The sequence below is a fragment of the Argiope bruennichi genome, chromosome X2, assembly GCF_947563725.1.
Source record: "Argiope bruennichi chromosome X2, qqArgBrue1.1, whole genome shotgun sequence".
In the NCBI taxonomy this organism is placed as follows: domain Eukaryota; kingdom Metazoa; phylum Arthropoda; class Arachnida; order Araneae; family Araneidae; genus Argiope; species Argiope bruennichi.
This window is the reverse complement of record NC_079163.1, coordinates 83647452-83935809: the sequence shown is the minus strand read 5'-3', so window position 1 is coordinate 83935809 and position 288358 is coordinate 83647452. Positions and strand designations below refer to the sequence as shown.

The following is a 288358-nucleotide window of genomic DNA, read 5'->3' as shown; positions in this document are numbered from 1 at the left end:
AACTACTAAAAATTGTCCTTATGATGCACACTTCATATAGAAAAAGGATAACATTCACGGCAAAATTTTTGTCGGATGCTTAATATTTTGTCCACCTTTCAACCTACTGAATTAACGTATTAATACCATCTAGATCAGTATTTGTCCCTCGTTCCATTGCTGTTTTAGAGAAGACCCTTTCGGGCAAAGAAAACTTTTTGACTAAAGCTTGTAAATAAAAAAAATGTTAAAAATATTTCTAATAATTACTCCAAATTTCAATGGAACTTCAAACCAAAATTTTTTTTCGTCAATTTTAACTACAAAAAACTAAATATTTGAATTACGTTGTACAAATTTCCGACCATACAATTTTCTATATGAATAATTACACCCATAGATAAGAATTATATTATAATTAGGTTTATAGTTTAAATTCTAAGATACAGCAAAAAATAAATCTTTTCAAATTACTAATTGTATAGATATCGCAGAACAATTTTCTTTCCTGCATTCCGCAGAGTCTTTCCCTACATTTCTTCGTTTAAGCATAGCCGAATATCTAATCATGAATACTAAAAAATTTGAAAAGCATGGTGTAATTTAAACATACAATGATTTCGTTACAGGACATTCAATAGTCAAGCCCAAACAAGCATTATCTCCCAACGGAAACAAAACACTGGATTTTAAAATTTAGTAAAATAATCTGTAAATTAAACTAATTTTAGCCTAATCCGAGACATGATGACATTTATGTTTTGATCTTACACTTAAGTTATAATTATAAATTACGTTACCCTTAAATTATGAAATAAACTTAAAAATCATTATCGATTTGAATTCAAAATATAAAAATAAATCAATAAATAAGTGCGAATTTATAACACTTCGTATTATAGAAATCAGTTACATAACCAATAATTCCCCTTTTCTGCATCTCCAACTCACCTGCTTCCCGCTTGCATAGTACGAGATGACAATTTTCATAATCAAATAAGTTGACATCATGTTTCTTTATTTTGCAAGATGGAATGAAAATAGAGAATATACAATATGGCATGTAGAGGAAAAAATGCAAATACTCGGGAGACTTTAAGCACTTATTTGTATCTACATTTAAACTTTAATTTGACTCCATCCTATTGCATGAATTCTCTAAATCGATGCAATCGATCGATCTTTCATACTGCATAGAATGACTAAAAAGGAAAGAAAATGTCGAGGACTAAGAGTTTTAGGGCATAGCATATACGTTTCGTGATGAACTTGGATAAATTATTTCTTTCTAACCGTTAAAGTTGTTCTAAGTATGATTTCTTGATTTGAAGATTGCTGTGTTCCATTTCATAATTGAGAGACTGTTGAACGAAAAAATAAAATTGCCTCAGTAGCGGTTGGTTGAAAGACACGAGAACTTCAAGAAAATTCTTAGTTTAAAAATATATTTCGCTTATAATCCAGGTTTGCTTCAGGGATATGAACGAACAAGCCTAACAAAATTTTAAATTATGTTATGTTCGAATTTCGATTTCTCACTCATTGAATCACCGTTTGAACTACTCATTGAATACTTACTGTTTCAGCATAAATGATTTCTGTTAACTTATTCTACGACATTTTGCAATTTTGATTTTAACTGGAACTACCAATAGCTCGAATTCTGTTAAAATGAGGATAGGAAAGAAAATTTTTAATTTTTAAAGGCCTCTGAACTATAACGAGAATAGTAGAATGAATGGTTGAACATAAATGTATTAAATTCTCATTATCCATTTAAATAAAGAAATTTATTCAAGGAAGGCTAATATGTAAGAACAGTATAATAAGTAAACATAAGAATATAATAGAATACGGAAGATTTAAAATATTACGAGAAAGAAGAATTTTGATTAATCAGAAATGATTTAAATAAAATGACTTAATGTCATAAGCTATGGAAGTATGGTCGCAATTTAAAAATTGCATGGAAAGATTGTTAAAAGCCTAAAAGTTTTAAAATGCATTTGTTTTTAAGCGATTCGGATTTCAGCTGGATTTCAATTCACGCCCATGCTCGAGAATTTGTCTTATTTGGTATCGCAATGAAATTTACATTTTAAGATTTGGTTAAGGAAATTTTAGATGTCGTCATAGAATATTTCATGAAATGTTCTTGGAATCATACAGTGACTTCAAAAATGAGGTTTTATATTTAATATGTTTGCAAAAGAGCGAGAAGAATTTTGAAAATGTCACCACTGATAAATGAGCAGAGATCTGTATCACGGAGACATCAGCAGTCCCTTTGACAAACTACTCATGCGATATCGCTTTCCGAGGCAACTTGAAGACGTTCGGTTTTTTCAATGGATGGCTGCAGCATACTTGAAATCTGCATGTACAAAATAGTCAGATAAATCGTCCTGAAAAATCCATTTGCTTAGATCATGGACCTGAAAAGAGAAAATCGGAATATTATCAATCGGAAAATCAATTTGAAGCTTATACAGAGAAAACGATTTTACATTTTGATATTAACAATGTCCCTCAAATGATAGCCTAGACAGATATGTTTTTTAGAATCGTAATCCAATATTTGATTTGAATAGTTTATGTTACGAATTTATAAGTAACTAGGAAGCGTTGATATATTACAATATTTACAATCATACGGGGGAAACATTTCACAATCACTATCATTCTGAGTACCCTGTATTGAATATTTCCTGGATTAGCAGTCGAACAACTTCGCTTCTTGGAACCATTAGTTTAGTCACCAACACATTAGATTTTCTTTAATTCACAATACTCCGTTTGTCTATTTTGGGAAATGTCTTGTCAAATGTTTTTCGTTATAATAAAAATTGCTATGGGAAACCATCGACAGGAAGACAATCACCGGGTGTATCGTGACCTCCTGATTCTACATTTACAAATTTTGTGCTGCGCAGCCAGTTTGCAAGAACTTCATATTCCGTAACAGGGAAAATTTAGTCGAGGTTCAATAAAGAAGACACCGAATTGTATGATCACTAACCCCAACAGGAGAAATAGTACCTACGACATTAAAAACGAAAATCGGGGTCGTTTTCTTAAAACATATGGCTTAGACAACAGAACAGGGAAGAAAGACTACAAATATAGATTCTAAATGCATACCCAATAACTTAAAGAACTTTTAGAACTCACCATCACATTTCTTGGAGGTTTCCTAAAGTAAAAGATATGCTTTAGATCTCTAGAGAATTGTATAGTGAATTGGAAAGGCAATTCATTCATGCAAAATTATTCAGAAATCAATTTAAATTATCCAAATATGAAGAATATAGTATACGTGATATTTAATAGTTATGAATACTATATCAACAGTTAGTTTCAAAGCATTTGCTTATTTTGCATCTCATGGGAAAAACCTAAAAAACATGAATGTATAAATAAAATTTCCATGTAGGCAATAAATAAGTTTCTTGGACATTTGGGGTACCTATAATAGAAAGTTCTTGCCCTTACATTTTTTAGGATTATATTTCTCAATAAAGAAACAGAAGAAAGTATCACTTTAAAAGCAGAAAAAATAAACGGCCTCGATTGGATTTAGACGAAATCTTTAAGAAGTGATTTTATATCAACTAATATGATAGGAAGATTTTAAAATCTTGGATATATCAATTTTTCTGCAAAAAGTCGCAACACAAAGGCTGGAAAAATTGTACAAGAAATACAAAGCAATAGTCTGTTCCTTAAGGCTGATAAATGATGTAGCAGAACCTGATTTAGTTACCTTAACATCCCATTTTATAGCAATATTAGGGTTATTTTGAGACGAACCTCGTAATTTTGAATCACGGTCAGATGAAGATGGCGCCAGAGCTGGCACTCCTTGTCCAAACTTCCGCCCCTCACCAGCAGTAAATTTAGTCCCGATGGATTAAACTGGCATCAGACCGGTTACATGGCTTTTCTTCTGTGAAATCAGATTTCGAACCCGGAACCCTCCGGTTCCAAAGTCGGGACATTAAAACCAAACCGTTGCCTTACAGCAAAGTCTAGAGTGCCACTGATGGGAGAACTACAACAGTCTTCACACAAAAGATGAATAAAGGCATACTAGTAAAGCAATTAGAAGCAAATATTAAAGTAGATTCTTTTAGAATTTAGATATCTTAAAAATATATAATTATTTTTATTTTCATAGGTTTGTTTAATGTGCAACAGATTGAAAGTGTTTAGATTGTAACGGAGTGTTTAACAAAATTAGTTTAAGTGAAGTTAGCTCGATTGTATTTTCCAGGAAATTTAAAATCTTTGAGCTTTAGTAATCTAAAGCTTGTCTTAAAATTCTGAAGTAGATGAAAACGAGGCTCTTCAGTGAAAATCTGCAAAACTTTTTTTTTTACTTTCCTATTAGGATTACCATAGGGAGTATATTTTTAGAATCTTAATTCAAGTGTGTCAAATTACTGAATAATGACAATGCTAAAATATCAAAAACTAAACAATAACTTAAGTATATAATTTTACTTTCACCTAATTGTTGCTTCAATGCGGTTTCACTATGGAATAATTCGTTATTGAATATCCGTCCTTATTTCAACCTGAACCTGTTCCTGTCAAAAACGCTCAAGCTACGCTGCTTTGTATTCAGACAGAAATGCATTGTCCTGTTCTCAATCCCATAGAATACAAAGGAGGGATTAATACATTGAATTTGGGCTAATTTGAGCCAAAACCCTTTTCTATAACAGTTACTTGTTGGTCCTGCAAATGACCTTCTAATCCTTGTTTTCTGTACACAACCCGAAAAAAGATGTGTACTCTATTTGATTTAAAGTAGTCCGATACCAGTAAAAAATGAGATTTAATTCTCGAAATACAACACGGAAACGCTCATTTTTAAAGAATAGCATTCCAGTAATAGCAAATTAAAGCATGCCCTGATTTCAAAAAGAGTAAAATTAACTATAATGCATCCGAAACAAAACGGATGTACAAAAGAATTTGTCAAGTAAAATTTACTTATAAAACTCCAAGAAGGCTTAATTTAATTCCGAGCTTTCACTTATTTTGTATATTACAAGCAAACAAAAAGCTGTATAGCTTAATTTCATACTATACGGAATAAAGCTATGTTACAGTTATATTAAATGCTACTATAGATTTTATATATACAAGAAGGTAATTACAAGATTTATTCTAAGACATGAATATTGTAATATAACTAATTTACTAATATTGTGCTGCCGCATTTGACAGTTTGCAAAAATTTTGAAACCATTAATATCATTTAATTTAAAATCACTTAAACGCCATACTAAAATTAACATTTTGAGCTATTAAATGAAAATTCAATTAGAAATTTTTACGTATAGGAGGTGTAATTCGAAATTTTACAGAATTTATTTTCAACTGAATATGCTACAATTTCATTTCTGGTCTAAAACTTATATTGCGACGACTGTAAGTCACTTTAATGAATACAAGTTGAAGCTGTAATGGAATATTTACACTTAGTCTTAAAGTTTTCTTAAAACACAGCTTATATTTAAAAAAAATCGCTGTTTTACTTAAAACAATACTTAGTCATTAGAAATTTATTAGGCACACCTACAAATAAAAATGAAGCTACAATTAACATGCCCAATGTTATGAAACTTCAAAAAGGGCAGAGTTTACAATTAAAACTTGCTATGTTTTAACAAGCAAAAACTTACTTTAGTATCCACTTTGTTATCCAAAGCAATATTTTCAGTCCTTCAACGCCTTTAATTGTAACAAAATATCAAATATATAACAGTCATAAGTCGAGTATTATAACGTGTCCACAAGTTCTTGTTAAGCATCAAAAATATTTCACTGAAACTTGCAGCAACACTAGCATTTGCTATCTAATATTGCGTAACAGTACAAAATCCTCAATTTCAAACCATCCTTAATGGAATGAATAGAAAAAGCAGATTCATTAAATTACGTGATAACCATATCTAATATGTTCCAACATAATTCGAATAGAAAGGAAAGAACTGAATTGCTAAGTGAAAACAGAGTAAAGGCAATCTTAATTTGCATATTACTATTTTTCTCACATGTTTTGTGTAAGTTAATACGTATGAAAATTAAAGTAGAATGTGATTGGATACTTCCATTCAAACCCAGATCTCTTTACGTTTTGAAATGCGTTTAGGAAGAGAAAAAAAAATCCGCTGATGGGGGATCTCAGTGTCCTGGTGGTAAAGCTCTGCTTTAAAATCATATTCGAGGTCCAAATACGATTCCGTTCAATATCTGTATATGTGAGTTTGTGATGCTTTAAACCGAGACTGGTGCAGTGGATCTTTACCATTTAGTGTTAAAAATATTACTGATTGAATTTCCTCATTCACATGTAAAATAAAAGTTTGAAATCAATGCAATTCATTACATGTATTTTCATAAAATATTAAACATTCTATGAAAATGCTTGTAATGAATTACGTTGATTAAATTTTTTTTAAATTACATGAGGATGCTTAGAGCGTTCTCGTGTAATTGGAACGAGAATGCTCATAATTCAACGTAAAGGATATAATAACTGAAAGCGGACACTGAAAACCTTTTTTCTAATATTCACACCACACTAATAAGACAGTTTCGGACAGACTAAACGTATTTCAGGTTTGTATTATGTCATGTATGTGGCAGAATCAGATATCGAATGCACTATCCATCCATTTCAAGATGAAATAACTACAACTATTTTGAACATAGAATAAATATTTTTTTAGCTGAGTATCTGAATTTCACTGCATAATTAAAACGATGTTAATGATGATTTTCCACTTATTTATTCTGTGCAATAGTAGTCAGTTTATTAATTATTATTATTATTCGGAGACATCAAATTATACCAGTCAAGCAGCATAGATGTTACTGATAAATTCGGGTGCAAATAATAAATATTCTGGTTATACCGTGGAGGAACAAATTGAGCGAAATTAGGGACTTTATCTAAATTTTTTAGCATTATTCGAAAAAAATTAGATATTACATTTAAAGTGAAATAAACAATATTTTATTAAATGTTTTTGAAAAGATAAAAAAGCATTATATACAGTTGGAAAAATATAAATAAAATTACAATTTCTTTTATTTTCCGATTTAGCCTATGTTATACTCGTGATGCCATCATTGCAAATTTCGATTTCATAGCCGAATGATCATTAATTCCTGACCAAGGGCAAAGAATACGTATACCATCTACTAATAATTAATTGGGCACATATGCAAATGAGGATAGCTGCGGTCCTGATATACGTCAAGCCTTCTATATTTAAATATCGTGTAGGAAATATCATTTGCATTAGTTGATAGTAAGGTGCCACAAAATTGTGAGAGCGAGTTTGTTTTGTGACCCCTTGTTCACCATTTATGGTAAGCTGAATCTCACTGTTCTGAACCGTAATTCGTTTCCTACTGTGGCAATTTTACGGGTTGGATCATTGTTATTTCTAGGATAACAACTCCACTTTCAATGTTGAGGTCTATCATTGATTAGTATGAGTACCATGGGGTAAACTGATTGGACTGACCTAATCAGAATTCAGACTTGAATCCTATCGAAAACCTGCGAGATGAGTTAGATCAACGAACAAAGGGGGTGCAGCAAGTGTTGAATATTAGTGGAAAACTTGCATGTTTTCTCGGAGCCGAGTAGAAGGAAACGCCATTGCCCATCATCCAAACACTTGTATGAAGAACATGTTCCGGAATGTTAGGGCTGTAACTGCTTGAAATGAAAATTCTATGAACTGTGAATCGTCCTTTTACAATTAATTGCGAGTCCTTCGAGAACTGGCCTCTTATCTTGACAGCCATTCCTTAATCAGATAGGAATTCTTTTTATTTTAATAAAAATAATTAAGACACTCTCGAACGTTGGGTACCTTAAAGTGGTAGATTAACATGAAAAATAAGATATTACAAAGTTCGTGAATGATGAACATTTTTGTTGAAAAGTCGAACAAATTATTTATGGAAATAAATAAACTTCTTAAATTTGAAGATTATAATCAATACATAAGAATCCTATGAAGGTGCATTATCGCGCTCAATAAATTCCGAACGTATTGTCTACCGTATTTACGTTGTTTATTCTTTAAGGATATATCTCGCGATATTAATTTTTCTAACCATCAGCGATTCTTTTTCACATATGTTTAAAAAAAATATTAAGGAATGAAACGGGGGAATTGTTTAAAATTGAAAAATGTTAAAGCTCTTGTTAAATGAGTGTTCAAATAATCTAATGATGCGATTATACTTCTATTTGATTTCGTTTATTTCAAACCATTTCCAGGGGTGACAATTTAGTACTACTTATTTTTGGGTTCTTTCTGTCATGATGCTAACAATAATTCGGATATAACAAGAGGTAGCGCAAGATAGATTCTATTTACAACAGTTATTCTCTACCGCGATTAGAATCATTAAATTGAAGTTTCTACTCTGAGTATTGCTTTGCGTATGACAAAGACAACGGTTTTCTGAAATCCTATATTGTAAATGCTTTTACAGAAAAACTGTATTTGGAGCCAAGATCTCAAATTATTATGCGAATTGCTTAATAAGCGGTTTTTTAAATATTGAAAAAAGTCCGAGATCGCATGGACCAAGATGCAGGTTATAATCGATCTGGAAGTATAACATTATTTTTCTTTTCAATGTAGTATTCGTCTTGCATTAATTGTTTTGTCTATCAGCATGCTAACGAATGAAATATGTTTAGAAGGCAATAAAGATTTTGCATACTGTTTAACTACACATCAATACTGTTGCCGCTTAGGAAATTTTCGGAAACGTGAGCGTCCTTACTATTGGTTCGTAACAAGTTGCCAACAGCATGACAGAAATGTTATCGATTTTTTTATGCATCTCTACATGACTGTTTTATATCTATATAAAAGCATTGATAAGCACTCGTGTTTTAAGGCAATGTTTAAATACGACGACCTTTTTCATCAAGTGTACAAAATCGACAATTCTTATTTCTGCTGCTCGGTAAGTTTTACCCAAAAATTAGTCATTTCCAGCTTTAATGTGCTAATCTTATTTTTGTCAATATTCATACAAATGTATTTTCTTATCGTTTTGTCTCTTATTGTAGTGATTGAAAGAGATGCATTTCAGAATAAAATTTTAGAAAAGGTGAATATAACACAAGTTCATTAACGAGAAAAAAAGAAAACGGGTCTTTATCGAAAGAACCTTTTTATATTTGTTCAAAAGTTGGGAAAAAATGGAATGCGGTTCCTTGCTTATTATGTTGCTTCGAGTGTTTTTGTTCCAAAATAAAAATTCTCCAGTTCTTGTAGCTTTCCATCAGAAATAAAATGAGAGTTTTTAAGGATTTAATTAAAGTAAACTGATAATAGTAGTGGAGAAAGCCTTTTGAATAGGAGTTCAGTGCCTCGAAATGGTGTTGAATAATAGTTCTAATTAATGGAAAACAGAATGTTGTTAAAATGGAAGAACCTTCTAAAGAATAAAATGTTTACTTCTCTTATTTTTCGGCAGATTCAAGTTTCTATTGATTTTGGTATTTCTAATATAAATCAACAAATAGGGTGAATTTGTTGAAAAAAATTGTGTACACTTTCTTCTTATATTAATATACTGTATACAGGTACTGTCAGAGAAATGAACTCATAAACTTCTTCCGATTCATGACTCTTAATCTTGCCTTGTTTCTTTACCTATTAAGAAACTGGAGGGCATTTTTTTTTTAAAAAAATGTAATTATTAATGTAGTATCTCTTTTGTACCGTTGCAGTAGCATTCTGTAAGAGAATGTAAAAAACTGAGTAATGCCATCTGAAAGACAAAACCTTTGCAGGTGGAGTGGCAAAGGTTTTTGTAAATAATTCTTTAAAGTATTCTGTTATTTTAAATAATTAAACGGTGAATTGGCGAATATTGTACATTCACCCCAATCTTAATTTTTGCAAAATCAAAGAAGGTAATTGCATGTTTCCATATTGAACATTCCGAGTTCAGTCTAGTGTTCATGTACAGTGATCAAGCTGTTTATACTTAAGGGAACAAAATATTAATTTAAAAAAAAAAACGCGCAATATTGAAAATTTTTGTCGAATATATAGAAAAATGTGGAAAGAGATATTTGGGCAGGAATTTTATAGGCATTTTGCATGGTTACAGGCTTTACATTTATTGAACGCAGTTTCTAAAATTTAAATAAAATATGCAAACATTATTTTCTACATTTTTGCTTGCAGATGCTGCAAATAAACTGGATTCTTTTGTATCAACTTTATATACACACATTTAATTGTTGCATCAAATATCAAATGAGTTAATAAACTCTAATAAATTTTACCACACTGATTGAAGGTAATTAACTGAATAATTACACGTATTATATTAAAACTGAAGCTATTGTTGAAAATGATTTGAAATAAGGTACACAAAATGTAAATAATTAATTTGGATTAAATATGGATATATTATTGAATGCAAATCGATTAGATAATTTATTTTACTTCAAATTTCTCAATATTTTAAAAAAACTATCGTAAATGAAATGTGTGTTATTAATCTAGAAAATAAATTGAAAGAAATCATTGATTTAGAAAATTTAATGTTTCTAGAACAAGCATTTACCGTCTTTTAAAACCTTTGGCAAAGAAAACAAAATAATACAAACAAGTAATTAAATAAGAGCAAATGTGTTTTAATTGAGAGTAGATTGAAAGAAAAAGGGATGGAGAAATTAACATTGCGCAAATTCAATTGCTTTGATTTATTTTAAGACTTCCACACTTACAATTGGACAATATCAATAAAAAGCATAATTTGAACTATAGAAATGGATAACGGGAAATATTTAATGCATACAAAGTATTTACGTTGATTTGCGATTATTTCTCTTTTGGGATTATTTTGATGTGAATGGTTTGAAAAATGCAACTCGAACCTCTATCCAAAAAGTCGCACTATGATAATGCTTCAGGATTGATTTGGATGCCCTTACTTAATCTTTAATATCTTCTCCTAATTATATGGTAGCTATAACGTTCGCCCGAAAAATGTGTTTAATATCGTCGAAATGAGTATGAGTATAGATCTGGTCATTGAACTGAAATAATGAAAAGTATTGTTATGAAATATACAAATCACCAAAAAACTTATTTTAAGAATTTCAAATGAATGTAAAAAATCAATTTTATACAATAAATGCTCTAAATTTATTGAAACGTAAAAGTTTGAATTATTTTTAATGAAACGCTTGATTAAAATTTTGAAACACATTACTTTGTGAATGCCTATTATCCACGAAATTTAATAATGGTTCTATGCTAGTAAAGTAGTTTTTATTCGTCCCTCAAAGCATTTAGAACCCTTTTTTTCGTCAAGTTTTTCAAATGGCACAATTTGCTCTAAGTCTAGTAAGCTCTATAATTTTTCATGTTAATTATTTTTCATTCAAAACGTGAATACTTAGTGCTAGGCTATTGCTTTTCAACAGAAAATTCTAATGTCAAGCAGCACACAAATACTAAAATTTAACTTCTGACACTTGAAATTGATAAACATTGTTGCTAAAATAGGCAACATGTGATCATTTCTTTCTAATGTACAACATGTAGCATGTAAAGACTTGTGAGACAACATACTATTCCCAAACAATTTAAAGGTTACAGAAAAGTGGACAGTTCCAGATTTTTTTTTCTAGAATATTCTGGAGCATAATTTATTTCGAATTATTAGTATCGATGTATATTATAATTTACGAGTCCTGTAATAAAGCTAGAAAACTATACATGAATTTGCTTTCGTACTTTTTTTAAAAATTTAGGATAAAAAAAATAGAATTGTCAAAAAATCAGAAAGATTTCTTGAAAATTGATTTTTTTTTTATCCTTTCCGCTCTCTTATACGTTTTTCAAATTTTATTAATATTTTTTTAACAATTGTTGTACCATTTTGAGTCCCTAAATTACTGATAATCTCGCAATACATAGCAATGAATTACACGTCCATATATCGATTTTCTAAATAATACGCATAGTAATATTCATCAGCCAAAACCTAATATTCGTCCCAGCTTTAAATGCATTCTATTTGTCATTTTCTCCTCACAGTTAAGGCAGTTATATGCCTTCATTATTAAAGTTCACGCCAGTAACTATCTTCTTAAAATTATTCAGTGTAAATGACTCGTAATAGGAGAGAACGTTTCACTCGAGAGAATACTCTGACTGTCTGCGTAGTCTAAACCAAATAGTGTTGACAATTACATCTGTCTAATAGATTGACACTCTAATATCATATTGTGAAATTATGCCCCAGAGACAACCATCTTCAATTTTGGATTTCAACTTGAAATACTTAATTATCCAAAAGGGTACACTATACTTTTGACTTCTGATTTAACAAATGAAATCTCCATTTGAAATAATTTATAAGTGAAATAATTTTCAAATATGTTTGTTTCTTATATAATGAGAAACAATTCAAATATTTATTGCTATTAAATTGCTAAAAATGTATTGAAGGTTACATGCTTAAAGTTATGGTTTCAAATACTGTCTCTATATATGGCTTGTTAACATAAATCTAATTACTCCTGATACCCCACCAGTCAGCTGTTCAATGTATTAGCTCATAACTGATTCTTATTTACATGTTCATTCTAAGTTTCAAAAATAAATTCTGCCCCTTTCCGGTCTCACAGAAATTAAAATAATTTTCCCTTTGTTTCTAACACATTTCCTACGAAAATGTGAGCTTCATAAATCCAAAACCTTTATTAATTCGGCTAAAATTAATTTATACTTCTAAAATTAATTTCTATTTCAATAAATTTATAAATATAATTTACAAAACTTTTCATACCACACTGGTTATTTCAACTTATTAAAAGTACATCTTAAAGATTCAATAGTAACACAGAACTGAATGTCATTTGAAGAATTTAAATAACTTCACTGAATATAAAATTAACTTTATGTGATTTTAATTAATTTTTTTAAAAAAAAATTAATCAATTTATGTAAAAAGGTTCCTGCCGTTATTGATCTTATAAAAAAATTCATATAATATGCAAATAGAAAATCGGGCAATATAAATAAGTGTATACTTGTAATATAAAAACTTGTAATATAACATACTTGTCTTCCATATAAAATTCATGTAAGCCAATTATTAGACCGAAAATGCAATAACACAATCTTTATGTATATAAATACTCCAATTTTTTTTAAAATTGCGAATAAGGGAATTATTATTTCCTATGAGTGCAGAAAAGAAATGTATTCCTTTTTAAGTTCTTCGGAATTTTTTGATATATATAATTCTGTAAAAAGAAGTTGGAGGAAGTTCTGTAAAAGAAGAACTAAATGGAGAATTTAAGTTGAAAATCAAGATATTTAAGTGCTTGAATTATAGTTGATAAAACTGTTTTCATAATTCCTTATTTTGAGTTCCATTAGTAAAAGATGATTATTTTACATTTATTAAAATTGAAAATAGAATATAAAAAAATTTAATAAGCATGCACAAATTCAATTACATTTTTGGCAAAATTATACGTTTATCAACATTCATATCATTGTTCAGGTGAATATCAGATTTCAAAGACATTGAAACTCAAAAGTGCTAAGCCTTATGTTTTGCGTATATGCAGGGAAATATAGTTTGGTTATAAGAGAATTTTCATTTAAAGATTTTATCCTAAGTTAGAGTATCTTATATTAATCAGTTTATTCAATCCATTAAAATTAATGGAATGAAGTAAACACTGATAAAAGTATTGCGAGCTTAAATCAAAATGCAGATTAAATAAATAAGCAATTATAATATAAAATTTCATCTTGTCATCATTTTTTTCCTACAAATTTATTAGAGAGAAAATATTTAAATGCTTCAATAATGTGTTTACTTCATGACAATCAGAAAGTAATTGTTATATTATAAAAAAACTGATTATATAATACAAAAATTCATTATTTTGTATTTAGATGATCTGAATGTTTTTTTTTTTTTTTTTTTTTTTTTTTTGGAAAGCAAACGTGATTTTAAATTCTGACAATTATTTTTAGCATAAAAGCTTGTGTGCTTTGAAACTGATAACTTTTTAAAATACTTCAAAGCTCTTCTAAAAATTATATATACAAAAGAAATTCCGGAATATTTTGAATACATACAGAATAAAATTTATTCTCTTGTATTCAAGATGACACGTTATAAAATATTATTTAATCTTTCAAAAAACATGTGCAAATATATAATTTTTCTAAAAATGCTCTATCTGAAATTATTTAAAAATCGCACTTGTTTTTATTATTTTCTTAAATTTAATGGTGTTTTGAATCTGAGCAAATATTTTTGCTTCCGACTTTTTATTTAGGAAGAAAACTGTGAATTGATTTTATTATTCTTTACTTCAAATAGCACCTGCTTTTTTTACAGGCTTTTCTCACATCATTAAATATTACTTAAGAATGAAAAGTCGCTTCCTATTTTTCCTGAAAAGAGAAACACCATTTCGAGTGTGTGAAAAGAACTTGCAGAATGCACTAATAAAGACAGTTTGCGACATTGTTTCTTTTAACTAAATATATTTCATCTCCAATTGTTTTAAAGGAAGGAAATATTTTCTCAACTTTCATAATTCCGTAAAATGGCTATTTAAAATAAGAAAACGACAATTTTTCCAAATATTGCCTTAATAGTAAGGAAGAAAATATTCCTCTTATGTCATATGCACGAATTTAATAGTAGTTGCAATATTCTTAGTTGAATAATGTAATTTGAGATAAGTTGTTGCTAAAGATAATGAGAATTCTGTTGATTTCAAACTTCGTAAAAAGAAGTTATATTAATTTAATTAATTTTTAAGGGCAGTTAATAATTTTACGTCCCTTCAAATGTCATTTCATTGCTCTACACATATTTTCAAGATCTAAAAAGTACAGAATTTTAACTTAAAAATGTAATATAAAGTAAAGATGTAATATAAGTTACATTTCCCTCTAAATATAGTCATCCATTTCAATGTCTACTTACTTGAATTATGGCACAAATTAAAATGAACTTTTAAGCCCGTAATGCTCTGTTCTTATTTTCAGCAGATATTCTGTCTAAAAATAAATGGGTGATGTATATATTTTTAAACTGCGAAACCGAAAATATTAAATTGTGGTTTTAGGTACTTGTTTGAAAATAACCCGGCACAATAAATATTTCATTTCAAGCATTATGAAACGTTATTAACGTTATGCAATGAAATCTAAATTTTCGGAACACATATTACTGACAATGCTTATTATGAATCCTATGAGTTTGGATGAAACAATTCATTTCAGAGTTTTAAAAAATAATTTTTTAACGGCAATAGTACTGCAAGAAACTTAAGTTATAATAAGTTTCTCAATTTATCATTTAATGAGAATGGATAAAAAAGAAATTCAGATAAATGATGTGAAGAAATAAAGGGTAAAAGCTAGTTAAATCTTTATTGACGCGTAATTTTGGGAGTTAAAGAAATTGAGAGTTAATGACTTTCTTTCAAAGATCAGCTGCCATCAAGAAGAAAGTAAGAGATGATGTAATATTATTATCTTCCAAGTTCTCATATAAATGAATACGTATCAGTATACGAAATTCATTGCTTCTCAAAACTAGATTAAAGGTAACAGAAAACCTTCACGCACCTGATGTGTGAAGTCCTATAGTTTATTGTAACCCTTGAGGTATAACACTGCTCTAATTTCTTATAAAACTGCAATTTGAACTTCAACAATGTGAGGAAGAATCAACAAAGAAAATTCTAATACATTATGAAATCTCAGAAAAGAATCTTTTTACAACACTTTTGCAATCCCTAACTTCTAGGAGCACGTGTCTTTAATTCCATGAAATTGCTTTCTATGAATTTTCCTTGAACATGTTGATCATGAAAACATATATATATATTTCTCGTCCAAAGTTACCCACAATTTCTTAGAGTTTATTAATTTCTTAGTTTCAGTTTATTTATTAATATTTTCAATTTTGTTTTCAAAATAATGTTAAGAAAATGAAATAAATTTAGAAATGAGATCTTTTAATTAAAGATAAAGTAGTTACCTCTCAAATCTAAGTTTAAAATAATTTTGAAATTACTCAAGTACACACCAACTTGAACGAGATAACTCGTTGACATCAGATAAAAACCAGTATTAATTTGTTAAATGAATATTTACGGGAAGGGAATAAAAAAAACTGTTGTTCCTTCTCATTTTTTAAAAATTCAGGTTCTGGAATACCATTATGATCTTAATTTTATGTCGCCTTATTTGCTTTATGTAGCTTTTATATAACCTTTATATAGCCTTTATATATCTTTATATCGCCATATATAGAAAATAACGACTGTCGTATGAAATTATTTAATATTTTTTCACACACAATGGGCTCAAATTATTCAATATATTCTGCCGTAAATTTGTGTGAAAATTGTAAATGATATAGATCCCTTTTAGATGCTCAATGATGGTTAAAGTATGTTAACGATATCAAAAATGAACTTCAATTGTTCCTAACGAGCGATAAGAGCATAGTTAAAAATGACCCAGCTAAAAAAGTAAAGAGAACCATTTACCTTTCTTAATTAAAATATCAGAACATTTCACACCCAGGTGGCTCCCATCTTTATAAAACTTATTATATAAGAATATCTTCTGGGTATCTTTCCTATAATGAAAGAATTAAATAAGATGTTCATATATAGAAAATAAATCACTAATTTTACATGCTAAATTATTTAATCTGTGTAAAGTCTTTGAACTTTTAGATTTACCATGGTTAAAATATTAGATACTTTAACCTGACATAAATATGTTTTGTGGATTATTTATTTGACATTATTTTTTACGTAAGTGGAGAATCTTTTGGCACTGAAAATGCATAATATTTTGAATTGTTTTGAACATTTTTATGTTATTGGACTTCTTTTATCTTTGTAAAAATGAAATTTTGCAATGGATAATTCAGTCCCTTTGTTATATATAAGAATTCTCACATTTTATATACTTGCACATTGTCAAGATTATTACATTATTTTAAAGTTAGCAGAATAATTTTAATTTAATCGACAAACCTGATAAAATTTTGATTCTGTATGATTAGCTCTACTCGATACTGAGAAAAATTGATTCCAAAAGTGCATAATATTTATAATAATGACCTCTAAACAAAACATTAAAACTTCTACATTTTTATACACAGATAAAAGCGCATTAAGATTTTTTTTTTTTTCCGCCATGCTGGCATAGGGGTAGCGCGTCTTCCTCGTGATCTGGGCGTCTCGGTTCGGGCATGGTTGTTTTTCTTCTGTGTTCTATCGGTGAGGTGGGTAATATGCCACCACCCCTGTAAAAAGGGGTTGTGCAAGCGAATGTGACGCACGAAGTAGCTAAGTTGTACTCTTGACCCTAGTTGACACCACTAAAAAAAACAAGAGACGGTCACGCGGCTTAAATCGCTGACATATCTGTCAGTGGGCTTGTAATGTCCCATAAGTAACAACAACAGAACAGTTTTTATTAAATATGTTCGTAAATGTAAATGATTTAATAATCCAACTATTGAAAAGTATAATTAACAGTATTATCAAGTGCACTGCAAAAACAAAAACTAATTCTTCGCAAACAGTTATTCTCTCATTTAATAACTTAAACTAGAATCAGGACATCATTAAATATACTAACGATGCCTTATCTGTCTGCGGTTATAAGAAACAATATTGCCGAAAGAGTAAGGAGATTCAGCAATGAGAACAAACCTACTTCTCAGTCAACACTTATTAGAAACTGCATGTCTGCATATCTCACTATACCCACAGTGGAAGCAAATGATTCTACCTTAAATAATCCGAATGAGTTGATAATATAAAAAGATTTTAAATTTCTCAGTTACAGAATGTCAATTGTTATCCATATGTTGTATTTATATTAAAACTTATTGCCCAAAACAAACTGATAAATGGCAAGATTACAGTTTTTTTTTCAATATTAGAGATTCTCAGAATATACTATATCTGTAAAAGTCTAATAGAAAAAAAATCTAGAAATATCTATACAGGTTTTTTTATTTATTTTACTTTTCATAATGAATATACGATCATATATTAATCGATTATCTATAGTACATTTTCAGGTTGGAAAATAAAATGTGTAACAAATCAAAGTATTATTTATAAGATTTTTGAAAATTAAGCATTTTCCCCAAATCTGCTTTAAACAATAATCCTTAAAAAATGTAATTACCTAATTGGCATTTAAATTTCAAGAACTCATAGGAAAAAGTTTACATCTTCAGATTATGTACTTTGTGAACTCTTCCAACTACAATATTTTACTAATACGATGTAAATTTTTATTGTACTGGGAATAAAGTATTCCCTAAGTCACTAAATAATAATGAGACATAAAAGAAAAAAAAACGAAATGGCAAATTCAGCGTATAGTTTAATTTATGAATATACACAGGAAGATAATTTTAAAAATCGATGATATTTAATTCATATGCTAAAAATTTCCATATGGAATTACAAGACTCTATTAAAAAATTATAATTATTATTTAATCATTTATACCTATTGATTAGTATTTTATGTCTTAGATATTAGTACATATTGTAGTTTAAAAAATTTTGACTGTAATACTAAGAAATTAGGCTTCTTGTTTCGTTGTTTCCTCAGCTCCAAACTGCGCATAATTCAAAATCTAAAACATGGTAAATGATTTATGACTTTTAGACCTTAATTTCGTATTAAATAACTTATTTTTTAATTTAGAAAGAGCCAAAATGAATAAATATTGTGCAGAATCTAATACTTTTCTTTTATTTCTAAAGGTATTATTCCTAAAGTAATCTTTTATTCCCAGTGAAATTCATAATCCTTTTTTTTTTCAATAATTCAATGGTCTTATTTCTAGATAATAAATTATATTATGGCTACACAAAAACAAGCTGTATAACACGCATAAAGGCATGATGATAGCTATTTGAAAGACGATCTTCTTAATTCAGTTGTGAAATGATACAAAATATGTTCATTTAATACCTTACACATGTGCTAAATCGCCCAAGAATAAAAGCTCATGCACAAAAGAAATTCTGAACGACTCAGAACTTCGCAAATGACGTACCGTAAAGCTCATTATCCCTTTACTGTCAGGGATTACTGCATTAACGCATTAGATGGATGTCTGAAATTATAGCTTTCTGCTTTTGCTGTCTCTACTCGAGTGATCCGCACTAAGTGGATTTCCACGCGAATGGGTGTGAGAGTAAAAAAGAATCAACACAGCGTCAGTTCATTGAGCTCACAGCTCATTATTAATACTTTAAAAATTCATATTCAAAAAATCATTAATGTTTTCTTTCTTATTTGAATCCTTAAAGGGAATAGTAGAGCTTTCTTTATAGGAAGAGTTGATGATTTATGCAGTTTGGGAACAGTACTCACATGATAATTTTCCACTCATTTGTGAAATTTTAAAGGCATTGTAGCGAGTCTCGTCGGCCTTCCGAAATTTTATTTTATTACCAGCTGTCACTGGGAATTATTGCTTTTATGTCTGAAATGGAATAAATGTCTCTAGTTTGGGCGCAAATATTTTTATTAAATATAATTAGGGAAAGGTAAAAGAGGAAGGTTTGAGACAATACCACAATAAATAAAAATTCAACTGAATGATTATAATCTCATTAACATGCATTTAGCTATCTATTTTCAGAAACAAATGAAAGACGATTCATTTGTTCCTAAACGCAAAATGCATAGTGATCAAGCTTTAGATATAAAAGATCATGTATTTTTGAATGAATCTAAATTATCTCTATTTTACTTTAACAATGAACGTTCTCTAAATATAAGTACTTAGCATTAATTTATGTGTAGTTACCAAATCAAGTAACGCCTTCCGAATAGGAAACCACGGATATTCCAAATACTTTAGTCAGTTATTTTGTCAAAAAGTAGCTATGTTTGTACATATCTTTTGGTAATAAATTCATTTTGCTCTCTATTTCTTCTTCTTTTTTTATGGACTATGGTATCTTGGAAAAATAACTGACTCTTGTATATCAAATAATTGGATAAAAATCAAATTACGTATAAGATAAGGTACAGTTATGATTAAATAAATTGACACAAATTAAATAAGAGGTACAATTATCCTCTATTAAAAATGTACTTGGTATAAGAAATGATGAAATGATGCTTTTCATTTCATATTGAATTAAAAGCATCATGATAAGGAAAGGGTAAGGATAAGGAAAACCGTATTAAAAGACGTAAACACCTTGCTCCCATAGATGCATTATGATTCATAGACTAAATTAGAATTTATATACGATTACTTTCTTTATCTATGAATTAAAATATCCCATAATACAGACGTTATAACAATTTCTACATTTTTTTTTTTCAAAATTCATATGAAATATAAACAATAAGAAAATAGAAAAAGATGATTAAAAATGACAACACATTTTTTTAGCTAAATTAAAAAAGAAGTGACATAAAAATTATATGATACCTCAAAAACCAGCATTTAATAAGTTAGGGTTTATATGAGTTTCCTCTATATTTCTCTATCTCAAATCAGAATCTGAAGGCACCGTACCATTCCATATTATCATTTATCATATTTCAATAAACATGCGTCATTTTCATTGTAATTGAAAATACTTTGTTTAGAAGACAGATATGTGGTTGATAAGTACACAGTTTTATATATGTAGTGTTTGTGGCATGTTGCAAATACTGAAATGTCTAACTGAGCGGATATAAAAAATCCGTTGTATTCTTAAGATATTATTATTGCAGGCTTGATAAATAGTTAGTCAGTGAAAAATCTGCTATTGTTTCTGCATTATTATCAAAAATTAGAGAAACTATTCTAATAACTGCAATTACACAGTAAATGCCGTTTCTTAATAGAAGAAAATGATTGAAATGTACTAAGAGAATTTGTTCTTCGTTTTACAACATATACTATTTTAATTTTGGAGATCTAAACATTTCCTTTAAAAATGGTTATTATTATTTAAATCTTTTTAATTAGTTGCAGAGTTTGATTTTTACTAATTTTTTTCTTCAATTTTGTGAAGGAGAGTATAATATTTTATTTTAGTTTGAAATACTTTTATTACATCTTTATCTGATTTCAATTATTTTAACATTTTTACACCTAAAATTCATTAGAGGTTGGAGACTCACTGCCTGTATTTTGATATGATGAATTTCAATTCTCTATTCCATTCACAGTTAGCAAAAGTCATGCATGAGAAAATGTATAATCAAAAATTATATCTTTCTCATTATAAATGTCCGATTAGTAATAATATAAATCGCATTATATAGATCTTCGATTGAGTAAAATTTGGTGTTATATATTTGCATCATAAGAATAGGTGAACTTTCAAAAGTGTGGTTTTGCATCGAAAAGCAAAAAAAAAAATTCAAACGACCTCACTAAATATTTACCTTCGTGATCTAATGCTATTTAAAGGGATAGGATGAAATCGTAGTATATTTATTTGGATTTGGGAATTTAGAAAATTTTTCAGACTGGGCAGTTTTTGTTAAATCAATATATAACCAAAAAAAGGAATATCTTAGGAAGAAAACAAGGTAAAATGAATTAATTATTTTTAAATAAAACCTAAAACTACATTTTCATCAAAATTCCTAATTAGAATCGTCACTATTGTCTTAATAATAAACAGAATGGTTTTACCATGCATTTAAAAATATCTTTTGCCTGATTGAAGTCAAATACTCAACGAAAGCAATTTTTGTGCTGGTGACCTCAAAACATAAAAAAAAGATGAATTTTAGCCTATTGCTTACTTGAGAAAAAAAAATGTCTGAACTGTGCATATTCTTTTTCTTTCATTATGAACAGAACCATCCGAATTCACCAAAAGGACCAATTATTAAAATTCATTATTACAAAACATTATATTTTTTTATGTTTTATTTATATTTTTTTCTTGAACTCTGTAAGAAATACTAGAAAAGTGAAAGATACCTCCATAATACTAAAATTACGTCCCTTTTCCTTTCTAATGAAAATTTCCGAACATCTTTGAGAATTGCTCCAAGTAAAAGAGAATTTCGCATTAGTTTTTCCTGCCTGGCCAAAAACTTTTTGGAAATTTTAAATTTATATCAGACGACAAAAACTGCAGAATATATTAAAATTCATTTTATTTAAATTGATTTTAATTGTTATGTAAAGATTATTAGATTAACTTAACTGTTCTATCAAATATCAGTTGTAGTTAGGGTATAACGATTGAGTATGCAATGTATCATATAATTGTTGTCTATATATTTGAAATATTTAAAAAAACACTTTTTTATTAGAATATTAAACGATAAAATTTTTAAATTACCTTTGAATTTATAATATAGTTCATTATTATAACCATAATTATATCTATAAATACTTTCAAATGTTTCAGCACAAAGAGAAAGTGCTAGTATTTCTATCAAAATTTAATTAAAATTTATCGATTAATTGATAATTACATTCAGAAAATATTCAAATATTATAAAGAAATCTTGTACACACAATTGAACAAAATTTCAGAATTTTATCACATCTGAAGGCTATTGAAAAATTAATTACAAATCTCCACTGTTTCAAGCATTAAAAAACTTAATTAAAAACATGCAAAAACAAATTATATTTATCCTTGTCCCATAGAATGTATTATGCAGTTCCACAATTCATATGCTAATAAAAATGTTTGAGATGCTGTGCAATGTAAAATTCAAGCTTTAAATATCTCTTATCAGTCAGTTAAACCAGAACATAAACTTATTTGGAAAACTGTTGAATCAACTATTTCGATTTACCTTAACAGATTTGTTTCCTAGAATTTATCCAATCATTTAATTCTAGATCATTTTCTAATCATTTAATCCTAGAGCTTTTCTGCCAAATATTTTTAATTCAATAACGTATGAAAATCTAAAAAAATTTGGTAACAAATTTTCTTAAAATATATATTCCCTTCTAAATCTTTTCGCGAGAGATTATTTTTTGTGTATACACCGAATAAATCGAAGTACTGTATGGTTATAATTAAAGTTCCACTTTGAAATTGTCATAAAAGAAAAACTACTGGACCAAATGTTAACGATCTTGATAATAGTTTAAAGAAGGTCATGGGAATTTCTTTCCCACCAAAAAAAGTTCAACACTCACAACCAGGAGGGAAATAGCGCTGTATGCAATATTGCCAAGCAAAATAGAACATGAAACCATTGGTTTAAAATGTGTTTTATCATTTCTGAAACGTGTTACAAAGCATGTTCAATGTGGCATCTACCATTTTCTCAAAGCAAGTTAAATCGCATTACTTCATTCTCTACAGTACCTCTAAGCATATCAGGAGGAATGTTTCGCACATGTCGGTGTATCGCATCTTTCAGTTCCAGCAAATTGTTTAGATTATCTTCATAAATACTGCTTTTGAAATAACACACATTGAACATGTTTTGTAACACGTTTCAGAAACGATTAATTTCCTTTTATTGCAAACTTCTGAAATCGCCAATTTGGAAATTTTAGAAACGTACGTACTTACTGATTTCTTTAAATTTTCATTGATAGTACTCAGTTTTCCTATTGCTCTATAGTATATAATACAACTCATAAATTTGAATACTCAACTATAAAGACACATTTTATATATACGTACCGAAGTTGCTAATATGCAAATATTTATGAGCTTTCTAATAATTGTCAACATGATTTCAAATAATCATTACATTTCTTTTGACTGTCGATAGCATTTTCATAAGCATATCAATCTAAACTCAATAAATTTGTGTAATTATAACATTAAAGGTTAAACTTATTTGTGTCCATAAACTTTGAAATGCCGTTCTTTCTAATGATTGAAATTTTGCCTTCACTGACATTTTTTTTATATATATTTTTCTAATTCTATCTGAGCAGAAGTTTTAAAATTATAAGTTTCAAAACAATTTATTATTCAAATTATTCCAAAGACACTGAACTTTCCAAAAATAAAATTTTTGATTCGTCTGTCTTCCAAATCTTCCGATCTACTGACTCATAACTGAAATCTATTTTCTCATTTTATTTAATTATCTGTTTATTTTCGTAAAGTGATACTTTCTTTAGCCAGAGGTTCGAAAAAATAATGAATTTTTGAGCAGGAGTCATTAGACTTTTTAAATTCAGAAAATATTTTTAGTGTACTTTCTGAATCTACATTATACACCTTTCAATTTAAGTAATTTTAATTTAATTAAATATTAAGAAATTTCAAGGAAAATATCTAAGTTACCTAGATATTTGACCTCGACCCTACAAAAAAAATTCATGTTTAGAATCAGAATTGGTTTAAAACTACATTAAGAATACCTCGGAAATTCACTTGTAACTGGCGGATAAACTGTAAGAGAATGATGAAACCGTTCATAACAAGAAAATATCAGTTTCAATCAGTGCGTGAACAATATTTATCCAATACAGATTTGTTATGATCACATTTGAAGCTCAGAGAAATTAATTTGAATATTTAACAAAATAGAAGAATAAGCTTTTTTATGCTTAATAGCAAAGAAAAATAGAAATAAAAAAGTAAATCATGCAGAACTATAAATAAAAATTTCATTAAGTCTTGTTATTGAAACTTACATTTTCACCCTTGCTAATTCAAGCTGATAAATCATTCTCTTAATTTCTATGCTTCTTTTTATTCAGCCTTCATTTGTAAGCACATCGAATCATTTTTTGTCCCAATTATTCCAAATTAAAATTTATTTACTTATTAGTTGTACAGAAATGTTCTAACTTTGAGGTATTCCACCATGAATAGGAAATTAGTAATTTCAAAAATTCCTTTTATGGAAAACAAACTCAATTTGCAACAAAAAATTGAAAGATTTTTCTTTAAATTTTCATTTTAAGTGTGCTACTGTTTCATATTTTTAGAGACATATTTCGTAAAGACATATTTTGGCATCTTATACAGTTCTTCAATTCTGAGAAGAAATAAAAATCTATCGGCTCTAAGCTACATTATCCACGAAGAAGAACAAGGGACCAAGACTGTCACAACAAAAGATGTTATCAAGGAGTTGAGCAAGGCTTTCAAATGAAACGGAGAATTATAGAATATCAAACATCTAGTTACCCATCCAGTATGACAAAATAGCGACTTTGAGGAGTGAATATTTAGACATTCATCCTTCAAATTCTTCATATTCTTTCTTAAAAAGAAAATCCTCGAAACCAGACTAATGAGGAGCTTCAAAAGAACGTTAAGACCTATCTCGCGTCACTTTTATTAACGTTTTTATGAGGGTGGGATTGAAAAACTGGCCCACCAATATTGCAAATTCCTGTGCCCTCACAACAAGTATATCGAAAACTGACAATGTTTGTACATAACTTTTGGTTATAAATTCATTTTATTCTCTAGACATATTTTTCTTATTGTCTATCGAAGCTTGAAAAAAATGACCCTCGTAAACTCTTTGAGAAAAGTAAAGAATTTTTCCATAAGTCTTATTCATATGCTATCAGCTTTGGTTTAATATGTTAAAATATTTTAAGCGTAAGTATAATGAAGATAGTAAGTAATTTTCCATTAACCTGAGATCCATTAGGATTCACTAATTAAAACATTATCACAAATGTATTGAATAAGGCGTGTGTTTCTAAGCTTTGCATGGGAAAAGGTAAGATTTTCGTAATAATGATGATATTATCATTTGAGACATTAATGCCAATAGCATTACTTACATTAAGCTTACAGAATGGTATTCAGCATTTCCTCTAAAATTCTTTTGAAGATTCAACTTCAAAAGAGGCATTCGCATAATACTTCAGTAGATTGCAAAGTCATGTAATTTATTTATTTAAACAATTAGGATTGGTTAGATTCGTAATGCGAAATTAGGCTTATTTTGGAAAACCTTTATTGATTTTAATGTCATTACATTAGCTAGGATCTTAAGAAAGGATTCGATTTTCTTATTTCTAGCATGTTTTGAAACTCCCCGAAGCTTTATTATTTATTTATTTTAGTTATCTAAATTAAAATTTGTAATTTTAATTCATTATTGAGCAAATTTGGAATATTAGCTTTCTTTGTCATTACAATGCTTTCAAAGTAAAAATTTCGTTGAAACTGAAAAAAATCTCATAATATTGAATTAGTGCAAAACTTAATTTCATAAAAAAATTTTAGATTTTACGTATTTTTTTCAGTTAACATCAAAATTATTTTATTTATGATTCGGTCTCTGTATCTATTTTGAATTTGTTTTATAATTATTTCTTATTAAAGTTCAATTAATTACCAGTCATATTAATATTTGAAAAAATAAACTATGATAACTAATAATATAACTATAAATATAATAATAATATATAATATATATCTAAAAATATAATAATAATATATAACTAATAAATAATAATATAACTAAAAATATCTATTAAAAATACTAAGATGAGCCAGAACTGAAATCAGCTGAAAAATAAAAGGAACCGATACTTATTTATTCTTTAGAAACTTCCTATCAAATGCATATTTTGTTTTTTCACAAAGGGCAATTCCTAATAAGGAAGGGAAGCATACCATTATATTTTCTTTTTCTTATCATTTCCAGATGCTGTGTTAAGTTTAATTCAAAAACTTTTTCCTATGTTTAATATCAATATTCTTTATATTGATCCTAAAGAACTCGAAGTATACCTCTGATTAATAGCCGTAAGGACTGTAGAATATTATTTTGTATTGAAAGCACTATATGCAATATTATTAAATCGGAGTATACTTATTCTTCAGTGTTTGAGAAAATATGCGAATGTGTAAAGGACAGAACGCCGGTGGTCAATGAACGGTTTGATGGGTATGAATTTTATGTAAAACCGAATATTTAGCGAAAAAGAAACAACAATTATCTGTAGCATTCCTATGTCCGAATATTTCCATCCCAGCAGCACAACTGGTGTGCGGCTAAAATACTGTGTATTCTTGACAACTTCTCAAATATATTTAGCCAAATAGTGCCCTTAATGACAAAGCAAATAACATAAGTTGAATGCTAAATTTCAGATGTAAACAAAAAATCGTTATGTTTCCTCAGCTGCACTATAGCCTAGATCTTTCTCCATGCGATATCCGGCTATTTCCAATATTTAAAAAAAGTATCACTTTATTGGAATTTTGCATCAGATAGTGAGTTCCATATTGTAATATAATTTTTTTAAAAGTATTTCCAGCAAAAAGGTTTCAGAAAAACGTGCTCTCTATTGTATAACCCAAGCTCGTACTTAAGTTTTAAATTAAATAATTATGACAGCAGTAGATAATAATTTTTGAAATTTGAATATGTCCTTCTCTATTATTTGCAAATTTAATCTACACAGTTTACATCATTGTCGGATAGCCAGAGAATGTTGCTTAGAAACCTGATTACCATTGGATTCAGGACAACTTTGTTCATTTGTAACATTTCCATTCGATGTAATGTTTTGAAGAAGAACAAGCGAAACCTACCAATAAGAATGAATACAAAATGTACACTCTTAGAGAAAATATGAAATAAATTAAAGCAAATAACTGAAATATAAAGTCATAAAATCGTCATGAAACAAGTATTTTAACTACTTTATTTTTTAAAAAAAATTTTGGCGTTCAAATAACGCAAAACTACTGTTTATTGTCTGGCAAAAGAATGTCAGATTTACGTTTATGGAGCTTAAATCAAAAAGAATAATTGATTATTAGAAAACTGAAATTATTAAATATATGGTTATTCATGCGTAAATAATGTAAACATATATATCAATGTAATCAGAATTTAATAAAATATATGTAGTTTTCTTTACGTTTTAAGAATTTTTCAAATTAAATTATTAATCATAATATACAATTTTAAGAAATTGTGATTAAATTTTATAAAATGTTAAATTAATATTATTATTTTAATTTTGTTTGAATTTTAAACAAAGATAATTATCGTTAATTAGCTCTATAACATTTTATAAACATTTTCTTGATTTTATTTCCTTTTCTGAATATACTGAACGAGATTAACAAGCATATATTGTCGGGAAGTGTCTTTTTATTCTTATTTCCGTAAGAATTCAAAGTATATTTTTTGTTTCAGAAATATATTTTTTTCAGATTCAGGCCTATTTTCTGATGAACTCATAATAAAGAACCGAAAATCTGAGCTAAAACTTTTTTCCTTAATTCCCTGACCTTAATTATGCGACAGTGTATAATGCCAACGAATTTAGCACCAGCCTGGTTGAAATAAATTCTGGATTCATCTGATCTAGAAGCATTAATCATTCAGAGACAAAACTGAGATTCTGCGATTAAGAAATCATGGACATAAGTAGTTTATATTTTCCTGTACTCATATAATGCTGCTGCATCTTCCCAAAAATACATAGTAAACTATTGCTTCTGTCAATTTACGTAAGATGTCTCTGACATTTTCAGATAAAGTCTTATTGAATTCAATTAATAATTGATAATTCTTCATTTCACTTAATTTATTCCCGCAGGACTAACCAAAATGATACGGCAACAGTGGTGTAGTGGTTATCAGGTTTGAAACCTGATTCCAATGAAAAACCGAGGTGTAAACGATTTGGTGCTCTTTAAATCAGCCGAAAAGAAATGATCTCTCACTGTTGTGATACGAAAAGAGAGGTGTCATCTCATGTATCGTCCTCATCATATGGCCACGGTTCAAAATCTTAAAGTCTGTCCCAAAATAACTTCGTGCCGCTTCAAAACGGGGTGTTATTCTAACTAAACTAAGCTAAAATGTAGCCCAAATATTTAGTATTTACATTAGAATAAATCATTAACTTCTAAACTATTGATGGTATATTTTGATGTTTTTGAATGAAAAAACTGATTATTACATTTTGTTACCATTACGTATATGAAATGAAGGATAAATTCTCATTTATCATTAAAAATTTTAAATTATAATAAAATGTAAATTTTCACTTTTAAATGTCTATATATTTTTTTAGGTTCAAATCAACTTCAGTAGTTTTCCATAAAATGTTTTGCATCAAAATAGGTGAATACTGATGAGACCTCATTGCTACAAATGATACGCCATATACACATTTCTGGTAAACATTTCGGTCCATCGGAAGTTCCCATTGGAAAACGGATACCAATGTCTCAATAGATTATGATGAGTTTTATAATGAATTATGCCTTATTTCAATTATGATTCCCTATCCCAATTCTTCGCAAGTAATTCTAAAACTTTAAATTAATGTAAGCCATTGCAAATATTTTCGTAAAATGTTAAAAATTATTAGTAAAGACATGGAAACGTTAATTCAATCATAAATCCTTTTTATTACATTTTTAAATTTAAAATGTTAAAGAATCCAAACAATTAGCCGCTGTGAAAAAATCTTAACACTGCCCTGTTATTTAAGACAGATCTTGTAATTTTTTTTGTTTGCTGATGAATCATTTTAAGATGACAAAGACAACATCTGAGCCGTAATCAAAGACTTGAAATTTTTACTCTAACATGTGCAAATTTAACTCCTGTCTACACACACATATAATAGACTTTCGGTGGAAGTGGTTCTCGAAATCGCAATCCTTCGATCCTTAAATAGAAACCTGACCACCAGGACATCGAGACCCAACATAGGCAAAAAAAGTTTTAGCTTTCTGAAATCAATAATAAAAATGATTTGGGTTCGATTGACATTATCCAATCGCACTATGTTTTCAATTCTCATGCGGATTAACTCGTACAAAACATACCAGAAAGATAGCAATATGCAAATCAAAACTACTTTACTTTGTTTTTACTTGGCAACGCAGTTCATGTCTTTGCGCTATCATAATTTGAAATGTTTTTCATATAGTTTAATGTATCTACTTTTACTATTTGTTCTACGAAATCTTCAGTAATAGTTTCCGGCCTAAGTGAAGATTAGTGTGCACCAGCCGATTATCGCCAATATTGCAACCCATCGGATCCCTCTTATAGCAACCGTACTGCTGTTTTGTTTACTATTTTTTGCAATGGTTGAGTTGTACTTAAACAACAATTAAATTATGAAAATTGTTAAATTAAAAATATTAAAAAAAATATCGATTAAAGATTTTACTTTTGTTCTTTATTATAAAGAAATTTAAGCTTATAATTAAAAGTTATTTTCTTCTTTCTTTTTTTAATGTGAATACGAACAGAAAATATTTATTCTTTTGCAATTTTTAATTGTCAGTATTTGCTTTGAAAAAATCGTCTGCATTCTCACTTTCAAAGACAGCTGCAAATGGAATTCTTCGCAGTTCTCATAATTCTTTTGGTGTTATAACGGTTGGTTCCCTTCATAATTTGTTATGTCGGGATTATATCGAACATGTAGAATGGATGAAGAGAGAGTTAAATATGCATACATATATATTTTACGAGTTAATGAAATTAGGAATAGATGCTTGTTTGAAATTTTGTATTGAGAATGGTTTGATATCGAACCGCAGAATGGATGGAAGGTGAGTGGAATATATTCTTTTACAAGTTGATGAAGGTGGGGAAAGTATGTTTGTTTCAAATTTTGTATGGAGAATGTTCCGATTGCTTATTTCTCCGTTTTTTCTTTTCTGTTGGTTATGTACTGTTTCTGTTTTCCACACAGTCTTTATGTTCAATGTGCTAGCGAAGCTACTAGGTTCCCGCTCCCGCTGCTAGCGAAGCCGTAGGATGTTTTTTTAAGTTAAAATATCCTGCCCGGTGCCTTCTACAGATGCCGAAGGCATCTGTAGAAGGCACCGGGCAGTATGAAAAAAAAAAAAATACTTATCAGTAAAAAGTTCTAATTAGATGGCGGGAAATAGTAACCGTAACTGTTCGGCGGAAGTATTTGTTTATTTTGTCCGCCATCTTTATTGGCGACTTGGCATTGTTGGCGCAGCTGGGTGCACACTAAAATTCACTTTTACCTAGTTTCCAATTGAAGTTGTTGCATTGCTACACATCATTGCATGAACTTTGTCAAATATTAGTGTTGCGGAAACTTCAAAGCTGTATTTTTAACGTTTAGCAAAAATTTGTGGTCACGCACTGATATTCGGCAGAAGAGTGCTATATGGTTACTATCTAGTAACAATTAAAGACATTAAACGGCTGAAAATATTGCTTGGGTAACAGTACGAACACACCAGTAAGTTTCATTTACCTATTTATTTTTTGCTTGTTAAAAAATAGGAAGTATTAGTTATTAATCTGCACTCTTTGAATCATAATATTTAACATGCTAATTGTTAGTTATAGTTGTAATACTGTTCTGAAATCTCAATGTCCGCCCTGAAAAAATCTGATTATCATGTAGTGCATAAGATAAAATAACGTTATATTTTTTTATCTATAAACCATCTTTTAAGAACACGTTGGGGTAATTTATGAATAATCCATTACAGCAGTAACAATAAATAGCTACAACCGTAAGTCATTATTACGAATATAAGTTATATTCTCATTTTTTTCTATAAGACATATTCAACGGGAGATCTATTTATTTTGTATAATATCAAACTGCACCTCTGTAAAGAATTTTTTCACCCCTTCACTCAGTGGCTGGAAATGTTGCATCTAATTAAGTTATGAGTAAACCCAAATTGTTACTAATGGCTTCAAAATTTTTAACAATTATCAAATGTGATTTTGCAATATTTTCACCAATTATATAATACAGGAGTATGATGTAATCTTAAATCTTATTCCATATATTACTAATGTTTAAGAAACTTACGGAATCTCATCTCAATGGGATTTTATGTATGATTCAAGATGAGAGACCGTCTAGAGCCAGAATCTGAGCTCTTTCTTATAGCTTTGATACTGTAGTTGGTAAATCTTTTCTAGCCCTCATTTGAGTTTGTATATTATAATTATTCAGATTCATAATATCTTTTTAAAGTTGATTCGTCACTTAATCAATTTAGTTTTTATTTTTGTAACAATGTTTGTATTTATAAACGGGAAATATTTTCTGTTGCATTCGAATATTAAATCTCCATTTTAATATTTTTATATATGCATTATTGGATCAAGCGAACTCGGATTCTTTCGGATTTACATATTCGAATTTTTCCAAAACTACACTTGAAAGTCATCTATCTGGAGAATGCTTCAAATCGGATTTTTTAATGATCGACAACATGGGTATTTCAGATGGTTCACAAGAAACTGTTCAAAGATTTCAATTCACTCCGTTTCACAAAATGCTGATAATGATTTATGAGACCTATAAATTATTGGTTTGTTAATAAACTCTTCAGGAAATGCTTGTATGCATATCATATATTCGATAAAATTAAGGTTCTCTTTACAAACGCAAATTTTTTCAACTTCTCTTTGCTTATAATACGCAGTTTTATCAAAAAAATTGAGCTAAACTTACAGGATTCAACAAGCCCGAAAAAATAAGTATTGGAATTCAAAAATAAGTTACTCAAAATTTAAATAACTGCAGTACATAATCTTTGCATATTAGAAACAAAATAGGGTTTTTTTTCATAATTTCAAAATAAAAGGATGAATGATAGAAAAATTCTAAATGAAAACATTGAAGACTCAAAGATATTGATTTTGCTCCTTAAGACATATTAAATGAGTTTTTGCGCCAATAGATTTTTAACTTGAATCTTCAGTATAATTGTTTAAATACTAGAAATTCACTACATAAATGAACTAAATTTAGTGTATTAGACATTTTGAATTATAAATTCAACTGTGACATTTGATTTTTATAACAAAATGCAGCCTGTTATGTACTGTTGAATAAAAACATCCGAACAAAGTGGAAATAATTCAAATAATGGTTTGAAGTATTTGCTACAATAACAGCTATTACTCCAAGATAAATGTTATCTATTGGGTTAGTTTTTGGGATTGTGTATCCCAAATAAAGTTTAAAAAACTACTGAAATTATTTGTTCTGTTGCAACAAATACGCATTACTTTGAATAAACCGGAATGAACTAGTTAAATTTCGTATGTTTCAGTGACGTATCAGAACGTCATGCGCGTCTTTGCTCGAACAAATGACATACTGATACGTCAAAGGTAGCCAAAGGGTTAAGAAAGCATGTCTTTTAAATTTGCATATTTAAGTTAGTTTTAAGAAATTACATGCACATATGTGTTCAGTGCAACCACAGCTATTGTTGAAAGTTGCAATTCATCAGCTTCTTCTGAAACGAGATCAGCGCAAATAGATTTCTGGTTATAGCCTAGATTAATCGTGTCCAAACTTTCAGATTAAAATTCAGTTTTAAACTGTTTATGGTTCAGATTAAAAGATGATCCTTCTACCCTTTCGTATTTATATTTTCAAATTTCTCTAAGTATCCAGGTACTTTTGATTGTATAATGAATTATTTAAATATATAGTGTATTTACTATTGATATACTGGACTTTAACTGATCTTGCTAAAATTCTGATGGATTAATCCACTCATTTAAAATTTGCAATTATTTTAAATTTGTGTATCCATTTTATTGCTTGTTATTTTTTGAAAAATGAATTATCGGTAACCTGTTTCTTGCTTCCATCCCAACTCATAAAGATCAAGCTGAACTCCAGAAGATATTAGTATTTCAACACTCCAGATATCATTTATTTGAAGACAATACTAATAAAATGACTTTTATAGGCTTGTTAAAATGGAAAAATAACTTATCAATTTTTTAAGATTACAGTAAAAATCGTAAATGCATTTGAATCAGGTGAAAATACTTAATTTGAAGTTCAGATCACATTAGATCTGAATTTCGTGTAATGAGTAATCAGGAATTTTTATTTGATATCCACCAAGGCATTCTATCTTTCTTCAAATGTCTTCTGTACCATTTGCTTTCAAAACCTTATTTTGGCCTCCAAAATTCAATTTTTTGATAAACTTTCTTTATTTTTATTTTTCTATTGTCTTAAAATTAACTATGAAAATAAACATGTGATTCTGATAAATATTCTAAGTAATTTAAAATTCTGATCTTAATTATATTTCGACTTTAAATGAATATCCAAGAATCTTTAATTGTATTGCTTTTATTTCTTCATAATGTTGCTTTATTTTTTGTAATATATCCTCAACATTTTACTACATTAATGAAATGGAATATGAAAATATTTTTTGAACTTTCTAGTCTAACAAATCGAGGGTACCAGTTGGAAAATTCAGGGTGAGATTTTATGATATCGGGGTATTTTTAGAATGTTCGATCAATAAAATATTAAAACGGAATAACCAGTTAATTCCCCGAAAATATCCCTCAAACTTTCAACATATCTTGTAATTTGTTACTTTCGTGGAGATTTCATACGCTGCACTCGGTAAGGCATTCGCGAGGCGAGGGTTCGACCATAGAAAATTTAAAATTTGTTTCTCAAATTATTTCAAATTTACAAATGTTTTCGAGTTATGTTATAATTTTTTTATTTCAAATGTTTATGCGTACAATACTTGAATTATAAATAGAATTGAATTTCTGAACGTTAAGATAATAAAAATGTAACTTTAGCAATGATTAATAATTTATGTATCTAAAATAATAGTTTTATATTTTTGAATTTTAATAGATTAATTACTTGTACTTTTTCTTCGAAACCGTATTTACTTCGAAATTAAAGAGAACACATAATTTATTAAAAACATAGCAAACGATGGTAACGGTATTAAGATGTCGAATACGTAGACGAGTGGTCCAAAATTTTAACACTAAAAAGCATAACGAAAAAGAATGCGAACGAATTTTTACCAAAACGCATTCTGTAAGAAAAATTTACGAAGTAACAAAAACAGACCAATATGTTTTTGAAAATTACACTAGATTGTGAAATTTTTCTGCAGGAAGAATTTCTGCGGGAATTGTGTTAATACTTTCAACAATTCTTGTTATAGAAGCAGACGAAACGTGACAATTTCCGGATTTGCAGTGATTGGAATTTTGTTCTTTAATTCATAATAAATATTTAAAGTTTTACGAAGTGAAAATATTTTCAAATAGGACTAATGTAGTTGTATCGGAGATTGGAGATGAAATTAAGCTAGAGTGAAGTATCGAAGATGAAATAAAAAAAAAAAATTTATAATGGAAGTTTGCTAACTAAATTTCATTGCATCAAAATCCTTAAATTCAGTATCACATTAAGCAATTGTGATTAGTTAAGAAATTTAGAAACGTAGAATAAGTATCCAGAATTAATGAAATATTTTTATTGTAAAATCGGGTAATATTTATCAGAATTAAAATTTATCTGTGGAAATTATAGAATTATTTTTAGCAAATAATAAAATTTTAATTCTAAATTTAAAGCAATAAATTTTGGTTTATAACTCAAATAAAACCGAAATAAACGCTTTTTTTACATAAAAAGGAATAACGCAAATTAAATATTTATAAATTGTTAATTTAAAAGAAGTTTACGGGACTTTTCCAGGATCGAATCGTGGCTCCGCGGTCGCTAAGCAAATGTCAAACTGATTACTTTGTCTTGACGCTTGTTAATAATACAGGTATGCTGAACGTTTGAAGGACATTTTATGAGAATAGTCTGACTATTGAGCTTTTAAATAATATACATTTTAAAAGTATGCTGCCACTATAATAACTCATCCTGAATATAATTTTCTAACCTGTGTCCGTTCTCATTAAATAGTTCATAATTCATGGTTTTGAAATTGAATCACAAATATTTTTCAAATTGATTTCTAACGTTTTCTCTGCAAAACCGATTTTAATTGGCAGTTTAAAAAAATCTGGTTTTCAAATCTTGCATTGTCATCGGTTCAAAACTGACCTCAATACAACAGTTAAAAACTCGCTACAAAATTTCATACTTGGAAACGTGAAAGATTTTGAAAAATAAAGCATTTAGGAATAAAGAATTATACTGCCGCTGAATGATCAGTACTGCTTGATTGTTATTGGTATTGAAATTAAGTGTCTGTACTATTAAACTGCAGTTGAGAATAAGATAACTATGGAATTAATAAAGACTTTTCCTATGCTTGCTGTAAATAAAAAAAGCATCAGCTCTCGATTTAAATTTGCCTAGAAGATTTCTGAAATTAAATACTATTTTAATAAATTCAACAATGTGTCAACTCTGAACTTTTGTTGAAGCATTGGGCTTACAAAATAACTTGCGATACTCTTTGAGTGGTCTTTTGATAAACCGGTATGATTTTGCGGCAGCAGACTACTTCAATAATCGGGTTATTTGGCAGTGTATCGCTTTTCTCTTCGATTTTAAACTATTTTTTACAGCCCTTTAATTTCAACACGTGCAAATTGCTCAAAGGATTTTTTGCATAAACCCTAAGGCATTATTTTGTAAAAATGTATCTGGTGTGCAAGAATGTAAAATTAGCGTGTGTTGACTTGCTTCTTTCGGCATGCTTTAGGCGGATATTTGTGGATGGAATCCTTAATTTCCGCATGCGAACAAATCTACTAAGTTCTCTTCGGCGTTATATTATAAGAAATGCGATTGTTTGCGCAATTTAGATGCCACTTGTACTATTTCTCCTATTCCATTAGCATCATTACTTTATAAACCCCACTTGCGGCTTTTTTTAGTCCCAACTAATATTCTATTTTCTTTGCAATCTGAAATATATGCTACCAGGATACAACGGGATTTTTGCACTAAGAACAAAGATGGCGTCTCAACTTCTAATAATCCTCCCGGCGCTTCTTTTTCTTACAAAGTAACTTTTTCTAAAGCAGAAAATGTTTAAGAAATTTCAAAACTATATGAAAACACTGATAGTATAAAAATTAAATGCAATATAATTTGTATCGTTGATAGACTAACGCATTCTTGAAAAGGCATCAGCTCACTGCTAAACAGGAAAATAATTAACTGCCGCGAATAGTGATTGCGAAACGTATCTTCTGCATAACTTTAACTTTTATTATATATCAATGTATTGCATCTTTAATGGCTAAGAAACTCTTCATCTATTCTGTATCATAACATATTAATTATAATTTGAGATAGATATTTGGATATTCTTTAAATGTTGATATTAAAGAATATAGAAACGTGTTCAGTCCTTGAATTTATGAAAACATTTTTTTCAGATCCAGTATCTAAACAAGCTGATTTTGCAAAGCGCCTCTTCAGGCCACTTGTATGTACAGTTTCCAGTTATACGGCAACTATCATATGGGAAAGAAAAAAGCTTTCAAGATGCCTACTAAAATGGAATTTGAAAAAGTTGTCTATCAATAGAATGCGGATATCTCCCTGATACAGCCAGCTCTGCTCCTTTGTCAGTGATAGCGCTTTCATAACAATCACTTCTCGCTCTTATGACGTTAAGTATAAAACCTCAATTTTGAAATCGTATAATTTTGATATTAGACTTTAGAACATTCCAAGTAATTCAGATGGGATACCGGTGTTTTATTAATACCTATAAGTTATCTGGTAATCCAAATCTTAAATTGCAGAATCTGTGCACCACCAAAAAAGGAAAATTTTAAACAATTCTACTGCATTGAACTGCTGCTAGAAACTTAATCCCTTAAGAACAGTTAGATTTTTTGAACTTATAAATTAATAAGTTATAATTATATTTAAAGTTTTAATTATATTGCTTCGGATATCAAATGTTCAATTGTTAATATAAAGTTATTTTTGTAAAAACTGAAATTCTTTCCTCGAAAAATTTCTCGTTCTAGTAGGATAGATTCACCTTTCCTGAGCAATCTTCTGGATTCTACTTTTATTTCTTGCCTTTAATTTCAAATAAACGGATTTAATACTCGTATTATACTATTTAACTATTTGTTTATAGGATGCGACGTATAAATATCGGCAGAGATCATCTTTATTATCTAATAGCTATTACATTGTGTATTAATGCATTAAAATGGGAATTTACTGCTTTTTTCACCCTTAAGTCAAAACAATGTGATTGAAAAAACGTCATCCCAACTAGCAAAATAAGAGTTTTTGATAGACTACGCTCGAAAGGTTATAGTGAATATATTGACTGATTGCTCTGAGGAATATTTATATGCGTCTGATGTTAGAAATATACGAAAACAGTTTGAATGAATTGGCATGGTGAAATTACAGTATTTTAATTATTCCAAGAAGCTCAGATTCAGGCTTTCATCATCAGTAAAACAGTTACTCTGAATATTTTTTAACTAGAAAAACGCAGAAAAAGAAGGAAATGTAAAAACTGATCTAAATTTTACAGGACAGTTTAGGAAAGATGCACAGTGTTCAAAATTCTTGTCTCAGCAAAATTCGAAGAATTGGTGTTGGCAGTTTGAGCCAAAATTGCAAAAGCTTAAAGATTGAGAGTCAAGGGAACCATTTCTGACATAAAAGGGAAGTATCGGGGTTCAAAGAAGCAGAAACCACATTGCGAAAACACAGCATTCATTTTAAAATGTACACGAGATCTGTTCACGTTCCTGAAACAAATGTTTCGTTTATATATGGGGATCTTTCAAAATTCTTTAAAATGTGTCTTGTAATAACATCGCGATTTCATCCGACAGCAATTGAAAAGGGTTGGGCTTAAGTTTTCTATTCCTTCATTCACTGTAAACATGGCCTCATGCAGAATTAAAACAACTGAAGGGAGCAAAAGAATAAGCAGTACGATAAAAGGACATGGAATAGTTCTACACGACGAAATAAAAACATGAAATCATAGGCTTCAATGTTTTCACCAGATGGTGATCAAAACTTTTACTGTCCAACAATTCTAATGTCTAGAACATTTATTGTAGGCTCTGAGCCAACTATGTACACAAGGTGAATGTTGAGTCCTGATCATCGATATTTTTCTTAGGTTTTTTTCAGTGTACAAACTGAATTAGATATAACTATAAGTAAAATAACAATTTAAAGAATGTATGCGTTTGAATTGATTGAAATAAGCAAAGCTTGAGTGCATTGGAGACGAGAAATCCGGTTTTGCGATGTGTAAAAGTAAATATGCGAAATGCTTCGTTTTAAAAGGAAATTCAGGAATTTCTGATAATGTTTTATTTTGCATTCCTTCTAGTATTCTATTTGAAAATCGAAAAACAAACGATTGCTTTTTTTTCTATTTTTATCGTCAAGGCGGTCTTGTTTTGTGCAGGCAAGAATGGGGGAAACTGTGAAGGTTAGTTTGCATTGTAGAAATATAAATGCCCTAAGTGTTACAAATTCGCACTTAATGATAATTAACTCGGTTAATTAAATATTTTTGAAATCGGATAATTTTTTATACAAACTTATTGAAATTTTTTGTAACGGAAGTTATTAATTTTGTCAACTACAACTGACAATAAGAAATAGCTAAATCTAAACGTAAAATTAGCCAAGATTGCATCTCATATTAATGACTTACTTTTCGCCTTAATTCTAATTTACAGATTAATTTTATTGAAACATTCTGAAAAAATCTTTTAGTTTCGCTGAAAATATTTATTCAATAATGTAATAGCAATTTAAAAATGTCTTGTGACGAAGACATTCTATGATTTTACTCCGTCTTTATTCGAATGTTTTGATGAAGTCGGAAATTAATGACGGAAAATTCTATTTATTCATTTCTATATAAAATTATCTGCAGTGTTAAATAGTAAATTCATTTAATGTCTTTGTTTAAAAATTTGTATTCCATCTGGTTGCTCTGAATTATTCTATGTTAGATCATGACCGTATCGTATATTATGTTCTCTAAAATTTTACCAGTGCCTTCTAAATTTTTCTGCTTTTGTGCTAACAAAATTTCTCACGTTTTCATCAAATCCATTCAAGTTGGTATTAAAAAACTTAAATGTTGTAATGGTTACATTTTTTTAACTTAAATGCCTCCCGCGTTTTACTTTTTGCTCGAAAAGAGTGCCAAAGAATTAAAGATAAATTACGACTGTACCGATAATCAACCAACTCAATTACTCTAATAGTTATTGGTCATCCTAACACGAGAATGGTACAAAGAAAACACTAAGTATTTCATCCTTAGTTTATCCTTCATTTTTAGAATATAGGAATATTCAGATTCGTTGGAAAGTGATTTAATCACATTTGAAAAATACACTTAACCACTAAGATCAAATCCTGGGTTGGGAATGTCTGAAGACGAGCCTTTTAATATTTCGGATGTAGTAAAATAAATAAGTTCGAAATGTGCCTATAGTGTAGAATTAAAAATTCTAAGATGTTTCGTAGTTTCCGCCCCCCCCCCCCAGTGCGTGTTTGAGCTGGAGCTTTAATCTTCCTGCAATAACCATTATTAATACTGAAAGTACTGCCTGGATTTCCTTAACTTGTCAATTTTTTCTGAGCAGTAAATTCACGGTTTCATATGTGTTGGGTTTTAGTCAACTCCAAACTGCCTGAAAGTTTACGTTTTGAAAATATTTATCTAAATTTGTTTTTCTAACATTAGTTATTTAAAATTCGTTAAAATATAATGCCAATAAAATAGTCTGAGTCATAAAATAGTCCTTCTCCCTATCATACGACATTATCTCGAATAGCAAGCCGCAAGATGGGAAGCATGTTTTCTTATTTGATACCTAATTTTCCGAATATCATGTGGAATTTACTCTAATTTTCACACCATGATAAACTGAATTTTTTAATCGCTTCTGTAGGAATTATTCACTTCCATTGGGTTAGTGTCTAGTGAATTAAATCCGAAAGTTAGAACTGAAATATCTAAAGAGGGAAGAAAGCGAATGAGGTAATAGTTAAGATAATATATTTGAGTCCTTTAACTATTCTTAATTTATGTCAACGGAAACAAAATACATCCCCACATATTGAGTTCGTGCTTAACTGAGTGGGCCGTTTCTTAATGAGGCATAAAAATTAATGTAGTTCCTTCTAAATAATGAAGCTTAATATGTCGGAACAACGCTAATCTTCAAAGAGTAAGTATAAAAATGAAGAGAATATGCGATTCGAAATTGTTTGAATTTGCCTTGATGTGAAAGATTCGGGACGGTATGGGAAATGATTGAATAGTGTGCGTTTTTATTCGGAGGCTGAGGGCAGTGTGCGAAATGAATAGTGCGCGTTTTTGATGCTGTAGAGGGGAGTGGTGGTGTGGGAAATGAATGAATAGTGTGCGCTTTTGGTGTGCAAGTGGGGAGTGATGGTGTGGGAATTGAATGAATAGTGTGCGCTTTTGGTGTGCAAGTGGGGAGTGATGGTGTGGGAATTGAATGAATAGTGTGCGCTTTTGGTGTGCAAGTGGGGAGTGATGGTGTGGGAATTGAATGAATAGTGTGCGCTTTTGGTGTGCAAGTGGGGAGTGATGGTGTGGGAATTGAATGAATAGTGTGCGCTTTTGGTGTGCAAGTGGGGGGTGAGGGTGTGGGAATTGAATGAATAGTGTGCGCTTTTGGTGTGCAAGTGGGGGGTGAGGGTGTGGGAATTGAATGAATAGTGTGCGTTTTTGGTGTGCAAGTGGGGCGTGAGGGTGTGGGAATTGAATGAATAGTGTGCGTTTTTGGTGTGCAAGTGGGGCGTGAGGGTGTGGGAATTGAATGAATAGTGTGCGTTTTTGGTGTGCAAGTGGGGCGTGAGGGTGTGGGAATTGAATGAATAGTGTGCGTTTTTGGTGTGCAAGTGGGGCGTGAGGGTGTGGGAATTGAATGAATAGTGTGCGTTTTTGGTGTGCAAGTGGGGCGTGAGGGTGTGGGAATTGAATGAATAGTGTGCGTTTTTGGTGTGCAAGTGGGGCGTGAGGGTGTGGGAATTGAATGAATAGTGTGCGTTTTTGGTGTGCAAGTGGGGAGTGAGGGTGTGGGAATTGAAGGAATAGTGTGCGCTACTGTGGAGGATTCGGGGCAGTATGGGAAATGAATGAATGTGCTTTTGATGTGGAGGAGTCGGGAAGGTATGGGAAATGAATGAATGTGCTTTTGATGTGGAGGAGTCGGGAAGGTATGGGAAATGAATGAATGCATGTGCTTTTGATGTGGAGGAGTCGGGAAGGTATGGGAAATGAATGAATGCATGTGCTTTTGATGTGGAGGAGTCGGGAAGGTATGGGAAATGAATGAATGCATGTGCTTTTGATGTGGAGGAGTCGGGAAGGTATGGGAAATGAATGAATGCATGTGCTTTTGATGTGGAGGAGTCGGGAAGGTATGGGAAATGAATGAATGCATGTGCTTTTGATGTGGAGGAGTCGGGAAGGTATGGGAAATGAATGAATGCATGTGCTTTTGATGTGGAGGAGTCGGGAAGGTATGGGAAATGAATGAATGCATGTGCTTTTGATGTGGAGGAGTCGGGAAGGTATGGGAAATGAATGAATGAATGTGCTTTTGATGTGGAGGAGTCGGGGAGGTATGGGAAATGAATGAATGAATGTGCTTTTGATGTGGAGGAGTCGGGGAGGTATGAGAAGTGAATGCACATTATTCTTTGAACAGTGCAATTATAGGGGCAATACTTATTCATAAAGAGGTATGGTTCATGAGTGGAAGTATATCGTTACGTTAAAAGACGAGAGGGAAGCGAGTAACTGCAGAGAATGAATCTAAACTAATAAAACAAGGCATGTAGATACGGAATGGAGTGTGATAAATTTATAAAAATATGACGATTCTTTCTGCGGAAAAAATGTCTTAATATGGAAAAGGTTCATTCTGATCGAAGAACGAGAAACGAATAAAACTAAAATATTTAGAATAGTATCAGTCTTCTGTTAAACTCTTCTACTTTGTTTAAAGAAGCATGAGAAACCAACAATAATTTGTAATTTCTGTAGAGAAAGCGGCGAAAAAGTGGTCAATATGTACATTTACGAGGAAAAAAAAAGTTTAAAAATACGAGTATGGTTTCTAGTACAGAGTTGTGATACATGATAAACGTTTAGAAGCAAATATAATTCTTTCGATACCTTTGTGTTTAGAGAATGCGGATGAAAAAAAAAATATCCACATTGAATCTGCTAAATTTGTTTTAAATAGAACAGGGGGCATATGAATTTGTCATAACCTCGTTTATATCTTAAGTTAATACATAAGGAATAGTTAATTTCCACAAAATTTAACTTCTTTATTGCTGAGAGTTAACCATTAACCGGATGTTATTAAATTAGATTAGATTGTTTAAAGAAATAGAAGTTAGAAAAAATAGTAAATAATATCTCATAATCTTGAGAACTTTGAAAAATGTAACTGTTTGATTTTTTCAATTTCATTCTAAAACAATATTAGCGGGGTACGAACAAATTGCGAAATATGCATTTTATATTTCAAACCTTCTTAGCAGGAATTTTTGGTACTTCGAATATTGTAAATTTATCTGAAAAGGGATAAAATCATGGAAGTTCATACACAGGCATTACGATATTGCATTACCTCAATTTCTTTGTGTAAATTTTTTTGAAGCACATTTCAAATTAATCTAAATTACGTTAAAGTTTTTAAGTATTAATATATTACTTGGTACCATTCTCCATGCCCATTGAGAGATCGGATAATTTTTTTAGTTGCCTCTCGAGTAAACCCCTTTTCCTGTTTTATTGCTGTTTCAAAAATTTATGACTACTTATAGAGCAAGGAATTTCTAGTTTACTCATAAATAATGACGTAAATTATGATTTAGTTTTAAGAAATCTAAGTTTTTTACTTCAAATACTTTCGGTAAAATTAAGATGAAAATTAAGATGCTACGAAAATTTTCCCTTTCCCTTTATTCTATGACTAAATAAATACCTGGCTTGCATATAAAACTTAAATAACATCTGCCAATGGACGTGGAAGGAATATATTTTTCTATTTGACCAAAGCAGAACTTGATCTGTTGTAAAATAATAAGGGAAAAATCTTAAATTATTTTAAGATGGGACCTAAATGCCTGCAATTATTTTCAGAGATTACACATTTTTCAATTATCCCGAAAGCAATGAAACGTTTTCGTAAGAAAGAAAATAACTATGGATTTTACACAAGATTAGAGAATTATTTGACTTTTCACTCATGCTTATGGGCTCAATATTCGTATCGCACCTAATCTACCTCAATCCAATTTTAACTTTCTTATTGCAAGATAATCCACCTCATTCTGTAGCAATTCGACAAATCTACATAAAGGAATATGAAGTATAGGAAACCAATTTTAAACTTGCCAGGTTATGTTTTTAATAAATTTTAAAATTTGATTTATTGCCTTCTATATTTAAGAGGGGATATTAAATGTCTTGCAGTTTAACTACATAAATTGCGTTAACACAAGATTGCATATTTATATAAAAAAAAAGAGTAATCTGATTTTTTTTTCGATCTGCAATTCTGATTATCGGTAGAAATATAAATTGTCTTTTAGCAAAAATTGCAGAAACTTCTATATAAAATGGAGTATTCCCATTTGGTTACTTTGGAAACATTATGAAATAAGATTTATTTTCGATTATTGAAACGGGACTTTTAATTATTTCTCTTATTTTAAGTGCATGCATTCATAAAATCGCTGTAGTTTTATTTAAAACTGCATATATCCAACCCATCTTTTACATTGCATAGGAAAATTGACAAGCACATAAAATGTACATGACGAGGATTTGTAGGGCAACTGTCTGCAATTGACAATGAGCTTGCATAAACAGCTTCTTGCTTGAAGTTGCAGATATTAGCCAATAAAATTACATTCGAGCTAGTGCAAAATAATAAATTAAATTTTTCAAATGCACTTTGTAGCGCCGAATTTTTCCTGCCCTTTCATCACACAGTAAATTGTTCTGCTCTTTTTAATTGCTTCAACTGTTTTAGGGGCCGTGTTTACACCTGATGAAGGAAAGTTAGAAAATGTTACCCCCTCCTGGGTTTGGCATTAAAACTGTCTCTTCAAATGTATTCTTGGAGATATTTTCCCTATTCATAATCGCAAGATTTGTTTAGGAATCCAAGTCCCTCGCAAATTTTAGACTGAATGCTGTGTCTTTTGTAACTGTATATCCCTTACTTTTAGACCTTTTTACCACAGAAAGGACCTTTCTTAACTGTTATTCTTCGAACTTTTGCAATTTTCACTTTAATTGCGTAATAGTCCAGACTCTGTTCAGAAAGGGAATCCAAAGAGTAAATTGAACGAAATCAGACTCCATCGTAAAATCTGTAAGGGAAAAAACAAACAATAGCACAATATCCAAAGATCCTAGCATAATATTCGTGCTGATAGCTCTTTTATATCTTAAAGTTCTGAGTATGTGTTTTATCCAAAGAATAATTCTTTGTAATTCATAAAGTAAAATTCGGGTTCCCTCATGACTAATAAATTTAAGCATTAATAAATTTAAATATTAATTTTACTTTGGAGTATCTTTCTTACTTAGGAGTATCATTTTTCCCCACTGAGCAGTACACACATGAATGTTCAATAGTGGAAATATAATTTGACGATGGCTAATTTTAAGGAACTTACTGTGCTCTAAAGATATAAATGTTACGAGAATTTTTTATTTATTGAAGTTAAAGCTTAGCACATTCCATCAATCTTGAATGAGCTTAAGCATTGGCGATAAAATAAGAGTAAGAATGAGTTAAGTTGAATAAATTGTCTATTTTAACTAGTCTAAATTTTTAAATAGGAACCGTTGTCTACACTTTTTTTCTGAATAATTCTTTTAATCTTCTCCTGCACATTTCTCTACATCCCTGGTCTAATATTCTTCCTTCTCTCCTCATCCGAATTAAAGGTGCTTCAATAGCACCGATAAAGAAAACACAGTGGATGTGATGAACATCTAAGAACATATTCCTCTGAACTCGTCCGTTTAAAATTGTATTTCAAGGAAACGGAACATTTTTTTGCACTATTCTCATTTGCAGTCGAAATAAAACATTCTTTTTTCCCCTTTCCCGAGAAAGCCTTTATCTGACTCCTGCATCAAATTGCAAATATTTGATATTTAAATCTCCAAGTTAAAGCAGCTATTAATTAGAAAGGCAAATCACTTGGACACCAATTTTTACCTTGGTTTTACATGGATTGAAATAATACTGTGAAATGTCTCATAAGATGCAATCTTATTTGGAAGTTAAATTCTTTTGTCAAGAACCAAATCTTCCATACATTGGGAGAGTGAGAATTCATCTTTGTCAAAATTAAGATCATATATATTAGGATGTGGTTCAGGATCAATTTATCTTCTGTTCGTAATAACTGAACTGAATGCTGTAGTATGAAAACTTTTACATACGCCCATTTCTCCATGATGAATTTCGCCTCTAATGATCGCTGCCTTTTCAATTCGAAGACCAACTTCAGCAAATGGATCGATGTGAGCTCTCCCTGGTGTTAAAAAGGTAAGGCTTTCTGTTATTGGATGGCGCGACGATTTAAAATTAATGTCGATTTAAATGTAAATTAGAAAAGATTACAACAGAAATAATTCTGTGTATTTGCCATTCATTACTGACTTTCAATGTACAAACTGTCTATCGGTTATCTTCGAATTAGCTAAATCAACTTGGTTACTACCCTAATAGCTCAAAATACCCAACAATATTACTATATAATCTTAGAATTGTCTGGAATTCAAAATATCATAAAACATTTCGGGTATATTGAATCCTCAGCTAATAGGGAATGAAAGAAAATAAGTGCCCTTGAAAAAGGTGAGTACATGCACTTAATTCATTTTGATTTCAAGTTTTTTTAAGAGTAATATGAACTTAAATCTTGCTATTCTGCATTTATTTTTAATTTTTTCACAATAATTAAAGAACAAAACTGCAAATTTCTTTGGACAAATCATTTTTATTCTGCATATATATTTTTCTTGGGAGTTCATATGTTACGATACATAAAATGTTACTCTGATATAGGGTACGATTTATTGACCATGACTCGATAAGGATAATTAAAATTTATTTGAACTCTCATTAAAGGGAGCTTAATCTCCTTCAATTTCCCCGATATCCATATTGAGATTAGATTAATTTTATACGTCTCTGTCTTGCTGATAAGGTCTGTTGCTACTCAAACGGTATTTTTGACTTATATTACAATCAATATATGTGATTATTCCTTAAAGCGGAAAAGATAACTGTGTCTGAACATCTATCATATAAATTCCAGAAACCAAAGAACTAACACTTTCAAAATTTTAATGGCAAACTAGAAAATTACTGCCAGAAAGTGAAACTTTCGCTGTGCTCGGTTTTCTAAGATGTTAAATACTGTATCTAATTTTTTTATAGTTTCGTGGGTTGACGATATTTATCAACGAACTTCAATATTATGCAACAGTCAAAAATTAGCCTCTAATAATTTTTATTTTTCTAGGTTCATCTGCGTTTCGATTAAGACAAGATCTTTAAACATGTGCTTTAGAGATGCAATATCATTGTGATGTAGCTTTGAATTTCGAAGACAACAAAATACTATACAAAAGGTAGTTGTTCAGAAGTTCTCATGCAATGTCAGTTTTTATATCGTGATATTGTTCCACGCTAAGCTAAGGCTTTGATTTCTGGAAATTATAAAAATATCTAAGCAAGGAATGTGCAATCTTTCTACTGAAGCTGCTTTTGAAAGCAGAAGCACTGTGAAGATGTTGTTGCCCTCATTTCAGTACAGATGGGTATCGCCTCAACTTCTTTCACAAGAAATTCTTTAGATAATTTCATTAATGCTGTCGTAGCGCTCAGCTGAAGAGCAGGAAAATTGTTCCTCTGAGAGAATGTTTTCGCCAATTTTTAAATTTCCTAGTTTATTATCCAAAGACGTTTTTTTTTCTGTATGGACGTCGCAGAAAACTTTAAAATTACTACCTTTTCGTGGCCTTTCTTCCCTCAGTCACTATAGCAATTTAATTTACTTGGATTTTCTACTTGTTTAGAAATTTTCGTTTCAACTACAAATGTCGGCAGCTCAAATTATGTTAACCTCAATGACGTTGCCTTGAATTCTTTACATCCCTCAAACTGAACTTCAAAAATATTAGATATGACAGAATCTGCAAAGAGACTAACATAATAGTTTTTATCGATTTTATATTTTTAAATGATCTAAATCTATTTAAATGGTGGTAGACAATGAGTTATCTAGAATTCTCGTAATTAAATTTATCTTTCATGGCTAACAAACTTATTGATCAATGATTACTGCTTTTACATTGCAGATCGGAAGCCATTTCATCATTTTTCCGAACGTACTGGTTTCTGGTGAATGAAACAGACTTTCTGTCGGCTCAATTCATGGAGCTTGCCGGGCTTTTTCAAGAATTTTTGATAACGTAAGTTTTCATAGATCAGGCTTAGCAAGATCGGTTAACTTCATATGAGACTGCCATTCCTTTTTTAAAAATCGTATATGCCAAAGGTCTAACTAGAAGTCCATTTTAACATGCCTATATTTTCAAATTTACATTATCTACAATCATTCCTCACAGATTACCACTAGATTATTCGTTTTATCATCTTTCGGTTACTTCTTCTCGTCCTAATTCTAATATCCTTTGTCTGATTATCCGGACTGAATATTAAACAGCAATGAAAAAGAAACATAAAACATGTTCCAGTGAAACTGTTAATTCTTTCGTTTAAACTTGCTTGTGTGATGGGAAAGAACAAATCTTCCAATAATTTTAAATCCAATCAGATTATTTGTAGCTTAAATTCAAGGTGTCGTCTTAAACTATTCAAATAAAAATATTGCATTGAATCGGTTTCTCTGAAATTCAAGTATCCTTCTCCAAAGTAGCGGTTAATTAAAGATGCAATTAGCAATATGCATGTCGAATTGATTTATCGTGTATTATCTTTTTAAATGAAATGAAATACTGCGAAATAGCTCGTATAATATGTACTATTTTGAGGAGGAATTAGTTTAATTCATTTCAATATTCCATTTAATTAGAAGAGCGAGAATTCATGTACGTACGATTTTCACTTGAGAAAATTAAGATCATCAAGGGAATAGCTTATTTTGTTTTATAAACTTAGAGAATGATGCAGTGTAAATGCTTGTATTGGACTCTTTTCCTCCTAGATCGTCCACAGGAGTTACAGCCTTCTAAATCGATTCATTACTTCCAAAAATGGATAGTTTGAATTGCTCCTGATGAGAAATAGGTAAGGCATTTTCAGGCACAAATAATGACACAGAAATGATAGTTTTTATTGCATGTTGAATATTTATCGGTCATATTGATCCTTATTTAACAAATAGTTTATAAGTTACATCAGTTACCTTCGAATAAGACGAGCTACATGGGCTACTGAAACTTAAATAAGAGGAACAATCGAAACTATCTCTACATTTATTATTCCAATTATTTCCAAATCATATAACCAATTAAAATTGATTTTATTAATGTGACTAAACCTTGTAATTCTGCATTTATTTTAAATAACTACATTTTCATCATAATTATGATTAGATTTTTACACAAACCATATTTACTTTTATTCTGAATGTAATTTTTTCTGCTTGAGGATTACGTATCTTCAAACATTTAAATTCTGCTGCAGTGGATGTATGATTCTTTTTATTATATCAAGTCGTGCTTTTCCCAATCAGCCGAAATGTTAGATTGGTTATAACACTAAACACTATTGATTAATATTAATGTTTTATAGAAAACTCTTTAAAAAAACCCATTTTTCTTCCAATATAAATGTATACTTTTTAAAATCAAAGTAAAAATTCATGTTCTCTTTTGCCGATAAGGAATCATTTGTTGCTCAAATTCCTTCCTGATCAATATTCCACCTAACTTACATAATTATTATTTAAATAATTCTGAGAATATATCAATATACTAAAGCATATATTGCGCATTAAATATTTTAAACTAAAGAACCAAAAAAATATTGTGAAACATTTAATGCCAAACTTGAATATTTGTGTCAGCAAATCGAGTGTCTACTTTGCTCATAATCATCGATGTCGAAATAGCAATTTTTTCCGAATGGTTTCTGTGTCCTAACAAAATTGAATGTTTGTCAATAATCAAATTATTTTCAATAATGGATTAATACATTTTCTATGTTCTTATTTATCTAGATTCAATGATGTTAAGGACAAGGTACGATTTCTTAACTAAAGCTCTATAAAGATAGAATTCGAAATATAGCCCAGGTTTTTCAACTTTGTTGGTCAACAAAAGATGGTTTTGCTGGTAAAAGTGTCGGCAGATTTTAAATTTACCACATTGTTCCAAGTTGAATATAAGACTTTGATAGCCATAAATAATGAAAATGGATAACGTCTCCAATTGAAGAAAGTGAAGTGTCCTATAATCTTTCAACTAAAGCTTTTGTTGGAAAGTAAAATACTGGTGAAATGTTGTTGCCCCTATATCAAGTGCAGATGGTGAGAACTTTTATAAATTATTTTCAAAGACATCCATCGACTTATTGTATTTAACTCGCTTAATTTCTGAAACTTATGAACTCCTTCATAATGATTCCTTTCATTATGAATTTTCTTCATTGAAGCAGTGCATGCATATATGGCAGCATGCCACAGTTTCTAATGTTTTTATGATTCTCTGTTTATATATATATTATTGAAATTTTGTTAGTTTCTTTTTGAAATTTTGAAAATAGCAGCAATTGCCACAAAAAAATCTTACAGCAGCCGGATTCGGATTCAATTTTGTGTACTTTAAGCATACTTTCAGCCTTGAAAAATTGAACTCGATATTGAAGCATTTTTGTGCTACAGATAAAATTGTGTATTGGTAACTTTTATTTTTCCGTGGTGTTTTAAAATGTCATGATTTTCCCCCTGCATGTGGATAAACAGAAATGGCTTTTCTCATTCGAAACGTAATATTACCAAATGCAGCAATACTTAAACAGGCTAATTGGCTCTATTAAATTTCAAGGCTATTCGAACTCCCTAAATTTATTTTAAAGCTGCTAATTTCAGTTCAGCACACCAATTAAAGCTCTTTATGCGTATAAGTATTGTCCAGGTATTATGCATGAAAATTTCTTTGAGTGTTTATAAAAAGTGCTTTATTAATAATTAAGAAATTATCTGCGTTTTAGAAATAAGTTGTCCTTCTGTTCTCTTTCATAACGAATAACATACACTAATGAGATAGAAAGGTTTTATTGCTGTGCCATTAAGGCAATTAAAAAAAACAACTGTAAGACAACACATTTAAGTTACTAATCTGGTTTAGAATAGATTATACTTTTGTAGCATAATTTAGGAGATTGTCACCGAATCCTTCATTAACCAAATTCAATATATTGAAATTGCGCATTTGTGGTCTTCAAATATGACTCTACCCTGATCTATGGAAGAATTGCTGATTTTCAATTTAACGATGCGAACAAAAAATGACTTGACTTATATTTGCATCAAGCTAACAAACATCCAAATTTTTTTTTGCAAAATATCAGTCTTCATATAAAAGTCTGAAGCAATCGTAAGATGTGATAAAAGCGGACATTTCCACTGGTTAATCTATTCAAGCATGTTGTATTTGTGCGAATTCGGAGTTTTCGGAAATGTTTATCATATAACTGAGCCATGCATCATATTTTAATCTAAATATAAACTTTGAGATGTGAATTTAATTCCTTCTTAAAAATAGTCTAAAATGTTTAAGGTATTTTAATTTTCTTGAACTAACATTATCTAAAAAAATTCTTTGTTTGGAAGTACAAAATTTTTATTACAACATATACATTATGAAATTTAAATCTCTGAAATTTAAAGTAATTTCAATTTTGAGAAATGTTTATTGATATATTTGTTGCATCCATAATCCTATTCGTAAATTTATTTTGCGTGTTATAAGTTGAAAACTTTTGAAATAAGAATATTTTTAAATTGTTAAATATAAAATTCAGACAGTCACTAAAATTTTGTAAAAAGTTTATTGGCTTTTAATTTTTCAGGGCAGACTACCTGATTGGCTTAGCGCGCAAGCTAATCGGGTAGACTTAATAATTTTTAATCCAATGTTTGTTCATCATGCCTGATCACCATGGTGACCAAATATGCTTAATTGGAAAATTAAATTTGAAAGGAGTTTTAATTGCTGTTATAATGATTAATATTTGTTCAGTTGAATTTGAGATAAATTACAGGGATGTAATAAATATCTTTTCATTTTTCTGAGCTTTATATAAAACTGCAAGAATTTCAGACTTGTACATCCTTTGACGTATATTAAATGTAAAATTGTTTCTTATACTATGAGTCAACACTTAACAAGACACTCGCTTTCCAATATATCCATCGCAAATATATCGAAATCCTATCAGATTTGTCAACTGAATTATACAAAAGTGCTTCCAAACAAATGTTTTCAAAAAAAGTGGATAGAATATTTTATATAGTTTGCAGAATCATTTGTATTAAATTATTCGTTATCTAGACTGAAATATTTTTCAATTTTTATTCATTTAAGTATTATAAATGCTAAAAATATTTCATAAATATTAAAATATGTTCTGTTTTCGGTTTAGTTGCAATTTGCATCACAGTTTGTATGATTAATATTTTTAATTGTTTCAAAATTGAATTTGCCCCTAATTTTAATAATTCGATTTAACTTGCTCAACAGTTTTAGAGCAAAAAAAAAAACTGTTTAAAGTTTTATCCATGTATAACAATTGTATATTTTTAAATGTATAGTAATATAATTTTATAATTTTTTTATTATGTGTATGATGCATTATAAATTCGTTCATGACACTAATAAAACGTGTATTAGTGGTACCACTACTGGACAAATATTTAACCAAATATAGATGGTATTAAAAAATTATAAAATTTTCAAAGCTGTATTTTAAGAAAAGATTTGATCCATTTATTTTCAATATGTTATAGTGCCTGTCAATGTAATGCTTTTACTGCAAAGTATAATATAAAAACTGTAAAAGTGTTTTCTGTTATGTTTTGAATTTCATATGCATTAAAAATATTACTCTTGATAAATCTTACCTCTTGTTTGTTTTTGTCTGTAGAAACAAATTTTAAATGATTTTTACCTTTTCGCTTAAGAAATTTATGTGCGTCAATTCATGCAACAATTATTAGCTTTAAAAAAACCATTTAAAATTTCTTTTCAAGATAATGAATGCAATTTTCATCGATGGAATAAAAAACTTTCAATGTAGAATATAAATTAAGAATACATCTAGAAAAGTTTGAACCATTTTTTAAATTCTAAAATCTTTAGAAAATATGCATTTCCCCATGGTTTAATTTGTTTAAATGTTGATGTGACTATTTAATTTTTAATATAACTCTGTGGATAAATCTCCCTGTGGTCAAACATTGGACGGAAATGTAGAAATATTCATCGATTCTCATATAAGCAGATGTGCTAGTCAAGTTCCGGAATAATATCCGCCAATATTGTAACATCTCCATCGTAATAAGAACTTGTGCATTTTCTCTAAAAATTAATGAGAAACCAGTTATACACAAACTTGTCAATACCGATTATTAAGCATTTTAATTGTTTTACAAATAATTAGCAGCTTCTTAATATGCGACTGTTTCAATAGTATTTGACGAGACTTTGTTTCCTTTGAGAATTGGTTAATATTCGTAACAAAATAATTAAAATTTATCTTTGTGCTGAATTTTCTGAGATCTTGATACATTTTTATTGCCATGATAGTCTAAATGGTTCAGCGATATTAATTTAAATGTGCAAAATATATGCGTAATATTTACAGACAGTATTGTAAGCGATGGTTACTGACCCTTTTATTTCTGTTATAACTTTGCCATTAACTTGCAATAAATGTCGTAAGTATATTATAGGAGCAGAAATTGCCAATTACCTCTTGAATCTTGCAATCTTTCATGAAGTGCTTTATAAAAGAATTTTCATTTTTTGATGGGAAATACAATTTGCATTTAATAATGCAAGTTTCATTGTATTGGAGGTTTGATACAACATTATTCTTTATTTATGAAGCAAAATAAACTTAAGAGTAATGCCTAGAAATGATATTGAAATTAAACTGGTCTTTGCTTCTAAGAGTCTTCCCAAATTAGGATAGAGATATGAAGTGTCGCGAGGATAAAATTCAACTTATTTCATTTACTGTTCTGGATTTTCAAAAAGAATCATTTCAACATCTCTGCTGGGTTTTTTTGCCATTCTCATAAAATTAGTCTTCATTAATTTTTTCTTTGTTAATTTCATGTTTAACTTGCTTATCTGAAGGATCTTAGTATCATAAATATGGCTGAAGGAAGTTCCAAAAATTGTTCTATTCAGTTTTATGAAAAGAGTTGCACGTTATTCATCAGTTCTTTAGAAGTTATCGAAATAGCGCATTCATTGATACAGAAATATTCAATATTTTAACAAATGACAACAAAAATTTTAAGTATATTCCCACTATCTAAAGCAGAAAAGTATCTCTGCGCATGTTCATTTATATATCTACAGAATATTTTGTAGACAAATATATCTTTCATTTAAAGCTTAATTAATATTAATTAACTTAATTTGGTTTATTGCAGATTAATCATAATGCTTTCGTTAAACGAAATTATATTCATTCTACTAAGCAAATTATTTACGCACTACTAATTAAAGTTTAGACTCAAACGAAACAAAGTTGTAGATAGCTTATAACATGAAGATTATGCAACCGTTTTGATTCTGTGGGTGATCTATGAATTGGAGCACTGCGTCAGTAGAGCTCTGACAAATGGAAGAGTATTACAATGAATCCCAAAAATGAAATCTTTTTGAATATGAATAAAAAATATTATACTTCTGCAGTAGATTTAGCATGGTGAGGATGCATCACAAGACTTGCTGTAATTGCATTTTCAATGTTGCCTTATAGACTTCGCTACAATATTACCAATACAATTTGCGATAAAAAAATTAACTACAATTACATTTAAAATAAAAAAAAGTTATAATAAATAATTAAACGTGCAAATACTTTTAATTTAAATATTAAAAATTTCATTCATATCGTTAAAAAAAGCAAAAAGGGATTTCTAAACCTTTTTGCATTTATAAATGAATTTACTGTTTGAGAAGCGAGTGGTTAGCTGTTACCTGAAGTGGAACACTGCTACTCAAAAGGGTTAAAGGGTGATACAATTTAAATAGTTTTCTCATCTCGCCACTGTGCAAAATTAAGAGTTTCGTCCCAATATAGCTACTGTGTTTCAGAACGTGCATTATTAGAATATTTATCAGTGAAGTTTTTCAAAAAAGTTCTGACATCCATGGCTGTTTAAGATGGCCTTTATTGCGCAACTGCATTTATTTAATGTAAAAAATTTCTATAATAATATTCTTGATATGTTTGAAATAATAATATTCCCTTCATTTATTAAGGTATTATCGAATATAAACACCAGTTTGAAACTGAGTGGATGTACTATATGATGCATACAATATTTATATAATGGTATATAGCAAAGGAATCAATGTGATCAGATAGATAGTAATATGACATCCTGATGGGAGCCTCTTGTCGTAACGATAATTTTAGAATTATGGAAAAAAAAAATGTAATAGAAGTATGAAGGCTAGTGGGCATAAATATTCGCATTTCTTGTTAATAATGACGCTATCTTTTCTTTCAGCTAGAATACTGACAGAATAGATACTTACACGCTAGAATACGACACTTAATAGCCTATAATAAAACGGGGTTTTTTGGCAAATATACTTTATAAAATCATTTGTTTTTGTTCTGGTTATGGATTGGAGGAGTAAAATTGTTGAAATCATAGTAATAATCTTTACGATGAATGAAAGAAAATATTGGAATTTGTTCATTTACGAGTTACTATGGTAATTTTATCCAAATAGTCTGTTAAAAAGCTACCGAATGGTGGACAAAAATCTCAAACCAAATACTCCAAATGTATTAATAGAGTTTAAAGAAAATTTCGGGTAAAGGCTTTTAGTTTTCCAAAAGTTGGTCCGTTTGACCACAAATATTTACTTCAACTTGACTATTTAAAATTAGGGACTATCCGAAATTGGAGGAATAAGCGAAAAACCTCAGTGTTTACTATTAGTCCTCATTAATTGGATATAAATAAAATCAAACAAAAAAAATTCAGTCAACTAACATTAAAGACATCGCTTGTTGGTTAAAAAAACAAAATAATAAGATTACTTGATTTAGCATTATGTATAAGGGGAAAAAATACAATTATTAAATACCATTCTTGGGTAGATGCATTATGTGCTGAATTGGAAAATGGCTTTTCCATAATTGTTTAAAGAAATCGGTACAATTTGGAAAGAATTGCGTTAATCAGGCCGATGGCATATGATTTTCTATATAAAAAGTTTCTTTTTAAAAAGGTAAATATATCACATTTTACATAAATACGCTTCAAAAAAAATCCTAATTCTTTATTAAAATTATTTCTCTTTGAATGTGCATTAACAACACTCCCGTAAATCAAGGTTCTTTATTTCTGTTTTTGTTAGGCTATATAAAATGAATTCACTTTTAAATCAAAATCGCTACTTGAAAAGTCAATAGAATGTTTTAAAAAGTTTTTCCTGCTTGTTAATGAAGACAAATTTTGTTCAATCACATTTTAAAGTTTAGGACATAATCTGGTGTTTCTTTTCAACAGCAAAAATAATAAGATAAAAAGTACCTATTTCAGAAAGAGTTAATTAAGCAGAATGCATTCTGCTTAATTAAGTTAATTTCTTATGAAAATAATTAAAATATTAAGTCATTAAAATCATTTCATATAGTTTCTGAAAGACGTAAAAAGGCTCTTTATCTTAGTATATACTCACATTAAGGTTAATTTCAACAGTGTCAGCTCTAATTCATTAAACATTATAAAATTTATGGCAAAAGATTACTTAAGTGTGCTTCCTATAAAAAGAAAAGACGCCTTGGAGTTAAGTTCCAAGTATTTCAATAAAGCGTAGTAAAGAGAAGTGACAATCGATTTTAGTTAAGCTGACTTGAACTGACATTTAATTAATTAATTAGATAAATAAATAAAGTGCTATTAATTAAGGTGTTAAAAAGATAAGAGCATGTCTGTGTAAATAAAATCGTATTGGTATTTTCATCTCCTTTAATTCTCATCATTTACAGGTTTAATGACAAGATATAAAAAAAAAACATAGTTTCTCCATTTGTATTCTTTTATGCTAAATGCTACCTAATTTCTTATTTAGAATAAATTTTTTTTGCTTTAAAAAAACTGGAATGCAAATTATTTGAATTAAATTTTGAAATGAAGTTTCCTTGTTACACACTAACTTTATTACAATTATTAAATGTTTCAAATAAGAAGTACCGTTCTTATTTGTTGGAAATAATCAAACAGTGAAGTATGTCTTATTTTTAATCTTGTAAAAGTGAGAGTTATAAGCTGGATTTTAACAAATTTCTAATGCATTTAATATATATATTAAGAAACTTTATTGATTTTAAAATATTCAATTATTTATCTTTGCAATCCACTTGTAATATATATATATATATAAAAAGAAACTATAAGCCAGGTCTAAAAATTTGCTTTATTATTAATGAAAATTAAATTTCAACTCTAATTTTGAGGTTTTTGTTTACGGAAGGAACTAATGTTATTCCAGTAAAATGTTTTCAGATGCATATAGACTGAAATCTGTGGTGTTTTACTGTAAAATTAAGATTTTTTCTCTGAAGAACTAAAATGTACGTTTTCTGAATATCTCGTATATAATTTTAATTTCTTCTCTTGTTGCGTATACAAGAGAAGAAACTAAAGCTATTTTCTGTTGTTGTTTCTTATGGCACTTGCCATGGACAAGCCCGCTGTTCGAAGACAGCCGATTTAAGCCTGAGGGGGGAGCGCCTCTTGTTTCTAAAGTAGCTCCAACTAGGGCCAAGAGAACGACTTAGCTACACACACGTCACAACCCTTTTTACGGTGCAGACTTCATTCACGCATTTCATTCACTCAACCACAGATCGTAATTTAGACCTGAATCAGAGGACGATCACCCCTGTTCCAGTACCCCCAGTGGTATTACTCTCGACATGGAGGACTTTGTGACCACGACAGATCTAACGCGCGTCAGCCACCAAGCACGCGTGGATTCTTCGGTCTGCGGGGTTCGAACTCGCAACCTAAGGGACGCGAATCCGACGCTTTACCAATCAGGCTATCTCGGCCTTAGCTATTTTCTAAAAATGGTGATTAAATTGATTGATAAAAATTCAAATACTAAAACAGTTTCTTTCGATAACTCAATGAGTTATCGAAAGAAACTACATATCATCTTAACTCTTTGAAAGCTTCTACTCCCTAAAATGTATTTCTTGAAAAATCCAAAATGGCATAAGCTAAAAACAAAAAAATGAGCATTTCGCTCCCTCTGCTTGCAATGATCATTTGCCTCGTAGGGAGGGGGGGGGAGGAGGTCATGTATCACCATCCACTTTTTTGTTCACAGAAGCATTTTTCTTAGAAATGGAATGATGATTTGAGATTTCATACAACTTTATAAAATTTGCAATACAATTGATATTAAAGAATAATAAAATAATACTGATCATAAATGCAGCGTTTCATTATTTATATGAAAACAAATCATTCATTTTTTTCCTCCTTTCATAACTTCAATAATTACTATGGCCTTCATTACATTGAGTATTTTTCAACACATAGTTATTATAATCATTAATAGTTGGTCCGACAGCTGATTATATTACGCATACTCAAGTCTGTCTCTCAGAACGGCAATCTTTCATATCCTAATATGACGGCTGGATAAATTGTTCACTCTTTTTTCATACTATATTTTGATCCCTGTTATTTGGTTACCCTGTTCTAGCTAATTAATGAATTAGCATTATTCTTACATTGAGTGTTTATCTCTGAAGAATATATCTTTCAGAAATAGGCTTAATATTTTAAAACGAATTCCATTTAACAATATTTTCATGAAATATTATGAAAAAATTTTACTTTTTACTTCCGTTGTATTTTGCATTGATATTTATCAATTATTGTCGAATTAGCATGTTCTTAATTATTTTTACTCTTATAAGACACCTCGATTTTTAAAGATGAAATCGTGTTAGTTATACATCCGATTATCGCAAAACCTCTGTATATTATTCAAAGAAAAATAAATGCTGAAGATATGTTTCGGTTCCATTCACTGTCATAATGTGTAAGAAACCATTTAAAATTCTGCAACTTTTCCATTCGTTAAGTCCTTAAATGTGAGATCAATGGAAGAAGCCATAAATCTATGAAGAATCAAACATTTTTAATAATACAACGTGAAAAGTGTTTTCAATGTAGAAGAAAATTGAATGAAATTCTCTCACGAAAAGTCCAGTTATCAAGTAATCCATTATATGGAGGTATAGAGCCAATCAGATTCATAAATTATTTTACGATTCTAATCTACTGCGGACAACACATAATATAACCGGAATTGTTGCAGTAAGTAGGATAAAGACAACACCAGAAATCCTTGAGAAGATGCTGCAGTCTTTTATCAAAATTGAGCAAACCCGCGCACGGCCACCATAGTGAACATCCACTTTGAATCTTTTTCTATTGTCACTAATGGGTTTAGGCAACTTATGATTTTTTTTATTTCTCAACCTTTTTATAGTTTGCGGTTCAACTTAAGGATAACATTATACGCTTTTCTGCTATTTAGGTTATAGTGTGACCTAGGATTCACGATTAGTAATGTTCATGTTGATGAGTGCAATCAATCTGCTAATTTTGTCAAAACTGTTTTGGACACTCAGTGTATTATTTTTTGAGTTTGCTTGGATATTTACGTATTTAATTTCGAGAATCTGGTGATATTTTAAAAGTAAATAAATAATTATCTTATTTATAAACGATATTAATTGGAGAACGAATCTATTTGAATGCTTGTCAGTTAACGCATAATAATTAAATTTAATGAATAGGTCTGTTCGAATGAAATGACCATAATTTAGATTCAAGCTAAATTACGTGGTATTTTATTTCTTTAGATTCAAAAATATACGTTTTAAAGCGTATAACTTAAAGTATATTGATAGAATTGAACAGAAGTTCGTATAAATATTATATTGTTCTAATATCTCAAACATCTTCATCTATTATCTTTTTCTTTAATTAGAGATAAAAAGGTATTGGCATGGCAACTGAAGACGTTTATTCTAACTAAAACGCATTAGCAATTACTCACAGTTCAATTGTCATTAAAAAGAAACAGCGTATAGTAATGAAGGCTCGCGACAATGCATTTAAAATTTCAAAAAAACTTGCAGAATATTATCATCAGAGTATTTTTTAAAACTGCAAAAATTACTTACTCTTCTTTTTAAGAATATTTAGCATTTCCTTTAAAATACGCAATAATGATGTTTTGAATGTGAATTTTTAAAGAATCGATAATGAATCGTGAGCAGAACAACTGCCAATTTATTGATTCTTTTTATTTTATACATCCGCTCACGCTGAAATCCATTTAATGCGAATCACTCGAGTAGACAGCAACAGCTGAAAACTGCTATTAGAGACACTATCTAATGCATTAATGCAATAATCCCTGATAATACGGCAATAGAGAGTTTTTCAGTACATATTTTGCGAAGTTCTCTGTCGTTCAAAATTTCTTTTATGCGTAATCTATGACGCTTGGTCAACTAAGCATTTACGAAAGGAATTAATGAATATATTTTCTATATCTCACAAATGAATAAAAACGACTATCTTGATATTTTTTGTCATCATATATTTATATGCGTCATGTATTTTGTTTTTGTGTAATCTAAATTAACACTTATTTAAAAATAGGATCGTCGAATTATTCAAAATCGAAATGGAATTAGTAGGAATTCGGAACAAGTATATCACTTTAGGAATAAAGCCATTATATATACAAAGTGATTGCAATGCAATGGAATGGACGGAATATTATGTTTAAATTTTGCAGTAAATGAAACGATTTTTAATACAAATATAAAGTCTGAAAAGTACTTTAAACATTTAGTTAGTTAGAATTGAGATACAATTCTGGAAGTTCATAGAGATGAGGAAATGTTGTATTCAAGAAATTTGAGATTTGAATGACAGGAAATATAAATAAGAATATAATTGTGATTCTAAAATATACAGCTTTCCGTTCAAGAATTATTCTTAATTTTATTAAATTTTTAAATATTTTCCAAAAACTTAACAAAAGGCATTAAAAGAATCTAAAAACGATGTAATATGTAGATGTAAAATAAAAATTTTTCAACAGCATCATAAGTATTTAAAAATTATTTCTAATAATTAAATTAATTCTTATTTCTAATAATTAAAAATTAGCATGGCATTCTTTTGTAAAGTCCATGAAAATTTCTATAACCCTGATTTTTATCAGTTTGAGATATGCAGTAAAATGCATTTAAATAGCGTATTTTACAAAAATAATAAATAAATAAAATGAATGTCTTCAAAAATTACATTTCCAAATATATTCGGAATAAAATGAACTTAATTTCCGAATTAGATCACATTTCAATAATAAAGTGTAATAAGTAATTTAATCTTTCACAGTTAGAGATATCATATTATTTGCAACAGAAGTTAGTGTAGATGTCTAATTAGAAAACGTTACAAGATAAGTAAAATGAAAGTAAAATAGGTTTTTATCTATGCTATATTGTATAGTAAAACAAACTTCCTAGCACACTGCCTAAGTTTCTCTTTTTTATCTTCTGCGTCAATTCACAATTTAATTAAAATATAATGATGTTCCCTTAATGTAGAAACTTGGGTAAATTACAAAAGAGAACAGTAAATTCTTTCATTCATCGAATATAACGATTAGTTTCTTCTTTATTTCACGATGAAAGAAAATTATACAGTATTGATTTTCAAAGATATTTTAAATTTTAAGTTTCATTCTCAAGATATGAAATGCATAATTAGCATAAGAAAAATCAAGTGTTTAAAATAATCAAGGAAATTTATGTTCAATTATAATCAAAATAATTAAGAATTATTAAATAAAAATAATGACCAATGTTTTATTATTTATTGAGTTGGAATTTGAGTAGACTGTTTAAATAAGCAGTATAATCATTTATATGAATATAATATAGATTTTCTTTCAAATTTCTTTTAACGGAAATATTCAATATTTTTTGAAGATTGAAAAATATAAAAATTGTATGCCTCGAAGAACTTAAGCTTCTGTATGTGCTTATTAGCATGGAATTTGTTATTCTAATGTACTTTCTGTAAAAATTCTTAAATATCAGCTGACAGTTTAGAAATGCTTCTTTCAATTCTCATTTTCCGTGGTTATAAGAAATTTTCTCAACAAATATGAACTTTTAAAACTGTGTGGAATTAAATAAATAGTTAGATTTATTTTTTTCTGTTTGTTGATAATGCAAGGATAAAATTTTATAAATATTTATTTTTTCTGGATTTTATGAAAAATTCCAAGTTTCTTAATCATGTATTGTTTTTCTAACGGAAAAGATTAGTCTTTATTTCGTGAAGACTATCATCAAATTCAAATTAATCTTATAAAAAATTATGAATGAAATTAAAAAAAACAATCATCACATGAATCAATATATAATTATGCTCGTTCATACGAATATCATTATTTTGTCAGTACTTTTTAAGCAATGACCATAAATAATTTTTTTATCATCATAAAAAGAAATATTTTCATACAGACCAATCCCTTCAAGTTTTATTTTTAATTTCCGTTAAAGTTTTATTTTTAATATATATGTTTGCCTTTTATGTATATTATTATGGATTGCATACAAATTCATATTTATACATATTTCATGAGCAGTGTTATGCATAATATATATATATATATAAATATATAATGTTTGTACGTGTGTAAACATAATGCATAATATTTCATTTTAATTCTATTTAAAATAAATACAATAATAATATTGCTTCAGACTTCAAACAGTGTACGAAAAACTTCAATTGTGATGGCAGTTTAAGGAAATAAGAAGAAATATGAAACATTTTAAATCCATGTAATACATAATACATGTAAAATAACATGGATTATGAATGGATTGGATTATGGATTATGAATAAATGACACATAAATCCATGTAAAATTTATATTAGATTAAAAAATAAATCAAGAAGAATAATTTTATTTACCAAAAAGAATAAAAACAAATGGTAACGCATTAATTGCACTATTAGTTTCAGGCTTATTAGAAAATGGGACTTGCTTTTAAACATTTGGTTCATTCACAAAATGAGCTGTTTTTCTTTGATATCGAAAGTATTCATTACTACAAACATGAGTGCTTATTATGTTTCTTCGGAAACAATCTTGGTGACAGTTAGGTTAAATAGATTAAATGACAATTATGTTTTGCTAATGCTAAAATAGTGTAAACTTCTTGAGCGAATATAAAAGTAAAATAGGAAATGTGGAATTATCAATTTACTTAAATATAAAATTTCTGAATTCTTGTACACTAGCAATAAACTGAAAAATCCATTACCAAATTGGATTTTTTTTCAAACACAAAAAAAAGTTCAGTTGAAATAAAAGGGCTTAAAAGAATTCAAAATCGTTGGATTTATCAGTCAAAAAGATGATCATATGTTTAAAACCTGCAATACTGGTAATCAAATACGTCATAAGACTTTTTAAAATCAATTAAAAAATCGCATAATTAAACCATGAAAATTTTAAAAATTCGATGATTTTTGTATATGTATCTAGAAAGAAAATATATAGAGTGAATTATTCACTTTATATACATATTTCCAAACTCCGTTCATTAAAACCAAGAGACTAAATAGACATTTCTCCTTAATAAATTTTATTAAAAATGCAATCACGTGAATATGAAATGTTCAAGTTTTTTATTTATGTAAACTGTATGCCTCTGTTCCCTTTATTAATTACTGGCTCATTATATTTAAATGCGTTCTTATCATGAATAAGTAATTAAATGATATTTTTGTCCTCGGTAACAGAGCATATAACTATTTTTCGCATATCCGAAACGAATCTATAACATTTGAGTTCTGCGTACTGTACTGGTTTTCATTTAAATAATAAATTATTACATATTATCACCACGCAGTCATTAAATCTTAGTAGCAAATACCACAGATATATATTCATGATCATAATGATTTACCCAATATGATGTAATAAGGAGCATGGAAATGAATTTTCAAGATATGTGAGTAAGAACAATTATTTTCTTTATCTTCAGTATCTAGCTTCATCCCCTTTCTTATTTATTCATTTACAAGATGCTGCTAAATTATCTTATTCAAGTTATCTTAGACTTAGTATCTTTCAAAATTACTTTATATTAAACTTAAGCTTCAGAGATGCATGCTCTGCATTTTAATGATTCTTATTTTTAAAATAATGATCCTATTCGCGATATTATTTTGTAAGCAACATGGAACGTATTAATAATGTCATTCCATATCAACAATTCAATCAAATCAATGCGAGAAATTATATGGGTAACCTTGGGTGACATAAATTTCCGTAACTAACTTGTTCTTGAAACAGATAAGGAATAAATTTAATTTGAATACAATTGCTCCTAGAATCTTTGATCGCAATGACGAGCTGTGCTTTTAAGTATATATTAATATTTTCTTTGTTGATGACACTCCCGTTCAACCTTCAAATTGAAAACAAATCCCAAATGTCAATTGTGTGAGAAATGGAATAGCATTGCACTTTGAAGGTATCTAATTTCAAAATAAACTCGACAGACTTCACGTGTTATGTTTGTCTAAAACATTTCTGTAACCTTTAGACAATTATTGAGCAGCCATGAGCCTCATACACTAGCATGTATTAATGCATTGGACATTTCGAAGGCAATATTATGAAATGATTTCATCATTTCTTATTTTCTTCTTGATTGCAGCTTGCACTTCAAACAAGCCCATTAATTTAAAAGATATTTTAATCTCATTTTTTTTTTTTGGAAAACACGATTTAACTAGTTTATTTTATTTTTCTTCTCTTCTTTTTCAAGTCATTTTCTTTTCTAATTATTAACTGGAAATTGAGAACATAAAATTTAAATTAAGTTCTTCTGTAGTAGTATGTATGTTCAAAACTGATTTTAAATAAATTAATTCGATAAAGTTTCAACAAAACTCATAGTATAAATAAAGCCACCTTATCAGCATTAAATATTTCGAAAATTTAGAATTCATGATAAAATCTTGCTAGAGTTCCATTATGTTCGAATGGTAATGTTTTATGAGTCAGAATATTATTATAATATAGACTCTCATAAATTTGTAATTTATTGTTATGTTGCCTCAATTAAATAAACATACACCACTGGATTATTTTGCTGATTCTGAAAATAAAAACAGAAAATATGGGATAGAACAGATTTTTACGTATAGAGAATATTCCAAATAAATCAGCACTGGAATGAATGACTATATCTGGAAGACAAATATGACTTACTGACTCAAAATTAAATCTCATTTTTTTTTTTTTTTTTTTTTTGGATTTTGAAAATATGAACGGAGCATTGAAAGGGCATTTGAAGCAGTGTAAAATTATTAACTGCCAATGAAACATATATCAAAATAATGTGTGATTCTTTTTTCCTGAAATTTAAAAACATCAGAATTCCCATTATTTTCAACAGCAGATTTTTATTGAGTTGCATTTTTCATTTAAGAGCGCTACGTCAACCATTAAATTCATGCATATAAAATAAGATGTAAATTTCCTTTCTTACTATTAAGACAATATCTGGAAGGAATGTCCTTATTTAAAAGAATTGCCATTTCACAAAGTTCAGAATGATGCGAAAATAATTCATTCTTTCAAAATATTTCAAGATAAAAATTCAGCCAAAGCATTATCTGAAGATGTCTTTATCAGCGCACTCTGCAAGTAGTTTTCTGACACTGAAACTGATATTTTTATTTTCGGAAGAAACCATTAAGCGACTTTTGATTCTGAAAGTGATACCTAATGATGTGAGCAAAGCCTGGAAGAAAGCAAGTTCTCTGACAAGTAAAGAATATTAAAATCAACTCACAGCTTTTTTCGAACTGAAAAAATGGAAATCGCAAATATTTATACAGATATAAAAGACCATTAATATAAACTTAGGAGAAGATAAAAACAATCATGAGTTTTAAACATTCGAAGTAGGCAGAGGTTTCGAAAAACTGTAAACTTGCAGTAAGTTTTTGAAATATATATACATATATATAAACTTTTTTGATGTCATATCTTGAATGCTGAAGAAAAACTGTATTTCATAGGCATTCCAAATATTCTGGAAAAGTATTAAGTTCTTTTAAAAGCACATCAGTTTTAATGAACACAAGATTTTATCGTAACATTATATGTCAGAATTCAAAATCAGTTTTGTTTTCAATAGACTTTTTTACATTTGTCTTAACACATAATGTTGATTTTTTAACACATAAAATAAGTTTTTCAATTATACTGTAATAATTTTTTGTGAGATGAATATATTAATGAAGCATTTACAGTTTTTCTTAGTAATCAGTTTTTAAAAAAAAAAAACCTAAATGAAATATCATCTTGCATAAATTGCTGATTTACTCTCTCCATATAATTCAGATTATTTAGCACTTTAATGAGCATTTACCTCAATCCTTTGAATTTAATATAAAAGTATATAATTTTGTATGATAAGTTCTTTAATTTGGAACTTTAAAATGATAAATTCTTTAATAGCCAAACTCTATTTCAATGCATATATGTATAATACTTTTCTATTTTCAATTTGTGATACCACCAAAATCTGAACAACTATCTGAATATTGATAGGTAAATGCATAATTATAGCAAAAAATAATTGAATTTATGGATGCTTATTGAAGTCTCTTTTATTCTATTTTCAATTTTTAAAAAATACAAAATAACAATATTTTATTAATGAAAATAAGGATTAATGAAACTTTATTTATCAATGAAAATGCAAACACTTTAATAGATTTTCAACATGAATTCTCCATTTTATTAGAAATAAAGTTTATGTACATAATAAATGCAAAAGTACTCATATAGAAACGTCTTTTTGTGTCATTGTATTTTTATGGAGGACTGAAATTATTTATGTTACAAATTTTTACTTTTGTATACTATATAAATGTTTTTGTACCAATTAGAGGGATTTTAGAAATTAAATTTCATCTAAAATATTCCTTTTCATTTCTTTGAAACTAACAAAATTTACAGTTTTTTATTATAATTAAACCTCAATATGTAGTTTTATTTAAATTTAAAAAAGACAATATTATAATAAGTATTTTGCTAAAAGAAAATAGGAATCATGCATATTGTATTTATAAGAAATACATTTTTAATAATGACACTTTGTTTAAATCAAATATCTCAGCAAACAATATAGTTTCACTGAGTTTTATCGGGTGGAATTTGATTAAGACACACAAAAAAATTAGAATATTGTTTTGTTATTAGCCTAAACATTATCATTTTAAATACCAACTCGAATTATACTTGTTTTAGTAATGTTATTTTATAAATTCATTTCAATATTATTGTGAGCACTCGTAAATAATTCAGCGATGACATGTAAATCTGCATTTGAGCCCTTTGATGCCTTAAAAAGCAAAAAATAAATAAAATAAGGGTTTCTCCTATGATAAAAGCAGAAAATAAATAAAAAAAGGTTTTTTTTTTTTTTTTTTTTGAGAAATGCGCTGTATTTTATCACATTTCGCTCTCGAAAGGAAAGCAGTGCCTTTTTAAATCACTGTACGCTGCTGCAATATTTATTTTAGGGTCTTACCGTCTAGCAAGCACCTTTGTTCCTGAGGAAAAGAAAAAAAAAAGATGATTTTCATTTCCTGCCTCCCATTTGAAAGTTTATATGCACAGATTTGAGTATGATCTCCTTGGGATAGTTTATCGTGTTGTTTACTTGAGATTTATTCTCCCAAATTCTTTTAAATTAAATATTCCCTCAATTACACTCCTTCATTCCATTAAATTAAAAAAAAAATCATCGTCGGTCGTGTTTTTCTATCAAATTTCTCTATAGCAAAGAGAATAGAGTGTGCATTTTGCATTTCTTTCAGCTAACCAATGTGGACAAAAATTTAATAAAAGAGTAAAATTCTGCTGTCAAGACCGCATATCAAATTTATTTATCTTGGTTCTCGTCTTTTTATATTATCATGCATACGCACATAAATAAACTTATAATCTAACATTGATGGATTTAATCGAAAATTGTATACAGATATACAATGGTGATATAAGGATCACATGCCGAAATTCTATCACCAGAATTCTTGGGTTTCTGCATCCTGGTACACACAAGAGCACGGAAATACAAACTGAAAGACATTTAATCTGTTGAAAGATCTTGTAGTCATACCACGAATTCAGTCTTTTAATCTTCATATTAAAAGCATTAGATATTCAGTGGTTAATCGTCAATTAAGTACTGGGGGAACACTTTATCGTAGGTGTTATTGCTGAAGGGATGAAAATAGAGAACAGAATGTAGCATGTAATAGGGATATTTTCAGAAATAAATACTTTTGCATTTAAAATATATAATAATTTTATATAGGTATTGAAATCATGAAATAATAAAATGTTCTCAATGAAATAATGTACATTTTGATATTATTATTTTTTAATTGATGCATCATTAATATTAATAAACTACTTTTTAAATTTATATTAATTACTAGTTCTATAAAAAATAAAACAATTTTAGCATACAATCATAATATGGGTAAGTAATATAAAAATTATCATTGGATTTCAAAATCGAAACGTACAATACATTTAAATGCTTATAGCATTACTAAATCTTTGTCGACTCTGCTTTCCAGTGGCTTATTACACTCATTATTTTCGAAATCAATCATATTTTAGAGTAGGAAATTTATAATTTTTTTTTTTTTACATAATTCTCGTAACCCATTGTCATATCGGCGTTCCGAACCTATATACCAAATGATGTTATTTTTTGAAATCGAGATATGCGTTCTTTCTTTGCTCCAAAGATTAAACTACCGTATTTTCTTTTCTGTACTATAATAACTTTTATGCTTTAGCACTATTTTTGTGCTTTTCTTTTTACATTCATGCAAAATGATTCTATCCGCAATTTAGAAACACGAGAAAGCTTTTATTAATAAAATATAAGATTATGCCCTTCTAATAATATACTCATTTGTAAATATTTTTCTTTCATTTTTAAATTAACTGCTTCCTATATTGAGTCTGAATCACATTGGAATTTTAGTGTTTGAGGAAATAAACTAACACTGAGATTATTGGCCAGTTTCAAATAATTCTAGTTAATCAGTAAGTTTGTGGAATATGAATAAATTTTACTACTTACCTTTACTTTTATTGAGGAGTTTATCGTTTAGTTTTAGAACAGAAACGCAAATCAAGAATCCATAAAAAATATTTTATTATAGGCAAAGTAATCTCCTATTTTAATTCGAGATAATTACAAAAAATCTTACTTCTCAGAGCATTCAGTTCTCTAGCAGCTCCAACTAATTTCACATGTGCACAGATATAAACTATCTCGCAAGAAATTAGCAATACAGTTAAAGGAAAAACACCTATTACAAAACATATCGAGCTCCATCGAATTTGCATGAGTTCTGTGGTGCACTAGAGAATTGAATTATTACCCTATTACAGAGAAATTGGGATACTATTCTGCAAGATTTTGAACTTCAGAATAAATTTATTTCAATACCCATAATATTTATAATATTGAATAATAAATTGAAGACCGAAAAATATAAAATAACTAAAATAAAACAATTCTAATTTTTAACGCATCATTGACTATCATCATTTATAAAAACTGCTCTTAAGAAATTTATTTTATGCACTACATTAATATATACACATATAGTGTGTTAATACGTTATTGTTAATTAATTCATAGTATTATTTATGATTTAAGAATCTTATTCATATATTAATGAATTTTATTACTGTCAATTTAGATTATTACCTATTAAAATATTTAATAAATAAATATTCTCAATTTATTACATGAAACAAATAAGATTGAAGGTTATTGAAATTGATCTTAATATTTCCACATCTAATAAATGCTTAAGCCTTATAAAGCGTCCATGATTTCAAAGGTTATACGTTAGTAACAATGAGAGAATTGCTGTAATTAAATTCGGTGTGACAGGCAAGGGGAGAATTTAATTTTATAAGTTATATTTAACGTGTGAATAAGGATCAGCTGTGCTAATGCACAACTGACAGCTGACTGGCGGGATATCAAGAATAATTAAATTGATGTTACCAAGCAATTCATATAGTATTTGAAACTATCCTTTCAATCATTGTGTACTACAGTGAAGTTTAAGCATTTTAAAGTCAATAAGTAATAGAATTGCTTCTCGTCTAAATAACATAAATATATACAAGAGAATTATTTCAAAGATAGAGTCTATAACTTATTTGTATTCGAGTTTACAACTGTTAGATCGTAAGTCAAAAGTATCATCTCTCCTTTTGGACAATTAAGCACTTCAAATTGAAACCCAAATTTGAAGATAGTTGTCTCCTGGGATCTGACTTAACAAGACGCACGTAGAGTGTCATTCTATTAGACACGTATAATAGTCAACCTGATTCGGTTTGAATTATGCGGACAGTTACAACATTCTGAAATGTTCTCGCCTATTACGAATAATTTACTCTCAATAATTTTAACTAGATAACTACTAGCGTGGATTTTAATAATGGTGTCAAATAACCGCGTTAACTATGAGGAACAAGTGACGAATTGAATGCCTTACTGTGGGGGAGGGGAGAGAGGATGAATATTGGATTCTGGCAGATGAATGTTACAACATGTATTATTTAGAAAATTAATTCATGAATACACGATGAAATTTGATGCAGTGTGTGGGTAACTGTAATTTGAAATTATTTCAAAATTCCGTAAAAGTTATAAAAATTACTAATGAAAGTATCAGACAGCCTAAAGGATAAAAACTGGAATTGTCAAGGAAAAAAATATAAATAATAATTTTTTTTAAGTAAACAACTGTAGAGAAAATATGCAATTGTAATTTGAATTTCTTAGGAAGAATAACTACAAATACATTGTTCAGAGAAATAAATTATTTCCTTTTCCTTCAAAATTTCTGAATTAAAGTGACAACGAAAAGCATCATAGCAAAATCATGTATAGATTTCTAATTTTTATGCACTTTTCATAGATCCTCTGTTATACTAAATTCCGAATAACTATGATGTATTCTAGTGAGTATTATAGAGGAAAATCTAGAAGCTCACATATTAAGTTTTGCTGTTAAAATCCCTAATCCCTTAAAATATAACTATTGCTAACTTAACTCCTTGTTAGGTTCTTAGTGGTTAAGAAAGGTAGTTTATGACAAAATGCATAGTCGAAAATATATATCTTCCTCAACTTTTTGATGCACAGTTAATAATGGTATAATTTATATTATGCAGGTGTGTAGAAATTCCTTTAACTTTATTCCATCTTGAAAGTATGGCTGAATTTTCAAAATTTAAACGACGTGTACCAAATAATAAAATAAACAAATAAAACCTTCTGGCATATTTTTACTTTTGTGGTTTCATGTTATTTAAAGAGTACGAATGAGTATATATATTTGGATTTCATGTCTAAGAAAATCCTTCAAACATAGTGATTTCCTCCAAACAATTTATAAAAAGAAAAACTTTTGGAAAAAAAAATACAAATATATATAAATACAAAAAAAAAATACAAAAAAAAATACAAAATACTTTAAAGGAAATATATAATTTTCGTTTAAATTAAACTTTTAATAGAGAATATGAACACTTTCTTAATAATGATCAGAGCAATAACTCATACATGTGAAAATTATTGTTTGTCTAATCAAAGATAAAGATTTTTTTTTGATGGACTAATAATAGTAAGAAAAAGATGCATCGGTATTTAATTAAAGCAAAAAGGTTTCGAGTAAAATGATGATATAATAATTATTTGAATAATAAAAGTGAATAAAATTAATTCAGTCGCGAACAATTAAAATAATTTAGTAGTTACCTCAATTTATGATTATTTAATAACAAATAAAAAGAAAATGCTGTATTTTTCATGCACGCGCGGGTTTTTTTTCCCAGTAGTAATTAAGATTGCGTCATTGTGTGAATAGAAGAAAAACTTTTTACTGGTCATCCCTACTAGCATTTTATGATAAAAGAAATCAATTTAAAATAAATAATTTTTCGTTAAAAACTTTATTGCTTTCTTAATTGTAACTACAAATGATTTATTTGCAATATATCTATTATCCCGCTACTAATACAAAGCAACTCTTTCGATATTCTGTATTTTTGAGATTTTATTTGCTGGTTATTGAAATTCACAAAACTCAATGATCCCACAAATTTAGCGCAAAGAAAAAGACAGAAGTGCTGGTAAATTCTACGGATTTTTCGAAAAGGATTGTTATGACATTCTTGGAAATTCTATATAAAATTAAAATAGTATTCAGTTCGTTTATTCAGAAAGTAAACACAAAATATGAAAAGATTTAATAATGTAGATTTCTGGGTTTTTTTGAAAAGAGAAAAAAAAAAACTGTCATTAAATAAATTGATAATCATTGCAGAAAAAAAACCCTGAAAAATAACAGTTTCATTTCTTGAATCTATCCCGTAATTATTCCAGAAGTCTAATAATTGGTATTCTCAATCATAAGCATATAGCCGCTATTTCGCTTCTAATTGTATGTTACTGTGCTTATTATCATGACAAAATGGAAGAATAAGATATACTATGTTTCTTTCCTAATTGGGAGACAGCTTAAATCTTTTTAAGTTGCGTGTTACAAAAAAAAAAGGTTTTTATTTTTTTTATTTTTTTATTCTAAGATATGCAGACTTTTTTTCTTATGACGAATAAAACTATCCCTTTTAAGCGAAAGGACACATTATTAAAATTTATTCTAACACATCGTTATGTTTTTTATGCGAATTCCTTCGAATTCTGTAAGCAAAGGCCAGGCTTCAAAATATGTACAATATTTTTATGATACTGAAAATACATATCTTCATTTTCTTATGATAATTATTTTCCTCTATTCTGAAAAATAATTTTTAGAAATATTAATTTTAAACAGGATAATATTTTGAAAACGAATTTTAATCTTTTGTTTTAATAGGTATTTAAAGATTACCAGATTAACTTAAATGTTTTTTTCAAGGTTTAATTACCGTCAGAACTTAATATTAATTATGTATACGATGTATCAATTTATAAATGATATTGATAAATTTGAAATATTTTCATATCGTTTATTGTTCTATTAAAGGTAGAAAATTTTCTAATAATTCATTAATCTTTTTCAGAGTTTCATGATGATAATCATTACAGAATGCGAAAAATATTTTTTCAAATTCACTGTCGGGTGATAGTCCGTATTTCTAGGAAAATTGAATTAAAATTAATCAATTAATTGATGATTCATTTCTGGAAATATTAAAATATTTTACTCACACATTTGTACAAAACTGCAAAACTCACTTGCATTTGGAAGCGAACGAAAAAATGATTATCATTGGGTAACTTTAAAAAAATTAATCAGTTAAAAACGTGAAAAAAATTTATTTTTACCTCTACAAATGAATGTATTGTGCAGATCCACAGTGCATATGCTGATGGAAAGTTCCGTGAAGCTGTACATTGCTGAAGTCAACCATTCAATATAAATTAGGAATATCACTAAAGCGAATCATAATTTTTAAATTTTGCCTCAATTATTTAGATGTTTTTCTAAAGAGATTTATTTCGTGGATTTTGTTAAATCATTTGATTCCAGATCTTATTTGGAAAATTTTTGACAAACATATCTAAATATAAATTCAAGAATATAAAACATTATGTATAATTTAGTTGCAAGATGCTTCTAAATCTCTTTGGAAGTGAAAAATTTTAGAGTCAAAACTGAGTAAATTATTAAATTATTGTAGTGTTATAAAATATTTGTAGTATTATAAATATTTAATTTTAAAGATTTTTTTTTTTTTTTTTTTTTTTTGCAAATTTTCTAAAATTTGGAAAAAATCATGTTTACTGATTCCCTTTAATTTTTATTAATAGTATTCAATTTTCCTTCAAAAAATGTGTTTTTTCTGTTTAGGAGTACATTTAAAGTTTAATATTATTGCACTAATTCAATTTCTTATATAATTCATAAAACAGATAATTCAACTATACGCACACCTATTAAAAATATAAACAGGAAAAATGATCCACATATGTAAACAGTAGTGAGATTTCTGATAAATGTCAGCATAATTCCAAATGATTATTATGTTTCATTTGTATGTAATTAACATGGTCTTAAACATAACAATCCAAGTTCAATTAATTTGTTTTGATCTTAAGACACAGCAGATTTAGCTTATTTGCGTGCATTTTATATCAAATGGCATCTATCTCTAATGACTCAAATTCCATCTTTATTGACATTTTCCTTTTTTTTCTTTTTTTTTTTTTTTTGCGTGCAAAAGTTTTAAACAAAAGCAAAGCAAATGAATCTATAAAATATTAATTTTCGGTATTTTCTCTTTCAAAATTTGAGGTCTGCTGATTCCCAATTAAAACATATTTTCTGGTCTTAATTAATTATCTGTTTGTTTCAAACTGGAATTGTTTTCATTGCCAGATGTTTTAAGACAATAAGTACCTGCTTTGAAGACTTCAGAACTTTTCAAATTCGTGAATTTCTTTCAGTTTACTTTCAGTATAGAGTATCCATTTCAATTTAAGTAATTTCAAATTGAATTACTTAAATTATATATACTTTATTAATTACCTGTTTGTTTCAAACTGGAATTGTTCTCGTTGCCAGATGTTTTAAGACAATAAGTACCTGCTTTGAAGACTTCAGAACTTTTCAAATTCATGAATTTCTTTCAGTTTACTTTCAATATATATAATAGAGTATCCATTTCAATTTAAGTAATTTCAAATTGAATTACTTAAATTCTATATACTTGATTAATTACCTGTTTGTTTCTAACTGGAATTGTTCTCGTTGCCAGATGTTTTAAGACAATAAGTACCTGCTTTGAAGACTTCAGAACTTTTCAAATTCATGAATTTCTTTCAGTTTACTTTCAATATATATAATAGAGTATCCATTTCAATTTAAGTAATTTCCAATTGAATTACTTAAATTATATATACTTTATTAATTACCTGTTTGTTTCAAACTGGAATTGTTCTCGTTGCCAGATGTTTTAAGACAATAAGTACCTGCTTTGAAGACTTCAGAACTTTTCAAATTCATGAATTTCTTTCAGTTTACTTTCAATATATATAATAGAGTATCCATTTCAATTTAAGTAATTTCAAATTGAATTACTTAAATTCTATATACTTGATTAATTACCTGTTTGTTTCAAACTGGAATTGTTCTCGTTGCCAGATATTTTAAGACAATAAGTACCTGCTTTGAAGACTTCAGAACTTTTCAAATTCATGAATTTCTTTCAGTTTACTTTCAATATATATAATAGAGTATCCATTTCAATTTAAGTAATTTCTAATTGAATTACTTAAATTATATATACTTGATTAATTACCTGTTTGTTTTAAACTGGAATTGTTCTCGTTGCCAGATGTTTTAAGACAATAAATACCTACTTTGAAGACTTCAGAACTTTTCAAATTCATGAAAATTCATTCATTCATTTCTTTCAGTTTACTTTTAGTACATATAATAGAGTATCCATTTCAATGTAAGTAATTTCAATTTAATTAGATATTGAGAAATTTCAATGAAAATAACTCAGTTAGCTAGTCATTTGATTTTGTTATTGTATATATCCACCCTTGATTGAAGCGAAATACTATTTAAATTTTGCATGCCTTATTTCTGATTTTTTTCTCAACTGCAGTTATTTTATTTTAGTGTTATCATTGTTGTTATTTAGATAATTAACTTCAGTTCTGTGGCCAGTTTCATTGTTAAGTAATTAACTTCAGTTAGTGTGGTTGGCTTTATTATTGATATTTTTTTTTGTCGTAATGGCAGTTTTTGTAAATCAGTTTTTAGAAATTACAAACAACTGAATCAAATCTGACGCACTAGGATAACTTTATAGCGTTTAACAATTAAATGGGTGCATATCAAATAGCACAAAAGAACCCAGTGTATGAACAGCAGCTACAAACAAATAAATTTAGAAAACAATATTATTGAATTTTATATAAATTTCACGCTAGTAACAATCTTAAAAAATTATTCAGGATAAATTATTCGTAATATGAGAGAACATTTCTCAATGCCATAACTGTCCGCGAATTCAAACAGAATCACTTTGACTACTATATTTGTCTAATAGAATGACACTTTAAGTGCGTCTCATTAAATCATGTTCCGGAGGCAACTATCTTCAATTTTAGGTTTCATCTTGAAATGCTTAATTATCCAAACGGGAACACTATTCTCTGGACTTATTATGCAACAGTTGAAGGCATCGTTTCAAATGAGTTATTCGTGAATCGTGAAGTAATTCTCATATATGTCTATTTTCTACATGTTGCGAAGCAGTTCTATTATTTAAGTTTACACAATAGTTGAAATGATAGCTTGAAATACTATCTCCATGAATTGTTTGGTAACATAAATTTAATTATTGTTGATACCCCACCAGTCAGCTGTCATATGCGCCCTTCATTCGCAGGGGCATGGAGAGGTGTTATGTCAGATGCGCCAATCCATATCTGATCCTTATTTAAGCATTCAGTTTAACCTGTAAAATTAAATTCTACCCCTTACCGGACATGCCGAACTAGGTTAAAACAATTTTATCATTATTTCTAATGCTCATTTCGAGATCACTTATGGCTTAAAAGGATAAAATAATTATTAATTTAGCGAAAATTAAGTTCGATGCTAATAAATTCTTTTTTTATACAAGTATCTGGGAATATTCGCTTATTAAAATATTTTTATTAGTTATTGTTTAAACGTGGCATCAAGAACATACTCTAGCACATCAATAACTTAATTAGTTTTTTTTAAAATCCATAATATGCACTAACACATTAATGATATTTTTGAAATTTTATTAAATTATTAAATTCGACACGAATTTACTGAAAAAGTCTTGTATGTCTAAAATCTTTTTTATGAATTTTAATATAGTGCAAAATTATTTTTGTTCAAAATTACATTCTGAAATTTTCAAGATTTTTTTTTAATTTGAGTTATTTTCAATAAAAACCTGATTAAAATTTTGAGACAACCTTTCTAAGTGAGTATCTACTACCCAAGACATGTCGATTTCACTGCCCAGTGGAACGTTTCGAACGAATTTTTCACTATATATATATATATATATATATATATATATATATATATATATATATATATCATATATGTCTCATGATTCGACATCTGTGATAATAAAAACGTTATCATGCTAATTATTTTTAATGAAATTGTTTAATTAAGCAAGCTAATGATTTTAAACAACATAACAATTTTGCTATAAGCAACGTAAGGATATTTTGATTTTACTTCTGATATTTGTAATTGATGTACAGGGTTATCAGACCTGGCAATATTATTTAATTCTATATTTTATTCTACAGGGTGGTTATAATTAAACTTCCCCTATAAAAGCATCTTACAACGCAGACGAATGAACGGATTGCAACGAAATTTGGTATAAAGACTATACACGAGATTTGCTGACGGAATTTGGAAAAAAAAAAATTGGTTCCTAAATGTCCACTAGAGGGCATCTTTTCCGGAAAACCTTAAATTTAACACGATAAACGACCAAACCGGAATACAGAAACAATATTAACAATCCAGAACAAGAATTATGAGTAAATCATTAACTGGGAAAAACATGCAAAACTGGGAAAAGCTGTCAATTCTAGGAAAAAAATGTCGAGATTTGCATGTTTGTGAAGAAGAGGAAGCTTTATGCAAAACAGGTTAGAATAAGAAACGCTTGCAGTCGTTGTCATGTTTTATGTCGATGTTTCCGGCTATAATGATGGCGGTATCTTGTTGCGGCGGTATTGCGACATTGAATGACTTATGGCGGTATTGCGACATTGAATGAACTCCATAACGCGTCATGTGCGAAGCATCACAACTGATCAGTTACGATCTGCTGTTGAACATACTGTCTACCGACTTGAAATTTTGCAGATAACTGAGGGTGGTCACATGGAGCATCTTTCCCTACATCATCTTGGACATGATAAACAACTGCTACTCTTCTGAATTTCTTCCCAATCTGTTCTTGTTTCTGCAAACTTAACTGCTTTTCTCAAACGACGTACTGTTATTTTTTCCTTGCCTTTACATAATATGGTTCGATGCCAAGGTGATCAGAAACTAGTCAATAAATGTTAATATTGTTTCTATATTCCATTTTGGTCGTTTATTGTGTTAAAATTAATGTTTTTCCGTGAATGGTGCCCTCTGGTGAACTTTTTGGAACTTTTTTTTTTCGAAATTCCGTGAGCTCATCTCCTGTATAGTCTATATAACAAATTTCGCTGTAATCCGTCCACCCGTTTGCGTTGTATGATGCTGTTTATAGGGGAAGTTTAATTATAACCACTCTGTATATTTCTTTAATTCTAAATAAAGCTTGTAAAGTTTCTCGAATATTTTAGTGCTTTCAGGGGCATTAGAGCAGAGATATGTGAAGAATGCTAAATTTTCCTCGGTAAAATTCAAGAGAATTCTTCATACTTTAGTATAGCGAGGTGTTCTATGAAAACTCTAATGAGCACTGTAGGAAAGTTAGGAAACTATGGATTATCTTGCTATAATCCTTTTCGTAATCACTTTAATTCAGAAATTTGGAAGAGACACTTTTCTTAAAATCAATTCATAATTTGTAAAACTTTTGCAAGCCCTTGAAGATAATCTCAATAATAGACATCCATGCAATACTTAAAATTGAATTGTATACTCATTGATCGATTTTCTAAATGGTATATTTAGTAATAGCCATCAGTAAGAGTCCATTATTTACCTCTCCCAAAAAGCACTCAATTCGTCATTTTCTGCTCATAGTTAATGCAGTTATCCGTCTTCTTTATTACAGTTCATACTAATAACTGACTAGTCAAAATTATGCGGTGTAAATGATTCGGAATAGGAGAGAATGTTTCAAAATGCTGTAACTGTAGCGTAATCTAAATTGATTCGTGTTAACTATTATATTTATCTAATAGACTGGCACTCTAAGTGCGTCACATTAAATCATGTTTCAAGAGACAACAATCTGCAATTTTAAGTTACAATTTGAAGTGCTTAATTGTCCAAAAGTATACACTGTTCTCTTTTCTCTAACAGTTGAAACTCCAACTTATATGAGTTATACATAAAATATGTTAATTAAATGAGTCATTCCTTAAATAAAAAGAAGCAATTCTAATACTTTTTATGTTTAAAATGCTAAAAAATAAATCATTCGTTAAAGTTTACACAATTGGTGAAAGGATATTTTTAAATATTGTCATTGTAAATTGCTTGGTAATTATGTTGAAAGGTCGTGTTTTTTTTCGAAAATATGAATTTTTTTATACATTATTTTCAATATTTGAACAGTTTTCTTTATAAAACTCTTTTGGTTTTTCTTTATAAGTCCATTTTATAGGAATGCGTTTTAATACCAGGATAACATCTTTGAAAGCTATTTTCTCAAATTCTCATGTTTGTAGAATTTTCATACGAAAAACCTCATAAAGTAAAATCCAATGCATATTTTTTAATCAAGTTTCGGTGTAATAATTTCTAAATATGATCTGCTTTTTCTGAAATAAAACACATAATATGTTCATTTAAAAATATTCTATACATGCTTTAATGCTTCACAATGCGAAAAAAAAAGGAAACTTCCGTGTTATTTACCAGTCAACCCCAAGTATTTAAAGAGTGAATAGCAATAAAACTTTTTTTTTAGTTTAGTAACTAGATAATATATTTCTTAAGCTTCTCGCTAAATTTTAACTAAATCATTCGATAAATCTCTAAAATAACAGGTTTTTGCTTCATATCTCTTTTTAAACAAAAAAACCCGTTTTTTTCCAATAGTTTAAAACCTTTGTCCCTTAATTAGTATGATTTGGTTTCATACGTATTTTTTTCAAACTTATTGATTCTAAAATTAAGAAATATAACTATTTTAGAGAGGTTTTTCAAAAACGTAAACGTTCATCTCGAACGTAATCATATACCTTAAATTTGTTTATTTCTGTTACCCCGTCAGTCAATTGTCATATGAGCTAGTCCGCAACTGATCCTTATTTGCACATTAAACTTAAAATTAAATATCCCTTACCTATCACACCGAATTTATTTTTTAAAAAAAGTGTCCCGTTATTTCTAACGCATATCGAAAATAAAATATGCTGTATAAGGCTGAAGCATTTATTAGTTTGTAGAAAATTAAGTCCGATTTGTAAAAATGACAGCCAGTCACCATTCTGTGTCACATCATTAATTGGGAATATTTTAATAATTAATAATAAAAAGTTGTTAGTCACTTATATATGTATGTATCTATCTATCTATCTATCTATCTATCTATATATATATATATATATATATATATATATATATATATATATATATATATATATATATATATATAATATCATTCATGTGCTTCTGATATTAAAAAGTCATAGATTTATTGTTACCACTTTGATATATTTCCAGCATTTAACATTTTTAAGGGGGAAGAAATCAGTACAATTTTCCTAAAATCATCAACAATTGTGACGAAAACTAAAGAAAAATCATTTTTTGTCGGACGGAGCAATACTGTAATCGAAATTCCCCTCCCTCTATTTAGCTGTTTGCGTTAAAAGTAGGAAGACAATTCTGTATCACCCTTTATCCCTCTTGGTCATCCCCCACCGGCGAGACCCCTTGAAATGAGGATGATATGCTTCCTGTATTGTGGTTGGATCTCACTACCCTGGAGTGGGCACGAAAAGCTGGTGGTCTGGCTCTTCCCACGATGATGGGACGTACTTCCTTTGGAAAGGGTTGTACCGTGGCCGGCTGGTGATGGCCCATAGGACTGAACCACAGTTCCCGCCAGCGTAGCTGCAGAGGCCCGGTTATTCAATATTTATTATCCGTGTGTCTTCGGGTGGGTCGGAGAGTCAGTGATATGACTTATCCCCTTGGTCATTGGAAGATGAAAGAAGGATTCTTAGAATCCTTACTGATCTATGACACGGTGCTTAATTGCTGTAGTTGCAATATTGAAAACTGGCATTCTTCCCAGACATTTCGTTAGTTCTGGATGTTGAAATTAAGGTATTAAAAAAAGTGGTTATATATATATATATATATATATATATATATATATATATATATATATATATATATATATATATATATATATATATATATATATATATATATATATATATATATATATATATATATATATATATATATATATATATATATATATAAGCCTAAACCTACAATGCCAGTAAAACTGATTCCTTTTATTTAAAGATATTCCTTATATCACACTTTTACCCCACTTTTAGTTTATATCATTTCTCTTTCATTTTCCTGCTCTTTTAGTACGAAAGGTTTTCTTTGTCGTAAATGTCATAAAATTCACCACAAGTTTTGACCCCACCAAAGAGAAAGAAAATTCTGAACTTTCTTTTGATACATGATTCAAGGTAAGTTTAATTCAAGAAGAGATTTTATAAAGTTAATACCGGAAAAAAAGTATACTGATCGCCAGCTGAGTTAATTAACTTGCTAAGTTTTAAAACATCTCTAGAAAAATTTTGAAAGTTTAAAATGATGGTACTTGAGAGAAAAAGAATTTTGATTAATTTATGATGCACTAAAACTATGAAGTATACATTAATTTCAAGTGGACCGTAAAAAATTGGCATTTATAAAAACATGTATGAGGAAATTATATATCGGATGAAAAATCCTCTCCTCATAGTTTTAGAAACTAGGAAGGCTTATTTCCTCTTACGGACTCACAAGCTCACTAATTTCACAAGCTCCGTTTTGTGAAACCGTTGTATTTTTATTAATAATTCCCAAGACTCTTATTTATTAGTTAAATTCTGTGGAATTACCCGATACCTTTTGTGCTTTCTTATTTGCAACTAGAAATAACTTTCTAAGATTTTAGAATAATTAAGAATTAAAATCATATCTGATCCTGCTAATAGATTATTTTCTAAAATATGTCTATACGGTTCGAAATTATAAAAATGAAAAATTACTTGGCTTGTGGCGAAATGAAAAACTACATTTATTTGATACTCACAGCGATAATCAGCAAATAAGAATGACAGGCTGTTTTCTTTGATAACATTATTTCTAAAATGTTTCTAACTTCTTCTTAAACGAAATGTTTCGGTTAATATCCAATTAAATTTTGCAACTTCCAGAGCTAAATGTCCTATCGAAGTTTAAGCCACTTGTTTTCATAAAATTGGGTAGCATTTTTGACTAAAGACTGACAGTATTTCACATGCCAAATCTATCCTAACCTATCTTGATTGAATAAGTTTAACACTTATCTTAAAATGGAAATCTATTCTTCGGATTTTAAAAGCTAATAAAATTCATTCTTCGTCTGAAATACTATTTATTTATAAATAAGATATGCAAGTATCATCCACTGGATAAGGTATCTAAATATATTCGATTTTTAATGTATTGAATTTAAGAGCGAATAAAATTCATTCTGCGACTGAAATACTATTTAAATAAAAATAAGATATCCAAGAATTATTATAATAAAAAATGTATTGTACGGCAATAGGAAAAGGAAATATAGTCTTTACCAATTTATTACTTTTTGACATAATTGTCATCCATGTTGACGCATTTATTCCAGTGCAAGATTAATTTGAAAATACCGATCCAAGAGAATGCTGTAGGCTACGAATAGATCCACTGTCACAGAGCACGTCTGAGGTCGTCGTCAAACTTCTGACCACTGAGAAACTTTTTCATAGTTACCAACAGATAAAAGTTCAAGGGTGCCAAATCTAGACTGTTGGGTGGGTGACCTAAAATTTCTCAACCGAATGCCTGCCGTTTTGCATGAACAAGAGAATATTGCAAGAATTCATGTGGGAAGAATTCCAGCCGTTTTGCATAAATAGGAGAATATTGTAAGGATTCAATTGGGAAAATTCCTTGCATTTTTGTATTCAACGAATTTTCGTCTTTTCCAACCAGGAAGATTCATTGGCGGCAATAAGTCTCATCTCATACTGGCCGAGAAGACATGATTTTTCAGACTGATTCAGCGCTGTAATACGCCGAAAAGTAATAAAAAGATAATACTTTCATTCCTGTTTCAATTACCATGCATTGTATTTTTCATTATTGTGGGCAAAATTATGTACGTTACTTATTGATACCCCTTCGTACTCTGAAAAATTAAGTCAAAGAACAATTATTTTTTTAAAAAATGCTACATTTGTAGATTTCCACACTGGAGCTTAGTTCGAAAATAATGTATGCAAAATGAGAAGCAGCATTTTAGAGCTACAATTAGAAATAAATTCTCGTTAAAATTTACAAAAATATTCTTATAAAAAGCATGGATATCACATGTTAAAGAAGCCAAAAGGAACGCATGGATTATATGTTATTATTTAAAAGGAATATTTAATTAAAATGATTTGAAAGAATGAATCTTAAATGAATGGCAGAATAAACAATCCAATTGGGATAAGTTCTATCTCCACATCTATATGCCATGAAATGTTGCAACTGTGAGACCGGAAAATAATATCAATTTTTTCTATTTCCCCTTTAGGGGCAAAGGGGTTTGATAGATGGTAAAATTCTGAAATAAATATTATAATTAAGTTCGATAGTTTAGAAAAACGTATTTCTCGCCTTTCGTGAAAAAAGGAAGACAAAATGCCGAGCGGTTTTCTAAAAATGAATTCTTTTTTTTTTTTTTTTCGCATACGAAGTCATCCCACACTACAATCGTCAAAAAATTCGAACAAGAGATTTTGATGAATTTCCAAGTTTCAGATCTTCTTGATGCCGAAAAAATCTATCTGTAAACACGTTAAATCGAAAATGTTTTAAAATAGACAGAGGAAATTTGGTATTTGATATTTTCTCTATAATCTTAGATTTCTAACAAATTTTCAACGAAATCCATTTTGAAGAAGTCTGTCTGCTCATTTATCAGAATATAAATTAGCAAGATAACAACTAAATAAAAAGAGTTAATTGGATAATATTTGATATCCAAATTTAACATTTAAAGAGTAAATGCAATACATCTTGAAATTTTTAAAACTTGAACATGTTTTTTTTTTTTTTTATCATTTCACTAAATTTATTTTGGTGGTCTTTTAATCTGAAGAAATATTTCGGTTTTCCATTGTTTAGCCGGAAAAGAAACTCTGAATTGATTTTAATATTCTTTATTTGTAAGAGGGCCTTCTTTTCCCCTGGCTTTCTTCACATAATGATGAAATCAAAAGAGGATTTTCGATTTCTGCTAAAAATAAAGGAATTAGTTTGTATTTCAAGAAACTATTCGTAGAATGCACTGGTAAAGCCATTTTCATGCATTGTTTTCTTTAACTGAATATCTTTCATATTGCACTGTTTTAATGAAAGTAACTATTTTCCAATCTTTCACCTCTTTCTGAAATAACTATTTTTTGAAACAAAGATATTTTTCTTATAGATGGATTCTTATAGTTTAGAAGTAAATCTTCATCTAATGTTATACGCATGAATTTAATGGTTTATCAGATGTTCTTGATTGTAAAATACAACTCAAAGAAAAGTTGTTGATGAAAATACGGAGAATTTCGTTAATTTCAAAATATTTCATTAAAGGTGCACTTCCACAGTTTCTGTAGCTGAACTCTTATGCTTAAACTTCGCCATAAATTTATCGCTGAACAAAATAGTGTAATCTCAGACTATCTTATTTGTACCGATTCTCTATCATCCTTGGATTCTTTGAAGTGTATTTCTTCGTCTAAAAACATAATCTTTGAAATCCAAAAGCAAATTAAAAGCCTGAAAGATAAAAATATATCAATAGTTTTTGCATTTGTTCGTGGACACACGGGCATTTATGGAAATGAGCGGGCCGATTGGCAATATGATGCTTTTCTGAATTATATCATATATATATAATAATCTTTTTTATCCCTCCTACTTGTTCCTTATTTGCAGCTGAAACTCACTCAAAGCATCAACAAAATAAATCAATGGTGTAGTTTATGTTTATCTAAGTTCAAACGAGGAATTATAGTTTTATGAGTACTCAATGGTTTGAAAATAACTTGACACAACAAACATTTTATTTCTGTAATTATGAAACGCTTGCAACTTCATCATTAGAACTTTAAATTTTCAACACGCTTAATGCTGACAGTGCTCTTTTATTAACTCTATAAGTTTAGATGAAAAGCTATTCAATTAAGGTTTTTAAAAGCAAACTTTGAGCGCCATACAGCTGCAGAAAACTGAAAATAACTTGCAGGTTCTCAATTTTTCATTTAGGGAAAATGGACAGAAAAGAAAGTGAGGAAATTGATATGAATGAGAAAAGAGGAAAAACAATTTATTCTTTATTGCCTAACAATTTCGGAAAAAAAATTATATAAAAGTTAATGGCCTTGTTTCTATTATAAACTTCTGTAAAGAAAAAAGTAAGAGTTGTAGTAATCACTCCATACTATTATTCTTGAAGCTTAGTCATACATAAATGCGCTTACTTTATAATTCACATGTCTTTTAAAAAATAGGCTAAAGGTTAGGAAAATACTTTTACGAATCTAGCTACTGAGATCTTTCAAAATTATGAAACTGACAAAACTTTCAAATATAATGCTACTCTTATTTCTCATTGATATTTGAACTTTTCTTTCAGTGGTGATTAAGACAGAACGCTATGTGTAAAGAAAATACCAATACATTTTGATATCTCTGAAAAGATAGATTTTTATTTATCATCATAATTCAGAGTTTCTACTAATATTTTACTTTAATTTCAAAAAATGGTTTCTTCATGTCTTTTCCATGAACAAACGGATCAAAAAAGATTTATTCTGTTGCTTGTCCAAATTTGCCTACAATTCCTCAATTTAAATTAGATTGTTGGTTGGAACTAATTTATCAAATGTTTCCATGTTATTTCTAAATGATAATAAGTAAAAAAAGAATTATTTTCAAAATGAGATCGTTAAAAGATTGAGTATCATCTTTAAAATCTCTGTTTATTATTAAGATGATTTTTAAAAACATCAAATCCATACCAGATTGAACAGGATAGCTCTCAAAGTCAACATTTTCTTCTTAAATATATAAATAATAAGGAAGAGAATGAAGAAAATTGTTGTTCTTTCTCCTTTTTTCTTTCAAATTCTGTTTCAAGAGAATAATTTAGATTTTGATATCATGTCTTAGGTATTAGTTGTTTAGACTTAATGTCTGTGTGATGAAATCGTATTAAAATTTTTATTTAATAGGGACTACCTAATATAATACTTCGAGTCCTACATTCAAATGAATCTTTAAAATGGCACAAATTTGTCACAACTACTGAAAATTATTAAATACTCTATTATCGGAGGCGAAAATATACTTCATTTGTTTCTTAGTAATAAGAGCACAGTTAAAAATAATTGGCCGTTAAATTATAAACTAATGTAGTAAGTCTTCTTAATTATAGTCTTGTTAAATAAAATGCAAGAACATTTTTAATTCGTCAACCATTAATAAAATTTATTAAGAAATAATGTCTATTCAATACAGTTAATTTGATTTCTTGGGTTTTAAGAAAAATTTCAATCAAATGTCTGAAAATATATATATCTAAAATCAATAGTTAATTCCACATACATTATTGTAAAATAAGTATAAAGTCTTTGGATTTTTAGGAATAATTAATTATTATTATAATAATAATTAATTATTATTATTAGTAATAATTAATAATTAATTATTCTCTTGATTTGGATTTTTCTTTAGTTCAAGAACATGATACTTTAAGCTGTCATAATTACTTCTTGTGAATATGCATTGGCTTTTTTTATATACTTCATTAGCAGAATTTTCTATTATGACTAAAAACTCAAAACAATTTAAATTTTTATACATCTTTTTATTAAAATTCATGTTTGTGATAATTGAATTTCGTAATGTACTTTTTAATTGCTTCTTCGTGCAAAAGATTTCTTAAATTTTAAACTTACTTATTCTCAAATATATTACACCATTTTAATGCTAGCAGATCATAATTCTCATTTAATCCATAAACTTAATTAAATTTTTATTCAATAAAAACGGTTTAACCAAGCAAGGGAGAAAAGGCAACTGAGAAAAAATCAAACCAAGTTCTCTGTTTGTTTACACATATTCCAAACTGCACGAATTCGACATAACGACTTGGAAGCAGAAGCTAAATTGGATTCAAATGAATGGTTAATACGAACCTACGACCCTAAATTTCTCATTTACAGAATAAAAATTGTTATTCATATGCTGTAGTTATAAGAAATAATTTTGTATAAAATAATATAATCAATTGCAAGTTTAGGTCATTTTATGAATATTAGAGATTCTTCCAACAAAACATGTCTATGAAATAGGATAGGATCAATTACAATAAAGAAAATTTAGAAATGCTTGTAATAGTCTTTAAAAATTTCTTTAATTTTCATATTGGGTTGCTGATTACATATTTTGGATATTAATTGATGGATAACATAGAAAAGCTTCATTGTAGACAAATAAAATAAAAGGGGAGATAAAAGTAAATAACAAATATAAAACAATAAAATGGGAAAATATAAACGAGACAAATTGCTATCAGTTGTTATTTATGAGATATTTTAAAAATTTAATACTTTCCAATAATCAGTTTTATATTATAAAACTTAACAGACAAAAGAAATAATTTTTATTATTTCAGATATTGCATATGACCAAGTAAATAAAAGTGAAACTTCTAAAAAAACATGCATATTTTTTAAAAATAATTTTTAAAAGGGCAATTTCTTATTCATTTGGTTTCATTAGGTACGTGGGATTTGCTTTCTGATAGTGGTAGAGTTTGAAAATGAATTTCATAAAAATTATTTTTTTTTAATTTCTTAGGAGCACAATGTATGGATTAAATTATGAAATTAAATTTATAAAGAAATCTTTTCTCAGAGCGAGAAGCTCCTATTTCTACTTATTTATAACTTCTTGATTCTTCCTCGTATACTATTTAATGGAATGAAGATATGCAACAGAACAGTATGAATAAAGAAGAAAAACTTCATTAAAATTGAATTCTAACAAATATTTAAATATAGAATTTATTTATTCGTTTTATAAACGCAAATAAGAATTGAAAGAGATAATTGATAAAACACTGATATGCGTAAAATCATTTAATAAGACGAATCAATTTAAAGGAAAAGCATTGTTTATGAATGAAAGTATTAAGCAATGATTAAATATTTTTGTGTTAAAAATGATTGTGAAAATTGCTTAATCGCATTATGTATGAAAAAAAACATGTTATGATTTTTATCTCTTCTACTTGAATTAAATTTGATGAGCGTTTCAAGTAATTTAAAATATTTTAAGTCATAATATGTAGCCACCTACTATTGTGCCATCATCACAGAGCATATTTTTCCTTCGAAAAATTTCAAAAATGGCGGATATCTTTTGCCTAAAATTGTAAAAGAAAACACTAATAATAATTAGGTTCATTAGCAAGAAGGAAGTAAAAGAACCCTTTCAAATAAAATAATACATAATTATTTAGATAATTATTTTAATTTAGTTAATTATTTTAGTTTCGCACTTTTATGTTTCCTTAAATAATGAAAAGATATAATTGTATATTCTTATTATAGTTAGCTTAAAGAATTTTTCTTATTAGAGATGAGAATTCTTTATTTCATAAAACTTTCAAACAAAAGTATATGAGAAATAGGTTTGTGGCTTAATGAAAGAGTAACGCAAATAAAATGGAAGAAACATTTTGAATTAAACTTATTCCTGTGCCTTATAATGATAAAAAGACAGGTACAGAACATTTTAGCTCTAATTAACGAACTGTGATAAAGAATCAATGATCTCTATGCTTTTAACATCATTTTACTATTAAACTGAATTTTCCCAAACGAATAAAAACATTTATTTTGTGTGATAAATAATCATGTTTCTGTTCTTGAAAAATAATCCATTCTGCAAGAACATTTTTGAGTTAAAATCTATAACATAGTATCTGAGCACATAATCATTCGTGTGATTCTGGTTTTCACAAGAAAAAAATTAATTTATATAACAGGTAACTGGCGGATATAATACATACAGAGTTGAATTAATATAATGTGGTATTGATAGAAATAATACAAAATTATTCTTGAATTATTTGGTCTAAAATGATAATCTCAACGTTAAAAATCCTAACTTTTCTGTGTCCAGATTATAAAAGTCCTCTTCCGAACCGCATATTTATGATAACGTTTTAATAAACAAAGACTAATGGATATTTATTTCACACTAATAAACAATTACCTCTTCACTTAATGAGTTATATATATTGATTAAAGTGAATAAAATCTCATGTTGATTTAAGTGATTTTATGGCGAGTGCTTTCATATTGCTGGAATTTGTATGCACCAACAAAATTATATACTTGTCAATCAATCACCTGTCTTTATTATGCTGTTTTTAATGTATAATTTCTTAAAAGACTAATTTAAATTTAAAAACAAGCTTCAAAAAATTAAAATTTATTTTTCCTTCTAGATCGAATTCTCCGCATTCTACACCTAATCTAAATAATATCACAATGATATTTCAAAAATAATAAGTTAGACTTGTTAATTATTACGTTTTATAAATGAAATAATATTTAATTCTGTAACAGATAAAGTTTTGTTCTGCACGTAATAATACATTTAGGTTTAAAGACATTTATTTTATATTATTTGTTAATTTTCTGAAATGTGATGTTTAATGATATTTTACTGTGCAGTCAGGCTAGTATAAATCATGATTGGGGAATCTTTCATGCATTTTAAAAAGTGTTATCATGTATATTTTTCAAAATTAAGAATGTGTCATTGTAAACTATTTTATGATGCTCCTGAGCATTTTTATCTGCACTTTACCTACTTTTTTATTTTTTTAATGCGTTTTGTTGATTTGAAACGCCTAATTAGCATAGCATGAGCAAAAACCTATAATTTTTAAAGTCATGTTTATATTCTGATTTATATTTACTGACACTGAAGTTTCAAGATTTCTTCGGGAAATATCTAAATTTTCAAATCATGCCTTCAATAAAGCGCTTTTGTATTTTAAAAAATATCATAATATTTATTCACATGAGGAATTAAATAATCTCTAAGTTACTAGTCTATGATGACACACACAAAAAAAACCTAAAAATGAGAATTTAAATCTATAATTTGAATTAATTACATATGAACAGAATTTTAAAATTTGATTCGCCGTCCGAAATTAATGTAATGAAAAGTTTTGTATGAGATAAAAACCATAGCTGAAATAATTATGTTAACTAATTAAACATTTATACTTATTTAATGGCACTTTTTTCTGGCACTTCAGTAAATTAACGAAATTACTTGACAGAGAAATTCAGTTTTATTTTCTCGATGTTTCTTCGTCTCTGTCTTTCCCAGAATCTCACATCAATTAACTATCTAAATCATTAATGTACATGTGAGACCTTACTTCGGTATTAAATAATTTATTTTTTATTTATCCATTTATTTATTTGTTTTCTGCAAAACTAACACGTATAAAAATTTCTGCCCAATCCAGTTATCTCATTTGATGGGCCATGTCATCATTCCTAAATCGATATCCAAGACTTTAATACTCACTAAATTCCACAATTCCATTTCTATTTTGTATAATTTGATTGCTTTACTTCTAGATAAAAGAATAATATCTGTTATGATTACACAAAAACGAAATGTATAATAGGTATAAAGATGCTATGATAGTGTTTTAAAAATGGTCTTTTTTATTCATTTATGGAATGTTATAAATTAAACTCATTTAATACCTTACACGTGTGTTGAGTCTTCAAAACACGATAGCTCATACACATACAGACACCAAAAGAAAAGAAAATCTATGCAACACAAAACTTCGCGAATGACGTACCGAAAAGCTCATTATCCCTTTACTGCCGGGGATTACTGCGTTAATGTATTGTATGTCAAAAATTATAGTTTTCTGCTTTTGCTGTCTTCACTCGAGTGATCCGCACTAAGTGGATTTCAAAGACTGAGGATGTGTAAAATAAAATGAATCAATGCAGCGTCAGTTCATTCAGCTCACAACTCATTATTAATATTTTAAAAATGCATATTCTAAAAATAATTACGGTTTTCTTTCTTACTTGAGTACTTAAAGGAAGTGTCAAAGCTTTCTTTAAAGGAAGAATTGGTAATGTATGCAGTTTTAGGACAGTATTAACATAACAATATCATTGTCTAGAGCTTCGCTGTCAATACGAAATTTTATTTTAATGCCAACTTTCACTGGGAGTAAATGTCTGTATGTTAAAATTAAAATAAATGCCTTCAGTTTATGAGTAAATATTTTTATTAACTCTAATTAAAGAAATGGATTATGGAGGAAGATGTTTGAAAGATAATATATGAAAATTATATTTAAATAAATTTCTGTTTAATCTCTTTAAATTGCATAAAGTCACGCTATTTTTAGAAGCAAATGTATGGTAATTTTCAAATTGTGGAACTAAAAAATCATAGAGTTTTGGTTGAATTTAAATTATAACTAATAATTAATTATTATCAAATCTGTCATCAACCCAATAATGTTGTTTATAAGTAGGATATTTATTTATTGAGCATTAAAATTTATTCGTACTCTTTAATTCAAGAGCTGAATAAACACATTAACTCAAAAAGTTATTTACAGGTTGCTCAATAGTGTTTTCACAAAAATAGACGGATAATTAAACGTAAGAAGACAAGTAATATTTATTATGGAACCTACAATCACATTCCACACTGTGTAGCGGAAATTGAGATGTCCAAATTGAACTATCAACAGTAAAAAGGCTAAGAAATAACGAAATCTCAACTAGACCCCTCTCCTCCAAAAAAAACTCAAAGTATTGACTATTTCTAACATTTCACGATTAACACCAGAGAATGAAAGAATGACTCTTCTTCACAAGTTGATGGTATTGCTTTTATCCTATATGCTCCAACATTGATTTTCAGTAGGAGATCTTCCACGCTTTAAATAACAGACTGGAGCAACAATACTTTCTTTAGCTCTCACAAGAGGGTTAAAATGTATTGAACTTGGAGATCAAATCAGAAATCTATTATGTCTAATACATCGTGCAAGATGAGTGAAATTCAGGATCTTTTGGACTGCTGTGTGAAAGTGAACTGGCCGCATTTTTGTCTTAGTTGTGAGAGTTTGGCTGCTTCGCATTAAATCGGGATATACTTGCTCTAAGAATATAAGACACTGTACTTCTGTCAAACGCTCTAATTTATTTCAGTTCTAATTTCTGAAAAAAGGTGAGGTTCAATTAAGATTTAATCAACGATGTCTATCCATGTGTTAAAGGAAGCTCTCTTCTTGTATTTAAGCGGGGATATCTCTCTGTCCAGGTATGTTCATTCCGATTATCTCAATTGAGGTCTCATCAGGCATAACACGAAAGTAGGAAACTGTGAATTGTTTGTTCTAATCTTGAGAATATACATCACAAAGTCTAAACTATGTGGGTAGTCATCAGCCTTTAAATATTTAAACATTTGCACATGTAAGATGCTGTACAATATACAGTGACATATGCCAACGTCCGGTACAACAACTCGAATACGAGTGAAAGGGATAGCTCTAATACCGTCTAAGGCAAGTTCTAATATTATTTTCGTCCACGCAGTTGGTACCTAGGCCTCGGACCATAGAATAGAAACTTCGTATTGTAACTTCACTATAGATCCGATGTGTATTGAGACCAACTTGATGTAAATTTGTCATGAATTGAAAGACTTCTTTTTTTGTTGCGATAAGGACGCTTGAATATTGTTGCCGTTTTAATGTTTTCCTTGCCAGTTGACCATTGATCAACAGCACTTGGTCAGCAAAAATAGCTTAATTAGTATGATTTAGTTGATTAGAAATAGAAAGTAAAATAATTTAAACTACATTGTAATTCGCAATTTCGCAAGTTTCCACTTAAACGTGCATTTTCTACCATGTTAAAATAAACACATGTATTCAGTTGGTATACTTAGTGTCTAGGAATCACAATTATTCTAAATAAAAATTACGGGCTAAAAAAACTGACTCATTTTGAAATCATGCCAAATGTTTCTTTTTCTGTTTACATACCTAATAAACATAAACTTTCTAAAAACGTATAAGGTCATTATTTACTTTATCTAAAGCCCATTCTAGAAATATTTATAATGGCATTTTTGTTGTTTTAATATTTTAAAAATTATTTAATTATCACGATTAATTGTTTGTACAATATGATAAAATCACACTGAGTTTTACTTATTTCGAAAAATACAAATTTTAAAATCTATCTTGGGATGCAGCCTTGACTCTTTCGCGAGAAACATTTACTGGACTTCGATCAAAGAACAGACATACTCAAAGTAAACTTTGGAGACAGCTTAAATAGTTATAAGAAAGTGATATGTACTAAGAGTGAAGAAAGTCTAATGGTGTTCTGCACTTAGTGTAATATTCCGGTCGCCACAGTTGTGACCTTAGAAATTTGAAAGAAATGCAGTGTTTTTCTCAATGCAAGAAAGACGTTATTTTCTACAGAACCAAGGCATATTTCATATGTTAAAATGCTCTTGTTTTAAAATATATCAATGAAATTTGTCAAATTATTGACATGCATTTAATTTCCTTTCATATTTTCTTATTTAACGCGTTTTCCTCTCTTTTCCTAAGATAAAGTGCATTTGAGGAAACAGCTCTCTACATTTCAATAAAACGAAATTACTAATATCAATTTATTGTTTATTTTTATTTCTGAAAGAGTATATAAGAACAAGCTCCAGGCATGCAATAGAAAAGAATCTTTCTTATTTTTAAAAATAGAAACTCAGTAATATTTATTTTTGTTGAGATGAGTCGGTATCATTCGTGATATTAAAAATAATCATGTGATAGCGGATTTTGTTTTGGAAATAAACCTTTCTGATTCTAGAAGATGCATATACCAAAATATTTGATTAAATAGTAACCTTGAATATGACACCGACCGATCCTGAGAGAATGGTGAAGTGCATTTAAGTACTCAGACCATGCGAAACAATAATGTCGGGGATTTCTTCCGCGCAAATTACGACTTATTACAAACATTTAAAGAATAATATATTCACAAGTACTTTTCATCATCAGGCCATGAACCAGCCACATCATTATTATTGTTCTACTGTCGAAGTAAATCAAGAAAATGATTACATTTTTGACTGCTTCTTTTCTCAATGCTCGAGATGCTTCCTGAAGCGATTGATTAAATAACAAATAAATAGATTGAAATAAGTATTTTATTTGTGAGTAATATATATTTAAATGCAAACTGTTATATAAGTTAGAAAATTTTTTCTTCAAAATATTTATAAATTGTAATATATATATATATATATATATATATATATATATATATATATATATATATATATATATATATATATATATATATATATATATATATATATATAAAACGTTCCGGGAAAAAATAAATAACAAGGCTATCTCTCATAATTCCATTTCTCTCAGGAAAATATGGCAAACTATAAAAAAGTTTACGTAGTATAAAAAGAAAATTAAATGTATGACAGTAATTTGATAACAAATAATAACAAATATTAAATCAGGAATAGTTCGATTTCTTGTGCATCTCAACTTTTAAAAAGGAGCAAAATCATTCAGTGCAAAATGCGGTTTTAAAGGCAACAACATTTACGAATGCCGCTCTTTTTTAAATATTGATTTATATTTAATAAACTCCCATTCTGTATTTAAATTGTATTAATCTGAAAATCAATTTGCCAAATAATTAAGAAGCAGTTATGACACAAATTTTACATATGGATTTAAGTCTAAATGAACTATGAAGATTCTTGGGAAAATGGGAAGCTTTTTTATGCAAATAAACCTGTATTCAGCTGATATTTTTCTTTGAATTCAAGTACCTAATTTAAATAACAATAATATTTTAATTGCTACTTCCATCATTTTTCATATAATTCCTTAACCTCATTAATTGGTTGGATATAGGAAGAAGAAAAGCACACAATATCAAATAAAAACACCCTATGATAATGGTCCATTGCGATTTACAGAAAAAAATAAGACGATAAACATACATTTTAATCTTTGCATTTATTTTCTTGTTGGTTTTTTTCAATGGTTTTAAGAAAAATCTTGGTATAAAACATCTTTTTTTTTCAGACGGCTGGCTTTTTCTTTAGAAAATCCATCCTTAAAATATGAAATATATCGCCTTATCTCGTAGTCCGAACTGATCAAAGAAAATTAATTATGTGAGAAATAAGGAAAATCCTTTAAATGATCGCTACATGATTGAAATGGCACAAAGAATGTTTATCAAAAATTTTATCTAATGTAGATACATTAGTTCAAGAGTTCCGAATAATTAGCATTTTATCCCAAAACTGTTTCATTTATTAAGCGTGCATTCTACTTTTTTAAGATAGTGTCGGCGTTGAATAAAAGAGGAAAAGAAATGTTTTTTTTTATTTTTTTATTTTGAAAACTTCTCTTGGTTAACAGATAAAGAAATATTTTTTAATTTATATATAAATTATTTCTCATAATTTAATTTAAGGCAAAAGGAACAGAAAAAATATATTTCGTGATATTTAATAGATAAGTGATCCACTGAAATTATTCACAATATTTATTTATCAAATCTTGAAATTTCATATCAAATTAAGGAGTAAGTACTCATTTATTGGACCAAAAATATAGAGAAGGAAGAATTTTTAGATTATAAGAGAATAATTTTTTTTATAATATAGAAACGCTGTTGTCGTAATATAGCGTAGAATTCGATTACGTTCAATATTAGAAATTCTAAGCCAAAGTTTTTTAAATCACCAGTTGTTACTCAAGGTAAGATTATGTTACAACCCAGAAGCCGAGAAAATTAGGACTAAATTTCTTTTCTTAGTTTATCTAAAATTTATAGAAAAGAAAACAAATTTAATTTAAAGAATTTCGTTAAAAATCTATGTACGATTATTTTTAAATCATGTATCAATTCTTTAAGACATGTAATATTTTGATGTTTATTTTGTTTCATCTAATTTTTTTAAACATATGTATTCTTTTCAAATACAATTTATAAATGTCAATTTTCGTTTATTCTTCAAATCATAGATTAGTGGTAATCTTCTATTTATTTGTTTTTGTTTGGAAACGAAAAGTCGATAATTTCAAAAGTGAGAAATGTCCAAAAAGTACTTTTCGAAGCTATATAGTAATTTTCATTCCTCGTAAAAGTAATCAATCATTTCAGAAGGTATTTACAGGAATTTTGTGACTTTTATAATTAGACTATTCCAAAGAAATACTTCTTTATTCTTAACTTATAATTTATTCAAAGAAATATTTGACCCAATTTTAAATAAGCATCTGCAACAATTCACCCTTTCTTGAGCTCACATTGTAAATTCCATTTGTAAACGAAGAAACATAAAAAAATTCATTATTTTCATGAATATATCATTGTAATTAGAAATTTAAATAAATATTAGTAAACAATTTTGTAATATTTTTAAGTGGATGCTTCAAAAATTGTAATGGATATTGACATAAAAGTAATTCATAAAAAAAGTAAAATTATACTGTTTCAGAAATTATTTTGACAATTGTATCCATTTAATTGCAACATTTAAGTATTTTTCTTTATATCGTAGAAATGAATTGTTGGTAGCAATATAACAATATTTACAGATATTCTATACATTTTTTTCTCGAAATATCTGTGATAATCAGATATTCAAAATATTATTTTTTTTGAAATCAGGGTTAATCTGCCATAAAGCTCTGAAAAAAAAATTGCAAGCCTGCAATTGCTTTCTTGCATATAATCAAAAGCAAAGGTTCTATTACACTTAATCAATGAAAGCTTATTTACTATTTAAAAGCATTAAAAAATCTCATCATGTCAAGTATTTAGTCTAAAACTTCAATCTACTTTTCTTTACCATATCAAAATAGCATTTCTATTTCCAAAAATAAAATGAAACAAAGCTTACGATCAGTTTCTTTATTTTTTTAATGTTTTCAAACAAAATCTTACAAACATGAATGTAATAAAATTAAATGCAGAATATTATAAACATCGTGATTATAAAACAAGATAATTCGAGATAAATAAACAGTATCAGTAGAAATGAAACTTACAGGAATCTCGAGACATTAACGTTTTTAATTTCAATGCAAAAATAAATCCATAATATTCCTGATTCATCTAACAAAGATACATTCAGCATTTTTCTACAGTCCAACAAAAGTACAGTGAACAAAAAGGCAGAAAAACGGTTATCTAAAACATTTTTAAATTAAAATGTTTAATACCTTAAAAGATATATATATATATATGCATACAAACCACTGCATGATAACATAAATTTAAAATCGATATTCATTTTTATTAGATGAACAATAATTCTAAAACACTTATACACTTCAGATACATTTGCATGCATAAATGTATCTGATATACCAAATGAGAAACATGCTTGATATGTGTTGAAACATATGGTCTCCGTCTTTGATTTCAACATTTATTACAGTGCATTTGTTTCCAAACATATTAAAAGTGTTAATTTCTTACAGTATGCATGAAATAACATTTGTTTCATTTTCTTCAACAAAGCATGGCGATAAATAAATCTATTTCCTATTCTTTCGATCCTTTATCGAAATATCTATATTGGTCACGCATAAATATATTTCATCTGTTACAATATATAGGGGATTGTTTATATTTACAATGTCAGACAGGCCAAAATAGCTACTAAAAAGTGAAAATATTTCTTTTTAAAAATGTGCAGATTATACAAATCGTGTTTTTGAAATTGTTCTTTATTTAGAATGATATAAATTATTACGAAAAAAGAAAATGACTTGTTTGAGTGCAATATAAGAAAACATTTTACTATAAATACTATTAAAATAATGAGAAATACATTTAGTAAGATGCTATAAAGAAAGAACTCTACTAAATTACTATTCAACTTTATGGCATTGTAACAGATTAATAAATCAGGGCTTCTTTAATTTGCTTCACTTCATTTTCCTATTTCTGCCTGAAAAACTTTACTATCCTAAGTGTGCTTAAGCAAGAAAGAGATGTAATTAAATTTTAATTTGGTAAAATTTGATTAAATTAACGTCCCATTTTGAAGCTACACGATGTCTATTTCGGGACGGATCACGCAAATTTAAACTATGATGAAAACGGCATTTAAGCTGGTACTTTTATGTACAAAATTCCACACAATACCACACCAGCGGGAGATCGCTTGACCACGATTTCCTTAACGTGCATCTGAACTCCATCCATGGTGGGTCTTTGGTGGAATTGAGTCTCGAATTATATATATCTTAAATTTTATTCCATATAGAGAGTGTTTAATTTCTGTGAAGCGAGGTTAATCAAGACTGATTTCATATTATATATATATATATATATATATATATATATATATATATATATATATATATATATATATATATATATATATATAAGAAGCCCTAGATGAAAAAAATTATTTCGGACGGCAATTGCTTACCAATAAAACATACAGCCGTACAAACAGATATGATATTAATTGCCGAACATTATTGAGTGCCGTTATTATTTCGTTTGGGCGAAGAACAATATATTGCAAAGATATTAATGTAAGTTAAAGACAATTGGAGATACACTTCTTTCTTAAGAACGGAATATTTCCTTAGAAATGGTGCATTACAAAGAATTAATAGAAAATCTGGCATAGCAGAGTAAAATTATTGGACAACTCGGACTTTCTATTGATATCAGCATTACTGTTCCAGAAGAAAGAAAGCTAGAAATTCTAAAAGAAAAAAAAATTGTACATTATTTAGAATATTTGTACATTAATGTCAAAAGTGTCTTATGGCAAATCGAATGTAGTTTTAAACTTTAAAACTGTAAAAATAATATAATTTTTTTAAAAAACTCAATTTTGCTATACAAGAAATTTTACACAAAATATCGCATTTTATTAATTATATTATAAATTATATTTAATTAATATAAGTAAAGAAAATACATTTTCTCTCTCTGGAATTAATACTTTGAATACAGAATAATTTTGTTATTCAAAGATAGGATATTTATATTTATTCCGCATGTGCTAGCAAGTGAGTTTCTTTTACAGTATTATTGTTATGTTGAATTACAGTATTGTTGTTATGCCAGCAAGTGAGTACAGTATTGTAGTTATGTTATGCTAGCAAGTGAGTCTGTTGAATTACATTATTATTGATTATTAATTTTTTTGTATGTTTAATAATGTGAAAAACATGTTATTTTTATTGTTAATTTTTATTTTTTTGTTGAAATTATTTGTTATTATTGCTTTTTTTAATCATTGCAGAAATGTGGAGTTGCTTTCAATTTCTCTAATTGATCTGCAAATATTTTTGTAAACAAATAACATTTTTACGTATCATATTGTATAAATATCTACTATTTTCAAAATATCCTTTTTATTGATCATTTTATTTCTGTATTTCTATAAATTTTTCGGTAGATTTTCTATATTTTTTCTTAACGGAAATATAAAGAAAACATTTTATCGTCATCATCAGCATAAATACTGGCGAAATATGCAAATTGTTTAGAAAAATTATTTTCTGAAAAATAATTTCAAGCAGTTTAGGTGATTCTTCGAATTTCTGCGAAATTTTGATAACGGTGAGTATTAGGATGATTAATAATTTTATTGCGATTCAATACAAAGTTTTAGAAAACACTTATCCGACTGAAATTTTTACAATTTAATTTGATTTGTTCTTTAGAAAAACCGAATTTTATTAATTATATCTAACAGAGATTTAAAATGTCACTTCTAATAGTGCACCATTTTTATGTCTAAGATAAATCGGTCAATATGTAACTTTTTATTAATTGAAGTTCTGAATTATCTACTCTATTGCAGTTTTCGAAACACTATATCAAGCAGAAGTCCTATTATACTTCTATTTAGCATATAAGGATATTATTCTTGATATTACAAACGCTCAATAATTTTTTCTTTATTTATAAGTTTAGAATTAAATGTCGAAAATTCGGAGATAATTCATATTTTGTACTTCCTTTTCGACTCGTTATAGTTCTTTGTATAATGCAAATTTAGTTTTGGAAATCTTTGAAAATTGGAGTGTGCTTAGTAAATGAAAAATTTATTTAACTGGCTTATCATTAAATATCTTTTTCCTCCCTCCACGAATGGGTTTTTATCAACTATGATCGAAATGTATTATTTAATTGCTTTCTTGTCACACTGCACATAATTAATCAAAATCTGAAAATTCAAAATTTAAAACATTGTATATTCATAATTTTAATATAACCGGAAAAAAATATTTTCCCCCCAAAATTAGAATCGTATTTCATGATTCCAAGAAAAGAAAGAATTTAAGGAAAATATCAGCAATATGAAGTTTAAAACCAGATTCAAAATTTTTATATCGAATTTTCACTTATTCATTTGCTAAGTGAAACGTTGTTTTAGCGACTCATTTGAAAATTTTTTTTTTCGAAATAAGATTTATTTTTTGACTGAATAAAACAGTATTACTGATTCTTTTCATACCTGTTGTGAATATGAGATCATATACGATGAACTAATGAGAAAAAATTCCACCAAATTCGCTATTAGTTAAGAAACATTCTATTTCTTTTTCTTTTGTAAATTTGAAAAACTGAGATACGTGATATTGCTTGTTAAGGGACAAAAAGTATTTAATCTAATTTAATTTTAAAATAAAAAAAGAATTTCGCTATTACAGTTTAGTTAAGTATAAATAATGTAAAACAGAGTATACAAATAAAGCAATGCAATGTAACAAAATCTTATAAAATGCATATTGGAAATATCAATTTCTAATAAGCATTTTATAAAATTTTATTAGAAATATCAATTCCTAACATTTTCGGATTTCAAATTTTCTCAATTGCCTGAAATGTAAGTTAATACCAGCATAGCTTCTTGAAATGGTTGCTTAAATATTTAGAGCTGTTCAAAACAATGGCGATTCCTCTAGACAGAAACACAAATCACTAAGGTCACAACAATGTTAGAACAATTTGGGAGAAATGATGAAAAAAATCTGCACATTTATGTCACAACTAGTACATAAAATACAGCCAATATGCAATGTTAAATCCAAGAAACAAAGCTGGGAATACGACACGGCTCATCTTGTCAATTCTCTTGGCGTGAAGTTTAGTGTCAAAGCGAGCTGTAGTTTGCACAGGAGATGATACAGCGGAGCCATCACCCTTCTCAGAATCCATAACAGCCTGAAAGAGTGAAAGAGTTTCATTGAAAAAAGCAAAGCGGAGAAAGATCAATAAATTCATTAAACTGTCAGTTTATTCTTATTTCGAAATGCATATTTTCGCGGGGACTGTCGATGGTTGAGTTATTTTTACATCAAATTTCTTTTTTTTTATGGACATATGAAGCTTCAAATTTTGAGGAATGTTTTTAAAAGAGGAGGATAATTTTGGCCATCGCTCATCAGATAATGAAGATGCAACTTTTCTCATCTTCATAACTCGTCGAGTGGAGCACTTTATGACGGAAGTAATAAAATGATAATTTTCTTTTATTGAGATCTTAAATTGTTCTTTCATAAAAATTGCAGCTTCAGTTTCCGATGAAGGAGTCAATCTCAAATAATAACGGCTCATTCAAAATTAATAACCACTGACTTTCTAAAGTTATCAGTTTCAGGTTTGCTTTTAATTTCACTTTTAATTGACCGATATCCTAACATTAATTTTAGGCGGTAAATCCGAAATTATTTCAACCATAAGATTATTAAAATAATATGATTGATTAACCTAACTTCTAATATCGATACCTAAACAGTGTAATTTTATATAATTTCAAGATCTTTAATTTCTTTTATGTAAGTTGAAGATTAACAAAAAAATTTATACTTTAATACCTTGATATATGGTTTTTTACTAATCATTGAAATTTATTTAAATATTTCCGATAATTTCTAAAATTAATTTTATACGGTAGATCCGAAATTATTCAAGCCATAAGAACTTTCAACTAATATGGCTGATTAACATGACTTCTAATATCGATACCTAAATATTTTTATTTCATTTAAGTTCAATATCTTTAAATTCTTTTATGTAAATTCAAGATTAACAAAAAATTATCCCTTTAATACTTTGATATATGATTTTTTTACCAATCATTCAAATTTATTTAAATATTTCAAATAACTTTGATATTACTTGATTATAATAAGACATAAATTTGAAATGATTTTCAAGAAAAATAATCCTGTTAAAATTATTTTGTTTCAATAAAATATATTTGGTATCAATTAATATTGTCTAGTATTACATAATTAAATAAATTTGCTATTGGAAATTACTTTTAATTAAATGGATTTTCTTATTATCCTGTTTATTTCTTTCTAAAGAACCAAAAAATGACTTATTGATATTTAGAAAAATACCTTTGGACTAAATTGTCCTTAATTACTGGTCTTGAGAGACAGGAAATACAAAACCAGAAAAATTAGGATAGTAAATAAGTATTGCGTAATCAGAATCAATTTTTGTTGATTAATGGATGGTAGTGTTTATGCATATCTAAAAGAATATGTATTAAGTAATTTATGACTCACGAAAGATTGATGACCGACTAAAATGGTGTGAAACTGTAATGATCATATAATAAATATATGTTTCTATTTTTTGTTAGGATAATACTATTTTCGAAGAACGTAAAACCTAGTAATTAGTTCCATACAATTACATTATCTTGTTTTTCAGTATTTTATAACTGGCCCCTAGTGAGCTGTTTCGTAATTGGTCGACTATAAAAAGAAAATAACTGCACTTAAAAGTTTCATTCATTTACAATTTTTAAGTGAAACTTTATCACCAAACTGTATAGCAACGATCTACATTTTAGAAAAGGAATGAAGAGTGGAACTTTATACATCTTCTAAGAAAATATTTCCATGAACTAAAAGAATTAGTATAGGAAATAAGAAATGGAATTACATGTAGTAATGTTTATTTATTATTTTTATTATTCTATGTACTAAAAGAGTTAGGATAAGCAGATAAGTAATGGAATTTCCTGTAACAATGTTTATATTTATTTGTATTATTTCATATACTAAAAGATTTAATACGAGAAAATAAGAAATTGTATTATATATGATAATGTTTAAATTAATTTGAATTGATAAATAATCTGATCAATTTGTAGATTTCAGAGAAAGGGGAAACTGTATGAGCTATGAAATGAGCATAAAAAAGAACAGCTTGAAGCAAATATTTTGTAAAACTAAAAATATATTCTTTTGTTAAAATTATAATCACTTTTCTACAGTCCGTTTAGTTTATCGATTGCTTTCATTGCCTATTTTAGTATCTTAATCGCACATTTCATGAATATTTTATTTCAGTTAATACGTATAATTCTACTTTCCATTAATAACACAATGGTAATTACATAAATTTCAGATATCTAATTTTTATTTCTAATTTCAGATATCAGATTTTTTTAATCATAACAATTTTTGTAATATTTAAAAAACCTCATATATGAAACTTTCTAAATATTTAAAAAAAAAAAAAAACTAAGTCTCTAAACATTAAGAAGCCTAATAAATATGATGAGACAAAAAATATGATCCTAAGGATTTTTTATTTTCTTTAAAATTTGGCTAAATTTATTTGGCTAAAGTTTTGAATGAAATAAATGATTTCCACTAAATATCAACAGAATATTTTGACGAAAAATTACTACTGGGAAAGAAGAAACAAATATTGCAATTTTAATTCTTGCAAAGCTCAGAGAAATTGAAATATTTTTCGAATGAAAATCCTAAAAATCTTTATTTTTCAAAAATTCAAAATTTTAGTTTTTGAAACTTTGCTGCTAAATGGCTAAAATGATGCACCATCTTATTTTTTATTAGGAACTTAAATTCAATCCAATCAACGATTTTAATCATTGAAGTAGAGAAAGAAAATAAGACCGCTCTTAATCATATCAGCATGCACGTCACACTTGCAAGAATGTTTGTTTTTCGAGGCGTTGGATGTCTTAAGTATCCAATGAATCCCGTGAAGAAAGAATACTAAGTGTATCATTCGTATGCTTCCTGAATATAAAATGGTGTTTATTTCAGAAGCATAGTAGATTTCATGGAAAATGGGAAGTGTAACGGCCCCAAAATCTGTAGAAATAAGAAAAAATATATCTACTGAAAATAATTTTTATAGCTAATTTTCTAGTTTTATATAAGTTGATTTATTGCACACTTTTTCTTGAGGTAAGAGTCAGTATAATTGAATACTCTACCTTTTTACTTCTGTCTGCCTTATAGATTAGTTATTTTTTTGATAAAATTCTACTGGGAAATAAATAAAATTTGTAGATGTTACTGAAAATTCAATTTCTTTCATCAATAAAAACAAATTGCACTCTGTATAAACTCTTGTTTTTGCGTCTATAGAAAGATTATATTACTTTAAATTTACTTTTAAATTAAATTAATTCAGGGTTTTTTTGTGTGTGAAATTTAACTCTTTTCCTTTCGATAAGTAATTTGATTCGACGTATTTGAATGAATATCATTTGAACCAAAAGAAATTTAAAAGAAATTTTAGAAAAGTATCAAGTTAATTAAAATAAAAAATACACCCAGAAAATTTATCTTCAAATTTAAACTTTAACTTTAAAAAATAAATATTAACAAACTGCTGTATACAGTATTATTTCTTAGCATTTGAATTTCTAAGAACTAAGTTGTACTATTTGTGCAAGATTACTACGAAATAAAATCATTTTTTTTTTTTTTTTGCTACTTAGAGAGTTGGTTATTGGTCAGTGTCTCAATAAGTTCCGCTACTATATCGAAAGTTTATAAATAAAAATTAAATGTGATAACGAATGCAATATTAAAATAATTAGGCCCAAGTAAAAGGAAAGATGCGAAAGTGTGCCTGCGAATTTTGCTGTTCTTAACAAACATAACAAAATGTATTTGATTTGCAATTTAAAGTATATTGCGCCAAAGATGGACATTAAATATCCCAGTTTCTAATGCAAATGTCTGCATTGCTATTTCTTGAGATTTTAAATATTTCTAAGGATTTTAATTTTAAACATAGAACAAAAGTAATTGATTATTAGGACAACCTTTTAGCTCTTTACAATTGATTTATTTTTTTTCTAGCTTTGTTTAATTATTTTTGTCTTATGTAGTCTTGCCTTATGTAGTAGTAGTAGATTTTAAATATGCAAGGTTATAATTTATTCGAAAAAACTACAATATCGGAAAGAAGATGTGTGTCACACACATTTTACTTCTTGGATTCTAATATGTCACTAGTATTCCAGATACATAAGGGAAGCATTGTTATATAGCATTGTTATCAGCCTTTCTTCTTCATTTTTTTTCTTCTTCAGTGATTCTGGTTGCATGTCTGTATCGTAACAAGAGAAGGAGTCGGTTTGGGAATTTCAATTGGGGAAGAGATTTGATATATAAGTAGTGTGACTTTAGAATATTCAAGCATTAAAATATGAAGGAACAAAGGTTTGCCAATTCTAGAAAAATAACGTTCACACGTTTTACATTGTTCATATACTAAAAAGTTGTTTCTGTCGATTATTGTAAAGTGGCATGGGCTCTAGCGTCACTACATGCTTGCTAACTGTTCAGAGTTCGAGCGTGCATGTGATTTTTGAATTAATAATTTCAAATTAAATTAAAAATATGCAAAAATATTCATTAAAATATTAGTAACTTTTATCATAAAATAACTTCTTCTTCATATTATACTTCAATCATAGTTAAAATTTTAATTTTAAAAGGAATAATAATTTAAAATATAACTTTAACGGTGATAAATATTAGCTATTAATCTGATCAGGAAAAAACTTGTAAAGATATTTTAACTCCTAAATTTTAGATATTATTTACTGGCTTGTATTGGTTTTTAATTACATACAAGAGTCAGAATTATAATCACCATAAAATATTGGAAATAATACAAATTGACGTCTTGTATAATTAATATAGGGCAATTGTGAGTATTACTAAGAGTAACTTTTCAATAAAAAGTTTGCAGAGAAATAAATTTCAAACTTTGGATCACCTGCTTTTATATGCAATAGATTAACAGCTTCTGTCTGTTTCATGTGCAGTTCCAACCAGTTCCATAAATTTAGAATGAAATTTCGTAGCAATTTTAATCCAATAATTCAAAATCTTTGATGACATTCTAATAATAATAGTAAATGCAATACACATTTTTCTGCGCACAAGATTATTTTATAATTATTTAACAATTTAAAAATTAAATTTTAATGATTATTCATTTATCATATAAATGAAAACTTATTTAATGGATAAGAATGAATATTATTTTAATAGAGAAATTTGTGAATAGTAAATTTAAAATTTTTAATTTCCAAAAGTGGAATTGGAAATCATGCTATTTCGAACAGTGACCATTGAGTTTACAGTTTTAATGCTAGTCTCTATGCTGCTTTGCCTCTAATTAGTTGATAAACTATGCCTCAACATTATGGATTATTTTTTTTGGAATTAGCTGGCTATTGCAATTTGATATTTTAATGAATAGACATCCTAAGTGTATACTACTAATACACCAGTTCTTCTCCTGAACTGACTTTCCTCATCCATGCCTCCTCCTTGTAAGAAAATTTTAATATAGAATGAATTACCTGTGCATTTCTCTTGTTAGAACATGTTGATTTATAATGGATTATCCATGCATTTCCTTTGCAAGAAAAATTTGATTAAGAGTGAATTACCCTACCATTTCTCTTGCAAGAAAATTTTGATTTAGAGTGGATTATCTGTGCATTTATATTTCAAGAAAATTTTGATGTAGATTGGATTAAACATGTCCCTCCCCCTCTCCTTATAAGAAAAGTTTGAATGAGATATTGCTGAGTTTTTACCTTTGATGACTTCACGGTAATGATGGGCATTGATCTCCCAGGGAGAGTCTCAGGTCGTTTTCTCCACATGTAATTGACCAAAGTGAACTCAAGAAGGGCTGCAAAAACGAAAGTGGTGCAAGCACCCATCCACACGTCCATTGCTTTCACGTAAGATACAGGGGGCAAGTTGCTTTGGATGCCAGCTCCTTTGGATGAAATGGTCAACAGTGTAGTCACCCCCAGGGTGATACGAGCTGGAATGGCATTGACATCCAGCCAGAATGACACCCACGAAATGACCACAATCAGTATCGTTGGAAGATACGATTGAACCAAATGATATCCAACGGAACGACGCAGATAGAATTCTGCTCTGAGGCAGCTGTATTCACCTGCGAAGAAAACATTAACTGAAAAGGAATGAGTATTTTAGTGATTTCAAAATATCACTTAAGAGAATGTCTTAAGACATAACTCGCTAGAATATACCTGAAATAGTTAACTAATTAAAATTTGACTGATGAAATTAGAGGATGAAGAAATTAATAAAAATTATCAGTTTCTGGTGAAACAAATCCTACAAAACTAAATGTAGCAATAGATTAAACAAAGTTTATCAGCAAGAAGCATTAAAAACAATAAGGCTAAAAAAGCTAAAATATAAATCATAACACGAATAACAAAAATATAAAATTATATATACTAAGAGCTATAAATAAAGAATGTAGATGGATATTTTAATAAATTGTGCAATTTTGGTCTGTCAAAGACATTACAACTTCAATGAATATTCAAATATATTTTCTTAAGGAAACGGTGAAGTTCGTCCTTTGATTCAAAAATTCCTCTTTAGTAAAATAATCACTTTCTATCTCTCCAAAAAAAGATTCACTATCTTTCTAAAAGCATTTCTTTGTTAAATTATATAATTGATTATAATATTGTTGCTATATCAAACTAAAATTAAACCTTAATTACTTAATTTTCTTGTCATATTTTTATATGAACTTCTGATTCGTGATTATAAGATAAAAATAACGACTTTCGGTTCCTTGTATGTATTTGAGGATCATTACACTATGACTCACATCTGAAAAAAATAGCTTCAATAGCAGTCGATATTGTAGCAATTTTCATCTTAGTAATATACGCTTTGAAGTCTATTAACCAAAATTGCTTCGATATGCTAAACATACGAAGAAGTTACAGGTTCATATAATAATGAGGAACTATTATTTATTTTAGATATGTATTGAAAAGAGGCAAATTTTAAATGCACAGGCTTTTTCATAGAGGTATCTACCATGTTCACAATTTACATGAAGAATTATTTAAAAATAAATTAACTGGATAATGTTTAGCAAACATTATCATTGAAATTTTCATAATATTTAGGTTTATTTATTTATTTTTATGAAAATGTAAATAACACTTTAGTTAAATGTTGACAATCAAATTTAATCAGTTATTGAAACTAATTTTCTTATCTAAAGGTAAAAATTAAAATTTTCGAAAAACACTCACCAATATGAAACTTCTCCCTGCATAATGACGTATTCACTCTTTCGATCTCAAACTGTGGTAGCTTTAAGTTGTCGTAAAGCATAACAGGTTGATTCTCGGTCCATTTTAAATGTAACTCGTCAGTTGTTTTCGAGACTAAAACAAAAAACGAAATTGAAAATCAGTTAACATTTATAACGCATAATATTTAAATATAAATAGGTTTCACTGGGAACGGAAAGCATGCGCTGTTAAGCAGAAAGCTTAAAATACAATAGTTTTATAAGAAACCCGATAGATCCGTTAGTAAATACAAGAAATGCATATAAAATATTTTTAATTAATAAAAAGTTTAAATTATTTTAACCTAATAATTATTTTCCCCCTTTTTAACACCGTTTTTGTAACATAAAATAATAAATTTAACTTTCATCTACGTACATGAGATAACTTCACAAAAGACTTTATATTCTCAATGATTAAATAATAGTTCTTCCATTTTGTTATTAAATCCATTTCATTTGACATATACTAAAAACTGCTAAATGTTATCTTGATATTCAAAATTGCGCTAAGCAAATCTCAAAGTTGGCTAAATTGTGTGGAATTAGATACGACTTGAAAGGTGAAATTAGATACATTAATAAAAGGATATATCTAAACGGATGGAGATCAAAATGTGCTCTTCAGTTTTTAAATTGTTCATAAAGATTTGTACTTGGAATTGACAACATTCTATAATAATTATTGATATAATATTTATTTATGACGTTATTTCTGAATTCTTTTCGAGTTTTAATCATTTTAAAATTTTTACTATGATATTTCTGAAGAAAATGGAATTAAATTTTTTTATGAAGACAATTTTTAAATACATATAAAGTGTTCGGATACAAAGAAATGGCGATAAGAAAAAACATCAATTTTGATACAAATTTTACTAGAATGAAGAATTTGTAAGTTTCAGTATTCGCAGAAAAAGGCATCGAAGATATATTAATGACATAAAATTTAGTATAGTTATTCATTTTAATTATTCCATAATATCTCATTAACTATTTTAAAATAAAGTAATTTATTCAAAGATTTAATGTTACAAATACGGATATTTAGAGTATCTTCAAGAAAACGGAAAAATTTTAATTAATTAATTTATTTTTGCTTTGTTGAGAGATACTAAGTTGATTCCATATCGAAAAGCGTTCAATAAAATATTTCTTCATCAGAATGTAATAAATTATGTATCCCTTTAATATAGAAAAATATAAATTTATTTTAAACTATAAGCTGTATTTTTATTATTAAATTATGCTAATATGAGCACAATCCTTCTTACAAAAAAGAGTTTTATCTGTGCAGTACTTTATTTTTCTTTTAAATTGATTGATTTTCAAAGACATTATCTAATGGTATAATACAAATGATTTATCACTTTTTTTAACTTTAGGATTATACAGCAAAATTATCTATTAGGATCTACTGCAAATTTTGCAAAAAAAAAAAAAAAAAAAAAAATCACTTACATGATTCTAATTCTATTGTGCACACTTGAGAATCCATTGGATAACGGTATAAATCCATCATACAGGAAAATCTCAGCTTTAACCTTCATAAGAAAAACAAGCATTCATTATAACACCTATTCTTTTAAAACTTAATACGAATGAATCAAAAATAAGAATTCAGCTATTGTGCTTAGCTGAGAAATAATATGTCATATGCATATATTATTTCCTTGCATTACCTCACTCATCGAAAAAAGAGTATCGCGAAAAATTAATAGTTTTAATAATTGCATATGGAATAAATGCTTCTTTCCAGCATTTTTGTAAAATCATCTTTTTGAACTATTATTTAATATATTTATTTAAAAAAAAGCAAGATACTAAATGGTTACAAGTAATAAGCTTTCAATTAGCTGTGAGGCATTTCATGCTTCAATTTAGCAAAATATGCAGTTTATAGGACGTTACAAATAATATTACTGAATCTATGCATTCTTGAATTATCTCAGAGAAACTTTTAAGCTACTTCTGTACTCCTTTCACTTTATGTTTTTTGTTAAAATTCTCATTCTAGGAGAATATTTATTTCACTAAAAGATATTTTCGTTGATTTTTATTCTAAACCTGTTTAAAGCTAAATTTTTCTTTAACTCAAATTAATATAATATTTGCTAATAAAAGATCATTAAATGGCAAATCATTTCAGTTTTTTTTTTCAAATATATTTGTTTTCTGAGTAACCTCAGTAACAAAGAAAGAAAATTTTAGCGCTAAGTGTGGTAAATAATTAATTTACTCTTTTATTTTGAAAGTTTCGAACCGAAGATATTTCACTTTTGAAATTATATCCGCTCATTCACAGTAAACTTGTGAAAAAATGCACAAATATCTCAATAAATTTGCAGAGGCCGTAAAATGATATTATTTGCCTAAGAATGTTATTCTTGTAATGCTCTTAGGGTTATTAAAATTATTGTTATTATAATTTATATTATGCTGTCAGGACTTGCAAGTTAACAAACGGTAAATACATATTTTGCTTTAAATGATTAAATTATTGCCAATTTCTTAGCAAAATTTTGTCCAAAATGTTTAGACACCTTATCATATGACATCAGATTCGCATTTTTACCAATTATAAATAACTTTCATCGATATTAGCCAGTGCTCTGTCGATTTTTCTCAGGGAAACGTTTGCACCAAGCAACTGAATTAGCGCATGTTCATAAAATTGATAAACGAAACATTTAAAAAAATATTATCTATGGGATGTAAAAGAAGAATGTTATAGGCTTAAAAACATTTTATTAATCCTTAAAAGTTGCGCTTAATAAGTGGAAGTGAGATAAAACTTTAAATTAACTTTTCTGTAAATCTCTCCTGCATCTATCATAAAAGCGATATGCTGAATCCATTTTGAATAAATAATTATTAAATTGTTTCTTAAAAATGATTAAAAAAATAAGAGAGTTCTAAATTAGGCATGCATGGCATTAACTGTTGGTTAAGGTAAGTGGCAACTGCTTTTAAATTATAAGAGGGATTTGTTGGCAAGGACCACGAAATTGTGAATCGCGATCAGATAAAAAGGATGACACTTGAGGCGACATCCGCATCCAAACCTTTGCACCATTGTAGGAGGCTGTTTGACCAAGGCAATTATTATTTATTAGCCTTCATTTGTTTGCCTAAACTGGCACAGAGGATATCAATTTTCAATTCAAAAGATATAAGACACAGAAATGGAGGTGAAGAATTTGAGTACAAAAAAAAGTTACAAAACAAAAACAAGCAAAACGATTCAGCAGTATACTTAATTATAAAAAAATTAACTAAGATGGATCTAAAATGCATGAGGTCCGCATGCGTAATTAAATGACTGAAGAAAAGGACGTAAAAGCAGAAATATTGCAACCAGGTCATATTACCAGAAAATCCATTAAAGAATAACTTGACAATTATTTTTCTTTCTAACCAAAGGTTATAAAATAGTTTAGTAATTTTTTTATACTAAACTTAATTTTTTTACCCATATCTCTGTATCTGATTTCTTTGATTTTCGATTCAAACTAGTTTAAAAGGACAAGAGTCTCAAAGATGTTGTGGTCTTGATTTTATCTGTATTCCACATCAAGTCTCACGAATTAATTTTTGACAAATTCTTTTCAGAATAGTTTCTTTTTAAATCCGTAAGAAACTATCAGAACTATATCGTAAGATTTATTCTTGCCAAATACTTTTAAGGAGAATTTCACTTATATTTCGCGTCACGTGTATATATATATATATACTATGAACTACTTAGACAGCGTCTCAAAGATATCACATTCCCAGCTTTATTGATTTTCGCATCATATATCTGGAATTAATTCTTAACAAATATTTTGTAAGAGAATTTCAACGGAAATTTGTAAGTTACTATAAATGAATACACTGCCCAGTCATCAGCACACATTTTCTGATTCTAGAAACTTTTGCCTTATTTTTTAGAGATTAAATCCATCATTTAGATTTTTATTTACTTATTTGTATAAGTTTATCGTATTTATTGGCAACCAAAATTTATTTCAAGATAGGATGTACATAATTTATTAAATTATTTACACATTTTAGCCCTTTATTCTCTTTTTATTATTATTCAAAACTTACAAATGATTTCAATTTTTAACTTAAGATTTTAGATTTAATAATTTCCTGACGATTATTGATTTTTCATTAACGTAAATCATAATTTCAGATTTAGCTAAAGGAAAGCATAATCTGCAGAACTATGGTGGGATTTTATAATAGTATTTTGTACAGAATATTTTCAGTGAAGGATTGATTCTATTTAAGTTCTGAATCAAATATTCGGGATAATTTATCCTGCCATGGCTCAATCTATTTCAGTACATGGTATCAGTTTTCACGAATCAATAATTCAATTTACTTGAAGGTAAAATAAGGCCATTAATAAGGAGTAGTTGCCAAAGAACAGGAGAAGACTTTAATGAAAACTCCAAAGAGGCGGAGTTTGAGAGCAGACCATCAGATGGACTTCTTCAAAGAAGAGAGAAAGGCTTCTCAGTGTAAGAAGAATCGAAGAAGGCACTGCCTAGCTTAGCATGGAGGGTGTATTTTCTTCACAGCCTGATGAACCAATATCTTGCTATACAATTGCATAATTTTAGAGTATAACATTGAAGTGGGTTATTTTAAAGCACCATAACAGACAAATATTCATTTAAAGAGTTATTAAAAATGTATAAATTTGTTTTGCGGAATAACATGCAAAAAGAAAAAGCAAGCTCATACAAGCAAAGCAGAAAATGTCCATTGAATATGACAGTTTTTGAAAACACATGCTATATATTGAGAAAGAACCTTCTTTTTGTCTCTAAGACCATTTTACTGGATTTCTCGAATTCATTTCATTAGTTTTTTTTATTTTGACTTTAATGAATTAAAAAGATGCCTTATTCTGATGTACAGAGTTAAAGCAAGTCCGAAAAGCATGTTTCTAGATCGCGTATCTATCAATGGTCTTTCACAATAAGTGTGTTAATATATTCCAAGACTTTCATCTTTATTATTCACTGCCATAATCAAAGTAAATCACAATGTTGTTTTTTTTTTATTTCAAATGGTGCATGCATGCACTTGTTACATTTTTCCTGAAATAACATTTTATTTCTCATCGATAATTTCATATCCGGAACCTCAATATGATTGTTGACATGGCGTAAGTTAATAAAACTATGAATTTTTTATGAGCACTGATTTTGAATATTTTATTTTATACTTCATTACTAATGTTAATTTTATGTAAGCTAAAAAATATTTGCCTGAACAACAAAAAAATAGGTTACACAATACTTGACCAACCTTGTCGAAATGCGTTCTCATTATATCCTTAATGAATCACAATTGATTTCAAATTAAGTAGTTGAAAAATGACAAAGTAAATGCATTTTCTTTCTGTTAGAATACTTACCTTAACATGTAGAGAATCTTTCCAGATGGATCGATTCTAACTAAGACATTAGGTACAGTGACGTATTGAAATTCTGCGTGTTTGGCATTCGCAAAAAATACTTCAGGTTTCCATATTTTCTGCACAAGTTTTGGATCATTCAAATCAAGAGGCTTGACTAAATTTGGCTGCCTCAAACGATGATCGTACCAAGTTTGACGAAGATATAAATCCACTTCATAATCCTATGAGTGGAAAACACACAACATGATAGATATATTTTGCATTGATTCAAGAATACATTTAATAGCTAAAGTTTTTAATTGTAAATATTTTTAGCATAAAGATAAATAAAAGGAAATAATGATTGGATAAATAAAATGGATTTTATTTTAAGAAGAAATATTTTTTCCTTCGCTTTATTCCGCCTTTCAATTCATTAAATTGCATTTCGAATAAAAAAATGCATTAATTTTCAATCCATTTCTTTTAATAAATCAGAAAGTTTCAGATTCTCAATAACATCGCATTCATTATTTTACATTTTTCTGATTTCAATTCAATCTTAGCATAAATCCCGTTCCTTTCATCTTTCTTATAAAAAATTCAATACCTGGGATTGAAGTAAAAAAACAATTAGAAATTAATCAAATGCGAGTTAATTGCATTTTTAAATAATTCCATCTTACAAATAAGCAATAACTGCTATTCGTCAAAAAACAATCATGCGAAATTAATTAGGATTATGAAGCCAGTTTTTGAGCATAATTGTCTCTTTTTTTTATAATGATGATTCCAAAAACTTTATATTCACCACAGTAAAAATTTTGATGAACTGAAATTGACATTGAAAAGAAATTAAATGAAAAAATAAATTGCAAGACATGAAAAACTTGCATGATAACGATCTTTTTAAATGATGATGAAGGATTTTTTTCGCTTTAAAATTAAAGTAAAATGATTAATTTAGCTGAACAAAACACCACTTCCTTGACTAACTGTAAATAAAAAAAATTAAATGCTTCTTCTGAAAGAAAGGAATTTTTTTTTTTTTTTTAATATTGTAAACATTTTCCGGCATAATTATTTTTTGCTAAATCTACGTTACAATCAGAGTGCCATAAGTCATCTGTATTTAATCGTATTTCAATAGCAAAATAAATCTTTTTACAATTCCTTCATGAAAAATAAGAGCGTATATGATATATTGAATGATGATAACTGCGCTTTTAGTTTAAGATGCAATAACTCTTCCGTAAAATGTTCCAAGAAGTTTTTCGAACTCTTCGAAGAAAACTAAAGATAAGCTGGCAAACACGTTCTTAAAACTGTCCAAGAAAGTTGGTCAACTTTCTGTTTGCCAAATTTTTATTTGACAACTCAGAATATCAAAACGAAATAAGTCTGAAATAAACTCCGATTTTTAATGTCATCTTATTGAAATAGCATCCCTAGATATTGCTTTTAAGTAAAATAGTAATTATGTAAATTTCAACTTAATTATTCAGTAACATTTTGATAAAATGAATTAAAAAATGAGTTTTAAATATTTTTATATTAAATTGAATTTTTTCTTATTCATGTGCAAGGTATTTAACATTAATTGGTGAACTTTTCGAAACACATAGCATTTTGAAAGCAGAAGAGAGAGAGAGATTTTCTTGATGATTTCAGGATGGCCGGAATCTCAGCTTTCCTAAGCCAATGCATACTCTTTGCAGAGCTCAGAACTTTAGATGAGTAATGCTGAAAACCAGCTACAACCTTGTCGTACAATATCGCGCATAAGTTGGAACTTTATATTTTGTCATTGGCCTATCTTTGTATTTCTTACTCCCTAATTTATCTCACCTGGAGGCACTTCAGGTTGGTGGATGAAAAGTTTCCCATTTCTTGGGTTGATTCCCTCTTCCTGTGTGGGCATATTATTGTGTGGTCGAATTACCTTTATTTCTGATACGGAACGTATCTCTTACTGAAGACGTTGTACATTAGCCAAGGAGAGTCCTTAAAACTCAACCTTAGTTCCCACGCCCATGCTATTGCTATTATTGTCATTCAGGTGCTCCAGCAGATAGGTGGTAACTATCGTGTGGTTACTCTACTATTTAGATTAGAATCACTTTGTACCTGATTGTCCTGCCCACTTAATATCCCTAAATAATAGCTTTCCATTAGTTTTTTACTTATTTATTTAATAAAAAGATGTCTAAAAATGCAATAACAACTAAAAATATACGCGACATTAAATTTAAAATGTAGAAATAGTATTAGTTTATTGTTAATATAATACAGCAATTTTCTTTTATGACCGATTTTGATATTACTACATATAAATTGCATAGTTAAAATATACTCTGGAATTACTTTACTGATCAATATTTAACTATAAATAATATTTCATATTTATTCTATTGATGATGCGATAAACTCGATAACTCTTATCGGCAAACTAATTATCATCTATTTCATTAAGGATGATAAACTGAGAAAAATATGATCCTATTTTCAGGAAGAATAAGGTTCTCAAAATTAATGTGAATGATGTGTAATTCTAACCGTACACCTTTCATTAAAATGATTTGTCTGAAAAGCAATAAAAAGATTTGTTGACAAACGTAGATGGGTTCACTTTAAATCATAACAACATACACAACTGACCTAAAACAGCAATGAGTCATTTTGCCATATTGCTTAGTTATATGTTTGTTTAAGCATCATTCATCCATTGCCTTCAAAATTTTTTTAAAAATAGGAGATTTAACTCCAAGTAAAACTTATTTTCACTGAATTTCTTGCTGTTTATATTTATTCCATTGGCAAATTTTTTTTTTATTTGGTTGAGAATATTTCACTTCAGTTTATAAATTCTACCTAATTACCGGTACTGATTGCTGCTAGAATATGTTTCTATCAACGCCATACAATACAATTTTTAACTGAATCACTTGCATAGGAAACGAAGATTTATTTTCTGCATGTATTAAACTAGTGTTCCATTTCTTTTCTAATTCATTCTAATGTTTCTTGAAAACAACAGAATCAATGAAAGTGAAAGACGCAGAATCGAAAGGCAAAAAATATATTTTAAATGAAAGATATGCTTTTCTTTTGCTTGCTTCGAGATTTTAAATTCTTTCGCTTCATGAACACCGCAATCACATGATTTGTAGAATTTCTACAAGAACATTTTTTTCTTGTAGATGCACGTAAACAGCAGGATCAATAGAAGTCCCACTGCGGCCGATGAAATTCTAAGGGGCAGATTGTCAACTGTTGTTGGTACTGCGCATGAAATAACTGTAATAATTAAAAGCGTACTATTGCGCCTGAGAATCTTGCATTACTATAAATAATTGCACTTCCGAATACTTACTTTAAAACATTAAAATATTAATTTATTTTGCCCCACTTGCGTGAAAAAAAATCAATATAAAATTTATTATTTGCGTGGTAAAGAAATGTTATATTCACCATATCACTAAAGCACTTCTTAAAGATGTGTTCCTTTAGTACTAATTTCTTACCGGAAGCACGTTTTGCGTGTGTTCCATATTTAGCTGTACTTACGGCTTTTCATTTTAAAGCGATGATTCTCTAGAACGTAACTGATTGTGTTTTTGAATATTGCACATTTTTTGAGATAATTATACAAACTCCTCGCAATCCGTTAAGAGATATAGATCACACCAAATAGCATTTCGTCGCTTTGAAATGACTAAATACTATTTTTCTGATGGTATATGCCGCAGTTTAAAAGTTCAAATGGTACATATTTCTAAAGATATATCATTATGCTCAAAGTTTATAAGCAAAATACATTGGAATTTTCGATGTAATTTTTCACACTTGTTGCAAAATTCGAAAAGTACATTTTACACAGAAATATCATCAATCAGTTGCATTTTTCTCTCTTTGCTTTCGCGATCAGTTTAAGATAAATTTTCTTCTAAGCATCATTTTCAGTTTTATGACGAAATAAAGCAAATTATAAATATTTAGAAAATGTTTCCTGTCAGTCTGCACTTTTGAGAACCTAATGAAACTAATGCTGTTTTTAAAGCAAAGATTTAAAGACATGTTAAGAAATGAAGGCCATAATGAGCAAATATATGCATTTTTGGCATTACTTGCTTTATGATAATACGTGAAATCGATAAGAGTTTCATCAATCGAACTGTTTCTACTTAGAAATTAAGTCACTTGTAAATTCGTCTGGAATATAATCGATCTTCATCTTCAGACGTCTCATTAAGCTGCCATTTTTAGAGGCATAAAACAAGGAGAAACTATACTTTGAAGGAAAACCTATTACAATTTTGGATGAAAACTTGGCATTACTTTTGATACGCATAGGCGATGGAAGTTTAAATGCAAATTGTGAAGATTTTCGTCGTAAGATAAAAGAGCTGCATTTTTAAAATATTCGAAAGCTCTAAAAGTATAACTAAAAGACAAAAATACTTAGAAACAATGCTTATAGAATTTAAAATGTACTTATATTCGTATTTTGAAACAAAAACGGAGAGTTCGAAAATTTCATTTTTTCTTTCATAAATAAAATATAAAGATTCAAATATCGTATGTATATTTGAAATATCAGTTTTAGATTTAGTATTGATGTAGAAAATACGTTCTTCGTACACTAAAAATATAAAAAGGTTTTAGTAAATCTGCATGAAATCCTGAAGTTACTAGATTTAATTCCAAACTTATTTTAAAAGCTTTCAGAAAGATTTTTTTATCTTCATTGAGGTCATTAAACTCTTCATTTTTTAAAAATAAATATTAGTGCTACTCTTTTATTTTAAAATAAAAAAGAATATTAAATGCATTGATTCACTGATATTCTGCCTTATCATTAACTTTTTAATTAATCCCCTTTCTTTTTTTAAATTGATATTAATAAATAATAAATATTTATATTAATTAATTTCGTTTATGGTAAAATGATGATTTTATTTTACGAGGAAGCAAATTGAAGATCAATATATTTTCTAATTTTTGATATAAATATTCAGTTACGCTAAACGTGATTCTAACACGTAACATTGCTAAATACTTAGTATAAAGTTATGAAACTAAATTCGTGACAAGATGAAAATTTTCAGACAGAGACTAAGAAATTTTCCCAAAGAAATGTATATTAGAAGGAAATGATATATTATTACGATCAGCTATTCTTAAAGCAACGTAACAAAAACACTATTTCCACAGATTTATTAGAAAATTGATATATTCTGTTGTGAAATTAGTGATAGTCTTTGAAATGACAAATTTTATTAGAAAATTGGCTATTGATAGGGAAAAACTATTAAAATTAGTTGTGGAAAACTATTAAATAGTAAAATATGCAAATGTCCGAAATATTTATTTTAAAATATCTCTCTAAAATATCTTTTTGAGGATCCAGTGTCTAATTTCAATGATTGAACATCTCACACAATGGTGAACAAGAATGTTTAACTCTTAGCTCATTGAAGAAATTGAATGCCGATTTTAAAGGAATTTGTCTTTACTTACTTAAATCCAGTATTTATCTCTTAATTCTCTATTATTCATTAATGGTCATTTATCAAACTTTTTGAAGTTATATTCACACAACGAAAATTTTTAAAAAATTACAGAAATTTTCTCTCTGTGTGTGTCTAAATATTTCCTTGCCCAAAGCTTTCTTCTTGAGTGAAATCAACATAATTTTGAATTTTTGACGTTAGGTAAATCATACCTTGCTGTTGATAAGTTTTAAACCTTTTTCATTATTTTCATCAAAGCTTCGATCAAATTTAATTTTTTAGAAAACTAAATACTTTTTTTTAATCTTTTGAGTGAAAACAACATATTTATTTTCCAAAGAAAGGAAAGGAATGGAATCAATTCGCTAAGAATAAAGAATAACTATTATTTTCATTTTCAAAAATTAATAAACTTGAAATAAATTTCCCTTTACTTTATTACTACTTAAACTATTTTAAATTTGTTCTAATTAACGCTTTATTTCTTAACTGATACAGAACACTTCAAAGGCCTTTACACTCGTGAGCCTGCTTCATACATTGATTTTCGATAGAAACTCATTTCATGTATTCAAAATTATGTGAAGCCAATTTAAGGAAGTAATTTAATAAACTAAAATAAATGATTGATGAAATTACAGCCATAGATATGTTTTGAATCTGTGGAAATAATTTGATATTACCATGGTTGAAGGATTTATTGATCCAAAACTGCGAATGAATATCCCGCAAGACACAACAGTTGGTACACCTGAAAGAAAAAGAAAACTTTATATCATAAATAAATAGGGAAAACGGATGAAATTGTTCACGCTTAAACATTGGGTAATTCACCAATAATATTTATAAACAGCATTCGAAATCATTGAAAAACCTCTGGTCAAACATATATAGAATTCGTTGCAGAGGTATTCAAAAATAATATTTTAATAAAATATTAATCATTTAAATGAAAACCAACAAAATTGTAAAATATTTATTTAGAAAAGGAATGTAAAATAACATATTTAGTATCAAAAAGTAACAATTTAACAGAAAAGATATCAAACCAAAATTGGAGATTAAAAAATGCATTTACTATTAAAAATAAAACAATACTTTATAAATTTAATAAGTTCTGTTAAATCGTTTGTATAAAAAAAATTCTTTAATTTTCCGCATTAGCTAAAAACTATATATATAAAAAAAATTTCGCGCAAAAGTATATAAAAAAAACAATTTACAAAATTCATTCAGATTGCTCGAAATTCTTACTACACAAATACTTTGTCTATGTTTGTTTATGTATAACTTTTACAGATGAAATACCTATGATTTGAATTGCAAATCCATATTTTAACATTCATGAAATGACTTCAGATTGATTCCAAACAAACTTTTTCTGGAAGGAAATACTACATATTACCGAAGTTTTATCAATAATCTAGAGTTTGATGTATTCACTTTCCAGAATTTTAGATTTTGAGATGAATTATATATTTTTAATATAATTCATGATATAAAATTTTGATTTTTAATGTTGAGGAGATTGAACTCAAGTTCAACGAAAATGCACATGTTCTAAAATTTTGAGATTACCTTTTTACCGAAATCAGCTACTGTATGTTAACTTTTTTATCTGGTTTAGATAACATTCCTTGGTACCAAAACCATATTTGACGTTTTTGCGTGAAACTCAACTGTAGTAATAAAAGTATTTAAAAAATATTAGGGAATTCAATTTCCTATGTGACATTGTAAGAGATAAATATATGCAATATATTCAATTTGAAAAATACAAAATACTGTTAACAAATGAAATTCATCTTAAAAGATCACTCTTGAGTGTATAACCAAATTCAGACAATTATTATTTAAATTAAGTACATAAAAATGAGTCATATTTGTAGTTAAAAGAAAATGTTTATTTTATTAACTGCAGAATTTTTTATTTTCGCTATTGAAGAAATAAAACTTTGTATAGGCCTCAATAATAAAATAATTTCATTGAAATTAAAAATTTCAAATTCAAAATTAAAATTAAATTCAAAATTCAGATTCAAAATTAACAATTAAAATCCATTTTGATCCGCTTCGGATTTATGACTATGTTATCATTTTATGCTGCAAAGAAAAATTTATGTTATATTTTATAAAAATCTTCCAAAAGTCACATAATCAACAAATTGATAGACAAAATAAATACGATTGTCAGCGATACAAGGAAAAAGTAATAAATTTCTTAATTGAATGATAAATTTTCGAAAAGAAATTATTCTATAAGCCAATTTAAAGCAGATAAGATTCTAAGATAAGATCTTAATTTTAAAATGAAATCTATCAGATAAAAGAACTTTTACAAAGCCAACAAACTTCTCAGCTTTAATTATAGATAAAGCAATAATCTGAATCTTAAAAAAATATTTATTGCCAATATTTATGTAAAAAAAATTTATTAACAAACCCTTCAAGCAGTTGTTTATCACGACTTATAAAATTAGCCTGCACTGAAATCCATCATTAAATTCTTGTAAACAAAGAAAATGTAAGAAATTTATGTCAAGGCAACAGATAATATTCATAATCCTGCCATATCACCAAATAATCAATAAGGGCTTTTATGCATTTAGATCATTTAAAAGAACTTTAAACTATTGCAGAACTAAACTATATATGAACCATGAGAAGTTTTGGAACAAGAGTGAGTAAAACTATTATATTAATTTCAGAAAAAAAAAGGTTATTTAATTTATATTATATTAAAATTGTTTGCATTGTACAAACTTTATCTTCAAATCATCAAATTATTTTTATATATTTAATTAAAACCTTGTTCTATGCATGAAGTTATATGCTACTCTAATCACAAAATATCCATTAATGAAATCTTCAAAGCGAATTAAAATATAACAAGCAAACAAGTATAAGTCATATACAAGTTTGTAATAATCAAACGTATTCCAATCACACTAAAATATTTCTATCTAGAAAAGAACTATGTGGAAATGAAGTACTTGAGAAAATGTCAACTAATTTACATGATAGTGAAAATGTCTTCTGAATTCTAGCTGCAAGATACTAAGCCTCTCTAAAAGGATATTTCGAGTGAACACTTCCAGAGAAAATTTATTCACATCCTTAAGTAATGAAAGTCCTTCCAGTTCATTTTAGTGTAAATTAAGACTCCTTACTTATTGTACTCATCAAATCAACTAAGAGCTAGGATTAAGTCTTCAAACTTTCTACGCAGCTTCTGGAATTGTTATTCATATACTTCTGTGTTAGGATGATTAATGACCTTCCATTGAAAAGATATACAGGAAAATATTGACGAAACATCCATTTTTCAAGAAGAAAATGTCTTCTTTCAATTAAAGTTAATTAACCCAACAATGTACATCGTTTTCAATTGGAAATATTAAATTTTTACTTTATCAATTTTAAAAAGAAAATAAGACAAAAAGTCTTCATTCATTCATTTCTAGATTATTCTTTTGTAGAGGAGTATATGAATATGTAATAGGAGCAAAAATAAGGCCAAAATTAAATCGTTTTAGAAAATAGTAATTGCCTTAAAGGTACATATTTTTCATATTCCTATTAAAATTAATTTAACATCTTGTAAATAAACAATGTAAAAAATATACTTTTTTTTCTTTTAGTTTCATAATAAACTTTAATAAAAAGCAAAGGTCAGATTTAATATATTTTTTCCATTAATTTAAAAAAAGATAAAAATATCTTTTCATTTAATTTTCCTATGTTTCTAACGGCACTTAAAATATCATATATTTTTGTAACAATATATTTATGTATAATATGTATAATATAAGGATAATAATGTGTTTAAGTAATGCATTCATTACACAAGAACAAGCATATCTTTATTACACAAAATTCATTATTGGAAGAAAATTTAAGTTTGTTTATTTAAATACTAATCTGGTATAAAATTAAAATACTCTATTTAATTCGTTTAAATTCATATCTATAATATTATTTAAATATAGGAAAATAATTTATTTAAATTTATGACAACATTAATAAAATAATTTTCATTATTTCTCTTTTCAATAAAATGTGTTAATTTCTCAACATGGTTATCCTGATTTCATGTTCGTGAATAAACTAAATAGTGAACTCAACTAAATTAAGTTTTAAATTTTGCGTAATCCTTTAAAATACAAATGAATATGTTAGATTATTCATTAGATATTTCCTTACACGCACTAGCACTCAATTTTAAACAGTTAGAATAGATTTATTAGTCGATTAGGATATCATAATATTTGCTAATTTCCCTTGCTGAAAATAATTATTTTGTGCTCAAAATAGCATTATAGTCAGGACTTTCAAAACTTCATTTCTCTAGCTGATTCATCAAGAGTTCTCTATGGACTAATTAATAAAGGCTTATTACAAAAATAAATAATTCATTGATCAAAAATGGAATTATTAATATAAAGCAGTAAGGACATTATCTTGAAATTAAACATTTAAATATTTCTTTAGAAATATTAGCAGACTTCTCTAAATTTTTCTGAATGATTTTCTGCTTTATGAAATTTAATTTCATTTGAATGGTATTATCACAATATCAAACGAACATAAAAAATATATTAAAATATATCAACAGGTTTGTTTGTTTTCAGTTCTTTGATGAATACTCATGGTACTTATCAAAAAGTCTTTATTGTTTCTTCTCTTTGCTCTGCTTCTCTGGAAAGGTCTTTCCTTATTAAGCATTTAAGAATGATTGTATTATGTTTTTTAAACATTATTTCATTCAGAATGACTCCCTTTTCCTTCTAGTTCATTATTTCCAGTTTTTTGATAAATACTCATGGTACTTTCCATAAATGTCTTTACTGTTTCTTTCCCTTACTCTGCTTCTCCAGAAAGGTTCTTTCCTGATTAAACACTTAAGAATGATAGTATTATGTTTTTTAAACAATATTTTATGAAGAACGATTCCCTATTCCTTCTAGTTCAATATTAAGTACTATGATAATATATTTTCTAGAGTTTCTTTAATCGTCGTAGATACCGATATCCTCGTAGTCTCCTATATTCATAATTAACCAAATAATCGCAATAGAACTGTCAAAACAAAGTAAATAACACTTTTATCTTATTTACTAAATGCTTTTTCAACATTCCTATTTCTTATTTCTGCTAATCTTGATGATTTGCATCTTTATATGCATTAACATGACTTATAAAAATACAATTTATGTAGTAAATATAACATCATGTTATGTTTAATGATTTATGTTTATTGATGAAAATATCAGAGTTAAGGCATACTGATGGAAGAAAGAAGTTTTTGAAGTAAGACCTGTCCGCAGAGGCATTTACTGAATGCCAACCATTTCTCAAATAATTTATTTTGATAATTTTTACAAATTATTTTATCTTAAACTTCCGGAATATAATTCCAGGCTAAAAAAAAGCATTCAATCAAATGCAAAAGAAAGCTAATGGAAATTTTTTAATGAGATTTTATATCCTCTAATTTTATATTTTATAAATGTATATTTAATTTTTTCCCTATAAATGTATCTTTAATTTTTTTTGGCATGATCTTTTAAAGCTGTAGTATTTTATTATTTTATCGTGTAAAACTCTACAATAAGAGAAATCGTTAAATTTTCTTACTTGTCATCTCAACACATTGTAAATTGTTGCTTACTTATTGCAATAATTATTTGAACATGTCTAGCCACATTTTTCTTTAAATAAATTTAACCTTGTTTTCCATTTTTATTTCTAAATGATAGTTTTTAAAAAGAAAAAAAAATTAAAATATTTAAAACTGGAATGTATTTTAAAAAGAAATGAAGAAAAGTTTCGAATAATTATAAGTAATAAAATGATATTTTTAAAGAAATTTTTGTGAATTCAATTTACACCTAAAAGATTTATCATTAAATTGAGAAAAATCTATTGAAAAATCTTTTCTTATTTCGTAATACGTGAAAAAGTATAAATTCTATTAAACCTTTGAACTGCAATTTATTTTCAATCAGCACTACTCAAGCAGACTATTTAATTTTTTTGGTTTTAAGAGCAGGGATTAATATCAAAACTTGCGATTTTTTTACATAAAAAGGACTTTTAAGAATAAAACGTTTCATAGAAAGCATCAACTTTCAATAATTTCTGTCGTATGCAACTCGTTGCTATTAGCTTGCTCAAGAAAGTTCCTCACGAGCGGGACAATTCAATCCCTATCATTTGAATCGAGGGATTAATAATTTCTGCACACGATGTAGGTTTTACTTATTTTAAAATTAAATTAAAGTTTATTTTGACTCACAGATTTTCCATAAAAAATAAATTAAAATATTTTGCTGGATGAGATTGTTCAGAATAAAAATTCTTTTCCTATAATTTTCTCTTGATCAACATTAGAAAGTAATAAATACGTGAGAAATTTGAATCTTTTAAATGTTGCTGATTCTAAATCGTATTTTCCTCTCATTAGCATCAAGCATTTGTGGCTTGAACATTGAAGTGTATATCCTCAGAATCTTCTTTTTTATACAATTGTGTAACTAATTCTTTCTGTCCTCTTTCCATTTAGAATTGTATAAATCAAGAATCAAAAATAATCTTTTTTCTATATTCTTCAATAGTAATAGTCATGGCTAGATCTTCAACATATTATTTTTAAATTTATAATGGGGAAATCTAGAGAAATTCTGAATGAATATAGGTTGGAGTTGTGATTCATGTTTTAGAACTGTCCTAATCTGAAAATCCTTAGCATTCTTTTAAGTAAATATTTTTTCATGTTATCAAAAACACGGTAATTTTTATAGACATCTGCTTAAATTATTAGCAATTCCAAATGAAACTCTAATTACAGCAAACAAAACATACAATATAATACATTCTTTTCCTGCTTGTTAATATAGTAAAATATTTACAGATTTAGAGGATAGAAATATTTACAGATTAAATGAATTCAGTGAACGAATCAAAACTTCTCGGCATATTTAAATTAACTTTTATCAGACGCTAGATTTTTATTCATGATGAAGTTGACAAAGAGTTTGTGCCGCCTAAGAGGTTATTTAAATTTTTAAGGGTTAAGTATTATTTAATGAAAAATATTAAATTTACTTCATATTTTAAATATATCAACATACTCAACTTTTAGAGTTCTTATATCGAATTCGGTATAAACAAAAATGATTTTTAAAAGTTTCCATTTAAAAATACGAGAGAATATCTCTGAATTTTTGCTTATGAAAAAAATCCTTTCAAAAATTAGATAAGATGCCAACGTTCATTAGATATTTCTTAGTTCCATCAATTTTGTTTATTGTACTCCGAATTTTTCCATTATGAATTTAAAATTATTTTTCAAAAAATGAATGCTTTATTTCTGTTGAAAAATGATGTAAAAAGTTTTAGAATTTAGCAAATATCATTTTCGAAAATACTGAAACACGACAGACGACAATCTCAATTGCAGTCAAATCCTTCTAAATCTTCATCTATGGAGCTTCAAATTTTCTCAGCCAGCATTATAAAAATGTGATACCAAAAGCTCAATTCAGAAAACAATTTAAAATTCATCTATTTGGAAATTAATTTATAAATTAGTAAATTGTTGAAATTTTATCGTATATAAAATGAGAACAATATCCAAAAGAAGTAAATATAATGTTTTAAAGAAATTAGAAAGCATTTTATGAGCAATGGAAATTTTTTTCCTACACTTACTATCAAAAATAATTATACGCCAAAAATTCAACTGAAGCCCTTTTTTTCATATGAATTTATCTTGTATTAAATATAAATACTTTAGATCTCTGAATATTTGAACGTGAATGATATATGGAGAAGAGAAATATTTAATTAATTAACCGATTTGTGAAGTATCTTCTTAACATTCCTTTTTATATATAATTTTACTTCAATTCACTGTAATAAAAGGAATGCCATCTCAAGTTCAATTATTTATTTTGAATATCATATGCTTGAAAATGTCTTCGTCTTCCAATGGTTTTTAAGTTATTCAGTGAGATCTTTTTGAGGTGACACAATAACGCTATCTAGTCAAAAAAAAATCCCTTCCTTGAAACCAAGCTGATTATAACCAATAATGAAGTTACAATCTTCATTATTAAATCTTTTAAATTGTTCTAACGATTTAGATCGATTTTACGAAGTTGAAGATCACTATCAAAGAAATAGCTTTGCATTTTCACTTAATAATCATAAATTATTAACAATAACTTTTTTTTCAATTTTTTAAAATTTCTCTTTTGATTAAATATGGCTCTTTCGAAGACATATTGAAAAAGGATGGGAATAATATTCCATACTTCCCTTTTTATGTCCTAATACAGCTATGGCTTTTGCAGTGGCATCTACTGAGGCTCTGGAAACTTAATTGAATTCAAAGTAGTAGGTTAAGTAAAAACTTACTTTGCACTTATGAAAGTAGAAGGCTATCATTGATCATTTTCACTGAACGTCTTGCATAAAAAATAATTTTAATATTAATATAAATAATAAATACTTTTATATATTAAATAAGCAAGTGGTGTTATTTAATATTGCAAAACTCGATTATTGCAACAGTTAATGTGATGAATGCAATGTATGACGTCATTCTTAAAGCAATGCAAATATCTGAATTTAGAATTTATGCAAAAATTGGTGAATATGAAATAACAACTTCTACAATTTAATAGAACTATTGCATGAGAAAATCATATAGAAAATAATCATGAATTTACCTTTTTAAAATACACTTGGCCGTTATCTAGCCTCCTTAATGTTTCCGTCAGCTCATTTATGTAATATTTTGATAATTTCGTTTTAATGAAAGAAATTACAATGAATAAACAAGCTATGTTCAGATAACTAGTTAATTATTAATTTTAAAGTATTTCGTAGTTTTGCAGTTTAGGTTTCTTGCTCAGTACTACTATTGAATTTTACCTTCAGATCCGGTTGGTAAAGCCCTTCTATCGTAATGCTTCAGCACTTCGTCCAGCATATCAAGATCATGCAGTTTGCTGCTGTTGGCAATCCTGAAATATTAAGAGATATATAAAGTCACATAAAGTAATTTTATTTAAAGCTTGTAAAAGTTAGTTTCATGAATCACATTTCATTAAAAATTTCTAATAAAATTCATATATTAAACTATGAGATATTAAAAAAAAAAAAAAAACGAAATAATAAAATTCTAGAAATTACATGAAACTATCTACATTCAGACAATATAATAAATTTATAACCGCAATAAAAAAATTTATCAGAATGCTATTTAGATTACTTATGCTTTCCATTTAAATTGAATTTGCTTTTTAAGTTATTTTTGAATGCATCAATAGTCAATCAAACATGTTTATTATACTGATATTCAAAAGAACCAGAAAATGTATACCTATAAAGCCTTCAATAACGATGTAATTTTATTTCTGTCTTTTAAACAGAAAATTAATCATGTATTTTCTTTGTAACAGAAAGAAAATTTCACAACAAACATTTTTATGGTCATTATTATAAATGTGGAAATGTAAAGTATGAGAAAAAAATTCATATATGAATTTTCTATTCATGATGTAGTAATTATAAATTCTATATCATAAATTAAAACTCATTGATCGGTATCCTAGCATGGGCGAAGATCGTCTTTGCCGTGATCTGGGCGTCCCGGTTCGCGCTTGGTTGTCCTTAATCTGTGTTCTATTTGTGAAATGTGTGAATGTCCCCCCCCCCTCTTTAAAAAGGAGTTGTACAAGGGAATGTGACGCATGAGCAGATAAAACGTACTCTTGGACCTACATGGCGCTCCTGAAACAAGAGACGCTCTCTCGGTTTAAAATCGCTGATTTCGTCAGTAACTGATCAGAGCAGAACTGATTGATTTGTTGGAAATTAAAGTGAAAAGTGAAATGAATTTCAAAGTCATTAGGATTAGTTGACTCATTATGGAATGGTACAATAATCAAGCAATATATGGCTAGAAAATTAATTTAAAACTTATTTCAATCAGGAGTAATAAATATTTATATATTTTTTACTTACCTATACTAAAGTAACCAAATTTGGTTCAGCATGTACGTCATTTGTAACTCAATTACTTTCGCTTTATATTATGGACAAAGAAACGAGGATTGCTTCATACAATTTAAAAGCAGATTTCACAAAGACGTTAAAAAATTTGGATTCAATAGTTAAAAAAAACTTTTAATTAGCGGTTAATCTTTCCACAGTTCTCATCGCAGATAATCAATTTTAATCTTATCACAGTTCTTGTTAAGTGCAGATAATTCAAAACCAACTCCTATTACATGTAATTGAAGGCAATTGTGCTCTTGCCTTCAATTACATGTAATGAATGTAATACGAGTTATAATGAAATAATATTAACAAAATATTCATAGAGTGCTTTAATTAAATTATTATTCAATATTTGTAACGTTATTATAATTAAAATACCATAATCTGCAACGTGAAACAGTAAACTTTATATTAAATTTACCAAGTTTGAAGTACTTTCATTAATTCGCTTTTAACGTTTGCTTTAAATCTTCAAATAATAATGTAATCTTTTAATTGGATCACATAATAAATTCCATTTAATTGTTTAAACTGAAATAACTAAATAATTTTTATAGTTTTAATTAAATCATATATAATGAGGAAGCTAAGTTTGTATAGTTGATTTCTCATTTTTTTCTCCATATAATAGTCCCTCAGGAATTTAGTCATTAGGTGGTGTTATCGAAGAGTCGATTTTAAATTGCTTCTATTGAGTAATGCAATTACTATGTTAATGATGTAAGCTTAATTATTAACAAATTTCATTAAGAGTATACTTTTAATAGCGATTATTATTTTATTTGTCGATTATAGGTAAATTATAAATTATAAATAAGTGAATGAAACAATACTCCCTACAGTATTCCTATAACAAGCTAAGACATTTTTTAAATGTTGGATGAAGGTAAAAAGTCTATTTTATTTAACAATGCCACCTGAGAAATATCGTCGCTCTCTTAAACAAGGAAGTGAATTTCTAATTTAAAATTCTGAATAAGATATATGCGAAGCGCTTTCTTTTTATAATCTTCTTGATTTGCATAAATAATTATCCGTGATTTAAAATGCACAAAAGAGTTTCGCTTTTAATCCCTTGATAGCAATGAGCGTAATTAAATCTCATTAAATGTTGAATTTTATGAAAAAAAGTGAAGGAATTTGAAAGATTGAATACTTTTTTAAAATGTCTATAAATGTAAAAATAAATTTCAGTAATAATGATATTGAAATGCTAATATAAATTTATACAATTTCACTTCTGTGATATTTTTATAATGAGTGTCTCTTCAACTTTCCTTTTTAAGTAAAGGCAATTAAAATATTGCTCATAGATGAAGATGGAATAAATTTTAAAAAAAGAAGATAATGATTTGTAGACCATTAAAAATACAGGAGTCATCAACATGGTCACTATGGTTTTCATTTGTAGGATTTCTGAAATTTTCAATATATTATTTATTTTTACGGAAGTACTCACACAAAAAGGAATGAATAAATTTCTTAATTTCAAAAAAACGTATTGTAATAAGTACAGATTGGTTATATGTATTGTATTGCATTGAAAGTATTTTAACTCCTAATTAAAATAATATATGGATAATTATAATATCACTTTCATTAAACATGCTTTAATTACTTTATATTCTGAATGTATAATAATATTATTTATGTATAATAATATATAATAATATATAATAATATATTATTATATTATATATATATATATATATATATATATATATATATATATATATATATATATATATATTATAATATTATTATATCATATATTAATATATTATTATCCATTAACAACATGTTTTAATAATATGGGAATCTATAAAATCAAAATAAAGATTCACAAAGGAACAACTCATAAACAACTATGTATCGTATTCGTAGTAAATGCTGTTTTTCAAAAAGATTGCAGTGCACCATTCTTAAGAGATCAAAATAATTTCTTGAAACATCTCCTTAATTTGATCTTAAATTATCCTGCAGTTGGAAAAGTTCTTCCTCTTTCTTTCTTCATATAAGAGGAAAATTGTTACAAGAGAACTGTCAACCTAAACCGATTAATTGTTGTCTCTTTTCCTAATATTGGTGCTCTGTAATCTATCAATAGTGTGATTTTCTTAGATCTCTTGAATGGAAAAGTAATATCATATAAAAGTAATATATAAGGAATGAAACAGCTTATTCCTTTGATAGAATGTCTTCAAAGTTGGAACTTTTATGGGGCTTACAATTCGAAAATGTTATTTGAAAGCCTTTTATAATAAATTGTCATTTCCGAATCGATTTAATAAAATTTTCATCCGATAAAAGTAGGAATATAAAAAAAAATGCTTCCACCATAAAGTGTAAAAGGCTTTCCTTCTTCCATACATTCTTTGAAACTTCCCAGCTTATTTAATAAATAGAAGGTAGCAATATATTTGTTCAAGGTCAACAAATGATTTGGTTTTCTGTGAATCTCCTTAAAAATAAATCACAACTTTCTCTCCACTATATATTTTTCAATACATTTTAATATATTGTTTCATATATATTGAATATATTTCTTTGAGACGATCGAATTTATGTATCAGAAAAAATTTTTTTAAAAGAGACTATTCATAAAAATGGAGATCTCAATTGATAAGAAGTTCCAGTAAATTTTGATACAATAAGGCTGGTTTCGTGCATTTGATTTCAGCAGATTCCACCGAAACGATAAAGAAAAATAAAAAAAAAGATTTCCAAGTAAAGAAAATTGTAAGCTAGAAACAATTTTCGTCTCAACGAATCAATTCTCCTTCCAAACCTCAGCATCGTTGGCTTTACATATATATGTGAATAATTGGTTTTAAATAATTATCAATTAAATATAAACCTTACAGAAAAATATATTCCAATTTAAAATAATTCTTTAATTTGAAATGATTAATTTCAACATGGATGTACATAACCTTTCTCAGACGATACGAGAAAATTAACCACATTGCTTAAAAACAGAAATTTTTTTTTTTATTTTTTCTACTTTTGCTTAAGGACCAATAATATTACCTTTTATGATGATGAGAAGAGTTTTTCATACTCAAAAATATTCTTGTAGTTATTGGATTAATGTTATGCTATTACAAGGGACAGATTTCCCTTTTTCATTTACTTTTTTCTTTCTTTTAATCGAAATTATTCCAAAAATGAAAAAACAAATCAGCAGCCTAAAAGCATTTTTTGTATTTATCCATTGTAAAGAATAATCATTTCTATTTCTTCTGGTATTATTTTAATATTCCAGACACCTCTTTATTAAAAAGCATAAAAACTCTTACTCTTTTATAAATTATTTTTCATTTTTGAGAAAAAATCTGCAAAATTCTCATGCATTAAAAACAAATATCCTGAAATTTTCATACTCCCATTTCTGAAAATAAATTTAATACAAATTATTGAGGAAGAAAAGAAACTGTCACATATCCTTTATTTTCTTTAAGATATTTCAACAAGGGATAATATACAGACAAATTTAACTGTCTATGTATGGAATTAAACTCCATATTTAATATTTCTGCGTACCGGTGCAGCAAATGTTCTTTCTACTAACATACTGCATTTTAGACAACACACATAAATAAACGTAGTTTCCTTTTTTTTTTTTTTTTTTTTTTTTTTAAGAAAGAATTTACCTTCGAACGGCCTGTTGAGCTTCTAAAATGAACCCACCGCCAGTTTCTGCTAAATAACTAATTTTTAAAGATTGTAGCGTTTTCAGTACTTTCAAAACTAAGTTCTACATTGTTTTATAATGAATTCTGAAACTCTCTCTTTCTCCATAAAAAATAAAAAAAAATAATAATAATTACATTTGAGTAACACTAAATGACCTCACTTAGCCGTAACTGTTATAAAATTATTTTGAAAGCATTCATCAGCCACAACACCTCAGTAGAGAAATTACCTTTCTGTCTGTTCAGAAAATTGTAAAGAATTGTCAGTTTTACTGACACGGTTGACCAACAAATTAGTAAAAGAGCACAAAAATAGTCACTGACACAATTAAATTGAACTGGAAAGAGGTTCCTGTAGAATTTCGTATAAAAAGGAAACGTGTAGCTTACTGAAATGATATATTTCCTAAAACGGGTCTCCTTGTACTAAAGCATAACAGGGTAGTAGTCATGCTATAAATCAAGCATTTTGAACTGAATTTATAAGACGATGAATATCACTTCAACCTCCAAATGATACTTGAAAATAATCATTGAAAAGAAAAAATGTAAATAACTTGATTATCCATGTTCGGTTAATACTAAACGAAGGCCACTATTTTTTTCCTTGTGCTTCTTATTTTTTAAGCCTAGTTTTAGTTTTTGAATCAAGAGTAGTAATAATCATGCTATTCAAAGAAAATATAATGAAATCTTCTGAAAGTATTGGATCCCAGATTAATAATATACTTCAAATCTAACATTTTATTCAATTATCATTTTTTTTAGATATCAACTCGAAAGCGTAACTGCTTAGTTCAAAACTTAAGATTTGAATGAAACACTCATTTGAATTGCAAGAGCAAAAATTTTCTTTTCATGAAGCATTATAACTACTTTAAAAACCGTATTAGCCTTTATTTGAATCGTAGGAGTTTAAACCCATTTCCAAGTAGGATTGTCAAAAAAATATTTCTATTCCATGTTTCGCAAGTGAAATTTATTTTAAATTACAGCATTTACTTGCAAAAAGACTTCGAATAAAACCTTTAATAGAAGTTTTGAAAATTGTTTTTGGAGTTCTTATGAAATCAAATTAGGGTTTCCAAGAAAATAAAATCTTCTGGGAAATTTTTGAGAAAATATCAGGTAATTGGATAGGTTCCAATTTTCAATATTCTGAAATCTTTCTTTTTAATTTTAATAATTTATCTGGTCAATGCCTTTCAATTATAAAATCAATGAAGTGTTTTAGAATGTCATTTATCATTATTATTTCTGTATAAAATAATAATTGGCATTAAAGGATTTCTGCTTTGTTAAATTTTGGATTTAAATAAAGTAGCTTTTTTTGGATGATTTAAATGTGCAGTAATAAATTAAGAATGAATCTATATAATGGTTAAGTCAAAATTAAAATAAATATACACATATTTTTAAAAATATCTAATTTTACGATGTTTTGTAAAAACGTGCATTATAGTGATTAAATAATATTTTTTTAAAAATTATTATTGATTTAGGGAAAACTCTCGGTAACCCTTCCCGGCCGGATGACACCATTTAGCATCAACGGAATAATCTTCTTGCACGCTCCACGAGGCAACCTGATTCAAATATAACTAAACAATGAAAGAATCATTTTAATTAATCCATCTGGATGAAATGAATAAGTTTTTTAAAAAAGTACTTTTAAATTGTGTTTCAATATTATTGGAGTACTAACTACCAATTTTTACTAACAAATACCAATTTGGGCTAAAAAGGTTTGAACGATATAACAACCTTTGTATTTATGTATGTTATTTATTTCATAAATATCTGCTTCTGTTGCACATTATTTGTAAACTTACATTGATTTGTCTGAGGAACCAAAATGATCCTGAATTCAGAAATGAACTTCGGAAAAAACAGGTATCTTGGGTGAGAAAAAAATTATCAATTATATTTCTCGAAGCTATCAATACTAATTTGTTTATTGCTGAAAGAAGAAAAATAATATCTAATTTATCCTCTTTGTAATGTGATTTGAAAATATTTTGATATTTTTTTAATTTGAAATACATTAGAATTGATGCACTTGAATGTTTTTCTCTAAATTGATGTATATTTCGCTAAACAGATTATACGCATTGACATATGATGAATTAAAGTGATGTTTTTAGTTATTTTCGAAAAGATATTCAGAATTTCATTAAAATAAGCCCATTTTAAATCACACGTCTGCTAATTATTTCTAATTTTTAATTTAAAAAAAATAGAAAACTTCTAATAATGTAACATTGTATTCATTTTCGAAAGTTTGTTTAATTTATTTTTTATGTTGAATGAATATTTGTGTAGCTTCCAGGAGGAAATTATATACATTCATGTCACATGAATACTTAAGTAAATTTTATATTTCCTTTTAATATTTTTCTTGACCTGATTATAAATTCAAATATTTATCCAGTGTAATACGCCTGCAACGTTCAGTATTCCTTTCAGCAATACAAACAATAGCACAAAGACTTCTTAAAGCATCCTTATTGGTTAGAACTTTCTTTTATGAAACAAATTTTGGAGACTTACAAAAGCTGCAGATGAGGTGGTACATAGTCTTGAAGTTGAACTTTAAAAATGAAAGATAAAACAAGCAAAAAAAAATGTTCTCTACCATAAAATTCACCAACATAACCGAAGTATTTCCAAACAGCATAGATAACTGAACATAGGACAATGGATTTTATGCGAGACACAGTGTTTTGTTTTTATATTTTGTTATCAACGCTTCGGTGGGTCAAATTGAATATAAATTCATTCTGCCTAACAAAACTTGCTGCAAATATTTATGATATTTTTTACCCTTGGAAATGACTTATTTTAGTATTTCTAAACATTTTACGCCGTGCGTAATCGATTCCGTATCGTGTTTATGGGTTTTCTGCTTCCTCTGACATTTTATTCCAATTTGTTTTTCTAAAGATATTTTCAGTTGCTTTTCGATATAAACATCCGAATTCCGATAATAAAATTAGTTTTTGTCCTTTGGACCAAAGCAAAATATTTTAGACGCAGTTGTCTGCACATTTCTATTTCCGCAACTTCAAATAACTTTAGTTGGTCCCTCTGATCAAAAAGGGGTTTCAAAAATGTATTACTCTTTCCCATTGAAATTTTTTTTATCAGAATTTCTTATTAATATTGATGCGGGTGAGACACCTGCTAGAGGAAGCAAAGGAATATTCAGAGGATCGGGTTTTGCAAAAGTTGTTAGTTTTTCCGCTTGGCTTTGTATTTATTGAGGGTTTGCTAAACCTTATGTAACCAATAATAAAAAGATTGTTGATAAAAGTGGAAAAAATGTTTTAGTAATTCATTTTTGATGAAAACTTTTACTGGAGTTCTTTATTTCGCTTGTATGGTGAATGACGTATTTTCATGCTTTGTTTACTATTACTTTTTTCAGATAAAAACATTCCGTTTTTTTTTTTTTTTTTTTTTTTTAATTCATTGTTTAAAGCGCATTGAATCATGTATTTTAAATTCGTCTTTATTTCAGAAAATGCCTGCCCATATTTAAACAATTACAGAAAAGGAGATATTTAACTTTGTAAAATTTTTGAGTTCGTTTGTCCTAAATTGTTTTTTCTTTTCAAAGTTGCAATATAATTAGTTTTGTTTGATTATTTTTTATGATTTTCTAAATTATCTAGAATTATTTGAAAATCAGCAGAAACCAATAAATGCTCTTTATTTTTATCATTACATTTATTCCTCCATAATTCTTGATCATTTAAATGAATAATATGGAAGTAATAATGCATAACGAGGAAGAAGCATGATCAAGATATTACTTGTTCATGTTACTTCCTTACTTACACGAATTGTGCTTTATTAAACACAATCCATCTAAGTAGACGAAAAAAAGATTATAAAATCACTGTTATCATTCTAAAACTAAAATAATTTATTAAGGATAAAGTAATACGCATCTAAGTTATCAACACTAAACCAGTCGGCAATGTTTATTATTGAATGTCATGCAGAATTAATTAATACTAAACAAAACATATGCATAGAAGTATATTTTCCAATAAAAAATTGGGAGAAATTACCATTTTCATGTGTTTTTCTCTTATCTCTAATAGTCATAATTTATTTTTTCTCTCAGCCCATTTATTATAACAATGAATCTCATGAGACTACGGAGTCTTGATATTTTTGACCCAGGAGAGGAGCTTTCTCTTTATTTTAGTGCTGGGTTTTTTAGAGAGGGGAGTTACACACCAGATGGGCCCTTTGCGATAGCGACGGTTCGATAAAACTGCCAAACCGAAATGTGGATGTGACTATCTAATCTAATCGGGCATCTCCTTTACTTAGTTATGTGAAATAGAAAGAGATAAATAAAGTCTATGCAAATGATTGCAAAATGTTTTTTTAATAAATAGTCAAGAATAGTCACTCTAATAGTCCTCATTTGGCTATTTATATTATGATATTTGGAACTTCCTATATGATGATATTTTAGTTAATTATATTATTTATTACTACTAAATTGGAAAGATATACTCATTAGATTGGTAATTTTTTATTTGGAAACATGCTTCAATCCTTTTTGCAAAAGTATTTATGTGACTAAACTTAAAGAAATTTTGTCGTTGGTAGAAATTTATAATAAGCATTGGTCCGTATAAATTAAATATGTAATCTGCATCAGCAATATGTTAAATATGTAAGACAAGCTAGCAGCACGTACTGTAGTTTCGAGGTCCTGCTAGTCCATGTGTATTAACTATCCCATTAGCGAGTATGCAAATAATCGTCATTAACCCTCATATCGTTTAGGCAAGCTTGCAGGTAAAAGCAAAATCCTTTTTGTTCCTCTGTTTCTTACTACTGACAATGAAGATTTAAGAAGAAATTAAATAAACTTTCAACACTAAATTTAGGAGGAAATATTAAGAAAATTTATGAAACGCTGAAGACTGTTTATGAACCAAGATAGGCAATTTCTTGTACTTTCCTACTTTCTACTCTCTATTTGAATGATTACTAACGTACAGAATTGCAGTAAATACCTTTACACATGATTCTCATAAAATAATTTTGTATTAGAAAAATTGCATTTAAAATTTACCTCTAAGATATGAACAATCTATAGTGTTTATCTTAAAATTTCTGGCCCCAATTCTTTCTATTCCTTAGATCATCCTCCCTATTCAACAGACTTAGAAATTAATCATTCGGGCAGCACTAGAACAATGAAAACGATGGAGCATGAAACTACAAGGCAACAAAAGAATCTGACACTTGTGGAATTCCAGGGATGTTTTGAACAATTAAAACAAAGAAGGGATAGTGTATTGCCTCAAATAAAGAAAAGTATTTTGAAAAGGGAAAGACCGATATTATAAAATAAAGTTATAAAACCCCATTTCGTGTATTGATTGAACAGAATACGTATTTAAGGATAGAATTCTAAGAATGCATTTTTATCTAAGTAAAATATTATTAAAAAAGGAAAATCTTAATAAAATGAAAATGAATTTTATTTTAAATATCCTAAATAAAAATATTTTTATAATTTTATATACTTGATTCGATGATTCTAATCATAATTCAAGCCACATAAACATATCATAAGCAAACAATTAACAAGCTCAGAATCTATTATAGAAGTCTAGTCAGAATTTCTCAGAATCTATTATAGAAGTCTAGTCAGAATTTCTCAGAATCTATTATAGAAGTCTAGTCAGAATTTCTCAGAATCTATTATAGAAGTCTAGTCAGAATTTCCGGAACCTTCTGAAAAGTTCATACAGTTCAATATTTTTACAAATGGGGCGATTTCAGTTTAAAGCAAAAAAGCAAAGGACCCTTGATTTTTATCATGTTTTAGCCCCTATTTTCTCAAATATGCCTTGAAATTCTATATGTAGCTCATTCATGATAAATCCGATAGTTATTGTAATGAAAAATTGATAACCACCAATTTCTATGAAGCTTGACATTTCTAAATCTTGATTATCTGTCTTATTGTCTATGGCAGAATAACTAACGTTAGCATGCTTCTGAAAATTTTTAACGATTTATGAAAACACGATACGCTTTACAGTTCGTTGAAAATTTCTCGAATTTTATATGTATTGGTTTTCAGTAGAATTCATATAAATTGGTCTAAAAGTTTTCACATTAATCCTAAGCAGTTTTCTTATCTTACAAAGGACAGGCCTTATTTCTATTTTCAGTAACAATCGTCCTGACTCTTTTGAAAGTTGAGACGGTTGCAAATGACTTTACTATATACTACTATATTTGTTTAGAAATTTAGAAGCATTTAACTGGATAGATGATGAAAAACGCTAACAATAAGTATTTTAAATTTTACTGCATTATGTATCTACTCATTATCGTCAGGGAAATCCATTTGACGATTATATTCAGAGATGATAAATTACTTAAAACTGTAAAATGCATCGATCATGAGCATTATACTAATTGGTAAAAATTAACTAATTTTTGAAATTAGTTTTTATTTTTAAGTTAGTTTTTTATAATTAGTCTTTATTTTAAAGTTAGTTTTTATAATTAGATTTTATTTACTAAAATTTATCTGTATTATATACTAATATTTATTAAAAGGACTTCCTAATGGCATAGTTTCAGAAATTGTGGTCATTATAAATAAATTTCGGCTACAATGAATATAAAAAAAACTGTAACTTCGAAGAAAAATAATCATTAAAACTAGATAATGTAAATTTTTGGTTTCGTTTTTGAAACAGTGAACAATAAAAATAAAACGGTTTTATTTCTGTCCTTGTTATATTTTTAATTAATTCAGAAATAAAAAAATCAACTAACAAATTAAACTCCCTTTTAAATTGTGATGTATATGTCACCTGCAAGATGCATTCTGTCAAACCAGCGAAAACTAAGAAATCATTCTTTTAAATGAGAATTTATTATTTATCGATTTAATTATGCCAATGCGATAGAGATGAAGACTCTTACTTTTAAACTGAAACGAAGAATTGTAATTACTTTTATAATGAATATTTAGAAATTTCTTTTTATAAATTCGTTATATCAACAAAAAACCACTCTTTGCTGAAACTTATAAGACTGCAAGAGAAAATTATGAAAAGAAAGTATTCTTGAAATTTTAATTCTATTTAATTCCAAATTCTTTTTATTCATTCAGTCGCATTTAATTCTTGATTATTTTTTATAAAAATTCTGATCAATATACTTGAATTTTTAGAGTATTCGATTTTAATTAAAGTAGCAATTCAGTAAATATCCACTTTCTTACATATGATCGTTACCTAGCAATGTAAACTGATACGAAATTAAATTTTAGATGCTTCCAGCAATTATTCAAAGCAAATAACATTATATTTCAATACAAAATCTAATTTAAAATACAAATCATAAAAAATGCAATCTATTCAGTAAGAGAACATAAAATCTTATTTTCCTATCAAAAATATCAGTTTTCGTTAGGAACAATTTTCATCCCACTGACAGTCTTTTTGAGCCCACGCAACTTTTTTATTTTCATACAATCTGATGAAACGTACCACCAGCATCATTTGTGTATTAATAGAAACAATAAAGCCGGTCTTATTTACTTGATTTGGAACTGCAAAACAACATGTTTTTCTATTTCGTATGGGTAAACAAAAAACTTCTTTAGATAAGCTAAGTAATAAGTCTTCCATTTAGTCAAAAATATATTGCAGTTTATTATTGTGCTGTATTTTTGGAACAATATTCTATGCCGAAAGAAAAAATAATTAAACAAAATCTGCCAATTTAAGAAATTTCTGTGTCCTCTAACATTATTTTCCTCAGAAGAAAGCGAGGAACTTTCCTTTGTTGAACTGAGTTTTTATGATAAAATTAAATTATTTATTTTTCTAAGTCTGTATTATTTATTAGAATTTTTTCTATTAAGAAAAAAAATCAATTTATTGCGTTCATTGCACATTCATTACAGTTATTACATTTCTAAGCTTAATCAAATAGAAAACTTAATCGAAGTTGCTGGAAAATATTTTAAAATAAAGTATTAAGTATAAGTAGTAAATCGTTAGTTAAATTAAATTCGAATATCAATTGAATATATTTTAAATAATATTAAATCTGATAGAAATGCATATTCATTAATTAACGACGATGAAAGTCAGTACCGCATTCAGAAAAAGTGAACATGCTATATTGTTGTTGCTGCAGCCCATAAAATTCTTGATGAGTTTTGATGTTTGTTGTAATGAAATTTCTAACACTTCTGCCTGAAAAATAATCCAATGACTTTGTGATTTTGAGCCTACTTTTCATACATAGTATTTTATACATGCCTTATAATATGTATTAAAAATATGTTATTTGATTGGTGCTATGCAATAAATATGTAAAATTTAAAAGACAGAATAAAAAGTAAAATATATACTTCATAGCTACTTTCTGACAGATTTTGTAAACGATCTTTAGATTCATAAATTGAAATAACATTTAGGAGGGAGTAACGCACACATAATTCATAATTAAGATATCAGAATATATTAAGAAATAATTAATTAAGTTCATAAGTATTATTTATGACGGAATATTTAAATTTGTTTTAAAAAATTTGAATAATGGTAATGTTGATATGCCCACCTCCTACATTTCTTTGTTTGTAAATCTTTGTATTATGTGTACCTTCATTTGCCATATTTACATTATATAAAACAAAATATCACCAGCTTTATTTTTCTCGATAAAATAAATACTATTAATTGAAACATTTTAGGACATTGGCGCATCTTTAACAAGCATCAATAAATTAAAGTTACTTATTAAATAAAATGTATTTAATAATGCTCAAGTTCTTTGATTACCTACTGATGTGGTTTTGCTAAAATCCATTCCTTTAATCTTTGCTTTTAAAAATAATACAACAGAAGAAAAAAAATTTAAACGAAATTAAGAGATGTTTGTTTTGAAGTCACAATAAACGAAAATAACGAGTTTTTCGAATTTTACTGTTCAAATATTTTCAATCAAAACCAAACATTTCCTATTCTTCAAAATTATTGTTTACTAACAGTTTTGATGATACATAACAAAAAATGAAGCTTTTCTCCATATATTTCATATATCTAGAAAGATATGCATAAAAAACTCACTTAAAATGTATTCAAGAAAAAACTATTCTAAAAGGTGGTGAATTATTTTTATTTGAAATAAAACTATGTTTTGTAATTTATGTATCTAAAAATCAAAATGTCTTAAATTTTTACCTTTTTTTTCAAAAACTTCTAACAAAAGCGTAATTAAATGCAATTCAATGCATTAGGTTACAGTTTTTTCCCTTTTCTTTACTTTTTTCAATTAATATTTATATATTCATGAAATGAAACTTTAAAATGTTATTCTTTCAGTATAATTCATTTTATGAATCGTCATGTATTAAAGAGGAAATGTATTATGATAGTTCTAAAATGTTTTTAAGTGCTATCATTGTACCATAAAGTCAAGATGAGAAACTAATTTTCTCCTCAATTTGCTTTTCTTTTCATGAATGATTCGAACAGGGACAGCTTTTCGAAAGAAGCGCATAACGAAAACTTTCTTTTAGTTCATTTTCCATTGTCTCATATTGACACTTTATGAGGCAATAGCTTTTCAAGAACGCTGCTGGCGATAAAATTATTACGTATGCATTAAAATTAATCAAAGTTCTTTTGTGTATATACAGACGCCTGAAAAAGAAAAAGACCTTTTAACTGAAGCGTTAAAAGAATCCTATTGTTCTGTTCCTTCCGAAATATTTCTTTTTAAAAGCAGTCAATATTTTTTTTTGTTTCGTTTTCGTTTTAAATTGACTACAAATCCGTTTTGAATATGAGATTCTCCAAAAATATACGTTTTTATCTCTTGCTTCTAAATAAGTCATTTCTCAAAAATGAATGGAAATTATACTTTTCTCTCATTTTAAAATGATGTATTGGTTTGACCGGAAAAGTGTGCTATTAATTTATTTCAAAATTTAGAAAATTTACACTGTAAAAAAATTTCTTACGAAATATATTCATTTATGGTTTTATTTTTCCATTAAAGATGTGGGAAAGCTTTTTACTACAGAAATATTCGTTGAATGTGAAGTAACTTATACTCATTCTAGAAAAATATATTTTATTTTTTTTAATTTTTTATTTATTCATTTATTTTGTTAAACAAAGTATGTTACTAATTCATTCTAAATAAGTAACTAGTATCCAGAGTAACAAACTCCCGAGATGAAATCCCAAGTCTTATTATTGAACCTTTTCTTAACACTTCTAACATTTAAATATATGTTGTGTTTTTCAAATGCCAGAGAATGAACTCAAGAAAGACTGAACAAAGGGAAATTTGGAAGATCCTAAATAAAAAAGCACCTTCCAAAATAAGTCAATTTGAAGACAGTTAATTATAAACAATGCTCATTCATATTAGTTCGAAGGAGAATGGATGTAAGGATGTAGCTGTTTATATTTTGTTTTTACAAAAACAATTGATTCTGCTCTTTAAAACTTAAGGTGTAAAATGTTACTTATTTAAATCATATTTTTGTATTTAATTGCAATGACTTATTTTAAAGAAAGATATCAGGAAGTGCCTATCGTCTTATGTGTTGTACTAACTTTTAGTTTGTTTATGGGAACTAAGCATTTTGATACATTTTTAAATTATTGTTTTTAACTATATTCTGTTTTGTTAAAAAGGTTGAAAAAATTTTAGCAAATCGTCAATAATTTATTTTTATTAAAAAGAAACAATAATATATATATATGGTATATGTAGTATGAAATTATCATTATCAATTTTTTTGTAAGACCATCGTTTTATTTTAGTTTCAGAATCACTCTGACCAAACATTTTATGATTATTTGTAAAGAAAACCTAACAATATAAATCAGTCGTAACAATCAATTTGTTTATCAATCTGTATGAATTTAGCCTCTAAATTTTCAATCAAGAAGCTTCAGTTATTCTTAATAAGCAAAATTCTAGCCTTCCTTTTGCCATCGCATATAAAGCCGCTTTGTCTGTTTTTTTCCTAGATATTTTTTATTATCACCATGAAACATGTAGCTGCCTATTTCTGTATGGTCATATCTCATATAACATAGTCTGAGAAAGATTTGAAAGCTATCAAGTGTTCATAAACAACTCCTTTGATTCTTTCAATTGACTAGACCCTCGAGCGAAATATATTTTTCATGTATGATGCCTATAACAAATCTATTTATCACTTGGCATGGCTGTTATAACTCTTGAGATATTTCCCTAAATTGAGTCAATATCACCACGTTCTTGGGGAATATGCAATATCGAATATTTTTCGTTCACAAAGCAGGATATTTTCCCAATACATTACATTTTTTGGCTCAATTCCGAGAGATATGGCAGAAATTTTAGCATATAACTTCTGATGGGGACTTTTTGAGATATTTCGAAATTGTCATATGAAACATTCCCTGTGTTATTTGCCGGACAGACAGTTGCCAATTACATATCAGGAGACATCGAGTCTTTTCCGTTTGGTGATATTTTTTTAAAAATTTTACCAAATATTGTACGGCCGCTGTCAATTGTTATGAAATGAGACGCTGTTATAGAATATCAAAAGACAAATCTACTGAAAATCGAGAATCAAAGTTATTTCTATAAAAATAAAAATAATATCATAGACAAAATTAAAAAATATATATTTTTTTGAAATTTTGTCAGAATAAGATCAGAATATATTCTTCTAAAAAGGGTAGAAAAATAATTCATTTTTTTTCTTATATTAATTTTAAATGGAGTAAAGCACTGTATCTTGTTAAAGTTGTGTCACTTGAGTGGACTTAATCTCCATAAATATGTGGTAGTTTCCTCTGGTGAAGAGAAGTGAAGTAAAGAGAAAAGTAAAGAGCTTCAAACAGCACTTTTCATTTGCCTAAATTTGAAATATACTGGGTTTTTTAGTACCTCCTATTATGCAGTTCCACTTAGAACTCAATACAAAATATAAAATTATGCGAAACACTTTAACTAAAATTGCGAAGTTTCTTGTAAAGTTTAGAAATGTTTGCATCCAATTCCCAATTTATTCACGATTTTTAAATATCGAAAACGCAAAGATTTCTAGAACTTTAGCATGACATTAAAGAGCATTGAATAAAATAAATAAACTCTTATGTAAATAAATGTAAAAATATATAGATTGATGCACATATACATGCTTATTATATTTTATTCTAAAGAAATATGAGTAATTCATTATTTATTAGAATGGAATTGACCTACGAATTCAAATAAATAATAAAAATAAATCTAACTCATATTTTGTTTTTCCTTCAGTTATATACTCAAGTTCTTATATTATAATTAATAAGATAATCATAATTGTTAATTATAACGACATTCAGTATATTAGTATACACATAAAGCACAAATACTTATTCTTATTGTTTTTTCCATGGTTTTAAACTTTCTGTAATGGATGCATATAAAATTTTAAAATCTCAACAAAAAATTGTCAAATGTACAGGAAAGATTACAAACATTATTACTCATTAATAAACTTCCAAAAAGAAAAATGAAGCAGTTAATTGATGGATTCGATAACGATACATTTAATGTAATTAATTTTAATTTAAATCTAAAACATGCAGAATTTGAGCTTTATATACAATTTTGTTTGTTTGTTTGTTTCTTATGGCACTTGCCACTGACAAGCCCGCTGTTACGAAGACAGCGATTTAAGCCTGAGGGGGAACGTCTCTTATTTTTTATAGCAGCACCAACTAGGGCCAAGAGTACGACTTTGCCACTCAGGCATCACTCATTCGCTTGCACAACCCCTTTTTACAGGAGGGCACATTCACACATCTCACAGATAGAACAACAGAAGAACAACCATGCCCAAACCGGGACTCGAACCCGGGACGCCCAGATCACGGGGAAGACGCGCTACCCCTATGCCAGGACGCCGGCATATACAATTTTAAAAGTTTACATATTCTTTTTAAGAAATAAATTGCAATTGTATGCATTAAATTATTTATAAAATACAGGCGAGTTTCCAAAAATGAGAGGTAATCCGTAGAAAATAGATATTGAATTTTGTAAAATTAACTCATTCGTATTCTTTCACATCTTCTTCATGTATGGATTTGCAATAGTCAAATAGTTTTTTTTTTTTTTTGAAAATTGAAATAAAATATATGTATATTTCATTTCTTTCCTCAGTGAATATCACTTTGGTCGACAAATATATGTATATTTATCAATGAAAACTAAATTTGTTGAGTGTCTTGTATTGAACTTGACTTTTCCGATAAATAATATAAAAGCGCAATACAATATCTTCTACCGCTTATATTTCCCAAACTATTTTTTTTTTTTTTTTTTTTTTACAAAATCATCAGACACACTTTTCTTTCTCTTTGACACTTCGATGTGACAGTCAATCATATTAAATGATTCTTTGAAGTTCTAAGTTTTTTCCCGTTTGCTTCTCAAAACATAGTTGAGCATTTATTGATTTTCCAATTCTAATTCATTTTTTTCCTCTCAATTTCATGAATTTTATTCTTTTTTCCCCTTCATTTTGAGCGATAATCTTGAAAATGGTTTGAAACTAAAAACCTAGTTGCATAAAAACTTCATTCTTGTCTTACAATGAAGGGTCATTCATCATTCCAGAGTTTTAAATGGCGAGAAAAAAAAATGAATGCATTCATATCATCGGAAAAGAATTGCTTAAATGACTCAATATCGAATTTATTCATTCGAGGCATTCTTATACACATGATGGATGAAGAAATTACATTATGATTTTACAAAAAATTAATGCAGAATTTTAACGATTCTTTACTTTGTAAAATCTGTGATTCTCAACTCATTTTGGGAATCAGGTAACAATATCATAGGAATTCTAGAAACAGAGTTTTTCTAAATATAATCGGTGACATTAAATAGAATAATGAGAAGTTTTACCCCAACTTCATCTGTCAGATATTTCACTTTTCGTAAGCCAACTATTATTGACAAAATTAATTAAAATTTGCTTAGTACGTGATACTATAAATATGAAATTGGATTTGGAAAAATAATATCATTCGTTTTCTGTATATTTTTCTATTTGATATTATACATTTAAATCAAAATTCCCTTGCCTTTAAAAATATTCAGTACAAAAAAAGTAATTTATGTCCTTCAATATCCTCTCATGCGAGAGCGAAATGTGATTGGATATAAAATATCATAAGAAATTCAAGGAATCATATATCATAAGGAATTTAAGGACCGTACAGATGTATTTTTTGTTTGATATTGTGTATTTACAGCAGCAAATTCAGCTCCTTTGGAAAAGACAAAATAAAGGAATTATCTGTTTGATCATAAAAATTAACTATCTTTTATAATATTCTTTCATGTTGGAATGATCCGAGAACATATATCAAATTCTAAATCTCTGCAGAAACTTAATAGTTCAACAGATTTTCGTGTAGAACACATATAAAGATATAAGTAGGAAGTAGCAGAGGTAATTCCAGAATAAATCAATTATTATTTTCATATGTAAAGGAGACAATTGTGATTTTTGACTGCTAAAAATGCATTTAATGTTTCTCAAAATATAAAAATACATGCAGCGAAACTAATTATTTTTTAAAAAAATATATAACTAACGTTTTTTTTAAAAAAATTATATACGAGTTAATATTCAGATGCTATCCTCGTCTTCTAACAAAGGTTCAAAATTACGAAATTCATTTCAAAATAGTTAAACGGGATGATAATCTAATTGATCTTACTAATTTTTGAGGCATGATGCAGGTCAAGACAAAAGTTATAGGATTTTTTTATCAGGTCAATAAATCCATATTAGTAGATGTTTATTTTGGACAGCCACCTACATTAACACAGTAAATGTATGACATCGCAAAAGTGTATTTCATGTCATCAAATTATTTCTTTAACTCGCTGAAGAATTGAATGCTCACCATATTCAGCGCTCACAAGATTTGCAAACGTAGATTTTCCTTCAAGAGTCAAATTTAAATATTGGTTCTGGTCACATAGAGGAGTGAAAGTTTCTTTAGTGGGTTTCATTTCGCTTCTATTATGCAATCAATAATGAAAAATGATTATTTAGATATATTTTAGTATCCTTTGAATTTTATTTTATAAATTTAGAGTTATCATTTGTAACAATGAGCGTTACCTTACACAAACTTTTTTTTTCGATCATTAAAATTTTACAATAATGGTTAATCATTTGAATTTCACTTTTAATAAAGAATTTTGTAAAATAGGAAATTTTCCACCTTATTTATATCTTTTTTTCTTTAAAAACTTGATTATTGATTTGATATTATATTTACGTATTCTTAAGTTGTTTTAGAAATATAGCAGCACAACTTTTTAGCATTTATTTGACGAGAGAATAATGAGTATTAAAAACACAACTGACCGGTTTTTCATAGAAAGAAGAATTAAAGTTTCTGATTTAAAAAATCTTTTTAGTGACAGAACAAATATTTTCTTTATAAGCAAGATGGCCCGAATAATAGTAAAGTAATGAATTCGAGACTTAAAGGATATGAAGATTAGCAAAAATAAAACCAAATGAAGAAAATCAATTCCAAAAGCATTGTCATGAACATAAATGAGTTATAAGAAAATAAATCATGAATTTATAAAATGTAATTATTACGTCTTAATAAAATGTAATTAAGACGTATTGACTATTAGCCAGGCAAAATTTGAAAATAAATGAAAATCTAGAAACTCTAATATGTATGGGAGTGTATCTTAGTTAAAAAACACTTTGGAAAAAATTGATTCCAAATACTAAATTATTACTTATTCAATTCTTAAATATTACTTGCAGTTAATTAAATTTTCTTTTAAATCAGAAGAAATATTACACTTATTTAATTTCATTTTCTTGTTCATTTATTAATGTTTCTGATAAGCAGGAAGTTTAAATTATTCAAATCTTAAAAATAATTAATTATTCAGATATTTTACAATACACTAATAAGCGAATTTTTTATTAAAAACTAAATGATTTTAAGCCTGAAAAATTGAAAGTCCTTTTGTAATTAAAGGATTAAGAATTAAGGATGGAAAATTAATAACAAAGATTTATAAATTGAATATTAACAATTTACGAAATCCGCTCATTATTATAAATGGAAGAAAACGAAGAGGATTTTCGAAAAAGAAAAATGATCTTTGAAGGAAAGAATACTTTAGTAATTTTAAAATATTATTTTTATGTCTTAAGCTGATAATATTTTATAAGTATTCTTGCATTTGCAAATAATATTTTAAAAGAACTAAAAATAAAAGGTGAATTTGTTTCAGCATGTATGCTTATAGATTAATATTAAAGTCTGTTGATCGAAGATGAAATGCAAATTGTGAGACACTAAAAAAATTTAATATTTTAAACATCTTTTCACTTAATCAAAACTCTGTGCTCAGAGGAATATTTCATAAAAACATACTTATTTCCTATCTCAATTACAAATTAAACACGCTGAATGTCTAAGAAAAATTTTAAATTGAATTTAATGTGAAAAAGCACTTATTACATTGGAAGAATTGCTTCGCTATATAAGTTATTGCAGATAGATAAAATTTCAACTTTAGCATACACCCAATTATTCATTAGTGTTTTTATTACTTCAAATTATTTTAATGGAAATGTTGATTCTGTATACAATTTAAAATATTTTACAAATCAATCAAAAGTAGTCATATTTTATCATATCTATAAACGCGTTACTATTGTGTTTACCCTTTTCATTTATTTAAAATATTCAAGAAATATAAACAGGAATTTTACAAGTTGTCTTTATGGTTGGCATACGGTTTATATAAAATTTTTTACAAATAATCTAAGCTTAGATTGTGTGTGAAATAGTAACAATTTGTTAAGGATAAACTTTAAAGCACAAATATAAATATTAAATACTCGTACTTAGACTCTTGCGTTTCAATATAGTTCTTTTTACAAACTTATCTACAAATTCTAACTTTGGATTATCAGTGCTATAAAATGAAATCAATTCGTGATCATATAATGCACTACATTTCCTCGCTGATTCATTTTTGTAATTCACTGCACACCTTGTAGCAAGAAATAAAAAAGCAGAACGTTATATTACAACATCAAATAATGTAACATTAGATGCCATGCGCAGTCATGATTCTCGTTAATTAAATTCACTCAATGAAAACAGCGCGTCTATATTTAACAAGTTTGTGTGTTACAGATTTGAAGTGTAACTGATTTATGCACTAAATTATAAGATCATCAATTCTAGCATTTAAAGAAATAATTTATTAAATATTTGACATCTGCCTTATCATTTTAGTTACCTTATTAAGTATCTTATTATTCATGTAAATGTTAGCTTAAGATGTACTTATATTCAGGAAACTACCAGAAGATCGATCACTAATAGAAACGTTGGTAAGATTAGCAAATGGTTTTCATTCGGTTATGATGATTCATTAAGCACACTTCTGAAGGAAAATGATCATAAATTTTACTCGCAAATCAGTTCTCTGGTTTTATACCTCAAATTTGTATATTAAATAAATATATGCTGTACGGTATTATATTAAAAAGTGTATAATTTTAATCAACTTCAATATTGATGCTATATTCATCTCTTATCATTCACAGACAATTGGGTTGTTAAATAGCAGAAATTCTCTCACTTTTTACCCTTCATCCTTTTTTCCCTTCATCAAATACCCTTCATCCAATCTGAATTTATCTTTACAGAACTCAATAGAAATTCGTGCCTATCTTTTTATCTTCATAAGAACTTAATTTCAAAATATTGTGTAATAATTAGATTTTATAATCTTAACACTTCTTCAAATATTAGTCAAGGAAAATTCTCAGCCACGCTCTTAACAAAAACCCGTTATAATGCGCCCACACATAAGAAAATCATAAATAAAATCATAATAAAATACTGTAAAGAGAAATAAATTAATTCTATTTTTAATTTTTTCGGTTAAAATATTTTTGAAAGGTTTAGTTTAAATAAATATGAATGATAATTTAAATGATAACATTGCTTTCTTAAAACTCCTTAAATGTAAAGAATAAATGTAAATATTAGCGTTAAGGCAGTAGAATAGCGATAATTTTTTTTTAATTGACCGTCATTATTATACAATTTTTCAGTCTTCTTTTTATCCTTTGTTTTTTGAAAGTTTAAATGCATGGTTTGCTTTTATTAAATAATGAAAATGATTTTATTCAATTGAATTTATTATCTCACATCTCTGTAGAAATATTCTCGACAGTTGTGGAAAATAAAATTAAATCTGGATAAACCAGGGCGAAGACAGCACTTTTTTTATCAATTTGTTTATTTTGAGAAAAGCAGATAGGTTATTCTTTAAAACAGAAATCAGATTTTAGCTTATTGAGACTTTCAAAGCAATCATACAAAAAAGTTTTTAAAAAATATCTGAAGATGTTCTGGCTTAAGTCAGAATTGAAAATTCATACTAATGCAATTATTATTTCTCAGTTTCACTAGCTTCGTCTCTTAATTTCTAGAATATTTTGAAGGAATTAGTTCAAGCGTTCTAAATTAATGTCTTTGTTCGAAATTTAATTTATCTGCAAGTAAACATAATGAACTTACGGTACTGCAATGAACTATGGATTGCAAAGAATGAAATTATTCGACATCTCTTTCTTTAAAACTATAGATTTGTAATGAAAACTCACAGTAAACTTTTTGATGAATTTCCTATGCTACTTCAATTAAATAATCAATTGTCAAATTTAGCGAAAGTTTCGAATATATTTTCCAACATTTTGTCGCACTTTTATGTTTGTCAAAGGTGATTTTAATAAAAATTGTTTTCAGGAACTTTTATTAGTGAATACAATATAAGAATAGATTACCTTTTAATTATTTTCTATTCTTAAGTTTTTAATTTCTTATTAATCATAATGAGCAATAAATATTCTTAGAAATAAGTTGTTTTTTTTAAAATTCCTTTCAAGGTAGCTCCAACTGTGTTTAAATTTAGTCTCAAATGAAAAGGTGGTAAATAAATAGAATTCAATCAAATTCGCCAATATGAACAATTTCGTGTTTAAAGATGTCTGTCGGTTTGTCTGCACGGTACATTTATAACTTAATAAAAATGTTACTTTCATTATTTTTTTTTGAAAATTTACTATCTTGAAACTAGATAAAACAGTAGACTGAAGGTGGGCAGGAAATTAAAATCTGGAGTGACGATGGCCTTTCGCGAATTTTCTGTTTTGATGAACGCTGCTTTCAATTATGTATAACAAACGAAAGACTGAGTTTCTTCTGAACTGGTATGTATATTCGTTCTAAAGCTTATGAAATGTAAAAGTTTTTGGTAAATAAAAAATTAAATATTTTTTACCCTGGAAGGATATTTAACGCACTCACTATATTAATAATCGTAACGATATTTCTGCTTTTATATCGCCAAGGTTTCTGGCGCTTGCAGCTCGGCTCTAAGTCCAGGTACCCCGATAAAAACTGTGTCTCATATAGTTTATTTGCTTGTTTTGTCGCTTTTTTAAAATATGAGGTTATTTTACTTAAGTCTGTTAAAAAATTTTTAATTTAGATTGTTTTACCAGTCGACAGTATAATCAGAACCACCATAATTGGCAAACGGTAAAATATATGACAGGGTTGCTATATGCCTTCTGATCCACACGAATTCTTCAATTATCCTATTCCGTTTGGCAGATTAGATCAAAAATACCCTGTACGTATATAGGGATATAACCATCTTCGAAATTGAATTTCATATCATTAAATTTATTATGTTTTTCGATGTTGTGATATTAAATTTTTCAAATTCATTTGCATTTATTCACAAAATTTTGAACTATGTACGCATCTTAAGCTAGTAAACAATCTAAAATTTAGAACCATAAAAAAATTATGCGTTTCTCCTTCTTGCCCCTCACACCATTAAATGAATGCATTGAGAAATAAATCGAAAAATTAAAAATAATAATCAAATAAATCTTCGACCCACTTAAACTATTTCTAGTTCATTTATTACAAATCAATTCTTAATGAAGAATTTTCTGGTATCAAGCATTTATATCAATTCAAGCTAACTTTAATAACTCAATAAACTTTTCAATAAATAGTTCATTCATTAAACTATATCACAAAATTTCAAGAATATCGAAGCCCATATTGTTTGGTTTGTAGTGTGCTTTTTCTGGAACTGATATTCAAAATGATATTTTTCAAGCAAGCATGAAATGAATAGTTTACATTTAGTTACTTGATAATGAAACAGATGCAAGGAAAGAAGTTGATTTAATTATCAATACCTTACACATATTGAATAAATCTGAGAATAACATTTGAAATATTCTTTTGGTGCAATATAATATAATTTATCCTCATATTTCATCTGAGATTTGGAAATAAATGAATATGAAATATTCTATATCTTAATTATTTCTTAGCAGAATATCAGTAGTTAAGTATCAAATAATTATGTATTTAATTATTAAAGTTAAAACAATAAATGCAAATATATCAAAAACAAATTTTTAGAAAGTTTCTAAACAATACTGAGATATTCTTTGTAATATTTAGAAACAGTTTAAGTTTTTAGACTTAAATAAAAGATTGGCACAAATAATCATTCCTAAATGTCTAAGAAAAGTATTTCTTTCAAGACTGTTTGAAAGGAAGAAAAAAACTTTTTATTTTCTAATGACTGACAATTTAGGATCTAAAGATGGTATTACAAAACGTTGCTGCCAAATAAATGAGAGGGTTTCCTTTTGGAAAGTAACTTTACTGTTCGGGAAAGAACACTGAGATTCTTATTTTTAAATCCATGACTATTTCTTTCGTCAGAGAAGTTAGTCAACGAGTTGTGTTTCACTGTTTGTTTTTACGGCGGATAGCAAATTTGGCCGAAAACTTTGTCATGTCAGACTTTAAATGTCTTCCTTTAACTTTTCAAAGACTAGTACAATTAAAAAGATCAGATTCTTCTTTTATAAAGAAACGGAAAACTTCTATAAAATAAAACTCGTTCGAAAAAAACTTTTCTTGTCAAGCTCTTCCTGGAAACTTTAAAAAGCAAATTAAACCCTATATTCTAATTTAAAATGGCCTTTATATAGTCGATTCGATTACATCTGAAAATATTTGGGTAAAAAGAATAAAAGATTTTAATAAAGAAGAAAGAAGAAGAAAAAATTGTAAAAAGAATAAAGTAATAACAGTTAAATAATAGAAATCGATTTTGTTTTCTTTACTTGCAATGCATCTTACTAAGAATTAAAGTTAAAAATATAATAATAAGCACATACTTAATTATTCCCATTCTTAACCAGAAATCTTAGCTATTATTTTTATTATGGAAACTGCATTTAAGGAAATTGCTCATCATCCGAATGGACACAGTTACCAACACATCTTTTTCTAAAACAATAATGCATTCTGAAACATATAGAGACAATTCTGCATTTTGAAATTGTGTCAGATTTCATATGTTCGACTACAAAATCAAAATTATTAAAATCACTCGAGTTTGTATACTTGTCCACTTAATTTTTTTCACCGGCATATTTGTTTGGCACGATAATTTTTTGAAAGATATGTGGCTTAATAATTACAAATTAATAAATATGCAGTTTTTTTTGAAAATTATATATATATATATATTTGGTTTTATTATTATATGATACGATACAATTTTTGAATTTCTTTTTAATGTACTTCGCTACATTAGGATACCAAATATTAGTTTTTATCCCGATTTTTTATAAATCAATTATCTGCTCAAAGAAATAAATCAATAATGGCTTTAGAAACAATAATTCTAACAACAACAATAATAATTCTATTTTATTGATGCCAGTCGTTATTAAACTACTGATTATTCAGTTAAACATAAATGTTTCGTCTCACTCCCATTAAATAGACATTAAACATTTATTCATTTTTATTCAAATTGAAATGTCTCAAATAAACTTATATCATTACCAATGATATTCGATTGAGCTTGAAAAAAGTATACATCAAAATAAGCAAAAAAATATTTAAAAAGATCAAACCAAATATATCAATATTTAATAATCAAATTAACTAAAAATAAATCAATTGCTCTCAAATCGTTATCTCGTCACATATGAAATTGTAAAAAAATATTATATATTCTCCTCCATGAATCTTTTAATAGAAAATTTAATTCAATGTCTTTAAAAATATGACAATTCAAAATATTTTCAGTAAAGAAACTTTTCTAGGTGTAATTCAAATTAATTAACTAGGTGTAATTCCGTTACTTTCAAACTTAGGAAAAGAATATATTCTTTCATCATAACTTAAGTACTTAAAGACACAAACTGAGCAGATATTGATTGTTCAGTTTCTCAAATATTTGAATATATTAATTTCTTTAATTTGTAATAATTTCAAGCAATATAGTCTTATAAAAAAATACCAGACTGAAAATTATATTCCTTTTTATTCCCTATCAACGAATCTTAAATTTTAAACATATTTGTCAAGAAAAAAAACTGGGAGGTTTTTGTTAACTTATTCAGTATATCATCAAAAGAAATATGTCTATGTTTCAGGAGATGAAGGCTTTGTCGCTTAATTAAAATCTGGTAATCCAGTATGTTATACAAAGCTGGGGTTTGGGAATTTGCTTAATTAGAATTCAAATATGGCTACCCAAGATGTTCTTTCTTTGCTACTTAAAAACAACTTAATCTCACATTTCCTACTTTTTTTTCCCTTGAAAGATCTTTGTTTTCTAACAATTTTTCTTTATATTCTTTCACAGAAAAAGTTGCAGCTGCTTTCTCATAAATAGTAACTTATATTTTTTCTCTTTCAATTTTATATTTTTATTATGTCAGCCGTACCATGGGACATAATTTATGGTAATAAAAAACAAGACAAGTTTTATGAAACTTTTGATATTTTCATTTGTCTAAGATATTTCTTTTATCTTTCTCAAATCTCATATTTTACATATAAGTTATAAGGATAAAATTAGTAACTAGTTATTAACTAAAGTAGCATTAAATTCAATATAAAATCAAAAAATGCTTGTTTCTTTTTTCTTACTCAAAGCATTATTTTTAATGTACTAATACAGTTTGTCTTCTCATAAAAGCTCTGCTATTTCGTCGAAAAGAAAGCTTTATTCTCTTCAGGTTTTAAAGCTTCCATATCAGTTAGTTGGATATTATTAGTACCTTATAAAAAAATGAGTAACTTTAAATTCAAGAATAAAATCGAAAAGTCTAATGAAAAGATTTCTTACTGGTAGTTTCAAAGCTACTCATTTTCTTACTTTATGCAATATATTTAAGTCCCCGTCAATAAGGTGTAATTATGGAAGTGAAGACTTTCTTTTATTATTTTTTTAGTCTTAGAATATTGGACAAAACACACCTGTGCTTGGATTGAATGCAAATGCATTCGAAGTGATAATTAATAAGATAAGAAAATTATGAAAGAAATTCACTTTATGAAAGCATCTATAAAGTGCTAAATTGGGTTTCATCGAAAGTTTCAAAAAGCAGAATTAGTTTTATTGATTATTTCTTGAGAACAGACTTCTTTTGAGTGCATAAAGTAACTTAAAAGCTGAAAAAAATTAATGCAATTTACGAAAAATTTCAAAGCTGCTTCAATGTTTCTTTATTATTTTAAGAACTGCACCTGTTTTGCCAGCATTATTTGAATTAAATCCGTGATTCCGTAACAACAATAATTCTGAAGTTTTTATTTAATAGTTAATTATTTTAATACAAACAATGATCTTGTATTTTTCCTTAAAGTATAACATATAATAAATAAAGGTTAGATTTGTTTAAAAAAAAATATTTAGAATCGTTTTTAACGGAGAAAATATTGTATTTATTAAATTTCTAGGCTATATTATATATTCCTTATGAGTTTGTATTCCTGAATAGGCCTTGTACGCTAATAAATAACTTCGGCTGTTTTTTGTTATAAATGTTCCAATAAAATATATCCAAATAAATGTTCTTTTTAATCAGATGGAAAAGCTAGCTAATTCGTTCTTTTATTTTTGGAAAATAGGGTTTTGTAATCATTTGCATTAATATTTAATTTACTTGTTTTCTCTTTCTGTAAATCAAACAATGTTAAGAAAAGTATGAAAGAATGCAGAAAAAAATATTTTATCTGTTGGCTGAACGATAAAAAAAGGAAAGTCAAATATTGCATTCTGAATTATCAACCACTTCTGTGTGTTCTTTTTTGATAATTTATTTTATTGTTAGCATTTAACAACAATGCAGATAATTTAATATGTACGTTACTAATTAATTAATCTAAGAAAGATGGATTGACTAACTATAAAAAACAATTTAAAGACAAAAACACAGTGAGTCTTGCAAGAAAAGTATATTTTCGTTGGTAGCTTTTTGTAAGCGATTAAACAAAACCCAAAAAAACGTTGTTACTGATATATTTCACAAAAAAGGCTTTTTATTTAAAATGAGTATTCCATATTTGAAATTATCTATTTGCAAATTATAACATTTGCAAATAGATAATTCCAAATATGGAATAAAATTTGATCAAATAATTTTATTTCATGAAAGATTCCAAATAGAATAATATACTCGTAAAAACAGAATTGGATGGCATTACATAAGAAATAATTTGTTAAAAAATAAAGATAAATCTTAATGAGCACATTTTTAATTTAATATAGACCTTAAATATCAATATATAATTATTTAATTCAATGAAATTTTTAAATAATTGAATAAACACAGATTGAATTTGTCGCCTATTGTTTTTATCGTAGAGCCAACTAGGGCCAAGAGTACGACTTGACTACTCATGCAACACTCATTCGTTTTCACAACCCCTTTTTACAGGAGGGCACATTCACACAACTCACAGATAGGACACAGAAGTAGGAGAACAACCGTACCCAAACCGGGACAAGACCCCGGGATGCCCAGATCACGGGGAAGACACGCTACCCCTATGCCGGGACGCCGGCACGAATATACGTTATAAAGTGTTACGAAAAAATCCACAGAAGTTTTATGGAAATTTTGTTGTGCTGTAATCTCTAATTCCGTTTATCATTAATGTAATTTTAAAAAACGAATTTTAAAATAGTCATTTTGTTCTTAAACTATTAAGAGAGAAAATAGTGCGTGTAGAAGTTTTTTCTGTGAGCTTTCACAAGTATTAAAAATCATTACTAATAGATAAACGCATTTTTAAACTATTTAAAGAATATTAGAGACTAGCTTTATATTTTTTATTTATAGCGAGAAAATGAGCGACACTTAAACTGGTGTCTTTCCACTCCGCTGCAGTGAATAGACAACATGAATTGAGACTGAAAAATAAGCAATGACATAATTATTAGATAGTGAAATATTATGTTTTGAGGATGAAAAGGAAATGAAATAAATGTGCTAAAGACATTAAACTTAAAATTTATGAATTCAACTTTGATTTAACTTTTTAATGAATTTAAAATTAAGAAACAATTTATTCATACATTAAAAAATGTAAAATTTTAAATGTCTATAACTTTTTTCGCATTCTTCATCTATAATTAACATAATGTTCATGATTTTTAATCCGAGATTTTAAATTTGTAAAATAAACCCAATGAAAACTAGTATAAATGGGTTCTACTATTTCTAATAATATGGAATATTCAAAGAAAACACGCCTTAGTTATAAAAACGATAAATTAAAATTGACACTAATTTCAAAAACAAATTCTTACTTTCAAATTATCGCAACTTCAGAAATGTTGACCAAATAGAAGACCTGGAAATACAATAGTGTGCTTTTTTATCATTTCTTTCAAAAAAAAAGATAATTGTCTGCGTGAAAAAAAATCAATCAAAATAATTCATCCGATTTCTTATAATTAAGTGATACAGTTTTCAATGGCGTGCAACATCTCTTTTTTATCTTGTTTGTTCATAACTCTAATAATATGTCTAATTTTGAATCTGAATTTTAAGAATGGTTGAAATAAAGCTGTTTTTTGCTCATAATTTCTTCTAGCATTCTTTGTCAAACTAAAATTCTCTTCAACCTTTAATAAACCACATCATTATACAGTAAGATGAAGAAGTAGTGGAAAGATGATTTACATTTATGTTAATCCCACTTTTGATTTATAATTCCAGTTTTTGCTTTATTTTATCAAGGTTTTACTAGCAATTTTTACGGTGCGACTGATTTTTTGTTGTTGTTGTTTTTGTTCCAAATGGAAGCAATGCTGACTTAGACTCCTTTTGCAAATAGAAATTATATTCTTCAAAATCCATCCTATCAGTTTTAATATTTAAATAACAAAAAAAAGACATCATAAGTAGCGAGATTTCATGAAGATTTGTTAATTCTGTAATTTTGAATTTTCTCAGAGATTTGAATTCATCATTGTCCCCCGGTCCTTTGAAACTTTGTATGCATTTACATTACGAAAGAATTCTTGTGTTTCCAAATTTAATTTACTCACCCAGATATAAATCTTCTTCAATAAGAATATGTGCCCTGTTGCGAAAAGGATTTGCAGGTTCTGACTTAAATCAATTGAAAAACAAGCCTTCCTAAGAAATAACATAATTTACATAAATTTTATGAATTATCTTATTGAAATATTTCTTTCTACATCTCAACAATGCTTTCGAGAATTCTTAAAGAATACGAATGGAATAATAAAGCCATCTTTTAGATTCCTTTCTCTTCGTAAAATAATTTACTGAAGTATTTTTTTTTCCTCAGAAGATTTACACTTGCGTGGAAATAATGCTGATAACTTGCATTAAATTCAGAAATTTTTGCTAAAATGTCCAATATTAAAAAGTGACATAAAAGTATTTTTCACAGAGTTAGATTGCATAACAAGACAAATAACTTTAATTTTTATAACTGAAGGCTGTTATTTAAATTAAATATACTTTTCGCTAAACTTAATAGTACGCTGACTATAGATGTTGACTGAATTGGCACTGAACTATAGATGTAATAACGGCACTGAATTGTAGTCTTGATTATATTAAGAAATAAGTAAAATAGCTGGAATTAGATTTGCAGAAAAGAGTTGTTATAAAGGCGAAATTAAGTTAAATAGCCTATGATTGTTGGTAGTGGTTCTATCTAGAAATTTTAAGAAACCTATGACCTGTATTAAAATACAATCATGTAAATGCAACGACGAGGAAAAAAATTGAAAATTGAGTAGCAAAATCGGTGAAAAAATCATTAATCGTCCATTATGTTGTCCTTGTATATTTTGATTTTTTTTTTTTTTTTTTTGTTAATTCGATGCTTAAGAACGAAGTTTAAAAAAAACTCTTCAATGAAATGAAAGATTTAGCATAGCAAAGTTTAAAGTTTTAAGTGAAAGCAAAACTTTTAATTTTGCAAATTTAAAGGAGTGTGTTAAATATATCATTCTAAAATATCTGCTGTTCACAGATATCAGAAATTTTTGAGAGTGCACTCTTTTTTAGAGAAAAATTAAGAAAACAATTACATATGCTCTGAAATAAAATGATTGAATACTGAAATAACTATATTCTATTCTACAAAGTAGTAAAACAGATTATAATATATTATCTCGTTTATGCACAAATTCTTAAGACAGGTTTCCCTGTTGAGTTAAATGGATTTTAATGTTTCATCTGGCATAAATAAAAACTTTTGTTATAAACTTATTTGTTTCCATAAAATCCAGAATTAAACATTTTTTTTTCCTTTATGGTAAAATTATACACGAATTTCCCATAAAATAATATATGTATAACAAATAAAACGAGTTTATAATTGCATAAATATATAAATCTGAAAACCAATTTTAGTAGTACAAATAGATTTTACTAGTTTTTAAAGAATTAAAAATATTAAGTTACTGTTTTATTGCGTTATTTTAGTCGGGCATTATAGCTAAAGAAGCAAAATTCGCATTTATGCTACAAATGTATCATTGGAAAAAATAATGTAAAAATTTAAAAACTAGATTTACAAGAGGGAATCATATTATTTTAGCAAAAACAATCATCATATAGAATGCTCTGAAAAGAATGGTTTTTGTATCAAATTATCAAAAATAACATATGATAATTTATTTCGCAATTTCAGAGAAATTTTGTTGTTGTTTCTAATGGCTCTTGTCTAGACAAGCCCACTGACTTTAAGAAGTCATTTACGGTTTAAGCCAAGGATACGTCTCTTGTTTTTCAGTAGCGCCATCTAGGGTCAAGAGAACGACTTAGCTACACACACGTCACAACCCTTTTTACGGGGCGGACTTTATTGGAGCATTTCTTTCACTCATCCACAGATCGTAATTTAGATCTGAATCAGAGAACGATCACCCCCTGATCCAGTACCCCTAGTGGTATTTCTCTCGACATGGAGGACTTTGTGACCACGACAGATTTATACGCGCGTCAGCCACCACGCACGCGGGGAGTTTTCGACCGGCGGGGTTCGAACTCGCTACCTAAGGGACGAGAAATGTTGTAATGAATGTTGTTGTAAAGAATGCGAAAAGTAAGGAATAAATAACTTAGCCGTAAACTTCCCAAAAAAATAATTCAAAACACATTATTTATTCTGCTTGTTTGCAATCAGTTTAGTTAATATGTAAAAAAAATCAAGTTTTTCTTCACAATAGATTTAACCAGAGAAATATTATCTTAATACTTTGTTGAAAAATTCTCAAAACAGGAATTGTTAAGTTATCTATATAATGGCTATCATGTCAAATGCAATCAATCTTAAAACTAAGAAAATTTGTTATTTTTACTATGTGCATTGGTGACGGAAAATGAAATAATTTATTTTTCCCTTCTTTATGGTAAAATATTTGCCCAACTTCTTAAACAAAGTTGATGAATCTGTGATTTAGATTGCCGTTCTGCAGTAATTCTTTATCTATATATTTTAAATATTTAATTTCAAAATTGCACAATTCTCTTCGGAAGTTCTTTAATGTGATGAACAAAATTATGTTTTTCGAACTGAAGATAAGCATCAAAAAGCTCTCTTTCTAGTATAATTATCATTAAACATTTAAAAATAAAGTTGCCCCTATTTCATTTAACATTAAAAATATCAGAAGAATTTCACGCTACATAGGAAAACTATTTATTAAATAAAGAGACAAAAATGTAGAATATGAAACCTATTCTTTGAAAAAAGATTTAATAAATCAATAAAAGAAGTTTTGTTATTACATCTATAGTCAGGAAGCAAATAGTATTGGCAATTTTATGTCAGGAACTATTTTCGAAGCATCTATCACAATATGGTGATTCTGGATCATCCAATTGATCAGTCAGCTCCAAAACAAAACTGTGATCCATACACCTGCGCCTAGAATCAATGTCACGAAGAAAGAAAGAAATGAATCCCCACTGATGGCCCCAGAGATACCGTAAGTGACACCTCTTCCCGGGCGTCTTCATTGACCCAAAAAGTTTCACGGTACGTGGATACTATTAACTAAAACACGAAGTTTGTTATTAGATAGAGAATTCTCGTGAAAGAATCCATTTGTCAGAATACAAATAAATAGAATTATCCTAACAAAAAATAAATAAAATATTTGGTAAAATGTAATGTTCTGACATTTGTTAAAATATAATAAATATCATTTTCTTTTTAATAGTAAATTTGTAACATATTAACAAATAAATAAGTATATTTAAACACTGTATAAGCATAGTTGTAACTAATAAGATTGCCAAGAGTAATGTACCATTAAATGGCAACACTAATCCAAAACATACCTTTTCTTGAAAATATAATAAATAAAATTTATACTACTTAATAAGAAAGGATATAATAATATACGTAGTAGTTTTAGTATACGTAATATATTATTAGTGTACTGTGTATGAAAATATACGACTTTCATAAAAATGCACTAATCACACTAAACTAAAATTCGACTATTACAGGTAGTGCTTTGACTAATTAAATATGAAATTCAGTTTTGAAAGAAAAAAATCCAGTTTTCAAAGAAAAAAAAATTTCTACCGAAAGTCATATTCATCCTCTTACAGGCGTTACTTTCGTCCATAAAACTTATAAATACAATTAATTAACGGTATAACGTTTTTAGGCATTTTTCATACTTGCTAACAAAAGTCGCCTAATTCTTGACAGGAAATGAAATGCCATCGAATGTGGGAAAAGAAAATATATGCGAGGATTATTTCGAAGGCTTCCAATAATTTGTTATACGTAATCTCGAAACAATTTCCAAGATAATACAGAGTGTCCCACAAGGTATGCAGCGTCTACTATTTACAGATTCGGATAAAACACATCAAGATGAGTATTATGATGACAAACTTCTCATCTTAATTAGACTATGACGATATATTCGGGGACCCAGTAAGTTACACATCAAAATACTCATCTTGGCGTGTTCTATCCGAAACTCTAAGTATTAGACGCTGCATATCTCGTGGGACACGCTGTACATTACTTCCAAGAAGACTGATACGAAAAAGCGGATTTTAAAAGAGGTATTTTTTTCTGAATCATTCTAGAATTCTTTGAAGTAGCTCCTTGTTTTGAAGAGTTCAGTCAAAAATTTAAAAAAATCCTTGTCAAAGATCCTAATATTTTTGCTTCTGAATTCGAAACTGTTGTTTTTGCTACTTAAATAAATATCAAGACAAAGTGAGCATTGTCTAAGAAATTGCATCTGGGAGCTGAAACCGCATTTAATTTCAATCAAATATAGATAGAGTTGTTTATTCATATTTTCAAAGTTTAAGCATTAGAGAGGATTTATAAAACGAATTCTAATCATTTGTGGAAAAATGGTTAGAATTCTTTTATTGCAAGAAGTATTCCTATTCAAGCTAGTTTGAACTTTTAACATGTTTGTGTGATGCAAACTTTAACTGTACTAAATTCTCCTGCGTCTAGATTTCCAATCACTGGGACGTGACAGTAATTGACATTTGAACATTTACGATAATTATATTATCTATTACGTTCCTATTATATTCACAATCCAAGTTTAATAGGCATAACGACTGAGGTTGAATTATTTCCCTAAACAATTAAGTTACATTAATGATTTGGAATGTATGCCTGTTATGTTTGTTATCTATTTTTTAAACATATTTGCTTAGTTAGCTTTCTTATAATTAAAAAGGTAAATTACCATGATTAAGCGTTACATTTTTATATATGAAAACTATTACAAACGTTATAAATTGTGTCCTTGAACTTCCAATGAATCTCCCTATTTTCCCTCCGTCAGTACGAGAGTTCAGAAGCAAAAAATCTAGAGAAATGAAATTCGGCATATGATTCCTTTACCAAAACCTGAATTTCCGTCACCTTATGAATCAAATACGACAATGAAAAGTCTGCCTACACACTCGACCGCATGAGGCCTAACATGATAGTTTAAAACGGAATTATTTAGATAAATGAAATCTGTATTATGATTTTATTATATGAGTGATAAATCTATATCAAAATTTGGATCAAATCCGAAAACATGAATTCTAGAAATGTATCAAAATTTATATCAAATTCGACAACAAATAAATTATCTGTTACTATACCATATTACGTCTGTTAATATGGATGTGAAGAATTCAAAAGCGCAATAAGCTAAATAAGTGAAATTTTTAATATAATACTGACTCGAGGCGTAGATATGTTTCAAATTTTGTGTTAAATTCCTCTAATAGTCAGTTATATACTGCCCAGTCTATTCGTATGCATTACAACGAGTTAGACTCGAAATATGAAATTCGGTACGTTATGTTGACGCCATAATTGTAGTTCTTTTTTAAATTCTGGTTCATGCCGGTCTGCAGGAAAGAGGTTCAAATTGAAATGTACCTTATAGAATGAATATATTAAAAAAAATATGAGTTAGCTCTAACTCTGCTATTGCTTTTCCTTATATTTTAATAAGAAAGGGTATATTTAAATACCATCCAGTATTTCCCATTTTTGGAGTATCCTCTGAAAATACGTTTTGAATTTTCATGAAAGACAATAGCTAATAGATATACGCGCAAATAATCAAAGTTCTCTATTTGCTAACTCAAAATTTAATTCCATAACCCTTTGTTACAAAACGTAAAACAACAGCGAATGATCAGAATCAAGCAGCTTACTTTGAAGTAGAGTGCGTCCCATTTCATTAAATTTTCTGACCACTGGCACATTCGCAAGCTTTTCTCGTTATCGTCTAACTATCAAATGAAATGTCACGTATATTTTCGCAACTCGTATTCTACTATATATTTGATAATATGCTACTGGTATTCAAGCCATTAAAGATCGTTAGAAGGACAAATACGGCGCATCAAAGAGGAGAACAGTAAGGTTTACGGATTATCGAGTTTTCAGCACATCTATTTGCTCGCTTAATATGATAAGCACAGCCCATTTGTGCTCTTTAACAACTTTTGATGGGATTATTAGGAAACCAAACTGAGTCCTTCAACGACAATTTCTGAATGCAGAACATGGTAGGATTAACGAACTATTCAATCTACTATATCAACTACAAATGAGAGAATTAGAAATCGTTCAATAGAGACCGAAAAAGAGCTATCGATTTAAATTTACCTATTTTCTAAATGACTCGGCATTTCCGGATATTTCTAGGACAAATTAAATAGAATTGAAAATTTAAGAATATCCTTTCAAAATTATTTATTTATATGATGAGGCAGAACTATTTTATTGCATATTATTTGCGTGACTAATTTTTTTTTCTCTTTTTAAATATATTTTGAAAATATATGAATGAGAAATAAATCGTTACCTCTTTTTACATTCAGAATAAAATTTTCTCTTCATAAAAGAATTTTAAATGGAAACTTATAGTTATTTTCGTGAATTAATTTTTTAAATGTTGAATGAAACATTCTCAAAATTACTTTTCATCGGTTTATTGTTCTTTCTGCTTGCAACTGCATTTGCAAAATAAATAATAGTGTAGTAATTGGTGAATTTCTTTGAACTATTCACGAGTAAAACCGAAAAATAAATTCCGAATGCAGAATAATAGTCAGATAATTGTTATATTTCATGAATTTAATTATGATACAATTATTTAAAAAATAATGATGTCAACTTATAAATGACAAAGAAATAAATTATTAAGACAACTACAGTAAATAATTCATACTGAACTACTTAAAGCCCTATTTCTATTACTTAAGTTCTATTAGTAATTTTAATATAAAAAGTCAATTCCAAATTGGACAGTTAATTACATAAATTGCTGAATTTTTATATCATTTATTTCTATGCATATAGGTTGCAGTTATATGGCAAATGTAGCCTTTCTCCAATAAATGTCAGTATTCACGTAGTCGCCATTTGAGTGAATGTCAACATTCACCATATGAGAATGTCGACATTCACTGAAGAATGTTGACATTTTCTGAATTTGGTCTATCACCGTAACATATGTAATATTTAGGATGTTTATGAATTGTACATAATTCATGTAGTAAGTTATGATATCTATTAGCAGTTTGAATTAAGTTAGTTTTAGAATCAGATAATTCAATGAGCTAGCAACACTAAGGCTAATAAATTAAATAATTATTAAAATGGGATAATTTTTTGTATAAAAAAACAATGATCCGAAACATTCAAAAGCAAAGAGTTCTGAAAAAGCTGCGTCACATTCATTTAAGCATTCCCATTTAAATATGAAAAAATGTCATTATAAAACAAAAGGTAGTATTGCATGTATCCAATATGTTTTGACCGAATCAATTAGTTAAGGATTTTTTTTCAAGCACACGAATTTCAAAATAAAGAAAATTATATATTTGTACACGTTTGAAACAAATATATCCAAGGCATACATGCAAATCTTCCATATCTCTGACATAGAATATAGAACGTAAAAAAGCATTACTTATCATTAAGGAGAGTTTTTAGCAATGGGTTGTTATGAAACATAACAACCCTTGTAAACAACGTTTAAAGGTTGATGTTGATGTTGAAACAGTAATTATAAAAGATTATTTCACAATTAATGCCGCTTTTCATTAGATAAAATTGCCTATTTGTTTATGCATTTTAAAATTACATAGTTAATGGGATCACTACATCTTTCTTTACGAAAGAAAGCAATGATTTTTTATTTTTAAAGCATCACTATAAATAATGCCATAATTAAAAATAATCGCACATAGTAATTTATTTTATTAATAATAGGATTAATGCGTAAATGAGATTAATTATTTTCTACTGGGGTCTTAGTAAACGCAACACAATAGCAAATTGTTAAACAAAAAAATTACTGTTTCTTAATTTTTTTTATAATAAGAAGTAATAGACAAATTAGCTATAAATTTAATGCTTTTGTTATTCAACATAGTTATTCACCAAAATGTATGAGTAGCGATAGGCAAAGCACAGTTTCTGCCTATAATGCTTTTTAAATAGTTTATATGTGCATGAGATTTTTTTTTTTATTTTGCACTGAAGAATTGGGATATTTACTGTAAATAATGATCAATAGTAATACGTGTACAGCTTCCTAGGTACTTAATTAAAAGATAAAGAAAGAAAAATAGATCAAATTCGCTTCTAAGTTCATTTTGAAAACTTTTACTATTCTATCAGCTTGCAATAATTTTTAGAGCTTCAAAATAAAACTTGGCTCGGGAAAAGAAATAATATGTTTCACAGATATTATTTGCATTTCAACATGTGTTTATATTTGAGGAGTAAAAACTTGCAATGCTCATTGCAATAATTTTATTTAAAGTGCTGGCAACTCAACGGAGATCGAACAAATCTACAAGAAAAATTTGATTAATTAACTTTCTTATGTTAATGCGAATTGTATCAACATTTGAAGAGTTTCATTATATGTTCATTGGTTTCTTGAGGTCCAACGGAATTTTAATTAAATGTCAAATGTTTAAGTATTTAAGAAGGCTGGGAATGCCAAATGTTAAGTATTAACGAATTAAATGTTTTTTATACTGAATTATTATATTCTAACATAAATGGGGAAATAATTTTTTTCGATTAAGGCTTTCTGCTAAGTATACCTTTAGAATAAATTTCCCAATTAATATTAAGTATAATTAGTCTTTGCACGTGCTATTACACTCAATTAGAAATTAAAGGAAATATTTATCTTATAATTTGAGAAACATTTATACAAAATGGATTTCATTTCCTTCGTTTTCCTTTTTTTTTTAGTACTGAAATATTTGATAAATAATTTGCAAATCTTTATAGAGTAAGGAATAAGAATACAGGAATAATCTCATCTGGGAAAAAATGTTATAAATTGTTTTGGTAATAGTATTTTCTTGAAATTGAGACAAGTCAGGTAATTAATGCGTTTTCGTAGTTAAGTATTTTTGCAAAAAAAAAGGCAGGTAACTAGCTTTTTAACAGGTATTTTAAGCTCATTTTATACATTTAATTAATGATTCAGTTCCTTCTGTTCATGTCTTTAGTGATATATATAAGACAATAGATAATAGTGTGAGGGTTATTAAACAGTAGAAAATGCTCGAGTGCCAGAGGCAATGTTGCAGGACTTCTTTAAAAATCCAAATAAGAACTATACTGTAATGGTATATGTATTTTTACACTTTTCAAAGAAATTATATATAAGCACAAATACAAGGTTGGGTACAAACAGTTGTTTCATGTTGTTGTCAATAAATCTCTTTGCTAGTGATTTCAAATTTCCTAGTTTCATTGCCTCGTATCATATTTCATTATATATTTTTACTTTCTACAAATTTAGAAATGTTGATAAGATTCCAATATTATGCCAAAAACCAATTCATATGAATTTTTTTTATTTATTTCTAATTCTAAAATTCCTGATCTTTCATTTGCATTGATCATTATTGGATAAAGAAAATAAATTTTTCAACCATGAGCAATTACTCCTCCTTTTGGTATAAAATCCCAGCACACGTTTACAGGCTACTCATGCGCAGTGCTTTCAAATATGCAAGCCTAGATACTTTTGCAAAGAAGTGAACCAGATGTAGTCCTGGCCATAATAAATAAAATTTTCAATTTGCAGAGATAAGATGCTAATTTTTAATATATTTAAGCAATGTTTAATGAAGGTTATATTTAAAATTATTTTTAAGATAAGGAAATCATTCATAATTAAATGAATATTTGAAAGCATTTAATGACTTTTTTTTTTCAAACTCTATTTCCGAATTCTTTCGGATCTTTTTTTGGGTAGGTAATGAATAAATTAGCTTTAATTAAAAACATAAATTATTATCTTATAAAATTCAATCTAGATTTAAAATATTACAGATTTGAACTACTGAAAGTACTTTCTTCGGTTTGTATGGAAAAGTAAGCAACGTTAAAAACTGAAAGAGTTTGCAAAAGCATATCATTAACACCTAAATCTCAAGTATCCTTTCAATATGCATCACAGCATATTCCAACTACATTAAACAATAACTGAACTTGAATTTCGACTTGATTTATCATTTTGAACTAAATGATCTATGCGTTTGTTCTGGAATCTAGGGTCTCATAATCCAATATAAGCTAATGGAAGCAAGGCGTAATTCAGTGATGAAGTCTATATGTTTTCACTCGTTAGAGTATCAATACATGTACAAACTGACTATCTTAGCCTCAATTAACTGTCATAAGCAGGACGCTAGTTACTGCAAGTTTCCATTGTATACCAGTACATAATTAGAATTACTACTCAGTTGGATTTGAAGCACATTTCAGAATCCATATGGTTAATTTAGACCTATGATAATCCAACGACGGGAAAAGGCTTATCATAACCAAATGATGTGCCTTCTATAGCTTCAAGAGGTGGGAATTGAATAATGACGATTCTGTTTGATGCCAAAGTCTATAATTTAATTTACATCCAGTTGCTTGAGCCTGTGTGCATTTTACTTTTTGACCCTTGCTAGCTGTTCACATTTTTATTTATAAATGGTTTAAAACATTGCAATTCTATATTTTTGATGTTCCGTTTTTCTGTGTGTTTTAATTTGCTTTGTGACTTATATTCCTAGTGTATTTTTGGTTTATGTATTCTGTATATCAAGTCAATCTCTGTTGCATGCTTCCAATAAATAAATGTATTGATATTAAAAAATTGCCATCCAATTAATTATAAATGTTTTTAGTTCTCACATTCTTTTTTATAATTTTTAAAAATGACACTAGCAACAATAATGCTCATATACAATATAATTTTCTTGTAAATTTTTTTATGAAAAAGAGGAACAATTAAGACCTATAATGTATAATCTTTTTTCTCAATATTTTAAAACAGCGGCAGTTTCCTTTATATAATATAATTATCATACAGATTTATCTTATTCCTTAGAATTACACTTAAAAATAAATCTTTTTAGGACACTGAATTTAATGCATTCATATTAAGTACAGTTCTAATTCACTTCTAAACTCCCCTGGGTGGGAAACTTCTGTTTTGATTTAATTGGTTAATTTTACTTATTTATATTAACTTACCAATTTCAATTTTACTAATTTTAGAAGACCCCGTAATTTTGAAAGTTTATTAGATACTAAGTCGAAACTTCTACATCCAAAATTCTACTCCACACCAGTAAGAAATTCTCGTAAAGCAGAATCAGCAGATGGTTCTGATTTTTAAAAATGTAAGTTTCTATTAGTCATTAACTTTCAAAATAATAAACTAGGAATAGTAATTTATTGCTGCACTCTCAAGATATAAATAATGACAAGGTTTCTTATATGCATAAATTATTTAATTCTCTCTGTCTGTATGTACACATTATGAACAATTTAAATTTAAAAAAAATAGCTGAACTTCAAAGTAAGAAAAATTAATGAATACCAAATATAGTCATAAAACTCATTTGTATTATTACTTATTTAAACATACATAAACATACCCACAAATATTTAGAAAAAAATGATATTATTTGAAAAGATGAAGATTTTGGCCATAAATGCTAGAGTCATAATCCAACCATATTGGCAGTAAAAAGAAAAGTCTAATAGCTCACATTTTTCTGAATAAAAATATCTGGCAGTCTACCGATGTGCTGTGTATACTTATTGCTTCATAAAATTCTTCTTCGCTAGTTAATCTTGACACTCGATGGTATGTCCTCAGTAAGACTGCATGTGTTAGCGTACGTTGTTAAAATATGCATGCACCATTCAATCAGTTGGCTGGATAGATATACTCAGAAAATCCCAGTGTTATTTAGAGCAGTATTCAAATGCTCCTACAAATCTTTGAAGTACTTAAAATAAGTTTTCAAATGGCTTTCAGTCTTTTCAATATCTCATCTGCTGTTGTTCATGGTGCTATAAATAAATTGTGACAATAGCTTGCATATCAAAAAATGCTCTTTCATGCTCATAAGATGATAGAAATAGTAATGCTTCATTTCATTATCATTATTTGTCGTAAGAATTCCCTGGAACATACTCAGCTTAAAAGCTTATCATACTCCATCCTATGCATTCTAGTCCAATATCATATTTCGAAGTCACAAAAGACAAAAACAAAAGTCATTTCTCATATTTGGAAAGTAAAAATATAAATATTAAGAACTGCTTACAGAGTGAAGAATTGTTTGTTTGGGTGTAAATTATACATCACTACTCTACTTGTTCAGAAAAACATATACTTGTGAATAACGTACATTTCAAAAGTATATTTCAAAAAAGTTGAAATTTCTTTTTCACTACTGGCTTTCAGTATTTCGAATCCAAAATTCAATTACTCAAGGTGCCAACAAATTTCATATTTAAACTTTACGAATTGATCATACATATAGAAACAAATCCTTTTAAAGAAAATAAATAGGGGTTGCAAATGCAAAGTGCGGCCGCCACAGTTTGCTCTTTGTCACTGAATTAAGTAAAAAATTGAAATACACCAGTTAAAGTAGACGACAATGGTTTAATAAAATGCAAATTCAATTACATAAATAACAGTATTTCAATTCGTGTTTAGCGGGACAGACACAAAGGTAAGTAAAACACAAAATCATCAAGAACCTTGGGATTTCTTAAAATTAATGGCCAAAGGACTTTCCGTCGATGCATTTATACGCTTGCCATGTTGTTATTCATGAATCTGCATTGTTGGATTATTGTAAATTTAAATTCCATTAAAACTGACTTGTTCACTTTATTTGCTGTCTCTTTTACTGTCATTTATCATTTCATTGATGTAGAACACCTTTAAATGGACTCCCTTTGAGTTTCGACTCTCATGTCCTAATATAAAAATGATTTGCATCTTAATGGCTGTCATACCCTAAAAGTTTTTAAATGATCTTTACACAAAGCACTGTCTTTTCTTCAAATGACCTCACAAATTATATATATTTTAAAGAAAATTGCTAGAATTTGAGAATTATTTTCTAATCATTTGATGACTTCTGCTATTATTTTTTAATTAATGGTAGATTAGTATTTTTACATATGCATTGTAAACTTTCTCTTTTAAAGGTAAGAGTGAATGAAAGCATCCAACGAAAACTTATCTATTACTAGCACTTCTTTGTTGCAGTTTTGGTATAAATGAAACCGTTCCGGAGCTGTTCACTGAATTAGGTGTAATAAATATTTAAATTTGTTTTATTACGCCAAATTTAACTCTCCATATTCTCATTAACTCGCGTTTGAATTGAGATTCTGCAAATAAATTTATTTCTTTTCATTATTCCTTACTATAAAGCACTGATAAAGCATGAATTTTAAATTATAAAGTTCAAATTAAAATGTTTATTCATTTATTTCATTATCTGAACATCTTGATTAAATCTCAAACGTGAAACTAAAAATTCTTCATTTCCTTTAAAATTTCTTTATTCCAAGTTATCTGTAAAGCAAGAAAACGCAACAATTGAAAATAAATTTTTCAAGGTTTACAGAAATATTCTATAAAGCGCGATATCTTTGTCATTCCTTTTATTTTGTGGGTGACTTCCATAAAACAAACTTTAAACGTCCTTTCTTATTTCTAAAGTAACAGAAAAACAAGGTGAGCTTAGCTACATATCAGTTCATGAATCATATACGCTCCTTCTCTTGAAATGCATGTCTTATTATAGGTAGCTACAGCTATCCAGTAAACCTCGAAAATGGTTAGATCCCAAAGGAGCCCTTTTCTTTTTGTAACGATAGAAGAAAAGAAGAAGGTAAGAAAACTTCGCTAGTGAATCGGTAAAATTTAGTTTCTACGTTTCACTATAATACCCAAGTTATCAAATAAAATTATTTTCTGAGAGGATTCTACCTTACTTTTCCACATATTGGCCCTTAAAGAATAGACAGGTATTGTTACAGTAAAGAGATATAATTTATGAAACAGTAAAAACTCATAGTTCAAGTCAATGAACTGGTGGAGTTTGCTAACTAGCCATGGTATGTTATAGAAGATAATAGCAACAAATTTCTATCAGATTTTTTAATGCTTTGCTGCTTTTACAATAAAAATCTGCTAGCAAATGTACTTTATGGTGTAAATGCACTTTATACTGGCAATATTCTATTCGAAATAATGTTACAAATTCTATACTGAATAATCTACAGTCTAAATTCAATAATAAAAAACAATCGGAAATATTGTTAAGTATCGTCGCCATTCAATAGGACGATTATGAGAATTTTTTAATGAAACATTTACTATTTTTTTACCTATAAACTGCCATTAAAAGAGCAATTTCATCACAGCGCTGTGCTGTTTTTTCAAAAAATTCAAAAAAAAAAAATAGCTCATGACATGTGGAATTACAAGTTAGTTCTTATTTCCTTAATTTTAATTTAGGTATTAGATAGCTTTCTATTTAACTGTTCAAAATAACTTTTAATGTTCCCTCAAGAAAAATGTTGACTAATGATTTATGTTTATATTTTCATTGTACAGCCTGATTCAAACAACTTCAAAAATGACTATTTCGTGAACGAATAAAAATAAAAAAATATCTTTTACACTAAAACGATAAAACTAATATTATTGCCGGGAAATATGAATATATTAGTCATATAGATTATAAGTTAAGCCACCAAATGGTTCTTTCATTGGTAGAGCAATGTTTTACATTTATTGAGATATCGACTGAAGTAACGGAATATAATCATTCAATGTATCGTCTTCCATGCAGGAGCACAATTAGCAGACAATGAACCACACATTTTCATCTAATTTCTGTCGATATTTTCCTATCATTGGTGATCGGGGGTGATCTTTATTATTTCGAAGATGAAGATGTGTACCTTAGCGAAATATTTGATTTTTTGTCTGACAGCAAAGTTCTCGATTGGATGATTACATAATGCACATTTGTAAGCCATTACTCTTATCAGATTTATTCTTTATCAAGTGGTTTAATTATCACGTTATATCAATATATTCAGTTATAATGAAGAAGAAAATTCTGATTTCATTTCCGTTCATTTTATGCAAATGCATCATTTTAATCTTTAGTCATTTGTGAATTACTGACATCAAACTTCCTTCGGACGCCTGCCTCGCCCTTTATTTTAAATGATTTTCATAGTATAAATCTATAGCATTTATGTGGTATGTTTTGAATTTTTCATAAATATACTTTTTCAATGACAATAATAAATAATATGAATTAAAATTAATTTCAATTCTTTTAATTAAGACAGAATGAAGATTTTGCGATTCTTTTCATAAGAGAAAACATGTGCTAAAATCTATAGAAGTTAAGTAGACCCTGACTTCTGTGGCTTTAATTGAAAATTTAACAATAGACATAGCTTTATATTTTAAATATTAAGGTGAACATTCCTTGTGCTCTCATTATTCAATAATTTGAATTTTTAGCTTAGTTTAATAAAGAATATTATTAAAATATTGGTACAATAATTTTTAATTTATATTTCATGAAATTATATATAAAAGTAGCAGATATTATCTATTGAATACTTGAACATTAGAAAATGTTTCAAAAATGCAGTACTTTTATATCAGCTTGGAATTTTTTTTATCAAGCGTTAAAGCAGTTAACTTACCAAGGAATTTCACATTTTTTCGCAATGTTTGATTTTGAGAAGCAAAAATTGTTTTTATTGAAAATCTGTTTACACTTTCTATATCAAACGTTTACATTTCTTAGTATATTGCCACTATTTCTAGCTTATAAAAATCCATTTTTGAAGCACGCTCTTATCATGACTCATATTTTTTGTACCAAATAATAATTTCTGAATCCTATAATTTTGTTAAAAATAATAGGATTTATCACCGATTCGAAAAATAATACATGAAACAAACACTCAAAATTAAATAGAGATAATTTTTACGTATCGCTTATTTTATTGACAATTACTTTATTCCTTTAAGGATAATTTGTTTGTTTTAAAATAAATGTTTCTGCTGTTTGACTTAATTTTTTTTAAATAAATGTTTCTTTGACGTGATTTGGGAAAAGAAGCCTTGGACATCAAAAATGAATAAGAGCTTTTCGCTTTTTGATACGCAATTAAAACTTCAAAAGTTTCACCATAATTCCATTACAGAAAAACGAACAAGGCTTTCGAATTTAATGTTTCTTAATTTTTGCGTTTCTGGAATTATTTCGGTGGTATATTTTCTTTTTCTTCCGAAAGTAAATTTTTAATTCTCGTATTTAATATATCTGTGGCGTATAAATATTTCTAAAAAACATACAAAATTTTATTACGAGCATAAACTTTCTGTTTTATTAAATAACTGATATTTCAAAACTTTTATAATCATTTTGTGTAAAACAAACAACATAAAAACTATCTACAGCGTGTTTTGTTTTAGTATTTGTCCATCCAACTGTGTCTTAATTTCTCAAGTTCCTGAAGAAACAGTTTTAATGAATGTTACGATCAAGCAATAAAAAGAAAGTAGGAAGTTTCTTTTTTTTTTTACTTGCTAACACTAATTTAAAAATAAAATTCTTGAATAAGCTCAGTGGATTTTCTTGGATTTGGAGTAAAATGTAGAATGGGAAAATAATTAAGAAACCTCCAGGGATTTGTGGAATAAATAAGCAAAACAACTCTCTTCTCTCATGTGCCACCTAACAATTAACCTAATTAAACTAATTCTGATTTCACTCTAGAATGCCTTTAATTATGCTAGGATAATTTGAATCTCAGCCTGGTCGGCTGCAGTAATTATTTTTCTTTTTCGTCAGGGGAATCAGAAAAATTGCCAACATTCTTTCGAAAACAAAATGAGAACTGAGCTACCAATCTCGTCCTCCAAATTTATTAATTAATGACACACGCTTATTAACAACAGTTTTAAAATTCTTATCATTCTTATCATTAGATAAATTAGCTCATTTTTCATATGTAAGCAATCACCAGTCATACTATTCATACGAATACTCATTAGTATTAAGATTTGTCTGAAATCTAACTATCTAAATAAATGCGCTTTCTGATCCATAAATTATCTGTTCTGTAATTTTAATTCTAAATATTACAGAGCTTGGGGGAATTTTATGATGATTTCTGTTATATATTATTATCGGAATCTTGAAAAGTGGATTGGTTTATCTTTAAATTAAAGTCTGATTTAACGACCAAAAAAGAATTTCAAGAAACGTAGTTCTTGAACGGAGTTCAAGAATAATTAAAATCATTATGATTATTTCTTAAAATTTCGTCGTATTAATTAAAGTAGAAAATGACTTATTCGAAATTCAGAAGTTAAAAATCAACGCTCTGTTTTTCTAGAATGGTTTATGCTGAAAATTAGGCAGTTATAAATGAAAGATGAGAAATCTGAAAAGCGAAATTCCGGAAAGAAGTTAAGATAAATTTCCTAAAGGCTGCGCTTTCTTATTAAACATGTTAAGAAACGTGAACTTCAATTTAGACAGGAATTTCATTAGTATCACAATGCCTACAGCATTGAAGGATATTTACCTAAAAAGATTTTCTTATTCTCTTCACCTTCTAAAATACTAGATCAAATAGAAGATTTGCTCCACTGACATGCAAGGAAATGATGTTAGGAAAATTTTTAACTTCAATCACGGATAGTATTGTCTGAACTCTATACCCAATATCTTCCAAACAGCATTAGAAGAGCAATTGGTAATTAAATAAAGTTACCTTCCTTAATTCTTTGATGAATTCTAATTATAAAGGAAAAGATGCATCTGTATAAAAATTACTACAGAATAAGTTTTAATTCAAAATGTAAGACTAGAATATGAATTTTATCCATCAAAGTAAATATTTATTGTATTTTTCCTTTCCGACAAATACAATACAGTCAAGCTTCAAAAATAAATGTTTTCAATAATATTTAATACTCAAAATGTTGTCAAATGCGTTTGATAATTATTCAATGAATTTCAAAACGATTTAATTTTTAAAAAAATTTCTAATTCAGTAAATATTCAAAAGAATTTTTCTAATTCAGTAAATAAATAAAATTCAGGAAAATACTTGTTCATTATTTATTTACAAATGATAATTTGAATGCATTAAGAAATAAATATTGCTTAATGACATATCCAGTTATTTATAATGACGAAAAAACTTTTCTTGAAAGACCAAATATAATTTTTGGAGCAGTTGTATCTATTTGAAAATTAATTTGGCTCTATACGAATACTCTATATAATTACAAAGTTATCTCTAGGCCTCCCAGATAATATGTTTTAACATAATTTTAATGTTTTTATTTCAGAAGAATTTGGGTTTAACTCTTGATGATTCCAATGAATAATTCTTCAAAATGGATCAGCAAATATAATTAAATGAGGTCTATCAGCCTCAATAAAGCTTTTATCAATTTTTGTCATCATGTAATTGTAATTAAAGACGTCTCAACAACTGAGTACAAATAGAAACACGATTGCTACATTCCGAAGTAAAAAACTCTGGATCCTTCAGAATAAAGAGCAAATATTCTTCCTAGGTAAAAGCACTGCGAGTCCGAACTTTTGAACACTGAAATTACACTGAACTCTGAAATTTTTTCCAATTTCGGTTCTTTTGTTTAAAAAATGTGCCACGCCATGCCATACCATCATGAATTAAAAAATTCATGATCATTATTATAGCTGAGGCGCAATATGAGCCATATTCTAAGTACTAATATTAATTTCGATTATATTTTAAGAAAGTGGAATAAATTTTCTATTCCCTAGACACTGAATTACGTCATTTATTTTTGAATTATACCAGAGAAAGAATGATGATAATGCATAACCCAAACCATCAACTCGCAATGACATTTTAGATACCATTAGATTAGGTAACTAACTGTATTAGGTGTTTTCTTTTACGCCCTAGTGTATAGCTGCAAAATGGTTGATCTTCCCAAAGACAAAGCATGTTAAAGTAGGCAAATGAAAAAAAAAATGAAATCTTACCCTTCCAAATTTTTTAAACATCAAGGATTCGCACATGAAAAATTCACTAGGGTATAGAAATGAGATGTATCGCAAACATTCTCTTAAATGGCAGGAAAAAATTGGCTGCATCATCTGTTTAACTTTTTATTTTTAAATTCGACTTTATAATCACTGAAATGTGATTAGACTCTGTGTTTTCATGCAACAAATAGTACTAATGTATCAATGGATTGATTGCAATGAAATTTTTATTTGTTGTATTTTACGTTCAAATAGAGTTGTCTACTTAATGGTTGACATTGTTCTGTTGAATTTTAGGTGTATTAATGGCTCATATTTCATTTTAACTTTTTATATTTTTATTTTCAATCGAATTTTATAGCATGACCAATATATGATTTTTTAAATCGATTATTTCGGGATACTTTTATTACAATTCAATAAATTTTATTCCGAATAGGGAAGAATTTTTTTTGTAAATAAGAAAAAAATGTAATTTGCACTCCCGCGCGCGTGTGTGGTATGGTGTGTGTGTACGTGCGTGAGTGCGTGCGTCTGTGTGTTATTTTGTGTTTTTGCTTATTGAATAGTTATTCTAAGCCATTATAAATACAAATTCGTCAAGATTTTGAAAATATTTAAATGTTTCTATTTTCTCAGGGACCTCATGTGGCACGATTCATACGAAGGAGTGAAATTGCAATAATTTGAAATTTTCCAAGTATTAAAAATTGATTGGTGAGAAAAATTAATTCTTATTACTCGGAAAATCTTAAATTCGCAGATAAAACACTCTGGCATATACTTCTAAGTGAATAGGTTTTGGCTTTTTCTGTACTACATATAAATACTGTACTTCTGAAATCTATTTAATGCAACTTCAGCTGTCTAAAAGTTTTCCATTCGTACAAATAAAAACACAAGCCATACAGAATTGCAAATTCTGCAATTTTCTGCAGTTTTGTTTTCCAAGTGAGGGAAATTTCAACTTTCGAATGTAAAAAAATCTGGCTCATATTGCAAACTGCCTCTTTATCATTGATTTCTTCACCGAGAGCATGTCACTTATGTCCATGCTGTTAGTTAGATATATATACCTTCAAAATCGTTGCTAAGAGGAAATTTTCTATTCAACTGCCAAGAGGGAAAACTATAATTCAAGAGAGATTCTCACCTCATTATTTATATATATAATGGATAAAGGCAAATAATTTCTCATAGTGTTTTATACATGTTTTTACTTGCTGTCATTAAATGAAGCAGTCTCAATGGTGAAATGGAGAGTGAGTTTAACTTGCCTTTAATGGAAATGTTTTAACGCTGTTTAAAGCACTCAAAATGCCATCTTGTTGAAATGAATGGCATAGCCAAAAGGGAAATGTGATTATGAATGCGGGTGATGAATACCCCTGTTGGATGATATAAATAGGGAATTTGATGTTTGGTTAGCATTTCAGAATGGGCTGAATAGTATATCATTTGAAAGTCCATATCCTCAAGGGTGACATTACAGATTACCACATTTCCTATGATAGAGCTTTAAATCTCAGGTATAATTTCACTTTAAATTCATTCAGGGAATGCGTCTCTGGTGTTATTGAGTAGCTCTGAGGTGATCTGCTTTAATGAGTAGCTAGTTAACTGATAAAGAAGCGACTATTAATGTTTGCTTTTTGAGTCAAGTAAATAATGAATTCATTATAATTAATTTAGATAAATTCAATTTATTTGGCACAGGTATAGTATGTTACCATTTCTAGATTAAATAAACCATCTTTCAGTTTGCTGTTGGGATATATCAGCAAATAATATCATAGTTTCACTACTAAAACTAATTTTAAACTTGTAAAATAATTGTAAAGACTCTCGAAATGATTATCTTTAACCGACAATCATGAGTTAGCTAAAATTTGACGTTTTGTTCTTGGTTGCATAAACAGATAATGTATTGAATATTTTCTTTATAAAAATAATAATAATTGGGAATATTGGATAAATGCATTGCCAAACAATGAAATGTGCTATAATATCATCAAATAAATGCCTATATAATTTTCCAGCTATATGTAAATGTTTTATTTTCTTTCAAACAATCTAAAGCATGTTAGAATAGCAATATAGATATAAATTTTTGAAAAGTTGCAAATATTGCATACAATTTTTTAGTTTACACTTATAGATTCTTAATTTATGCTACAGATAAAACAATACAAGATGAGATTAATTGCATTTAAAAATAATATAAACAACTGGTAATCTTAAAGTAATATTTCTAAACAGTTTACAATACAGAAAAGAACGAAATATTACTGTTGATTTTTTCATGAAAATATATCTGAATTTCATAATATTCATCAATAATTGTGAATACACATTTGTACATAACTGTGAAATTCTACACTTTAATACACCATAACATTAATGCAAAGTGATTTAAGTGAAATATATAGGTGTGATAATTTTTAATGATTGATTCGATTTATCTTCTAAATTTATGCCTTTACATGTAATACTTAATTTAACACATTAAATAATTCCTAGATATTTGAATATCATTAAATTTGAAAGAAAATTTAGATACGTTTACTATCATAATCAATTAATTTTTAATTGGCATTTTATATTTGATTTAAAATAATTATTTAACCTGAGTAAATACTGAAAAGTGCTGGGCATGAAAAACTTTTAAAATTTCTTAAAAGCCGTATTTGTTTTAGTTAATTGCAAATAATTGTAATAATTTCAATTTGTTTGCAAATTGTTTTTCTTTGCAATCAGATAAAATTAATTTATATCGATTGAACCTTGCAAACTGTTTTACACTTTTTTAAATCATAAAAATAAGAGGAGAGCAATTTCAATAATGTGCTGATTAATTTCCTATAATTCCCTCCAAATATTTCAAATGTTCTAGACAATAATACTCCATAAGAATATTTCGATACTAACATAATATGTTGAAAAAAGTTAGAAATTCTTTATCTGCAAAGATAATTTTTCCCAATAGAGCAATCTTTTTCAATACATGCATCTAGGTATAACCTTTTAGATGCCATTAAAGAATCCATTTTGATTTTCCATTAGTTCAATTATTACTTTTGATAATTTCATCCATATAATTATTTTACCGTTATTGAATTATTGTTTTCTAAAGCAGATGGGACGACTTTTTGATTAGTCTTCCCTTTTCACTTCTTACTAAACTAAAAAGTGCGAGAAACGTGACTTCACAAATAAGCCCATGGAAGAGTTTTTGAGCAAATATTCATAACTTATTGCCCGGGATAGGAAGCAATTTTAAAAGAACTTTTCCGTCTTGATTGAGCAAATTTTCTTCACCTTTTAGAAGCACGTATATTTTGATTTCTTCCCCTGTAGCAAGAAAGTAAAAAGTGTATCTGCTTTTATCTATATGCAGAGGGTAAAAAATTTTAACTTTAAAAGATATACATTGAAAATTAATTTAAAATTAATGATATGTGGAATTCGAAAAATAGAATGATCAAGCAACTTAAATGTTTATTCAAAGATGAATGGAGAATTGCCATTAAACATTTGGAATTATTTAGTCCGTTATAACTTTTATGAACGCGTATCAAAGATAATTCTCAAAGGCATTAAAACTTATGTTCTTTTGATGAATTATTTTTCCAAAACGATTAATGGAGATGGAATGAAATAATATTAAATAATCAAATGACATTTAGATTTCATACATTAAAACTTGAATAACAAATGAAATGTATTGAGAAAAAAGTGCTTTATTCATTCAATAATTAAAAGATGTATCAGCCTTCAGTTATTTTTAGTTAATACAGAAAACCTGATGCAAAGTTAATGAATATGCCATTGTATATAAAAAAAAGAAATGATATTCCAAATACTCAAATCCTAGAAATAAAGATAATCTTCTATAGCATTTATATGCTATGGTCTATGGGTCTATTTACAAAATAGAAGGTTGCAGTACAATATGCTGTTTCAGTATTTTCTTCAATCATCACATTGCTTTGTAAAATTAATACTACTGCATTATTAGCCGTATAAGACTTTTAAGGTGATTAAGGTTTTTATGACTTTCAATCTTTATTTCTTACGATGCTTTAGTATGTAAATATTTTAATTGTGTCTTCAGCCAACAAATGACATTATTTATTCTAAGAAGAATCAATTCAGCTTTCAGATGTCCCATCACTTATTTATTTTGAACTAAATAATTTATAATTAACTTGCACAGTTACTTTAACAGAGAGTTTTTTACTAGACTAAATAAACTTGAGTGGATTTTCTTTTAAAAATTTAAATTCCTAGATTATGTCTTTTCTTCTGAGCTTTTTAGTTTCTACCGGGACAATTATTTGGTATTTTTATTCTCCTCAGCATTTATATCGCCATCGCCTTAAAAATCACTGAATTTCTTTTAAAAAAAGCTCGTTTTACAATTCGATAGCAAATCAGCAGCACGTCATCACTTCCTTAGCATACATTGCATAACAAACATTTCCTTACGTCACTCTATTGCTTAGCAAATAAACTTTTAAATACCTTCGATTTCCGTAGGACATCATTTTTTAATTTGAGTGCGTTTTTTCATGAAAAATGATCCCAGAAAAATAATGCTAGGTAAGGATAGCTTCAAAAAATTTCAGTTTATTCGGAAATTCTAAATTGGAAAGGCAATATAAAAACTGGGAAGCTGCTTTGAAGCCAAATGCAAATCGTTACAACTTCAAGAGCAGAGTACATCGTCTCTATCTGCAAGCATCAAATGACGAAACATAATACGAAACTAAAAATAAAATGTTCTGCTGCATTTAGTTTTCGTTTTCTTACTTTTTTACTTATATACTTTTTTAAGCTTTTATGCAATGCATATAACAAAATACTCAGAAGCACATAATATGAGTACTTTTACTCCAGAGAATTTTAAAATCAAATGGCTTGAAATAAAAAATTTTTTCAGCATAGAAATGACATGCAGTGAGCTTTATTTCAGCAACCATTTTTTAAAAGTTAAGAGATTTGATATATTTAATAAAGATCTATATGTTAATAATTTTGATTCAGTTTTAAAAAAATTACGAAGTCTAAATACTGTAACTCTATGCCGCATGATATTTTATTCACAACTCGAAACTATGTTAATCTATATAAATGAATGCAAGATTACCAGTAACAATAATTTGGAACACAATTTTAAGTAAATTTTAAAAAAAAAACACTTTTTTTTGTTTACTTTTTATTTTTTATTCTAGAAAACTATACCTTCTTGCCAAATAAACCCTTAATTTTTTGTATTTTGTATAAAATTACTGAAAACTAATTACAAAAAGCCAAAAATGAAAGTGATGCAAATCTACACTACTTCACTACTTACATTATTGACGTTTTATTTATTAATTATATATATATATATATATATATATTGCAATAGACCAAATACCATATTCGTCAAATATAATCAATCCAAGTGAAGTTCATAAATATTTGCCAACGATCTTTTTTACATAATTCATTTCAATCAGAAATTGGATTAGATAGAAAATAATCAGTGTTCATGGCAGACAATTTATTGGTCTATAAGAGTTAAATACTTATTTTTATGGAAGTAAATATGTGCGTAGCTATTTCTAAATGCTTATCGTGATAAAAAATTTTATCAAATAAATCTAGATAATTTTTATTACATAAAGGTAAAATGTTATTACTTATTGTACATAAAAAACTGTTATAAGTAACATATATATATGAGAAATAACGTGAGATATATGTCTTTGCTCCATATCATAATAATTTAAATTAAAATTTCAATTTAATCAGTGTTTGATGCTTTAATCATAAAAAATCAATCAAAGTATGTTATATGCTTCGTGGGATCATTTTTAAATGAAGGTAATAAATATTTATTCAGAGTTCCAGTTCCCATGTATTAAATTTATCTGGCTGCGAATTTCTTCCCGCAAATTAAAAATGATTCATCAAACAAGTGTAAAATAAGAATAATTTGGTTAAAACAATACTTTTTCTAAACATAATTCATTACAGAAGAAAAACAATGTTCTTTTGCTTTGGTAATTCTTTCCTGAAAAATGACAAAATTGTCGAAGGGATACAACATAAGAAAACATTTTAGGTCTTCTATTGATTCAACCTTTTATTTTCCATCCTTTTATATATTTTGTTTTCCTTCGTCACTATCATCATTTTTCTCATAAATTTAAGAATATGTGGATACCCTATTTTAATTAATTATTTAAATCTATATTTATTGTTATTTGCCTAAACAATTAATGCAGCAATTAAAAAACTGTTTTTTTTTAATTCTTCAACATAAATTATACTTTACATCATCATTACACTTTAAACAGAAAGGTTTTTTACTTTACATGTCTTCAAAAATATCGAAGTACTGTAAGTTTAATATTCTTGAAAACAGAATTTCTAAATATGTTCTAATAAAACCAAAGTACTTATTAAAAATACACATTATTATCAGAAATCGCAGCTGTTTCAAAAGGCAACTGTATTCAATTTATAATAATCATTTCTCAGTTATGATCAAAATTGTTTATCATTTAAATTTGTAAATATATTTTTTCAATTATCATGCGCCATTCTGATAGGTATTCCATAAATAGAAAGTCGAGATAGATAGAAGCTTAAAGGTTAATTTCAATCGCTTGAATATTTAAAGTATTATATATTGACTTATTTTCTAATACTCAATTGTTAGCTGCAACTGTAAATAACTTTAGAAATATCCGCTGCACAACACAAAAATAAATGTAATTGCTCCTGTAAGAACAATTTTTATTTTTTTTTCATTTATGATATTTTTGGAAAAAGCCTTCTTTAGATGTTTATAAATGTGAATACTTCAAGAATTTTTTAAATGAAAAAATGCTTTCAAGCCATGCATTTTATTAGTATATCAAAAATTAAGAAAATTAACATAACAGAAGATGTGTGATAAATTGATATTGTTTTTGAGAATAATGAGGTCATATCATACTAGACACACATTTCCTATGTTTTTTGTTTTTATCTCAAGTAATTAAAATAAACGTTGAATGTTTAGAACTATTTTGGAAATTGCCCATGAACCCAAGGCTTTATTTGTGCTATTCGAGAAGATGTTGAAGATAAACTCTAAATTTTACTTGTTAAAATGTATATAAAAGTGATAATCAGAACTTCTAGTCCCTATATTAAGTTCCTATATATATTTTTTTTTATCAGAACGTTTCCTTTCAGCTACAAAATTTAAAAAGTCTACATTTTTAAATTTTATTGTTGAATAAGTTTTCAACATTATTATTACTTACTTAATTAAAATCTCTAAATTTTTTCTGTTTCATACAATTTTAAGCTGAATTTCCTTCATTTCCTTAATAATTTTATTTTTAGGACTATATATTATTTTCTAGAATTCTAACTTATTTTTATTCATATTTCACATTAGTTTTCCTTAATAAATGTTGTTACCATGCTTCACATTACTGAATTATTTTCTGAATTTAAATGCTTTGTGTTTCGTATTTTTCATATTTCTTATTTCACAAAACTTTTGATGAATATTTGGGTTAATATGAAATTGAATGCAAACCTTAGCAGCAGAAATAAGCAACATATTAGCATGATTATTTCTGTTAATTTAATGGTAAAAGATATATTTTAACTAGAACATGAAATTTATTTTATAAGATGAAACAATAGACTGCTATTTTTATTATGGGCCACTGTTTTACCACATAGAAATAAATTTGAAATAAATAGGAAAACCTATATCAACTCTTATCAGTGAAAAAAGAGTTTGCCTTAACTTACAGCGAACATTACAAACACCGAAGCTACCTCTAAGCAAAGGACATTTGAGCTTTGACGAATTAATTAATGTGTAGCAAGCCACATGAAAAAGTATGCTCGACAAAAACAGCTCTCAAACTTATTACCCACTGATCCCAAATCACGTATTTCACTTAAATCAACATGGCCCCTAAATGCCAATTAATTATTGCATTAGTTAAATGTGTCGAATTATAATGTTTTATTATGTGCGTGAATTCCATTTTAGCTTCAAGCTGTTATAAAAGATTCCGAGTACATTATATCTGTAATATATTTATATAGAGAAAATGGCAACAAGGCGCAGGTAATATTCGGATTTACAAAGCCTTTAGAATGCCTCAAGACACGTTTTAATTCAACATTCAGCATATAAACTTCTAATATTCCATCGACACACCTTTCAGTAATATTCAAATGTGTTATATAAAACGCAAATAAAAGCAAAATATTTTAAAATGGATACTGAAATTCTGTGCGCTCGAATATATGAAAATCAGTTTAACACACTAGATTTTTATAGGAAAAACTACACTAGCGTCTAGTGCTGTGGAAAAGGCGGAATATAACAATATCTATTGAACTAGGGCGGAAGTCTCAGTGACACACTGAGAGATCTACAGTTGTAGCTGAATAAGATCATATTTAAATTTCTTTTTCAAGAATAAGAATTTCTTCCCGATATATCAAGCGGCGCCTAGGCGGAGAATGAAAACTTGATACTTGATACCTCACATTTGATCCAGGAAAAGATTAACTGTACCGAGAAAACGAGCACATTTCGGCTAAGGGAAAAAGACACAGCCTTCCTTTGAAGCTCCTTTTTATAGATCCCTCTCCTTTATAAATGTGAAGAATAAAATTTGACAGAAAGGGGACTACTATTTATTACTTACGACTTTCTTTTAGGAAATTCATTTCTGTTTCATTTTCCGTCCGGAAATGTGCTTATCAAAAACACTACTGTTTCGAGATGGCGTAAAATAAAACGCGACAGTGGCACGCTGGGAGTTTATTTTATTTCCACGCTGCGCTGTTTTCGTCGGCATACGCCGTTTTCAGGAGTTCAGTGATTGAGTAAAGCCCAAATTCGCTTTTCTGCTAAGGAAGGATAAAATGTGCCGTAGAATACGAGCAGTCAGAAGCGGTGCAGATGAGCATTTGACAAGAATGTCTGGGTCTATACGTCTTTTCGAGGTAATCTACTTCTAAGGTAATCCGATGGAGAAAGCATTTTGCCGTGTAAGGCAAGGATAAAAATCTGCTTCCATTTAATTAATGAAAGTTCAAAATTGAAAACAAAAGAAAATATATTGCACGGAAGGGATTGAATAATAAAAAGCTTTCAATGATATCGATTCATTTTACATCAATTTGATTCGAGCTAATAAGTTTCTGAATTCGAGAATTTTTTTAAATAAACATACGCAAGTTATTAAACATCTTGGAAAAAATAATAGAAATAATAAAACATTATTACTTTTCCTAATTATTTTTAAACTTCAAAATAATTTCTCTAGCTATTTCTTTAATTTTTTTTTTTTTTTTGTTGAGATGAATTATGAATTATTGGACATGATTCTGAAATATGAAATACTTTTGAGAGTGAAACATTGACTTTAAGTTTTAGGTGGGTGACAGAAAGGAGAAGGAAAAAAAAAACATACAAATTTGCATAGTTCAGTCGCAAGTTAAATTTCTTATTTTTACGTGAGTTACAAATTTCTTTTATGGATGTATCAACTGCAACGAGAAACTACTAAAACTTACGGAAACAGAACAAAAAAACATTGAATTCAAATACATAGACAAATTCCAATAAATATTGATTTTTTAAAAAATCTCTAAAATGTAACAAAAATGTGATCATTTTTTTCCAATAAAAAATGAAAACTTTTTTTCCTACAAATCGTATTGTTTTCCAATGGCAATTTGTCATCAGTTCGGAGAATTCACACTGCTGATGGATGCTTAGTTTCAGAAAAGTATTGATACAACCATTTTTCTCACCAAAAAAGAAAAATGATGTATCATACACAATTCTTTGCCCAAGATACTGGAGCTAACCGAGATATACATGAAGTAATTATGCTTCATTTTGCAGTCATAATTTAGTACAGAATCATTAAGTTATGACATATTTTCGAATTACTAATATCTAAGCACGATTTCTAAAATGATAAATAAACTTTGTGATAAATAAACTTAATTCTATATTTCTTAATGACTGAAAACTTGAAAATGGTAGAATTAAAATAAACAGATCTTATATAGGCAATAGCATTTATTATGTTCTTTTTTTTTTTCCTTCAGACAATTTACCTCTTCGTGATTTTTTGTCTTCGATTATTGAGAATAAATTCGTAGATAGCTTTTAGAAGCATTTTTATTAGACTACAAAAAATTAGCATTTCTTATTTAATTATTTCCTTTACTTTGTAGCTCTTAATTAATATTTTATTACTATTTCATAATTAGCTTTACTCGATTTCTTTATTATTCATTAGGGATTTTAAATCAATCTCTTCCTCAAAGAGTGATTTAAACGTTTAACCATTCATCACTCGCTTGGAAATATAGTTTAATTAAATTGATTAATTAACTAATAATTAAGTTCCGAAAATAATTAATGTTCAAAATCTCAAATTTTTAACACATTTTAAGAAAAGCAAAAACTTTTTTTTTTATAAAATTTTATCTTTCCTAACATAAAACAAATCGAGCTAATTAAAATCTATAATATATTGCATATTCTAATAATTGTCGGTTTCATTTGCAATAAAATAACAAAATAGAATATTAATTGGAGAAGAATGTCCAGAAACATGAAATCAGTTTATATGTATCTACGCATCAATATTTTTTACTATATGAAGTGCTTATGGTGTGCAAACATTACATATTTTCCCTTAAAACCAAAGGGTCAAGTTTCAGTTATCTTAACACTTCATTTTGAAACAATATGAAGAGGATTTTAAGGCAAAAACTGTGACTTTAAACCCCAGGTCAGTTGCTGAAGTGGCATTTGACATCAGTTTTAATTTTCATCAGACTCACGTTCACACTGAATCTTTTGGTGAAATTGGGGTTCAATCCCAAAACCCCCCGTTGCAGAAACCCAGGCATTCCTATGAAAACCCCCATAAAAAGTCAGGAAAGATTTGAAAAAATCTTAAAAAGAAGTTTAATGTCATGATCCTTTAGATCACCATCTAGCGGAATCGCTAAAAATTCAAATTTATCTGATCGTTCAATGAAAAAGTATGCATTTTTTTTCGCAGATAAAACTCAATTTTAAAGAACTTATTAATTTCTATAGAAATATTCACTTAATGAACACTTCTAGATTGATTTGATCTTGCACACACAAGAAAAGTTTAAGATTAAGATCTTGATAATAGCATACTTATTGTTCTTTCGATACGTGATTACTGCTCAAAGTTGTAAATATATTACCCATAAGATTTATAATAGCTACTAAAACATATTTTACTCACCAAAGTAAAATAAAAGCGATATCATTTATAAAATTTATTGATGATTCATTTAATTTTGAATGAAAAATGTATCACATTATGCAAATTTCTTCTTTAAATTTTTATTGCTCATTTCCGTCATTTAATTCATTACGAAATTTTTTTATATTTCAGGATTATGCATTTTTAATAGAAAATAACTAAATAGCATGCATAATCCGCTATGGCTTATAAAGAGAAAAATTCATTTATCGTCTTTAAGGAAAATTAAGAGGCTTAAAAAAATTATTTTCACCTTCATTATCTATTGTATAGAACAGAATAAAAGTAATATTTATCCATAATTGCACAGCAATTAAAAAAGGATTATTATTAGCTCATCAGAGTATTTAATGACTCAATTTCTAGCTATGGGTCACTTAGTAACTAATTCACCGTAAGCCTGTTTTTCTCATGCAAGATGTTATGCATCTACATTTAGAAAATAATTCTTCTTAAAGAAAATAAATTATAAGTACATAGCTTAAATGTTAAGAAATTTCAGCAGTGTTGTGAAACTGAACGTGTACATTTAATTTCTAAGAGCTGAATTTCGACAGTAAAGAATTTTCTCCATTAATTAGTTGATTTTTTCTATATGTGTATCCTGTAGAATATCCTTTATGAGTTTCTAGGATCCTGCTCCTTTGTAATTATGGCTGGGTGTGGCTTTATCCTTTCCCTAATAGTTTGTATTCTGAATTGGAATATACAACTTTTTATATATTTTTAAAAAAATCCATAGAAGCTCTAAATTAGGTATTCACTCGTAATTATACCTAATTTAGAACTATATGATGAAACTAATTAACCGAAAAAATGCTCTTATCTATAAAATCTAACTAGAGCCTTAATGATAATGATTTTTATTCATTTATAAAAATTAGACATGCAAATACTTCTCTGTATAACGTAGTTCTTCAAAATATTTACAATGTATTTTTTAATGTCAGAACAGAAAATAATTATGCATTTAAAATCGGTACGAGATGTATTTAAAGATTTAACTCAGATGTGGATTTATTTTTCTAGTATAGGTATACATTTCTCTAATTATAGTTTATCAAATAAAAACAAAACAAATAGTATGTAATAGATAAAATAGAATGCGATATTTCAAAATGAATAGATTGTTTCATAATCTTTTATTAATTTAACAATTAGTCAATCTATTTATCTTTACAAACACAAGTCTATCTTGTTTTTTTACTTGATATTACTTTTAGTAAAGTATTTTGTGTTATCACACTATTTATTAGAGAAATAATAAATCATTCTGTTTCTCAGGATATTAGCAAGAGAATATGACCCAATCCTACCCAGATTTGATTAGTTTAATGCGTAAATGAATTTATATATATAAACAAAACGAATACAATTTTAAATAAAAATCGGGAGAAGATTTAATGGTTAACATTTTAAATTAATTGGAAAATAAAGGGTTTTCTAAAAAAAACATTGATTTTTTTTTCTTTTACAATATTTACTGACCAAAGGAATTTAAAGTTTAATGGTACTTACCCTAAAACAAAATTTAAATGCAACATACTAATTAATGACTATTTATAGGCTATTACAAAAAGAAATTTAAATAATCTATGAAACTCTTTAATTTACCATATTATTATAATATTATTTATAACTTAACACTGCATTTTACAAGAATAATCTAAATAAATATGGATGAAAATATTAAAATTTCTAAATTTGTATTCAACGTTAAAAAAATACATTGGAAGAAATATTTAGCACCAAATATAAACATCATACAAATTGTGAAAACAATGAATGCATTTTAATATAAAGTAATTTATAAGGATTTTAAAATGGAAAAAAATCAAAATAGTATAACAGAAATTTGAAAAACCATATTATCTTAGTTGCTCTGTCGCATTAAGTTTAAATGACGATTTAAACTAAAAATACATAGTACTCAGTAAATAAATAAGGATGCCGTTAACTAATTTTGCGTCTATATTCTATCTTTAGAAGAAAACAAAAAAAAATGACTAATTATAATTTGTTATGTCTCTGAAATCATTCGCAATCTGAATAGTCCATGCAAATCAAACACATTTTCAACGAAAAATTCTTCGCATTTATCTGAAATTTCCAAGCATTTTCTAGACATTCATTTGAAAGAAAGAAATTAATTGTCCACTACGAACAAAGAAACTAAAGTCATTAATCTGTGACTCTCAAGAAGAAAACAATGGGTTTCACGTTCATCTGCCACTAGGAAAATAGAAAGGTTCATTAGGTTTTTGTTTCCCTGAAAGACAGCGATTTGTTTTCAACTTTTACCAAGATATTATCGCTTTCAACACGCACGATATCTTCTATAATATCTAGTTAGAAATCATTCTAAATTTTTATGACTTGTATTCCAACAGTTTTGCTTTTCGGTTCAGCAGATTTGCAAAAAGATCCTTGTGTTTGGTATGATATTGACTGAAGTTATAAATCCTTTCAAACTCATATTGAAAGATTCAATATATCCAATACAAAAGACGCGTTTAATGTGTACATCTATTGCATGTCTCAGTTCGCTAGAAAATCACAGTGCTTTGCGATGGCTTTATTTCTAGTTTGTTCAGAATTAGCGCAATAAAGTAAAACTAAGTAGGTGATAGATTTTTAATGGCGTAGAACTGACATATTTACTTGTATTTTAAAGTTAATATTCATTTAAATCACATATATTGTCAAACGCTGTGATCAAGCTAAGCATTTTAGATTATCGATATAATTAATTTCCAGCTATAAATATATTTATATATGATACTATATTATATTATATATATCTTGACGAATAATCAGCTACCATAGGTCATCAAATCCAAGACTATTTCTCGCACCAATTAGAATTCAAGAGAAATTAAATTCAAGCTTATCAATCAAGGAAAATATGTTAGCTCAACCTCTTCTTAATACGTCAACGACGCGTTGGACGATTCTAACCAATATAAAAGTCGTAATTAAAAAATTTTAACATTAAGATGAGAAGAATGTGCTAATATAATTTTGACATTATGAGAGATTCTGTCAATTTAAAATTGAATTTTTGAATGGCAACTGCAACTATCTATTAATTGTTTTAACATGTATCAAACATGCTTTAACATGTATTTAACATAAAAATAATCCTAATATCGAAAAAAAAATTGTCCAAAATCTTAAGAAAGAAAAAGAAAATATCTACAATAATAAATTGGTTTATAATTTTCAGTACCTTTGCTGTGAAAAGGTAATTTTATTTCTTGTTAAATTTCGAATATTCATTATAAACGTGAAAATCTTTTGATGGGATACTTCTGATTGAAATCCTTATAAATCATTTCAAGTTTCAAAAATGGATTGTGGAAAATTCAGAAACATTCTTTTAAACATTTTTTAAAGATAAAATAAATTCAATTTACATTTCAATCTTCTACAATCTTTTTATAAACCTATTATACCTAACTTTGTTGTATTAAAAAATGCTTGTTCATATGGTGAAAAAAATTCTAATGGAAATCTACAGCACTTTTTAATCTTGCATCAATCTAACGAATGATTTTCAAATGATTGTTATAAATTGAATTTTGAAGAAATATAAAGAAAAAAAAAGACTGAATTTCTTCCGAACTTTGTATGAATTCAATTAATTCCTGTTTGAAATTCTTAGAAGTTTTAAATTGCATAAAAATGATAAAATTGTTTTTATTGAAACATAGGTAGAGTAATAATAGTATAATGAAAAAGTCATTTCAGAATGACATAAAAAATATGAAGACAAAATATTTTAAAGTCAAACTTATCCTTCAAACAAAAGTTTTGAGGAAAATTTCTATTACTGTCTTTGTTATGACAGTTTCCTTATAATAATATGTTTCAGGTAGAAAAAAGATTCGGTTATTTGCATTCATATTTTAAAAATAAAACTTAAAGCTTTATATATTTTCATATTTTAAAAATAAAACTTGAATTCTATATATTAAATCTTAGAGTTTCTATTATACAAAGACCATTTATTCATACTTTAAGCAGTAAGCCAAAATTATTAAAAGAGAAAGTTTCCCTTTAAAACCTTTAAAACTTTTGAATAAATAATCGGAGACTCGCATCAAAATCATGCATTAAGTTGAGTAATTTTCCAAAGAAAGTCATTTAAAAAAAATCTCCAACCTTTTCCTTTCTAGCAGTGAAATTCTTTATCACTTATCCAACTTCCAAATCGAGAGTGTTCAAAGCATCGACTACGTATTATAAGATTATTTTGGTTAGGATGAAATCCTATTAGAATATGTTACAAGAGCATCCCAAACTATTTTCGGTCGTTTGTATGCGTAAGCTTTCACTTTGTTTTTATTCAAACCAACTAAAATTCTTCACCATTTATCGAACTGAAACAAAGAACATCTTCAAAGTATCACATGGATAAAAATCCTTGGCATTTGTTAACATAAAATAACTTGCACTAATTATTAATTTATATATTATATTATATTTTATATATACAATATATTTTATATATTATTTTAATGAAATGAAATCTTTTTATCAAAACGATAATGTTCCGAGAAAATAGTAATGTATGAGCTGTCATTTGAAATTCTAATATGTTTCAGGTTTTTTTCCGACTGATGTTCAAAATCTAGTTCAAAAGAAAATGAAATTAATGTGCAAATTTGTAAAACACATGTGTAACGGAAGCAATCAAGTTTTAAAAAAATCGTTTAAATAAATGTCCTTATTTATTTCAATAAATTCAAACATTAAAAAAAATAAAATAAAGCATTCCTTGGGTTCAAAATTAATGAAGAAATGGGCAGAAAGTTATGTTTGGTTGTTTATTGTAAGAATCGCAGTATGAGTATTCACCTCTCATATCAGGTTATAATTTCTCCTGTTACGATGCTTCAGGAGAGTAAAGAGTTGGTGGACAAATAGCTTCAGTTTTCTCATCAAAATCCTCACTCAAACTATTATCCTGAATCTCACCTTTAGATGCATTAAATTACTTATTATCTCAATTTTCTCACATAGGAAACTAATAATTTCTCCCTCTAGTAGAATGGCCATGGAGTCAACTTTAGAATTAACAGGAGAAGGAGGTTTGGCTCCATTATCGAGAATCGTAATGTTACTCCTTGCATATCTAAAATTAGAATTATTATCTAAAATTAATTATAGATTTAGAGCAGAATAAGATTTAATGGTGTAATTTTTCATAATTTAGAAGTTATTTCTGACTTTTTTTTTAGTGTTACGTATTTAAAGTATTTATTTAAAAAATTATATATGTTCCCTAATTAATTACAGATTTAGAGCAGAATAAGACTTCATGGAGTATGAATTTTCATAATTTAGAAATTATTTCTGAATTTTTTTGAATTATATATTTAAATTGTTTCCAAATTTCTTTAGTATTATATATTTACATTCTCATTCTTAGCTTTATAAATGGCAATTGAAAGTAAAAATGCTTTTGCGCGAATTTCTATACATGCATCTTACGTCATTCAGCAAGTTTCGTCTCAAAATTGTTTTAGACTAGTGAACAGATTGACTTTGTAATTTTTATGTAAAATTTTGTACAAATAAGAAATATATATTTCTTCTTTTTGTCAATTACTCACTTCGAGACCAGATTTAAATTATAAAAAATGCATTAATTCATTTTCCCATGCATTGTTCTTGAAATTATTAATTTCTTTAGCCTTTTGTTCAAGCAGCATTTAAACATGACACTCGGTGTTCTTTTTTTTTTCTTTGCGATGTAGTCGTGAAATGAAAAATAAATTACATTACAAATTCTTGCTGTTCCTTTACATTACGGTTCTTTATCTTAAGTATCCCTAACTCAAAATATTAGAAGGAAGGTCTAATTTTCTCTTGGAATTCTTGATACGGGGATTACTCAAATGATTGATATAAATTAGCTTAATACTCTTGAAAACTATTCTTAATAGGATTTTGCATTTATTATTATTAAGGTTCTGTTGGAACTTAAGACACAATATTCATCCTTTCGGTCCCCTACTTCAACAAGCATGAAATAAGCATTTTGATTATGCAGGATTTATATAATTTTTGTAAAGGAATTATGTTTCTGTCACACTTCAGTTCAGTAAAATTACTCAATTTTTAATGCATTTAATGCAGTTACGTATTTTCCTCATTAATTAAGATACAGCAGAAGGTTTAGATTATGGATAGAAGTTGCAAATAGCATAAGTTAGCAAATTTTAGTGTCCCAATTCGGAAACAATGTTTTTTTTTAAATTATAAAATTCATTAATATCACTATGCAAAAGTCCTTTAAAAAGGATACATTATACTTTTTTATTTAACACATTTCGTTTAAAATTACAAATAATTATTTAAAATTAAATATGCTAGTTTTAATGCATTGCTTATTTATTTTATAAACTATTGGTTTGTGTCGAAAGATGTTTTTTGGCCCGGGAAGGTATTGAGGACAGAAAGAAGTTAACCGAAGCTAGTGCGAGAAAATCTAGTACGAGTATTATAACTGCCAAAATTTTATTATACTTTTTGTAAACCAATCACGTTGGTTTATGAAATTCTTTGCACATGCAATTTTTAATATGTTCACTGAAATTATATATATAATAATCCTTAAAAATCCTTTTAAGTTAAATATATATATTAAGAAAAATGAATATTGCAAACAATTTAAATGCCTTCTGCCTTTCAGTCTTCATTTTTCGATTTCTTCAATGTATTTTTACTTAACTTCTAGTAAAATGAAGAATTGTAAGTAATTTATAGGTTACTTAGAAAATTATTTAAAAGTATTTAATAACTGCATAAATATGTAATGCATTTTCATTAAAATTCTGAGTTTTTTGGCTTAATGGAGAATTTCAAAGACATGTAAATTTTTAAAACATCGCCTTAAAAATGATAATTTAAAATTTCAAAATTATGAAATCTAAAATGCTTTCTATTATTCGAAATATTCAATGCATTTAGCATTCCTTTTTACTTAATTACACATATTTTATTGCTATTTTGTATACAGATAATCATATATTTTAAAAATAAAATAGTGAAATAGGGATTTTTTTCTTGATCATCTTTTCTCTTTTTCCTAATTTTAAAGTTCATTATCCCATTAGAAAGGCATATACATCCAGAAAAGAGCTGAAAAAATAGGTCGCTCAGTTTCCTTTATAATATAAAATTATTTATTTGAATGATGTCGTTTTCGGCGTTCTTTCAATTCTTTTAATTTATTACAAAAAGACAAAGAAAAGTTTTGTCTTCCTTAATATAGCACGATTTGAACCAGAATTTTTTTTATCCTTCTGTTTTAACTTCTCTACAATACCTATTTTTTTCGTGCCTTCTTATCTATTCAGCCTGCTTGTAAGCTTTCTTGCTTCTACTCGTTTGCAAAGCCTATTAAACTAGACATAAAAAGCAGCCGAAAATTACGGCTTTGAAGTTTCCTTAATCGAACCCGCTCTCACATCCTCGATTTCCTCACTTAAGTGAAGTTGCTTAATAGGTAATGTTTTGAGATAAGAGGCCTTCAGCAGCAACTCAAGACAATTTATTTATTCACTCGAAACTCTTTAGACAAGATACAAAGTTTATAGGCTGCTAAAAATCTGTTTATTGTTGATAATGAATAGTGTATGCATACTAGAAGACGTCCATTTTGTGAAATAATTGGACTTAACATGCAGTTGAAATTATTAATATTTATTAAATATATGTTAAAGATTAATATGAGAATTTATACTGAGTGAGGTGTTAAATAAAAAACATTTTATCAATATTTTTTCCTGGAATAGCTTTTTCTTTATTTGCTTTATACTATAAACTTTGGAATTGCAATCAAACCTCAATTCAATTTGAACAATTCAATTTAATAGCAATTTTTTAATACAAAAAAGTTCAATTAAGGTATCGGAACACCTTGAAAAAGTCGATATTCGTTAAAAATGGCATTTAAAAAATTCTTTTATTGGATAGATCAGTCTTTGAGCTATCCAAAACAAGTTTAATTTTGTCTCTATGTGAATTAGAAGTCAGATATTAATATTTTCGTAATGATCGGTAAACCGGAAGTGGCATTTAAATAACCGGAACCACCGATTTAAAGGGCCAGAAACATATTAAAAATTTGTATAAACACAAATTTAATTTTAAATATGGAAAGTTTTTTTCACGAAAAAACGCAAAATGCCAATGGAAGTTGCAACGGTGTTTTGTGAAAATTTGTACCTAAAGAAGTCTTTGCTGAACTCCGAACCCTGAGATGAAGGGCATTTATGTATGCAATACATTTTAATGAAGGTTTTATAGGATTACTGAATATCCTTAAGGTTGTTGGATTATATCCTAGTGCAAATGCAGTTAGAGCATTTGCTGAGCTCTACAAAGGCAGAATAAAGGAATCTAATCGGCATTCACTGGCAAATGCAAAAATTGCCAGAAAAAAAATAACATGATTAAAAAAGAAAAATTATTGAAAGCTGAGAAGGAAGAAGGTATAACCTATAAATGTGGTGAATTTTAAGATTATTATTTTTTTACACACAAAATTTATTATTAAAACATGTTACTTTACACTTAAAATGCATTTTTCTCAATAATGATTTTTACATTCTTTTTTTTTTTTTTTTTTTGCTCTTTTCAAAACAAATAACTCAAAATATAAAAATCATATTACTATGTATTAAATTTGGTGGACTTTGTCTTTATACTATATTCTAGTGAATTAACTAAAAGAATTTAGATTGAGTGAATATTTTTTTAATTTGCAGCCTATTGTTTGAATAATAACATCATAAATTTACTATTCTCAACGAAAATTAATTCAAAAATAATAATTTTAAGATTCCTCAGCTATATAATTTTTGGATGAATATCATAATTTCTTTTAATAAATCTATTGCCACATATTTTTTTTTTAATTTGAGCATGGGCAAATAAATTTCAACTCAAAAATTACCCTCTTTTTTTTTCTTTTTTTTTTCAGAATTTTCAATGCGATTTCCAGCTCTTAATGCTTTAACCCTTTCAGAGGCCGTGGGAAGTATGCTTCCCACCAAATTTTTCAGTTTTTGTATGAAATTATGTAGACTGGCCCAAGTTCTGACAAATTTTGCGATTAGGCAAAAACTTAGACATTTCAGTTCCTTATCTCACATACAATGGTGCATCTTGATTTGTTTCTTAATTACTAATTAACCATATAAATTAATTAATCAAATTAAATTTGTTTAATAAGCTAAATGAATCACTTTACTTAAACCAATCTTAATCCTAAAACTATTTAATACATCACGACTAGCAAAAAATGGCCTTTTAAAGGGTTAAAGGACAAACAAATCATTCAAATAATGTTTTATTATTCAACACAATACTTTACAAACTTCAACATGGCCTAATTTTGACCTCAAAAGCTTAAGTAAAGTTTTATGGTATCAGCATCTATCAGATCACAATGAATATTTATTTTTGAAAATCTGTTAATTCACAGATACACTTATCAAATTCTTTATCTTTTATGATACGAAATATTTGAAGCAATTCAAATTTCTTTGTGTATTTTAAATTTAAACAAGTTACGTGAATATCTATACATTGGTTACGATTTATTATTTCTAAAAATATCTATATACATTCAAAAACATTTCTTTAAATGAAGTATTTTAAACCACGCAAAATTCAATCCTACATATTACATTTTAAAATTTTTCTACTAAAAATGGTATAAATGTATATACAAAAGAATAATTATAAAGGGCAAACAAATTCAAAAGTTAATTTTGATCTCAATTTTATAAAATTAATTTAAAACTCAATTTGAATGTATTTTAAATAATTTAAATTTTAGCATTCAGTATTTTTTTTCCTAATTTAAAAATAAATTTTCAATTGAGTTCTGAAATTAAACTTGAAATTATTTTAATTAATTATTGAAACGAAATTTGTATTTATAAATTATAAACAGTGGTATTTTTCTGTATGTAAAATTTCTTCAAATAAAATTATCTTTCCATTTTCAAGTCAGAAATGTAACAAGAAAATAATTTCATGAAAAAACTTTTAAATTAGTCAAAAACCAATATTGTGAAAAAGATAGAAATTTCCCATGAAATATAGATCATTAAATTTCTGGAAAATACATGATCTTTCAACATCAATGTGTGCATCTTATTTTCGTAGCGTAGATATGTTATCATTTTTAGCTAAATTCCGGAATCAGGTTCATTATTATGTAAACTTATCGAAAAGAAATTTCTTTCCTCCGCTGTCGCAGAACGTGAAGGGAAAGTACTTTTAATATTTTCAATGAATTCCAACCTCCGCCCCAAGTTTTGATTTCTACTTCCACACTTTAACACGTTCCTTCCCTAAGGATGTAACTTACTTGGAACAGACACGAGGAAACTTTTATTCAGAAATGGGGTTTCTCGTCAAGTTGGTAAAAAGCAACATTTATTACTTAATGCTCAACACCAATATGATGAGAGGTTGCTTTTAGATCCGTCTCAACGGTGTTTTTGCTGTATATGTTTCCTCTATTTCCATCTCTCTCTCCTTCGTATTTCACCAAATGCTGTAGGGCTGAAATTACATTCACCAGGAGAGCAGAAAATCATTTACTCTATCACGTCGCACTCCCGCTGCACGAAAAAGACTTTGAGCCAACAAGTTAGAGGAAGAACTGTTGATGTGAAGGAAATGAGATGAAAAAGTTCCTTTTTACGGCATTTTAGGACTGAAGGGTGGAAGCTAATGATTTCATATGCATATAATTATTTCCCTATTACCTTATATTTTACTCATGCAATTTACGTAATATTCAAGACACTAAAAATTTAAATAGATTCTTTAATGCAACTGCAATATTATTTTCTATTAAATTATTAGTTCTTCAACTCATTTAAATCTATTTGCACGGGTGTTTTTTGGGTTTTTTTTATGATTTTTAGCATAGAAATACATATATCTATTGTTACTCACATCTCTTTTTAGATAAATGAACTATATGTAAAATATAATTAGAAAACTTTTTTGAACTAGAGTAAATTTTTAAAAAATTAGCCATATGTGTTTTATTTTTATTTGTGTACTGTATTCCAAAGAATGCATATCATTACCAACCATGCTTCGAATTGCATTCTACTCATAACAGGGATTAAACATTCCCTATTGTCTTAAAAATTACTCACATTTTTGTGCCAGCAAAAATAAAGTTTAATTGATATAAAGTGAACACATTATGCCATCGAACATGTTACTGAATTAAATTAGCAATTCACTTATTATTTATGTGCAAATTTAAAATATTTTCATGAAATAAATATAAAAGCATTTATATTTGTGTGAAGAAAAGGATGAAGCGGCTTTCAAAATTATTGTTTAAATTTAATTCTTTATTTGAATCTAAAAGCGAAACTCTATTCCTAAACGTTTTGCAGTTTTTAGAAAATAGAAATAATCGTCAGTAAGTTTACTCATTTACCAAATCAAGAAATACAATGCTTTTTATTACATTAAAAAGCATCGCAAAAGAAGATTGATGGATTAGTCCATATATTCAAAAAGTATATGAAACACAGAAGGAACAGTAATTACAGTTATATTAGTTTTATTTGTTTTAAATAAAGATAAACAATTCGTTTATGAAATAATAAAACTACATGCATATAAAAGATAGTTGCTGAAATAATGCTGTTGTTCTGAAATAAAATTGAAACCCACAAGGCACACGAATCCACACTGTGAAAGAAAATAACTAAATCCATTTACCAAGGAATACTTAAACTAACTAAATTAAAAACTAACTAATTAATTTCTAATTTATTGAAAACTAATATCATCGTTTGGAGCATAGAGAGGTAATCATAGTAACTGTCTCAAGGATCTGAAAAATTGATATTTTTTCAACCAAAGATAAATGACGCAGTAGGTGCTCAAAACATCTCTGAACGACGTTTTAAAACAATAATGAAAACTTCCTGTAGATTTCCCCCTTCCAAAAAAATTTATTGAAACGAAGGATCCAAGGCCTTTTACAGCGAAAATAAAGCATGTTAAATTATGTTATTGTGTGGAACATACAGCAATAGAGAAACGGGCAGTAATATCTTGTTTTGAGGGTAAGCTTCGAAATTCCTCACATGTGAACCGATTGACTTTCTCACAAGGGGTCATGTGAACCATTTGGTGTAGAGAACATCAGTGAATTTTCAATTTTTCTTTAATAAAGGATCAGCTTGAATTAAAAATGCTTCCTTATTCTGATACTAAAAATGAATCACCTTGTTAGTTTCTGTATTAAATAACACGCATATTGCGTATTTACTATGACTTAATTTCCTTTGTTGAAAGATTCAGGTTTATATTTTGTTCGGAAAGTTGCGTTAATCTTTACATATCATAGACAAAGCTATATTCGAATGCAGTTTGAATGATTAATGTTCATTGTTACTAAAAATATTTTCTTATTTCAAATTAACCTTGGTGTAAATAGCAGATCGTGTGGGTTTTCAATTGTTTACGACCTATCATGCCCTTTCTATATTGTCAATTAAATCAAGTGTCGTTCTTCAGGTCAGCACTTTAGAAGACATACAGTTATATCTGCACATACCCGTGGCTTTAGCATACAAACGAAAATGTAGCAAAATGATAAAGAGGAATAGTTGAAATATCATGAACGTAGATAATGTATCAAAGTATATATTAATTGATAATTATTACAATAAGATAATTTAGCTTCTGTGAAACAGTATAAGTTTATAAAAAAATGAAGTGAAGAACAACAAAAAAGTTTTATAGTTAAGAATGTCAAAGAAAAATAAGTTATTCCTTTTAAAACTTATCAAAGTAATATTATGAACTAATTTGGATATTAAAAGTTTTTACAAATTATTTTACAGCTACTGAGTATGATTAAGTACCATCATGTGAATCGAAAGCAAATATGATGGCACTTATAAAAGAAAGTTTCGTAAAACATTTTCTTTCTCGTGAAAATTCAAATAGCTTTTTCTAAGTAGCAAGAATGCATGAAACGAATTCTTTCAATAATGTTAAACAGTGTACTCAACTAAGAAAATTAAGATGGCTCGTTGAAAGAAAGTAAATGAGAATATTTGAGGGTTTTAAGCCTAAGGCTAAATTAATTAGCCAAATTGTTGAATTAATTGGATCGTTCGAAGTCAACACTAAGCGATTTTTTATTATAATTAGAGATAAAACAAAGAAAATTTACGAAGTAAGCAGTCCTGAGGATATCTTTCACTCACGGGACAAACGATGCCTTTAAAGGAAGATAATTAAAATCGATCTTTATGGCAAAAGATAGTAGAGATATAAGAATCACATTGCGTATAGAAATCCTTAGAGAGCTACAGAAGCCAAATACAGAGAAGAGGAAAAGAAACTCCAATGAATCTTTCATATGCCTTCTTTTTAAGAAGATTCATTTAATCTTTTATCAGAATCCACAATTATACCTAAGAAGTGATCAACTGAAAATATACATTGCGTAATTTTAAATTTCGAGGTCTTTAGAGCTGACCATGTCACTGAGATGACACCTTCTTTCGACGACTCGTTCATATGTAAATTGTTACACAACATATGTAAAACAAAAAATGTTTTTACCCGACTTGATGTAACCCCTACAAACAATCCCCACAAACTCATGATAATAAGCGAAAAGATGCAGGGGCGCTAAAAAGAGGTGTATAAACAAGCACCACATATCTTGTGTTTACCTGATGCTGGGGAAAATACAAATAATTAGTAGCAATGCATACACATAATATAATAATTAAAAGGAATTGAAGTACATAATTACTTTATCATTATTTACAGATTTATTATTACAGATATTAATCATTTCCCTAAAAGGTACATTGATTAAACGTCCGTGATTGATTAAGATAACCTATAATTACGCTGATCTTCTATATGAAATGAGAATTTTGCATTAAGTCAGTTAATCAAAAACAGATTTAGGATGCCCTTCTTTTAATTTTTTTGAAAATCCCCTATGCTGCAAAATACAATAGAACTTTTTAAAAATTACCTGTGTTAATAATATGCTGATTAGAAAAATTTAATATCTTTTTTTCCAAATTGTCAACATTTATAAGAGGTTTTCACATTCTCAAGAGGATTTGATTAGCAAACCTGACTGAAAAATAATTAATAAATGATCATCCTATGGTTTCACTGTCGTTTTTATGTTAAATTATTGGTATGTGGGAAAGAAAGTGTTGCTTAATTCTTCCAGAATGTTTTAAAACAAGATTTCGGCACTATGTTACGTTGTATATATTATAAAATATAATCACTCAATATACAATATAGGCATGCTTCATCAAAGTACTGCCGTTTCTACATTAACGAAGAATTTATAGCATAGGCGAATAACTAGATCTTACATCCTGAAGAGAGAAATCCTATTAAATTGAAATATCCGTTAATATCACTTATACCATTATTAGGAATAACAAGCGTACCTACTTCTGAATTTCCATAAAAATCAAAAGCTACGAATGCAAATGTTACAATATCAAAATCTATTGAAGAAATTGAGCATTTCTTAAACCAATCATATTTATTGAAGATATATAATTTTTAATGACTATTTTAAAGAAATGCTTCCTTCTTAGTTTATTGGTTTAAGTTTAATAAAAACCCGACTTTAAAACTTACTAAACTTACAAACTTTTTTTAAAAATACGCTTTTAATGGTTACTAAAAAAAATTCACTACGATGCACTACGCCTCGTATATAATCGAAACTCAGTTAAACTCATAGGTTATATTGATAATTAAAATCCGAAAATATTAAATCAGTAAATCTGTTATTCGTAATACACAAGCATACAAAATTTCTACCCATTTAGAAATCAATGACAAATCGATTACAACATTTCATAAAAAATATGAAACAAGTCAAATTAAAAAAATAGTGTATAAAAAGTATAAAAATAACCTTAATTCCGCTCAGCAGTTATTATTTTTAAAACAGAATTTATATATAAGATCTCAATAATCGTTTCTAGAAGCAAGCAATATTATGCAGAACCTGTTTAAATGAAATCATCTGAAAAATTAATATCAGAATTCCAACATACACCTAATCTGCTGTCCCTTACTAATTTTTATTTCATAGCTTATCTAACATTTCATTTTGCTGCATATTTTAGCAATGAATGCCATGAAAAATTAGGAAAAGATCCAAGCTACTAAAGTCATTTAACCAGTATTAAAAAAAATCATATCCTGGCAAATTTTGTTCTTCCGTATATATAATAAGTAACTGGTCACTAATAACAGTGTGAAGTAGTTTTTATTTATATAAATTAGGAAAACATTTTTAAGAAATCATTATTTTTACAAAATAATCACAAGGCAAAATTTCAGTTAAAAATATCTGATTATTGATGCATATTATTATTCCAAAACTATAAAAACTGTTAAATTAGTATTTGTAGGGGGTAAAAAAAATAAAGCATTATTTAATGTTAACAGACCTACCCTAAAGAAAAATTTTTCAATTTTTCTAATTCTATTAGAAGCATAGAAGTTTCTGTATTATGGCTTCTAAAAAGTTTTAATAATTAAATATACGACAAGAAATGAATGCTGCAAATAATCATATCAAGCAAATAGGATTTCAAACAGGAATAGGAAATTAAGGGATTAATTTCAAAGACTGTTTTTTTTTAAATTTATTTCTTTAGTGTTTTGAAAATAATCCTTATTTTCAATACACGATCGTTTTTCGGAAATAACACAAATATCTTCAGCTGCATTTTACTATTTAACATACCTGTAAACATCCATAAAAGAATGATCAAACCAAAAGATTAAGCAAATATCTATTCCTTTTTCCAGTTCTGAACCGAGCACTTTCTATTTCACCCATCCGTCGACGTGAAATCATAAAAATGGTTGTCAAAAAGAGACTGAATACCTCAAAAGTTGAGAGATTTATGTTCCTGACAGTTTAGAGTAGGAAATCCCACTTCCCTGACGCAAGAATATGGGAAGATGCGCGTAGAAGCTGATCATAAACCAACCGAATTCCCCAAACAACAACAGAAATGCTTTCATTCTTCATCTACTCAAGGAAACATCTCGGGACAGAACGAGGCTCGAACTTTTGAGTTATATCATGAAGAGATGTCTCTCAAAAAGTCTATTTCGATATTTTTTTTCCATTTTCACCGAAACTGTATTTGCTACACTGGAAAATATTCCTCGGTATATGTTCCAGCATAGGAAACATTACTCACGCCTCCCTGGATCTTTGATTACAACCAAGAGATCTAGACTGGAAATGATCTTTATACGTCTACTTCTGTTACACCACTTCCTCTGAAGTACGTGACTTAGGAAAGAGCAAATCAGCTGTAAGTGGGTGTGCAACGATAGACATAGGCCATTATTGGCTGCTGTGTTTACACGGGGAAGAATCCTGATGTTTTCTGCTAGAATTCAGACTACTAAAGCTGCTGTTGCATTAATTGTGGTACCTTCTTTTTTTCTCATGGATAACTCAAGATATGTTATGTTATTGCTGTACTTATAAAGAAATTAAACGTTATCAGAATTGGGGGGGGGATTTATCTCAGATATACTTCTGCAAATGCAATTCTCAAAGCATTGATTATTATTGTTATTTTAATCCACTGACTTTTTTACAGTTTTTATTAGATTATTAATGTTCAGTTTTCAGGTAACAAAAAGTCTATTTTGGGAAGAATTTCAAAATTTTGAATATCGTTAAGAGAACGATATTGATAGTTGAGGTTGCATCTCATTCTCCAGACTTCCGAGCCGTTATAAGAACATTTGAGTCAAGAAGTCGAATTTAAATTAAAATATTGTCATATATGAGACAAAGTATTGACAGAAAAGGTCTTCAACTCAGAGTGAACAGTAAATAAACAGTTAAAATATATATTTCAATGATCTATTATAAAATAATCGATGATTAGGATTTGGGACAAATATTGCTATCACGAGTCAGTGTTGTTTATTAGTATATCAAATTATCTATCAGAAAATTATTATTACTAGAAGTCAATGATTTCTAACGTTTTAGTATGCTGTTAAGAATTTTTTAAGAGAATTCGGAGCAAATCCTTCGAAATTTTTTTACAAAACTGCTTTTATCAATTTATTGAGGAGACGCAATTTGCAGGTTTTTGCTATAATGTTATTAATTTTTGTCATCCATTCGTTTCTGATAGTTTTAATTCTGCGTTTCTTCTTTAATGTAGAGTGAAAGCTATCCATTTTAGATATATTTTTAAAAATAAAAGAAATCATCTTCCTTTGTTATTTTCTTCTCGTACAATCATCCGCAATTAAATTTGTTTTTCTTTATTAGGAATAAACTTCATATAACCACTTTAAACGAATTCTTTCTAAAGTGGTATAGATTCGCACAAAAAATGTCATTTTGGTTATATCAAAAGCGATAAGTATATTTTAAGTAACAAGATCAAAATTGTTTATTATATTTATTTTCATTTCGAATAAAGTACATGAGTAGAAATTTTACTGTGACATAAATTATGGAAAGTATCCAAGCTGACAGTTTTTCATCAATTTTTTTATAAATTCTGTTGTATTCTATATAATACTTTGCGTATATTAGAAATATATTTCTTTTCTAATCTGTTATTTAAATATTTCAAAATATAACAATTGAATCAATGGTTTCAGAGAAACTCAAATTGATATTTATTTAAGATTTAAGCATTACAAAATCTACTAGGTTTAAAATAAATATGGAAGTAAATCTTTTAACAAACAATACGACAACAATATATATAAATAAAACCAGAATATTATTCATTTAATTATGTTCCCAAGATTTCTCTACCACTCTCAGGTAACTATTGATATTCTTCCAATAATTAAATTTTTCGAATAAAAATATTTTTAAAAATGCTACAAAAAACAATCAGACAATAACTGGATTGAAAATTGCCTCAAAATATATTTTTCAATTAAATTAAATTGCATTCCTTCCAAAGAAACTATTTTCTTTTCATCAATTTAATTTACATCGATTTAGATAAACTTCTCGCGTATTAACTTTTTTCAAATCAAATTATCAACATTTATTCTAGGTAATCACCAGTTAAAATATTGGATACCACATAATAAGAGCATTAAGATTAGAAATTCTTTCATTTTTCCAGACATTTTAATTCTTAACTAATTTAACTATCAAATACTCCAATATATCATGACCAGTAGTCTCATTTAGTGGCTTCTAACCTTTATTATGAAATAGAATTCCTGCTATGCAGAATGAATACATTTATTTTCACGTTGAATATTTAATTTCAATGCTAAATTGAAAAATTCTGCATTCAACATTTTCTTTCCCCACAAATATTTGCCGATTGATTAATTCCTCATCATATGTATAATAATATTTATAAATATCTTAAGTGTAATTCCGTTTAAAGATTGCTATATCAGTGATTCCTTGTAAGATTCATATATCTTCAAATTTAAAGAAAGATTTAGAAACTCTTTTTCTTTTTTTATGCAGAAACAAACTTATCTGGGAAATTTGCTTTCTATAATAAGATCACAATTTTATAGGTAGATATCACAATTATAATGTGAGATACAGAATATTTTGCTGTTTACACATAATATTTTTCAGAAAAATCCATCTGTAATTTGGCACTCTAAAATTTACCACGAAACCTACTTGTGTGATCAACCCTTTAAATTTTCCAAACGCATATGTATTTATACGAATTAATAATTAGCATTAAAAGTACCATTTCATATCCTCATATTTATTAAATTCGCATCTAAAGACCCTTTTCTCTTTACATGAAAATGTTATTGTCATTACTCTTTACTAAAAACCCTTCTATTTTCACAGTATTTAATCAAATATCTTTCACTCATGCAAAATTTTGCTGAACGGATAGCTAATTTAATCAAACTTTAAAAGCTAAATTATTCTCTTTTCTGTACAAATATTCAATTTTAGGAATATTTTTGGAATTCTTTATATTAGCATGTTTGATGATATTGGAGTGTACGTATTTAAATTGACAAGTAACTGGTATCCTTTATGTAATTAACTAATTCTGTCACATTATATATAATGAAAAACAATAAAAACATTTCATTAATGCGGTACGACTGGAATATTTTTAATAAGAAGTTTATTTCTTTCGTTTATTTAAAAATAATGATTCCTAACTATTTTTGCTAACATCTTAGATAATATAAAAAATAAAATTTAAGTGCTTATTTATAAGGAAATTATCAGATTATCCATTCATAATATACAATATAAAATTACATTTTTGTGTTACTAGCATCTTATTTTTGTATAGACTGTTACCAAAAAATACCAATTTAGGGATGATAATCTGTATAATAATCTGAATACTGCAAATGTTGTAATTAAAATGGAAGAAAAGCAATTTATTTACGATTTAAAGCAATCATTATAAGACTGTATAAGCATAAGTTTGTCCCAAGAGATAAAAATGAAGCCTCACAGACAAAGAAAAACTGGTTTTCATCATCGATGGATGAATTTCGTATCAATTGGAACGAATAAATTTCACAATTTTTGAAAAACAATTCTGAAATAGATGAGAAGCTAACTAAGTTGCATGATATTTCTATTTCTAAAAAATTACTTTGTCTTAAAATAGAATGAAGGATGCATGAAAACTCATTAAATGATTTATGTTTGAATAGAAAAAACAGTTTCAAATAGACTAAAAGGGACTCAGAAGTATACTTTCCCAATTAATATTTATTTTCAAAAGATTTTTTTTTCAGTTTATTTCTACAAGATACATAATATATTCTAAATAAACGCTCCCATTCCTATTTTCTTGAAAATACTCCCTGTTGTACTAGTGTTTGAAATAAAAGAAAAAAATTCAAACCTTGGAGAGACTTTGAACTATTCAAACACAATACCTGTTTGTCCTAACCCCAATAGATACTGACAAGATTCTTAGAGTTCTGCAAACATAAGAAAAGGGATTATAGAGTGTTATAAATGCCTTCTTTTAGTCCCTTTTGTATGTACCTTTCCTGAAACTGATAAAAGATCACGCAGATGTTTTTATAAATGTGCATTCTTTCTGAACTAAAATAAAATAATAAAGCATCTGCATCTCCCTTTTCTACTTTTAACACGTTTCAGAAGGATAAATCTTTTTTTTTCCATTTCTTTTCTTTTTCCTTCAGCTTTTCAAGTTGCAAGGAAATGCCGTCAGAGAATAAATTATAACTGTTTAAACATCAAAAATGAATTTTGTTTTCTTTCGCATAGCTATGAAATATTATCTTAAAATAATAAAAAAATGTAGTTTTTGTAAAAAAATATACGTTTATTAAAAATAGCCTTTTGAAGTAAACTATATATTTTCTGACAAATATTTAATAAAAGAATGATTTATATGCAATGCATTGTCAACACAAAAGGACGTTATGCATTTGTATTGTAACCTGAATCAAATCTTAATCGATCATTATAATAAACACTGATTTATATGTAGAAATTGAATTGTAGAAAATTGGGTTATCTCCGATTACTTAATGAGCGGTTGTAATTCATTTAACACAGTGTCTTTAAAATTCAGTGGGGACATTCACATTCAGATTACCCCTTACGTAAAGGCAGGACTAGGTTATCTCCATTTTGGTTATACGATTTAAATATTTAAAAACAATGAAATTATACTATACCAAATTCTTTTATTTTTCTAATATATAAAAGATGTGTGAATACAATTACTGATTTATATTTAGGCAAAATGTTTCAAAAATGTTATAACTCCCTTACTCACCTAAAGGAGAAGAGACTTTGAGGGGGTGATTGGAGACAAAAATTGTGTAAATATTACTTGTCATTATGTGCGGATGAGAATAAAGGCTAAATATATCGATAGATTACAATAAAACTGAAAAAACAGAATTTATTTTTAATTGCATTTTCGTTGTTTTCGGGAATGCAGTTATTGACTGATGATTCGATTTTAATCAAATTTGCATGAAAAATTAAATAATCTACGACTTTTTTCAATCAAATCCTAAAATTTACATTAAATATGATTGTTCAAAATAAGTATGCATTTTTAACTCCAATTATAAGTAAATGTACACATAATTTACTTGAGAACGCGTCATAAATAAAATTATTAGTGCAATATCTAAATTTTCATTTTAGCAGCGCTTATTGAGAATGAATATCATATCCAGATGCAATATTCAATTGTTAATTGCATTTTCGTTGTTTTCGGGAATGGAGTTATTGACTGATGATTCAATTTTAATCAAATTTACATAAAAAATTAAACAATCTACGACTTTTTTCAATCAAATCCTAAAATTTACATTAAATATGATTGTTCAAAATAAGTATGCATTTTTAACTCCAATTATATGTAAATGTACACACAATTTACTTCAGAACGCGTCATAAAAAAAATTTTTAGTGCAATATCTAAATTTTCATTTTAGCAGCGCTTATTGAGAATGAATATCATATCCAGATGCAATATTCAATTGTTCATGACCTATATACATTCGTCCTTATGAAATATTGCACTGATAAGTTTACTGCACATCTACTTAAATAAATATAAAGTGTTCCAATAATTTATCATGAAAGTAATATTAAAAGCTGTTTATTAACATTTTAACTCGAAATATTTTCGCTATAAACATTGGGGTGTATTTTAAACTGATTCCAATTAATTTGATTTCATTAGCTTTGCATTGAAGAAAATGCCATTAAAAGAATTTTAACATTGGCTTGTTACCACAGGTAGCGGAATCTCAGGAAATTCCTTATGACGTAGTTGTGATTCACATTAAACTTAACAGGAGTCAACGGCGGAATAATTGATATGAATAAAAACTTGGAGAGTGAAATATCAGTTCAAAATTTGTGCACTGTTCAGAATTCCGACAGAACTTTTTAGATTCCAACATAGAGCACTAATTGCACATTTCAAATGACATCATTAAGCCGAAGATAAATCAACGATAAAGGAAATAAAAATTATTCTTCATATCATTCAATTTTTATTTTATGAAGAGATAATGTGTGCAACTTCAAACGAATCCATAATATTTCATAAGATCAGTTCACAATATTTCAGATTATCAGTTCTTACTATGCCAACTACTATTCACAATATTTATTTTATTTACTACAAGTTTAAGCCATTCATACTTAACAATACATTTCTCCAGTAACTAGACCTAAATAGTTCTTTTGTGCCCTAGAAGCCATTTTCAAGGATAGAAACAAACAAAACTGAGACTAATTTTGTAGATATTATTTCTCTCAATAATTACATTATGTTGTCTGGTCTGCCTTTTGTCGACGAAATTGCGACGACTGAAATGTTATTCAAAGAACTAGCAGAGTGTTCAGAGTTATGCACTCTGCTAATTCTGAAAACTATTGATAAAATATGTTTCGAAACCTAGCTTTAAAGATGTTTTAATATTGAAATGCCCCCACCCATCTTTTATCAACTAACTAAACTATTGGTAATTTTTAAAATGTTTTAAAAATTTAAATAATTTATTTATCATAATAACAGCAAAAATGCAAGATAATGACTATATCATTGTATTCTGAAATCAAAATACTTAATTTCATAATTATATATATATATATATATATATATATATATATATATATATATATATATATATATATATATATGCAGGGTGTCACTCTCATGGTGTTTCAAACTACATTTCTATCTCTTTTCTATCTCTAATCCGTTAGAGATAGAGATGTAATTTTGTTAAATTAAATGACGAAAAGAATAACATTTGATGTTGTTTCAGTCAATAAATATACTGATAAAATTTACTATGTATAAGGTGTTATTAAATCTCACAGATCTCTTAGTTTAAGAAGTGGTAAAAATTTCAAATAGATAGATATCAAAGTAAGAAACTTCTGACAATAGTTATGTCAGTATAATTTTCTCTTATTTTCCTAACAATAGTTCTTTTAACTTAATTCCCTATGACCCGGTTAATAACATGGATATAAATTATTGGATACAAGCAGCGATAAATACAAGCAACACAATCTTGATGCTTATTGGAAAATTTTATATATCTATCTATTTTTTCCATAGATTTTTATGTATTCAACATCTTAAAAAATAATGTTGAATACGTTAATAACTGTGAAAAAATTAAAAAATTTGTAGAATGTACATGTTTTATAGCAGAAACATGTATTTCTCTTAAAATCATTAGCTTTATCGACTTCAGATTTAAAGGGCATGGATATTAATGAATATTCCCATGCTGAACTTTATCTAATTAGGCAACCAGAAGTACCAACATCATTAGTATTAGAAAGGTTAACAGATCTCTAGTAACTTCCTAAATCCATTTAAAATTCCCATAGAATAGCTGATAGCTGCTGCACAGTTAATGAAAATTCAAAGAAGTAAGGATATAAAAATTAAAAATTCTGTCTTTAGTAAAAATCCCAAATTATTTTCAAATCAAAAAAATACAGAGACATTAGCAACCTCATAATTTTAAATCAAACCTTCACCCAAAGAAAATTTCAGGCCTTTTCAAGAACCTAATATGCTTTCAAAGTAAGTTGTTACCTGCTCCTTGCAGTCTTTGTGAAAACCAAGAAACAGGAAATACCTATCATTGGGCATAGATCTGTCTTTTCAGACTACCTACTGCACCAACAAACCCTCCTAACTCTATTCGCGTTAATGATAACTCTCCAAAGGAAGAGACTCAGGATAGACAATAACTAAAAGTATCCAGATTCTTTAACGAAAAATCTCTCCATGTGTCCGAAATACTGGCTCAAACATTTCTATTATGCCTTAATATTTTGTGGCATGATATCTTCTGAAAATGATAAATAGTCAAGGCATAATTGGACAACAAACCCTGAGAACAATTAACTACGTAGGACAGGTTCTCTTTTCATTAAAACTGGTTCAATATCACCAAAAGTGACTTTGTATGTTCTAGATCATAGTGTATCTTATATTATACAAACTGCAATTTCCAAAATGTGTATCAAAATGATAAAAAACTGAATCAGTTTTAAAAAATACAAAAGTAAACAATTATATTCTTTTCATATATCTGAAAATAGAAATACCAATTTTCACTATTCTCAGACCTCTGAGGGCAAAATTTTCTCAGTTAGATTAGAATAAGTGAGACTTTAAGAAAATTTTTTTAAAAAGTCAATCAAAAAATATGTCTGCATTTTCACTAAATATGCTGCATGTTTTTTTTTTTTTTGAGGGGGGGGGGTTGAACAAAATTTTCGAAATTGTGTTTAGACTGTAGTTTCCGGAATGATATAAATAAGCTCTGGGCCGATGAAAACCGATGACAATGGTGCCAGTTGATGATTGGTTGTCAGAGTTAGGTCAACTTTAAGTCTTGTGAATGGCATTATATTAAAAAGTTATTCTCCTTTTAAAAATTGCTTTAGAAGTCAATTTTATAAATAAATTGGAAGCCAAATAGGCAGACGCCTTTCTGTAGTGATGGAGAAGCAGATAAAAGTCTACATTCAAGCTCATTTTGCTCAAACTCAAATGTATGGCTATCAGATTGGGTGAATTTTCGTATATTTCTTTGGAAAATACCATTTTTGACTGCTGGTCAGTTGGCAATTTCAAAAAGATGCCAGTAATACAAAAGTTCTTTATACGTGCGTTAACTCTAAACATGGCAATGTAATCAAAACAATACGTTTTGATTTTGACTGAATATCTCTGAAAATGTAAACTATCTAATCTTAAAATAATCATCCTATAATATATCTACTAAAAGTTGGAAAATTTTCATTGAAATAATTTGCAACCATTGAAATAATTTGCAACCATTCAAATAAAACTGTCATGGTTTGTAAGTTTAAACAGTTAAATCAAATATATCTATCTGCTTTTCTTACATAAGCGTTACTCTTACATGTCTTTGAAATAGATTAAATTAAAGAAAATTATTCCACTTATTTGGGAAATTTTGAAATCTGCTTAAAAGCAATATCGCTCTTTTACTTAATGTAAGGCTTTACTCTTCTAACATTAATACCCGCGTCTATGAAAGCAAAATATGAAATCTTGAAGGGAAAGAAAAATATCTGGATTTCTTTCAACATTCGGAGTAAAATTATCAGTTCTAATTTCAAATTTTATTGCTGTTGTTTATTCTTGTATTTCAAAAGAATAAATCCTTCCCAAAACAGAGATGGAACTATTATTTTTCTTATTTCTTGGAAAACAGTTAAAAATTTTAAATAAGAAGAGATGGATTATCTTCAACAAAGTCATTTTTTATTTCAATGCATTAAAAAAATAAAACCTTTGAAATCAATATAACTAGTCTTCTTGTTGGAAAGAACTAAGAAGCTTAAAAATTCGGTTTCCCCTCTACAACTTCTTTAAGAAAATTCTCCCAAAGAGTTTATATTGCTTCTATCTTTTCATGAAATGGACCGTTTCTTTTTAAAGTAGTTTTATTTCATAAAAACATTCAATTCATATGACATCTTTTAAAGTATCAGATAAATCTTCAACTTCAAATCTTGACAATTTTTTGATAATTTCCATAAAATTTAAATCTATGATATTCCATTTTCTGCAACTAGAGATGTGATATTTCACAGATTATTTAAATGTGCTAATGTAGTTTTAAATTATTCTAGACTTTTTTTTTTTTTTCGTGTCACAGAAACTATATTTTGTGATTCTTTTGGAACTTTGTATCTTTTTTCTTTATTTTCTTTATTTTGACATTTTCATATTTAAAATGTTGGTGTAATGAATAAAAAAAAATAATTTTTACTTTGATAAATTCTTTCTGTAAAGAGAAGAAACTGTATTAATTGAATATTACGGTTCAATCTTATAGCTATGAATTAAGAATGTTTTTAGCTATAAAAAATATTAATGTCCATTTTATGATAACACATAAAATCATTTGGATTTTCGTCAGGTAATTAGAATACGTTAACATTTTAGAAAAAATCCATAAAAAATAAAATTTAAAAAAACAAATATTATACTATCGTCAAATGTATAAAAGGGAAATTATTACAATAAAAAGTAATTATCAGAGGAAGAATACTAATATTAATATTATAAGATCATAGTTTGGAACACTATCTAATCAATTGTAAAGGCTCATTTTTAAAGAAAGAGCAAGTAATAATTCTCCAGAAAATTTTAGAAATATCTATTTTCCGATTATGTATTCGTATGGAAGATTAAAATTTAGAAATATGTAAAATTCTCCCCCCCCCCGGAAGTTTTAAAAACATTGTTAATATGTTTGAATTTCAAATTGTTTTTAATCTGTGAGATAGCGAGGGAGGAAGATCTCATAATTCTAAATTATATATATTTAGTTGAGGTAAGTTGAGCTTAAATATAAGAAAATCTACATTTTAAAATAAAAATTAATGTAAGAAAATAATATTTGAATAATAGCAGATACGCAACTCTATTATCCACGGATGATTTTTTTTCATGTTGTTTAAAATAATTCTAATGCAAAAACTTCTATACATAATTGTGTTGTACAGCACAAATTTAAAATATTAAAAGTTATCAAATATAAAATTAAATAAAGCGAAATAAAGATAATATAAAAACTAAAAGTTAATAGTGATACGCTAAGCTGATAAGATATATCCACGAATAAGAAAGAAGGAACTTGAGTAAATTAACAATGTGTAGACATATACTAACTATCCTACCTGAAATTTAAAAAGAATTTTGGTGAAAGACATACGACAACAATCATTAGAAAATTATCTAAGTTTTTAAATCGGGAAAATAAATCCAAATTAGCTCCTACGCTTATTTTTATAATAGTTTAATTTCTAACAACAAGTATACCAAACATGAGATAATGTATACGTAATTAAGCTATTCATATGCTGTTTATGTTGGCTTATTTGGGATTCTTTTTGAAAAAATGTTAGCTACAATAGTAAAAATGATCTCTGAAATTTTGCTTTTTGCATTTCCCCGTCTCTTACATGTAATCACTATAAAAATTCACATAACAGAAAAGGAAGTAAAACATAAAATTCTCACTTTCTAGGCAAGTAGAACATTGAAAAAAAGAAACGATGTCAAGAACTCATTGCGCTTTGTACTTTTATGTGTTCTCACAAAGAAAGAAAGCATATTTGATTGCTCTTCCTATCAAACTGCCAGAAAACTCCGCCTTTGAAACCCGCCTAGTTGTCATGTTCCATGGTTTCATCTAGAACAACCATTACCATTCAAGGACTATTTGCACTCTTGTAAAGCAGGAAAGAAAAGCTATGTTTTTAACACTGCTTTTAACATTTTTCATGCATGATGAAGAAAATTCTTTCTGTAATAAGCATTATGAAATGGGACGGACTTCTGCTCAAATCAAGTGTGAAAATTTTGACTTAGTGTAAAAGAATTATATAAAATATTTATGTTAAAAATTCAATTTCAATTGCTAAAGTAAGAGGGTAGATGTCAAAAGATGCAAAGTAAAAAAATCGAATATTAAACAAATTATGAATTTAGTTTCCACTTATCAATTATTCGTTACTTTGGCTGATGGAAAAAATTTCAGTGCGAGTTTCTTTTTTGCCACATGAACACATCAATTTGTGTCAAAAAGGGCAAGAAAAGCAAAAAAGTTTATATTTTATTTTTATTTTTCGGGTTGAATTTCTTTTGAGAAGATTTTTGGTTCAAGTTTTAAAGAAACCAAAGTTTTTAACCTAGATTGCTGATAGTCTGTGACATTATGATTATTATTTTAAATGCTTAATCTTGTATGACTCTAAAACTACTGTATCTTAAACTGCAGGGACCCATATTCATTTGAGTGGGCATAAATGGAATGAGGTGCAATTATTTTTAAAATAATAAAATATGGAAGGATGAAATAAAGCGTAAAAATGACAAGTTGTTTTAAGGAGAAAATCCAAATAAAGTAAAATAATAAAAATTACATGCAAGTACATTAAATTCCATAAGAATGAATATAATAAAAGCTTTATTGTATGATAAAGTTTTACTTCAATGTGAATTGTAAACATTCTTGATGGAAAGTCCATTGTCACATTTACAATTTAATAAAAATTAAAGCAAGTTATAAATATAAGTAATAGCATAAAGCAGTTTGTAAAAGAATGTTTAGGTATATATCACTGATTGTTAATATAATTTTGCAAGTGCTCTGAAAGTTTTATTGAAAGACGATGGAAATAATCGAAGTTATATGTTTATCAGAAGTCTCTGCTGACAATATTTTCGTCATCTTCTCAGAATATTATATACTATTTGATATTGCTGCGGGATTTTAATTTGGGAAAGTTATTCGTTTTCAGGTTGATTCTAGGTGTGCTGGTATTAATGGAAGAGAAAAGTAGAACAAGAATTATCAAAATTTAGCATAGCCCATAAGCATTCGAAATTGTTTATCTTTGATTTGCTCTTTTAAATTGAGACTAAATGTCTTAAAATACGAAGGAAACATTCCCCATATCTCAAACAACAATATTTCGAAACTTTGCAATAAGGTTGATGTCACTATGCTTTTTACGAATTTTGTTGCATATTTTGTCGGTATCAAAATCGGTTTGGTTATTTTGATATTCATCTTTTTTTCCGAATAATTGCATTTATTTTAAGACATTGTACGAATGTCTAAGAAAAAAAACCAACTGAACTTTTTCTTTTGATCTTTCTTTTTTATTAATTTTCGTTTTCAGACTTTTTTTTATCGCCCTTTGTTATACTCTAAACAATTTAATTGCAAATAGTTTAATTCAATGGAATTTCCTTAATGTTATTTAAATAACACACTAAAATAAAAAATAAAAAATCTTAATTTAACTGCAGCTCGAGCACATACATTTGTTAAAATAATTATTTGCCACCTTCATGTAAAAAGGAACTGAGATCATTAATCATTAATTGATTCAAATATTGATTAGGGTGTTAAATCTCCACAAAAATCGTATGCTATGATTTTTTTAAAAAAATATTAAAATAATAATTTTGTTAAAAATGTAGTTTTTACATCAAAATTATTGAAGCAGTATATCCGATCATGCATTTAAAGATTTGTTTAAGTTGGTTTCGTTTCTAGAAAAATTGATTAAGATCCAATTAAAGATTCTTTTCCCTTTCAAATATGTTTCATTCCCTAGAGAGTGAAAACATTTCCCAAAACTCTTTATATTCAAATTTTGGAGGAATAGGGTACATCACACATTTCATACATGTTCAAAACTTATACGTGCCGGTGACAGGCTTTCACCTCATCAAAATGCATAAAATGGTACCAATTCTTTTTGTTGGATTGTAGAGCTCTGTTCAATTTAAAACGTCTCGAAAGCATGCAAGCCAGATATTTTGAATGAAATATTCCGTTAGGCAAGTTTTTTTTTTGTAAGAAACATGTGAACCATTTCTTAATATTATAAGATTCCTTCAAATGTCTTTGATTAAGGGCTGTCTAACAGCAATTCTTTCGGAAAACATGAAAAAGGAAGTTTTAAAACTGTGCCATTAAAGTGGTATCATTATGAATCATGAAAACAATGAAAGACTGAATCGAACAATTCCTACTTTTGTACATTGTTATTATTATTCTGTTTTCTCTCTAAACTTCAAGTATTTAATTAACACTTCTGCAATCAACAAAAGCATTTTAATTGTCCTTAAGTGTTTATGTATTATACTTCAATACATATAAATGCATATTAATATATAACCAACTGTTGCAGACTTTTACACATTACAAAATTACAAAATTTAACCGAAGAATTCATTTTTAGTGCAGTGTTAGTAATTGATATTCTGTGAATTATTACCTAGCTGAGGGCAGCAGTCTTTAGTATCTGATATGAAAGTGCTTCTGTGTAATACAATTGAACTAAATCGTATTTAAATTAACTGAAATGAAAGTATACCAATTTGCATTCCACATTTGTACAAATTTAACTTGCGCAATTCGAAATAAGATTTTTATTTTTTTGAGAAACATTTGTGAGTAATTATATGTTAAAATATCATTAGTGTTCTTTGGTTTTATTTTTTTGAATTGAAAATAAAACATAATTATTAAACTGCACTTCTTCAACTAAATTATTGAAAAATATCATCTTTCATAAGGACGCAGTTATGAAATAAGGTTTCAACCAACATATTTCTGAATTTGAATCAAACATTGCAAAATATGCCTAATTGTTTACAGTTAGTTATGCAAAATTAAAAAAAACCTCAGGTTGTTACAGACTTTATTCTTGGAGTAGTGAATAAACTATCAGTTGGAAATACATAGATAACCAGTTCCATCTTTATCTCCAGTATGTGTTTCGAAACCCAAGCACAAGATTTTTATCAATATATTACACTACGAAACAGGCGATTCTTCCAAAGAAAAATAATCAATCCTTTGCGTTCTACAGTAAATACCTGAAAATAATAGTCTTATAATTTATATACTGTTATTTTTTAGCAAATTTAATGTTATCAGAAAGTGAATTTCCTTTTTGTGATTGAAACCGAATATGTTTTGTATTATTTATGATTTTATAAATATAAATATCTATGAATATAATTTAGTAGAGTTAATTGTGAAGTGAGACATTGAGAAGTCAGGAAAAGTTTTTAAACTTTACAAAAGAATAAAGATAGAAAGATGTTATTTACGAAGAAATAATGGAAACGGCGCATATATTTTTCTAGGAAACACGAATTTATTGATAGAATAGAATGCAGTTTCAGCCATCAGATGGCTATGAAGTTGATGGAGTAGTGTGCTGTATACAATTTGAACGGTTTTACCGAATGAGTATAACACACAGCATCATTGTGTCGTCAGAAAATCAACTGCTGTAGAAAAGTCAAGTTCTTTTCTCAGCACTAATCACCACTTATTTGAGTCCAATTCAGTTATTCTAACAGTAATGTTAGTACCTAATGATAATGAATTTCGTAAGATTGGATGGAGAAAAATTAATTAAGTGTTCAATAAACTACAGAATTACAGAAATGCATGAAAAAAAGAAAACGTTAAAAAGAAAGGCTGGGATTTACACAGTCAGAAAATATCATAAAATTAAAAAATATATATTTAACTGAAAATAGATTCATCAGAATATGTTTTTTAACTACACATTTTGAATAAAACTTATGATATAGACTTTCATAATTTTTTTCAAGAAGATTCTTCAAATTTACTGGATGATACTAATGCGGACTTTTAAACTTTTATTTATCTTGATATTTTTATGGTCTAAACATGTATCTTCCAAAACTTCAAGATATAAAATTAATAATGCGTCTTATTCCAGATAATCATGAATAGTTTTATTAAAACACGACTACTGTAATTAATGTTGGCTTAATTTACAGATATTTCACTGTAATCAATGGCTTAATTTACAGATATTTCACTGTAATTAAATTAAGTGCATTCTTAATACGTACAAGCAAATGTTTCTTCAACTGTGTCTGATTTTATAAGCAAATGTTCATAAATAGATCGGATATAAATATTATTCTGTTACCATTTTTACAGAACGAAGACAGCATTATGTTAAAGTACTTTCATACTTTTACTTGAAATATTTATTTAATTAACAACTATCTTTTTCGTCTTATAACAGTTACTTTGGCACAGTAAGACTCAAGAATTGTTAGAAACTCCAATGAAATCAAACTAAATCCATATTAAGCCCTTTTCGATGGATAACAAGATAAAAATCTCTCTTGACAATCCGGCATGAAAAATATTCTTGGTGAGAGATTCTTTTACTTGTGGAAAGATCTTACTCTTCTTTCGCGACAGTAGCTCAGAAGTACAGAAAAAAAATTAGGAGGTATAAGGCTGTAGTCTTGTCAAGGAGGGAGTTTTCCCTTTTTCTTTAATCATGAACTCTTAGAGGTACACAAGAATTCTGCATGATTATCCTCCTTTCACTCCAAGACTCCCGATTTCAGATTACATCTCTGCTTCTTTTAGATATTTCCTCGCGATATCTATTGAATCTGCTAAAGCTTTGTTTGAACAGTAAAGTATACACGGTTTATACTGACTGACTAAAAGATTCAGTCCTAGGTCAGATGACATGTGAACCGAGTCAGAACAGAATTCGATTCCAACACATCAAAAGTTTTCCTAAGACTTCTTAAAGTTTCCATTAGTGAGTATAATCGATGAATTGATTACATCCGAAGTGGAAAGAAAAAAGCGACTAGAACTATTGCATTAGGGAAAAAATGGAGTTATATACTGTACAACGGAATGAATAGTGTTTTTTTTTAAAAAAGAAATAAAAATCGGTAGGAATTGGAAAAGTTATATTGTTTATATATAAGCAATGAACTAATATATAAGGAAAATAAAGTTTATTAGTTGGCAATAGTACTAAATATTGTTACATTTTATGGCAAAAATACCATCGATTTATGGCTGTAATTTGTTTTAAATTTATGATATGAAAGAGAATAACTAGTATTATTGCATTAGTTCCGAATCCCCGGACATACAAGAAACATTTTTAGCTATTAGTATAAAAGGATGCAACGGATTAGACCATTAGAGAACATTTTACATTTAATGACTTAATCGACCATTAGAATGTATTCTACATTTAATGACTTGAAGGTTAAACATTTTACTTAGCTTGACTTGTTTCACGTAAAGATGGGAATTTGTAATCCAAATTCTTGCTTACTCTTTCGTTTGCCGGAGTTTTGACATTATTTTGTGTTTTGAATGCAGATACATTACTTTAATATTTTCAGAATTTAATTATCAGTTAAATAGTTAAATAATTTTATTTTGATACCATGTATTGTGATTTGATAGCGACTTTGAGAAAAATTAATTTCAAAATATTTATAAAAATGAATTAAAAAGAAACTAAAAGCTAAAAAATAGCTAAACATTTTTTAAAAAATTTCCTCTTTAGAACACAAAGAAGTGTGTCTTTAAATATTGATTTTATAAAATTTACTTTGATAAATGAAGAAACAATTACCATAATACATAATTTTTGTACCCATCTGGTTTAAAAGTATTAGAACGTGAATTCACATTATTTATACATTTTTTACTGCCTTTAAGAAATAAAACTTTTTCCAAACTACAAGTTTTTTACACTCCTTTCAGTAGAATAATAATTTTCACGTATTAGTATTAACACAAAAACAGATATATATATATATATATATATATATATATATATATATATATATATATATATATATATATATATATATATATATATATATATATATATATATATATATATATATATATATATATATATATATCATGTTCTTATTTTTTACTCAACAAAACAATCAGTAGAGTCATATTTTATTTTTAATATGAAAAAGAGCAGGAGCTCGTGCTGAAATTATGATTCTTTTATTTTTAAATACTTTTTAAATTTTATAATTAAATTTAAAAATTATTTCGTTTTTAAAAACCGTGCAATGTAAAAAATAAATTTTAAAATATAGTAAACGTTTGATACGGTAGTTCTTTTTTTATGATAATTAAAAAATAGTATTATTTTATAATATCTTCTTATATTATAATATTTAATATAATAGAACATATATTATTTTGTAATATTTTATGATATTACGAACATAGAGCGATATCGTAGAGATTATGTATTAAGTATTTGTGCTTTTGTAGATATATAGCACAAAAATTGTAATTGCAAGCTGTAGTTTATGAGTTTTATATTTATACTATTGAGGAAACAGTGCTAATTAATCTTGATATCAATGATTCCAAAAACCAGAAAAGGTTTCACCATATAGATTAAAATTCTTACCGCAACCAGAATTTTTTTAAATGCAAAAAGTATTCAATATTTCATTGTGAAAAATTAGAAACAACAATTTTTTAGTAAGTTGAGGATATAAAGGTATTTTTAAAAAATTATAATTTATATTTCATTTAAAATAAAAATTAAATTTATAATCTATTTTTGATTTAAAATAAAGTTATAAATTAAATAAGTCCTATACATTCTGCAAATTTAAATAAATCTCATTTGATATACTTTGATAATAAATCTCATTTGATATTGATATACTTTAGATTCTACATATCTGTTCTAATTTCACACATGCTGCAATTCCTAATTTATTTTTACAACTGAATACTTCAGAATAACTTTAAATATTTCCCTTTGAGTTATTTGTGAAGATTCCTAAGCTTTTAAGAAAAATTTTCTTCTCTGAATCAAAACGATTTCTTTAACACTTTCAATTTACACGAAAAATCCATTTTTTATTTTATCCTTGCCTTTAAAGTAATGCACAATTGAGATCCTTCTATTTCATTGTCTTTTGATTTTTCCATTTACTTATCGTAAAATTTTAAAATAAAATGATTTAAAGCACTATTGAAATTCTTATTATTATATTTCAGAAAATAGATTGGCATGTCTTTGTTTGAAAGACCGTAATTCTTTGATGAGAACAGCTTTCTTGGGACCTTTTCAGCCTCATTTGGAAGTTTATGGAACTCATTTAATGAGTTTCTCCATACCCTAAAAGCATGAAAACCCATCTAATTAGTTTCCATTTGTTGGAAATTAGTTTATCCTTCATTGAATCATGATTTAAATAAATTTTTTGAATACATGAATGAATACCTTTCCGCTTCAGTTACTGTTAATTCAACGACAATATTAAACCAATTCACTTTCCTCATTATTAGTTTCTCATTCGGATTATCTTATTGAAACGTAAATTGCATATTTTAAATTCTATTAAAGGTATTGTTAAGCAATTTTCTAATATTGAAATTCTGCTAATGTAAGGAAAAATTCTTTCAAAAAAGTATTTTCTTCTATCGTACACACCTTCTAATAATTGAATAGCTTTCATGTATCTTTAATAAATATTTCCTTGAAAGTGCAAATATAGTTTTTATCACTTTAAAACAATTGAAACCATCAGATTCATATGAAATAGTTTTTTTTCCTGTACTGGCGGTTGTTGCCATTTTCTGTAATATGATGAAAACAAAATCTTTTTTCAAAGTTATACAACTTCTGGAATTCTTATAAAGATGTTTTTCTTCCATGGTCAATAATAATTAATTGATTTTGTCTAACAAATAAAGTAAAGAAACGATCTCCATTTTTCAATGTCTTCACTCAACAAACCAAAAAAAATTAAGTTTATTTGAATGCAAGTTCTCTTATTTTATAGACTACTAAAAATACATTAAGATATTTTAACAATCATATAAGTGAATGCACAAATTATGCGAAAAGGTCAACGAATGTAGTAAATCGCAATTGATTTTTTTACTTTTCAGTCAATAATTTAATTGATGTTGGTTAAATTATGAGATATTACCTAAAAAATAAAGAAACGATCATCAGATCTAACTGCAATAAAGAATTAAATGAATATTTTTTGCTTCAAATAAATTAGTGGGAGTTGTCCTGAAAAATTTCTTTTAAGAAGAAAAATAAATTTCATTTAACAATATATACAATATATTTTATTATATATTAAATAGATAATATATAATATTTAAATTATATTTAATATTAAATATTATATATACATACATATAATATATTTTAAGTAAATCTCAATTATAAACAACAAGGTCTTTATTATATTAGTTATTAATTCTAATTTGATTTTTTTTAAACTGGAATATCGATTAATCATCTGTTGGTTATATACGTTTATTTTTAATTCATCAGATCATAAGAAAACATTTGGATTTAGATCGTAAGCTTTTCAATTGTTCAATATATTATCAAGTAAGGAATTAGAGGGTCGCAGTTTGCAAAAGCTTCCTAAATTTATCATTCGTTTAATTAAGATAATAAAAAACATTTTCATCAATCTTCTTAGAGTCACTGATTGATCTGAAGTATCCTTAATTAATTAGTGATAAAAACGTATTTTTCAATGGAAATTCAAAAAAGATAGGACTAAAGAAAAGTTGCGAAACTTTTAAAATTTAATTAACTTACCAAATGAAGTTAAAATGAAATAGATAAAATACAAATATATCCCACAGATATTAATTATAATTTAGATTAATATTTAAACTATAGATTCTATCCATGTTAAACAGTTAAATGCATCTAATCAGTTTTATAGCAATTACGAAGAAATCTGGCTTAACTAAAAGTTCGCTCTCAAATGTAATTTTCATGTATTAATATATGACTGCAAGATTTTTTTATTATTGACTGCTTTGTAATTTAAACTCTAACTTCAGAAGACATCTGCTACGCCACGATCACATTCATTGCTTCAGGCATATTTTAATTAACATTTAAATAACAATTGTCTTTCTCAAACTATATTTAAGCTTAATTAGTGAATGCATTCTTTTAGAAATTGATTTTTAAAATTAACTTTAAAATGATAATTTATTAGATACATTGGTAAAAAGTTTAATTTTCCTATTTCCTATTTCCTATTTAATTTCCTAAACTGTTCTATCATACAATATTACGTTTGATTAATCATCTCTCCTTTTCATTTATTGAAGAATTTCTTTAAAATGTTACTTTTTAATCTTAAATTAACTTTACATGATTAGAACAAGATTTATTTTTATGATTATTTCAATTTTCAAGATTATTTCAATCTTTCGCTTTCATCTGATTTTTTTTCTTGACAACAGATATTAAAATCTATTCTTTGCCCATACTGCTAAATCTTTTGATGCACGATTTTTAAGAAATAATTTTACCATGCATCTTCTTGTCTATAATGGCTCAGTTACAGCGTTTGTTACTCATTTGAAATATATTTTTTAACATCGATAGTATTTGTGATCTTTTTATTTAATCTCTCGTAATCAGGCATAAAAAGGATTAATATTTTTCATTTCATTTTAGTAATTATAACCAGTTGGAAATTTGATCCATGAAATTTCTCATTATAAATCATGCGGCATCTAAACTTTAAACTTACTGTCTGATAGGTGATTAGTCTTTTATCTAGTTTTGATAATTTTTCCCTTTGACTTTATTTCTTTTCTCTTTGATTAATGACCTAAAATGCATATTGGCATTCTAATTCCATATAGTGCATATATGCAATTTAACTTTTTTCTGAATTTTCTAATTCACTTTTCAATTTCTAAATTCGAAAAATTTCTGCTAATTCCAAATTGACTTTAAAGAAAATGTATAAACACAACACAGGAAGCGAAGAAAATCATAAATCAGAACTTGCTCGACACCAATACAATGATTCTTAACATTGTGAGTATTGAACCATAATCCTTAAGTTCATTGCTGTTACCATTTTAAACATTCAGCGTAAAACCCAAGTTTATTTTAGGAAACATATTAATGCCATTTGTAAGAAGTGATTAAACCATCGAAGAAATTCATTTAATGAAATCTAAATTAATCATAATAGTTTAATTATACTTAATTTATGTCTCAAGATAACTCTTTTTTTATTATGGTTTAAACAGAGTAAAGAATTATTATAATGTTGCTTATTTTAGTGCTTTTGATTTCAAAATTTAAGTTAGAAACAGAAATAACGTGTAATCTGAATTGAAAAATATAATTAATTAAACCCTTGATTCAGTGAATTAAATTACTTTTCAAAAAATAGTTGTATTTTTAGAAGATTGAACATTTAATTAAATCTTAATGTATTCAAAATTTTAAAACAATCATAATTTTTAATTGAAATTTCTTTAACTACCTCTGTTACTTTTCATTTTGAAATATTATTAGTTTATATTGGTCTCAAAATTTGTAAATTTATTAGTAAATTTGTAAATATCTTGCGTGCTTATTTTAAAAGTACAAAAGAAAAAAAGGAGAGAGAATTAAAAAATTCATTTTATAAAGAACTTCTAAAATTCGAGGAATGCAAATTCTGTTAACTAATTAACTTCCATAGTTTTTAAGTTATTGATCCAAGGAGCATTTTTTATCTTAATCAATTTCTGAGAAAAGCGATTATAGAAATCAAACTTCCCTATAATTTATTAATTTTTGAATGGGCTGAAATAGAAAGGAGCAGTTGCGATTTATTAACTTCCTTCAACTTAATGAAATTCTTAAATTTATGTTGTGATAATGAATTCCTTTTTTCTTTATTGAACATGCTAATGACATTTGGGAATAATGTGCAGGTGAAAGTTTTCTTAATTTTTTTTTTTTTTTTTTTTTTTTTTTTTTTTTTTTTTTGAGATGAATGTCACAATAAGCGTAAATTTATGATTGTTTATTTTTCTTCAAAACGAGATTACCCGTAGCAAGGTATAAGAAACAAAAATATAATGCCATCGAAACAAGCATTAATGAAATAATGTAACTGATTAACTCCTATTAAATACAAGAGAATTATTAATTACAGAGAAAAAATTGTGATGAATTATTGTTAATGAAATTTAAGTTAGTGGCAATGTGTATTGTGTTTCAAAAATCATAAATAAGCTTCAGATTATTTCGATCAATCATATTATCCAACAATTTCTGTAAACTATATTTAAAATAAAATTTTTCCCATATCATTTTTCCGGCACTGATTTAAGACTAACAAAATTCTACATATTTAGCTTTTAAAACTTCTAGCTTCTTTTTAGAAATATATGCACGAATTAAATCCTGGCTCCCCATATTTTCATAAAATCTACGACATCCAATTTTTTTAATAAAATTTTCAATGCATTTTTATAAATCTATTATCTTTTTCATTTACCCATATATCCAGACAATGAAAAGATTGCAAACTCTTTATAATCTCAAAAAAATCAAAATAAATAATGATGAAAACATAATCTGCAATTTATACAGTTAAATCTACACCTAAAATAAAATTTCTTGTTTTTCATTTGCTTTCACAGCATTTTACCATAAAAATGTAGGTCTCAAACTGAAATTTTAAGATAATAGAATGCATGCGTTTAATAATTTTCTTTTATCAATATCCTTTTTCTCTTTATAAGATATTTCTTAGAAAGAGTAAAGCCGAAATGTATAAACCTAAAGAAACACTGCAAAATTTATGCTAATCTATCACCCATTATTTACGAAAATATTTTTATTGGGTGAAAATATTTACTTTAGCGATCTCTTATAATAAATATTTACATAAAATAATTTTAAAGGAAGAAAAGCAATATCTCACTATCGACTGGGAATCTACTCTTAGACGCTTTCTTAAGCTCTTTAAATAAATTTGCCTAGAGAAATGAGCGAAGAAACTTTAAGCATAAAATAATTCCAATTATTTTGTCACTGCTTTCTTGCAAAGAGCTTAGGAAGATTTAAATGTTTTATTTTCAGTAAAACTGCTTCCTGTTCTTTGTAAATGAGAAGGGAATGTTTAAACTATTAATAAATAGACGAATTTCCGTAGTTGTTGTTTCAGCACCGAAATAAAAATTAGAAAATCACATTCTTTTATCCAAATGTCGTATGAGGTCATAAGACCTTTGAAATGAAAAGAAAACTCAAAAATAGGGGAAACTTTACTATTTATGACATAAACTATGCCTTAAATGTTTGATAAATTCTTTACTTCAGTTATATTAGGAATGTTCACTTCTAGATACTATGAAGCTTCAAGTCTAATAATTTTAACATAACAAATATTTATTTAAAGTAAATCAAATATGTATGATTAGACAAACATTGATTTCCAATGTGTATAATATTTAAAATTATCTTGTATCTCCTCATGCATATATATGCAAGCATAGAGAGGAAAATCAAATAATTATTGGCATGGGTTTTTTCTCATGTTTTATATTTTTCCTAAGTGAGAAAATAATAATATACAAGCTGTATTAAACCTTTTTTGTGCAATAGCAAAAACTAACAACAAAAAATATAAATTTATAATCAATTCGAAAAAAATTCTAATAGGACATTTATATTATTTCATTTAAATAATACATGTTTTTAAATTCAACTTCAACACATTCGTAATGACCCTTTAATTAACAAGACTCAGCTATGCATTTAAATAGAACACACATTTCACATACGGCTACAGAATAGCAAAAAATAGAATTGATGTGTTATATGCGCATATTCAACCCAAACAGAGTTACTTAAAGTTAATATAAATGAGGAACTATATGATTTTCAAACTTTTATTTTAAATTTCAAACCTTAAATCAAAAAAACATTTTTGATTACATAAAGATTTTTGATTTTTCACAATTTTACATGAAGAAATGATATGCACTAGCTTTCGAAATCTCAATTAGTGGCTGTTTTCTGTAAAATGCACAGGCATTAAAACTTTTTATATGTAAAAATTTTATTTCTCTGTTTCTTTGACTGATAAAAATATAACTTCACCCAAAATAAAAAGTATATGGAAGTGTTTACTCAAGAACTCACATGTCTGTTTGAATAGGTGTTATTCTGAAATATCTATTAATTATTTTAATTATTTTTTCCTGTTTAGAAAATAAAAATTTTGTTCGTTTTTTTTTCTTCAGAAGCTTTTTTGTAACTATTTCATTTTTCTTCATTTATCAGGCAAATAAATTATGTATAGTGAATTTTAGAAAGATTTAGTTCATATTGAATTCATCCGATTTTTGTGCTTTGTTAATATCCTCAATCCGATGTTCTACATGTTTTTTAACCCTTTATAGGGCAAATTAGAATAAGAAAAGGGATTCATTTCGCTTATTAGATAAATTTAATTTGATTAATTAATTAATTTGGTTAATTAATAATTAAGTAACGAATCAAGACACATCATTTAGTGTAAGATAAAGAACTGAAGCATCGAAATTTCTGTCTTTTTTTAAAAAAATTGTCAGAACTTATGCCAACCTATATAATTTCATACGAAGATTGATAAATATGGTGGGAAGCATTATTTCCACGGCCCTAGAAAGGGTTAAAACAGCTGCTCAAATTATATAATATTCTACTATGAATCCAAATATTATCTAGAAATCAAAAGGGTTTAACATTATAAATTATAATTTTCGTATCCCATTAACTACTTTTTCATTAAGCTTTCACGACTTTAACAATATATCATTATATAAATATGCCAATCAGAAAGCAACAGCTTTTTCGATTACACACTTTAGAGAAAATGCAGTTATTTAATAAAAAATTTTCATTACTTGATATCACGGATACTTAAATCTTTTAATGAAACAACACGAAAGTCCCCTTGCATGACAGAAATATTTGAATAACTTTGCGAAGACATTCAACATTCAATTTTTGTATTTAACTATTCTAGATAATGAAAAGTAAAAGAATATTTCACTAAAGGAATATGTTCGGAAATTGCAAATATTCATAGCTTTCCTGGAATATCCTAAAAACAGTTTATTTCTTAAAAATGAAAGATTACGTAGGTAAAAGCTCAAATGTTGAATTTGTGCTCTGTACACATCTCTTCAAAAATCGAGTGTTTGATGTCGACAGCTGTACTTCTGTTAAATTGAGAGAACCGGGCATATAAATATTGACTCGAAATGATGGTAAGAAATCGTCACTTCGACAAATACATAGCGTACACGTAAATCTTAAATCACATACTTTGATTTGCCAACATTTCGCTTGAAATGTGCATGCATATGCGAATACAAATACAGATTTTCATTATTGATACAATTATCTATCTAAATTATATTTTCAACTTTTCAGTTTGAAAATGCCGATGAAAATATAAAAGTACATTTTAAAAGCTAATATTAAAAGCTCATCTGACGATAATGATTTTATTCTTAATGAAATTTTGTATGTTAAAAAAAGAGAAATGCTCATGATGTTTAGTTTCAATGCTGCTTCGATATAACAGGACTTTTCTTCTAACGTACGCAATCATTTTGGAGCTGCTTTAAAGATCTGATCATTGTGGGAAAGTGATTATTCAAAGCAATACTTCTATATTATATATATAATCAATATACAATCAATTTTTGATCCATTCTAAAAGCACGAATAAATCTAAACAAAGCCATTCATGGCTGTAAGCATTATTTAAGAACAGGACCGAAAGGAATTTGCAATACATTTTCTCAAAGTAAGGCTTTCAAGTACTACGAAAATTTTTGAAAAGTTAAAATGATACAATTTTTGATTGGCAATCAAAATTTAAATCTAAATTTCATTAATGCTGCAACATTTTACCAAAATTTTCAATTAATACTCACTTACGTAAATCAAATCAATTTTGACTTATCATTTTTTTTTAAATTCCAATGCGCAGTTTTTGTAGGATAAAAGACGTAACTTATAGCGTAGCGTAGCTAATAATTTGCCTTTAAATTACAAACATTTATGGTAATACCTGCGTCATTTACAGTGTCGTCATGTGAAGTCCTTCAATTTTTTACTGAATGAAAGGTTGAGCAACAAATGACTTTAGAGGATTAATTCAACAAAAAATGAGTCGTGTAAAGAAACTTCCTCGTAAGTATTACAAATTACTTCCTCCAATATTTTTTATTTTCATGTGTGATTTATAATTTAAATCTTTATTATCAAGAAAAAGTATGCAGGATTAATTAGATATTGAAGAAACTTACATAATCAAAAATAAAATAAAATGTTTATATATATATATATATATATATATATATATATATATATATATATATATATATATATATATATATATATATATATATATTCTGGAATTCATATTTTTTTCAATTTGAAATCTGTTTCCTTTGTTAATAAGCGTCTTGATATTCGTCACAATTTGAATTAAAACGGACTTAGTTTTAACTAAGATGAAGAGTTTTAGGATTAATTATATGGATACTTTTTTTTTATATTAGAAGAATTGTTACATACATAGAACTGATTGGTATTATTGATACTTATTGTTAATACTAGGACTGATTACCTTGGACGTTCATACAAAAACTCTATAAGCAATTTTTCTTCAAATTAAACAATTGCTCTATATATGAAGAATTACTATAAATATATTCCTCATTTATTGTTTTCCGAAAGTTTAACAGTTTAAACTAATCACAATTCCGTAAATCAATGCTTAGTTTTTAAATTTGAATCATTATATAATACTACTTACAAAGGTAAATTCTCATTAACTTATTATTTAATTCATTAAAATATGAATTAATTTTTAATACTATTTGTATCAACTATTGTCAATTTTTCGTATACTCGTTCTTCATTTATACGAATAAATCGTAAGTTTTCATCCTCGGAAGTTGTATAATCTAATGAAGAATCTATTCTTTAAACTCTATGATACCAAAGTTATTCCGACAAGAATTTTTTTTCCGCATTTGCCTGTAACTCGGTAGATTTTATGAAAAACGCTGTTTATTTATTTTAATCTTGACCCAAGTAAGAATTCAATTAATCTTAGAAATTGTAGCTTTATTTCTAACCCTCGAATTAATTTGTGTTAGCATGGTTGTTTGTATTAAGATAAAACTTAAGAAGTTTGATTCCAAAGTATTATTTTCTGTAGCATGGAATTTTTTATGTAATTTATTTGAGTGCGGCAATAAATCTATCTATCAGAATTTAATCTGAAAATATATTCGAAACTGGACTCAATCAATTCACTCTGCAACTTCAAAATAAAATTGACTGAAAAATGAAATTTAACTTTATACTTACAAAGCCTTTGCAAATAAAATAACAGCTTCGAAAATTAATCTAAGGCTTTAGCCTGAAGAAATATATTCAACTTTTTCAAAAATTCTAATTGAAATCTAATATTTTATTTTTGTTTATTCGCGTTTTCTCCGACGCATGAATATGTAAGTAAAGCGTATGGAAATCAAGAAGTAAACAAAGGGAAAACAGATGTATAACCCTTTCTTGAAATAAAGTGTTGAAAAAAGAATGCAAAACATAAACCCTGAAGAGTAAGGTAAGCCAGAAAAGAATCACTTGTGTACCTCTGGACCTTGATCTCATTCAAATGTTAAGATGATGCGTCCCTGAGAGCAATCTGCTTCTAGATAAATATCACAAAATTCAACAGAATTTGTTACAAAATGAAATATGTAAATTTTAAATGTCTGCTTAATCAAATATTATCCGCCTTCATTCGACGCATAGCCCGATAGTTTTCATAAATATTAAGCCAAATATCAAAAAAATGAGCTTGATTATGTCAACAGAATTGCTATTAGAAAGATGCAACACTATAGTGACAAAAATACTAAGCATTTTGATCAGGCTTTGTACAATAGAATTTCTTTGGTGTACTCCTATAGAGAGAAATTTACTTGAAGGTTACAGTGCTAAATTTGAGCACATCCGAAATAGTTAAGGTTTGTAGAGGATTTGCATTGATTAAATTTCACATTTCGACTGAATAATTTTATAATGCTTGTCTTTTCCCAGAAAATTCAATAATTAATAGAATAATTGACTAAATTCTCTAGTTAGTTAGATAGATAGATAGATAGAGTAACGCTCCGTTTATCAAAGCAACACTAGGGTTATTTTTTTGAAGGACCTCGGGAAGATCGGGATCTCAGTTGGCACCCGCCTCTCTAAAATTTTACAACACATTTGGCCCCGATGGATTTAACTTGCACCAGCCCGCTTACACGACGGTTCTTCCGTGGAATCGGGTCCCGAACCTGAAATCCTATGGTTCCAAAGCCGAATCCTTACCACCAGGCCACAACTGCCAGACTAAGCTTTCTAGCTTCTTTTATATTACTTCATTTTATACAAGAGACTGAGAAACAGACTGCGAAATGAAAGTTTTGTTCGTGACAGTCATGATTGGCTTTACATTCTAATGAATAATCATCACAACTCTGATAATAACCCCTCAACAAATTCACAAATTAAGTTATTCACAAAAATAAGTAACTATATTAAAATATTAAGGTATCTCATATAGCTGCAAAAATCAATGTTTTTGAAAACAAATATTCAACAACAGATATAGATACAATTCATTGAAAAGCTTTATGCCTTCCTATTAAAGCAGAAAAGAATTTCATACGTAATAAAATTAGTGTTTGTTCTTACAAAAAGACCTGAGTAATGAATTCAAGTTTTACTTTTTCAAATTTAAATCAAGATTTTCGGTTCATTTTATACTTTTAAACTCTAATAATTTTTTTATACGTTTTCATGCGGAAATAGAATTTTGTCGAAAAATTCCTAAGGCTAATTAATGACGATCTTAGCAAATACTTTCTTTGATTTAATTAAGATATGATTTTTCTCTAGCTATTGCTATTCAAAAATAGTGCGATGCGATTTATTTGATGTTTGGTGCATTATTTCAGCTTTTTAAAGCTTTAGACTACTCAAAAGGATTCTTTGAGTAGCCTTTGAGATTTTCTTTTTATATATCAAGGGAAAAACTAAAAAAGGTCTTTATTTAACTACCTTGTGTTTCCTCAAATGCTCTATTTTATCTAGAGGATTTAAACATTTTCCAGTGATAGTTCCTCTGATTTTTAATTATTGTCGAAATTGCTACGTGTTATTTAATCCTTTAGATCAGGCTTTGAAATTGTGCACAATTATTAACTCTATCCATTCAATAATGTTTGTTGACAAATTTTACACTACTCATAATTTTTTTTATCTCAACAACTAACATTTTTTTCTTTCGATTTTATTGATATATTTTTGATTCGTTTTTACTGCACGTAGAAAGTAGAAAAAAATTCAAATTATTATATAATGATTCGGACTAATAATCATCTTTTTGGGCATATTTTCCTCAGATTGATTGCATTCAATAGATTTGTTGTTGTTGTTGTTTAACTAAGGTATCGCATCAGTCTTGCTGATTTGTATAGGCTAAGTAATTTTAAAACTGTGATAATGCAACTATTGACCTATAATTTTAGTACACTACCACTTCTTTTTCATGCATTTTTCAATTGGGAAGATACTGTTATAAACACCTCGCGAAAATTCCATTTATATTAAGGCCAGCTCCTTAGGAAAATTGCAAACGCTTCATAATGTATGGAAATTACAGGCTGCTTCCTAAAATCATAGCGATATTTGCCCCTACTCTGAATCTGAACACCCCCTAAACATCAGAACACGACAGCTATCGGCATAAAAATGACTCTAATAACTGTACAGTAACTATGCGCTGTACGTTGATACCAAATATAGAGTCACTTTCTATTCAAATTCAGAGTTATTACTTATTTTGTGAACAGCAAAAAATATGGGTGTAGAGCAGATAATAAAGTTGTAAAACATCGTCTATTTAATAAGAAAGGATACTTTACACACATTAAAATTGTGAACTACCAGACCTTTTTTTCTTTTAGACTAGTTCATGGACACTCTATTGGCTGCAGAAAAGTTTGTAAAACAGTGCTATCGAAATTTTTACATTGCTTATTACAGGAACACTATGATATTTGCATATTTCTCTTTAAAAATGACACATCAAACAAATCTGCTCAGATTTCCTGAATTCGAGATGGTCTCGAAATGTCTGTTATATCGTCATATCCTAATCATTTTAATTCACTTTTTTTATATTTTCAAATTATTTTTATGAAATACCTTTGTCAATTCAGAATTATTTGCTTTCCCTGGATCCTGGATTCCCTGATCTTCCCTCCCTTGCTTTAGCAGAAACATGTACTGCACTTTTTATAATACTGGAACAGTTATGGTATACTTCAAATATCAATAAAATATCGAAAATTTATCTGCAGTGCTGAAACAATTCTTTGTTTGTTTTCATATTACAATAAATTCACATAATATTTTTTTTTAGACTTGTGTTATATTTATTTTTATTTTTCTCGTCATTTTGAGGTTTCTCAAATTTTTCTCAAAATATTTATTCCTTTTCATAATAAAGGAAAAATTCAGTTAAATTAATTTAAGATTAATTAAGAGTTTTGAAAATTAGTAATCTGCAGTATGGAATTTTTTTTCTTTTTATTCATTGTCATTCCATTTATCTGAAATATGAGTATGGATGTCGCATATATTTTCTTATTTATTTAACTTGTTACAAAATAATAACATATTGGGAGTTGTGTTTTACAGATTATATGATATTGTATTTTTTCAATATTTCCAACTTTTATTTTAATTTAAAATATGATAAAATCAAAGTTAAAGGATTAAATTTATATATCACTATGTATCAAAGACATGGGATCAGACTTTTTATCTTCTGCTAACACGCAAAAATATTAGCTACATTCAGTTTTTTTTTCTTCTGCGCATTCTGTTTTATGTTGCTGTAAAATGAAGTGAAACTGATGATTAAAATAAAGTTGCTTTACCTAAAAATCGCAATTGGGAAATACACATGCTCAAAATGACGATATTACCAATTACAGTCGGCATGGAATCGTTATTCTTCGTTTCAATAGTCACTATTAATTTATATTTGTAGCGAGAAATAGTCAGGTTTGCCGTCAATTAATGAAATCGAAACTTAACTGTGCATAAATATTTAAGCTGAAACTCTAAATTCTAAATTCATTTGAATTGTTTTCTCTGGTTATTAGAGTTATTAATATTTTTAATACAGCGTTAAGAGAATGTGTTTCATTTTGTGCCCTTTCATCATTCATTTTGTGCCCTTTTGTGCCTTTTCCTCAGCCTGATATTTGTTTGATGTTTTTGGCTATTTTCGGGAGATTTTGAGCTTATATAAACATCACATATCTTAAATTAAAAAAATAATTCTTATCCAATTTTTTATACTTGTTTTTCTTAACATAATAAAAAAAATGTTTAAATAATAAAATGTTTTTATAATAATTAGATAAATTTTTTCTAAGTAATTATTAATAAACGAATACTTCCTATAGAATTATAACAGTAAAAGAAATTTCATGATTTTTAGTTTTCTGCGATACTACATTTTCATTTTAAATAAATGCATTGCAAATATTTTATTGGATAAGACTTTTGTGTTAAAATTACATAGGGTATAATTCATATATTCTCACATTTTTTCATTTTTTTTTTGTTTTGTTTCAATAAATTTAATTTTTTACGCTTTTTTGAGATTTTAATTCATTTAAATGCAAAAATAAATTAACTTTTACAGACGCATTTAATGTTTATTTCGGTATTTTACTAAACAAATGAAGGAAATCATCCAACATTGGTCTGTTAAAAATATTCCCAGGATCAATGTCCTTATATTTTATTAAAAAAAGTGCAGCAATTTAAGAAAGTTATACATCGTATTTTTATATCCTTCATAACATTTACTTAGACTTTATGCATTTATTTTATAATCATCGTAAATTCCTCTTTAATAAACTTCATAACAGCGAAGCTCTTACAATTCAATTATCATCTTGAGTAACATTTCTTATGTATTACTACAGATTCGAATAAATCTAATTATGTTCATAACTGGTTTTTACCTTATTTCGAATTTTTTGAGAAAGCTCTTTCTGAATAGTTTGTAAATCTGCAATTTCAGTGTTAAGATGATAAAAGAAATTATGTCCCTTAAATTTGTTTCATTTCTGAATTACCAATTTCACATATAAATGAGTAGACAGAATTACCGACGTTATCATATTGATCGATTTTGTTAAAATTTGATAGAGATTTATAATGGGGGTTTTAAGACTATATGGCGAAATCCATTATTTAACCCCTTGAAGATAGTAAGCTTTTTCGTTTCCCTGATACGGATGGATTGACAGGCAAATTTTACTTTAGTGGATTTCGGTCAAAACCTGATACAAATCTACAGTTTTATTATTAAAACTAAGTACCAAAAATTTGATCGTATAGTTTATTCCATTCATGAGTTTTCTGATTCACAAACATGCAGGCACAGTTCCAAAAATATATTTTCAGACTCATTGAAATATAAGACACATACATGCATTAAAACCCCTCGTTTGAAATTTTTTACATTTGTAATATTTGTTCTTTATACATCTATGTGAGATTAAAAATTCTGTTCAAGCCTATCTTACTTTTAGATCAGATTAAGGCTTTAGGAATTTTTTCTAACTTCTAATAATTTAGCAAGCCTTATCCATTCTTTTTCAATCATCCTAATTCTAATTTCATCATAGTTTAAGCACGTTAAAATTAGAAAACCTTATGAACAAGATTCAAACATTTGTTTCATTTTATCTAAAACTTTCCAAAATGTTACGTTTCATTTTTTTTTTTTTTTTTTTTTTTTTTTGCAAAATGACTGATATTAAAATTCAAAGCAACCATCCAAAAATAAGTTTTAAAGATGAAAAAATTCACCTTGAAAATACGGGAATTAGAAATAAATATATCGTGAACATCAGAAATTCATTTATAGTTAAGGTTGACATTCATCGAATAGAAAATGATGGTTTCAGCCTTCAAACTCACAGTCCATGGGATTGAAGAATTTTATCAGAGTTCAAAAATATTAAAATTGCATTTTTTTGTTTCCACCTCACGCTCTCAGTTCTCCTGCGCTGTATTGAAGTATTTTAGTTGATTTTCAAAGGGATAGACGTTTTGATCGCCCAGGCTTTGAAATTGCAATAACTTATATTAAAATCCATTTCTTGAAGTCTTTACAAGAGAATATGGGCACATTCCTTTTCTATTGAATGAAATGCCATCATAAAAACTTTTAAAGAGGTATTGAATAATTTTAAAACCAAAAGCAAGACATCTGCGTAGCGATTTGCTTTTTGGAAATATGGAATTTCTGTTAAAGGGGTACTTTCTCTGAACAAATAATCAGACAAGTTTCTTCTAATTTAAACTTTAATTTCATATAAATGTTTGTAAAAGTTACCTCGATTTATTTAAGATAATTTTAATATATATATTTTTTTTACTTCCTCGTATATAAAGAGAAAAAAATTAATTATCAAAAAATGGATCATGATGTTTTGATTAATCTCCTTATTTTAAGATTTCTTAATCTATTTTCAGAACTTAAACTATTTTTCGAATTATGTTTTTAAGTATAATAAATCAAAAATGGAAGAAGTCGGTAAGGAAAAATTTCATATGCAAAAAATTTCGTATGGTCGTTCAGGGCTAAAATATAGATTTCTCAGACAAATTCAAATGAAAAGAAGACTATTTACTTGTTCGCATATCTATAATACAATAATTCTATAGAAAAGCGAGTTCGATACATGATATTTGGTATATGAATTTATTAACTAGATTCTATAGCTGTTTTACATTTTGAACTAAATCAATCAAATGGTTGACAGTCTGTTGATTTATTAATCTGTAAGTATATTGAAGTGATAACTTAAGTTGAAACCAGGCAAAATGTATTAATTTCGGTATATAATTTTTATGCCAAAATTTTGGACTTTATACAATTTTGGACTTAATCCATCATTGGGTAGACGCTTTGTTTCTCTGTACATGCACGAGATGTCTTACAAACTAAATGATGAGGTTTGGTATCTTGAATTGACATAAACATTGTAGATATATTTCAGATTCTCAATCCAATTATTGAATTTTCGATTTCTTTTGTTATAATAGGAATTAAAACCCAAAAAACGCCTTTTATGTAAGTATAAGTAAAAGTCGATCAGAAAACACTCCTGATGGGTTTATTTCTGAAATCCATTGAGGGGTGCAGCATTGGAAAATAAATTACTTATTTCAATTAAAAAAATCTTCTTTTTTTTAATATTAAATTATTGCATAAATTTCCTCTTCCAAATATTTTCTGGAAGAAATATTCAATATTTTTAAATTCAAATTCTTTTAAAATCCCTTAAGTGTTGTTCTCATCAGTGTTTCTCTCATTCACATCCTTTCTATTTATTAAAGATTTTAACAGTTTATTCAATGTTTTTAATCTTCACAACAAAAATTGCATAAAATTTCCGCTTATTTTTAGTTACATTTCCACAACACAAAGCCTATTTGATAACTGGGCGTTCGTTTAATCGTTTTTAATTAATTTATGATTATGTTTAGAATTAAGTACATCAAAGGAAAATAAAATCAAACAAAGCAAGAAATTATATGAATTAGTTAAATTATTTTCTCATGTATAAATCAGCATTTAGTTTTTAATCGAAAGGAATCTATTTTAGTTTTACTTAAAAAAAACTACAAAAATACCAAGAAATCAATATTTTTAATTCTAGCATTCTTTGCATGCATTGACTTCTAAAAAAGAAAACTCCGTGTAAAGAACTGAAAAAAAAACTATTTTTATGCTTCGAATCTAAGATTTTTTGGACGTTCCTTTTTTATTACCAGTTAAATTTAAATGTGATTTCTAGTCTTTAAAATTACTATAATCTATCAAAGATTTGTTATCCAATTTAATAGGTATGAAGAAGTTATTCCTTCTTAAATACAAAGTCGCTTGATTTAAAAATAAAAAAATAACGTTTTCAACTTAAAAATTCTAGTAAACCAGATTTAATTATTTCTTTATTGTTAAATTGTTTTTACTCACAATTAATTATGTACTATATCGTGTTTTGCTTTATGTTACATTATATAAGAGCTGATTTAGAATTTCTAGAATTAATATTATAAATCCTTGTTTCAATTTCATTGGCTCAGAATTTTGCATTCTAAATTTTTCGAAACTTTTATGCTTAGTGAGAAATTAAATTATTTGAATAGAACTGAAATTTTTGTCTTCATAAAAATTGCGAATATTTTTTTTATTTTTAAAATAAATAAATTTAAAATATTAATTTTAATTAATATTATTCTTCGAACATTCTTTTTTCGAAAAGGAAAATTCAAAGGATTAGCAGTTTTATACGTTTTATAATTTGTAACAGATATTACATTAGTTTATTAATCCTCCCCTTCTTCCAATTAATTAAGATACAAAACCTCAACATTTTAATATTTGGAATCGATAATTTAATAATTTATTCAATACCCACTCATTTTTCAAATCAGTTCCCCTTCAGTTTTATCATGATACTTTAAAATTTGAATTATGTTGTAAAGCTAATTTTTTTGTTATTTATTTATAATTACATGTTTATAGTTATGATATTTCAGTCCATGACTTACTTACAATGTGGATTTCTTTATTTATTTCCCCGAACCCCACACTTTTTTCATTTCTTTACAACTTTCTAAGGTTGAGAATAAGTAGAGAAAGTTTTTACCTCATGGGAAAACATCACGTAATAGAAAGAACCCGATAAACAGCACCCTTTCGTTGCATCTTTCAACTTTTATTTTAAAGGACATGTCCTGGAAGGATTCATGTAACATCATTGCTTTGACACTAAACATGAATCTTTGCTCCTTGAGCTGACAGTCCGTACTCACGCTAATACACGATAGAGGATTTTTCAACCAGGCAGCCAAAAGATCATTGAGCCATACCATATTAATTTTTTCTCATAGTAATTTTTAACTAACCAGAAATTCAAATTTTTAATTTTTCTTTGTTTAATATGATCGTTTTTCCAACTTCGAAATATTTTGAATTTTAATTCTGTAAAATATAGTATATACTTATATAGAGTTATACACTCTTATTAATAAAAGAGTAGATATTTATAAAATAAAATATTTATATTTATAAGTACTCAAATAATAAATATAATCATTATAGATTTTTTTTTTGAATTTTAAAAACTTTTAGTCCCATTTGAGATTTTGGTTATTATAATTTTAATATCGAAAACAAGAGTATTTTCTTGAAATTTTTATTAAATTTTTCATGAAAGAAACATTATATTATAAAATGTTTCTTAGAAAAAAAACATCGATATCAATGTATGTACTTCATTTGTTAAAAAAAAAATTTAGAAGTTTTTATTTTTTCTATCAAAAATAATTCCAGAAGTAGTTCTATACTACGTTCGGGATAAGATGCGACTGTTGAAATCGAAATTACTAAAATGAAAATATTACTATTCCATATTTTAGGTTTGAAGAAAACTTACAGTTTTTTAATTTTTTTTCAAAATAATTTCGCAAAATTTAAAAAATAAAACTGAAAATGTTTTTTTTAATAATTTTTTCAACATTTCAGGGATATCTTATAAAAAAAGGAAAATAATAGTTGCACAATTGTTTTTCTAAAAGAGCACCTCTATATAAGTTCTTATGTCGTAATACTGTAATTAAAACAAATAACTTATCTCCAAAAATTATTACTATTTATAAGTTGAGAATTTAATATTTTTTCTTATGTTTTAAGAAAAGTAACGTTTCAGAAATAGCACAATCAAAATCTTGCTACAGATTTTTCATTTTTTTTTAAAGACGCAACACTCTTGAAGGAATTCTTGTAAAAAATTGCCCTAACAGAATACATAGATCTTTCGTTCGTGTGTCGATACTTTATATCAAATGAAACTTGTGCAACGACGGGTGATGGGCTAAACTAAAGAAAACAAAGAAAACAGAAGACATCGAATATCGGAATTCTATTTCAGAATTTCTTCTATAGTATTTGTTGAAGAAGAAGAATGCATGAGTTAGAACTCGGTGAAAGAGACACTACTAATTTTTCAAAGGAAGGAAAAACTTTAGCGCAAGGAAATAAGCCTTGGATTTTCTGAATTAGTTTACTTCTTATAAAACTATTAAATAAGATTATATAAATTATATAACTGGTAAAAATATACTGAATTTAATCGTTAAGAAATATCCCGGTATAAAAAAACGAATATTTTTGAAAATCACACTGAAAATTCTTTGTATGTAGAAATTTGGATAAATGAATATGCACAAACTTTTTATATTTCAAAGACATGTTAAGCGAATGATAAAATATATGTTTCATAGTTTCCTGAAAATTCGAAATCTACCAAAAGTCGTGAAGTGTAGTAAATAAAACTCAAAAATATCATTCATGTTCAAAGCCATGGATTCGATCCTTCTTCATACTCTAATGGTTCTTTAAAATCCAATATCCTTCATTACAAAAATGTATGACTTTACGGCTTGCTAAAGGTCCTTTGAACACATAGCTTAGATGGCACCAGAGCAGGCACTCCTGTCCTCAAACTTCCACTCTACACCAATAATTCCTTCCTCTATCATTCGAGTGACATCTAGCGACACTTTGAAAAAACGTAGAGAAGGCCGGTGCTATTATTTATAAAGAAGAAAATTCTCACAGATTGCACCTGAGAACTAACAGAAGCTGTGAAGAATTACTTTCGAACAATAGCGATCTCAAGTTCCGATATGCCTATAAAAGATCATGTTGCCTTTCACAATATTTTTCTATACATGCACTCTAGAACCACCATGTATCTTAATTCTCCCTCTTGTTCCAAAGGAAAATTATACTTTCTTATCTTTTGTGCAACTAATTAGTCTAGTTTCTAATCATCGGAGTGAAAATTTTCAAGCATGTGTCAATTTATCAGCCAAAGAGAGATGGACAAATTTTTTGCTCATATTCACAAACTATAAGAATATCATTGATGGTAAAAGGGCAGATAAATCTTAACGTCTTGAAAGGCAAGAAAATGGTCTTCTATCAGATAATCAAGATTTAAAGACCAAAACTTTTATTTTTATTTTTCAGTGGAACCTATTTTTTCAACGGACGAAACTTTCCCAACAACTAAATGCAAATGTACAGTATGAATCTGTATAAAGCCCTCCTACCTTTAAAGTTAGAAATGTAGAAAGCATAGATAACTTGGCAGATACTCGAGGTGGAAAATTTAAATGTAAGATGTTAAGCTCAGTTACCGTAGCAACCTTCTGCTGCGAATAATACAGTCTGGGAATGTTTGATTATTCGGGATTCTTCGAGCGAGGACCTAAGCATTCTTCCGAATTTAGTCAAAATTTATAGCAAAATGAAAAAATGTCATAGATAACTCAAAATTTGGAAGCAACCACCTTTCGGTTAAAAATTTAATATTGCATCAATATATTTTACTTAAAATCAAAATCGAAATAAAATAGATATAAAATTTATAAGTTAGTTTACATATTGTGGTTATTAACTATCATTATTATTGCATAATATAATTGATAATTTTTTTGATATGCTAACTACCATAATTTGAAATATTAAAAAATTATTTTTCTCTTTAAACTGACTTTATAAATGCATGCATGGCATTCAATGAAATCTTCAATTTTCAGCACGTTTTAGACAAATTTGTTATACTAAGCCAAATTCAAATGCTTGGAATATTTTAATGAAAAGTTTTAGAATGCATATATAATTATATTTTGCTTGATTAAGATATTTAAGATATTAAAATTATTCAAGACATTAAGCTATTCATGCAGTCATATATATGGCAATAAATTCTAATTCCTTTAAATATTCTTAATTAAATAAAAAAAATTCATTGCTTATTAAAAGCTTATTTGAAGATAATCAATGAAGTTTCATTTTTCACTTTTTAAGTTTCCATTCCATTTTCATTTTTTAAGTTTCCATTCCATTTTCATTTTTTAAGTTTCTATTCCATTTTCATTTTTTAAGTATCCATTTCCCAATGCAACAGATTAATTTTATTTCTATTGAAACAATGCATTATTCCCCTAGCTCCAAGCTACTAGTTAATGGTACTCCATACCACATGATTCTTTGCCATTCACTAAAATTTTGCTACAAAATTTAAATTTATTTATATTCCTATTTAAATGGCTTATTTGGTCATTTTGTGGCTGTTAAATCCTATGAGACTCATCTTTCCGATCAGCACACAGTTCTATTACAGTTGCATCCTCTAAGGCTGACCTCAAGCTTTTGCGTAAAATCATTAACATTACTTGTCATCAGCGCCTAAAGCAGTTACTTCCCGAACGCCTGAGAGAATAGCTTCAATTCCACCTACTGAGATCACTGAATTAGAAACCTATGTGGAGGCAAATGTAAACCGTATATACGCCGTCTGAATGCTAAATGTTTGATGGCATGATTAACAAAGTGTTTTGCGACTGTTTAGAAACAATGTTTACCAATAAATATCAATATTAATCCTCAAATTAGCTAAAATCATAGTTCTCGTAATTCTTGAAAAAGGCTTTATATTTTATAAGATTCAAAATAAATTTTACAATTTAAAATCATCAGTAGTTTGATGAGTTTAACGAAAGGTGAGTTTTTTTTTTAAATTTGCAGATGAAAAATTTACTTCTTTCGAAATATCTATTTAGAAGTTGCAATTAATTAATTTACACAACTTTTAATTTCAATAGCCTTATAGTTTAGCTTTTTTCCTTATCTCGTTTAAGGAAATTCGATTTTTTGAAAAATATTGTATTGTTTCTGTTTGTTTCTTTATTTTTTATTGAAAACAAAAAACGAATAAACAATATTTTCTACAAATTTGAATGAAATTTAAATGCTCAATTTTTTTATGCAAAAATTTTAGAAGTGAGGAAATATGTATAGGAAAATAAATTGTTTATAAAATACGATGTCTGATTTTAGAAGAATTTTACTGTTGATCATAAATTGTTCGCTTTAAAACAATAAAGAAGTCAACTGACAGAAAATCTCTATCAGATGTTTCTTAAATCTATGGAATGATTCAGAAATTTACCATATGGATTATATGTAGATGACCAAAAATTTCTTTATGCAAGCTTAATGTTATTTCATCAGAAAAAAATTCCAGTATCATTCTGTCGATTTTCATTGATATACATTATCAATATTTGTTACTTATAATATATATATATATATATATATATATATATATATATATATATATATATATATATATATATATATATAAATTAAATTTAGTAAATCTCTTTGTACCAAATTAAACATATTTTTATTCCAGAAATAACATATTTATATTTAGTCCATTAATTATTTTTGTATGTTTCAATAAAATAATACAGTTTTTTATTTCTAATCAGGTAAAAAAAATCAAATGAGATATAGTTAAAACCACGGAAAAAAATCGTCGATAATAGAAATATTTATTTAATTTTTTCCAGTCTTTTATACTTTGAAAAGATATTAAAAATCTGAAACATATGAATAAAAAAAACTGAGTTTATCTAGTGATTGGTTCTCGGCTCAGGGTCGGGTGAAAATTCTTATACGTCCTGAAAAATATGCAAACTTATGCACAAAATTTGGCGTACTTGTGATATACGATAAAAATTCTATTTTGCTCAATATATAAATTTCTATATTTCTAAACTGTGTACACTGTATATACTTGTATATTTCTATATTGTGCATTCAGTGTATAAACTTATTTATTTCTATATTGTGTACTTACTATATAAATTTGAATATGATATATTGTGCATGCTTTTAATATTAATTCCTTTGTTTCTTTTCGTGTTTGTTTGTTAGTTTTATCGCTACCTGTTGAATAATATCCCGTTATATTCCCAATATCCGATGTTTTAAGTATATTCCTATAACCATAAATTCGTTTAATTTTCGGTTTGGAATTTTGACTGATATCTTCGAATATTTTTGAGAGTCATTACTATGCCACGCTCATCCTCAAAAAAATACTATCAGAATGTGTAAACTTGCGCTCTGTTATTTGTGCTCTGTAATGTGTGATTCATAAAATAACTAATAAAGAGGCTTTCAGTAACGTACAAAGATTCGGAAAGATTTTCTGGATCATTTTTAATTCTCAAAAAAATATGTTTATACAGAACATCTATAATCTAAGCTAGTCTCTTTATACAATTCTCTGAATATTCAGACTACCACAGAAAAGCTAAATTTTAGCTGAGATCTCAAGTTTCAGATTAAAGTTCATTTTTTTTCTTTATTCTCTTGGAAATTTTAAGTAAGAAATTAATAAAACCCTCGCATTTAACAGTCAGTATGTGATTAAAAATGTTTCAAATAAAAAAATCTGCTGTATAAAGAGAACTGAGTGTTTTTTGATTATTTTGGATTTTTTTATATTTTGAAAAATAATGTTGCTCTAGAAATTTATCAGCAAATATTAAATGATTTTTGAATGTACAAGCATTATAAAGCCAAATTAAAAATAAATCTTAACTTTAAACCGATGATCAAATTTTATAAAAAATAGAAGATTGTTTTTCAATGAATAAAAAGTGATGAAGTGCATTTTTGTCGCAATATATTATAGCAGTCATCTTAGAATCATGTTTACGGTTTAATTGCTGGACAGAAAAGATATTTTAATTTAGTTTTTGATTTAAACTAAAATGAACTCCAATTACTTTTTTATGAATTCCGTCGTGTTTTTCAGGTCTTTTCTCATCCAATTTGATAATTAAAAAATATTCAAGCTCATTTTTCTCCAAATGAAATGCAATTTTATTTTAAACATAACTGAATTTTTGATTTAAACATTTGAAGTGTTAATTATTTTTTAGCTGCACTTTCATTCCAACGTATTGCCAATTAAAGACGTTTCGAACTTATGATTGAACGTGAATAATAATGGAATGTGAAATAAGAAAATTATATAATGCAACCAGGTGTTAAAACTCCAATCTTAATTGATATTTCAAAAAGATATTAAACATAAAAAATATTGTAACAAATCTTGTTCAATTAAACTCTTGTATGTATTTGAAGAGTTTTTCCTTTTCGCCGAGTGAAAAGAACTCAATAATTTTATATTCACAGTTCGTGTTAGTACTTTTGGGTTTTTTTCCTTCTATTTTTAAGAATATTCTTTTCAAATATGCGTTCATTCTTCTACAAATTAAATATCAAGATTTTTTCAATTTCGAAATAATTTAGCACTTAAATAAATTTTGTAAGTACTCTTGAAAGTATGCAGGATGAAAGAGGCACGATTTGTAATCGAAAAAAAAAACACCCACTCTAATTTTTAATGAAAGAAAAATTATTCTGTATTACAGAGTTTTTCTTCATGATTAAATTGGATTTTTTTTTTTCATAAATGTATAAAAAGTCATGAAAAGACTTCATGAATTTTTCTTACTATATTTAAAAACTTCATTTTTAAAATACAGCGCATATTATTTTTGAATCTTTTTCCGAGCTATAGATACCAGTATAAATAGACATTACAATAATTTATGTAGATAAAGCTCTCTAACTGGTTGAATTTGAATTTGAGCATTGAGCTTTTAAAATGAATAAACCTTGATTTTCAACAATCATTTGAGTTTTTGCAATCAAAAAAAAATTTATATTTTTTTATGTATTTCCGAAATATGTAAAAAAGCAATTGGCCAATTCTGAAATAAGGAGGAACAGAAATCTCTCAAAGGTCCTAAGAAAATGAATAAATTAATAATTATCAATTGAGAGAAGGAATAATAAAATTCATATTTATTAATAATTATTAAAGATTAAATTATTAAGAAGAAGAATAATTAGAAATTCTTAAACATATCTTTGTGCCGAAATATATTTTTATAACTTCATTTAACCTGGAAATTTAAGTGAATATCAATGTATTTTTGTATTATTGTTTCATTCTTATGAACAATAAGTGCATTTTAGGCAATAACTTCTCCTGGCCAATATTGTTTCATTAATTAGATGACTTTCATCGGAATTCCGTTTCAATCAGTTGATTACTTCATGACAAATCCAATCAACGAAATATTTGATTGTCTAAAACAGTTGAGTGAGCACTTCCCTAAATACTTTTATTAAGAATGCCGATAATTTTCGTAATAAGTTGACTGCACCATTTTGAAATGCGATGTCTTATGTTGAATGACTTGATATGTAACTGCTATATTTAATTTATCAAATTGCATGAGTTATATGTAAACTAACTTCACCGTAAACATGTAGTTTTATAGATCTGTTTTTTAGCAATCCATTCATTTATTGTTACGAAAAAAATAGAGTTTAGTCAAAAATCATACTTTCAGAATCAATTTCTAAATGATGAACAAAAATAATGCATTTTGATAGCATTGCAGTTGAAGACTTCGAACTGATTAAAAAGTAGTTCAACGTCAAATTCCATTCTGTAATATGCGTGTTGCAAATGCTTTAAAATAACAAGATCAAACTTGATTTGATTAATTTCATTTCTGAGACGTGTAGGTACAATTCAGTAAATAATATGCTAGTAATATATGTCTCAATCTTGGCAATGTTAAAAAACTAAGATCATTTTGAATCTGTACAAAGTGCAATAAAATCAGATATTCATATAAATATGATATATATCGATTTTATAGCATTTTATGCATTTTTAATCGCTTCTAATTAATCAAGCAATTTATAAGATTTCCTGTGCTTTCAGCTGAATAAATTGAGCCCCTCCCTCAAAATTAAGGGGGTATAAACGGTGTACCACAAATATTTGACTTTTTCTGAAATAAAATACTGCCATGTTCAAACTGAATCACTCTCAAAAAGTGTTACATGTGGTTGGTATGTGTTACCGCAAATGGCATATTCCGACTTGTGAAGAGAATCGCCATCCGATATGTGAATAGAATCGCCATCCGATATGTGAATAGAATCGCCATCCGACTTGTGATTAGAATAAACATATCACTCAGAGTGTACAGACTTTTATAATAATCTGGATACCATTTGATGAATTTTATGCAAAATTTCTCTCATTGTGAAATATTTATTGTCAATGAGGATGAATTGGCAACTGAATCTTTCTAAAAATTGTATTTGATTCCTAAATATAAGAATATCTGAAAAGTTAGAAAAATAAAGTTTCCTTCAATATGCAATGAAATAGGATGACATAATTTAGTTTTCTTCTAAGAATAAATTGTTTTTCATTAACATATGCGGGCATGATATGCATTTACTTTTGGATAAATCTAATAATTTTGCTCTTTATTTGTGTATTTAAAATATTTAAAAATTAAGGAACTAAATAAAAATGTTTTTATGTATTTTCAAAATTAATATTGAGATGAAAATTTTTAAATCATTAAAAAGATCTTATATAGAATATTTTAGCAAATCCAGGATTTCTAAAGCTAAATTAAAAAATGGTAAAGAATTACCATGAGATCTGATCATTACCAACAAAAAAACAACGAAATGATGGATAAAATAGCGTTTAAGAAAGTTAGCATTTGCGGAAAACCTATCCATTATAAAATTGCCTGCCCTTGCTAAAAAATGCTTTTAAGGAACTGAGAGCAAAGAAAAAATTTATTTGAGGAGGAGCTGTTAGTTTACTTTCGAACGTTCCGATGAGATTGAAGAAAACTTCGTTTCTATACAATAAAGGAAAGTCTAGACTGTGAAATCACTAAGAACTGCTATAGAGATGAAAACTATTTTATATTGCTTTTTCAAATTATTTAAAATTATGCACTTTCCGCTTAAAGAAAAAAGCTGTAAGAAAAAATTATAAATACTAAAATGAAATGCGAAAAAAATCATTTAAACTTACTTTTTTCATAATCCAAGCTACAAACAAAAAATGTATTGAGAGATAAAATCTGTTAGATAGCTTGGGCCATCTTTGAAATCATGAATTTACAAAGTAATTAAAAATTTGCTTGACTAATGAGAATTTTGAGAAATCCAGAATATATTGATGAGTATCAGAAACAGTTATCGAGCTATAATCAAGTTTTATACAAGTTTTGTTTCCATTTTTATATAAAGTATTTGGCGGTAACAATGCTGCAAATACGGCCATTTGATAGTTTGGGTTTGATTTCTAACTTTTACCAAAAAACAGTTCTACTTTTTTAAAAAGAAAATTATGATCATGATATAGCTGCGCTTTGAGCTCTATTGGTTGGATTACCGTTTTTTATGGATGAGGAAATCTGCATTTTCTTACTTTCCATATGGTCATTCTGATTTTGATCTCCTCTCTTCATCTTTCTTTGTGTAGTTATTAAATAGAAAATAAATGTGATATATTATTAAATCTGAGAGGATATTTTATGATATTCAATATTCATAAAATATTCTTCAATAATATTTTATGAATTTTGTTGAAAAGTTTATGGTTCTTCATAAATCACAGGAGATTTGATTAACATAGCTGTAAAAAAAAGTCATTTCTTTCTGCAGTATCAACATGTTTTTAAGCCTTCAAATTCCTTTTTTTTTCCTTTAAATTCCTTTCTTTAATTTTTTTCCTTCAATTTCCATTTTTTATTTATTCCATTCCCCCCCCTTCAAATCCTTTTTTTTTTTTTTTTTTTTTTTTTTGCCTTCATGTGTCCTGCCTCTTCTATTATTTTTAATCTGTCTTTCTGACCATTTGAATGCCATTTTAAAAGGCTCTTCCTTTTTTTTTTAATTCTTCTTTACATTTTAATTTTTTCAAATAGAAATAAATGAACTCTCTTCATAAAAAATGTGGTTGTGTCGTTTTATCAATGCTTTTTTTTTGTCATAAAATTTGTAAAATTGCATTTATGTAGAAAAATAAGAAAATGATTGAAATCCTTTTACTGGTCAAATTTCTTTCTAGAAAAGTTTTCGGTAAAATTTTGAATTTAAAAAATTAAATTTGAAAATTTTGAATTTGAAGTAAAAATCAAAAGTGAAAACTAATTTTTTTTTTTTTGCTAACTGAAATAGTCATACATCATAAATAATAGCATGTTTTTGATTTTTTCAATACTACCACAATCATCACAGTTTTAATTTAAAATAAAAATGGCTATATTATCTTCAAGGTCTATATTGTAGAAGTTAAGTACACTGAAGTTTATCTTTTTTGAGAGCTATAAGACTGAATGTCTGAAATTAATGTCTGAATGGCATTAAAGAAGCTAAAATATAAATAAAATTCCATATGGTTGGAAATTTTTAAAAATCAATCTTTACTTTTAGAGTTGCATTTTAAATTATCAATATTTGATTACTTTTGCCATTGTAATGTAAAACTTTATTCTCAATTTCGGGGAAACTATTTTCCTTCTCATATGAAACCAATCTAACATTATGTAAATTGTCACTCGATTAATTTGAAAGAATAGTAAATGAAAATCTCCAAAATTATGCCAAAAACAGTTCAGGTTAAACATTTTTCTGTCAAAAACGCACGAAGCAAAAAAAAAAAAAAAAAAAAAAAAAAAAAAAATAGAAAATACTTTAATTTATTCTTCATTCTGTAACAATCATCTGTGAGTGATATTCAAAATAAAATTCAGAGTACAATTTTTTTTTCCAGATAATTTCCTATTCATTTTGAAAGTTCATTGTAGATCATTCAAGAATTTATTCTGAAACATTGTACAATATACACAGACCATTCACTTCTTGTAATCACAATCAAAGTTTAGTCTTCTTAAAATTAATATGTAAGCCTCTAAAAGCATCAGTTGCTGAAATAATAGAGTATTTTACAGTAAAGTGAAAATATTGTTGCTATTATTTCAAATTTTGGAAACATTTAAACTACTGACACTAATAAATAATAAATAATAAAATGACACGAATAAAGATACATCTTTATTCGTTAGATTTCAAGTAACATTTATCCCTCTTTTTTTTATATAAACTATCTTAATCTATATAATTTATGATGGGAATATATCTTTACTTCCTTTCAATATTATATTGTTCCAGCCATTTTTGTTTGTTGAAGTGCATTCAAAACGTTTTTATTCTTATTGTAAAAAAAGAAAATCAAAAAATAAGAGAATAACGGAGACTGATGATATTCATAGTTTTATTTCTAAATGTTTGCATTAGAATAACTGGTGATTCAGAAAATATTAATCATCTTGAGAAAAGATCAGATAGAAAGTCTTCGGAAAAATCCAAAGAGAAAATAACACTTTTGGGGGAATTTCCAATGATATTTTTATACATGTTTAATTTGAAATGAAAAAAAGTTGAACTATATAACACACACACACACACACACACACACATATATATATATATATATATATATATTTGAATAAAATTGAATTTGAATAAAACTTGAAAAGATAGTTTTACTTGAATAATATATATTTTTATACTTAAATATATGATTTCTCGTTGTGACTGAAAATGATTTATTTCAAAAAATATAACATACATTTACGAAATGTAGCATTTCCATTAACCATTTTTCATATTTTAATATTAGAATGGCGAGGGCAAAATTTGTTTCTTTAGTAAAACTGTGTAATTTTGATAATTAATCTGATAACATTTTAAAGTGAAATGTGTTTATTAATTTTAGATATAGAATTTTATGGAATATATACGAATAGAGTCAGTGTCTTGCATTCTATAATATACTTCATCATTATTAATTGTTGTTTTAATATAGATATGAAAATCCTAAAAATCTTTATTAACAGGCTAGATAAATTGCTATTTTGAATTAATAACTTTGATTTTCTCCAAATTCATTAAATTTATCTTTTATAAAGGAAAAAATAGTCTGATACTTAATATATATAAAATGATATATAAATTAAAGTTTCATACAAGGAATAGATAAATTAATATTTAAAACTTGTCGAAATTTCAAAAGTTCTTTGGAAAGTTTTAATATGAATTGTTTAAATTACCAGAGCTGGAACATTGTGCTAGTTTCTTTTTCTTTTTCTTTTGATTTCATTTTTATCTTTATTTATTTTTTGCGTGTTCTCTTTCCAAAATCATTTACAAGTTCTACTCTTCTTTTACTTAAATTCCTCCTTAATTTTTAGCAATTAATATTTCGCATATTCATTTATTTTTTAACAGGAATGCATCAAAATTGGCTTAATTTAAAAGCAAACGAAAGAGGTCTGGAAGTTTAATATCTTTCGAATAAGGATATATCATAAAAAGTGCAAAACATTATATTTGAATATCGAATCTGTGTTGAATCTTATTGTAAAATATTTTGTACATCATTTAATGAATTAATCATAGTTCTCAAAAAGAAAATAATTTGCTTGATCATAGCTTTTACTTACTGAATGAGCAACTATATCATATTTTGAAGAATTAGGGATTAGACTCAACAGTTATTTAGTTCGAAAAATTATCATTATCCAGGATAACTGAACAAATATCTTTCCAACTCTAACTCAAAGTCATTGCTGCTTCTATTCGGCCATTGTTAGTCAAACACTATAAAACTTTCTACATATAGTTTAGATAATGAACGCTTTGGTGTTCTGAAATATGGCTGAAACGGATGTGGTGTGCCTTTAAAATGAATCTACATATATCAGCTGAAATTCAAGAGATAAGAGTACATCCACACCTGGGCTATTCTTTCATGTAATTAGTTCTATTAAAAATTGCTTGCAGTGCAAAATTTCAGCAGAGCCATTAATTTTATAATATCCGTCATTTGGGGAGAGTTTAGTTAGTGATTGGAATCAACTAGTTAATGAAGGGTAGGAAAAGGATTTGTAAAAGCGTTTCCATTCGGTATTGCAATAAATTGTTCAAAGAATAATTACTTTTACAGAAGCAAAATTAATGTTTCTTTCGTGAATATTAAAATATCTTTTATTATCGTTTCCTAAGAATTATATATTTTCAAAATACAATTCTCAGGAACTGAAATAATGATACAAATGATTCTGAAACTTTATCTAACCAAAAAAAATTTTATTTCTTCACAATTTTATTAGCTTGCAAAGACTTTTTCAATCCGTGTTTCAATAAAATATACAGAGACTAATTACTAATTTACTAGGAAATTTAAATCCAGAACCATAAATAAATGAAGTTTTTTTTTCATATAAAAGTACGTTATAACATTCACATAGCAAAAAAAGAAATATTCCTACGTTTTCTTGATGTTTCCAAGAAAGTTTTATGTAAAATATAATAAATAAAAATAAAATTAATACACATGATGCCACATCAAATAATAAATACAAATGTTATGGTTTCTATTATTTTTATTTATTATATTTATACTGTCGCAAGCCATATCATGAGTGTGACTTCACAGTCCTTTGATCTATAAAATAGCCAACTGATTGTAAATTAATCCCTTTGGGTAGCAGTAACATTTAAAGTTTAATTCAAACAAAAAGTAAACAGTCTGTATGAATACGCAGGCAAAATTTCGTGAAAACTATACTCACCATATTCATTCTGTAGGTGTTCAATCAATTGAAAATCTGCCCCACTACAGTTTTAAAAAGTGTAAGAGAGAATTGTAGTAAAGCTCAAAAATCAGAAAAATCTCTTATAATTGAATGAAAAAACACCATTTTATTCCATGCATTCTTATTAAAATAAATAATTCTTTTAAATAAATGTTCCACGCTCTTCCAAACATTATATAAATGTAAAAAAAATCCTTATACAGCTGCAAATAAAGACGATCAGAGCTATTGAAAAATACTTACAAAACTCAGAGACCCTTAGTCTATAGAACCGTCATTTTAAAAAGTTCTATACTCTGCAACTATAATTCATGGGCTGAGTCCAATTTTCCCTAAAAAAACGGGAAAACATGAAAAAAAAGTCATATGATTTTTCTCAAATAGCGTCTTGCCACGATCTATGCAGTACTCCAGTTAATGGAATAACTAATTACATTCAATGATTGTACGTATGTTTTCTCTTTAAAATGTAGAATAGATAGTTTATACAGCCAAAAAATAACACACACATACGTGTGTGTGTCTGTGTCCATTTAAAAATCCCCTTGTACATTAATCCATTAAACTATAAATTAAACTGCAATCTCAATTTTACAGGCTTTAACTCTGAAAGATCTTTGTGGCGAGAGAAAAATATTAAATGATAGCCATATGTTACGTTTAAAAAATAAAATTTCTATTCATGATTTTAAAACTATTCTTTTTGATACAATTCCGTTTTTATTTTCTATCAAGTGTTCTCTTTGTTCCTAAGAATAAATATTCTGACAGAAGAGCTATCCTTTTGTAACAAATGAAAACTATAAATTTTTCTTCGACTCCTTTTCCCAGCTCCGGTTCCCTGTTATTTATTAAAATGACTTTTGAAGAAATAAAAGCTCTTTACTACAAAAAAACTTTTTCGGAATGCTTTGTAGAGTTCGCAATAAACTTTGGATATTCAAATATAAAATATAATTTGTGACTCCTATGGACGACAAAGCCAATATAAAAATATTATCTTTTCTTATTTCTTCAATTATATTATGTCTTTCAAAATCATAAAACTTTCACTTTAAAATATTACACTTAACTTAGGAGAGCAGTTTATATAAACATATATTACATTTTATTTTTTATCTAATGAAGCTATATAAAACAAATTGTGGCATCAAATTTTAACGTAAAATGATTTAACAAACAATCGTATAAAACCTAGATTTTATAAAAGTGCTTTAAATATTTTAATGCTCAAATTGATATTTGGAGAGAGACCACATTGAGTACGAAGATTAGAAATTGCCCTAATAAAGCATGCTAATTCTCAGTTCCTATTACGGTACAGCAATTTTGGAAAAGTACGTTGAAAGTTTCATCGCTGTTGACTGAACTTACCCCTTGTAAGGGTTCATTAATAGAGAATCTCATAATGGGGTTTATTTCGCAATTTTCTCATTTTTCATGTCAGTGTCTGTATTTAAACCTTTATAAAATACGTTTAGACACATTTACATGCCATACATTCATAAGGGATAGTAATATCTTTACATTTATTTAATACTATAAGTTATTCATTTTATTTCACAGCTTTCTTTACCAGTAGTTTTTTCACAATTTTAAATTTCTACGACATGCAACAGATTTGAATACATCAATTTCTCGTTAAAAGTCTCTTTGAACCAGCGCCATGCCGCCGAAAATAACCGTAAACTGAAGTAATAGATCTACAACCTATTCAATTGTAAAATATTGATTTTGTTACTAATTACAGCACTTTTTGTAAGAATATAATAATTCATATTATATGATATAATATGTAACTTAAACATTATTTTAATAAATTATGTTACTAGCAAAAAAAGAAAATCACTTTAACTTCATATTTTGCCATTTTTTTCCTTAGTGCAATCTCTTTAAAGCAAGCAAAAATGCCTAATGCAAAATAATTCAACTACTGAATAATATAAGCTTATAAAACTGTTACTACAATAACTGAAATATAAGCATGAAATAAAGAAATCTTTATCAACTTATAGCTTTAACAACAACAAGCTTTATAACTTATTTGTTATACATATTTTCTAAAATGGTCCTGTAATCTTGGTTTGCGAGTTTCCAACTATTTTATATTGGATTACCTAAGCATTTATATCCAAAGTCTTTTGGAATAATTTATCGTTTAAAAGAAGAAACAGTAAAGACGTCAGTTAGAATATTTGAGAATGATATGAAAAAAAAAATATTGACAGAAAATAGGATTAATAGAATTAGTGCTAAAATATAGCACAATTTTAATCAGATAAATATATTTTGCTTCGTTTTAAAGTTCATAGATTGCGAACAGCAAGAAATGTTTGAACACTCTTCTGCCGATTATATATTAATACCCGTAGAGAATATCTAAATTATTTCGGAGTACATAATGGTTCAAGTATTCCATTTCCTTTAGGTTGACTATTTAACAAAACAGTACTAACTATACCAGAGGAAATATAGTTAACGATACCGAGTCGTGGTCATGGAATCCTCAACTCAATGGATAGGACCTCAACTCATGGTACGTATCCCTAAACCACTTCAGAAAGAGAATCTTTGAGTCTTGGCATGTCTATCGTAGAAATAAAGAAAAACTATGGTGTTTGTATATCTGTTTATTTGTATTAATATCCTTTTTTAGTATACCCATGTGAAGGCATTTGACTTTCGGCATTAAATTTAATATGCAATGAATTCATGTACAAGGCGGATCTTTTGCGGATTCGAGCTTCAATTTCCCTCTGATTGTAATGTCAAGATCTTAGCACGAGACAAAAAAAAACCCCAAAAATAATAAAGGAATAATTACTCGGATCTTCTTCTTCTAAATAAAGAAACTGAGACTTAATCACCAACCCACCATAGCATTTGAAAAGCCTAAAAATAAAATTAATATTTTTGGAAGTTTCTCTTTGAAAGAATTAAAAATAACATAAAATATACCATTGTACAGTATCCCAGAGAAAGGGGAAAAGGTGCTTCATATGGATTATAGAATTTTAAAATCAAACATATAGAAAAAAATTGAACTCCTTGACATTAATATTTTCCTAAAGGCTGAAAATCTTTTATGTATTCTTTTTGAAATTTTTCCAATTCCTCAAATAATGCAAACCGATGCTTGTTTGTGACTGAGAAAAATGCACTCCCGGCTATAAAAACCCTGAACATCTGTCCTAGTTTCACCATTCTATAAACTCGTTATAGAAGATAGATTACTGATAATACTTCCCAAACAATAGTTGTTTTGATAAGAAAATTGCATGTATATCTTATTTATTCAAGGGGTTTTAGCTGAGCACCCGCCCTCGGTAAACTTTTAATGATGCAAGAACGAAATGTAGGGGGAGGGGGAATAAATGCTTTATTTTCATCTAGATGAATGCCTTTAAATTTTTTACAAAAACTTTTAAAACCTTTTATTACTAAAGCGTATTAATTAAAGCATATTTTATTTGAATACCTATTTAATACTATAAATTTTTCTACATTAATTTGAAATTGCTATTTTTATTTCTTTTTATCTTCATAATCACTACACAGAGTATGTGTCGAAAATCGATATTTTAATCATCACATTAATAAAAGAACTCATAAGAGATGATTGAAACAGATGCGATTTTATTATGAATACTAAATTGAGATTATTATATTATAAAGCAGAAGAAAAACTTAGAAGGGCCTTTAAAATTTCAGTTTAGTTTAGTTATATTAACGTCCCGTGCGAAGCAACACAAGAGCTATTTTGGGACGGACCTCGTAATTTTGAACCGCGGTCAGATGACGAGGACGCCACCTGAGCTGCCCCCCCCCCCTCTACACACCACACCACAACAACGGGGCAACGTTTGGTCATGACGGATTTAACATGCAACAGACCATCTTGCACGACGGTTCTTTAGTGGAATAGGGTCTCGAACCTGAAATCCTCCGGCTCCGAGCCGAGACCTTACCACCAGGCCAAATTTCAGTGTCTTTTACATTATGTGGTGAAATTTTGCATTTATATTCGTTCATCGCGTTTTCAGCTTGGGTATATAGCTCTGAAAAGAGAAATCTTTGTAAGAATGTTTTCCTCAAAATAACCTGATACTTTTGAGATAAATTAACTATGCACCATTATGCCATTAAACCGCAATAATTAAAAAGGTAGTGAAGATGATGAATCCCATTAGTAAAAATTACAAACATTTTAATCATGATATAAATCATAAAAATGTCATTGTATATTTATAAATTTTCATTAAAATGGAGGCAATATAATTTCAAATATTAAATGAAGATTATTGAATTATACAGAAGAAGAGTAATTTAGAAATGTCTTTTAGAATTACATGTTCGTCAGTTTGTTACATTGTGCCTTAATTGAAATTTTACCTTAATGGGAGGCTTATGAGCTACCAGAAAATCATTTTATTAATAAAGCGAAACAAACTGTATTTCAGCTTATATGCAAGAAATATTGAATTATTTGAATCTTACTAAATACGTACCATGTAAATGAAATTCAGAAAATCTTTTAATCAAATGTGCGTCTTGATCAAAATGTAACGCGCATTTTTATTTAATTTCTCAGAGTTTCTTTATTTATACATGGTGAAAAAAAATCATGGTTAATTTCTCTTCAAATTTCCCGAAAAACTTTAATTTGTATAATGACTGTTTTAATCTTTCAACAATGCAATTTTTCGAGTTACATATATTCATTGTACGTAATTTATGCAACGCTTTGTTTCATTAAATTAATAAGCCGACTGGTCAACTAACTTGTCGAAAAAAATTTTGTTAACTTATTAATAATAAAGAACTTTTACCAAATATTATTATTTTGTTTTGCTTTGTCTTTAAATGGGCAACTAGATTTATAATATTTTTAATCCAAAAATATCACCCGCAGTATGGATGGAAAATGCATATCTAATTGCCTAGACATAATTTATAGCAAATGTTTAAATGAATACTGAATAAAGTGCTGAAGTATTTCATAAAAGGTATGAAATATCCTAATTAGTATAACATATATTCCCATAATCCAATGTCCCGAATTCCATCTCACCAATTTAGCATTCTAAACCATTCTTAAAACAAAATGCAATATATTGAATGTTTCCACCTAAGTTTAGAGTGATAGACATACTATTGAAATTAAGATGTTTAATGAAGATACAACAATTGTGTAAAATTTGACTGTTTCATAATCCATAAGAGAATGCAATTCAATAAAGGCAATAGAGGCGTTTCGGCATTGCACAAGACTTATAGTAAGCAAACAGGCTGGAATTACTTCATTGAACAGACCCCATATTACTTCATTTGAAAGTGTCGCTGCATAATTAATTAATGGCAGCCAGATTTAATGAATATTGAGTTTAGTAAATACTGTGCACTGTCATTTTGTCCTTTAAGAGACAAAAGAAGGGAATATCTATTAAGCTGAAGGTTACAGATGCATTTCACTGGACAATGACTGGACATTATACGGAAATCGAAAAGCCTAGCTTTACAAAGTCAAATTTTTGAATAACAAAGCGAAACTGGATATAATCAAGTATTGAATGATTATTAAAATTTAAAGCCTTAACCTTATTTTAAAATTAAAGTTCGAAATTTAAATGTTGCAATTGCTTATGCATATAACATTGAAGTAAAATTATTGTAAAATATTGAAATCAATTATTGAAAGAGAAAAATGGATATAGTGAAAAAAGTGAAAGTTTTTTAGCACTGTCACATAATATTTCTTAAGCTACAGCAAATGACGCAAAAAGCATTTATCTTCTCCTGTAACTGACAGTTTTCATTTATTTCGTTTCTTATGATCAGACAACAAGACTATTATGGGTTTGTCTGTCTGTCTATGAGCTTTCCATCTTATAAAAACGGATGTTTTATTAGAAAGCTCTCAGTACATTCATCTTCTATCATGATGCATAGCTCCATTGAGATTCTGCAAAGTGATATTACTAGTATAACTTCTACCTGTTCTTCAACTCTGTACACGTTTTTTTATCACATATATTTATTTTGTGCAATCTGTTGGGTGTTTAAAGACATTCGCAAATATATTGACAAATGAAGGAAGAAAAAAGATCAAAGAGTCCATTTGTGTCTGACTCTTTGATTAAATGCTGAAAGTGTAGCTATATAGTTTTCACTGTAAGAAACCACTAACTTGTATTTTTATTAGACTGTTTAAATAAATTATTTTTGCGAGCTACTCTAAGATTAATAGGGGATCTGTCCATAACTCTAAATTGTAATCAAAATAAAATAGCAGTATATCAGACGGTTCCCCCTCCTCCTGTCTCAAAATTTCCTCAACGCAAGTAAGAGGATGTTCAGCCACAATTGATCTCATACACTAGATCTCCGTACACAACAGATCATTGTAGAACTCTATATTGAAATCCGTGTCTATACGCCCTAGCATAAAATTTTAAACCTGCAATCAGGCCGTCATGTCTTTCAGTTTAGCAACATCCCTTAATTAAAAAAAATAGTTTAAAATTTATTTTGAGTAACTAATGTTAGAAACTTTCAAATTATTATTTAAATTATGAAACTGTATTTACGTCATTTATCCATGAATGAATAAAATCTTAAAAAAGAAAATATATAGTGTTTGTGTGTTGGCACTGGGAAACACCAGCTGTCAAATAGACAAATCTTACAACTTCATATAGCATTGAAAGAAAGAAAACATAATGGATTTCAAATTTATGAAAAAATGCAAAAGAGAGTTTAACAGATGTTAAATTTATTTTTCTTTAAATAATAACTAAAAAATTATGCCGAAAAAATTTTACTTGCAACGATCGTTACCTAATAGAAATATTTCGAGGTATTTCAAACAACATTTAAAATGTATTCAGCTTGACCACATTTTCAATTATTCATTTTTCTAAAGATATCTTTTTTTACTCAGTCATTCTACTTCTTCCAAACCATGATCTACTTAAATTCCTTAGATAATTTACAAAAGATTTATTAAATGCGTCCATTCAATTAAGCAGAGAATACTCTTGTCACATTCAGTCGCAATAAAAGAATATTCTGATAAGATAGGGTTTTAGCACATCCTGTTTAACACATTAGGTTATTTTTCAATTGTTTTCTTACTTTTTTCTAACGCTTCTAATTTTTGTAAGTGTATACTCATCTTATAGTTTTTTTTAAAAAAATTTCAAATCATCATTTAAAAAAAACTTTATTTTAATAAAACAATGTTCATATCTGCTCAGATAAATTGTAGCTTGTCTAATAAAGTAAACCTCTTGGATAGGAATTAGAGCTTTAACAATAATAGTAAAAGGTCGCACTATCCAATACGTCTACAACGACTGACTAGTAGACCGCGAATTCGATACCAGATCTCATGACGTTTTGTCCAGTTTGTGTGGGTATTAGATGTGCACAATCTATTGTCAGGCATCCTTGCGTGAAGTTGGTGTTGTTAATTGGGCAGTAGCATGTTTGTTTTTCTGATGTGATCCTAAAATGAATTAACTTTTTATTCACCGAATTATTTCACCATTAATTCTCCCATTATACATTTGTATTATTGAATAAATTTTGGCTCAGAATAAGTCCATGAAATAGGAAAAAAACTGTTTAAATTAATTAAAATAGCCTAATTGACGTAATTAATAACTTTTTTTTATTTATGCTTTTAGCTGATATCTGTTATTTATTGTCGAAGTTACGAAACCGACAGAAAAAATAATCACATTACAAAAATATCAGTACTTTACTTTCATGTACACTCCAGATATAAGGAGTAAAATCCTTCTAAATTTAAGGTCTTTAGTTCGTTAAAAAAATAAATAACAGTTTAAATAAGAAGCATTCATCAACAAAATATTTATTTCTGAAAACCGCAATTTATTATACATTTGATAGGGGTTTTGAAATCATATTTAAACTATTTTTCTAAATTCAGTATAAATTATAAAATCATAGCAAATAGTATTTTTAATAAAGTAATCATTCTAATCATTCAGGCTTGCAAAAATACTGATGCAGATAATGATTTTTTTTTGTTTAATTATCTGTTTGGTATTCATCATGACTACAATTTGTATGAATAAGACTTAATTTACAGATTTAAAGTAATAATACCGTATAAAATACTGTAATTTAGCTGATTTGTGATGAAATGGATTCCATATTATGTATGCAAACTTTATGGCAATGATTAAATATATTTTCGACGAAATAATTAATCATTGATGGAATATTTTGGTTAGAATTCTTGAACTAGTGGCCGAGTATTAATTATTTTAGCAGATAATAAGTTTTGATAAGTAAGAGAAATTATAATTCAATTTTAAGCGAGAAATTAAAACTTGAGAATCAAACTTGTGTTTTTATTTTATAGGTTGTCTACTTCCATAACGTGTTTTAAAAGAAAACTCTTCATTTTAACTAATATTTAATTTTGAGAAGATTAAGTTAATTAATATCGGATGTATTTTTAATCGACTTGTTGAAAGACTTAATTGTCGGTGTAACAGATGTGAACTTGGATTAGTTTTAATGAGATAATTATTCTGCTTCTGAATCGTGAATTTTTCCAGCATATTAAAACCTCACTTTATAATCAGCATTAACAAATATATAATTTCAAATTGAGTTTTAATTTGCGAGTCGAAAAGTAGGTACTTTAACGGAAGAATAATAATTAAAATTTCTCCAGCAATTAATTTCTCAGTCAGAAAATGGGAAACAGCATGAAAGCACAAAGGATTACTTTTTGAACTTACCTCTTAAATCCCCAGATTGGATGCCAAAAATTAATTGATAGATTATTTTTAATAATTCAGTGTTTTTAATTAAGAAATTCATTTAGCATTGGTTTAATTTCCAAAAAGAAGAAAAACAGAGTTTTTCTTGGTACTGTAAAGAATGAATTAAATTCAATAAAATCTTTGCTTATTTTCTAACGCGTTCGAATGGAAAACTTTGTAAGAGTCATTTGTGACTTATGATAATATATATGAACACTATATTTATTCAACAATTTGAAGGTGAAGTTATCATTTAAACAGTTGATTTCTTTCGTTATTGATATAAAAACAAGTTTTAATTGAATGTTTGCCGTTAAATTTCATTTCTGTAGAATTACTTGTCGAAAAAAATTTCACTCCTATTGATAGAATTCACTACTTCGTAAAAAATGTATTGGTCTCAATGGATTATAATTGCTCTTGGGTCAATATAAAAGAATCCTAATTATTTTAATTCATGAGTTATTAATTTAATATAATTTCTCTTACTCTTAATATACTAATAACTAGCACAAAATATATATAACTAATATAAAATCTAAACCTAGCCCGTAATATCTTTTCTAATCTGAATACTACGAATTTCACGATTGAAATCTTATTTAAATATGTGAAATAGTCATTTTCTAAATATGTTTTTATATCTGGATAAAAATAAATCTATTTTCAAGAAGAATTTTGATACTTTAAGCACTATTATAATTTTTAATTTTTAATCATAATTATATTAATGACTTATAACTCTCAGAAAAATAATTTCTTGCTAATTTTTAATTAGTACAATACTAAATAAAACTACTATCATTATATCAAAACTAATATCAAGATCATTGTATTTCTGAAAATCATAAACCGTGGCTCTTATATCGATTGCTTAATGATTTATCTTCTGAATGTTTGGTAGGATAATTGTATTTCAGAAAACCGCGAAGTGTTCCTCTTGCATCGATTGCTTGGTGATTTTTCATTCGATTGTTTAGGAATTTCATTCAGGAATGTTTAAGAATTCTTATTTCTAAAAGGTTTTACAACTGCATATTAAATAACTGCGATGGCAAAAAAGTAATTAATTCTTTCTTCGCATTTTCTTGTTACATAAATAGAAAAAAATTTCAAGTAAAAACATTATATGGACTGCATGCAAATATTTAGTAAAATTTCTGCTTTTATTGCACTTATTTGATAATTAATTTAATAAATTATTTGCATAAAATAGTTTAGCACAAGCTAAAAAAATAAAATCTATAAGCTTTATCAAATCGCCAACGTCTTTTGACATACATACAGAAAATACTTAATAAATACTTTTAAAATAATATTGCTTAACTAAGCATAAATTTGGACACACATACTAGTAAACTATCCCTCCAAAGTCTCACAATATTTCCATAATAAATTAAGAAATTCTGATTTCTACAGATGGACACCCAGACTTTCTATTCAGTAAATTGTATATCCAAGTTTTCCATTACCGTTACTGTCTCCACTAGGGATTTAGGAAGATAGATGAGTCTTGAATCAGTCATCTGAAAATACATGTATAAGTAACAAAATACAGATATCCCAGAGTCACGTGGAATGGACAAATTGTTGTAGATACTTTTAGAAAGAACTTTTAGATTAGAAAGATTTTTCCAGTGAACGATTAGACAGGGAATATATTTGATGCCACAACATGGAAATTAATGCTTTTTATAGAAAATACAGTATAAAATTCTTCGATAAAAGTCCCGAGCAATTTTACCACTGGAAAATTGTTGGGACAGGCAAGATAGTTTTTATCTATTTTGTTTGAAATGGCACCAAATTTCTGAGAATTTCCCACAATATATAATCAGAATATAACAATATCTTGTAAAAAGAAGTCAATCATTTGCATATGCAACATGTTAAATGCATTATGTCAATTTAAATTTGGTTTCAGTTACCCATCTTACAAAAAGAAAATGGTCAAAACTTCACAGATTATTATTACATGTTCGATGATATGCGTACTTGTATTTACCATTTTACCCGATTTTTAGTATTAAAATTATTTACAATAATTTATCTGAACTTTTTTTTAGAATAAAGCATCAGTTTCCTACATCATGTCTTCGCTCGTCACACACATGCTATGCAGAATTTATTGACGGAAAATTAAATTATTGTTTAAAGGTCGGGGGTATTCTAAGATTTCTTTCAACCCCATTAATAGTTTCAAATTGTTTTCCCGCTTTCATTCTTGCTTACTGTAAATTTTTATAGCTTAATCTTATGGAGAAAGGAAAAAGAATGGCATCATCTTAGTAAACGTGTCTCTCTTAATCACTGCTAAGCCCTACATCTACTGTAATGAGACCAACAGCACATAAGAAGTTACTCCATCAATGTACTATCTACTATTAAATAATCAATGATAAAAGAAGTCTATGTAAATCATTGGCAAGAAAAGTGGAAGTCAGTGCAAATCATTGGCAAGGAGAGTGGAAAGAAGTGAATGAATGAAAGAACAAAAAAAATTCGAATTACATGTTCAATTAGATTGAGAAAAGAAATATTGGAACTGTTGAAGTTTGAAACATTAAAACCATGCGTAAAGCAGCGTGTTTTTTTTTAATTAAGAAATTAAATATTTACACAAATAAATACTATGTTGTAAACCATAATATTATTAACACTTTTGAAGTTAGTTACACTTTTAAGAATTTCCATTTAAATTCTCTTCAGTATGAAATCTTCTTAATAATATAATAAAATTTTATGGAAACTTCATTCTAAATTGAAAATAATAATGAGGGGTAAAATATTTGTATTGCCTAAGTTTTCATAATTATTTAAGAAAACATATATAAAGAATAAAATCTGAGAGAAAGGAAATGCATCATTGAATAAAACTTCATTATATGTATGAGAGTAATTCAGATATACATAGTTTCTCGCATTTTAACCGATAGAAATAAAGAAACGTTCATAAATTGATATTTTTGCACAGTTAAATGTTATCGTATTTGAAATCACTCTATCTCCAAATAAAAGTGAGTGCCAATGACCCTTGATTTGCTGGAAATTAACTTTCGAAAGTTATCATAACAAAAGAAAAAAGGAGTGAAGATTATACTTAAAATCAGTGCGCAGATGACATTCTGCTTCATTGGGATTGACACTCCCAAAATGTCATCAAATAATATTCTAAATTTTTTCTTCATTAAAGATAGATGATTTTAGAACTTCTATTTGCATTCAGATTGAGAAGCTCGACACTTTCGGAAAATTAGAATATTATCTTATCCTGCGTTATTAGAGCCTACTGTAAAAACTATTGATGTTTAGATAGATTTAATTTTTCTATGGATTTCAATATATATCTTCATGTCTATCGAATATCATTTCGTAATAACTTCAATGGTTTGAGCCCTTTCTGCTTAATACGGAATAATTCAAAAAATAATCTTGATATTCTATATTCTATGCATTTCATCTCAGAAGATATGATTGCAGAATTTTAATATTAAAACTTATCTTGCTCATTCGAAAATATGAATAAAACATTAAAAATATTTCTTTATTATAAACTTATCATTAAAGTTGGAGCTAAAAATTATTAATGTAACATTGTTGAATGATCAGTAAAACAAAAGAATATGTCATTTCCATAATAAAAACTCAAACTTAAGTCCGGGCAAAAACAGTTGTATGGTTTTTTTAGTCATTGCGAGATCCTTCATAGAATGAAAAGTCATAATTTTGATAACTTGATTATTAAGGTACTTGACATGGATCAAAATACTTCATGATCCATTTAATTTCCTATAATGAATTTCAGAGGGATCCCTCCCAATTAAAATAAAGCACCTGTTTGTTTTTGTTCTTCTAGAGATTTTTAACACTGACTGCTAATTGTAAATAGTACAAGCGAGGATTGTTTAAATTTTCTTGACTGTTTTTACTAATAAATTATTTCCAAATCTCAATTTTTTTTAATGAGCTTTGTTAACCTTCCATTTTATTTGAAGGTTAAATTTGAATATAGTTAAAGTCTAATTAGTGTCAGTACAATCAAATCTGGCTGTTGTATATCATAAAAACTTGTTTAGCTTGGCGATTAAACTTAGAATCAAAGATCAAAATTAAATACTACTTGCTACTGGAGTTTAATTAACTCTTAATTTTTATTAAATAGAAAAATTTATTTGAGAGCTATTGATGATATTGATGCTCAATATAGTCAGTGCCGGCTCTTGATTCATAAAAATCTACATCATCCTTTCTCACACAGTTTTTCGCACTCTTCATCTTTGAAATTATAGACTGAGTTGGGGGGGTGGGGGTGGAGAATTTATTCCACGGACCTATTTACAGAAGATAATGGAATTTGAATGTTAAGTACAAAATATATGCGAGAGTGTCAAATATAATTCTTGCCTGGAAACTCTGCTATTTCGTTTTGTCTTTGCTGTTGTGTATAATTTAAAAGGAATTGAAGTATCTTGTGAAAAGAAAAGATATTTACTTATCATTCTTGGATAACATAAAGCATAAATTGCTTTTAAAAGAGAAATAACAAAAATATGTTTCTATTCAATTATCTTCTGCAATGAAATTCTAAAAATGTTACATATTTCTATTTTAAATAAAAATGAGAATGTCATACCATGCGTATAATTTTAATGTATCAAATATAAGCAATTATTTCGATAGGGTTCGTATTATTTTATTATAGATGTCTGTCAGCCGCTTTTTTTATTCTGTTGAGTTTGCAGAAAAAATTTACATTGGATGAATGATTAATCAATGGAATGTTTCGAATCTCGAAAAACTGGCCAACTAACACTTGCTCGAAAGGCTTCTATATTTGGTTAAAAACATAGTTCATATTCTTTTAATTCTATTTATATTAACTTCCCAGTTTTTGAAATACAAAGATGATACTTTCGTGTAGGAAATCATAATTTTAAAGCATGTTTAAATACCTAACTTTGGACTATCCAAATTTCCATAGCACATCAGTGAAAAGAAGCATGACTCCGATGATTCAGCAAGTACAAGATCCGAGAACGTAAGAAACATGAGCAGAATCATATATAAAATGCACAACACTCTGAAATCGAAGTTTTGACTTTGCCCCGGGCAACGAGCATTTCACAGAACAAATAAAAAAAATGGCAATGTGTATCAAGTTTTTATAACTTCTTCTGCCTGACATCTATTGGATTTACTGCGGTGGAGATTAATAGATGAAAGCGTGACATAAAAAGGTGCCAGGAGCATCGATGAATTTGTCAGGCGAGCATTTGAGAAAGAATGAAATCGAAGTGAGAAGTTTAAAATATATGTAATCATTCTTAAAATATATAATGAAAATTATATTGATATCTCTTCGTGCCTTGCATTTCAGCTTTTATAAATGCTTTTCATTTTTATGAATGCTTGGGTCAAAGTGAATGGAAAGAATTTTCTAGCCATATTTTTTTTTTTTAAGCGGTAGAAGTTTATAATTGTTAATACATATAAGTCTGTATAATAAGAAATTATTCATAGATTTTTATATCTTTTATAATAAGTACGTTAAATTCAGATAAAAATCTACAATGAATCGACTATAGATTAACAGAAAATGTATGCATCATCTTTGAATGGATCATATTTGCTAACTAAATACCAACTGCATTTCAGGAATAATTCACTCGACATTTTTTTTTAATTTTTCATATTTTCTGCCCTTTGTAGAATGCAGATTAATTTATAATGTTAAAATTTTATTTTTTCTAATTACTGTATCAAAAGCAAAGGGTATTTTTGTCATATCAGGAATTATTAGCAAAGATAGTTATGTAAATGAGAAAAACAAGCAAAGTTAATAATTTGTATATGATATATATTTTCAAATTTAACGCTCTATGAAGGAGACAAAGGCAGGCATCTACTTACAGAAGAACTTAGAAATTACAGCTGCTAAAGATATACATATATAATATGTATATCTTTATATAATAAGTATGTATATATATATATATATATATATATATATATATATATATATATATATATATATATATATATATATATATATATATATATATATATATATATATATATATATATATATATATATATATATATATATATAAGTTACAATCATACAGAAACTCACTTTTATGTATATATTTATGTGGCTAATAAAATATTGCAGATTACATGGTGAAATATATTTCACACTGGAATATATATACGTAGTCAGCATTATTTAATAAAATATTCAACAAAAAGAGCAGCCGTGACGGTGTTAATAATCATAGAAAAAATCTAGACACAGCAGTTTTGAAATCAGATTAACAACAGTGTATTTCGTCTCTGTTGTAAGCATTATGATTTTTTATCGCTACTATTAACTATTAAAAAATTATAATGAGATGAAACTCATCTTTCGAGTATATTAGCGCATAAAATACTATTTAATTTGTATCTAGAAGTATTTCTATAAAAAACTTTCGAAACGTCATCATGATTTGTTACTAAGTAAGGCTTGTCATCATAGATGATTTGAGGATTGCTTTATTAATTGTGGTTTGAACTCTAACTTGCTTCTAAGATTCTGTTTGCAAACATTTTATTTTTTAGAGTAAGTACAATTCAAAATTTTTTGCATTAAAATACTATACTAATGCAACATATAAAATTTCTTATTCAAAACAAAATTTATAATACCCATTATAAACCCATATTATAATACCCATAAGAAAACTAATGTAAAAATAAAGAGCATATTTAAATCCACTTGTTTTAATAATTTTATTACTTTAAAATATTACATGTTACTATTTCTAACTGTTTATTTTTAGATGTACCATTCATCACCATATTAAAACGTCTCTGATACAAATCTCTTAATACCGGATACAAATAAGCAAAAAAGAAGCTTTCCGAGAAAACTATTTAAACTAAACTGGTATAAATAAACTGTTGCTAGGATTTGAAATGGTAATTACGTCAAGTTAAAAGATGCTTGTCAAACATGATGCAAAATCACCTTAAAACTTTAATTACTGGTATTAAACTTGTTCCTGAAGATAGTGATACTCCTTATACAAACTTTATGAAAAAAAAAAAATTATGAGGTAAGAAAACTTTGTTTTTCACCCAAAGATTATCCAGTCGATTTTTTGCTTCTAAATAGAAGTTGTCGGTGAAACAAAAGCTCGAGGACATTTTACGCATTAGGATTTTTTTTTTCACACGTCACTGAAACAGTATTTTTTTAACACATTTGTTGTACGATGTAAATTTTTTTAAATCCTCTCTTAGAGGTGAGAAATGAAATAAAATGAAGAGCATCTGTAAAAGGAAAGAGATATAATATTCTTTCGATGGTTGGAATGTTTTATTTATATTTTTCTGTATATCTTCTTTTAACTTTTCTATTATTAGATCATACGTCCTTCTTTTTCTTTATTGTTTGTGAATTTTAAATAAACTCGTAGATCTTTTTAAGGATTTAGGTTTCAGTATTGCAACTTTTATATGCATAAATAACATCTTAGCAATATTTTGCTTAACAAATCTGCAACTCAATTCAAGATAATGATTTATTTTTAATTTTCTAATCATTTAAAGCACAGTTGACGCCAAAGGAATAAAAATCTGTCAATAGAAAATAAAGTTAACTGAAATTTGAGGGAGCAAAAATGAAGATTCTATATTGTATGTGTGTGTGTATATAATTTTTTAAAACTAATTTGATTAATTTAATAAAACAATCTATTTGTATTCACAGAGAAGTATAAATAAATCAAGAATTCACTATCACAAGAAAGAATATAAATATATCAGTATTAATTAGAATGATTTGATTATCATTTAATAGAAAATGTTACATATGATACAAAAAACTATCAAACTATTTAAAAAAGAAAATTTTTCCAAACACTTAATAAATTGCGCGATGTATCCAATAAGACAATAAATTAAATTAGAAAAAGATATTTTTCAATTGACGCAATTCACAATACTCAAAAATTAATTGATAGAGTTAAGTTAGATGACTCGTCATTGAAAATTTGATAAAAATATAAAAACAAATCAGTAAAACAATTTTTTTTATTTTATATAGTATCTTTACACTTTCATAGAAAATCACACATTGCGAGTATGGTATTGAGAAGTATTTTATTTTTGTTTTCATATGATTAAAAAAAACCTTGTTAAATATGTTTAATGGGTAATAAAAATTAATGCATCCACAGATAATTTATTTTCAACGCTTTTCTGAAAGCGTAAAAAGAATCCTATTTATAAATATATCCAATCGCATTTTCCTTTTTTTTTTAACTCTACTTTAAAGGTTCTCAGTCTAAAAGTAGCTTTATTTGAAAGGTTTCGCGGTTTAATAAAGAGTAATTGAAGGAAATGATCATATGAATGAATTCTTCGTGTGTGGTAAACTTGTCAGCTGATCAATTCCTCAAATACTCTGTATAATGTAAGGAAAAATAGGGAATATAAACGAAAATATTTTTAAATGTCACTATATTTAAAAACGCACTCATAGAAATTTAAAATAAACGTAGAGTAAAAGGACAATATTCGCTATTCGCGAATGTATTCAAAGATATAGTTTAACATAAACTTGTGAAAAGGTCAAAAATGTTCAGTTGCTTATGGAATTTCTGAAAAAATAATATATTCTTTAATTCCGTCCTTATTTTCATCTCTAGGCTGTTTTTTTTTAATTCATTTCCACATAATTCTATTGTATGAGTAGAAAGCTTTTAGTTACTAGATTAAAATGAACTCGAACTGAATGTTACGTGACTACATAACTATCCCAAAAGATGTCAGCTGTGAAATATTCCATGATTTAATTTTTATGAATCCTAATTAAGCATTATTGCTAACAAATGGTAATGGTTTGAATTTCAAATGAAAACACTTACTGCTGTTTGTTTCATTCAATTGTTTTCTTTCTCGTGCTATTAGCAATTGCCCTAAATACATTGCCGAGTCCTGAGTGAAAAATGGAAAAAAATTCACGCTTATGTATAAAGCTTCAAAAAATGTATTCGCTGCTTTTACAGAGATTTACCTTCAAATTTCACCACCACACTAAATCGAAGATTTTTATAAATTCTATATTCCTCTGATTTAAAATATGAACCCACTTTTTAGAACAATTCATTCAAAAGTGTTTGCTTATATTCATTGCCGTTTATTTATGTAAGTTTCATTAATTACAACTTGCTTTCACAATAATTTAATTGTAGCCATTTAATTACCAGTGAATTGGTTAAATTGGTAATCAGGAGTATGACAATAAACTTCAAATGATTAATTTTTGTTATATCTTCAAATAAAACATGAGAGAAAAAAGAAAATTGGAACAACAAAACCTGCGTAACAGTAACAGTCTGTGATGCAAACAGCACGAAAATTGGTCGATGTTTTTATAAAAGTAGCAAAATCAAATACTTTTATTTTTCAGCATAATCTCTTAACAAATAAAAAAATATATTATATAGTTATTCAATTAAGGTCCTCAAAAACTGCTTGCTGTACTTATGAGTTTTTTTTTTTTTTTTGTTATATTTTCTATTTGAATGAAAACACTATGCAAAGAAATATATAAGCCTGGAAGTTTTATTAAAACGTCTGTTTGTTTGCCTCTTGAATCAAATGCTGAAATTAATAGTATTTTTAAAAAGAAAATTTTAATTCAATGCTCTTAAAGATAAGAAACGAATGAATAGTAAAAACACTTATTTTTGTACAGAACAGATATTTAATAAAAAGAAAACTTCAGTAATTCATTATATCCAGTAGTTTAAGTACTATTTTATTTTTAAATATCTCGGAAAATTTAATTATTAGCGTAAAACTATGAAAAATATGTACTCATCAAGAATTTTATAGATATAGATTATGCAATGCATACAAACGCGGCTACTACATTTTTTTTTTTTTGTAACATGCTAAAACTTCAAGAAACTGAAAAAAATTCTAATTATTATAATAATAATAATTTTAAAATTCATTATATATTGTATTATTTATTTAATATTATTTCCTTTTATTTTTTTATTAAAGTTTATCAATTATTAGATGGTAGATAAACAATAGTAAAGTTTTACATAATCAGAAGACAAAAATTACATAATATGAAGAAAATAATAAATTTCATACAATTATTTTGTTAACCATCAGAGTGCTTTATTGATAAAAAATCTAAAATACTTAGCGCAATAATATCATACTTTCTTATTATTTTTAGACAACAAACAGTCTGATAAATTAGACGGAATCTGTTTCAGAACTAGCTTTCAAACAGGCTGCGTTAATAATTCAAATCCTTTTCCATAAAAATTAAATTTATTTGAAATTCGCAGTTAACTTCGCTCTAAATATGAATATAAAATCAAATTCAGTGGAGGAAACTTAATTGAAAAATTCAACAGCTGTTAACATTTTATTTCCGAAATTAAAAATTTTACAAAATATTTCTGTTCAGATTCAAGAGCATCAATATAATAAAGTTATAAAAAGACAAACATAAATTTAAAAGCAAATTCTTTCTTTATATATAAACTGAGTTAAGGGTTTCAGGTCCATTATTATAAAATTCCTGTTCAAATTATTTTTGTTTGCTAACCACCATAGTTTCTTAAAAGAACTGGAATTTTTTGCTGAGTTGTTACTCAAAAATGTTTGTTTTTCATTTACTAAGTCCTGTTTTTTTAAAAGAAATATTATGAATAATTCATTAGAATACATTTCTTTGAAGAGGTTTCACTTCAGCTGATTCTCTAAATAACAATTTCAATAAAAATCACAGTACTATTAATTTACGTACCAACCTGTAGCCCGTTCTTCTAGAAAGCACTGTTTTTACTTTTATATTGAACTATTATTGCTGGTGCAATTTAGAGCTCTGTTCTGCTTTATATAGAAAATATATTATTAGTGTCAGAACAAATTTCCTAATAGAACAGCGTAGCAGGCATTTCGAGGTAATGACTAAATGTAAGTCAAGCAACATGCGAAAGCTACAAAGAAGCCTTCTCGTCTCATTCGAGATCATATGTATTTTTCTTGGCATTAAGCACTGTCTAAAATTTTCGAAAAATGTCTCCTCATTTGCCTTTTGAAATCGCAAAATTAAGCAGTCGAAAAACATTCTGGCTCTTTTCCCATTTTTAAATAGATTCTAAAAGGCTTTCTAGGTCACTTAATATACATAAACTACTGACAGATGGGCATTAGTAAACAGTTAACTTTTTTAAAACTCGAATGTGTCTCTACGTATTTGAAATTTATGTTATTAGAATATACGGAAGCATATGCTCCATAATTTCTTGCTGGGCAAAATCAAAAACTAGTCAAGGTCTTGTGACTTAACATTTTTTTTTCTTTTATACTCTACTTCTGTTTTATTTGTTCAATCTTCAGTAGTGACCTTATTTGCACTTGTAAATAAATAGGTGTTCGAGGGATAGATAAAAAGTTGCATATTGCTATTACATATGTGCTATCAATACTTGGTATCTCAAGAATCTACTAACGTTAACAGAGCCACATCAATAGACTATTCAAGCAGTTTCTTCTCAGTTTACCATATTGAATAAGTAGTATGTCAAATCTATAGGGCATCTGGAGGAAATATATTTTTTTGGTTGTTTGAAGGATGTATACATAATAATATTTCAACCTAACTTAAATATATTTATAAAGTTCCGTAAATTTACTGAGATAATTTTATTTTTAGATATTTCGTGGCATGATATCTGATACTGATACATGTATGTGTCTTCTCTGCTATAAGATTTATAATTTAATATATATAATTTTGAATTTGTTGGGTTTTTTTTTAAATTCAAACTTGAAGCCTCTCAATGATTTTGAAATCTAGTAGTATAATGTCAATTGAACCGTTAAACGAATTTTATTCCAAATAATTGCATGAAGGTAAACCTTTTTAACCATAAACCAGTGCCGGTTATGCCTTAAAAGAAATATTTCCTTCGCTTTACTCATACCAACGAGCGAAGGGCTTTTTGTTTACAATATGACACCCAGAGCTATTTGGCACAATGGAAAAATCAAGAAATACACCGATTATTATTGTAAATAATGCTTTATTGAACTATGTATGATGACATATTTTAGTTATACCATTCAAAAACGGATATTAAAATTTCAGTGTTAATTTTTATCAATCAGTTTGTTACAATCTTGGCATAACTTTTGTCAGAACAGAAAACTAAATGCTTTTTGAAGATGTTTCAACTACTTTCCTTGTAAAAATAACTAGTTTTCATAATCTTTATGAATTCAGTAAACATTTAAAATTTCATTATATTTGATCAAAGAAATAATTATTTCACTCTTTTATTTTGAAACGGGGTTTATTGTTTACATGCAGACTCAATTTTTTAAAATGTAACTAAAATCGGTAACATAGCACTGTATGAATTTGCGTAAAATACGGTAAATGCCCTTATCTTCCCCCAGCAATGAAAAATAATGATCGATTTTTTGAAGTTTTCTTTTCTTACTAACTTGAAGGATCAAAATGAAAAGAATCATTCAGTAATTCATCATCAACGAATCGTTCACATTCTTATATATAAATAAATTCAAAGACTAAAATTAATAAATATATTTAAGTTTAAAATTTAAATTTTTAAAAATTTAAAATTAATTTTCTTTAAGGAAATGAAAAACATCAGTAAAAAAATGTATAAACATAGATTTTTCATTGAAATTTGTTCATAATTATAGTTGAAATTGTCATGGAAAACAATTAAATTCTAAAAAATATATGAATTAGTATATAATCACACTAAATAGATTTTAATTTTTACATTTTGAATTTTTTTATAATGTATCATGTCAGTATGAAGGTATCCTTAAGAGATTTCAAAAAAGACGGTAGAAATTCCACATCTCACGATGTGAAACATCAGAGATTATTGGTAAAAATTTGCCTTTTATAATATCATTCTCTATGCACATTCTGAATAAATATAAATAGAAAATACAATAAATTAAATATATTTAATTAGAACTTTCTTATTCATAAATATATTTTAATGTCGCTATTTAAATCAGTTCTGTTACATACTCCCAAAAAGTGCAGTTCTGCGAGAGAGAAAAACAAAGAAATCGATTAATGACAGAGTATCTGAAATTTTTTATCCTTCTAATAAACATATATCTTTTAACTTTAATTCTCTAAAGTAGAAAAGCTGTAAGCTTTGCTTTATAGCTTGTAAATCTCTCCCACTTTTTGCTAAATTTAAGAATTATTCTTTTTATAAGTGATTACATCTCAATCCTGGTTACTGAGATATTTTTGTATGATTCTTCTTGTAAATGCAAGACACATCTGAAATCCTTTATGATAAAAACAAGACAAGAAAAATCTTCATGATTAGATTGTACGACTGATGTAACTTTATAAAAATTATATTTATTAAAACTAAACAGAGATGTCATTTCTACTCTTAAAAGATTGGAAATATACATGAAACTCAGGAGTTATTTGTTAATATTAAAAGAAATAGATGGAAACAATTTTACGCCTAAAGATGTAAATGACCCATCGTAAATAATTTAAGGAATAATGTAAACATTTTTTCAGTTATTTTCAATATTTTAATTGCTATCTGCTCTAAACTCATCATGCTAAATTTTTTCTGTTTATAACTAAAAATATTAGAAATAATGAAAACTTATCGAAAAATTCAATTTCTTAACCCAATTTTGCCTCCATTTAAATTTTTAATCAAATGATTTATAATAGACTATTTTCACATAGTTTATTAAAATTAAAAATAACAAAATCCTATTAATAGGCTAATAATAAAAAGTTCAAACCATAATTTGAAGCTTAAATATATCTCATTTCTAGATTTAATTACAAACAAGAAACAAGTTAATTACAAACAAGTAAATCAGTAAACCTTTCAAATTTAAAAAAAACTATTAATATGTAAACGTATGACTATTTTGAAAAGTTTGTAAAAAAGAATTAAGTAAACTATCCTGTACAAATCAAACATTTAAACGCACCATGAATTCCTAAACTAGAAATAAATCAAAAATTCTATGATAGTGGAAGTCCTATTTAATGTTTTGTCCTGATAATGTTTATAATTAGAAAGTATTGAGCTTGTCAATTACCTACTGACATTAATTTCAGTCCGGCAATTCCTTACAAATGTTTGTACTGCATTTTTCTCCTAATTTTGAAGAATGATTAGCAGAAAATCGTTTTTCTCTTTTCAAAACAAATCCCCCCCCCAAAAAAAATATAATAATAACAGATACATTAACGTATTTACACATATTTAAAACTCCTATGATTTATAGTTTCAAATACATTTAAACGAATGTTTTTTACAATACACTTATTTAAAAAAATCTTTTCATGATCATCCATTGACATAAATATCAAAAACCTTTTTAAATGTACTAATTGCCTTTTAATTCCAAGTTATTTACCAACAAAAGGAATTTCATTCTCAAAAGGTTGTTTGAATTATTAACCAGAAATCTCACTATCACACTCAAAGTTGTTTTTCAGAAGATCTAAGGTATATTTCTAATAAATTTCAAAATATTTAAACATATCCAGAAAAACAAATTTCGCATATCGGCAGAAATTTCTATAATTCCCGCAATTAATTTCTTTAAAAGTAAGAATAATAAATTCCAATAAAATTATAAAAATAATCACATGATTAATATAAATAAAAGGTAATCATATGATTAACTTATAAAGCATGCCTACAAGATCTGAGAAATATATCTAATAAATGTCAAAATAACCCAAAAAAACGGACTTACCCAGGCGAGCACGTGGTTAGAGAAGTCAGTGCAAAACACATAACAATTACTTTCAAACCTCTAACTCCCTTCTTCTGCTGAGTATGAATCATGTTGGATTTAACTTGATCAGATGTCTTAATAAATTTCTGTATTACTTAGTGACAACCAAACCTATCATAATGTCTCCTGCAGCCCCTATGACTGAGACAGTGGAGAGCGAAGTCGTGTCTCCGTCTTTTATGTAAGAATATAGGTATATATATATATTGGACGAATCCGGATGTTGCGCCTGGCTTGCGCGCTTCTAAATATCCATCATCAGAACCGCGCTGTTTGGGGAGTGCTTTGAAATTTTTCTACGCAGAAGGGTTGAGCGCAAGCGCATTGAATGCTAAAACTCGATTTGAGTTGGAGCTGACTGTTCCGTCGCTACTTTCAGGAGTTGGGAACTTTCAGGAGGGAAACATTTGTACAGGGTGGGTTTCTTGTACATTTCGATTCAATTTGCGAAAGTAAATAGTAATTTTTCGGATTCAAAGTACAAGAAGTAATGGAATTTGGAAATTTGAATTAGACATTTAGTTGTTTTGATTATAGAGCATCACTGTTATCTATTTAAATATCGAAACAGAGTCAGGGTTTCTTTTCGTTTCAATAAATAGACAAAATAATAATGGAAATACCTCCAAGGGCTTGAAGCTCTTGAATAAGATATATTTTTTGGGTTCCAATAATTTATATTAACTTTTCAAAAGGAAAAGACAGGAATTGATGAATTTACTGAATTTCCTTTCAATGTCAGTTTCTCTCTCTCTCTCTCTCTCTCTCTCTCTCTCTCTCTCTCTCTCTGTGAATCTCTTACTTACATAAATTCTAAAGCTGAATCACCATTTTTGGATTTATTTTTGTCACGTAATATAACACTTTTACGAATGCGTTTTTAAAATATTCACTTTCTGCTATCAGGAAATAATTTTTGGTTTATTTGTTTTGGGTGAAAATCTATTTAGTTAGTTCAAATAGGTAATTCTGTTTTCTTGTTTGACGATAAGTTGCTGTATATTTCTATCTCAAATCAAATATTATTGAAGTAGCATTATGTAGTTCTAACGCAAAGATGTCCCATTTCTTTTAGTTAACTTAAATTACTAATATTTTTTTTAAATAATTAAAATGAGTGCATTAGAAAAGAAAATTAGCATCAACCTATTGTTTATGTTTTAACAATTAATTCTCATAAAAGTTGTAAATACTGTAAATGATAAATAACCAAGCACCTTTAGCAACTATCCATGTTAGGAAACTTTCACAAAATAAAGCTTTAAGATGAAAATAACTGTGCAAGATGTTGTACAGAAAATAGCTGTACAAACTTTACTGTGCATATCTACTTAGTAGAGAACTATAAGCTTGTTGATATATAGCAACATCTGAGAAAATGAATATTGATTTTTCTGATTCAAAAGATGGAGAATGATAGAATTTGGCAATATTGGCTAATAGCAGTTGGGGACTTTCAGATCTAAAAATATTTCTTCTTAGTTGTTAAGCAATAAGTATTTATTCGATATGTTAAGCTAAAATATTTAAATATGTTAAGCTAAAATATTTAAATATGTTAAGCTCATATTCACCAAATGTTAAACTTAAAATATTATATTATTTAGAAGTTCTTTTACTTCATAACTATTTATGGCACATTCTTTGGTAAATATTAAGAATCGATCTTCTAAGAAAAGAGAGTAAATATTTAACTTTTTAATTTAACCCTTTATTTGGCACAGATCAGAAGCAACATGTATCTTCATTGGCTATTATAAGAGATCTACAATTCTAAATACTTTACATAAATATTATAACCATTTCTTTGTACACAGATTTCTGAGTAATAATTAAAATAATTTAATTTCTAAAATTTAATTAATTATATAAAAAAACTTTTAAAAAACGTAAATATGTTTTACTTATCCTACTTACTTAACTTGTACACACAGAAAATTTTTAACCACAATTTTTCACCATTTGCTAATCAAAGAATTAATATGCGAGATTTATTATTTGTATTAATTTGAAAAATCATAATTAAAGTATGCCAAAATCATAATCCAGATCAGAAAGTTTCGTAGAATGTATCTGTTTTTCATAAAGGAAAGAACGAAAATAAAAAAATAAAAAAAAATGTAAAGCAGCATTCATAGAATATGCTTTTAATTAAATGTCAATGCCTATATCTCATAAAATAAATATTTGACATTGTCCAAATTATATTTTGAATGTAATCCTTTTCATAGGGGTTTGTTCAATGCGCGTGATCGATAATTTGGTTTATAAGGGCAAAATGTCTGTGAGGGAAAAAACACATTATGATCAATGAATTGCTCATTACTTTCACAATATATTTTCATTAAACAGTCTTCATTAGACAGTCTGCAAATAATCAATAAAATGGAAGAATAATGTATTTTTTGTGTGAAATACCAGAAATTGATATGTATGAATCGTTAATTTTAGCATAAATTAAAATCCATAATAATGACTGTAAGTAATAATGAAAAAAATAATTACACGTGTTTCATTTTCACCGAATCTTAGATTAAAGTGAAATAACTTTAAAGCAATAATTGCTTAAATAAATTTTCTCTATTGAAGCTTTTTGTTAAAGGAATTTATTCCTTATCAAGCATACTAGAATTGAGTACATTGTTTAAATATACTGATATTTAAAATTATATAATATTTATTCTTACAAAAGATAATTTGTTTTAATAATTTGATAATTAAGTTTATTTTATGATATTTAGCAATTTGCATTTTTATTCCTTTCTGTTATGGAAATTTATTGGGTTCAATAAAATTTCTGTTACTGAATCTTGATATTGTCAATATGTTATTGAATCATAGTTTATTAAATTCCTATTATGTATAGAATTACTTAGGATTAGAGAAATGTTTCATATTAAATTATTTAACATAAAATTAAAGGCCTCAATCTTTAACGTTCTTTTTTTTCCATTAAACTAACGGAGGCATATATTATAAAATCTTCTTTAGTTATAAAACTTAATATTGCATTTAGGAAGTGGTGCACCCATTTTAAACGCATTTCATGCAACCATACATCCACTTCTCTGCATACCAAATATGTCTAATTGTAATAAATTCCATTAATTTAAATGCAAAGTCTATATTTTTAGTTAAATCAATTTCCAAGCAAAAGCTCTCGGATATGACATAAAACCAATAAATTCCTTTATTTACATTCTCAGAAAGATTTGCTTTCCATTAATTTCTGAGTTTCGCTGTCTTATTAAGAGCTTTGAAGGCTATGAAAAAATGTTCATTCTAAAGATTAACGACAAAATCCTAAATATAAACACTTGAACTCAATTAGATTTTAAACTAAAACCACTTTAAATACATAAGAGGTGTGTATATAGTCTCGGCAATTTTCTTTATATAGATATTAAGAATTTAATGTATCACAAGTGCAATTTTTATGTTATTTAATTAAATCTGAAACTTGAATTAATTGAGAAATACATTTCAAAAGCACACAAAGAATTCTCTTGTAATTGGCAAAAAAAATTATTCTGTTAATAACATAAAAAATTGTTCCAATTTTAAAAATAATATATTTTCGAGAGAAATAACCTGACATAAAATGAAAAACATGTAACTAAATTAATATGCTCATATATACCGTACCATTCCTGTTCACCATTACCAAAAATATTAAAAAACAGATCAATATTATTGAATGAAATTGTTTTAATAATTTATTTGACCTTTGAACAATTATATGAGAATAAGATGAATAAACAAAATTCACAGGACAGGAATTAATTGCATGTGAATTTCTCCCAAATACTTGTTTAAACTTTGATTATATGTATTTTTATATTTACTTAATCAAGATTGCACTGATCATAAAATACGAAAATGCATTGATACAAGGAGGCAAATTTAAATTAAGTATAAGCATTAATCGATTTCTAAAAATTAAGAAAAATGAACATTTGGTAAAGTTTTCTTGGTGATTAGGTATAAGTCTTTTGATTTTATTTTACATTTATAGAACCTCAAATCAGAGTGATGCATAGATTTGAAAGGCATTTTTGTTTATAGATCCATTACTGCATTATAGCGTATGAAAGGTATAAATCTTGCGAATAAAAATAATTCTACATAATTGTTATGATCAAAAGAATTTTCTTTATTTCTACGTTATGAAAATTTTTAAAAAATTCAAATATAAAACAATTATTTTTTTTAAATATTTAGACTTCAACAGAAAATCTAACAGTATTAAATATAATTTCAGCAGACATGTAAATATTGAAATAGGATACCAATGAATTTGAATAAATCGAAGAAATACTTAGCATCAAGAAAAGATTTTAAAAGTTATCATTTTCTCCATATTTCTATCGTCCGCCTTCACTCCTATTGCATTCATATTCATGCAATCTAAAGTTAAGATTTCAGTCATTATGAAAAAAATATAATGATCAGAATTTGATTTACTGAATTACGTTACATATGGAGTAAGATAATAACTGATAATGGATGTAATATTTATGAAATACAATCCTTCAGATTAAGTCATTCTTCAAAATAGAAAAGTGAGTACTCAATAGTTTTAATACTCTCATTGGTAATTTATTCATGGCAAATATAATTTACTTCTGAATTCGAATTAATAATAACAACAATGTACCATCCGACTCTCTACTGCGATTAGATTTCAGTAATTCATAAAGGACGAGTTAAAATTACTGTGCAAAATGAGTGTTAAAAAAAAAACCTTTTAAAATACACAAATTTCAATTTGAACTATTTTTCAAGTCAAACACTGCAAGAAAAGTTCATTTCTAGATACTTGTTCCCTTTTTGAAAAAAGAAATACTAGGAATCAAAGTGACTTTCTCTACTAATTTTAAATTAAATGTCATTGGGAAAATATAACTTTAGTTTTTAACTTCAACAAAAATCTATATTGCAAAGTTTCAAAACTTTGTAAAAAGTCAGAATTTTCAAGTCAAAAATGGGCATTTGTAAAAAATAATGGTAGCAAAACTTCATGCAAAAATATACTACATTAAAAATTGATTTATTCAAAACCCATTAATTAAAAATGAGACACATTTTTTTTATATATAAAGTCTAACAGAATCAAAAATTTGTAAATCAACAGAAGAATTTTTGTACTTTTTTGCATTATGAAAACGGTATTTACATCTCTAAAATGTATATCAAACAACCGGAATAATTTTTAACATAAATACTTCCTATTCGCCCTCCTTATCTTATTCATCTTACAACGAATTACTTCTTGTTTGAATTAAAAGAGTAAAATGGTCAGAATACTTTCATAGAAAATATTTTTTTACTATGATGAATTCTTTTATTATATTGACATTACTTACAATGATTAGTACAGTAGTTTTATTTTTTTCAAAAAGAATCCTGTTGAATATTTAATTCTTATTATATTCCTCTAAAAATTAATGAAGTTATAAGTTTTAAACATTAAATGAATGTATAAGACGTGGATATAGTAGTGGCTATTTACTAAAATTCAAGTCGTGATTCCGCAACCAAGTCACTACAGTTTTGCCAACTAGGTGCTCTGATTAAAGCAGAAAATAATTGTTTTTACCCATTATGAAATATTTCCTTATTAATTATCCATTATAATTAGTTTCTGAGCCTGGGATAATAATCTGATGCCACTTGTTAAGTTAGTAATTAAAAAATTTAAAATATATATTTTGCTCGGTTAATAGCATAAAAATAAAATCAAAAAATTTCAATTACCATTTAAGATCTAAAGAAGCAAAACTATCATTACCCTTATATATGCAATACACAAATGAAATGAAACATTTGTCTAAAAACCTCAGATTACAAACCTAAGGAAAGTACATATTAAATAAAAAATATTAATTAATTTCACTTAAGAGAATATTTTCTCTTCAAGGCGACTTGATTTGATTCCGTTAAAAATACTAACACGATCTTTAATGTGGCTTTAATAACTCGGCTTTGTTTAATATAATTATTCCTGACTTACTCCAGAAATCTACTTCAAAGATAGTAATAAAAAGAACTAAGTGAATATAACAGCATAGAACAGAGATTTTATTGATGATTTCATATTTTCCTTTTAACAGATATCATTTGAATATTACATAATTAATAAACAAATTTAAATTAAATTACAGCATAAGTTTTAGAACCCAACATAAAGTAAGGCATGAAGGGATCAAAATACTTGATAAAAAAAACGTCTTCGATGCTTTTCGTAGCATTTCATTTGGTATCGAATAATATTCAGATAAGGATATAAGCATATTCAGTGTTCTTTTGAATTGATTGAAAATGTTAGGAAATGGAAATCGAGTGGGAGTACTTGAAAATTCGCATACGAAAAAATATCTCTACCTGGAAGTACATAATGGAGCGAGAAGCTATTTCCATTCAAATAAAAAAAAACCTAAAAGAACTAAAATTCCTTCAGCACAAGATTTGATAGTCATCAACCACGAAAAAAACATTACCGCAATCAAGCAAGTGGTGTTGCAGAGAATAAATGCCCTGTGCTATTTTTGTAACGCTTCCGTTTGTATGTTGTGATACTCACCTGTTGTAACAACTTTTGGGTTAAACTACCTTTTTTCAAAGATTTTACTGAATTTTGAAATATGGTTAGAAAAGATTTCATGATAATTTATAAATAAATAGTGTTTATCTTGGAATAGTTTATTCTACCACATAATAATTGATACAAATTAATTTTCCTTTCTAATCTTTATTTTTGTATTTTAAGCACTGGGATCAAAAATTTTACTTCAAGTTTTATTGAAATTGTAACATTCAATCAAAAGAGGTAGATTTTTTTTCTTGGTAGTAAGTCCAATTTAAAAATTTATAGCATAAAATTTCAATTATACATTTAAAAATTCTGCTTTTGATAGATGAATGCAATTAAATATCTTTAATCATTATGCAATTTTCAATCCTTCAAGCACCGTATTCATGCGTCAAGCGGCTTCCAATTATCGCTTCTCATAACCTGAAATAATTCAAGTTATAAGTTTGGAATTCAAACTGCAGAGTTATAACCTGAATAAGTTCAGATTATAACTCTATTCAATAAGACTGATATTAAAATTATATATAATCAATAAACACAAGGAATTTTCTATGAATTATTAAATCAGTAGAACTGCACATTACCAAAACGAATTAGTTTACAAATTAGATAATAAAAATATAAAACAGCTAAAGATTTAAGATTAAAGTAGACTTTTTCAGTTATAGGACTATATGCAGTGAAAAAGGCCTTACATAAATCAATGAACAATCCTTCCAAATACTGATTAAATAATAATTAAATTATATGCTCAATATTAGTGCTATGAAAAACTTATTTTTAACTCAAGAGTTCTCTATCTGAATGAAAAGAAATGTGACATCTTTTATTCGGAAACGTAGATTCATACCTTACAATTCCCTCTTATTGAAAAGACAGACTTTCCTCATTCTTTTGAGTATTTTCTCTTAAAAATTTGTCCCTCAGGATCAAATTTATTACTCTGAGTGCGTGAGAAATGTTCTGTCCAAAAACTCATGTTCCTTCTGTCATATAAGATATGTTGAATATGAACGCGGAATATTCTAGAATATAATAAGTTCTATGAAAAGTACAATAGTCAAACACTGAAATCATTCAGGACTAAAATAGGAAAATCTGTTTTATTTGAATTTAATATTGATTAAATATATTTTTGCAATTAATAATAATAATCAAAATTTATGAAAAACTTAAAATCTAACTTTACTAAATATAACTAAATATAACTTTATCTAAAAAAAATTTTTTAATATTCTTTAATTCTTAGACAAATTCATATACTTTAATATAAATAATATTCTATTTAATGTAAATAGCGTTATATTTATAGGGAATTGTAGCTTGTGCAATTTTCTTGATTCATTTATCTTTAAGGTGATTGTTTAAGGTGATATGAAATTTAAGATCCTTCGATATTTTATAAACAGAATTAGCAGACACTTCTTGAGTTGCCAGTAGTTTTATTTCTTAATTGAAATCTTGGTCTATGATTTGGAAACTTAAGAATCCAAAAAGAGGTGCCCCGTGCTGCCTAAGTAACAGAATGATGTAAGTAACAGAATGACAAAGGAGTCGTAGACGGTATATGGTATATCCTATCATCGAATAAGGAGCCATATTGGAAGTGTGGAAGGGGATCGTGATAATACGAAATTATTCCAGATATTGTTTTTATTTTCCATTCAGGAAGCGAGAATGTTACCTGTCATATAGAGTATCCATGGTCTCTTAAATGAAATAAAGAGAATTGATAATAAGACGACCAATATGTCTGACAGAAATTCAAGTTTCTGTGCATTTATAGAGTAAAAAAAAATATTACTTGTCCGCGTTAGATTAACATACACTTTGAACATACGACTACAGTGA

General features: G+C 27.4%; 1 protein-coding gene and 1 long non-coding RNA gene across 4 annotated transcripts; one reads left to right on the top strand and one right to left on the bottom strand.

The window, feature by feature from the left end:
- The first annotated feature begins 31018 nt into the window (after positions 1-31018).
- LOC129959935 (uncharacterized) lies at positions 31019-50883 on the top strand. The gene is made up of 6 exons (XR_008783482.1): positions 31019-31232; positions 37163-37353; positions 46197-46366; positions 48187-48300; positions 49056-49138; positions 50073-50883. It is a non-coding gene; the product is annotated as an uncharacterized LOC129959935 (long non-coding RNA).
- A 50588-nt stretch (positions 50884-101471) lies between these two features.
- Positions 101472-280161, bottom strand: LOC129960819 (glycine receptor subunit alpha-2-like). Of its 3 annotated transcripts, none has more exons than XM_056074480.1 (8): positions 279871-280161; positions 128756-128847; positions 120499-120566; positions 114321-114544; positions 110366-110448; positions 108864-108998; positions 107358-107749; positions 101472-101674 (listed from the first exon to the last, which is right to left on the bottom strand). In XM_056074480.1, exons 1-8 carry the CDS (start codon positions 279960-279962, stop codon positions 101501-101503), a joined length of 1260 nt encoding a protein of 419 aa, XP_055930455.1. In that variant the 5' UTR covers positions 279963-280161; the 3' UTR covers positions 101472-101500. The 3 variants fall into 3 exon arrangements, with proteins under 3 accessions (XP_055930455.1, XP_055930456.1, XP_055930457.1); XM_056074481.1 differs by having other exon boundaries at positions 107358-107731; XM_056074482.1 differs by lacking the exon at positions 279871-280161 and adding an exon at positions 206186-206694.
- Between the last annotated feature and the right edge of the window lie 8197 nt (positions 280162-288358).

Bases quoted from the DNA above. Each gene is read 5' to 3' on its own strand.
- LOC129960819 (XM_056074480.1), bottom strand. From the start codon at position 279,962: ATGATTCATACTCAGCAGAAGAAGGGAGTTAGAGGTTTGAAAGTAATT. The intron at 120,567-128,755 runs GTAAAATTCAAT...TTTTTCTTTCAG, and splicing joins TTTACCAACCGGATCTGAAG to GTGTACCAACTGTTGTGTCT. The intron at 110,449-114,320 runs GTAAGTATTCTA...TTTCTTATGAAG, and splicing joins AAGATTCTCTACATGTTAAG to GTTAAAGCTGAGATTTTCCT.